Source organism: Antechinus flavipes, chromosome 5 (genome assembly GCF_016432865.1).
Source record: "Antechinus flavipes isolate AdamAnt ecotype Samford, QLD, Australia chromosome 5, AdamAnt_v2, whole genome shotgun sequence".
In the NCBI taxonomy this organism is placed as follows: domain Eukaryota; kingdom Metazoa; phylum Chordata; class Mammalia; order Dasyuromorphia; family Dasyuridae; genus Antechinus; species Antechinus flavipes.
Window position 1 is genome coordinate 36,304,601 of NC_067402.1, and position 288,358 is coordinate 36,592,958.

The following is a 288,358-nucleotide window of genomic DNA, read 5'->3' on the forward strand; positions in this document are numbered from 1 at the left end:
TTAGAATCCAGATGTTTGGACTCCTAATCTCAGAAACCTTCTGGTTTCTGCTTCATTAACGCATGTTAAATAGTGAGACAATCAGATTCTCCCCTCTCTAAAAATGAATTTTAAAGGATATTTAGGTTTAGATAAGTTCCAGATTCTCTTCCTTAGCTTCCACCCTCCCCTATGAAATTATGCAAAACGTTTCTATAAAAGTTATTGTGAAAGAAAACGTAGATCCTCCTAAACACCCAAGAAAAATAAAATTTAAAAAAGATATTTAAGTTTACATGTGTACATAGTTAAATTACAAATATGAATATATGTATATATGCTCTAGTTAATATAGCGTACAGCTATAACTATATTTACAGTATCTATTTATAACTATGTACATAGTTATGGTTATGTGTAGTATGTAACTATAGTTATTTTTATACAGAATATAGTTACATAGTTATTTCTATATAATTTATTTCTAAGGTTATTGTTATTTAGAGACTATAATATTTATAAGGATATCGTTATTTGTATCGTGTATGTAATTATATACATAGTTATATAGTGACCATGTATTTCTAAGTATCGCTATATTAATAACTATCTCTCTAGTTACCTAGAGAAGAACCTAGAGAATCTGGCCTCTGCCCCATCCGAGGCTTTGCTAATGGCCTCATTACCCGGCGGTGACCGCCAGAGGAATTGTCGATACAGAATTAACAATTAAAGCTCAATTACGGCCCCCAGTTCCCTCATTAGCCTCCGGAGCCCCGCCCGGGACGGTCAGCGTTCCGCGGCGGGCGGCCACTGGGTCCGGCCTAGCCGGGCGGGGGTCCGGGGCTTTGGGTCCGGAGAGGGGGGGCCGGGCAGTGGGAGGAGGCAGGGCTGCCCAGGAGGAGGGAGCCGCGAGGGAGGAGGCAGAGATGCTGCGCTGACAGCATCAGCAGAAGGGGCGGGCGCCCGCGTTTCCTCCTCCCCCTTCCAGCGGCAGCGGCAGCGGCAGCGGCCCGGCCCGGCCCGAGGGGAAGACGAGTCCGCCCGGGGCAGGCTGGACATCCCGCCGCCGGACACCCCGCCGCCTGCGTTCCTCTCCGCCGCCGGGGGTCTCGGGTCTGCGCAGAGGTCCAGGGCGCGGGGGCGCGGCCGGACGGGCAGGGTTGGCACCACAGCCGCTCCGGAGGAGCCCACAGCTGCCCAAGGCTCCGGGGCCGCGCTGCACCCTAAACTGCCCGCATGGACACGGCACTGAAGCGGGGCCGGCCGGAGGACCGGGTGGGCGATGTCCCCCAGTCGCCGCCGCCACCCACGGAGAACGAGGACGAGGAAGAGATGGAACCCGAGATGATGGAACAGGAGGAAGAGGAGGAGGAGGAGGAAGAGGAGGTGGACCCTCGTATCCAGGTACGAGATTGGGGGGGAGGGGGCGCAGAGCCTTCTCGGCAGTGTTTCTGCGGGCTGCGGGGCTGGGACTGCAGCGCCCCACCCCCATTCCAAGCTGTCCGGGTTAGTCCATTCCCCCTTCAGACCGAACTGAAACCCCCACCCCGAACCACTCCCTCCCTGAGTGGGTGCGGTACGCCCCAGTAGACTGCAGGCTGGGGAGGGGGCGACTTAATTTGGGGGCGGGGCTGGTGTTTGGGATGATCAGGCTGGTTGTGGAGAGATGGGAGGGGTCCGGACACCCCTTCTTCGGTGCGCACCCCCAGCCCCCCACTTCGCCTGCCGCACCCACGCGCGCTGCTCGTGGGCTCCGGCTGCATTTGGGGGTGGGAATGACTAGCGGTTCGGAGGGAGACGGACAACAAAGGACAAAAGCGGGGGTGGGGGGGGCGAGTGGGAGGCTCCCGGAGCTTGAATTCCTCCCTCTCTACCTCTTGGGTCAGTCACTAGTAGCTCTTGGTTTCTAGGTCTGGCTACGAAATTGCAAAATCTCCTCACCTTCCTCGTGCACCGAGACGGGACCTGTCCGGTGATTAGGGTATTCCCCCGCTCTCGTGGGCATCAGAGCTCCCCCGAGACACGGTGTGCGCAGGACCCCTGCTTTTCGCAGCTGAGTCTGCAGGTGCCCCCGGCCGCAGGTGGCGGGAGTCCCCCAGCATCTCCAGAGAAATCTCTTCCCTTTCCTCTAATTCATTGTCAGCCAACGTGCTTTCATTGTCACTTTGGTGGGGCTCCCGCTGCAGTCCGGCCCCTTGGCCCGAGTCCTTGCAGCAAAGCCTGTTTTTTCCTTATTATCACCGGGGCAGTAGTCAGCGAAGGGAGCAGGAACAAGGAAGATTTAAGCTAGAATATTGGAGGGGAAAGGGGCTGACTCAAAAAAACAAGTTTAAAAACCCTGTAAGGTCAGAATTCAGGCAAAGACGGAGGTTTGGGAATTCCCTTTCTTTCCCCCTCCCCGGTCGCTCCCAACACATACACACAACCTAAGAAATTATTTTTTCCCCAAGATCTTGCCTCTCCTTCCACCCCAGGGTCATTTTTCTATTGCTTAAAAGCTCTTATGCAATTGTTCTGAACCCTAATTGGTTTTTCAGTTCACAAATCAATTAAAAGAGCATTTAACTTTGTGGATGGGGTTTGAATGAATTGTTGGAACCGATTAGCGAGATAAGGTCAGATGGGAAATCGAGAATGATGCTTCTGAATGAAAATATTCAATTTAGACCCCTTGATAACGAGGCTCTCCCCCACTCCCTTAGGTTTTTCAGAGCAAGGTTCTTTGTTTCCAGAGTACAGATCGTACAACTTTAACTCTCTCATACAAACCCCAATTATCAATGGAAGGGCAGGGTCATAATAAAAGTTAGCCATTTTTGAAACAGCTAAACAGATCACCTAGATGACAGAATTATTATTATTATTATTATTATTTACATCTATTCATTAACAAACAAGGGGGGAAAAAGCCTTCAGCGCCTTCTGAGCTATTGTCAGAAGTCAGGCCTTTGCTTTAGAGCTTAGGGTTTTATGAGCTGGGTAGGTGCTTAACCTTTTTTTTGGAAGTCTAGGCTTCCTTTTGTTAAAAAAGACAATTCTTTGTTAAAAAGACAATCTCTCTCTCTCTCTCTCTCTCTCTCTCTCTCTCTCTCTCTCTCTCTCTCTCTCTCTCTCTCTCTCTCTCTCTCTGTCTCTGTCTTTCTTTTTCTCTGTCTCTTTCTTTTTCTCTGTCTCTTTCTCTCTCTTTCTTTCACACACACACTTCACATTTTTTCCCCTTAAGCAGGGACCCCTTTTTAAAACATGAGAAAGTTCATCCATGTTTCTGTTTCGAGTTAACATTCCAATCAGAGTCTGATCTGTTTTCTTTGGGATGGCTGTCAGGATTCATAATTCTCCCTTTTGCTTCTATTTTGTTCTCTTTCTGTCTGCTTCCAGGTAACATATTATGTTTACTTTGAAAAACAAACCAAAAACTCCTATAATCTTTAAATCAAGGTGTTAACCTTTTTTGAGCCATGTTCCCTTTGGACAGACAGGTGACGCCTAATGATCCCTTTCTCCGAAGCATGTTTTTAAATTATTGAAGGAAATGCTAACTTCCAGTTAGAAATGGTAGAAGTGTAATGGTTTCCCTCTACCCAGATTCAAACCCCACTTTGATTAGGAAGCCCCAACTTTAAACTGTTTTCTTTCTTTCCCCAGGGAGAACTGGAGAAGCTAAATCAGTCCACAGATGACATTAACAGGCGGGAAACTGAGCTTGAGGTAGGGATTTCTGTGTCCTCCTTCCTCTGTCTGTGAAATTTTCCACCAAGGTCTTTTTTTTTTTTGGAGGGGGGTTGTTGTTTGATTTTAATGGTCTTGTGATGATTGTTGGGGTTCCCTCCTTGGGAGCTTGCCAAATAGCCACCTGAAATAAACTGAGCCTGCTTCCTCCTTCATACCCCAATTATCATTACTAGAGCTGACTTAGACCCAGTCTCAAAGGTCTGCATTGCATCATATAGATTAAGTGTACTTGGTAAGCTTGATGGATCTAGGCAGAATAATCCAGGAGCTCGTGGGGTCCAGGAAGTCCCCTCTCACCCAGATTAATTAACCCCCTGCATGAGAGACATAGGACTCTTTGAGAATAAGAGATCATACCATTATTAGTCTTTTCAACAATGATACACAACAGGTCAATAAATACTTATCCACTGACCTACCTCTGTATCCTCAGTCTCACCCATATGGGTGATTGATAAATTTGTCTTAAATGATTGAACTGAGAGTAATGAGCTTTGAGGCTTTCCCATATATTTCAGGGTGGCCATTACATTTTTTTTTTTTTTTTTTGTATTCTTGGCGCACTATTTCATGTTTATTCAGTCTGGCTGTGGAAAGAAAGGGCAGAATTAGCAAATTACAGCCTTTTCCTTTGCATGTGTGTGACATGTAGTCTTTTAAATGGTACAGAGAGCTGTTTAGCAAGGCGAGGTCTTGGCTGGGAAAAACTCTAAAGGGCAAGTTTGATTTACATTTCGGCAAGTCAAAAAGTATTTATTAAATGTCTACTGTGTGCCAAATGTCAAGCTAAATACCACAAGCATTTTAAACTAAATAGTTAACAGGTTTATTTTCTCCATGGCTACCAGTTGGTCCCTGGTTCTTTTTAGGTAATGGTTGGATTTTTTAATCTTTTGGAAAATTTAAACAATCTTTTTTTTTGTTTGTGGCAGAATTCAAATGCTGCTCTTGAGAGGAATAGTCTAAATCCTATAAAGTGATCCAGTATCTCTCAGCAAGGCTTTAACAGAAAAAAATAGTTAGATTAACTAGCTTTTGTGACTGAGAAAATGACTTCTCTTTGGGTATCAGTTTTCTCATCTGTAAAATGGGGGGGGAAAGAAGACATTAGATGATTTCCAAGGCATTTCAAACTTTTAAGTTCAGTCTTGAAGTCAAATGTAAATTAAAAGAAGAAAATCTCTGGGTTTTCTCTTTGTCCGAGATTGGCACATTTGTAAATATGATGTGAATGTTGACAGAATAATTTGGGGAAATACCCTGCCAGCTTCTGTTTCTGTGCCCCAGATCTAGGCAGCTTGGAGGCCTAGTAGAATTCAAATCCAGCCTCAGACACTCACTAAGCTTCAAGTCATGTAACCCTGTCTGCCTCAGTTTCCTCATCTGTAAAATGAGCTGGAGAAGGAAATGGCAAACCACTTCAGTATCTTTGCTAAGATACCCCAAATGTGGGGACATAATGAGTCAGGACTGAATAACAGATATGAACTTGGAATTAGCCAATACAGATGTAACTTGTAGCTGAACTTGGGCTTGTGTTGCTTGGGCTCAGATGAGTTAATATCATTCTGGTCATGCAAATTAGGAAAGAATGAGAGAAATACAGGCTCAGAGATCTGGGGCTTTCACTATAGTTTGTCTGGTGAAGTCTGTGGAATCCTCAGAATTATGGTTTTAAGTACAAAAAATGAAATGTGTAGAGATTACAAAAGAAATTGTGTGTATGGAAATAAAGATGTAATTCTCCTTATCCCCCAAGATAACAGACCTTCTAACAGTTTGAGGTTAAGATCTTCTGATTTAGAAAGAGAGCACTGGAACTGAATTCAAATCCTACCCCCTGATGACTCTGTGATCTTAGATAAGGTTTTTAGCCTGTATTTAATTAGGAATACAGACTTCCTTAATTAGGAAGGGAGGTGGCTGAACTATCTGGCCTCCATCTCTAAATTTGTGACCCCTCAGGAAGGAACCCTGCAGATAGTCTAGACTGATCCTTTCAATTTACAGATGAGTAAACTGAGGTTTTGAAAAGTTGTCCAGAGGATTAAGAGGCTGAGCCAGAATTGCAGTCTCTTTCTTTGGCTTGTACCACTACTATTTTTTCTGTCCTTTTTGAGGAGACATTTATGTATAAAGTGAAGTAGCAATGAAAACTCAAACCCTACCTAGGAGTAAGTGGAATGCTGGGAATTGGATTGGATAAGGGAATGCTTTGGCTTCTCCCTGAAGAGAATTTTTGGTGATTGTGAATCTTTTCTTGATTTGTGAGACTAAAGTACAATTTAGCCTGTTAATGAGCTTGTCTAAGCTTTTTTTTCAAGGTTCACTTTGGATGTACTTAACTAAGCCTCGATGAGGGGCAGCTGTGGCCAGGATGCTTCCAGCCTCCCATAGCCCCCAGAACAGGTGTTCTCTTGTTCTTTGATTGTCTTCAGGAAGGGAGAATGAGGAGTGAGGAACGCCAAATAAACGATCATGTTGTGAGTGAAGGGTGGGGCTGTTGCTGTCTGGCTGTTTTAATGGGTGTCATAGCCAAGAGTGACTAATAGACTTTGTAAGCAAAAACACTTGGGGCAGTGTGAGATCATAGGTTCATGGATTCAGAGATGCAAGGGACATTTGGAATTATCTAATCTGAAGCCTCTGGAGGTGACCCCAAAGAATGGAGCAGCTAGTTTTTTGATGCTAAGGGACAGCATATATTCTGTCAGAAAGACTTTAGCTATGTTGGTATCCTTGGACTCTTTTTTTACTCACTTTCTGGTTTTTTACATCATAGTCTTTCCCCTTTAATCTTTTCCATTTTTCGGGGGTGGGGGGAAAGAAGAGGAAGTCTGGACCTGTGAGTTCATTATTGCGGGAATTGCCAGGTGAGAACACCTCTACTAATTCAGATTGTTAATCTTTTGTAGCTGACAGCCTTTACATAGTTGCCTGGTGATTTTTGGTTAAATGATTTGTCCAGTGGTTAAATGACATCTTGTATACATCAGAGATAAAATTTGAATGCAGTTTTTTTTTTCTGACTCTGAGGTCAACACAAAGAAACAGAAAAGTGGTAGAACAAAACTATTTGATACAGTGACTATTTGATGGCATGTGTCACGTTGTGTATCCACAGTCCATCACTCCTCTAGGAAGAAAGTATGGACAATAAGAGAGAATACTTAATTTACTTTTTCTGTCTTCTCCCTTTCTGCTTTGGATTTTATCTCTTGATATACATTAGAGTATTTGGTGATAATTTTTTGTACCATTTGTCACTAGTATTCTGATGTCAACTGGTAGGAAATCAAAGTGTGCAGAAGAATATTTATATTTGTAATATTATAATATTTACATTCATAATAATATGCATTATCACATATAAATTATATAGTGTTCATCAGTTTACAAAATGCTTTCTCAAAGAATCATTGAATTTACTTATATTAAAGAGTCAGAAGATGCAGCTTACAGAAGATCTCATTTTACCTAAAGCTGTGTACCATTGAGCAAATATCTTTAACCTATCTGAGCCTTAGTTTCCTCATGTATGAAATAAATGATTGAATTGAATATTCTTTTTTTAGAATTTACCAATTTATTTTTGACATTCATTAAAAAATTTTTTTGAGTTCCAAATTCTGTTCCTTCAGCCCCTCCCCCCACTGACAAAGCAAGTTATATGATCTCAGCTATTCATATGAATTCTTACAAAACATTAGCTGTGTTGCAAAAGAAAAAACAGGAAAAATAACAAAAGTGGAAAAAAAGTATTCTTTAATTTGTACTCAGAATTCATCAGTTTTGAGTTCTAAACTCACTCTTTCCTTCCCTCTTCCCCCTCCCTCCCTCTCTCTTTCTCTCTTGTTCCCACCCTGAGACAATAAACAATTAGATATAGGTTATACATGTGCAATTATGTACAATATTTCCATAGTAATCATTTTGTGCAAGAAGATGCAAAAGTCTGTATTTAGTTAATATCAGTTCTTTCTTTGGAGGCAGATAGTACCCTTCATCATTAGTCCTCTGGGATTGTCTTGGATCATTGTATTGCTGAGAATAGTCAAGTCATTCCCAGATTTTCATTGAACAATCTTGCTATTACTGTGTACAATGTTCTCTTGGTTCTGCCTGTTATTGTATTGAGGAAGTAGCAAGATATAGTCAAATATCAAAAGTCCTGAGTTCTAGTTCTACCATTGACTACTTCTGTGACCTTGGACAGCTCCCTTAATCTAAACCTCAGTTTCCTCACTTGAAAAATAAGGCTAACATAGGATCCTGGAATCATATTTTACAGATGAAGAAACTGTGGTTCATAGAAAGTGAAATGATTTAAGTCACATCTGCCCTTCTTTCTTCATAAGACAGTTGTGAACATAAATTAGTAATGTCTGTAGGTAAATGAGCCTCGGAGATTGCCAAGTGATAAACTAGGTCAGGAAGAGGTATTCTGTTGCCGATTCCGGTGGTTACCTAGGTTTGTAGCATGATGACTCCGGCCTAGTGTCTAAACCTAGGTCTAGCAATTAGTTCTCCAAAATCCTCTTTCAAAATATAAAATGTCCTGATAATCTAAGCTTATCCTGCAGACGGCTTCCACTTAGTCTCCTACTTTCCTTCCCTCACTTTGACCCCTCTTAACTCTTCTGTCTCTCTTTGACTTAGTCCTAAATTCTAAAGATCCATGTGGCAATTATTCGGATATTATCTGAAGGGGCCTCCAAGAACCAGGTCTCTGCCATCTTTGAGTATGGAGGAAGTCATCGTCCCTGGGTATAGTGGAAAGAGCTTGGGTTTGGATCCATAGAATCTGACTTTAATGTCCAATTCCGACTCTTGAGAAGAGTCACTTCCATTTGCTCATCCATAAAATGAATGAGTTGGATTAGTTGGGTCTCTGAGCTTCCTTCTAGTTCCGAATCCTGTGAGCCATGCTTTGTTGAATGAATGAGTCAATATAGTAAAGAAAGAATTAGCCTTTTAACAAAGAGGATCCATGTCCCTGAGTGTAGATTTTTGGTGGAAATGCAAATGTTGAGTGGGGCAGAAGGACGTGTTGGTATAGAGCGAGCACAGTGAGATTTCACTAGTGGAGGAAACTCCCCTAGTGAGAAAACTCTCCCAATACAGGTGGGTCCCTTCTTGGCAATTTGCAGTCTTGGAGAAAGGCTTCCAGTTTGACTAGTTGTGACTCGCCCAAAGGTTTTGCTGCCAACGTGTGTGTTATAGGAATTACTCAAACTCAGGTTTTTCTGGCTTTGAGGTCAGTCCTTTATATACTACAAAGATGGAGTGACATAAGAGACTGGGCTTGAAGTCCTGGCCCTGCCACTATGGGCAAGTCACCTTATATTTGCATCTCAGCTCATTATCTGTAAAAAAAAAAAGGGGGGGGGGAGGATCAGAGCAAAAGGCTCTTTTCAGCTTTAAACCTATGCTCCTAAAATCCTAAATTATTTAATGCATCAGTGCCCTAGGTAAGTTTTTTTTTCCTATAAGGTATAGATGAGTTGAGAATCTGTAGCAAAATACAGCAATGACAATCACAAATTCCACAATGAAACTAAAAGTCCAAATTTAGAAAACAACAACAAAATATTTGTGCGTGATCAACCCATAGTCACTTAACAAGAATGAATTATGGGTATATGGAATAAGGTAAAATGAATTATTTGCTTAATTTTTAAAAATTTATTTTTTTAATACCTTGGAAAGCTGGTTTTTACATATTTGTATTAAAGGGGAACGGAAACTATGTAGAAACTATGTATCTGCAGCCGTGCAGGTTGGATTGAGTTTCCTCTGCCTTGTGCACTTGTAGAGGAGTTATCTCAGGTCAGTGGCTCAGCTAGAAGTCAGTTAGACCAAGGGAGAAGGAGGAGGCAGAGACCCATGTAAGCCACAAACTGGCTTGTTTAGTCCTGAGCAATCAGCAGCTGGCTGTGCCTCCTGGGGGAAGGGCAGGTTGGAGAGCATGTGTTGTAGACAGGTGAGCCTTTTTATTCTGGTATGGAGCCTACTGGCTTGAAGATGATCTGGACTTGTAGCTGGTTTGGCCCACGCTGACCTTTACCATGTTCATGCAATTTGTAATAATAATACTAATAACTAGCATTTATGTAGCACCTTAAGGTTTGCAAAGCACCTTCTATAAACGATTTCATTTCGGTCAATCAGGGAGCAATTAGGCACAGGGCTAAGTGGTAGGGATACAAAAAAAGGCAAAAGACAGGGGCTTACAGCCTCCAGAGACAGGTGCTACTATTATTTCAGAGATGAGGGAGCGGGAGAGGTTAAGTAAGTCCCTTGGTTTAGAGACTGAAAGAGTCTGAGGCAGAATTTGAACTCGGGCCTGTCCAGCAGTATCGGATCCTTCTGCCTTTGATACAGACTATGACCCTCTTCCTCCATTTTTTTGCCCTTCCACCCTTTCTGCACACTCTGATCTGATGATTCCGATCAGCCTTCCTCTTGTTCCTTGAATGTAGCACTGTTTCCCAGCTGTATGCCTTTGCCCTGACTGTTCCGTGTGATCAGAATCCTTGCTTGGGGCCTCCAGGCTTCCTTCCAAAGTTAGCTCAACCTTTTCCTTCCCCAGGAAGCCTTTCCCCATCCTCTCCCCTCTCCTTCTTACAGGGACCACACTTTTGCCCATCGTTGTGTTCCCACTGCTTGGCAAAGTGCTCACCACTTAGTCGGAGCTTAATGTTTGTTGCTGCTTGTTGACTGACTCACTGATTGCTTGAGTACAAGGTTACTAAGGTCCCTTCTAGACTTTTGGGGTGAAGCAATGAAATAGCTCTCACTCTCGCTCTCACGGAGCAGTGAATTGTGAATATGGCTGGGATGCTCTCTTTGAACCCATCTGGAGAAGGAGTTCCGTACACACGAGCCCCACTATGGTTCTCACCTGGGGGCCTAAATCTTGTCTTCTTTGGGTGGGTGATTTGGGGTTGGGTCTTAAGAGGAGCAGTTGGAATATTAAGAGGAGCAGTTGGAATATTTATGGGGGAGACGGGAACTGAGTTGTCAGTAATCCGTGACATCCGGACGAAGAATGAGTTGGGATCATGTGGTTTTCCTTGCTCTGTACATCAGGGCCCAGGACTCAGGGCAGAGTGGGCTCTTCCCCTTCAGTGCCAGCATTTCTGTAGCATGGGAGGGTGGATGGGGGCTGTCAGGGCAGCCCAGAAGCCTCAGCGCCTTATGAAAGGCAGATGGCAATATTTGTGGGCCTTAAAATAAACCACTGGTAGACGGATCTAGGATTAGCAGAATGAAAAAGTCCTGTCCATGGATCCAAAACACCCAAATTAAGACCCAGCTCTACCAATTACTAGTCAGGAAACCATCTTCCTTATCTATAAACCGGGCAAAATACTGGGCAATTGGTGGGTCAGTAAGCATTTATTAAGCACCTACTGTACATCAGGCACTGCTACCTATCTCCCAGGACTCATATGGAAAAGGGAAATACTTTCAAACTATCAAGTGATACAGAAATATGGACTATGTAGTATGATCTCACCTTATCTGAGAGTCTGGTTTTTTCAAAGGGCCAGATCTTCTGGTTCTCAGCAGGCTGCTGCTGTGCTCACTGTTTGATTGCTCTGGGAGAACATGAGGTTATGGATGACAGGGGCTTGCTAAGTATTGGGGGCTCTTCTAAGGACATTTTGCCGAAGGCTGGCCTTGAGGCTAGCCCTTCTCCAAGATTGGCTGGAATGTGTCCAGAGACCCATCAGTCACATGGCTTCTATTACAACAAATGACATATAGCTGCCATCTTATAATTGGGCTCCGCAGAGAGGCGGCTGCCTCTCAGGAGTGGAGCCCCTCTTGTGAGTTAGTAAACATTTATTAAGTGCCCACTATGTGCCTCTGATTTATGAAGTACCTACTATTAAGTGCTAGGCACTCTGTAAAACATTGGAGATTTTTTTTTTTAAAAAGAGGTAAAAGTTAGTCAAGGAGCTTACCATCCAATGAGGGAGACAACAAGCAGATAAATGTGTACAAATAAACTACGTACTACAAAAATGAGAAATAAGAGAGAAGGCACTAGAATTAAGAAGGGTTGGGGAAACTTTAATTGGCAGGGAAATGGGCAGAGGAAGAATGATGACCTAAGAAAATCCTGAGGGCTGTGAGAATTGAATGAAGGCAAAGAACAAATTCAGAAGAATAGAGAGTTGTCGAATGATGAGAAGTATGGGTCTAAGTGTCTTTTTCTTTTTTTTTTGCAGATAATAATAAATTGTATCTGAGGAAATACAGAAAAAAATTTAGTGGTTCTAGAACTGAGTTGGAGTCTAGATCCTAGAGGAAATAAAAATTGTCATATTCTCCTATTATTCTCTTTGTATTATAAATTGCCATTAATAAAATTGGAAATGTTCCAAAAAGTTATGTTTTATAAGTTGATTAAAAAAACAGGGTCTGCTTTCTTATTGACCTCTTCCACCTGTAGTAGGGGAATGGCTATCGCTCATGCTGAGAAGGTCTCCTAACCGTGCTGACTGGATATGTTACATATTTATGCTTTTCAACCTCAGTTGGATCTCATGGCAGCAAGGCCATCCACCTGGACCACTGGGAATAGGTTCATTATTGGACACAAACTGTTAACTGAGGCTCACCTACATCTAAGGCTAGTTATGGACAGTGTGGTTGTTGACAAAATGCTTGGAGATATTTCAGTAGGAGTTTAGAAATTTGCGCAGCTAACCTACCTTCCTCTCTCCCTCCCTTCTTCCCTCTTTCCCCTTTTGTCTCTTTCCCTCTCTCCCTCCCTCCTTCCCCTTTTTGTTTCATTCCCTCTTTCCCTTCCTTCCTCCCACTCTCTCCCTCCCCCAACCTCCTAGATCTTGCTTTAGCAAATCCAGGCTGGAGTCAGACGACTGGCAGGGAGATAGAATTAACTTTCATTTCTTCTGTGCTTCAAGGTTGGAGAAGGCTTATGCTTATCACGTGGGATCCTTGAGGCCGATCTGTTGTAATTTGTACAAATAGTAATAATCAAGATGGAGATAGAAGGGGAAGCAATTTTGTTGCTACCTTGTTAAATTTTACATAAATTTAAACAACTATGCTACATAAAAGAAACTCCTGGTTCCATTTGCAATAGAAATGTCTTTGTTAATTTCATAATAAAAGAAAAAACATAGCTCCCATAGATTATATAATTATGCCTGGAAGGGACTTAGAGGCCGTTTTGTCCAACCAACCCTCTTGTTTTCCAGACATGGATAATAAGGTTCAGAGATATTAAATGACTCGAGCCATTTGAACCCAAGTCCCGTGACTCCAAATCTAGTGTATATGGGAGATAGAGGTAGCTGGGAAGTTCTGTGGATAGAGTGCGGGGTTTGGGCTAGGGAAGAACTGGATTCAAATCCAGCCCCACACACTAGCTGGCAGATCATTAACTGTTTGCCTGAGTTTCTTCATCTGTAAAATGAGAATAATAAAGAATCTACTTCCCAGGGTTGTTGCAAGAATCAAATGAAATTATGTTTATTAAAGAAAAAAAAAGTTGTTAGCACATAGTAGGTGCTATATGAATGTTTATTCTGTTTTCTTCCTTATGGATTCAAAAATAGAAGGAAACTGGGAGGCCAGTTAGACCAACTCCCTATTTCCCCTTATTTGACAGATGAGGAAACTGAGTCGCAGAGAAACAAAGGGATTTTGATTTGGGTGTGGAAGGAACATTTCTCAAATAACTTCCAAATCTTGAATTCCCGAAGAGACTGAGCTCGCCAAGCTTCCTGCCATTGACCCACCAGGAAGCATGTTTTCCCAACTTTCCTTTCCACTATTTCTTCTGAGTTAAGAAGAGGAGAGATCCCTGGCCAGCTCCCTCTGAATATTGAGTGGTTTAAATTTCTCAATGAGCATTTATCTTAGACGCTTTAATGTTGTGGTTTGTATGCTTGGGTTTAATGAATTAAATGTTATCGAACCCACTCATCCCTTTGGCCTGAATCCCAGCTCGTTTTAGCTGAAATCCTCCTCGGTGAGAAGTTACTTAATATACCCATGGCCAGATAAATGCCTCCGGTTCTAAAGGCAATATTGCTTTATGTAATGTATGTATTCTTAACGAAGGAGCTTTTGTGTAATTTGTAAAGACAAATCTGCATGACTTGCAGAAGTCACTTTCATTTCCTTAAAGGAAGAAAAATTTTTAAAAGTTTTTTTTGTGGTATTTGGCTTATTTAAGAGATATTAATATTTGTTTCAACAGAGAAACAGACAGATGGAAAGATATGGCCCCGAGAGAGACAGTGACCATCCACTGTTTATATCACAGCCCTCAACAAATAGATTCATTATAGATTCTTGCTTCAGTTGACTGGTTAACCGGACCAGACCTCCACGTGATAATGAATCCTGGATGTGTTCATTTGTTCCTCCTCTCCTTACTCTGTTCCCACAACATATTTTGTGGCCAGATTGAAAAAGACAAGACCGATTCCTCCTCATTTGGCCACGTGTCGGAGCACAAAAATGTTTCCTATCTCATTTTCCGGCAGATATTGAGATAATGACATGGCTGGTTTGAGGGTCTAGGCCACTCTTGACTTAAGGTTTTCCTTTCAAGGCTTGTCAGCAGAGATAAAAGTAGGATCTTTCAGCTGGAGCTTTGACCTTTTGGGTGATTGCTGCATTTTGACCTAACGTGTCCAGGACAGAGGAAGCATCTTTCTTGGGGTGCTATTAATGCTCCTGGGATTATAGTCCCATAGTGTAGAGCAGGAAGTATCCTTAGAGGCAGTCATTTTATAGATAAGGAAACTGAGGTCTAGGGAGACCGAGACATACTGGCAGGAGGTTTCAGAGTGGGAGAGGATGATGGGGGAGAGCATGAGCGAATGAGATTGTGAGCTGGCAGAAGACAGACTGGGGAAATGGATGCCTCCTTTCCCTATCTGGTTCTAAGCGCTGTGTCCCCCCCACCTTCTCCACCTTGGTTCTCTCTGCTATTGCCCCTCACCAACTATTTTTGCCCCAAGGGAATTGAATCAATCAACAAATATTTATTATGAATTTACTGTGTCCCAGGTACTAAGCTAAGTGCTCAAAAAGTTCCTCGTTCCACTCCTACTTGTCCAATATATTATTGAAGGGATGTTTATTTGGACACACCTTAACCTACATTACCCACAAATCTATGTTGCCTTTTCTCCCCCAGTCTGAATTTCTGGGACCCAGTGAGTTTTCCCTCCTCCTTTGCTGGAGTGACCTTCTAAATAGCTACACTTGAGAGTTAACCAGGCAGGTTAAGTATTAACTCATCAGGCAGAAGGAAAGAATTTCTGATTAGCTAAGACACTGAGCTAAAAAAGACAGATCTGGTAAAAGCATGAGTGAGCGGTTTGGATGCAGTAAAACTGACCCTAAGGAAGGCTCATGGGTCATGCTCTTGACCCTGTTTCGCAAGCTTGTGAAAAACCTGAATTTTATGTAGGAACTTGAACTTTCGACAAAGTGAAAGATTGTTTGTCAAAGCCCAAACCCAGGCGTGAATATGAGGAATGAGAAGGTCCTCTTCAGGTCCAGGCTGTAAGCTACAATGCAACCTTGCCTCATTGGCCCAATAGTTGGTTTGGGGGAGTCTCCATTTGGGAATGGAATCCTGGTGGTGACTTCTTGCCTAATGGCACCACCTTTTCTCTATGGTCTTGCCAAGCAAGTTGGGAAAAACTTAAGCAAATGGAGATTCAATCTGAAGAGCTGGCATTGAACTCATTCTTTCTCCCAAGAATATTCTGAATTAACTGTGATTCTTGGGACTGCAAAAATCCATCATTTAATGAACAACAATTGGCTTTAACTCCTTCAACTCACTTTTTTGTTCATCCCTTTTTGAAGTTGAGAGAGAAGAGAGTTCCTAAATTTTCTGACGGTAAATTTAGCTTTTTTATAAAAGAGAATATTTCACTTAAAGAGACCACTCAGAATGTGGTCAATTTAATTTTGGGGTCTCCATCCTAAGCATGGAATCCAGATTGATTAAGAGCCTTGACTATGGAGGCAGAGCATAAACTTGAATTTAACTTCCCTCAGCCTCAGTTTCCTCATCTGAAAAATGAGGACATTAAACTAGGTGACCTCCGAGGACCCATCCAGATCTTTGATAATAAGGGAAAATAACACAAAACCCTACTTTAATGGGTAGGTTGGTATTCACATAGGATAAAGTTGAATCTCTAGGGTGATTGCTATAGTTTACCATTGACTTATCTGGGATCTTTTAAAATGCTCCCAGGATAGGAGGCATTGGGGGCGTGGTGGGAGGGAACATTGGACTTGAGGAAGTTAAGATCTGAGTTCATCTCTAGGACTAGCTTCATCACTGGTAGGAATAAGGATCTCTTTATTGCCTTCCTCATAGAGTTTCATTTTGAGCCCCAAATGGAGACATCCCTAATGTATAGTTAAGCCTCTGATTTCAGGAGTCTGATTTCCTTTCCTTGATTTATGGTGGCTTAAGACAGATTTTTAACATTGTGGTTAAATTCCATGGCTTTTCTGGCCCGTGCAATAAAAACAAAGTAACTGAAAGCAAATTCCTGTCTCCCTATCCTCCCTTCTATCTTGCCTGGAACCAAAAATACTCTTTTTAATTTTTTTTAAATGGAAAGCCTCCAAAAATACTCCTCCATAAGAATGTGAACTCCTTGAAAACAGGGCTTTTTTCTCTCTTTGAATTTCCAGCACGCCAGGCTTTGTACCTAGTACGCACTTAATAAGTGCGTTTTCCTTTGTTCGTTCCATACACTTCTGTCCTGCTGACTCTGCCAGGTTCCTGTTGGATCACCTATTCACATCCTCATTTGGCCTGTGATTTGCTTTAGTGAGCAGGTCATGTAGATATTGACCTGGGCCATGATAACCATAATCCCAACTAAAATTCCACCTTCTCCAGGAAGCCTTCCCCAAGCTCCTTCGTTCCAGTGCCTTTCCTCTGTTAATTCTATTCGCTTTTATTCTGTACATAGCTTGCTTTGTATATATTGATTTTCATGGAACATCCCATTAGACTGTAAGCTTTTTGAGGGCAGGGATTGTCTTTTGCCTCTCTTTGTACCTCTACTATTTAGAACATGGTAGACACTTAATAAATGTTTGTTGAATAAATGAATGATTTAGAGTCAAGTCTGGGAATAGACAAGTGAAATTGTATAGTTGTATGTCAGGCAGTTATCTTACTGAGCTCCAAAGCCCTTCTCAGCCTCAAAATGCCTTTGTTTCATTTTGGAGGGGAAGCATTTTGATGGCTTTTTCCTTTTTCATAAGTTTTTCTTTTCTCCACGGGCCCTTTTTGTTCAGAACTAGGAGAGAGGCAAGAGCACTTGACTGAAATTCAGGGGACATGAGTTCCAAATGAGTAACATTTTTTAATTATAGTTTTTTATTTACAAGACATATGCATGGATAATTTTTCAACATTTGACCCTTGCAAAACCTTCTGTTCCAACTTTTCCCCTCCTTCCCCCCATCCTCCTCCTCTAGATGGCAGGTAGCCCCATACATGGTAAATATGTTAATGTATATGTTAAATCCAATATATGTATATGTATTTATACAGTTATCTTGCTGCATGAGAAAGATCGGGTCTAGAATGAAGTTTTAAAAAAATGAGTAAAATTTTTTCAAATGAATGAACTTAACTAGTTAAGCTTTAAGGCCCTTTCTAGCTATGCAGTCCATGCTTCTGAGACTTCATTTGAGGAGAGTGAAAAGTTAGATGGAGCCCAAAGGTGAAAGTGTCCTGGAGTCACAAGGGCACCTTCCATCCCTCTTGGACTGTGTTATGATGGCCATCCAATTGTTCCTCACACAGGACCCATCACCTTGCTTGGGATGCTGTCGCTCCTCTCCTTAGAATCCCTGATTTCCTTCAGAGGGGTAGGATTGCAGGTAACATCATTAGGACTGGTGAAGGGGACTGGTCAGCAATTCCCTGCCACTTAAAGACTTGGGAAACACCTGTGGTATTGCCAGGAAATTGTCAGAAGGAGACACCAAAACCCCAAATCCCAGTTTTCAATGTCTCCCTCCTACATGAAACTTTATAGGTCTCAATTCAGGATCTGCCGAATACCCCTACTCCATCCCTCCTGCTCACTTCCTCTTCCACTTTTGCTTTGGGGGTAAGAAAAGGGGAAGGGGAAGGAGAGTCTCGGGGCCTCTCAGAAGTCACGAAATAGAGCTCCTGCACTCCCCATTCCTCACCTTGAAGACTATTTAAAGTGCTTGGGAGTTTTTTGTGCTTTGAGGAGGGACCAAAAATAATTTAGAAAGATAAATTGGTCAGGAAGGCAGAACTTTTTTAAAAAGCTGGAAAAAGTGATAACTGATCTATTAGCAAGCCTGGTGCTCTCCTGCAGACCGCCCTCCTCAGATCCATTTGGTGTCCAAGCATCTCTTCTTCAAGTTCCATGTTTCTCAACAGAACAGAACTTGTCCATGTTTCTCTGAAAGAACCTGCCTGTGCTGCTCACGTTCCTCCATCAGAGCCACCAGGAAGACTCTATCATCTCTCTCCTCTTCTAGAAGCAGGCTGACTTTCCAAGGACAGCCATTCTTCTTAGAAACTTTCTTCTAAATTGAAAAATTGTATATATGGGTAGAATGTTCCCAGTAAAATTCACAATTAACATATACAGATTTATTGCTGACCACGTTATAATATAGCTGTCAATTCATCAAGCACATTGGACTGAAAATTGCATTGATTCCTTTGGGGGAAATTCTAGATTTCATCTACCATCTCCTTTGCTTCCTCATCCCATGCTATTATTTAAAAATATTTATTGCTTTTAAAAAGTCTTACTGTCATTTCCAAAATAGTTTCCCCCCTCTTCCTTACCCATGGATAACACAAATAAGAAGGAATTTTTAAAAAGGATCTCTGTGAACAGCTTTGCAAAATTAATACTGAGCTTGGAAGTATTTGCAGTGAAGGGATGTTTAACACCAGTCACCTCCGGGCAGGGCATTTGGATGAGGAAATGACCGGGAAGCCAATATAAGCCATTTGGGGGAAAGGCTCATTCCTTAATCTAAGCTTGCCTCCTCCCCCAGTGCCTAGCATTGTGTCCCTAATAGGAAGCACTTAATAGATATTTATGATTGTTCTGCCTTTGCCAAGATCCCTTTTACAGCCATGATTTCTCATGATTTCTTGCCATTCTCAGGATTGCAGCAGAGGAACCCTTTCTCCCCTCTCCTATTTCTTCCATCAGATCATAGATTTGGAAGGGGTCTTGGAATTTCTCCATTCCAATGTCCCTAACCCAGAGTTGAAAATAAAAGCCTGTCGAGGATAAGTGAGTTGTGTCATTATTGTCTGAGGCAGGATTTAAATTCCAGCCTTCCTGGCTCCAAATCCAGTGCTCTTTCCATCGTATCCCTCAAGGAAAATTATAGTTAGAGTCCAAGGAAGGGGAGCGGGAGGCTCTGGATTGGAGATGCTTTCACAAAAGGACATTTCTTTGGCAAAGCCTTAGTAAAAGGACACTATCTTGCCTTAGCATGGGAGTTGTCCTAGAAAAATCTGGGCTGTACCAATGAGATCATCGGCCTTGGGCCTTGGGAATGGCTGCCAGAAGGAGCTGAGTTTCAGCCTCGTCCCTATTAGATTGCATGTGAGAGACAAAGGTATAAGTGGACAAGTTGCATGTTGATGGCCAGGCCTGCCTGGGTAGAACAGGGCTCGCAAGGGCCCTTCTGGCCGTGTTTTACCTTGTTTGCCCCCTTTGGGTTTTGTACAAACTTGGCCCTTTGGAGACTAACTCAGTGCTCCCCTGGAGTTGTTATCTCCATCTGGTTGATCCAAACTCAGCATTGGAAGCTGAAATTCACCTGCTCTGAGTTCTGATTCATCAAATACTTGTTAAACATTTCTTTTGCTCCGGCGCTCTGCTAGGTGGAGAGCAAAATGAAATATCCTCTGCCTTCAGAGAGCTTATATTCCATTGGTGGGGTTAAGTATAGAACAAATATATTGTTAAGAAAATATAAGCTCATTTTAGAGGAAAAGAGCTCTAGGAGGCTCAGGAAGGACACTCTTAAGTCATCGATGTCAGAAATTTGTGGTATTGATTGTTGGCATTGGTGTTGGAATCTTTGGGACCCCTTTGGGGGGTTTTCTTGGCAAGGATAGTGGAGAAGTATCACTGAAGTGATGCTTGGATGGTCCAGATTTGGAGACCACTTAGAGATGGGCAGTAGTCAGGCTGGTCCTGTTGGAATACAGTCTGAAGGTGAAGTTATGACTTTACATTGGAAAGGGAGGTGGAACCCAAACTAAAGAGAACCTTAAATCCCAAGCTAAGGCTTCGTGTTTTCTGCATTAAGCCAGGGCTTTTCAGGCAAATCCGGGGGCTAGAAAAGCCTCTTTAAAGAATAACCCCACTATCTCTTGGAATTTTGTGCTCTTATTATATAATTATAATATAATATTATATAATTAATCAGTAATTATAACTAATGATTAATGTAATAAAAACAAGAGTAATAGATGAGATGGGGTTTAATTCATGATATTAATGTTAATTATAAATTATTGATTAATAATTCTAGTTTTCCTTTATGTAGCTTATTTGTATATACTTGTTTCTCTTTCATTACATGGTAAGCTCTTTCAGGGAAGGGACTGTCTGCTTATTTTTGTACTCTCAGTACTTAGCAGAGTGCCTGGAATGTAAAAGGTGCTTAATAAGTAATCAGTAAGTCCCCAGACACTTTGGAGGGCTGTTACTCTCTCCCCAGGTACATATGGGGGAAGGAGCCAAGACCTTCCCTCTCTGCCCTTCCTTCCCTCTCTGCCCTTCCCTCCTCTCTGGCCTTCCTTCCTCTCGGCCCTTCCTCCCTCTCTGCCCTTCCCTCCTCTCTGCCCTTCCCTCCTCTCTGCCCTTCCTTCCTCTCTGCCCTTCCTCCCCTCTCTGCCCTTCCCTCCTCTCTGCCCTTCCTTCCTCTCTGCCCTTCCTCCCCTCTCTGCCCTTTCTTCTCTTCCTTCCACTTTCCAGGCTGACTGGAATTTGCCTCATCTTATCCAGCTGGTTTTCTCCTGACTGAACAATAGGGATGTTTTCACAAAACGTCCGAAGCCCAGACTGCTGGAACAGGTGGGATGTGTGATCCCTCGGAAATGCTTTGGCAGAATGAATGGCTCCCATAGCCTGATTCATCTCACCGATGTGACATACTTTTCAAATCTGAAAATGCGAAGCTTCATAGAGGCAGACAGGGATCCCTGGGGTGCTGATTTTTTAAAAAACAAAGCTGGTTAGCTGCCATGGCGCTCTAAATGCTTTTCTTCTGGGTGGATCAGAGACATGTCTGTACTCCTGGGCAGGCCTGAGTCCAGCGGCTCCCTCCCCGTACCATATGGAGAGCAGCTGCAGCCGTGTCCAGAGCAAAGCTCCACCAGGCAGTGTGGATGCCATTTCTAATCACGGCACACAAATTAGCCTGCAGTGACGTCAGCCCTTGCTGGGAAGGAGCTTCTGAATTACAGGCGGGTCGGTGTCAAATGTTGGCTTTTTAGACCCACAAAGAAATTTAAAGACATTTTTAAAAACTATTTAGCTTTAAGTAAATATCACAAAAAACCCCAAACAATACACTCTAAGTCATTGGTGTCTGAAATGTTTGTTGTTTGTTTGTTGGCATTAGTGTTGGAGTCTTTGGGACCCCTTTGCGGGAGGGGGGTTCTTGGCAAGGATAATGGCCATTTCCTTTTCCAGTTCATTTGACAGATGAGGAAACTGAGGCAAACTAAAGTAAGTGGTTTGCCCAGAGTCACACAGCTAGTAAGTGTCTGAGGCAGATTTGAACTCAGGCCTGGCTGTGCTATCTAGCTGCCTCTGGTATCTATAAACAGGATTTTATTTCTAGGGACAAATTTCTCTGGAGTTGTTCACCATACCACGAATGCTCTTCCCTAATACTTAGCCTCTTCTACCCTTCACCTCTTAGAATTCCTAGCCTTCTTCACAATTGGTTTAAACCCCATATTCTACAAGAGACCTTTGCCAAGGGAATACTGGAATCCGCTTGTACTGGCTGATTGTTAAATTTTCAGTGGGGAGCATTTATCACCTCGGAAATAGGCATATATTACAAATTGGAGTTATTGTTTTCCTAATTGCCAGGGTTTAAAAAAGTGATGGAGAATATATTGATGTTTGTGGTTACTTTTGGGGGAGAAAGGAGAGGGAAGTTGGTGGTTAAACATTTACCAGCTCAAATGGCCTCAGATACTTAGTACTTACTAGTTGGGTGATCCTGAGCAAGTCACTTAACCCCAATTGCCTAGGGGCAGCTAGATGGCACAGTGGATAGAGCATTCGGCCTTGAATTCAGGAAGACTGAATTCAAATGTGGCCTCTGACACTCCAGTACCTTCCTGGACCTTTCCTTGTTTCCTCCTCTCCTATCCCAGAAATTGCTTTGTAATTAGGAGCATAGATTTATACATTTAGAACTAGTTGAGAGGGATTCCCCAGGTCAGTAACCCCAATCCCCTCATCTTAGAGATAAAAAACTGAGAGCCCAGTGTTCACATCCCAGAAGTGAGATTACAGCCCAGATGTTCTGACTCTGAGCTGTGCTCTGTCCATTATAATTTTTAGACAAATTTATATATGTACATGAGACTTCTCTCATGAAAAGGCAACAGGCATTTATTTGTGTGCTAAGTACTTGGCAATTATCCGATTTGATCTTTACAACCACCTTGGGAATTATAGTTGAGGCTGAATGATTAAGATCCCATCACTAGTAAAAGGCTGTATTTTAGGACTCCGTGTCCAGTGTGGTGTGCACTGTAGAGAGGACTTCTCCACCCTGTAAAAACTGTTTCTGCTTCTCTTTGTATCCCTAGGGCTTAGCAGAGTGCCTTACATACAGTAAGCACCTAATGGATGCTTGCAGTCAAGTCAGCAAACATTTAATAAGCACCTACTACCTATCTCTGTTACTGATTGCCGGGGGTACAAAGGTAAGAGATATCCCCTGTCCTCAAGGAGCTCCCAGTGTAATGGGAGAGTCAACTTGAAAACAACGAGGTAGGAACAAGATACAAACAGGAAAAATGGGAGGTGATCAATGCTTCTATTCTCATGATAGGAAAAGCTCCGTGGAAGTAGGATTTCAGCTGGGGTTCCGGGAAGCCGGAAGGCAGAGACGAGGAAGGAGAACATTCTTGGCGTGGGGATGTCGGGGAAAATGGCGCCAGTTGGTGGCGGAGTCTTGGGCAAGGAGTAGCTAGGAGGCCAGTGTCAATTGATCAGCTTGAGCCAGGAAGCCCTGACTTCCAATCCTTTGCAAAGCCAGCCCTAAGGTTCTTTCCAGGTCCTGGTCTCTAACCCAGCTTAAGTTTCCAATCTTTGGGTTTTTCTGCTGCTCTGAGTTCTGTCTCCTTCCAGACATGTTGAATCCCAAACTTGAGTCCCTTTCTCTTTTTTTAATGGAAAGAAAACAAAGAAAGGACTTGATTATCCATTTGGTTGAATCAGATGGGTGGTTAGGTTTGGACTCCTGTGTGGCTTTTGTGAGAATCTGGACCGGTACCAATTATGCATAATGTGGGCAGCGGGTCTTCTGCATGTAAGGGGGGAAATGTAAGCCATGCGGAAGCCTCCCAGACCCCTTCAGTGCCCCTTGGGAGGCAAAGCACAAGGGATATGGTGCTGCCCTCTGGCCTTGGCCAATGATAGGACTTGGGGGAATATGGTACTCTTTGATCTTGGCCAATGCAGGATACCAGGGAATAGGGTCTTGGCCAGTGGCAGGACACAACGGGGATGTGGTCTTCACCAATGGCAGTACATAAGGGGGATGTGATGCTGCCTTTGGCCTTGGCCAATGGCAGGACACAACGGGGATGTGGTCTTGGCCAATGGCAGGACACAACGGGGATGTGGTCTTGGCCAATGGCAGGACATAAAGGGGATGTGGTGCCGCCTTTTGGTCCTGACCATATTTATTAACAAAAAACTTCCTTTGATTGGAAAGATGGCAGAGCCGAGGGCCGGAGAGCCGGACTGAGATAGTGTTGTTGTTTACGGGCTTAATGGTTCGGGCAGTTGATGTTTTCCTTCTTCCCTCCTCTCAGACTATCCCCACCCTCGCTTCCAGATCCTTCTCCTTGATGATTTTGCCTGAAAAGACTTCAGTCAGGATGCTTTCTGAGCCACACAAAGCTCTCTTGGGTTATATAACTGTCAGAGACCCAGCTTCAGGGAGTGGGGGAGGCAGCAGGCTTTGTCTCTCAATTTTTGTCATCTGCTCTCTCTCTAAATTTTAATTATAAACTCGGAGTTGGCTATTTTAGGGCTGTTACTGGAGAAACACAAAGGCTGTTCTTGGTCTCGCTTAGTCTGTCTCCTATGATTTCGAAGAGATTCCAGCTAACCATTTCCCAGCCCCTAAACTCACTTCTCGAGCCCATTTCCCAGCCCCCTAAGCCCCCCTCGAAGTTTTTTCCTCAGGCAAATGGACCCGGAAAGCCGATTTTGTCCACTGGCCAACTGAGAAGACTCCCTCTGAGGATTGTTTTCAACATGCTTCTTAAATAGGAAACTAATAGCAATTAAGTGCATTTGTTTTTCGTGAAAACAGCCATTAGTAAACCTCAATCAGGAGTCTTCCTTTGGCCCAATGTATCTTATTTTCCTGCGTTTGTGACGAAAGAAAAGAATCTGAAACTGGAGCGGAGAGCGTTGACATCTAGAGGTTTATAACTTTGTGATGGAGAAGGAAATGGGAAAACACTCCAGGGTCTTTGTCGACACAACCCCAAATGGGGTCCCAAAGTTGGCCTGGACATAAGGGCCGCAACAAAAACATCTTAATGAATCCGGGGGCATTCCAGTCAGGGCATTAATAATTGTATAAACCTGGATATGGCACTTTCTGAGCCTCCCCTTCCCCTTCTCTTTATTTTATTTTTTTTAAATTTATTTATTTTTTTTAATTTTTATTTAATAATTACTTTATATTGACAGAATCCATGCCAGGGTAATTTTTTTTTTTTTACAACATTATCCTTTGCACTCGTTTCTGTTCCAATTTTTTCCCCCTCCCTCCCTCCACCCCCTTCCCTAGATGTCAAGCAGTCCTTTATATGTTGGATATGTTGCAGTATATCCTAGATACAATATATGTTTGCAGAACCGAACAGTTCTCTTGTTGCATAGGGAGAATTGGATTCAGAAGGTATAAATAACCCGCTTCCCCTTCTCTTTAAAATCAGTCGATGACTGGGTTCATCTCCTCTCTTAGACATTTGTTAGCTCTGTCGACACGGGCATGTCACTCTCTTAAAGATTTATCTACTGAGTTATAATAATTGTTATAAGTTGAGTGGGTAAAGGGAGTTCATACATCGAGGCTTTGACATTTTAAAAATATTTACCTTCCAGATACTTTTTTTTCTCTGCTTATACATGTACATTAATTTTTTAAATATGCATTTCTTTATGAATCATGTTGGGAGAGAAAAAATCAGAACAAAAGGAAAAAAGCGTGAGAGAGGGAAAAAAAAAGAAAAAAGAAAAAAAAAGTTGAATATACACACATGTTGATTGACATTCAGTCTCTCTGGATACAGATGGCATTTTCTATCCACAGTTTATTGGGATTGCCTTGGATCACTGAACCGCAGAAAAGAACCAAGTCTGTCCTAGTTGATCATTGCACAATCTTGCTGTTCCCGTGTACGATGTATTCCTGGTTCTACTTGTTTTGCTCAGCATTACTTTGTGTCCACATATTTTTAAGGTCAGATGAGATACCAATAGCTAACATTTATATATATTTACCTTTCAAATACATTTGAAGGGTCAAATGAAATACCAATAGGCAACATTTACATAATGCTTACTGATGTCAGGAATTGGGTTAAGTGCTTCACAAATGTTATCTCCTTTGATCCTAACAATAATCCTGGAAGATAGATGCTGCTGTTATCCTCATTTTACAGTTGAGGAAACTGAGGCAAACTGGTTACATGACTTGCCCAGGGTCATACAGCTAGTGGGAAGGAGTAGGAGGGAGGGAAGAAAAAAGGTTAGTTGACTTCAGCTTGATCCTGGACAAGTCATGTAACCTGTTTACCTCAATTTCCCCATCTGTGAAGTGATCTGGAGAAGGAAATGGCCAATGACTCCAATATCTTTGTCAAGAACACCCCAAATAGGGTCATGGAGAGTTGGACATCAACAATGATGTTCCAGGTACTGCGTTCTAGGGACACAAGGCATGTGTGTGTATGTATGTATGTATACACACGTCCCTGCCCCACTATTAGGTGATTTAGAGTAGATCACCTGATTTGAAGTCAGGAAAACCTGAGTTCAAATCCAGCCTCAGATAATTACATGTGTGTTTGTGTTTCTGGAAACATTGCACCTTCCTAGTAGAAGGTAAGCTTCTTGTGTACAGGGCATTTCTATCCCCAGTATATCCTAGTGCCCATAGCAGGCACTTAATAAATAAAGGCTTACCCATTTGTTTTCTAAGTGGAATACCTATTGGGTCCACTTTAGAAGGTAATTGTGAAGAGATAATGTATATGAAAATATACATTAAATATTAACATTGAACCTAAAATAAATATTTAATCTCTGTATAATTTTAAGGGAAGAATAATAGTATCATAGCTAAGATATACTAGGCTCCCAGTGCAGGGAGTTTGCATGATCATTTAAGTTACTTTGGTGCCATAATTCCTATATTTAGCAGGAGAAATATCTGTGTCTTTGACTTTTCTTCAGGCTAATAATAGATTGTAATAGCAACTGAGTCCTGGTGAGGCTGGTGTGTTCTGCCTAGATCTTAAAATGTGGCCTTTTATTTTCCCTTAAAGTGGGTGATCCTTGGAGTAACTTCAGTGGTTTGGGCATCCTGAAGGAGAAGGGAAGGACACCTGGAAAATCAAGTAAATGTGGGAAATGAAGATATATACTATGTTGCCACTATGGGAACTGTGGGAAGAGCTGGCCATGTTCCATGTGCCCAAGTGGCCACAGGAACACTGAATGGTCAGTCTCCAGGCTTGCCCAGACTAGAAAGGACTTTGAGGTCCCCACAAAGGGGAGGGGAAACTCAGCGAGGAAGAGAGAAGAATGGGAGGGTGGGAAGGAAATGGGAGCCATGGTTGGTGGGGCAGACAGTAAGTGTGAAGTGAAAGTAGACAAGGGAGTTAAAGGAGAGAAATAGTCACTATCACATCTTCTGCATGCTGTCGTTTTGTATCAGAGAGAGCTAGTTTTTTAGAAGCATCAAGACATGGCATTTAACCCAAAGGGACCTGGGACCCCATCGAGTGTGAGTTGTACCTGAAAACATCTTCCTCAACAGATGGCCCTCCAGCCTAGGTTTGGAGACCCTCCCCATGATCATCAGAGGCAGCCCATTTTCCTTCCGAATGGCTCTGATTATCCAGAAGTTTGTCCTGGAATCAAGCTTAAATTATCCTTTTTGCTGCCTCCACTTTGCCCTCTGGGGCCAATTGATTTCCCTTGTGACAGACCCTCAGATATATGAAGGTAGCTCTCAGAGCCTGCCTGTCTCCAGGTTCTTTCCTCCAGGCTAAACGTTCCTGATTCTTTGAACGGTCCGAAAATGACATGAATTTACAAGAAATTTTCTGAAATTTGTGACCCATTAGATTAGAAAGCCTCTTTTTATCTAAAGTTTAGGCATCTTTTTAGCTTCTGGAACAGAGTGAGTTTGGCTGGAATGGGGTTAGTTAGGGTGACTAAAAGCAGCTAAGTCGGAACGTGGGGTCCTTATTGGTACACAGAGCAGCAATGTCAAATGCAAATAGAAACAGGTCCCTGTACCCCATGTTGACTTAGAAAATTACAAGTTAAGATTATCTATGCTGTATTACACTTCGGTTTATTTTGTTAAATATTTCCCAGTGACATTTTAATCTAGCTCTGAGTTTTGTACACCTTGTGTTGCTGAAGGTATTGGCGGGAGGGCAGGCAGTGTTTGACATCTTTGTCCTTGGGACAGCTACATGGATCATATGCTTTCTTTTCCCTTCTCTAGTCATCCCCCCCCCCCCCCCAAAAAAAAGTTCAAATAAAGAAGAGCGGCTTTTGGAGGGTGGGGACAATCACAAAACAGCATAATCCCAAATGTCTCCTTTTGGATGCGGATCTAAATTTCTCCCTTTTGTTTTTTTCCCCTCCGCCTGTTTGGACCTTATGGCTGCTATTTCTCGATTTTCACGAATTCTTCAGCCCTAGCTTCTCTCCCTCCCAAACCTCGTCTAGAGACTTCTTAGACCCTGTTCTTTCCCCTCTCTGATGACATTTTTAGCCGTGCCCTGCCCCTGTCTGCCTCCCCCCAGCCTCACTTGACTTTGGAAGTAATTTGGATGCCCTTGATTAAGCTTGAACAAATCTCCTAGATCCGATCCACTGAAACAGGCACTGAGTGTCTAGCCCTGGGCTGGATGTTGGTTGGAGATGGAGAATCTGTAAGAGGCTTCTAGCTCTTCACAAAGTATGGGGAAGAATGTCAGCATCACAAGACCCTTATAATAGTGTTTCCTTCTATTGATGATCTCTGATTTATCCTGTTTGTCTGGTACATAGCTGTGTACAGGGCACCTCCTCCGATGGACCATGAATTCCTCCACTGTAGAGACTGTGTTTTGTGATCTGTGACATTGATATTCTTGAAATGGAGTGACCTGATGGCTGAACTAGGGTCTCTATGGACCAAACTCTGTGCCCCTGGGAGAAGGGCTGAGTTCTAGAGGGCTTGAAAGATTGGAGGATTAAGTTAAGAGAGCTGCTTGCTTATTTAGGAGTATGGGAACCCAGTGTGGGGATGGCACATTGGGCCCCTCCAAGGACCATGGTTATTTTCTGCTCCTTTCCTCATTCCCTGAATAAAATGGATGATGCTGGGCATGGAGTCAGGAAGATCTGGTGACCCTGACCAAGTCACTTAACCCCTATTTGCCCTGGAGAAGAAAATCTCATGGACGAGTTTATGGGGTCACAAAGTGTCTGAACATGATTAAATGAAGAACAACTACACATATACAAGGCATTGAAGTATTGTGGGCTATGTAAAGATGAACAAGAAGGATGAGATAATGATATTATAGATAACTCGAAAGCAAGAAAGAATGGAATTGGGGTTATAGGAGGAGGCAAAGACAAAGTATTTTGGAGATTCAGAGGAGGGGAGATCACCTCCAGCTGAGGAGGGAAAAGGCTCCATAACAATAGGACCAGCATTCAAACTAGACCCTGGAAGTATAGGGTCTAGCATTTGACAAATGGAGGTGAAAAGGTGAAGGAAGGAGAAGAATGTGGACAAAGAGATGGAGATAGGAAATTTAGGATGAGTTTGGGAGCAATGAGTAAAGAGAGGGGATGAAGGGGTGTGAACCTGGACAGTTGGGCCATTAAATAGAGGCCCCTGAAAGTCAAAAGAATTTGAATTTAATGTGATAATCAAGGAGTTTTATTACAACAATATATAACAAATATAACAATAAGCAATAACAAATAATGCATCTGTACCTTGTTATCAGCTACAAGAATTGTGTATCTTCTTTGTTCTTGGGTGAACCTTATTATATAGCATACCCATGTTTCTTAGATAGACTATGGAAATATGAATGGTATTAGCCCCTCCCAACTACTTGTATTTCCATACTCTGTAGTTGTTCTCTGCAGAGTGCATTTTATTTCTACTGATAGACTGTATGCTCCCTGAAGGTAGAGAACTTATATTTTTGTCATATCTCTAGCACCTGGCATAGGAAGCATAGCAAGAAACCCCAGTAAGCGTGGTATGATGGGACCATTGCTGCCTCCCCAAAAAGCAGTAAAAAGCTGCAAATTCCAGCTCAATGACGTACAAGAAACTTTCCATTTCTCTATCTAGAGAGACAAGATAAACACAGAATAAACATCTCAATAAAGGCTCAATCACTTGTCAAACCTCCCCTTCTTCCTCTGCCTCTGGGGCCAACCTGCAAAAGATGAGGCATCTCTTCCCTGTGATAACCTTTCAGTTTTTCAAATCTTCCTGTCCTGGTTCCCTAAAGCAGGGTATTCATATTTCTCTCTTCCCTTTCCTCTTGAATCTAACTGGTATCTGTCGCATCTCTTGTCTCCTTGGCTGCAGGATGCCCGCCAGAAATTCCGTTCTGTTCTGGTAGAAGCGACCGTGAAACTGGATGAACTGGTCAAAAAGATTGGCAAGGCCGTCGAGGACTCAAAACCTTACTGGGAAGCCCGGAGGGTGGCCAGACAGGTAAGGAGGCATGTTTACCTTGCCCTCGATGCTCCTCTCCTCTGCCCCGAGGATCACCATTTGTACGTCTTTTATGGTTTTGGTTTTAACTGGACCTGAACTGACAAATACATATGTTAAAGGTACCACTGTTCCTGTTCTTCCCAGGGAAGATCACAGGATGGTTTCCTCTGATTTTGGTGAATCTGTGGTCTGGAGCTTTGAGAACTTTAGGGACCTGCCTAGGGGCCAAGGGATCATCCTGTCAAAGCTGGGAGGGATTTTATCGTTTTTGGAATCTAATCCCCTCATTTTGCAAATGAAGAAATTGAGGTTTATAAAAATTGTGATTTATCTGCATCTGTGAGATCATAGATTTGCAACTGGAAGGAGATTTATTGACTGTCAATTCCTTCTCCTAATGTAATGGATCTTGCAGATTTTGAAACTAGCATTCTAGTGTGCAATAAGGCTTCTCAACTTAGGACTTTACAAACAAAACCCAATATAGCACTTTCCTCTAAGGAATATGAGCCTTTGACATGTGTAATACAAGAAAGGGCCCTGACTCTGGGCATCTGGGTGGGCAGTGCTGCCCTTCTCCCATCCCCCATCACTTCTCCATCACAGTGTGTGTGTGTGTCTGTCCTTGTGTCCCTTGCTGCTATTAATAGGGCTGTAGACATTGGCATTTGGACGACCCGTAGTGGGTACATTTTTGTCATCTGAGCTGATGACCAGTACACTTCCTTTGCAGCTGGGCCCGCTCATGCAGGCAAACGAAGCTGGCCCAAGACGCAAGGCATGGGGTTTGTTTTTTTCCTTTTTTCTAATAATTGCCTGCCAGGCAACAAGAACAGTGCTGCTTCTTTCAGATCTCTTATCCTCTTAATTGGGTTTGGAGTAATTAGTCATTTGACTCCCTTGACATCCAGTGGCACGTTCATCCACCACGGGGAAGCGTCCAAAGTGGAGGAGGTGGTGGAAAAAACCAGGAGAATGAGCAGCAGGGGCTGGGGTGTGTGTTGATTCCCTCTCTCCATTTCTTGGGGAAAAACATCACGCTTTATGAAATGGATAGGGGCCAGAAAGAAAACATGACCCCTCCCTCCATGTCTTCTTTATTTTTCCTATGATCAACAACTCTTAAGCCACAATTATTGATCTAGGATTGGAAGGGAGTTGAGAGACTCTTTTGGCCAGAGGGAGCTGGGCCAGACGGGGAAGTTCAGTCACCGGAATCAGGAGGTGAATTCTAGGACCTCTGATTTCAGTGTCCACTGTACCATGTTGTCTCCCCAGGAGTAGGAAAAAATGGCAGGTCTTAGCTCATTGTAGTGATCTCTGCCCTTACCCATGGCCAAGCTTTCTATCTAGGGAATGAAGATGAGCACAAATGAACAGTGGTCTTTGACATGAAAAGACTACCCAGGTTTTCTGACTTCTTTAGCCAACCCTCTCCAAGCATATTTTATATTTTCATTGCATTCCTTTTCATTTCATTTTGCATTTGCTTTTAATATTCCATTAAGCCCCAAACCAATAAGTGTTGGAAACCCTTAGAAAACATCCTTGTCCAAGTTGGGCTAATTTGAAATTGGAGGCTAGAAACTAGACCTATTCACCTAGCTTCTACCCTGTGGCTTGTAGGTGGCAGAGTGGATTGAGCGCTAGGTAGTCTTGGAGTCTGGAATACTTGAATTTGAATCCTGACTCAGAGTAGATGTCAGTTTTCTTATCTGTTAAATTCAATGGTGGAACATGGTGGTCTGTGAAGTCCCTTTCTGTGCACGTCTTTATACATTTACTAGCTGAGTAGCTCTCCATCTTTCTCAGTCTTGGTCTCCTCATCTGTAGAGGGGACTGCATACCATGGTTTTCAGAGTCCTTCCAGCATTCTGTGATTCGTGTCTCTGCCAAATCTGTCTTTCTTCTGGCCCACCTTCTTTAGCTCTATCTATCTACACTTGGTTGATTTTAGCCAAGGGTCTTGGGGCAACTTTATAATAGAGTTCATTCTTTCTCCTGATTGAGGGAGGGGTAGGGAGAAGAGAAGCAAGGCACCCAAAAGATTTGATGACCCAAGAAAGCTCCATGATGTCTGGTCACTTCCATGAAAACGGCTTGGACCCAGAAGTCTCTGTGTCCTTCCCCATGTGAAGACACTTTTACCCCCTGGTAACTCAAAGGATGTTTTGAGGTTAGAAAAGGGAAGGGGCGTATTGAACCACAGAAACGTCCAAGAGGAAGTTTGAGGACAGAAGCAGTGTTTGAATCACTGAAATGTTTGGGAGCTTGGGGCACAGGTACTCTGGTGAAAAGTTGGAGAAACTGGGATTGGCTAAGAAGGAAAAGAAAAAAACCAAGGATGATTTAAGGGTGACACGGAGCCATATTGTGGGTAAGGACGTCACTCGTTGTATAGGAAGAGTGAGTCATGTATGGCAAGACTGTAGTTCTCGCTGATATCTCTGTGGTGTTGGGACACCTTGAGGAAGGCCCCCAGCCCGTTGGACGGACTCCCTTAGAAAGGGACAACCTGAAGAATGTGACAAGAGGTGCCCCGGATGGGCAGTGTGGATGGGAGGGGACCCTCGCTTGGGGTTCTAGAGCCACTGGGCTTTGACATGCTGAATATTCTCCATGACAAACTCCCCCCATCCCCCCCAAAAAAGTGGGAGGGCCACGAGTTCCTTGGCCTTGAGGGAGAATTTCCTATCTGTGAGCGTCATTTACACCCCAGTGTCACTAATGGGGGGCTGAGCAGTTCTGTTCTTCTGAAGGCCTTTCCAAAGGAAGCAGGGATCACTTACGGAGGGCCCTCTCTGAATCTGTGTCTTGACCTTGATGCATGCTCCGCTCACTCCCCAGGCCCAGCACGGCAGTCCGCCACACTAAGACGTCAGCCAAGAGCCGGTGGTTGAGTCTGGGACTCTGGCTTGGGATTCAGAGGTCCTGGCTCTCCCTTTCTAACCCGTGTGACCTTGGCCAAATCTCTGGCTCTCCTCGCGCCTCTGTCACCTCCCCTGTAGCCCGAGGGAACTGGCCATCCACCACGGCCACCTTTGCTCATGTAGGAGGGGGAGGATAATTTCCTGCTCTGGGCATTGGCAGGGGACACGCTGGACAGATTTTGGATCGCTGGACAGATTCTGGGTTGTTGTTTTCATTTTTTATTTCCCTGCGAGCGTCCATAAATCCACCTGTCTCGGAGGCGGCCAGACTGGCTGACGCCTTCTGTGAAATGTGATGTTCCTCCCCCCGGACCTCCAGATTTCCTTGACCGTGGCTGAGGCGGACCCAAGTGGGCGCCTGCCAAGAGGGAGACAATAAACAGATAGGGATGGGTCCCCTCCTTCCTCTCAGTCCCTCCTGTTCTCCACTGGCAGCAATGATTGGGTGATTAAATGTAATTGGAAAGCAAATGAGCCATCTGGCTTTGTGAGAAGGATTTCAGGGGGCCAGGGATGACTCACCTTTAACTGAGGGAGCTGGAGGGGAAATCCTGCCCCATCCCCTCCTCTGGTGCTTGGGGCAGCTCTCAGAAAGGGAAGATGCCCTGCTGTCTCCTTGTCAGGCCAGGAAGAGAGTGACTGATGTCCAGGGCGGAGATGGATCCCAGTGAACTCCTAGCCCCTGGTGCTGAGAGCCCCATTGTCTCCACTTCCTGCTGTGGGAGGCTAGCGGAGGAAGTAGAAGGCGGCTTGTGCCAGGGGAGGAAGAGGGCATGAATGTCACCATTGATCCTGTGAGGTCTCAGGGTGGGGGGGTACTAGAGCTTGGGGTTCATGGCCTTTGCAGGCTCAGGGAGGGATGTAACTTCGTTCTGTCTCCTCCTGGCAGATTGGGCACAAGCTTCGCTCCACCACGTCCTGGGGCAGTGCCAGGCGGGCTGCTGGTTTTCCATGGCAGCCTTTTTCTTTGTAGTTTTGCTCTTTGTATGTGCAACTTTCGAGAGTCTGTTAGTTTGCTGATTTATTTATTTTTTAACTTTCAAGAGTTTTAAGTGTCCTAGAGAGTGTGCCCCACATGCAGGTCCACTCAGGACCTTCCTTGCCCCGTCTTCTTACTGCCAGGATCCTTCAGCTTGTAGCACAGAGCTTGGTACCTGGTGGATGCTTAAAGGTTATTGACTGAGACAGTGATCCCATACTATCGAGGGAGGAGGGCGGTGAAGTAGGAGTCTGAAGCCCTGGGTTCGGATGCTGCCTTTCCTACTTCCTGGCTCCATGATTGTGGACAAGCTATCGACTTAAACCTCAGTTTCCTAATCTGTAAAACAAGAATAAAAATAGCTCTTAGTCTCTTTTCAGTGGGGAGGAGGAGGAAGAGACGGGGTGAGAAGAGGAGGAGAGAAATTGGACTGATGCCCTTGGGTTTCAGAGAGCACTCCCCCAGGCTCCTTTGAGAGGAACTCCTCTCTAACTTCCTCTTGCCATCATAAAGTGCTTTGCAAACTATAACCTGGGATACCAGAGTAACAGGAAGCACCCTGCCTTCAGAGACAGAAGGTCCCAAGCCCCAAGGACCAGATGTTTTATTAGGTGAAAAAAAACTGGGTGTAAAGACAGAGTAATTTGGGGTGGGGGGATCTAGTAGATGTGGGGGGGTCGGGAAAGGCTGATATGAATGTTGCTATGTCTGTTCAGTTTCTGCCATATTTTTGTGTACTTTACATTCTGGGTTGATTTGAGAGTCCCTCGAAGGCCGGAGACATGTGGTGGGCACCCAAAATGGCACAGGATATTAGTGAGATGAATGACCAGAAAAGGTGGGTGGGTTACATAGCAAGACTGAAGGTGTTGGACGACGTCAGGGGATCTGGAAGAAGCATATTAGCTGAACAGAGCTAATTTTTTTCTAATTTTATTATTCTCCTCTTCTTTTTTAATTAAAGCTTTTTATTTTCAAAATATGTACATGGATAATTTTCAACATTCACCCTTACAAAACCTTGTGTTCAAAATTTTTTCCCTCCCTTCTCCTCCCCCCTCCCCTAGACAGCAAGTGATCCAATATATGTTAACATAGATGCACTTCTTCTGATGGAAACATATGCTTAAAAAAAATTATGTGCTAATTTTTTTTTTCCGTTAAAGAACATTTATTTTTTCTCCTTTTTCTTTCTCCTTCTCCCTTCCTCTCCCTCCATTTTTCTTCTCCCTCTCTTTCTTCTTCCTTCCTCCTTCTCCCTTTTCTCTCCTTCATTCTTTCCTACTTTTCACTTTCTCTCTCCCTCTTTCTCTCCTTTTCCTTCCCTCCCTCTCCTTCTCACTTCTCTCTCTCCCTCCCTCCCTGCCTGCTCTTTGGAGCTCTGTTTATCCAGCTCGGGGGATTTAATGACTTGTCTTTATTTTATTCTAGGAATCTTACTCTTTGTTTGGACTGTGATTCCATTGCTATGAGGCAGAATTGGATGGAGCAGGGGAAGGGAACATGCATTTATTAAGTACTCACTGTATGCTCCTCCCTGTGTCCGGAACTTTATAAGGAACTCTCCTAACTAATCAGATCACAGCCTCTTCTTTTCTTCTAGTCTTAAAGTTTAGACACTGCAAGCCTAAGGGTTGGGTCCAATGATCACTTGAAGGTTGGCGACTTTCTGACTGTGATTCCATTCCCAAGTATCTCTTTCCTGGGAGTCTCTGTCGTTTGATAGGGCTGGAGAGGGAGAGGGAGAAAGAGAGGGGGAGGAAAAGGGGGAGGGGGAGGAGGAGAAAGAGGTGGAGGGAGGAGGAGTGGGGAGGGAGAGAGAGAGAATTCTAACTTACTCCAATGAGCATTTGTTAAATGCATAATACGATGGGAGTGGAATGGGGGCAGGGAACAAGCATTTATTAAACACCTACTGTATGCCACTCATTGTGCTAAGCATTTTATAGCTATTACCTTGTTTGATCCTTACAACAACCCTTTGTGATTATCCCTACTTTATAGTTGAGGAAACTGAGGCTGACAGGTGAAGTCACTTGCTCAGGACACAGCTAGTAAGTGTCTAATGCTGGATTTGAACTCTCCGGGCCTTGAGTTCCATCCACTGCACTCTCTCATTACCTACCATGACAGGAACAGGGCAAAGGCAGGTGTAGAATAGACAGAATTGAAAGATGTTATGTAGGAAGTGGATACTTTAGCTGAGCTTCAAAAGGGGAAGAAGTCCAGGCCATCCGTTTCCTTGAAGTACAAGAAGATGGGAAAGGCTTATTTGAAACAACTCAGGGTCCCTAATAAACCTCCTTCTCCTTCAAAATAGCCTGTTTCTGATCTCCAGGATTTGTTATTTTCTACGTCCTAATTATTTTGAAGTTTTGTTGGTGTTGTTTTTAGGTCCTCCCCTCTCATCCTCAAAACATTTACTTTGTTTTCCCTTTTCAAATAAAGACGGTTACACAAAACCCAGTGATGAACTTATATATACAGCGTTCTGCACCCATAGTCCCCCACCTCTCCAGTGACAAAAAGGAAATGCATTTTTTCATCTTTTCTCTGGGGCCCATTGCTCCCCAAAGTTATAGGGCAATTGGATTAATTTTCCCATTTTTCTATTCTCATTTCTGTCTGGATCAGGATGTACCGTGTTTCCCTGGTAGATTAGTTGTTTCTTTACTTTCCTGGAGGTTTAGTGCTCCTTTCATCATTGACCCTCCCCCCCTTCTATCTGCCCTCCTCTTAATTTATTCCACCCATGCCTAATGTGTTCCTACCTTCCTTCTTCTGAGATAATTTTCTGGCCTGGTCCTCAGGCTCCTTGCTGCTCTGGGGCTGGGAGATGCCAGAACTGAAGGGGCAGCATGTGAGAGATGGGGTGTCTCCCCCTGGGGAGGGGCAGGCTGTCTGCCCAGAACAGGCTCATTGACCCCTTGTGTGTGTATGTGTGTGTTTGGGGGGGGTATGTACATGTGAGTGCTAATCATTCCTTTTCTGCCTGTCCCCAGGGTTGTGTCTTTTAAGGATCAATGGTTAGCACTTGTTTGAATTATTTTTGCCTGATATAATAATGATAGCTAGCATTTCTATAGTGTCTACTATGCTAAGTACTTTACAGATATTATCTCATCCGATTTCCACAACAACTCCAGGACCTGGTTGCTGCTATCATTCCCATTTTACAGATGAGGAAACTGAGGCAGGCGGTGGTAAGGTGATTTGACCGGGTTCACCCAGCTAGTAAATATCAGGTTGGATCTGAACTCAAAAGTTTTCCTGACCCCATGTCACCTCGCTGCTCCTACGTTAGTCTCCCCTTTGAGAAAATGTTTTTTGAGAGCAGAGACTTTTTTTTCTCCTGGATCTGTTTCCTCAGCACCTGGCCCAGAGCCGGTGTTCACTTCAGGTTCATTGATTGATGTGCACCCTCTAGATCCCCCCTCAACCTCCTCTCATCATGGTTATTAGGAGACAGACAGAATGTGAGGTTTTTATTCTTAAATGAAGCTATTGAACATTTCTATTCTGTTTTTAAAATACTATTGATTTTCCGTTAAAAGATAGCATTTGAAATGGATTTTTCCTTTTCCCCTCTCCCCAATATAATTAATTGGATCATTTAATTTCTCAGGAAGGAAACATTAGGAATTGAGGTTACATAGATCTTAGCTGCCTCTATCCACAAAATAAATATCTAAAATATTTATAACAAATAAATAATGCCTGGAAATTTCTTTCCAATAGTAAATATCCTGGATGGAGCTGGCCCATAGGAGAGTTTTGAAATGGAAGGAGTTGTCTTTAGCACCCAGAACATCTCCTTTTCTTGCCTTTCACCCCTTTGGGTGTCCTCAGTGACCTGGTTTGATTTTGAAGACAATGGGTGGAGTGCCTGGAGAGCCAGGGCCAGGGCCAGGGCCCTCTGCTACTGGCTGTGTGACCCTTCACAGTATGTTCACAGGGTGGCTGGCAACTTCGAGATGATGAGGTTTGGAGCAGGTACGAATGGGTCATAGGTGTCCCCTATGTTCATAGGAAGATCCGAATTCAAATACGGCTTCAGATACTTCCTAGTTGTATAACCCTGGGCAAGATATTTCATCTTGTTTGCTTCAGTTTCCTCATCTGTAAAATGAGCTGGAGAAGGAAATGGTGAACCATCCTAGTACCAAAAAACCCCACATGGGATTGTATAGAATTAGACATGATTGAAGAGCAACTATGAGTTTTTTGGGGAATTCCTTACACCTGTGAAATCTCAGGTCTGATTAAACAAAGAAATGATGAGTTAAAGTCCCGTGGGGCATCTGTGGAGCCAGACTAATGAACGTCCAGGGGCAGAGGTCCTTGCTCAGGACCAGACTGTCTGGCTTTTCGCAGGGTTTTTAGGGCTCACAGGCTATGGGAGTGGCTAGGGTTGGGGTGCATCCTGCTGAGTAGATCTTGGGTGCTCTAGCAGTACTTGCTAATTAGAGGTCTTCAGACAGAATCACACCTAAGCCAACACATATAAATGAAACTCCATTTGGGTTCAAAGTCCTTGAGAAAAATGTGTGACAGGAATAAGGTTACTGCATCTGGAGTCCAAGATTTAAAATCCTCCCTTTGATGAGAACTCTGTGACCTTAAACAATGCTGAAATTCCTTGGGCCTCAGTTTCCTTTTTTGTAAAATAAGGACTCTTGGAGTTTAATGGTCTCTGCAATACTAGAGCTTTGATGCAATGATATTCCAGAACTTCTTTAGAGAAATCTAGTTTAACGTTCCAAAAAAATCTTTGACTCCCCACACATATTTATTCCCATTCATACATTATTTCCATTTTGAAGAAGAGGAAATTGAGTCTGAGAAAGATTAAACACACTGCCCAGAATCACTCAGCTAGTAAGTATCTGAAGCTGTGTTTGAATTCAGGTCTTCCTATCTTCTTGCCCCTAGTCTGCCAGTTCCATGTATATTCTATAGCCCCCTTCCAGGAATGCATCAAAGATTTTTTTTTACCCCCTTTCTTTAAAAAAGTAGAAAATTGACATACTGAGAAACTCTTTGCCTTTATCCCCCGTTGAATCTCTTGATGTTCTTTTAGGGCAGGTTAGTTTGTTTCAGTAAAAGGGTTTTTCAAACATTGCTTTAGAGAACTCTCTCCACCTCCAGTGCTGGGACACACTTTTAGGGCTATTTTTTTGGAAAGAGGATGCTTCTTTGTGGTCTGCTTGTCACTGCCCTAGCTCCACACTCTATCATGGAGTTGTGAATGGAGTACCAGACCCAGAGCAGAAAGTCCTTGGTTCACATTCCACCTGACCAAGTCACATAACCTCTAGATGATATCTGAGACCTCTTCTGACTCCAACTCTATCATTTGACCTTTGTGACCTTGGGCAAATGACTTCCTTACTCAGCCTCAGTTTACATATTTCTAAAATTGGGGGGCGGGATTGGAGTAGATGAGGTTCCTTCCCTCTCTAAATTTATGTGATCCTGATTCTGTGATCCTAATGGCCAAAGTTGCCTTTAGCATGAAATGGTTATCTCATCTCTTGTGGGCTTGCTATTTGTTGAGTAGTGTGTGGGTTGGGAATGAGTAATGAGCACTATAATTTGGGTGGACACGTGGCCTCAAAACCAGGTGTCCAAGTCCCCTGAGGTGGTTGGTGTTTGTCACATTTCTTACCTTTCCCTTTGTGTTGGATAGGAACTGGGGTCTGTGGTACATGAATGGTGAACTTATAAGGAAGAAATTTTGTCCTTTTCATTTTCCTATTGTTCTTCCCTCCTGGAATCAAGAGAAAATGTGAAGATTCCCCCAAAGTTACTTGATTGGGAAGTGAGAAGGAATGCAGACCATATCTGTGGCATGCCATTATTCATCATTCATATATCCAGTAAATGTTGACTATTCTGGGTATGGGCTGAATGCATCCTTCATTATGGTAGGTCCTATAGAAAATAAAAAATGTGGAAGATGTCGTTCCTTCCACTCCCTTACTCTCACACCCATGGAGTTTGTGCCCTACCTTGTGGGAACATCATAGAATCCAATGCTTGCTGCCCCTGGTTAGGACTCTTTTCTGAGCCTGGAGAAATAGGTGCTATGGGAATTGTCCAGGCAAGCCAGTTTTCAGGTTCTAGGTGTGGCATGAAAGGAGAAAAGGTGTCTGGGACTCTCGATTGGGCAGTCGAATTTCTACAGACCTAGTAGTTGTATTACTGGGTTAAAAGATATACACAATTTAGTAACTTTTGGGGTATAGATTAAAGGTGTTTTCCATAATGGCTTGACCAAATTCATAGCATCTCCAACAGTGTCAGTTTTCCCACAGCCCCTCCCAACATTTGTCATTTTTCTTTTCTCCATCTCCCCCCCCCCCCACTCTGCCAATGTAATGGGCATGAGGTGGAATCTCAGATTTGCTTTTATTTGAATTTATCTCATTATTAGTGATTTGGAACTTTTTTCAAGTTGCTAGCTTGGTTTTCTTTCCTTTGACCTTGTTTAAATCCTTTTGTCAACTGAAGGAGTGGCTCTATTCTCATGAATCTGAATCCGTTCCTTACATATCTCGGTCATGAGACCTTTGTCACACAAATGATGCAAAGACTTTTTTTTCCCCTCTCACTGTTAGCTCCTTCCTTAATTTTAAAAGCATTGGTCTTGCTCACTCCAGAAGTCCTTCCCAGCCCTTGGGGGCCTATGTGGCTCCCTTAATGGTGAGGAATGTAGGAATAATCTCTTTCACTTATTACGCTGGGCAGGTGGTGAATGGGATGGACTGTGGTGCATCAGAGCGGCCTCCTTGGTTTGATTTTTTTGGTGTACTTTTACCCTTGTAGGCGGCCTTCCTTGGCACAGCACCTCAGAATCAGCAGTCTCTCTGCTGACCTCTGTGCCCCGGATTGCAACAGAACTCCAGGCTTTTGAACATGCTGTACTGACTGTGGACATATTTTGTTCTCCAAGTTTTCCTTTTAATTGAGGACTCATTTCCATTAATACCTCTTGGCATTTAATTTTTAGCGTGTGTATGTAAGTGTGTGTGTGAGAGAGTGGGAGGGGGAGAGAGAGAGAGAAAGAGAGAGAAAAGGGGGGGAGGGAGAGGAAGAGAGAAGGAGGGAGGGAGGGAGGGGGAGAGGGAAAAGGGAGGGAGGGAAGGAGAGAGAGAGAGAGAGAGAAAGGGAGGGGGAGAGAGAGAAAGAGAGAGAAAAGGGGGGGAGGGAGAGGAAGAGGGAGGGAGGGAAGGAGAGAGAGAGAGAGAGAGAGAGAGAGAGAAAGGGAGGGGGAGAGAGAGAAAATGAAAGACAGCCTTTATAAATGTGTCAGGTTACTATGGGTCACTCTGGCAGTGACAGGAGACAGCTTGGGGGAGGAAGACTTGGCTGTCCAATGAAGTAGGTCCCCATTTGACCATGAACAGAAGGTGTCAAATAGCATAGAAAATTGGGCTCAGGAAAATGAAGGAGGGCACAAGGGATCTTAGCAAGTGATAGGAGCGGGAAGCAAAAATTATTTCTGACTGGAGCTTGGAATAGCTTCTATTGTCAAGTGAAAAGGAATAAATCAACAGATATATACTGAATGATGCCCGCTAAGAATAACAGCCGACATTTGTGTGGCCTTTTCAGGTTTATGAAACGCTTGATCTGTGTTGCTTCCTTTAGTCTTCACTTTACAGATTCATCTTCTTTGAAGGAGGTGTACTAGAGGTATTATTTCCATTTTACATATGAAGAAATTGAGGTTGAAAATTGAATAATCACATATCTGATGAGTTTCAAAAGTGGAATTTGAACTCAGGTCTTCCTGATTAAGTGCAGTTTCAAATGTGGCAAACTACAATTTCTACTATATTCAGGCTGTGTGGAAAATATAAATGAATTAATAAAGAACTGTTTAAAATTTTTGTCATTACTAGGTGAGTATTGATGATACATACCTATCTACAATTGGTATACACATGTACACATACACATATATATACCCATTTATACATACATACATATATACATATACACACATATATATTTATATATATACACATACATACATACATATATATATATGAGGAAGTAATCTCTGTGCTCAAATAACTTATATTCTAATAGGGGAATTCACATATATAGGAAGGATAGTTGCCAGGAAAGGGAGTTTTAATCTGAGGAGTCATAGAAATGGTAAGTTATTCATAGAATAACTGCTTGACATAACCCTTCTAGGAAACAATAGGAGTAGTAATTTTGTTATGAAGGCCCAGAGAAGGAGATGGAAGGGCAGGGTGGCTAAGGATATGTAGTATGCAGATAGCATGATGGTCTAAGCTAACCTTTTTTATATGGAACTTAGGCTATGATGACAAAGAAGAAGCAAATACACATGAAAATTTATTTTCCAGGTCAGTTGTTTTTCCAGTGGGATATTTCACATTATTTTCTATTTTTCATTGTTTTGGTTTTCTTTTATTGTTTTGTGACTTCTCATAAAATCATTAGCTTCCATTTGCTCAATTCTAGTTTTCAAGGAATCATTGTTCTCAGTTCTCTTTTGTACCTCTTTTCCCATTTGGCCAATCTTGATTTTTAAGGAATTCTTCTCATTAGCTTTTTGTATTTTCTTTTGCATGGCTCTCATTTTTCTTCCCAATTTTTCCTCCACTGATTTTGATATTTCAGAATCCTTTTTGAGCTCTTCCTTTGAGCCTGAGACCAATTCTTATTTTTTTTTTTTTGGAGGCTTTGGATGTAGGAGCTTTGGCTTTATCTTCTGAGTGTGTGTTTTGATTTTTGTCCCCATAGTGACTTTCCATGGTCAGAGTTTTTTTTCTGTTGTGTGCTCATTTTCCCAGCCTATTACCCAGCTTTTATTTCTTTGTTAAAATAGGGCTTTATTTTTATTGTGGAGGGTATAATTTCCCAAGCTTCAATAGTTTTGTGCATCGGTTTTCAGAGATCCTTCTAGGGACTTGCCCACAAGCCATCTTTTCTGTCCTGGAATTGTGAGGAGAGTCCCTGCTCTACTGTGCATGCAAATTCCAGTATGCTAAAGCCACAGAGTCCTTCCTCAGTCACAGTTAAGAGCCTGCCTTCTGTCCTGATCCACCCCCTTACAGTCTGTGGGCTGAGGTTCCTGGAAGCTGCTGCCCCCACCCACTCCTGGTTTGCTGGAGGCCCTTCTCACCCTAGTGAGACAGACTTTCCCTGCGGATCTTCCAAGTTGTCTGGAAACCACCGCCAGGGCTGCCACTGATTCAGAGGCTCCAGGGCCTGCTCCTGGCAATTTAAATAGCAATATGCAAATTAGGTAACAGAAAAAAACATACATGTATTTGTGTGTGTGTATGTATATATGTATATGAATATATGTATACACACACATATAAACAAATGTTCTAAGATGTCACCATAGCAATAAGCAGTAATGGCTATATTATCTTACATTGAACATTTTAGATTTCACACAGAGCATCTCGATAAAGGGTTGTCCATCTCCAGTAACTTATGCAAGCTCTGGGACAGATCTCCCTCCCGATCCTAACTTTCTTGGTTGGTCAGGTCATCAGAGCAAGGCTCCTTATTATCTCTCCTCGGGATTCTGGGATTCCTGTGAGGAACAGTGATGGTCTAACACTCTCAACCCAAGCCTTCGTCCAGTAAATCCTTCACACTATCAGTTGGCTAATTGTCTCTTTGACTGGAGTCACCTAGGTGACATATCCTCAATACTAATGATTAATTGACATCAATTACCTTTTGTAAAAGGGACATTTACTGAGAAGATATAGCAAGAGCAGAAGTATAAACATATTCCTGTGGACCATCTTACTCCTCGGGATGAGCGAGTTCAGATTCAAAATGGGTTTTTTGGTCTCAGCATTAGCCAAGAGATGGCAAGAAGAAGCAAAGGTGCCATGTTCAGCTCAGGTGGCAGGAGGAAGCTGCTGGCACTATTCCTTTCCTTCCCCGAAGCTTACAGGTTTTGCCTCAGGTAGCACCAGGAAAGAGAGGGATCAAGTTCATTTAACACCTGAAAATCCTCCCAAATGAGACAGACCACTCCGCTGCATGGCATGATATGCTTCCAGATGTAGACTTGCCCAACGTGAGTTGGCTGCAGGGAGATACTGTCTCATATGCTCTAATAACTGAGATCATATCGGCCAGCCCCTCATTAGAGTAGTAAATGCTTCTATTCAGAGGAGTGAAAATAACAGTCACTTAGGATTTCCCTGAAAGATCTATGGGTATCTGTGTTATATGCCATCAGTTTTGAGCAGGAACTGATCATAATTTATCCACATCTACTTGGTGTCTAAGAATGGGATTTGGAGTTCTGGCAGTGACCTGAAATATCAAAACAACAGGTTGTTTGCCAGTGATGAAGTGTACCCAACAAGGACTAGTAAGATGTATTTGTCTGGAGTTTTATAAATCCAATCAAAGGGACCATAGACAAAAAGGAAAAGGAAGGGAGAAAACTTCCCTTTATGTCAGTCAAGCTATAAACTTTGAAGAATAAGCTAGACTATGGAGAATAGTTTAATTGTGTGAATAATACTAGTTGGCAAACCCATAGTTCTCGGGAGTCAAAAATCTAAAAAGTGGGTTAGTAAAGCCCACAGCTGTGAATGGCTATGGATTAAGGCACAGAGGTAGGCAATAACTGAGAATAAGGTCAAATTTGACCTTAGAGTTATCAGTGAGACCTGGTGGAATCAGTCAAGCAATAAAACATTTATTAAGCATTTAACTATGTATGTGCTAAGTGGTAGAGATACAAAGAGAGGCAGCAGACAGTCCCTGCCCTATGTGGCTCTGGATGGGTAGGAAATTGGGTGGTTAGGGTTGGAAAAAAGAGCTGTCGTATATTATGAAGATGTTTTCATTTGAGGAAATCCAGGAATGTTGTGGAAGCAAACAAACATTATTTGGGTGAAGTTCAGTGGAGGTTGAATGAGAAATTATTTTGTCATGGGAATATATTACAGACCCTCTAGTTGGAAAGAGGAAATAGGATTTAAAGTCTGGGAGTGAGGCCTTATACAATTAGTGATGGGAGACTGCCTCTATGGACACATATTTATTATGTTTTAACCATTTAATTTTTAATTAATGTTTATTCATTACTAATTCTCTCTGCCAAACAAAGCAGCTAGTAATTTTTGAACTTGCTTAAATGATATCATCTTTAAAAAGGTTCCTACCAAAAGGGGAAGGGAGCAGGATTTTATTCTGGATCTCATTCTCTCCAGTAGAGAGGAACTAGTTAGTAGGGGAGGAAATGATGAATATCTAGGACTGTAGGACTGAAATACTTCAGGGGCAGTGGAAGCTCTCAGGAACGGAATTCTGAAGTCACAAGGAATTCCAAAGAGAAAGGAAAGAGAAGAATTTGTTTGAAGGGACTAATGTGGGCACGTAAGGCCCCCGACGTGATGTAGATTCCTGGATGTGAAATCAAGAAGACCTGGTTCAAATTATGCTTCAGACACTTATTAACTGCATGGCCATGGACAAAATTACATTTTTAGCCTCATTTTCCCTCTAAGAATAGCACCTACCTTTCCTAAGGTTATTTAAGGATTCAAATGAGATATATAAAGTATTTTCCTTACCTTAAAGTATGATATAAATGCTAGGCTTAGCACAGTGCATGGCACATTGGTACTTAATCAGTGTTTATGTATTGATGCTCATTTATTGATCATCATCATCAGTTATTGTAAGTTTTTAGAGAGGCAGGTATACAAGGTGGTAGAAACAAGGGCATCAGGATCAGTCAATCAGCAAGCATATTAAGTATTAAATGCTAATTAAATAAATTAGCATGTTAAATACAGTAGGTACTATGTGCCAGCCACTGGGAATACAAATACAAAGAATGAAATGCTCCCTAATTTGGAGGAGTTACAAAAGAGTAGTCTTAAGTACTGGAACAGTAGCACTGAGATGATCTGAGGTGAGCGAAGAAAGCCAAACTTGGATGCTTTTCTTTATTTTTACTCCTTGTGGAGGAAAGAGAGGTATTGAACGAAGCTTGGGATGAATGAGATGAGTCACTGGTACCTCAGGGATGGGAAGGCTGCTGAATTTGCATTTTGCATCTGTTTTCTTGGCTGATGAGAATGATGCTGTATCCGGAAATGACAGGATGAAAATGACTAACAGGGAACCCATGGCCAGGATGAATAAGGAAAGAAATAAGGGCACGCCTAGTTGACCTTGATGAGGTTTGTCAACCAACCCAGATGGGGTGCTCAAAGGGCTAATTAAACTTGTGATTCCAAAGCTACTGCTGAGGATATCCAACAGATCTTGGAGGTCGGGGGACAGCAGGAAAAGGGAAAATGTTGCAATTTTCCAAAAAGAGAAGAGGGGAGGAAAATTATAGATAGATCCATAAACCTGACTCTTATCTCTAGGAAAACTCATGTTTTTTCCCCCAGTATATAAGCATTTAGAAATGTCTTATTTTTTTCTTAAATCGCCTTTATTTCCAAATATATCCTCCCTGCCAAGCCCACACCAGAAAGCCTTTCTTTATAGTAAAGTATGAAAAAGATGGCGGAAAGGCGTTCAATTCAATAAACATTAACGTGTCAGGCACCCTGCTAATGTCAGGGATACAGAAGGAGGTAAAAGACACTTTCTACCCTCAAGGAGCTCATGAATAAACTAACCAGCACATCAAATGAGTCTGACAGCAGGAGGAAGAAGGTACATTTTCTTTTTTCTTCTTCAAGCCTGAGCTTGGTCATGACAATTATACGGCATTTTAGAACGTATTATTAAGGAAATGGATTTGTTAACATCCAGCCCTTGCACAGTGTCTGGCGCACAGGCACTTAATAAATCCTTGCTGATTGATCTGTGAAAGAGAGTAGTCATTACAAAGAGCTGGAAAGGATTCATCAGAAACGGGTCAGGTCAGACTAGCTTCAGTTCCTTTTCTGACAGGCTTCCTCAGTTGGGAAGTCAGAGAAACGCCACGGAGATAGTGTAACCTGGATTTCAGTACAGCACTTTCTAGTCTCTCATGCTGTCCTTTTTAGAAAAAGTAGAGAGATGTGGGCTGGACCTAGTTTAGTTAGATGGATTGGAACAGCTTGAGAGGCAAGTTAATGGTTCTAAATCAGCTCAGAAGGAGAACACACCTGAAGTGCCCCCAAGGACTCACATTTTTGATAACTTGATGACTTGGTAAACGCAGGGTGGCAAAATTAGCAGATTTGCGGATGACCAGTGGCCAGCACATAGTAGACGCTTAATAAATGCCCATTGACTTGACATACATAGGCAGGAAGTAATTATCCCTAATGCAATCGATGACAGAGTTAAGATCTAGTAAGCCTTTGATGGGCAAGAACATTGAGAATCCAATGAGATGAAACAGAGAGAGAGAAAGTCCGACACTGAGCTTCAGTCTACTGACTTCCCAGGAAATATGGTTGGACAGCAGTTGGACTGAAAATAATCTGGGGGATGACAAACTCAATGAGGCAGTAATGGGATGTGGTAGCCAAAAAACATGTGTTAGAAAAGGCATAAGGAGCAAGGAGGCGATGGTCTCCTTGTCCTTTCCCATCTGGAGAATGGGGTTAGCCACCATTTTAGGAAGGTCATTGATACGCTTGGGAATCTTCCAGAGGAGGCTCACCTCTTCACTAAGATCTATGTTGCGGGAGGATCAATTGCAGAAACTGGGGATGTGAAGACTTTAGAAGGATTGAACAGCTATCACAAAGAAAACGTATTTGGGATTTGATATGTTTTAGCTTTAGAGAGCAGAATTAGAAACAGTGGGGAGAAATTATAAAGAGACATATATTATTAATTGGTCCAAAATAGGTGAATGTTTCCTAATAATTAAGCTATCTGAAAGGACGCATGGACTGCCTTGGGAAGTGGGGAGCTTCCCCTCACTCAATTTCTTTACCATAGGCCTGAGGACTGCTTGGCAAAGGGCATCTGGAGGGGGTTCTTTCTTGTCTAGTATAGCCAGAATTAAGTTTTCCTTTCCTATCCTGACACGGTGTGATCCCTGAATCCCCAAGAGCATGTCAGTGACCTGGCCTTGGGGCTCCCATCATAGCAGTTGTCAAGAATTCTGTAGTTTCACAGCGACACTGAGGATTGCTTCCCTAGCTGGGAGTGGACGGACAGAGGACAAAATGACAAAAAGAATAAGAAATAGGCAGTTGTCATTTGGGATTCTGGGAAAGGAGGGAGTGGGAGCATCTGTAGCTGGTGGATTCTTTTTCCTTTTGCTTGGAATTCCAGACTGAAATCTCAAGGGCTGGAGGAGACAGCAGGAGCGAGTTCTGGGTTTCTTTGCTATTAGCTCCCTCCTTGGGGCTCTCTCAGGTTTAAAAAAAGAAGGGGATGGGAAAGTTGCAAGGGCTGCCTCATGCATTTTATTCAAATGGTTGAAGCTAATTGGAATTGAGAGCAAGAAGCTTCATAACTTAGAGCTGATTGAACCTCATTTTATAGAGAGGGAGTGCTGTGGGCACCTGAGGGAACTTATGCCAAATTCCATGAGCTTTCCACTGCACCATCCTGCTAAGAATGAGTCTGTATCTTATCGCTGTCATGCTTAATTTGAGCTTGTTCCTTCCTCTTGCCATCTCTATAGATAATTGAACTGAGTTGACCCCATTGAGTTTACCTATCTCCTCTCTCTCCCTCCTTCTGATTCTCTGTCTTTCTCTCTCTGTCTCTCCCTGAGTTTCTCCTTTTTCTCCCAAGGAAAGCCAAGCAGATGTGTGAGTGGGCTATCTGGCCAAGCCCATACAACAAACCGTGCGAGGAACTTCCAGTGTACCGCTGTCCTCCACCCTACCCCCCAGTACCAGGTGGGGCGAGCTAAGGACACACAAAGTGCCCTTCTTTGCCATGTTTTATAACTGTCCTATCTCTGATAGAGGAGGACAGTTAATTCTTAAGCCAATTTATTTTATCCTGTTAGAAAGCAATCCCGAAATGGAAAGGAGAGAGGCTCAGAGAGGCGATACTCTGGAAGGACGATCCATCCCACGCCAGGGAAGGTCTGACTCGACGTCTGTGTTGCAGAGCAGACCCCCGCCTTCTCTCCGTTGGCTTCTGTGCCCGTCCTGATGGCCGAGAGCTCTTGGAATGCCTTATGGGATGCATTCATTTTCTGAATGACATTGGATGCCCTTGTAGAACTCTGGTTTAATTTCTTAACAGCCTAAATTGGATTTGAAGGGAGTTTGAGTGTTTGTGGCTCTCCCCCAGGAAATAGTTGGGTAGTTTTTTAAATCGATCAATTTACAGAATGCTGACTCGTCATCCGTCAGTGGCAGAGGGTAGTGGGAAGGTGTAGGCGAGCCCAGAATTAATCTTCTCATGATCTTCAGGCGTGGTGGAAGCCTTATTAAGGCACGGTGTCCAGCTTGGGGCTTTGCCTTTTAGAAGAGTTATGGAGAAATTGGGAGAAAGCTATGAGCAAGGCAAATAACCCAGACTTCTGCTGGATACAAAGCAGTAAAGAATAAAGTTTATGAGAAATTGTGGGAATAATTAATAATAACATCAACAACGTTCACAAAGTTCTTCACATACATTATGTCTCTTGATCTTCATGGTAGACCTGATTCTTTTTTTTTTAAAGGTGAGAAAAAGAACAGGGAGAGCTTACGGGGTGGATGGCTTGTCCTGGATCCTGTCTGAGGCAGGATTTGAATTCAGATTCTGTTGATTCTAATGGAAAACTCTTGAGGGACTAGTGGCAGGAAAACATCTTGCTTAGCATAATAAATAGGGAAGGAGGGAGACATTTGCTCATGGGGACTGCTATTGAGTTTAGGTGAAAATTCTAGAACACGTTGTTAAAGGAACGGTTTATAAATATTTGGAAAGGGGAGCTGGTCCCGCATTATACCATGTGTCAAGGGGAATCACGTGAAATAAGGCTGCCAAGAACAGGTCCGATTCCTCTAAAGGCTGGGCTGAAGACTTCGTGCTTTACAACCTGGAGGTGACGGGGTGCCCCTGGAAGCATTTCCCAGATCCGTGCCTTGGTTTCCCCTCCTGCAGAAAGTTCCTTTCGGCTCTCATATTCTCTGCCTATAAGACTTAGAGATCCCCAAGTATGATGCTGTCCAGTAGAAGGGGTAGGTAGTTGGCACTGAGGCAGATGATGAATGGCTCATTTTAGCATAGACAAAAATCTTAAGTGTTGGAGATTTGGGGAAATGCTGCCATAGGCACTCTCTGAAGACTGAGGGCTGGGAAGCTTTGGGAGTACATCTCCATGATTGTCTTTTACACACTGATCTATGTACCTAGAGTCAGTGTGACACACTGGATGGGAGCTCGAAGGACTCTCCAACACACTAGCTGTATGACCCAGGACAATCGTTTCTGTCTCCTAGCATAGGAGCCTCCCTCAGCATAGGAGCTCTAACCTTCCTTGGCAGAGGGATTTTCTCATTGGAAATTCCCCATCCCCTTGAAATCATAGTCCCAATCCTACTTTGTGCACCCGTCTCCTCTATCATTTATAAGCAACTTGGGGGCAAAGATTAAATTGATTTTAATCTGTCTCTCCATAGGTAGCCCAGTGGCCAATAGTACAGGTGCCTAATAAATGCTCATTGATGGATTGATCTGGGGCCAGAAAGTGTCTCCTGAGGGCCGACAGAGAGACCTCAGTGGTAAAAGGGATGCAATTGTAAGGCTCCCTCACAGGGCAAAGAACAGGATCTAGTGGTGGTTTGTGGGGCAATCAAGGAAGAAGAAAAGGCACTAATTTGAGGGCTTTGTGGGAGAAAGGGAGCAGAGATTTCACAAACCAGAGTGAATCGTTGGAGGGAAACAACAGGTACTGCTTGAAGCAGCTCGATGCAGAGTATTCATCTGCCTCGTCTCCAGCATGTTCAGAAAAACCTATCCAGATTTTCTGAACCCAAGTTGGTTTCTGTGTCTTCCATATTGGTTCATTGGCTAAAAGAGCTGGTGGTTAAATTTTCAGGGTGAGCATTTACTCCTCAGAAATGGGCAGCTACTATAAATTAGGACTTAATTTATTGTGTTGTTGATTAGATCTGAGAAAACAATGAAGAAAATACTAATATTAATTTAATTTTGATTAAATATTAAGAAAGATTAAATTTAAAATGTGTCAAAAAAAAAAAAAAAAAAAAAATAGAAAAATCTGGCAAAGACAGGCCATGCTCTTCTTACCTTTGATTTTCTCACAGCATCTGGCATGGAGTACAGTGTCCATAGTTGGCACTTAGGAAATTTCTACCACTAAATTATTAATGTTCTTAACTAAAAAATGTTTTTAGTCTGAATGGGTCATAGAATCTAGAGGACCAAAGAGATCACAGAATCCACTTAAGGAAGAGATTGGGGCTCAGAAAAATGGAGAATGACTTGTACATGATCATCCATATCAGTGGGCAAACTGGGCCTTGAAATTGAGTTTTCTTGTGACAAATCCAGTGCTTTATCCATTATGCTGCTCTCCTATATGATGCAATATTAAATCTGATTCTCTTTGGGAAATAACTTTTTCCTGTTTGTTTCTTCTGAGATGAAGGGACAGTTAGTTTTATTGTTTTTTTCCCCCCATGGGTCAAACATTCAGGGATTAATATACACTAATTGCTAATTAATATTAATAAATTACTCTGAAGAAGTATCATTCTTCTGTATGGTGCAGTAGAAAGAGATAGATTTGGACTTAAAGCCCCTTAGTTTGAATCCTCCCTTTGTACTGATAGACAACTTTCCTCCTCATCTGGATGGACTTTGTCATATATAAAGCAAGGAGGCTGGATCAAATGACCTCTGAGGTTCCCTTCATCTCTAAATCTGGGAGCTTGTGATTCTTTGCACAAGCAAATGGTTCCAGAATCTTGCCCAAAGGAAGTCTTGGCTTTAACCAGGAGACAGCTTCTTGTTATCGGAAATTTTCCTTGGATCGTTTTTTTTTTTTAAATGGAAAGGTATTTGTTTCTTTTTCTCTAAGAGAGCAAACACCTAGCAGCAAACTGCCGACACACTTTGTTTAACAAAATACAAGCCCACCAGTATAGCTTGTATAGTGGAAAGACTATTTGGGACTAGAAAAGAATTGGGATTTAGGATTAGACCTCAGTTTTCCCCTGGTAAAATGGAATACCTCTTGGGGTCATGGTCCCAGTTGGATGAGAGAATGCTACATTTTTCCCCCTTAAAATCATAGAGTTAGACTTAGAAATCTATCCAGTCCCGCTTCATTTTGCAGGTGAGGAGGTCGGGTCCAAGAACCCCGCTGTGGTCATTCGGTCCTTCTCTCCGCTTTAGGGAGAGGTTCAACCAGCCAGGGCCAGGAGGGGGCCTTGGGCTCTGGTCTTGCTCACTGCAAGCTGCTTTTTGAGCAGGAACAATGGAAGATCCAAACTGACAGGGGAGGGGGGGTAGGTACGCACCTCAGGCATTTCCTCTGCCTGTTGTCCCATCTGTCCTTCTGTGGACCGGAGGGTCTCCTGAATTAGCTGCCAGGACATCTTAATTGTGAATTAACCTCGAAGGGGTCATCATGGCTCTGCTGAATCAGCCCTCTCTAATTCTCTTGCTCTTCAAGCCTAAGGAAGGATTCCACAAGCAAAGGGGAAGTAAAGGGAGGAGGGGGAGGAGGAAGCCCATCAGTGTTAACCCTCCTGGATGCTGTAAGAGCCAAAGGCAGAAAACAGTCCTGTTCTATTTACTCTGTGACAGTTATTGGCCTGCAAGGCCTCCTGAAGCAGCTGGACTTAAATGGCAAGGAGGTCAGAGTGAGCATTTATTGTGTGCCAGATACTGTGCCAAGTGCTGGGCAGTTGGAGAAAGGCAGAAATGGCCCCTGGCTTAAGAGGGCTTCCCGTCTGAGGCAGGAGACATGTTAGGGATGAGGTACAAGCTAAATCCGGACGGGATGCTCTGGCGACCATCTTGGGGGCTGGGCAGGTATATTCAGGGCTCCGTTCTTAGATCTGTGAGATCATGTGCTCTGGGGGCTGACAGCAGAAGCGGGGGAGGTAGGATGCCCCTACGAAGGAGCAGCGAGGGGCAGGGAACCACAGCTGGCTTCGGAGGTTGGGGCTTTTGCAGCCCCAGCTCAGTTTTCTGATTTTTTCTGGATTCTGGATTGATTTCGTGTGATTCCCTCCACATCCTCCGGATTGCATCTCTCTTGCTCTTCCCTGTATTCTACCTCCTGCATCCTTGGCACTGGCTGTGTTCCCCATACCTAAAATGTTCTCCATCCTGAGCAAGAATCCTGCAACCTGTGATCTTCTTGGTGGTGATGACCGGTACCTGCACTGGTATAGTACAAACATGGGTACTACCAGGGTATCCCCTACCTCTGCCAGCCCAGGTGCCACCCTGGAATCTCCCCTGCCCACGGGGCACTGTTCTTTTGGCTTTATTGGTACATTATGAATGTGGGTACTACCAGGGTATCCCCTACCTCTGCCAGCCCAGGTGCCACCCTGGAATCTCCCCTGCCCACGGGGCATTGTTCTTTTGGCTTCATTGGTACATTATGAATGTGGGTACTACCAGGGTATCCCCTACTTCTGCCAGCCCAGGTGCCACCCTGGAATCTCCCCTGCCCACGGGGCACTGTTCTGTCAGCTTTGTTGGTACAGTACAAACGTGGGTACTACTGGGGTATCTCCTACCTCTTGAGGGCTGGAGTTCATTTGTTTTTTGTTTCCTTATCTCTGTTCCTGGCACTCCAATTTGATAAAAGCTTGTGGAATGGAGTGGGCCTTTAAAAATTGGAGGAAGTGTCTGTAGGTGGGAAAGGAGACTCTGGGCACAGGAAGAGATAAAAACTAAAGGCCAGAATGGGGGAAATGGGGGGTAAGAGGTCATTTTTGTGTCCCAGAGCGTGGCCTGGGGCCTGGCCCCACTCATGGTTGATGGGGGGGGAGCCTGGAAAAGCAGACTGGGCCTGGAGGACTCTGGAAAAATGTGGATGTTCTTAAAGCTGAAGAGAGATGGGCCCTTGTGTAAGGATCCGGAAACACCGTAGCGAATAGCTTGCCAAACAGGAGGCACGACAAGATGGGGGGAGCGTCCTTGTTTTCTTTCCTCTCAGCGGGGAGCTTCTTATTCTCTTCTCTCCAGCTTTGTGAAGCCGTGGGCCGCAGCAGAGGCTTTGGACAGCAGGTGGGAGTGGTCCTTCCCGTGGCCTGGAGGATTGTCCCATTTCTTGGGGACAGGAAAGGGGGGATGCTCATGTTAGAAGCAGAGATGGGAAAAACACCAGCCTGTTGACTTAGATGTTGGAGAATTTAAACACTTTCTCTCTCACACTCTCTCTCACACGCATGTACAGTCACACATATACTCACATACATCTACCCTAAAACAAAACAATCCTTTTTTCTTGGAAAATGGAAAGAGTCACAGATCCAACTGTTAAAATTTATGTTACCTTCTGGAGATGGTTTGAAACAAACATTAATGTGATTAAAAAATACGTGTCCAAATTTGGAAAGAACAGACATAAATGTCTCTCCTTCCCGGGTACCATCTGTGGGCAAGTTAGTCCCTCTCCAATTAGTCTTTTGTGGTACAGAAAGAACCCTTTGTGAGGTTTGTCCCTTAAGATGGTGGGGGGGGGGCCGCGTCGTGGTCCTGGGGGCCTCCTGTGTTTTGGAACTCCTCCAGGCAAACCTCACAAAAGGCAAGTGCCCTGCCCCGGCGGGCAGGCTGTGGCTCCGGGGAGGCCCTCGGGCCCCGGTGGCGTCGGGCAGAAGCAGACGCGTTCCCGGGGCAGGGTTCCGAGTGGGTCTTTGTGGTGTTTCTTTACGAAAACCCGCCAGCCTCTCCTGGGCCAGAGCACGTCTCCCGACTCAAGGAAGCGCGGGAGGAAGCCTGGCATCCCTGGGGTTTCTTCCCCCGAAATCCCTTTGAGTCTCTCCAGGGAGTCGTTTCTAGGACTTCCTCCAAGTCACGGGAGCGCGGCTGTGGGGCGCAGGGTGTTTCTCCATCTCTTTTGAGTCACCGGTCCTGGTCAGGGCCCCAGCTACGCCACCGCCCGTCAGGCCCGGGGCTGAGACCCCAAGGCCGGACGTGCGGAGAAGGCAAAATGGCCGAGAGGTGGCCTGGGACCCTTCTGGGCACTAAAAAAGACTGAGGAACTTTCTCTGCAAAACTTGAGTTCCTGTGGACTTGACGGACATTCACATGTTGGAAATTAAAACATTAGTACTATTGGAAGGTAACTGACCCCAGGGATGCCCCGGAGGGGGGAGACTCCTGGGAAGCCCTGGGCGCCACTTTGAGAAGTGTTGGCTATGGTGGAGCCTCGGTCCGGGGCCATGAGACCTGGAGTCAAACCCTTTGCTACGGTCTGCGTGACGCTGCGTCGGTGACCCAGGGCCATGGAGCCTCAGTCTCCCCGGGTGTGACGCCGGCTGGGCGGCCCTGCGGCTCTCTCTGGGGCCGCGCCCTCACTGCGGGAGGGGCCCCTCGGCCTGGCCGGCCCCGCCCCCGCTCGCAGGGCCGCGAGGATCCGGGGGTCCCGGACTTGCGGGTCTCCTCGGCCCAGGTCACCGAGCCGGGATTTCCTGCTCTCTAGGCCATTATTGCAGAGGCGAGCGTGGAATTGGTCTCGTTTTGGCTGAAGAAATAAAAGGTTTTCTGGGAGCCCCGGGGAACAAGGATGGACACAGGGATGCCCGGTGGGAGCGCCCTGTGTGTGTGTGTGGGGAGGGGCGCCTCCGATGCCGAGCTCACCTCAAAGCCGACGGGTGGGCCTTGGCCACTTGTGCGCCCCCTTCCGGCTCCCGATCCGTGTGTAACGTTTGCCTTCGGGCCGCGGGCCGGGAGCGCTGTGGGGGCAGGGGCGGGCAGCGCGGGTGCCTGCGGCCCCTCCCCCTCCCCGAGCCCGCCTCACCCCGCGCTGTGTCTCTTTTCCAGGCCCAGCTGGAGGCGCAGAAGGCGACTCAGGACTTCCAGAGGGCCACCGAGGTCCTGCGGGCGGCCAAGGAGACCATCTCCCTGGCGGAGCAGAGGCTCCTGGAGGACGACAAGCGGCAGTTCGACTCGGCCTGGCAGGAGATGCTCAACCACGCCACCCAACGGGTATGGGCCGCGAGGTCTCTCCCCCTTCTCAGCCGGCCCGGGAGGCTCCGTGGGTCAGGCCCGGCGGAGGCAGCGTGGGGGGGGAGGGAGGGCCTGGCACGTGCTGCCTCCCGGGGCTTGGAGGTCCGGGTGAAATCCTTCCTCGCGCTTCCTGCCTTACGGCGGCCTGAGGCGCTGTGATGGGGGGGGGGGGCCCTCTGTGCATGTGGGTCACTTCCCGTCTGCCGCGGGGACCGGCGGGGGCTTGGCCAGCCAGCCCAGGGTCCCTTCCCCACAGTCTGGCCGCGCAGGTCGGGGTCCCACGGCTGGGGGCCCGAGGCCCGATGTTAGGCCCCGTGCTCGTGTCCTTCCCCGTGACTCCGGCCTCCCTTCGCTCGGGCGTCTCCAGGCTAGCAGGAGGGCAGACGTGTGCGGGCCCCCTTGTCAGGGGGCTGAGACCTGGCGGCGGGAGGTTCTGGAGAAAAGCCTCCGGCGCTGGCCTTTGCTCCGTCCCCGTGGGGGAGGGGCCGTCAGAAGTGCCGGCGTCAGGCCCGGGGGTAGCAGGCGGGCCCCTTGTCCCCCCCGTAAGGATTCGGTCGGTAATTTCCCTGGAAGAGGCCGCTGGGGGCTCAGTACATGGAGCGCTAGAGTTGGAATCCAAAGGCCCGAGTTCAAATCCAGCCTCGGCCGGTGCCTGCGGCCCCGGGGCGGCCGCCTGGGTTCCCTGGTAACGCGGCTCGCCCCTCAAGGACGCAGCATTGGAGGGGCTTTGCCGAGGCCGCAGCGAGGGGGAACCGCCCGCGGCTGTTTTCACGTGGACGAGGAGAATGTTTGCACTCCCTGCCGCGTGCCTTGGCGGGGAACAGGTTCCAGGACAGGGAAGGCGGGGCCGGCCTGGGGGCTCGCACCGGAGGGAGAGGAGGGCCGGCCTGTCTCAGGGGTGGGGGCCCGGCTGGGAGGATAGCTCCGAACTCGGAACACCACCTATGTATGTATGGGCACGGGTGTAGGGACAGGGCATCTCCATGCCGGGAGGGTAGCTCACATGTGTAACATGTATGTGTACGGACACGTCCCCAAAGTCCTGGCGCAGCCCGACGCCAATAACTTCGGCCTTCCCCCGTGCTGGGACAGAACCTTCCTGACTTGGTCATTGCCCCCCTCCCGCCGGAGGAGGGGGGGGCCTTGGTCAGCGGAGGTCACCCCCCTCCCGCTGATGGCCCCAGGGCCCGGGCTTCCTCCTCCCTCCTCCCTGCCGCCAGCGTGCTGCTGGGGGGGCCTTCGCTCGGGGGTCTGCTTCTCTTGGGCACAGGGGCTTGTGACCAGACCGGAGGACGCCCCGACCTTCCGCACTAGTCCGTGACCCCGTCTCGGCCCCAGCCCTCATCCCCGCGGCCGGTTTCAGAAATGCCTTCCGGCCCAGTTGTTCTAGTGTGGCCCACATGGTTCTTCCTTCCTCCCTCCTCCTCCTCCTTCCTGTCCCTGCTGACAGATGTGGGCCAGAAGGGAGAGGCGGTTGGGAGCCACCTGCTGGAGGGATGGGAGGAAGGGCTCTTCTCCCCGTGGGGAGCACCGACTGGGGCCCAGGAAACCGGCCTGGCAGGAGGAGAAACCCTCGGGCGTCCCCTGTCCAGCAAAAGCCTTCGCTGCGGTGTGCAGGTGCAGCCGGTGGCTCAGCGAGCCTTTATTAAGCGCCTGTTGTGTGCCGGGCGCCGGATGGAGCTGCGCAGCTGGGCTGGGGCTGCTCTGGTTCAGCTCCCGAGGAGGGGGCCTTGCTGCGGGGCCCAGAGACCAGACCATCTCTCCTTGGTCCCTGGGGTCTGAGGGAGAAGGGAGAGAGAGCTCAGCAGGGGCTGGAGGGAGGGAGAACAGATCTGAGGGAGACCCCAGATCGGCCACCGGGAGCGTGAGGAGAGATGAGCCCCTGAGCCCTGCTGCGGTTGGGATGGAAGCCACGGAAACCTGGGCATGTTAGCTGGGGGGGGGGTGCTGGGGCAGAGCTGAGGGGGTTCCGGGCTCCTCTCTCACTGCAGCAAGGTTCTGGCCTGCGGCTTCCGGGTCAGCTTGCATCCCGTGCCCAGCACGATACCTGCCCGCAGTGGGCACTTCTCAGATGCCATGGTGGAGCGGGGGAGCCTCGGACCCTTGCTCGCTTCCCTCGCCCACCTGGGCCCGCCCCAACTGCCTCTGGTTGCAGCGGGATCCACCTGGCAGGTGTCCGTGAGGCGCCCATAAGCGTCAGGCGCTTGGCCCAGGGCCAGGCCTGTCTGGTGCTCCCCGGCCTTGCCACATGTTGTGACTCCCGCTCTTTCTGTGCCCAGGGCCCACACCAGTGGGTGAGCCTGGTCAGATTGGGGGCAGGGCTGCCCCCACAGGGTGCCCATCCCAGGCTGCGGGCCTCTGTGTGGGCCCGAGACCCTCCGGTGGACACGGCGATGAGGAGTGCGGGAGTGTAATGGAAGCCCGGTGAGGAAGAAGTCCCTTCTGCTCTGCTGACGGCCTGGGCCCCTGATGTTCGGCCTGGCTGCCTCTCCAGCGATCCATTTCTTTTTTTTTTTTTTTTTTTTACTTTTTCATATGACAACCTTTCTTTTTTTTTTTTTTTAAATTTTTATTTAATAATTACTTTATATTGACATTTGTTTCTGTTCCGATTTTTTTTCCCCTCCCTCCCTCCACCCCCTCCCCCAGATGACAAGCAGTCCTTTATATGTTGGATATGTTGCAGTATATCCTAGATACAATATATGTTTGCAGAACCGAACAGTTCTCTTGTTGCACAGGGAGAATTGGATTCAGAAGGTAGAAATAACCCGGGAAGAAAAACTAAAATGCAGATAGTTCACATTCATTTCCCAGTGTTCTTTCTTTGGGTGTAGATGCTTTTGTCCGTCATTTATCAATTGAAACTCAGGTCTCTTTGTCAAAGAAATCCACTTCCATCAAAATATGTCCTCATACAATATCGTTGTCGAAGTGTATAATGATCTCCTGGTTCTGCTCATCTCACTTAGCATCAGATCATGTAAGTCTCGCCAGTCCTCTCTGTATTCATCCTGCTGGTCGTTCCTTACAGAACAATAATATTCCATAACATTCATATACCACAATTTATCCAGCCATTCTCCAATTGATGGGCATCCATTCATTTTCCAGTTTCTAGCCACTACAAACAGGGCTGCTACAAACATTTTGGCACATACAGGTCCCCTTCCCTTTTTTAGTATCTCTTTGGGGTATAAGCCCAATAGAAACACTGCTGGATCAAAGGGTATGCACAGTTTGATAACTTTTTGGGCATAATTCCAGATCGCTCTCCAGAATGGTTGGATTCGTTCACAACTCCACCAACAATGCACCAGTGTCCCAGTTTTCCCGCATCCCCTCCAACATTCATCATTATTTTTTCCTGTCATCTTAGCCAATCTGACAGGTGTGTAGTGGTATCTCAGAGTTGTCTTAATTTGTATTTCTCTGATCAATAATGATTTGGAACACTCTTTCATATGAGTGGTAATAGTTTCAATTTCATCCTCTGAAAATTGTCTGTTCATATCCTTTGACCATTTATCAATTGGAGAATGGCTTGATTTCTTATAAATTTGAGTCAGTTCTCTATATATTTTGGAAATGAGGCCTTTATCAGAACCTTTAACTGTGAAGATGTTTTCCCAGTTTGTTGCTTCCCTTCTAATCTTGTTTGCATTAGTTTTATTTGTACAAAGGCTTTTTAATTTGATGTAATCAAAATTTTCTATTTTGTGATCAGTAATGGTCTCTAGTTCATCTTTGGTCACAAATTTCTTTCTCCTCCACAAGTCTGAGAGATAAACTATCCTATGTTCCTCTAATTTATTTATAATCTCGTTCTTTATGCCTAAATCATGGACCCATTTTGATCTTATCTTGGTATATGGTGTTAAATGTGGGTCCATGCCTAATTCCAGCGATCCATTTCTGACCAGCTGTGGTCCTTGGGCCCATCCTTAACTGCTGCCTGCCTCAGTTTCCTCATCTGTCAAATGGGGATAATAATAGCGCCCCCCCCCCCTTCCATGAGTAGTTGGGAGGATCAGATGGTTGTAAAGTGCCTGGCGCAGAGCGGGTGCTGTCCAAAGGTTAGCCATTGTGATGGTCTCTCTCCCATCCGTGGCTTCCTCTTAGGCTGTTCAGATCCTGCCTGATATTTACTGGCCTTACGGCCTCAGTCGGCTTAGCCTCAGTTTCCCCACCAGTGAAATGGGGACATGGTACCCACAGTGCTTAGCTGCTGGCACTCCACAAGCATTAAGCCCCTGTTGTGTGCTGGGCAGGGAGTAGGTGTGTGGGTGGCTGTGAAATAAGTAACAGGTGATTGGGGGCGAAGGCGGGGCCGCGCCTCGGCTTGAAGGATGCCCAAGAAAGCGAGTGTGGAGGCTCTCTGGCCCTCTGACAGCGGGTGCCGGTTGGATTGGATGTGCCATGTGGGAGGTGGGGAGGGGGTCCGGTCCTGTCTGCCCCCATGGACCACGTCAGGAGGGCTTTGAAGGCCAGGCAGAATCCCTGTTCCCGGCCAGAGTTAGAGAAGGAAGGTCCCTGAGATGGCCCCGGAGCCCTCTGCCAGCCAGAGGTGCAGCATAAATGTCGGTTGTTGGTTATGAAATTGGTGGAATCACACGGATCCTGGGGAAGGGAATTTTGGAGACGCGCCTCGATGGCATCCAGCTGTGGCCAGGGCCTGGCCGTGATCCGAGGCTTCCGGCAGCCTGCGGGGAGCGGGGGGATGGACCCCTTTAGTGCTCTTGGGGCAGGGCGAGCTGTTCTCTCAGTCACCCTCCATGCTCCTCGAGCCTTGGTACATTTGTGTTTCTGGTTTTTGAGAAGCCTGGGCACGGAGGAGAAGCTGTGGATTCGTCCCGCTGGAGGCAGGGGGATGGTCTACATGACCTCTGGAGAGTGGGCCTGAGGCTGCATTTCCCCCGACCACCCATCCCGTCTCAGAGACACGGAGCAGGGCAGGGCTGCTGTATCAGCCTGGGGACTTGCTGGATTGGGGGCCCGAGCAGGTCTGTTGTAGATGATTCCAGGACCTCAGGGTCCTCTTGTGGGGCGCGGGCGGCTCAGTCCAGGGCCTGTGGCTCGCTAGTGCCCAAAGGCAGGGTTTGGGGCCCCTGAGCCACGTGCTCCACGCTGCAGCCCCTGTACACAAAGGTGGGACAGTCCCCCGCCCTCGCACTGCTGCTGGCTGAGCCCGACTGCTGACCTGCATCGGCTGCCCCTCGCCTGACCCCTTCGTCCCCGGGGCCTTCATCCTTGCTCCCCATCCCTGACCCGAGCTGCTTCCCGCTTCCCTCCAGATAACGAGCCCCAGCTTCCTCCCTGTCTCAACCCTTATACATCTTACCCTTCTGAGGCCAGGCTTCAGGCCGAAGTCTCCTCAGTTGCCTAGGAAACGTCACCAAGGCAACGAGAGCAGCCTCTTTCCCTAGGGCCTGCACCCCAAAGCTGCCTCTTTTTTGGAGAGACCCTCCTTGTCTCCTGCGGAGTCCCTGAGCTGGGAGGGGCCTTTGAGGCCTCTTAATCTGCGGCTTCTTATGCCGATGGTGTCTTGTAACTGAAGGGGTGGGTGTGAAACTGTGATTTTCAGTAAATGTTTGATTTGTAAACTTGTTTTATATACCCATATATACTTGGGGTCTCTCGGGGAAAAGGGCTTAGGAGTAGAAAAGACTTAGAGCTCTGATTTGGTGTAACCCACAGCTCTCTGAAGTGCCCGACGAGTGCTGGGACGCCCTTCCTTAGCTCGCCGTTCCCCGGGCTGAGAGAGCTTCCGGGGTTTATCTGAAGTCGGCCGTCCGGTTCCTCCCCTCACCCCCGACCATTCCTTCTTCAGCCCGACCGTCTTTCCTCCGGGTCCTCCAGCGGCACGATTTGGAGGGGCCTGAGCCTTCTAATCACCCCACTGGCCAAGGGCCCAGCTTGGCAGGACGCAGTGCCCGCCCCGAACTGGACACGGTGCTTCAGATGCACCCTGTTGGGGGCAGAACCTTTCCTTCTCCCTTTCCAGACACTGGGCCGCTCGTACGGCCGCCCAGGGTCGTGGGTATTTCCCCCCCGATCAAAAAACATTGATTAAAATGCATTCACTGCACATCCCAGACACTGGGGACACAAAGACAAAAAATAAATCACTGACAAAAATGACGGATATTGAGGGTTGTGGGTCCGGGCACATTAAAGTGCCGTTGGCAGAGCTGTGCATTAATGAGTCGAGCAGGTGGACTTTGCCCAGAAACCTGCTTACCCAGGCACTGCCCCGGGACCCAGCCTCTCACCGCGGGGACTGGGAGACGGAGGCCCGGGACCGTTGGCAGATGTCTGAAGCAAATGGGACTTGTGAAGGGAACGGAACGTTACTGTGCCACGGCAGAACCCGGGAAAACTGGCAGGGCCTGCTGCCGAGGAAAGCGAAGGACTCTGGGCAAGGCCGGGGGCCCTGGGTGGCCAGGACCCTGGCTGCAGCATCTCCCTGGTCAATCATGCTAAGCTTGTGATCCCCTGAAAACTACCAGATCTTCCAATTGTGATCTGAAACATTCAGAGGCTGTGTCTTGCCTGAGCTTTTATAACCGACTACCCGGTCTCTCTGCCCTTCCCTCTAATTCAGGGGTTCTTGATCTGGGGTTCATGAACTTTTTTTTTTTAAGATTTTGATAATTGTATTTAAATATTAGTTTCCTTTTGATCCTATGTATTTGATTCTATGAATTTAAAAATACCATTATTCTGAGAGGGGGGATCCCTCTGCCAAAGGAGTCCATGACCCAAAAAAGTTAAGAAACCTTCCTACTGAGTATGTAATTTAACCATACAAAGCCTTTATTCTGAACTTTAAGGCTTTCGACCCGCCTGTCCTGGTTTCACCCTTCCATTCCCCTGTGGTATGGTAGGAAGGGGGCTTGATTTGGTCCCAGAGACCTGAGTTCAAATCCTGGCTCTTCCCCTTACTGCCTTGGTAAGTGTAGGCACTCGGCTCTCTGGGTCTCAGTTGGCTTCCCTGTGGAATGGGGGGAGATGGCCTCTTAAGGTCCACTGCAGCACTAAATTTGGGATCCGCTGGCTGCTCTCCGTCTCATCTTGTTCAATGGGTTTTACCTTGGACACCTCCCCTTCCACAAAGCCCTTTCTGAGGCCTTCCTGGAAATGATTCCTCCTGCCTCCTGCCTTCTTAGGGCCTATTATCAGAGTATCTCCTTTTCCTGTCCCCATTACAGTCTTGTTACTTGTTACAGCATACCCTCATTCCAGGTTCTATGAGGGAAGGGACAGCTTTCTCTTTTTTTCCATTTTTTCTGTAATTAATAATAATAACAGCATTTTATAATGGCAGATGCTGTGCCAGGAGCTTTACAAAGTTCATTTGAGTCTCAGCAGTGTGAAAGGGATTAGCTCTGTGATGCTGAGCAAATCCCTTCACTTCTCTCTGCCTCTGCTTCCTTTTCTGTAAAATGGGAATAATAAAGGCAGCTGCCTCATGGGTTGCTGACCGTATGTCAGAGGCCTTGCTCTGTAAACGCAGTGTATGTAAGGCTGGTCACTGTAACCATTAGGTCCCTCAGACCTAGCAGCTGTTCGTGTTGCTGCTGTTTTCTGGCCCTGTATCTCTCGGCACGGTGTCTGGTATACGGGAAGCGTTTCCTAACCATTTGTTGCCTTGGGAATATGATGAAAGCCCCTCTCCTAAAGGTCCATACTACTACTTCATACCGGACAGAGATAGGGGGGCTGCAGAATGTGAGGCGCGAGCCCCTGGAGTGGGGATGGGGGGGAGCAGAGTCACGCTGGAGCTAAGTCCTGAGGGAAGTCACAGTTTAGTGTCTGTTCAATCGAATATGGGAATCTGAGAAACAAAATCCTTTGGACTATTTGGGTTGCTTATTTTGGAATTATCTCTTTTTGGAGTTTTGTGTGGAATCATTGACTAGATTACAGGGAAATCAGGCTTTCTGCAGCAGGTCTGTTCCTAAAAGTTTGTATCTGAATTCACAACCTGTGCCTTTGAGCAAAACTCTTAAGCTGTGGGTTACAAGCCCATATGGGATCACATAATATGGACATCACAGAGTTATGATTTATCATCAGTAAATGTTTGATTCATGGAACTACTTTGTCTAGCTATATATCCAGGGTTGTGTAAACATTTCTGGGGCAAAAAGGGGTCGCAGGTGGAAAAAATTTAAGAAGCCCTGGAGTAGAGCAGCAGTGCGGGGAACTCTGTCTTTAAAACCAGTCAGGGGGAAGAAGGGGAACCTCCCTGATTCTAACTTGGGCCAGAGTAACTCCTGAAACCCCCCCTCCCCAGGGAGACATGACTTCAAAATCTCATCAGCGTCAGTGGAGGAAGATGTAAATGACTTAACGTGTTGGACGGGATCCAAAGCCATAACCGAATGGTTGGCAGGAGCCAACAGTAAAACTTGCCTTCGTTCCCTAGTACCTTGAATGTTTTTGTAAGGTCAGTAGCCACCTCTGATTATCTGCTTTGGAGTCTGGTTTTTGGTCCCTCGGGTGGGATGCCTGGATCTTTCAGTCTGGCTCAAGGTTTAAGATGGGTTTGTGGAGTGATCAGTTAATGCTTAGTTGGAGCTGAAGCCCCAACTAAAACCCCGCCTTCTACAAGAAGCCTTTCCCAAGCCCTCTTCATTCTACTGGCTTCCCTCTCAATTACGTAGCTCGTTTGTGCAGTGTTGTTTGCTCATTGCCAGTAGTTGTAAGCTCCCGGAGGACAAAGATTGCCTTTTGCCTCTGTAGCAGGTGCTTAATAAATGTTTATCGATTTTCAATGGAAGAAAGATGAAACAGACGGAAATAGTGAATAGTAAATAGTCAAGAATGAAACAGCAGTAAATATGACTTTTCACAATCTCTCTATAAGCAATACAGACCATAGAAAATGAACCCAAAGTGAGCACAGGAGCGTAGCTTTGGGGCCGGACAAGACGAGGCAAGGAGAGGTCTGGTGACTTGCCCAGCAGGGAGCCGCCGGACTCTCCGCTGGGCCTCCGGGCCGGGCTGCAGTTGGAGTACAGCACCATGCAAGGGGAAGTGGCTCAGCTGGGGGGAAGTGAGCCTTTTCCCCCACAGGTTTTTCAATGATGCCTTCCTGAAGGCGTCCTCAGTGAGCCCTTAAGGAGTGATCTAACTTCCCCGTGGCTCCCCTGGGGAAATCTTGGCATTTACTCACCAGCCAAACCCCTTCCTCTGCTTGGTGGGCCAAGTTCTGTAAGCTTTTGGCAAAACCGAGCACATCCTGCCCCAAGTCCATTTTCTAATGACTAGATTGTAATCTAGTGAAATTTTTAATGATTCAAAGGCCCTGAGAGAGACCTGTGAGAGGCTGAGTGCAGGACATGGAGGCAGGAAGACGTGAAGCAGCCATGTGGTTAGCTGGTCGGAGTGAGGAATATCTGAGTTCTAATCCTGCCTCAGACAGTTACTAGCTGTGGCCCTGAGCAAGTTTTCTCCTCTATAAAACTGGGATAAAGCGAGCCCCTAGCTCCCCTGGGTTTTCTGAGAATCAAATGAGATAAGGGGGGCAGCAAGCCTTAAATTTGTTTAGTCCTTTTTTTCCCCTAGTCACGTCTGGCTCTCCATGGCCCATTTTGGGGTTTTCTTGGCAAAGATTTGCAACATTTGCCTTTTCCTTCAAAAGCACAGACTGAGGCAGAGGGTGAAGCAACTTGCCTGTGATAACACAGCAAGTGTGAGGCCAGATTTGAACTTAAATATTAATTATTATCAGCCACGACATCATGCCTCATTCATAACAATGGGAGTAATAGCCTCAGGATCTACCTCACAGTGTTATTATGGGGCTCAAAAGCGGTCATCTCCATAGAGCACAAACTTCTGAGTTTCTGTTCCTGACTCGGGACAGGAGATGGAGGCCTGGTAAGGTCACCAAACACTTCCTAAGGGCTGGAACTGGAATCTGAAACTCCATCTTCTTACTCGAAGTCTAGTGAGAAGTGACTGGGGGAGGGCTTAAAACCACGTTTACTCGTCAACTCTGCAGCCTTTCCTGTAGGGAGATATTGTTCTTGTTCATAAAAATGGCTGCGTTTGGTTAGCACGTTAAGGTCTGTCAAGTGCTGTTTTTGTGTTATGTGAAGACCCTGTTATTACAGCACTCTGTTTTCCAGACGTGCTGCTGAGTCAGGAAAGACCCGAATGCAAATCCAGCTTCGGACCCGTCTGCCTCAGTTTCCTCAGCTGTAAAACGAGGGTGCTGGCTCCTTCCTGGCAAGACTGTTGGGAGGATGGAGGCAGTCATTCATAAAGCCGGCTCTATCTGGAAGGCTTTTCCCCAGCTGTCTTTTCTGAGCGCGAGTCGAGCCTTCTCTCCTGCCCCATCTAACTGGCTCGCCGACCCACCAGAGGGAGCTTCCAGTCTATGTTTCACTTTAAGTCATAGAACCAGAGGCAGAAGTGATTCTGGCTTGAAATTCTGAACCTGATTGAGACTCCCTCATGTGATATCCTCAATCAAAAGCATTTGTTGGGATCTATCATCTCCCCTTGGGAGAATATAAGCTTCTGGAGGGTAGGCCCAATAGTGCCCCCAAAGGCTCACCAGAGATGGCTGAATTGCATTAAGTGGTCGTCCAGCCTTGGACACTTGTGATGAAGGAACAGTGGATGCTTTCCCGGTAAAACAGACGAAGGCAGAAGGTTGCTTGTGCCCCTTCTGTGCTATTATTTGGTGCTACAGTGAGAAGGCAAGATCAGAAATTAAAGAAATGGGTCTCATAGAAGAGTCAAGTCAGGGCTGTAGACATTTATCAGGTCCTTATCAGCTCAGGTTCTGTGCTAAATACCAAGGTTAAAAAGAAGGGCAAAAACAAATTCCTGTCCTCAAGGAGCTTCCATTTCAATAAGGGACAATATACCACATGCGTGTAAGAGATAGCAGGGGGAAAAGAGTGGGAAAAGCCTTCTGCAGAAAGGTGCCTTGAGCCACGTTTCAAATGGAGCCAAGAAGCTGAGACGAGGAAGGAGGAAAGGATTCTTTTCATCCAGAGACAAAACCACTTGTTTGCAGATGATAAGCAGGGGACACACATTAGACTAGGAGGAGATGAGGGGACTGGCAGGTCTTCACAAATATAGTCTTTGGTAACCTATATCTTTGAAGTCACACAACTGATTGATAGGTACATAGACTACAAGAACCCACTGTGCTCTTTACTGACTATGATTTTAAAAAGGAAAAGCCAAAGCTTTCTTCCAACAAAGCAACTCTCCTGCTTATGTCAAAATCATACAAAGTGACTTTACAGATGTAACATCAGAGGTGACCTTGTTTGTCAGTCTTCTGATTAGTAATATACAGGGAGGAAAAAGACAGGGAACTGCATACCCAACAAGAGTCTGTACCATTGTTATGTGGGATTTCCACATACTCCTCTGGAAGAAGAGTTCTCACGTAAACAGTGGCGAGGTCCTAGAAGTACTTCAGAAGAGTTCTTATGTAGACAATGGTGAGGTCCTAGAAGTACTTCAGAAGAGTTCTCATGTTGACAATGGTGAGGTCCTAGAAGTACTTCAGAAGAGTTCTCATGTAGACAATGGTGAGGTCCTAGAAGTACTTCAGAAGAGTTCTCATGTTGACAATGGTGAGGTCCTAGAAGTACTTCAGAAGAGTTCTCATGTAGACAATGGTGAGGTCCTAGAAGTACTTCAGAAGAGTTCTTATGTAGATGATGGTGAGGTCCTAGAAGTGCTTCAGAAGAGTTCTCATATAGATGATGGCGAGGTCCTAGAAGTGCTTCAGAAGAGTTCTCATGTAGATAGTGGCAAGGTCCTAGAAGTGCTTCAGAAGAGTTCTCATGTAGATGGTGGCAAGGTCCTAGAAGTGCTTCAGAAGAGTTCTCATGTAGATGGTGGCAAGGTCCTAGAAGTGCTTCAGAAGAGTTCCTTTTTATGCAACACTTAAATTCTTGTCCTTTAATTGATTGACAAGACTGAGACAGCAATAGGCAGGAATGACTGGATTTCAATCTAGAGGGAGCCCACATTGAGAATAGACTCTTGGAATACTGAAATGTGAAGATTTACTCAGAAAACCCTAATAAGTCAGTGGAAAAAACCACAATGGCTTTATCAAAGGAATCAGGTGCGAACTAAATTTACAAAAATCTTCAGCTTTTTTATATATTACTAGCAAAATCCAGGAGACAGACAGAAAAACAAATCCCATATCTTCTCTGCTAGGTGATGTCAATGATGGGGAAGGGAGCCCTGCACTTATGGAGGCCCCCATTTCATGCTTTTAGAAGTTTTTCTCATAGCAAGCTTGAATCTTCTTTGTACCCGATAACATCATTGCTTCAGAACAGTCCTATAGGGATCTGGGGTTCCTCTGAATTCGGATCAAGTGCACAGGGTTATTGGCACATAGTAGGGGCTTAATACTTTTTACTTGATCACCATACAATTTCTTATCTCACTGCTCTTAGTTTTGTTTTTTTGAGTTGAAGAAAACAAGTCTACTTCTTCCATATGGCAACCCTTCAGATACTTGAAAATAGCCTCAGAATCTTAGTAAGAATTAATTAATTGGCTTCTATCTGGCAATTCAGTAATTGAGAATTTGACTAGGGTGAATTGGTTCCCCAGGGCATAATTAGCTCCTTCCAGGCAGCTAGGTATAGTAGTAGGTAGAAAGCTAGGCCTGGAATCAGAAAGAAAGGTCAAATTTGAGCCTTAGAACTTAGTAGCAGTGTGATCAGCTACGGAAGTCACCCTGTCTACATGTTTCCTCAGCTATGAAGTGATATCAATAGCACTTATCTCAAAAAGGTCGTTCTGAAGATCAAGATGAAATCCTTGTGAAAGGCTTAGCCCAGTGTCTAGCACATGCTTGTTTCCTTCCCTGAGTCCTGAGCTAGCAAACCAAGAGACAAACCCTACGATCATGGTATTCCTACTCTTTGAAGACCTTACTTTCAAATGTGATAGGGACCAGGCCATTTTTTTCCTTCTGAGTATTTTAAAGGCATTTGCAGACCACAGCCAGATTGTTTGGCAAATCCGAGCAGCAGGGTACAACTCCTCCGGGATGACACAGTAGCATATGGCATCAGGTTGATGCTTGTTTATCTGAGCCCTAGAATATTACAAAATTCTTCAGTAAAATTGGTGGCCATGTGAAAGTGACAGCAAGCTGTCCAGGAGTCACTGGAAGGAATTGGTGAGGATTAGCCTGGAGAACAGGAGACCCAGAGAGGGACATGATCGCTGGCTGCAGGTATCCGAAAGACTGTCATGTAGAAGAGGGAATTTTTCCTCACCCTAGAAGGCAGAACTAGGGACAGGAGGTAGAGGTATGGGAAGGCAGATGTAGTTCATTGTAAATAGCTTAAAGTGGAATTTATTTCCTGGGAAATAGGAGGGGGATTCACGGTGGAGACAGAGGGCAGCCTAAGTGTTGCCCTTATCTGAATGAATGCTGAAGGGCCTATTGTCAGGGAAGCTTCCTGGTCACTGCTGAGGCTCCTTTGGTATCGATTCTCTGAACAAATAGACGGGGTTTGTAGTCAGGTGTGTCATCTTTACAAATGGGAGCTAAAAATTGTAAATACATTAATGGACTTCTGTGGATGGTAGAGTTCAGTAATCTTGTACTTACTAAGGGATGTGTTTTGGAACATGGAAAGAGGCTGTGGTTTCTCAAAGATTATTAAGTTAAGTATATCCATGCTTAATTGTAGCCTGCTTGAGGAAGGTAGGGGAGGAGAGATGAAAGGGGGAAAAAAAGAATAAAATAAAAAGTATACAGCAGAGAACAAAAGAAAACCTTCAAGGAAGTGAAGATAGAGTCATGTACATAATGAACTACTGGGCACATGACACTTTTTTTTCCTGTTTTTTTTTTTTTTTTTGTATTTAAATTAAAAAAAAGATTATTAAGTTTAATTTCTTATTAACTTTTTTTCTTGCTTGAATGCAAGAGTTTTTGCACTAGAATCTATGGACCTTTATAGGAGCAGCACAAAATAAACGCTGGGCTTGCAATCAGGAAGACCCAAGTTCAAATCCTGCCTCAGATATTTAATAGCTGTGTGACCTTAGGGAAGACACCTACCTTCTGCTTTAGTTTCCTCATCAGCAAAATAGACATTATAATAGCATCTACCTCTCAGGGTTAATAGTGTAACAATAATGGTAATAAAGTATTATTCTGAGAAGGGGTCTAGGGTTCTTGTAAGGATAGAATGAGATAATTTTTGAAATACTTTGTGAACCTTAGACATTGTTACTGTTTTAAGTATTCTGACTGCTATTTCAACATTAGTGGCTTCCTCTATAATCCCATGTAGTTTATTTTGTGCATTTCTCTGATGAGGGTCCACCATACTGGGTGGTTCTGCCAGTGTCTCCCATGTCATATAATAGATTCTAAAATTCCTAAGACTTTGAGGGTCTTCTTGTATACTTACCCGCCTATGAGCACTTGTCCTGTGTGATTTCGCAGAACCACTCGGAAGAAACTTGAGATGTGCAAAATTAGAGAAAGCCATCCCAAATGCCCGTAGGGACTCTGTCCAACTGACAGAGCATTCCGACTCCTACTGGTCTGACCAGCCACAGCCAGAAACGCTGTAGTTCGGCTCTAACACAGTGATGTCATCTGGGTCCTCTTCCAGAACCAAGGACCACAACCACCAACCATTGTGTGCATTTGAAAACATTCTGAGGGGTTCATAAGCTTCACTTGCTAAAGGGGTCTGAGGAAAGAAAGATTAAGGACTCTTTTTTTTTTTTTTTTTAAATTGATTGCTCAGTTGTAACCCTCATTAAAGCAATGTAAGATTTTCTCTAATAGGGATTAGGATGGTGAAAGCTAGGTTACATTTTAGGAGAAAACATTTTCTTTAAAAATTTCCCAAGGTATGTCCAGAGGCTAAGAGAAGAATAAGTTCAGGAGATCAGTTTGGGGTCACCTAATTGTGATTACAATACAATACAATAGTACAATCACAATAGTAATTGTACTATTTACTGATTTTTAACTATCTGTTGGTTCTTGACAGATGATGACTGCTCTATATATTGATAAGCTTGTATCAATAGGCTTACCCATTAATATAGAGCCCGTTAAGTAAGGCACTGAGATGTTGAGGAAATGACCTTCTTACAGAAGAAGGCAGCCATCTAGAGAGTATCCCCAACGTTTTAAGTTATTAAAGCTTAAAACTGCATGGAGACTTTTGGAATATTATGGAAATGTAGAAAGAATAACACAAAATGAATAGCAATAGCAGCTTTTATGTAATGCTTTAAGGTTTTCAGAATGCCTTACAAATATTATCACTTTATCCTCACAACAACCCTGTGAGGGAGGTATTATCTTCTCCATTTTACAGATGAGGAAATGGAGGCAAAGAGATTAAGTGGTTTGCCCAGGGTCACACAGCAAGGGTCTGGGGCCAGATTTCAACTCAAGTCTTCTTACTCCAAGGCCACTGGTTATATTCATTGAGTTACCCAACTGCCCTAATTTTGAGAAGGACTCTAGTAGCTCTGGGGGCCAGGTGTAGTATGGTGATAACCGTCATGTATAGATGAATCTCAGATATTTAAACAAAGCATTTTAAATACATTATTTCATGTGATACAATAGGCTACATGGTGGATCCTCGATGGGGAAGCTGCCAAATGACCTGAATCTGTAATTCTTACCTCATCAGCTAAGTCCAAAACAAGTTGGGTTTGGACCCTGCAGGTTCTTTCTTCCTCTTACTGGACATTTGGACTTTGACTGTTCTTGGCAGTGCCTGGACAATGGACAAGTCATCAAAGTGTCTGCTTGAGTGTGGAGAAAGAAGTCTCAGGGTTTTCCGTGTGCTCTTCCGGCGGCTCCAATGCCCCCTCGCCTATAAAAGGGGGTTCCTATTTTTAATACTTTTGTTATACCTTAATCTATCTTGACCGGTTTCTAAGGCAGATTGGAGGTGGGGGCAGTGAGGTTTTTTAAAAGCTATATTAAGAAAAAAAATCTGCCCACTGGTGTTAAGTAGGTTGCTGTGGCAGGTGGCCCCAGGGCCTGTGGGGGCTGACCCTTGTTGTCTGTCATCTGAAGGTCATGGAGGCTGAGCAGACCAAGACAAGAAGCGAGTTGGTGCACAAGGAGACGGCAGCCAAGTACAACGCTGCCATGGGCCGCATGAGGCAGCTGGAAAAGAAGCTCAAGAGGGCCATCAACAAGTCCAAGTAAGTCTGCAGGGGCCCGGGCATGATGGGGAGGGCGCAGGGCGTGGAGCGACTGACCTTGAGATGGAAGAGCCCTCACAGGTCTTGTCCAGTCCCATTTTTTACAGTAGAGGGATCCAAGGCCCAAAGCGGTGGTTACAACTCTGGGCCCAGGCCCCCTCCCCCCCCTTTCAAATCCAGTGCTTTCTCTGTAGTCCCAAGGCTTCTGATGCATGAGGGTAGGAAGTTCATTTTCATCATAAATAGATGCTTCTGGGATGTCAATTTTTGTTGTATCGTGTCACCGGTGGTCACAAGTCACTTTTCTGGCAGCAGAAGAAAATTTTTATTTCATTCAATTAGTATTCAGTGAGCTCTGTGACAAGTCTTTGGACGTCCTTAGTGTTGCTTCTTATGTAAGGACTTGGGTTATGAATTAAACTCTTGAACCTGAGATGGGATGCAAGGATCTCACCCCAGTGTTTAAGCTAATGTCTGCTCTGCAAACAGGATTGTCTTCCTAACTTAGATGATCCTGGTGGTTCCACCTCGAGTTCTGCAGTTTTCACAACAAAACAAAGCAAGAAAAACACTTCAAATAAGGCATTTGTTTTGGTGACCACTGGAGACTAAAGCTCCTAAGGCAGAGTTGATAGTCCTATGTGTCTGCCTGATCAGGAATCCAGGTGATACACAAGCAGTACGCTAGCCCTCGTGAAGAAGGGATAGTGTACGTACCCTTCTTTAAATGCTAACTTACCCAGAAAAATCTTACACAATGCTTGGGACAGTCAGGCTATCGTGCATCTGCCCCTGGAGGAAGCTTGGGAAATTCTACGTGTAGTTCTCCTTCCAAGATCTTGCTGTGTGTGATGGTCCTTGCTCCAAAGGCCTTAGCTAAGTTTCATAAGGAAAGGGACGCTTCATTCACATTACCCGCTGCCTCTCCTCCTCCCACATAGTTTGTCTCTGTTCTGGTGTCTTTAACTATGGATCAGGGTTATTGAAAAATAGGGACTCTGGCTAGGAAAGTAAACTTGAATGTCCTGTGCCCTGAAGGGAAGGGGAGTGTGTGGTCTTTGAGGGTTGACCCCATGCATACTTAATGCTTCCTGTCTCTTCTCCTAGCTGGTGATCGGGAGGCCAAGATGGGAGTGGAGGGTAGGGGGGTGTTCAGCAAGCTATTCTGGGCTCATGCCTTAAAACTAAAGGCTGCTCTGACTTTACCAGCATCTGCACTCTCAGAAATAGCTTCTTCCAATACCCAGCATTCAAAAAAAAAAAAAAAAAACTATGCTTAATGTAATTAATTTTCCTTTCCTCTTTTGCAGACCTTATTATGAACTTAAGGCAAAGTACTACATACAACTCGAGGTATGTACGGTACGCTACGGTTCCTCTGCAAGCTTTTGTTGTGTTCAATGGGCATGTTTCAGACTAATTTGTCCACTGTACTTGGGGGAGGGTGATGAAGGGCTTATTTTTAACAGAGCAGCTTAGAATTTCTGTGGATCCTGGGCAATTTTTAAGACCCCTCTGAAGATACCATTTGGTGGCCCTCTAGCTAGTAAGAAGGCCCAAGAGGATGGAGTTGTGGTGCAACAAGTTCTTGTGAGGGTTTCCTTTCTGCCATGATTCACAATTCTCTAGTTTTTAAGCTTATGTTTTGCCAGTCCTTCTCAGTAGACGCTGGGGAAGAGTTCTGGGTAATATAATCTAATGAATAAAACAAGTGGATAGTTCATTCAATATCTGATACATCCAACAAACATTTAGCTCAAAGGCACTGAACATACAGTGAGAAATATGAAGTAGCCTCTGGCCTGGATAACAAGATCTGGGGGAGGAGGCAACATGTACACAAATATAAAACCCTGGCTGGGAATGGAGGAAATAGAAAAGGAGAAAAGGGTTCTTGCAGGGGGTGGTACAGGACCTGGGATCTAAGGGGCAGAGATGGAGAAGAGGACATTCTTGGCACACAAGGGGGTAGGGGGACTGGGGAAAGCCATTGGCATCCACCTGAAAACAGCTTTCTGGGGGATGGCCAGTTTTCCCTAAGGCCCAGGCCCCGTGGGGAAGGTAAGCTTCCTGCGGCCTAGGGCTCATCTAGATTTTGTCTCTGGTCACTAGCACCATGTGCTGCAAGTTCTTCACAGACTAGTTCTCCTGGAGTTGGGGAGGGGAGGATCAGCGTCTCAGCAAGCACCGTCCCTGTCTCTTTGTTCTATTAGCAATTGAAGAAGATTGTGGATGATCTGCAGGCCAAACTGTCCCTGGCCAAAGGCGAGTACAAGACGGCCCTGAAGAACCTGGAGATGATTTCCGATGAGATCCACGAGAGGAGACGGTCCAGCGCCATGGGTCCCCGGGGCTGCGGAGTGGGGGCTGAGGGCAACAGTGCGGCTGCGGAAGAGCGCTCCAGGAGCAAGCCAGAGTGTGACTCGGCTTCAGGTGAGTGGGCAGATCCAAGGGCAAGTGGTAGGGAAGGGGGTCCTGGAGGTTACTTGTCTTAAGTGACAACATAAACATCAGTGAGACCAGACATCTCACTCGAAGGATGAGGGGAGAAAGACCACCTGCTTGTCCCAGAGGGAGACAAGTTACCTTTGGTCTGGCTAAGTATGATAGGCCTTCCTCTCCTTTTCTACTATCTTGCCTTGCATAAATGAGGGCCCAAGGGATGTCCTATTTAGGGTTTCTTTGTAGAGCAAACATGCTCAATCTTTTTGTTTCCATAAGTTAAGTCCTCCTCGGAAATTACTTTTTAAAAAAAATTACATAGGATTATAAAGAAAACAAATTACATTTAAACAGTTATAAACCAAGTTCATGTTCCAGGTTAAGAACCTCTGCTTTATACTCCCTAAGACCCTAGAAATAACCAGAGCTGCCATTTATATGGCTCTTGATATATTTATACTCTCCCAAGGGATGGATGGTACAGGCTGAAGCTTGCAAGAGGCCCTGGAGGCATATCTGAGCCTGTCTCCTCCCCACGCAGCACTCACTCCACGCCCCATGAGACCCCTGTTCTGGCTCTTCTCCTTAGCTCTCAGCTCATGACAACCAGGGCCTCTGTCCCAGGTGGCAGTTAAAGTTATTTTCCTTAAAAAAAGAAGAAAAAGGGTCCACTCAACAACTTGTTGCCAGGCCTGAGGGGCCTACATGTTACATCCAGACAGGAAGAGAAAAGGCCTAAGTTCTTTCCCCTCTGAGGCCACTGGCCCTAGGACTGGGTTGGAGAAGGGGCTGATGACCCCCACCACCCCCACCCCGAGAGCAGGTAGGACCTTTGCTTTCCCTTGGTCTGGGACTTCTTTCACCACCTCATGGCTTCAGGCAGCTGCCATTCTCTGCGAGGCCTAGGGTCCCTGTCCCTCCTGTTGTCACCCACAGGGGGACAAGGGCGCTCCCGTGACCCCCGAAGCAGACCGGGAGGGGTGGCTTGCTGCTTGGGTAATCCCAGGCCGACTTGTGTTCTCTTCAATGCCGCAGTGGCCTCGGAGGCTCTGGAGGACGAGCACTGCGGCAGCTTCGTGTCCGAGGAGGATTCAGAAACCCAGTCCGTGTCCAGCTTCTGCTCGGGGCCGGCCAGCCCCTGCGAGCTCCCGAGCCCCTTCGCTTTGGCCGTGAGGCCCGGCAGCCTCGACCTGCCCAGCCCCGTGTCTCTCTCCGAGTTTGGGATCATGTTCCCTGTGCTGGGTCCTCGGAGCGAATGCAGTGGAGCTTCTTCCCCAGAGTGCGAAGTGGAGAGAGGTGAGGGCCCACAAGCCGGGCTGGGTCAGGGAAGGCTCGTCTTGGCCCTTTTGTCTCCCGATGCCAAACATGCCCTAGATGGCTAGGAGAGTGCTAAATTTGGAGTGGGAAAAATCAGAGTTCAAGTCCAGCTTCAGACACAAGTTACAAATTGGGAACGTCCTAAGGATCCAGTGAGTCATTTGCAAACTGTTTAGCACAAAACAGGTGTTCTCTAAATGCTTATTCCCTCTAACTCACGTGCCCTTAGATTCAGGGGGAGAGTGGATATAGAGGCTGTCTGGAAGTGTGGGATCCAGGTCATACCTATGGCCCTGGCAACAGTAGCAGAGGGAACTTTCCCAAGAGGGAATTCTTTGTGCTCATAAAATTGCATCTTTTTGTAGATTTCTTGGTTAAGTTAGGGCAGGGTGGCAGAGAACTTGGGTTTTGTCCAAGTTGCTTCCTCAGTGTAATTCTGCATCTCTTCCCACCCACCTTGAGAGGTCCTCCTTGAGAGAGGATCACAGTGGTATCAAATCTCTGTCCTTTGGGGAACTGGGGTAGATTCTAACACCATTTAGAGAGGCCGGAGGGGCACTGGACAGACCAGCAGCATCTCCTGGGCCCCTTTCATAGGACACTGGGCTTCCTGTGCAATCCCATGGCGTCTAACTAGTGGTTGTGTTGCATTTGAGGGATTCTGTGTTTCCATCCCATTTCTCTTGTCACATTCTTCAGGGGACAGGGCAGAAGGGGCTGAGAACAAGACAAGCGACAAAGCCAACAATAACAGGAGTGTCAGCTCCACCACCAGTGGAAACAGCAACAGCTCTTGCCCTGGGGCTCGAAGCCTGGACAACGAGATCAAACAGCTCTCTCTCCAGCATCCAAAGGGAAAAGAGGGGATTCTCAGCGACAGAAAAGTGGTGCAGATTGGTTGAAGGGTCCCAGGAGGCCAGAGCCCAAAGATCTGAATATTTATATGTGAAACTCTAAACATCTCGAGTGTTGTGCCAATATTTCTTTACTATATGCCAAATCTTCAGCATTTACTCAGAACTGCACTAAGGAAGTTTGTGACCCAGAGGGCTGCATTCAGCTCTGGTTTAGCGCCCAGAAAAATGTCTTGGTAGGTGGGCACTGGGGAGTGCCACCGGGAGCTGGGCAGTTCTCAGGCTCTTCCAGCATTTGTAAAGTACATCCTCCCCTACTGTCCTAGTGAGGAGCAACAACTTCCCAGAATATGGTGTAAAACAAGAAAAGGGCTAGGAAACTCAACTTGACATTGGGGATTTGGGCATTTTGCTCCTTTTTCTTCCTAGACCTGTTTTTGTGTTTTGAAAGATGCTTAGGCTCCCAAATAACTTGGGACTGATGGCCTCCTACATGAAAATACCATAATTAAAACATCCATCACTTTTTTTTAGTATTGTAAGGCATTAAAAGAAGACCTGCAAAAAAGCCTCTCGGTCACAGAGGCAAGCCCCAGATCAACTTGTAGCCTCTCATCTACAGAGGTTACCCATTAAAAAAGTAAATGGTGCTCAACATGGGGCACCCACCCAGAAGCTTCTTCAGTGGCTTCTAGCGCAATTTCTGGAGAGCAGCACTTTGTGGGCCGGGGGAGATGGGGGTTCCGGGGAATGCCCAAGTCCAGATAACTTACTGTAGCGGGGTGGCAGCGTAGCATAGACCTTGTGTTTGCCAGCCCTGGAGGTGGCGGGGGGAGGGGGGCGATGCATGTGCCAGAGCAGTTGGCCTTCGTGGTATCTAGACTGACAACAGTGTTCATTTATCTGTGGGTTGTTAAAGTTTTTCTCTTTTTAAAAAGCAGTTATTTATGCCGCTCTAGCATACGTTCCAGACACTGTTCCTTCCAAGCTAGAAAAAGGGAGTCAGGCATGTCTTGGCCAAGGCTGCCCATAGCAGCTAGACCTAGTAGTTATGCTCCTAGTTGTAAGTGTAGGATTATTTTTCTTCAAGTTTTGGTGGTTTCAAGTAACAAAGAACCGTAGCTGTCCCTCTTTGGTTAGTTGTGGGGCTGGGAAGAAACCCCTCCCACACCCCAACCACACAAACTCTCAATCACTTTCACGTGATGAGGTCTCCTTGGGTTTTTTTCTTGATTGTTGCTTTTCCTGCCTGAGCTTGAATATCTAGTCATGTTTGTAAAATTCTTCACACTGGTAAACCTTCAATTTTCCCTATTTTTTATGGACGGATACGGTATCCTGATTTCAAAGTTATTTTGTACTTGTCTTCATACCTTGAATGTAATAAAAACAGAATCTCATAGCAGTGGCCAAGCCTGGGTGACTCCATCCACAACCCCCTCTCCCCCCCCCCCCCCCCCCCACACACACACACCAGAAAGAAGCCGATTGTTGCTCTTCCCCACACTGCTTCTTGTTACAAAGAAAAGCAGGAGACAAACACAACCCAATTGGAGACGGGACTGCCCTTTCAGCTCTGGGTCTATATTACCTTTGAGGACCAATTTGCTCCAAGATGTAGTAAACAAATAACCTGATTGTGCAGCTGCCCCTTATTCTTGCTTTCAGTTAAGATCTTAAAACCCACATTTGCTTCTTTCAAACTAGAATTCCAAAGTAGTGATACACTCACTTTTCCCATGCTCCCTCCTGGTTCCCTGATAAATTCTTTTAAAGATCAATTTAATTGCATGGCAACAAAAAAAGGGGTAGTCATAACATAAAACTCATATGGTTTGCTCCTGGTTCATTTTATACCCAGCTGCAAACAGTATAGGAGGGCTGAGTCATGGGTGCACTTCACCATAAAATGACAAGCCATAGGGAAAGAATAAAGTCCGTATGGAACTGCTGGACATGGACTGGAGCTGGAAGTGACCCAAGTTCCTTAAGCTTTTTCCACATGCGACTCCAGAAAGGGGGCACATAAGGTAGGCATACAAACCCAACATTTACTGAGGATGAATCATAATTTCACAATTCCCACATTCGGTTATGAGACTCCATCTGAAGTCATGACCCATAACTAAGAGGCCTTTACTTGATGAGGCCCAGGGAGCTGCAGCCTTTCCAACTCCAAGCTCACCTTCTTCATGGAAGGTCAGCATGGAGTAAATGACCTCTGAGGGACAAAGCACCAAGTTCCCCAGGCTCGAGGATGTCAGCCTCAGGGATCGCTCCGGCTTTCAACTCAAGGTCTCATTTCTCCCTACCATCCTCTGCCGAGAGGACTTGAGGGAGAGCCCTTATCAGGAGGGTGGGCAGGGAACCTCAGGCTTCTGAGGCTCCTCTCCAGGTCTAAATCCTAGATGCCTCCATGTCAGGCCTGGGGGTTCAAAATCAAGACTATGGCTACAAAGAAGCATTTGGGCACCGTGTGCCTGCCCAATGCCCAGGAGGCACCAAGACAAGAGCACAACCCCGTTGCTCCTCACGAGCCCTCCCTCTGGGCTTTTGCCCAGCTATGTCCCATCCACCCTTAGCTCAGGGATGTCCAGTGGCCCTCCCTGAAGGGGTTCCTGTGCTAAACCTCCTGCACTCATCCTTAGACACCCACATTCTGGCCCATCCACAGCAGAGCTCCTCTACTGGCTGTAGATGCTCCTCTTCCTGTAGGTCACCCTTCCAGGCTGGTGGGGAGGGGGAAAGGGGGGTACTCGGCGCGCCTCCTCTCTCACATCTCCAGTCAGTGGCCCAGCCTGCCTTTGCCACCTTTACAAGGATCATTTCTCAGGGCAGAGCAATACCCTTTTTCCCTGTTCGTCGGCCACAACATTGCCCTCTTGGCCTCCAAGCTGGAACAGCCTCCCTCACCTGTGTCTCAGAACCCAACCTTCCCGGCGCCTTCTCTTCCAAACTTGTATTTATTCTCTGTATACACATTCTGTAGACACTCACGCACAATTACTCGTCTCGCGTGCAAGGCAAGCTCCTTGAGAAAGAACCGGTTTTTCTTTGTCGGCATCTCTAGCACTTTGCACAGTGCTGGGCCCACAGTGCTTACAAAGAGCTGTTAGCTGATGCAGCAGATAGATCCCTGAGCCTACACTCAGGGAGACATCCTCCTGAGCTCAAATCTCGCCTCAGACACTCTGGGACCCCAGGGAAGTCACTTAAACCCATTTGCCTCAGTTTTCTCATCTGTAAAATGAGCTAGAGGAAAATGGTAAACCATTCCAATATCTTTGCCAAAAAAATCAAACCAATCCTCAAGTGTCATGAATTGGGATAAAATTAAAATGACAATAACAGGTGCTTAATAAATGTTCCAAGTCCCTGACTTGGAGCCATCTTAAATGGGATGAAGGGCGGTGGGCCAGGCCTATATTGAACCTTCAAACAATATGGAGGAGCAGGATCTAGCACTTCATCCCAGGACATGGGTCAGAATTCCTGCAGCCGGTTGTTGGACCCTTAGTGGTTGTATCTTTGCATCAGTAAAATATGAAAAAATACTGGTCAGAACATGGCTCTGGGTCTTTATTCTTCCTGATCCCAAAGCTTCCTCTCCTCTGCTTCCTGTTACTCCGTGGCCAAGGGCCTCCTTAGAGCCAGGAAAGCCCTCAGCATCCCTGTGAAACTCCCCCTCCCCCCATTCACCAGCATCCTCTGCTCTGCACAAGCTCTGTCTCTTTGTCAAGCTGGTGCTCATTCTGACCAGTCTGGGTTTTAGCAGACATTATGGACTTTTCAAGGAAAATAATTAACTTCCTTTCTGCCCCCCAAAGGAGAGAGGCTCTGGAAGTATCAGAGTGGGCACCAGTGACATAGCCCCCTCACTTCACTTGGTTCAACCTCCTTATTTCACAGATGATTAAACTGAGATGAAGGGAAGGGACTGCCTTAAGGACGAGGTGCCATTCAGAGTAGCTGGGAGGCACTGCTCTGTGTGCACAGCAATGATCCCTCACCATCTAAGACAGTCAAGAACCAAGGAATAAACAGGTCCTGTGCAGCAAGTCTATGGGCTCCGTGAGAGAAAGGACCTTCAGGGCTTGCTCGGAGCCGACTACTCCCAGCTCGCACTTTCCAAATTTCCAGCAAATCAGACCAGGACAGGAGGAAAGGCCAGAAGTGGCTGCAAGAAGCATCGGCTGATGATAGGCAAGGGACAATAAAATCACAGGGCCAATGGCCTGGCCCTATCTTCCCAAGGAAGGACCGTGTCCTGGTTCTTGTGCATAATGACAGCCTTGGTGCTAACCAGAAAAGATGAAAAGTCTGAGGCAGCAGGGCGTGGGGAATCCATACTGTAAATATTTTCTTTAAAAAGTGGGTAAGTCCCGACTGTCACAGGAGAATGGATGATGGCACTGGAATGTTAAGGGACTTCTCTGTGGTTATTTCAGTTAGGAGGGAATTCTTCTAGGAAATCCTTCTCTACTCCAAGCTGCAGATAAATGGAGACACCTTCACAGGCTTGGGAACGAACCTTTCATCCATGACTTCTCTGGAGAATGGGGTGAGCCCTTGCTAACAGCTCTGGCAGCAGCTGGCTCAAACCCAGAGTGCCAGCTGCACAGAGAGCAGGGAGAGGGAAAAGACCACAAACAAGGGTTAGTACAACCATGGGCATGAAGATCACAGACTAGTGGAACTGGATACTGTCACAGGTCACAGAGATGTTTTCTATGGCTTATCATGGGCCCAGATTCACTTTTCTTAACTTGTTCTGTGCTGTGGAACCTTTGGCGGCCTGGTGAAACCTAATGGACCCCTTTCTCAGATTAAGGTTTTTAAATGCATAAAATTAACCAGAGGATTATAGAGGAAACCAGCTTAAGCAAAACACAGTTATTAGAGCTATAAAAAGCATGAGGATTCCAGGACCCATAGGTGTACACTAAGCCTTTTCTGGCACTGCTAGGAGCTCTCTCTCCTCATACCCCTGTGCATATTGTACACTGTTACATGGAAAATATTTTTCCTCCGTGCCTCCAGTGCGTGCACGGCACTACGCATGGTACCTGAGAAAGCCTGTGTGTGACCTGCCTCACGTTTACAGGACTGGATTCAGATTCTGACAGCCCTCTGCACTGTCTGGGATGTGGGCTGAAGGCCACACTTAACTCACAGGCAGGGCTACATCGATGTAGCGTGCAAGTACATTATAGATCTCGGGAAACAAAAGTCAGTTAGGTGAATGACTGAGAATTGTTAGGAGTGGAACCATCCCCTACCACAGGCAGTTAAGCCCATAGCTCGGGGAGGCAGACAGCCTTGCAGAAGAGCAAGGACTGACCTCACCCTCATCACAACAGCTGCTCAGAACCTCAGAACAGCATCAAGTGACCATTTCAGTCAACCCTAGAATTTTACCCACAAGGAGCCCAGGATCACACAGCAAGTAGAGCACAACTGAGACCCCTTTCAGGCCAGCCAGTCAGTCCTGTGTAAGGACCTACTGTGCTCCGGGCCCTGGACTATGTCTCAATCAGAACCACTATAAGATGAAGTCCACCTCTCAGATGTAGTGGACAACACTGGAACCAGGAGGACTTAGTCCATTTACTTGTTTCTTGCCTTTCACATCAGGAGGGGGTCCTTTACCTCTTTGTTCACTATCCCCAGGCCACAACTAACCTCCTCTTCTCATCTTCTTAGTCATGGGCAAAGTTAGTTTAATGCCTATCCCAAGCTGGAATCACAGAAACAAACCAAGTTTAGTACATTTGAATAGGCTGCAAAAATTACATTTAAAAAAATGCATCATCTTTGGTGAGACAATAAGAACACACAGGAGAGTGTTTTAAATCATCGTGTGCTAGCTCGCTATCCTCCCAAAGCTCACATTCAAGCTGTTAAGAGATTTTAATGAGCGCGCTCCCCAAGCCCCCCAGGACATGTCCACAGCTGCCCACCACTGCCCACAGCTAGTCATGTGGCTGCACTCTTGACCTCTACAATCCAAGCAGGAGTTTCCCAGCAGCCTGTGAGAGCCGAGCTATCAGGAAGCCTAAGCCCACAAACGGCGGGTGAAGAAGAGTCTGCAGAGTCCCTTGGACAATAAGGACATCAAATAAATTGATACTTAAAGGAATGAACACAGACCATTCACTGGAAAGTCAAATACAGAAGCTGATGCTTAAATACTTTGGCTACATGAGAATATGAGACTCACTGGAAAAGACTCTGGATATTGGGAAAATCTGAAGGCAAATGGAAATGGGAAAAGCAGAGCATGAGATTGATCAACAGCATCATGGAAGCAACAAACATGAGTGTGAACAGAGTTCAGGAGATCAGGAAGCATAGAAGAACCTTGTGTGCAATAATCCACTGGGATCATGAAATATCAGATACAGGTGAAGGAACAACAGTATTCTCTAGTATTAGAGCTTATAAGAGAGATGACAAAATGATGACAGTTCCTAACACAACTCTTAGTTTAAGACTTCTAAAAAATTTTTTGTTGCTGCATGTTTCAGTCTGAAAATTCGGGTCCAAAATTACTTTTGTGATCTCAGTATCTTGATATTTATGTGGATTAAGAACATCAGATAAGTTTAGATTTCAAGTTAATCTTCAGGAATGTCTAATATTTCCTATTTCATCACAAATACAAAAAGGATCAATTTACAGCATTAATCTAATTTTCCAAAATTATTTAAAATAGCTAGAAATGATAGTTGCATTGCACACCTAGCTCATCACCTACCTGCCACTTTATCAAATATGTGCTTATTATAGGAAAATTAATATACTTTAGTAAGATACTACTTTTAAGATTCCAAAATATTCACTATACCTGGTACTATAATAGTAAATGTTGTCTAGCAGGCAGAAATAGCTGTGAGCATCAAAAATTCAAATAATTGACACTATATAGTTCTGACAGTCTGAATTTCTGAGAGCATACAGCAGAATTAAAGAGTTTTGAAAGTTAACCCATCCAATCATGGAATGGGAACTGGTCAGAATGCACCATGCTCATTGTTGCTTTAAAGTAACCCTAAGGTGAACTAGTTATTACATTCCCAGCATCTCATCCAAAGTAATCTGACTTGTACTAGTTAAAATTGTTTTTTGAATCGAAATGCTTTATAAATCCTGAGACTAAGTTGCAGATAAACTACTGACCAAAGGGGTAGAAGAAGCTCTTCCCTAGGAGCCCCCACAGCCTCCAAGTCACAGGTGCCATTCTTATCCTGATCCAACCCTGATGGTCCATGTTCTGGGTGGTACCAAATTCCTGTGTGTACCGTACTCATGTACACCAACTAAAATTCAGAATACCAGAACAAAATCCTGAATTGGCAGAAAACAAAAGGTCACTACAATCCTACTTCCTCAAAGAGACCTCATTATTTTACTTTTGGTACCTTCTGCCCCACGGATGGACTAATTCAGAGTCTATCCATCTGACAGGCTCAGGGCAATGGATGCCCCATCATCATCAGTTCTTCCTGAGCTATCTTCCTTTCTCCCCAAAGCTATGGCCCTGTGTGAATACTTAGAGTCACCTTGTTTCTCTCTGCTTAACACTGCATAGAGTCAGTGCCAGAGCTCTCACATACAGAAGGTTTGCCTCTAAAATACGAAGATCAAAGAAAGTCTCCAAAATGTTGAAAAGACAGACACAAAGGAGACACGTGACAACAAAAAATATATTGGCAGTTACTTCATTTTGAGAGAGAGAGAAGTAAAAAGTGCCAAGGACAAAAACAAGCAATAAGAATGGAAACAAGACGCATAAAAATTGTCTATAAAAAATTGTCAGACTTGAAATAAATAAGACATGTACATGTAACTCCTCATGTATACACAAATGTGTGTGTGTGTGTGTGTAAATAATGTCACATACAATGAGGCCAGGGAAGGGATGAGGGGGTGGCTGGACTCGGGGGTCTTTGGGGCACCCAGGCTTTCAGATGAACAGCATAAGAATGGCAAGAGAAGACAAGATGTGTGCTTAGCACCCTCTTGACCTTCCTACATGGAACAAAACCACAACAAAATTGTTTCCTTAATCTACTAAAATGGAGATCGCCCCAGGCACAAATACATTAACAGAATAAATCTATACTCCTAAAATTTAGAACAAGAGTTTTAAGATACGTTTTTTAACTGAAGTATGATCTAAGGTCATTAAAATGTGACCATTGGACTGACTCTCTTTCAGATTAACAAGAAAGTAGGTGCAAGAAACATTTTATTTCCTATTTGGTTTCTTGGGTTTAAGTTAAATTGCACAATTATTCAGAAGGCTGTAATAAACATCTTTCACTGAAATAAAAAGCCATGTTAACGTCAAATTAAATGTTCTTACTAATAATAAGTAGAGAAAATCTGAGTATCAAATTTTCAAATTCTTTAAAATCTACAAATCTTCCCAAAGTGCTTAGGTAAATACTTCGGAATTTTAAAAATGACATTAGTAACTAGAAAATTCATTTTTTCCTGAATCAAAATAATCATATTAATATTACTCTTAAATTAAACTCTTATTTAAGCTCTCAATTGCACTTTTTTCAAAGTGAGGTTTTCCATAAGAGAGAACTAAAAAGTATCAAAGTGAATAGAAAAGAGTGTAAAAAAAGCCAACTGATATCTTCATCATCCCAGAGGATTCTGTCATTTTCAAACTTGATACAAGATGAACCACAAAGCTGGAATAGGCAAAATACTTGCATTCTTCTATCTACATGATTTCATATGAGATACACCTGTAACTTAAAGAATTTGTTCTGTTAAGCATTTTCATGCTAAGTTCTGTTCCTTGATAATACCTGAGGGACAAAATCCTCAGTCATAAATAAATAAATGTGAGTCTAAAGATGGAGACATGATTCATTTTAGTAAATAGTAGCCCAAGACATACAGTCTGAGATGTACAAGTTCATCTGTAAACTTACATTCTTTGTAGGAACAGGACAGTTCATATTTGGTGGATGCCATTGAGTCAAGTCCAGTATTTACTGTAGTAATTTCTCAGTCACTGAAGCTGTGTTACCTTGATAGGGACAACACTATTGAAGTCCAAGAAAAAGGGACCTTCTTGTTTAGGCAAAAAGGTACTGGGGATGATATTGTAGATTCCAGTAGGGATATTTTCCACTTCAAGGTAACAAAATCCACATCTGTTATCAAGAATTGACAGCAAAATGACAATAAGGTTCACAAAACACAAGAGAAAATAAAGCCCAAGAAAAATTGGATTTAAACTGTGAATGTTACCTATAATCGCCACTGCTTTTCTTCTGAAAGCCTGAAGAGCCAGGATCTCCTACCACTGACACTGTGATGAGTTCAAACCCAACACTATATTGCCTATTATTTCAAAAAGAACAAATTGTTTCCATGATCATATATTCTCAAGTAAATGTAAACTTGCAATACGGGCACATTTACAGTACAGATATACTGTTAAGCTACATAAGAACTAGAATTTAGAAACACCTGCATACTATTTTTAGTTATACAAATGTCATTTATACCATTTACTTGAGTCTGTCAAGATTAATATTATTCAATTCATCGTGTAAGAGGCTAATTTTTTTTTTTGCCACTTTGTATGTGTTAAGTTATTAAAAAGATGAGAAAATGACTGGCAATTATTTAAAAAACAAAATAAATAATCTATATTAGTCTATTGTATTATGGTATATTTTCAGTTAACATTTTTTAAAAGATAATCTTTTAAAAAATGTTAACTAAAAGTATACCAACACCAGACAACACAAAACTTAAAAATAACTACACAGTGAGCTTTTGAAGAATATAGGACACTGTCTACATTTTTTGTGTTCAAAAATATCTAGTGCAGTGGATGAAATCTTCAAGTCCCCAAGAAATGGATTTTATCTACAACTATCAACTCAATTTAATTTATCAAGTGCCTTTTATAAATTTGGGCAAGTGGCATACAAAGACAAGAATAAAATAAGATTAAATTCCAAGGATTTTACAATCTGAGTTATCTCTAAATAAACATTCCTTTTTTATTAAAAAAATAATTTTAAACAACAGAATAACAACAACTTCTGAATTATTACTTAAGCCAGGTACATCCTAAACTATACTTATGTTACTGAAATTTTATTAATGCAATGCAAAATCCTCTAAACAAACCTTGGTCCTCTTAGCTCAATCAGTAGAGGTCCAGCTTTTTCTAACTGGAATTGGTAGATGGGGTTCTTCTTGTGGGAATCCCTAAAGTTCCCACATCCTCCAGCACTTTGACCTTTCCATTGCCCATTAATCTAAAACAAAACAAAAATCCACAAGATACTGGAGTATAAATTTTATTGAAAAAATCTGGTGAATATATAGGAGACTTTCCTAATTCCTTAATTTCTCTCTGAAAATGATTCCTATCTTTGCTTGGAGAAATGAGCATGGTTTCCCTGTCTCACTGAAATGGCATCCATCCAAGTCCAGCTCAGATGCTGGCTTCTCAACAAAGATTTCCTGGACTTCACCAAGATCAAAAGAGGCCCCTCCTTCTCTATAGTATTACTGAATCTGGAATCCTATTTATTTGGGTACATGTTTTATCTTCTTGACTAGATAATTTTTTGAGGGCAGGTCTCATGCATTTTTATATTTCCTCTACTACTTTATCCATAATAGATACTCAAGCTGAATGAATAAACTTCAACACAATTAGAACAGATGAGCAACTCTTTTTTTGGGAGGTGGGGTAGGGTGAAACAATTGGGGTTAAGTGACTTGTCCAGGATCACACAGCTAATAAATATTAAGTGTCTAAGACCAGATTTCAACTTGGGTCCCCCTGATTGTAGCCACTGAGCCATTTAGCTGACCCCGAGAAACTCTTTTGAAGTGGCTTTTGTATTTATTCTTTACCCTTTCCATTTTCACAGCTATCATCCTAATACAGGTATATAATCATGTCATGCCTGGACTAACAATGTTGTAAGATATAAAACACGTTGACTCAAAGAAACTCACCCTTTTTGATACAACATATGGTGTAGGAATCTTTGAAAAAGTAAATTTACATGCCGAATACACCTAGGTTGGAAAAAAAATTATATGAAATTGCTGTACAGCAATTTGTACAAATAAATTTTTTCTTTAAAAATTTAAACAAAATTCCCTGTGTGAAACAATCTGGAACAAATGGTTTCTATTAATTTGGTCACTGTTGGCTCCTTTAGGTTAATACCAGGGCCGCAAAAGGCTCATAGAAGTACTGGCTCTATCAATAAGTTTATGCTGACATGTGGACCTTCAGCAGACTCTTACTACCCTTTACTGTTGATCTTCTTAATGCCCAGGAGCAAAAAAGATTTCGATTCACCTGACTTCCAAGCAGGCAGGGACCAGAACAAGAATCCCTCTAAAACACACCTCTTTTTTGAGCCTTTGTTTAAAAAATTCTAATGAGGTGAAACTCATTTCTGGGAGTAGTCCCTTTCACACTGGAATAACTGTCACAACATTTTCCCCTTACATTAAGCCTAAATTTGGGTCTTTGCACCTTTTATCCATTGATCCTCTGGACCATCTCAGAAGACCTGGGTTTAGATCTGGAACCTGCCACTTAATTGGCAATCTGTTAATCTCACTGAACATTAGTTTCTTCATCTATGATATTTGTACTGAAACCTTGAATGGCTATTATGAGGATTAAATAAGATGATGATATAAAAGTACCTTGTGACTGTGAAGTGAATATTATGTAAATATTATTACTGATTTGAAAACTTGTTCTGAGAAATACAAGCATAATCTTCTATTATAATTTAAAGAAAGATACTACTGTTTAGTTTTTAGAAATGAAACTTATGTTTCCCCAAGCCATATAGGTCTTGTAACACACTGCTTCTTTTGTCTAACAGTAACAGCACCTACTACTTGTTGGGTACTGTACTAAGCAGCTTCACTCAGTTCTGAGCAGGTCAGCAACAGGTGAGCCACTTTGGGGTGAACTTGCTGGCCAATTAAGAATAGCATCACTAAGATTCCAATTTGCTTCAGTGAAAGAAGCAAATGTACTCACACCCACATATACCCCCCCAATCACCGTGAAATCACAGACCCTTAGGAGCTGGCATTTCTCCCAATCATCTCCTTAAAAGAATGGAGCATTTTTTCCCCACTGTGAACAACAACATTCTATCTGGTACCATTCCTTTATCCCATCCCACTGGGCCAACACAGATTGAACGTACCCTGACTGTGTAGTGGATGGTGTTCTGTTTCTCATACTGAGATACTACTAGTGTAAACATATGAGGCCCTGGGGTTGTCAGCTTTATCTTGGTTAGATAGTGGGGGCTATTGATGCGAATTCCGTCAATATATGGAGGAGGGTCAGCTGGAAAAAAAAAAAAAAGACATGCTCAGAAACAGATATTTCAGATTTATTTTTCAAGTAGTCTTATGTTTAGTCCAATGTCCATTATGCTTATTAAAAAATTCTGTGGTTTTATATAATAGTTGCTGAAACCAACCAGTTCAAAATAGCCCATAATAATGATTCTGAAATCTAGGCACAAATGATTGTTACAATTTATACTACAGTAAATTCTGAATGCATTAATTTATCAATGTTGTATTATAAGGAAAAAACTTTTAAAACTACTGTAGATTTTACTCCATTCATGCTGTATCAAATCCATTCGACAGAAGGCACTATACTAGCTCTACTAATTTGCCTCTCTTCAAGGCTTGGAGAGACCTACATGGACTGATGCTAAGTGAGATGAGCAGAACCAGGAGATCATTATACACTTCGACAACGATATTGTATGAGGATGTATTCTGTTGGAAGTGGATTTCTATGACAAAGAGACCTAACTGAGTTTCAATGGATAAATGATGGACAGAAACAGCTACACCCAAAGAAGGAACACTGGGAAACGAATGTGAACTATTTGCATTTTTGATTTTCTTCCCGAGTTATTTTTACCTTTTGAATCCAATTCTCCCTGTGCAACAGGAGAACTGTTCGGTTCTGCAAATATGTATTGTATCTAGGATATACTGCAACATATTTAACATATATAGGACTGCCTGCCATCTTGGGGGGGGGGGTGGAGGAAGGGAGGGGAAAGGACGAAACATAAGTGAGTGCAAGGGATAATGTTGTAAAAGATTACCCTGGCATGGATTCTGTCAATACAAAGTTATTATTAAATAAAATAAAATTAAAAAAAAAAAAAAGAATAAACATTCCCCTCTATTTCCACTACCACTTTAAAAAAAAAATTTTGCCTCTCTTCTCAGGGTTCAGTTTAAAGATAGTTTGATCTACTGAGTGAGCCTGGAAGGGAGGATGAGGAAACTTACATTCCAGCCTTATGCCACTTTGCAAAACAACCAACATTTTATATAGCACATCAAAGATTTGCAAAACTTTTTAATAAACATCTTCTTATTTGAGCATTACAAGTCTGTGACCGAAGTCTTATCCCTATTTCAAAGATAAAGAAATTGAAGACTGTAGAGATTAAATACCTTCCTCCCCCTGTCCTACAGCTATTAACTGTAAAGCCAGATTTTGAGATAGGTCTGGGAGGACCCCCTTTTCACTTTTTATGTCTAAGAATTCCTAAGCATTAATTATGTGCCTACTAAATATGAAGGGCAGGACATGTAGTGGGCTATAAAGACAAAAACTAAACTGTCTCTAAGTTAATTGGGAAGGGTGTACACGTGTATACATGTATGTGAGAAAGTGATCAAGATAGACAAGAGTTTTTTTTTTTTAAGGAAACTTAGGATCCTAAAATTCTGGGATAAGGAGGGAAACTATTCAGGGTCAAGGTCTGAATCTTGTTCAAAAGAAGACAGAATGTTGTCAGTGGGAAACAATAAAAGGATAACTTGGGCTAGACTGTGGAGACTAGATGATGGGCAAAACTATGTACTAGGAGTGTACTAGAACTGGAATATGAAGGATTTTAATTATCAGAGACATGCGTCTTTTATCTTAAGAGATGACAGGGAATCACTGGCACTTTCTGACCAGAGGAATGACATAGTGATACCTGCACCTGAAAAACATCACTTTGGCAGCTGTATGGAGAATGGATTGGAGAGAGAAGAGATGGAAGGAGAACAGTTTGGCAATTACTGAAATAGTTCAGGCAAGACATGATGAGTGTCTGAACTAAGGTAACTCTATGAACAGAGAGGAATCAGCTCTAAGAGATGGTGCAGAGATAAAACAATCAGCCTTGGTACATGACTTGATTGGAATTGGGGGTAGGTAAGGGAGATTGAGGAGTCAAGGATAACTCCAAGGTTTGATTCTGGGTAACAGGAAGGATGGTGGTGCTACTGACCCAAAGAACTCAGGAAGAAGAACAAATTGCTTGTATGCAGTGTATTTGAGATACTTACAGGACATCTATTTGGAATTATCTTTAAAAAAGGCAGCTGGTAATATAGGAAATAGAACTCAGTAGAAAGAATAGTGTTATATTACCAGAGCTTCTTAAACTTTTTCTAGTCACAAGGCCTTTTTACCCAAGGAATTTTTATGCAATCCTGGATATAGAGGGGTATGTGTTTGTGTGTGTGTGTGTATACGTACACGTCTCCGTGTGTTGGAATCCTTACTAACTGCTAACTAATTAGAGTTGATCTAATCTTACAAGAAGATTTTGGCCAGAACCTGAAACAAGGTACTAAGTAGAACTAATTAGTACAATGCTTGTGTTCACACCTTTACTCATTGGAGTTACAAGTATGCCAGCTTCACAAAGTAAACTTTCTAACTTCAAGGGAGTCCACACCTTCCTTAAAGCTCTTTGGGCCAGAGAGCACTATGGGAGAAAACCCATAATCCCATTCTCTCAGAAGAGTCAGATAAAAGGCCAGCAATGAGGGATCTGAGACAGAATACATTTTTTCCTCTAGGCTGGCTGGTGGCAGACGAAGAGTTTACAGAGGAAGAAGCTACGAGACGAGGGTTCAGCGGACAACCAGATTCATCTTCATCTCACACCACTGTAGTTGGTGGCTGGGCTCCCCAGAAGGAGACAAGAGAGACATTCCATCTCTGTGTTGATTGGAGGCTGAAGAAAGCAGAGGCAGAGGCTGAAGGACAGAACCTTTGGATTTGGAGATATTCGGAGGGCCCTAAGCTAAACCGGCTGTGTTTTGAGAAGAACAAGAACTCCAACATTTGAACTCATAACATCCGTGTATATATGTGTGTGTACATATATAAAACAGGCACACAAATCAAACATTTATTGATACTAATCAATTTCATGACCCCCCATTCAGTTACACAATCCCATGTAGGGTCACGACCCACAGTTTAAGAAGCTGTGGATACAGATGTAGAAGTCATCAGCAAATTAATGATAATTTAATGTATGGGAGCTGATTAGGCTGCCAAGAGTGCAATAGAAAGAAAAGAGAAGAGAGTCCAGGACAAAGCCTCGAAGTATATTCACTTTGGGGATGGGACATGGATGACAAGCCTGCAATGGAGACTGGGGAAAACCAGAATCCCTAGCTTCCTTTAAAACACACTTCTTGAAGAGACTTTTCTCGATTCCTCCTGATATTAACATCCTTGATCTCTTAAAATTACTTTACTTATTCTACATGTGTTCCCCCAGTAGAAAATAAGCTTGACTGTAAGGATTATTTTATTTTCGTAAATACAGATCCAGCACAAAGCACAATGTCCTGAACACAATAGGTCTCTTAATAAATGTTTGATCAGACTTTTGATCTTCTAAGTTGAGACCAATATCATTCTCTGTGCCCAGTAACTCATTAGTTCAAATCCATCCAATAATACTTCACAGCTTGAGAGATTTTAAAAATCTAAGTAATCTATATGTCTATCATTTTCAGATTTGCCAATTTAGTAACGGTCAAGAAAGGAAATCAGTGCAGGTACAGCCTGCTCTTGAAAACATCTGGATCAATTCTTCTTTTTGTGACGCTTATTAACTATTCCTTTAGAAAAACAGTAATGAATTTTGGCAGCTATTGCTACCACAACTATTAGTACTGCTACTACTTTTTTTTTAAAGACCTTTCTCTATTCCTGAGATAACTATTCTCCATTTTCTTTTAAATTATATATATAGTAGGATGATGAGCAGAATATGAAAAATGTAAATATGGGCTAGTTGTAAAAGGAGGAAGAAGATAATTGTCATTATAAGTGATGATGGTCAGTTCCCAAGATAGTAATTTGTGATTTCTCAGGAACTAGTCACAGGAGGTGAAGAACGCAGGGATATCTTTTAATTCCTTACCCAAATTAATAGTATTAAATTTTCTCTCTACAGAACAAAATGATGTTATTTTTCTCTGGTATACAATCACACAGAGATATAAATTTAGCATGTACCATAGTGATAAAGTATCTCAACAAACATACCTGGGTAGTAAATTCTTTTCCCATCACTCTTATATACTACCATTGTGATAAATTCTCGATTATTTGCAAAATCATCCTAAAAAGCAAACAGTGGATTTTACTATAACAAATGGCCAAAAAACCCCAAACAAGTTATTAATAAGAAAATGCTAAAATTTAAAACAAAATCTTAAGAATTATTAAAATTTACATATTTAACACAATATAAATTTAAAAAAATTTTTTTGAAGGTAAATTGATGATTATTTCATAAAAATCACTGAACTAGCAGAAACAATATATTTAATAGTATCCTAGTATCCTTAAAAAAAATTAAAATTGGCTTACTTTGGAGAATTCTCTATAAAATCAGAAAGAATAATTTGGTGATTCCAAGCCTTCACTGTTTACTTATTTAAAGTCTAATAAACAAAGGGAAAAAAAAAACCCACAAAAAAGAAAAAAAAAATCCTACAATTTATTCTTTAGAAATTATTTTACACAAAATTTAAGAATTAGTGTCTCAATAACTTATAAATGCCATTTTTTAGAGAAAATATATTCAAAGAATAAAATTCTCTTAGGAAACAAATAAAAAATTAAACCAGCTGTAATCAAGAAAAATGGCTCCATTTATAGAAATTTAAGGCAAGATCTAAAAGAATTCAAAATAACTCACATCATCATCAACAATATACTTTTGCTCTTTAATAAACTACTTGGACAGAGGTACCTTGTCAGTTATGTGTCTACTAAGCAGAACCCAGACTGCAGTGCCACCTTGTGGACAGTGAACTTCTAGTTTATATTGGGGATTGTTTGCCAGGCTGTACACATCTTTCACAGGACCATGTTTAGCATCCCAGGTACTGAAAAATGAAATTTGAAAAAGAATGAGATGCTGATATACTTTCTTATGGAACTGAGAAAAGAACAATGAATTTCACCTACAAAGCAATGTCAGTAAATAAGGCACAAGGCAAAGGGAAATGAAAAGCTCTGAGTTGGTAGGCATGCTGGCGACTGCTGGCCATAGAGAAGGAAATCCATTCTCTCTAAAATATCAATTATGAAACTCTAACACAAAAAAATATGGAGACAGTGTCAATGATGGGACTTTTGAAACATAATGAAGTTTTATAATAACAAACCTCTGGATAGGTTTCTTAGAGAATCAACTAAAAACTAGTTGAAATAATTTATAACCTTAGCAAAGTTGTAGGTTAAAAAATGAACCCACAAAAATCATCAACATGTCTATAACAAAACTACCAATAAAACTGGTAGCAAGATGGAGAAATTCCCTTTAAAACAATTGTAGAATAAAATACTTTGAGTCTACCTGCCAAGACAGACCCAGGAACTATATAAGCACAATTAGAAAACATTTTTCACACAATTAAAAAAACAATTCTCATAGATAGTCTAAGTCAATATAAGTCTATCATGTATAAGATTCATAGGGATGGAAGAGCAATTAGGAACAGGATGACTGCAGGTATGATTGTTCAAATAGTTTCGACTTCTTGGGAGGCCATCTACGTCAATACAATAAAAATGACAATTCTATGTAAACAAATTTATTTATTTAGTGCTATGCTAAACTATTAAAAAAGTATTTTGTAGACCTTTTTAAAAATAACAATTCATTTGGGAGAACGAAAGGTCAAGATTTCAAGGGAACTAATTTTTTAAAAAATGTGAAGGAAGATAGCTTAGCTGTATCAGATTTTAAACTGTATTACAAAGCCATTAAAAACAATTTGATAATGGCTAAAGAAAAAACTGTGGATTAGTGGAATAGATTAAGTACACTATAAACAATAGTAAGTGACCATAATAATCTAGTGTTTGATAAACACAAAAATCCAAGCTTTTGGGTCAAGAACTTAATAAAAGACAAAAAATGTTGGGAAAATTGGAAAGCAATTTGGCAAATAACTAGGTATAGATCGATCAAATTCATATACCATATTTCATATACCATAAACTTTTTCCACTTATGGCCCTTTTTCACCTGAGAAATTTTTATACCACTGTAGGTATATTATAGACATATAAAGTATGCAAGCAAATCAAAAATTACTGATAATAAAAAATAATTTCACAACCCTTCACAGTTTAAGAGACCAAGATGAGATCAAAACAGATAATGATTTAGACATAAAGGGTGACACCATAAGCAGGTAAGGAAACCATGGAATAGTTTACTTAACAGATCTATGGAGAAAGGAAGAAATTCTGACTGAATAATAGATAGAAATCATAATGGAATATAAACCAGATAATTTTGATTACATTAAGTTAAGAAGGTTTTGCAGGAACAAAACTGATGCATTCAATATTAGGAAGAAAAAAAAAGCAGAAAACCAAAAGGGGAGAAAGTTTTTAGTCAAGTTTCTCAGATAAAGGCCTCATTTCTCAAATATGTAGAAAATGGAATCAAAATTAAAATACCCCAATTGGTAAATGGTGAAACAATATGAACAATTTTTTTCATGAAGAAATCAAAGCTATATTCTTATGGAAAAAATGCTCTAAATCACTAATCTAAATTTCTGATTAGAGAAATGCAAATCTAAAGCAATTCTGAGGTTATATAGCTCATATCTATCACATCAGCTTATGTGAGAAAAGGAAAATGACAAATGTTGAGGGAGTGTGGGAAAACTGGGATACTGATGCACTATTGATGGAGCGTGAACTGTTCCAATCATTCTGGAGAGCAATTAAAAAATTTAATGTAACTTTTAAAACTTATTTTTAACACACATTGCTTTATGAATCATGTTGGGAGAGAAAAATCAGAGCAAAAGGGAAAAACCATGGGAGAGAGAAAAAAACTAGAAAAAAAAAGTGAACATAGCATGTTTTTATTTACACTCAGTCTCCTTAGTTCTTTTTCTGTCCAAAGTCTACTGGGATTGCTTTAGATCACTTAACCACTGAGAAGAACCAAATCTTTCAGGTTCTGCTTGTTTCACTCAGCATCAGTTCATGTAAATCTTTCCAAGCCTGTCTAAAATCAGTTTGTTCATCATTTTTTATAGAACAATAATATTTCATTACCTTCATATACCACTTGTTTAGCCATTCCCCAATTGATGGGCATCCACTCATTTTCCCATTTCTTTGCTACCACAAAAAGAGCTGCTACAAACACTTTTGCCCATGTGAGTCCTTTTCCTTTATGATTTCCTTCGGATATAGACCCAATAATGGCATTGCTGGGTCACAGGCTATGCAGTTTTATAGCCCTTTGAGCATAATTTCTGGAGAGCAACTTGGATAGTGAAAGGGCTATAAAACTGCATACTCTTTCATTTAGAAATACTATTACTAAGTCTGTATTTCAAAGGAATTTTTTAGAAAGGACCCATATGCACAAAAATATTTATAGTAGCTTTTAGTAGTCACAAAAAAAAAATGGAAATTGAGGGAATGCCCATTAATTTATGAAAGGCTGAACAAGTTGTGATATTGTAGTGGAATACTACTACGCTATAAGAAATGATGAGCAGAATACTTTCAGAAAAATCTGGAAAGCCTTATATGAATTGATGAAAAGCTAGTAAGCAGAATCAGAAACAGCAATATGATCAATTGGGAATGACCTAACTATTCTCAGTAATACAGTAATCTGGGGCAATTTTGAAGAACTTGTGATGAAAAATGCTATCCAGCACCAGAGAAAAAAATTGATGGAATCTGAAAACAGATGGAAACATACTTTTTACTTCCTTTTATTTTTCTTGTTTTTTTTTTTTTTTTTTTTGGGGGGGGGGAAATCTATGTTTTATTTCTCAATATGACAAATATGGAAATATATTTTGTAAATATATATAAAAAAGTAACGTATAATATAAAAAAAAGTAATATATAACATCAAATTTCTTGCTTTCTCATTCAAAGGGAAGGGGAGAGAGGAAGAGAATTTCAACATTTTAAAACAAGATTGCTAAAAATTGTTTTTATGTGCAATTGGGAAAAAATAAAATATTAATTTAAAAAGTTAACAAACCTGTGAATACATGTTGATTCTCTAAAAAGACTTGGGTTCCAACTCAAATAAATCACATCAAAATATTGGCACAGATCCTCCCAAGAGATCCAGAAAATACCTAAAAATTAGTTTAGGGTTAATTTGGTGAAAAAATATTGCTTGTTTTTACACATAGGTTAAATACATTTTAAACTGTCTAAAACACGAATAATTACACTGTAAAATGAATTCATCACACTTATTATTACTACCATTGTCTATTTTCTGGGCTGTTCTTGGATCAAAATTTAAGTATTTTTGTAGCTCCGGAGTCCAGTTTCTCAAATCATTTTCACTGTATCTTCCTTTCCAACGTAAATGACTCCAAGGGTTTTTCAACTGGATAAATTGCAGACCCTATAGAATGGAATACAAGGTTTCATTTCAAAGAGAAAGCTCAGCCACATTTATTTACATTTATTTTTTAAAACTGCCCACCTGTAGCTTATGAGTCCATTTTTCAAGGACTCTGCTTTTAAACATTTTTCCTTCAAGACATCCATTGTATATATCTGTCAAACTAATCTTTTAGAGGTCATGTCAAGTCAAAATCCAGCTCCTGAACCTCCAATGGCTCCCTACTGAATTCAAGTCTATTCAGGCTGGCATCCAGGATATTTCATTATCTGCGCTCAGTTATATTTTTTACAATTTCTAAACATTCAACTTTCTGCAGCCCAAGCCAATCTTATTTCGATATTATTTCTGTGCCTCTGTTCAAGTTGTTCTGCTTGACATCTCTTCTTCTAGCCTTTCTAAAAAAAAAATAACAATTAAACAGCCTACTCTAGGTGATCATTTCCCTAGTCAGTTGTAATCTCACCTCTTTTATGAATTCTTTTCTGATCACTCCAGCTTTCACTGAGCTCTCTCCCCCATTATATTGATAGTTTGTACTACAAGATTTAATACTTTATTATTCTTATGCAATCTGCTACTTCATATCAATGTATCAATGTAAACTGAAAGCCCCGAGACGGCAGAGACCTTGGTCATTTATTCAATATCCTTCACAGTGGAAATATGCTTGAGTGGTTATCTTCTCTTACTTAATCCCAGAGTAGAGGTGTACAGGGTTCTAGTAAGCTGTGACAATAAGGCGAATTCTGACAGGTTCCCCTAGGATAGAAATGTCTCTACTACAATCAGAGTAAGAAGTTTGTTCTCCAAGAAAAAGTTAGGGAAGGAGATACTTGTCACCAGGAGGCCTGCTGTTATTTATGAAGTCTTTGGCCAAGGAAACCCATCCTCCTTCCCCCAAAAAAGTAATGTACAAAGTGATCCTCCTCAGTCTTATCCTTTAGAAAACGAGGCTAAGCATCATCCAATTTTAAGAATATCTATATTCTAACTTAACTGTCAGTACTTTAAATCAGTACTTTAAATGTGTCACGTTATCACAATATCCTAAGAAGTGTAAATGACGTAAGGTAAACAACAAGGAAGCTGAAAAACAACAACTAAGAGAGAAACCTGACAACCAAGGTAATATTGACAGAATACATCCTCCTATGTAAGAACTTACAGAAGGGAATGATGGACCATCATAAACTCTAACTTCCAAAGAGCAAGGAAGAAAGAGATCCAATTAAGTCAATGTTGTTTCTTTTTTGGTATCTCCTCAGCAGCTGGCCTAGAATAGATGCTTAATGAAAGCTTGGTCTTGATATCTTCACTCTCTTGGGTCTGTAAAATGCTGCCCTAGCTTTCAGGGAGGTTTTTTGTCTGGCTTTGAGCATTCCTTCTCCAATCATATTGTATTTACAGGACTTTCTGTGTAAGTTAAATCTCCCAACAGAACACAAGCTTCTTAATGACAACAATTTTGTGTTTGTTTTTCTATCTCTAGCACTCTACAGGTATTTAAAATATTTAATGAATTCATAAAACCAATTTAAGTCAATGTCTGGCATGCACTTGCATTTCTTATTCCTTTTTCCTCATAATCTCTAGGATGAGGAGGTCAGTAGTTAAGATGCGCAAGAGAGGCAAGTTCTTCAGCTCTGTCCAGGCTGGTAATTAAGAGCTGGAGGGGATTTTCGAGATTGTCTGCACTCCAATTTTATAGATGAGGAAAACTGAGGCTCAGAGGGGTCACTTGCCCAAGATCACTGCAGGGGAAAGCCAATATTTAAGGCCAGGCTTCCCAAGCCTAAATCCGGTGTCCTATCATCTATTCTGTGTCTACTGTCAATATTATGATTTAAAATGTTTCACTATGCCACTTCATTTCCTCTCACATTTAAATAACATTTCTGAATGGAAAAGACAAATATATCAATTCAAAACCTTGTATTCTCTGATGTCCAGAACTGCATATGCATGTGTGGGAACCAGGCCCCACTTCTCTCCTTCCTCTTCAGACATCACTCCAGTAGCTGTGGTGATAAGAACATCTCCTTTGTGAAATCTGGAAGTGCACCAAAAAGGAGATGATTAAAAGAAATCATTCAAAAACCAAAAACTATACTATTTGTCTAAGGTCAACAAATTTCAACAAATGTAGAACCCCTAACAAAATGCACAAACCAAGGAAAAAAATTTATAAATATATCGCTAGAGATAACACTTCTTATGTAACATGTCAAACAGAATAAACTCCTCAGAGCGCTACTCAATTCTGCAATCTTTAAATAAAGGCCTCACTACTGAGAAGCATCGCGATAAAGCAGAAAGAATGCTTCGAATCCCAGCTCAAACGCTCACTTGGGAAACCACACACTGTGGTGACTGAGTCAGTGTTTCCTTGTCTCTGAAATAGCACTCCTACTTGCACCTCCCTACTGGCAACTGGGGGAGGAAAGCCATTCATAAATCTTAAAGCCAGGTGATGCACCTAGGAATTATTATTGTCACTGAGGGAAGAACAGAGTCTTAGAAATCATCTAATCTCTTTACAGAAGCCAACCCAAGGTCAATACAGAGTAAACTGATTTGTTCCCATAGCCCAATACGTTTTCTAACACTATAGCCTTTCCCTTATTTAAAACTGTGTTTTATGATTTGAACAGCTTGTTAACAATGACAAACTGTGATCTTAAAGAAAAGTCAAACATGAATGACAAATATTCAAAAGTGTTACATTTAAGAAGGAAGGTGTCAATAAGGTGCTGATATTTTACACTCACTCTTTCTTGCTTAGCTTTCAATTTTGAATGCACATAACTCTGTTATGCATGGAAATTAGGAATTTGGGGAATAGCTCAGAGTAATTTAAAAATAAGTATGCATTCCTTCTGGTATTAATTTGTTCTAGACCTCACCTTCTCACAACCAACCTTTCCCCTCAAAAAAAATCACTCCCAAATAAAATAAATGTGTGCTTATGCTGATTTTATTATTATAAGTATTAAAACATGCAGAAAAATAATTTTCAAGTAAAACATTCAGAAAAAAGTATATTCTATTAAAAAGAAGACCTCTCAAGTAGTGCTACTCTTTCCTTCTATATGTGTGACAGTAGTTACTATTGTTAAACACAGAACCTGAATATCAATTTAAAAATTGACTAGGAAATGATATGAAAAAACAGGACTTGTCTCTCTTTACTGTTTTCAGCTTCTCCCAGTGATACTTTAAGAAGCTTCTATTACCATGAAAAAACAACTAACCTTTGGTAAAGCATTCTGAAAGAACTCTCTTTACTGAAATTCTGACTGTCTGAATGCATAGCAATCCTTTCTGGTATCCACCCAGTAAGTGCATGTAGATCAATGTTCTGTAAAATAAGGACATTTTAGGGATTGTTAATAAAGAAAGTCCTTAGTAAATCTGAAAAGTAATTTTTTAATTTTTTTTTTTTAAACAAAGAAATCTGTTATTCACTATTACAGCATCATAATCTTTAACTTCCTTCAAAAACCCTGAACCTCAATTCAAACCCGAGATTAATTACACGCATAGCCTCCTAGTATAACCACCAGAGCCAGGAAAAAGAACACACACACTGAAGACCCATACTTGTAAGGGGGAGAGCATAGGCCTTTAATGGAAGACATGGCATGTAAACAAGTGCACACAGTTGAGCAAACCCAGGGCAGCCTCAAGACCATCATGGAGGGAAGCCCTGACCCGAAAGGGGATCATGAAAGGACAGCTTCTTGTACAGGGCAGGGCCTTAGCTGGGGCCAGAGACAGCAGTAAATAGAGATGAGGAGAGTGGATAGGTCTGGAGTCTGGGGATGAAGAGCTTTTTGTGGGGAGGGCCCCAAAGCACATGCCCGCAGACTGCCCACTATTATCTGTCTCACAGCCATTAATGCATGTCCTCCCCTTTGAGGCCCAAGGTAAGCCTGGCCTCTGCTGAGGACTACCACGATTCTCCAACATGAGTGTTTTCTTCTAGTTCCTTTCACCTTTCATATCTAAATCTGTGATTGGAACCATGCTCCTTGGGCTTCTGTGCTGTACAACAGAATTCTATGTATGACCTTTGCTCATTACGCCATACGAACCGAGCTTTGCTTTGCTCACTATGCCACGCTGCTCTCAAACTTCTGAGCATTTCGGGGTACCTGAAAAATCCTTCTGCCGGCAATACCTTATCTTTCTTGGGGGAAGGAGGGGTTTAACAGATGTTTATTTACACTGCTGTAAAAGGGTCAGCAGTTTCTAGACCCTCAGAATCTATGGTCTTTCTGAAAGGAGGGGGCTCCTGTCCAGTCTCAACTTCTGGGCAGGCCTGGAGGCAAAGCTGGAGTGAATAAGGAATGTAGCCTGGGAGGTCAGCTCAGAGTCTCATGAGGGAGCCAAATTTCTGCTAGCGTGATTTTCTAAATCCATGGTTTCATCCGTGAAGGCATAGTAGAAGACTTAAATGAATACTTCTTACAAAAGGATTAGGAATCTTTCAGTTTGATATTATTTTAAATTTGAATACTTCTGCTAAATGCTACTGAACTTCTGCCTTTTCTATCAAATCTACACAATGGAAGGTGACAGACTGTGTGAGTAAACCTCTTAAATTGCTATGTTAAAATCTTATACTTTAAAATGATCTTCAAAGATGTCATTTCATGTAGAAAAGCAATGATTTTAATTGCAATCTATGAGAACTGGAGATTCAGCTCCTAAGATGTGTCACTGAATCTGAATTTTGAGCATTAAGTAATTCAGGAGTACAGCTACAGATTCCCATTGGAAAGATCAATGTTTTTTTTTTTTTTTTTAAAGCTTAATAACCAAATACACACACACACACACACACACACACACACAGTCGTGTTCAGTTCTCTGTGATTCCATTTGAGGTTTTCTTGGTCAGGATATGGCAAGGATATTTTTTGGTTTGCAACTTCCTTCAGCTCATTTTACAGATGAGAAAACTGAAGCAACAGGGTGAAGTGACTTCTCTAGGTCATCAGCTAGGAAGTACAAGAGGTTGAATTTGAAAGAAAGTCTTTCTGGCACCATGTAAGTTGCTAGAGAGCACCACAGTGCACTGGGCTTGGAGGCAGGCCTCCCAGCCTCAGATACTTAGTGGCTGTGTGATCTTGAGCAAGTCCCTCAATCCTGTTTGCCTCAGGTTCTCCATCTGTAAAATGGGCTGGAGAAGGAAATGGTCAACCACTGCAGTATCCTTGCCAAGAAAATCCCCAATGGAGTCAGCCACAACAAACAAGAGAACAGAAAACAACTCTCTTCCAATTATGAAGGAAATTAGGCAGGTTTCATATCCTCAGCCCAGAGATGGGAGTGATGAGGTTTCCTTTTCTTTCTACTGGGGAGGATCACCACCCACGGATCCGAGATTTAGAGCTGAAAGGGCCCAAAGACCAGGAAGGTGTGCTCTCATTTCTCACAGAACCAAATGAGGTACACAGAAGCTGGGTGGCTAACAAAGTGATGACAGAAAATTATAGCCCTTCTAATCCGAGCAGGCTAAGAAAAAAGGAATTGTACTGATGTGGCACTGTCAAAGCAAGAAAACAAAATATCAAGGTTTCTTCCCCTCCAATTCTGGATCTATATCCATAAGTCATCACAATACAAGGAAATTTGAATTCTTAAAATAGCTTATAATGCTTTTCTGTGATTACACTGTTTTACTTTCAAGTCTCCTTTAAATGAAAGTTTTGCTTTAAAGCCTTCCTACCTAGAAGGAAGTTATACTCAGTCACTCTGTATTTAAAATTATGCTTCCAAACCATTTGATGCTTACTGAATTGGATCCTGGAAAATCATATCCTCCCATGACCTTCATATATGCCTTTTCTATGAGAGACACCCACAATTCACTTTTATTATTAGAATAAGAACAGAGTAGTTCTCCATTTCGATCAACTGGTAATTGGTCATCTATTATTACCTTGGAAAAGAAAACAATTAAAATTAATTTTACAATTACAATTAGGCAATTAAAAAAAACTTTCATCAAGCAAAATTATTCTGTGCCAAGAAATATTACTTATTAAAAAGAAAAAAATATAGAACTATTCAGTGGTGAAATGAGACACCAATGATTTCATTTTCTTAACCTAGTCAACATATTCTTAGGTAACGTTTTACTTGATCCCAACAAGCTAATAAGAAAAGCAAGAGGGATTTGGTCATCTCAATCAGTTAAATGTGCAGAGCTATTACCATCACAATTAACCTATTCCTGGAAATAGCATTTTATGTGAATATAGAAAAGTACCTTACTATTCGAATAATCAAAAACTACTTTTTGTTTTTTCATTGACACAAAATAAACTTTTATTTTCTATACAAATTAATTAAAAGAAATGTTATTCAAGGTTGAAAAACTAACATTCCTTCTATAAGATACACTTTACCAGTAGAAAAGAATCTCTACATAGTATGATTTTTAGATCAGTTTATAATATCATTTGAAAAACATTAATGTAAAAATCACTTTTATATAATATGGAGTAAGACACTTTTAAGAAATCTGTCATCAACAACTTATCCAGTAATCCAAATAGGAAAACTGTTCCTATATGGATTTTTTTTTTTTTTTTTAAGAACTAGCTATATGCATGTAGCACCTTAGGAATGCAATAGTTTTGTATGACACACCTCAAGCAATCAATGAAATTTAAAAACAAACAAACAAAAAAACTATATATCTATTCTTTACACTTCTATCATCTATATCTTCACCATGGTAAGGAAAGGTTTCAGGAAGATAAATTCCTCGTAACAAATATGCTAGGCAAGCAAAACAAATTCCATGTTCTAAAACATGTCTCATTATGTACTCTGAATCCATCACCTCTCTGTCAGGGGATAGGTAGAATGCTTCAACCCTGGTCCTCTGGCACCATGGATGGTTATTATATTGAACATAGTTCTTCTAACTTTCCCAAGTTACCTTTATGGTAGTGGTGTGATTGTGTAAATTGTTACTATCTCCATCAATTTATCATAATGACATCCAAGCATACATTCTTATTCTTGTTTGGCTCCCCCTTCTCTGAAGCAGCTCATACCAGTTTTTCCATGTCTTTTTGAAAACATCTATTTCCTTGTTTCTCATAGCAAAAGAGTATTCTATCACATTTAAATACTTGGTTTGTTCTATCATTCCTAACTGATGGGCAGCCCCTTAATTTCCAATTTTTTTTTTTTGCCACCATAAAAGCTGCTATAAATATTTAAATCATATTTACACATGGGATCTTTCCTCTTTTTTTGCATTTCTGTTAGATATAGTCCTAGTAGTGGTAATTTAGCATGTAGGGTTTATTTCTTGAAAAAAAAGAAAAAAGGAAAAAAGAAAACTGAGCTTTAGAGATTTAGAGACAACCATAGTGGCTGTCTAGAAATAAACTCATCTTTCCAAATTGCCTAATAAGATTTTGTTTCTAAACATAATGATCCAATCAGTTGCAAATGTAGATGGAAAAGATATATTTTTTCAATAATGCCTTCCATTTGTACTTCACAGTGATATCCCTTTTCTACAACTGAATCCTTCCTTGTAATGAAGAAAAACAAGCTGAACAAACTCCACTGATCATTGTCTGCCAAGGTATCCAACACCCAGGTCTGGGAATTCCTCACCTCTTCATTAAAAGGGGAAGGAGGATGTTTGTTTCATGATTTTTTCCTACCACAATGAGCTATCGACAATTACAAATTTTACTTCTTTTTAGTTCAATAGACATTTTTAAAATAATAAAGGTATATAGTCTGAAAGTTCATTTAGGCACTAATATCAGGACATTATCAGAATTTAAATGTTCTTTCAAATACAGCTTATAAATATTTCTTGTTATAACGTGGATTTTTTCTGTAATCTGCTTTAAAAATTTATTTTAAATATTATAACTATTACTACCAATACAGATCAAAATTAGTGTCAAAGTTTGTATCCTATTCATAACAAACTGTTGTAGTCTATATAATATTTTAAAAATCTCATTCACAATTTTTTTATCACCTTAGAAATTTTAAAAGGAAGGAAGCAAAGAAATGAAAATGCACTAAATTTTATCTTATCTGTCATTTTTCTAACTTATCTAAAAGCATACTTACTTTTCTTGGAACACCATTAATATGAAGTTTTACCATGTATTTCCCACATGGATTATACTCTGGTTCGCCTTTCTTATTCTGAGGATAAATTATGCTTTTACAAAGATAAAAAGATTTTATGTTGAAATTTGACACAATAACACTTTAAGCATATCATGCAACATTTTATATCTCTCAAAGTAAATTTCCTTTGACATTTTTATAATTTTAAAATACATAAGCTGTTTCATATAACTAAGCATAAAAAGCTAATTTCATATTATCACTCAACAAAAACATATTAAATGCTTTAACACTTACTCTACCTCTTCCCTCTCCTTCTCATCCACCATAAGTTAATAAGCTAGAGTTCTTCTTCCAATTCCTTTGTACCATCCTGAACTACCTTGATTCCATTATTAATCATCCCACTCCCCTTCTTTTTTTTAAAATAACTTTTTATTGACAGAACCCATGCCAGGGTAATTTTTTTTTACAACATTATCCCTTGCACTCACTTCTGTTTCGATTTTTCCCCTCCCTCCCTCCAACACCTCCCCCAGATGACAAGCAGTCCTTTACATGTTAAATAGATTACAGTATATCCTAGATAAAATATATGTGTGCAGAACCAAACAGTTCTCTTGTTGCACATGGAGAATTGGATTCAGAAGGTATAAATGACCCGGGAAGAAAAACAAAAATGCAAGCAGTTTACATTCATTTCCCAGTGTTCTTTCTTTGGGTGTAGCTGCTTCTATCCATTCTTGATCAATTGAAACTGAATTAGCTCTCTTTACCGAAGAGATCCACTTCCATCAGAATACATCCTCAAACAGAATCATTGTTGAGGTATATAATAATCACCTAGTTCTGCTCATTTCACTTAGCATCAGTTCATGTAAGTCTTGCCAGTCCTCTCTGTATTCATCCTGCTTGTCATTTCTTACAGAACAGTAATATTCCATAACGTTCATACACCACAATTTAATCAACCATTCTCCAAATGATGGTCATCCATTCATTTTCCAGCTTCTAGCCACTACAAACAGGGCTGCCACAAACATTTTGGCACATACAGGTCCCTTTCCCTTCTTTAATATCTATCTCTTTGGGGTATAAGCCCAGTAGAAACACTGCTGGATCAAAGGGTATGCATAGTTTGATAACTTTTTGAGCATAGTTCCAAATTGCTCTCCAGAATGGCTGGACGTGTTCACAATTCCAGTATCAGTGTATCAGTGTCCCTGTTTTCCCACATCCCCTCCAATATTCCGCATTGTCTTTCCCTGTCATTCTAGCCAGTCTGACAGGTGTATAGTGGTATCTCAGAGTTGTCTTAATTTGCATTTCTCTGATTAATAATGATTTGGAGCATCTTTTCATATGGCTATAAATAGTTTTAATTTCTTCGTCTGAGAATTGTCTGTTCATATCTTTTGACCATTTGTCAATTGGAGAATGGTTTGATTTCTTATAAATTAGAGTCAGTTCTCTATATATTTTGGAAATGAGGCCTTTATCAGAACCTTTGATTGTAAAAATGTTTTCCCAGTTTATTGTTTCCCTTCTAATCTTGTCTGCATTTGTTTTGTTTGTACAAAAACTTTTCAATTTGATATAATCAAAATTTTCTATTTTGTGGTCAGTAGTGATCTCTAATTCTTCTTTGGTCATAAATTCCTTCCTCTTCCACAGGTCTGAGAGGTAAACTATCCTATACTTTTCCAATTTATTTATAATCTTATTCTTTATGCCTAGGTCATGAACCCATTTTGACCTTATCTTGGTGAATAATGTTAAGTGTGGGTCAATGCCTAGTTTCTGCCATACTAATATCCAATTTTTGTCAAATAATGCGTTCTTATCCCCAAAACTGGGGTCTCTTTGGGTTTGTCAAACACTATATTATTAAAGTTATTGGCTGTTTTGTCCTTTGAACCTAACCTATTCCATTGATCAACTAGTCTATTTCTTAGCCAATACCAGATCATCCCACTCCCCTTCATCTTTCATCTTCCCACTTGAAACTTTTCATCGTCAGCTTTTGTGCCCTTGTGATGTACTAATGGAACTCTGGTCATCTCTCCAGCCCTAGGTGAGAGCCTGGGCCAGGAGGAGCCAGCACATTCCTTCCTTCTCATTGCCAAGTCTGCAATATGCCTTTGACACTATTACTCGGAGGTATCCCACCATTTGAACTACACTCTGTCCCTCTAGATCACCTGGTCCAAATCTTTGCTGTAATTCTCCATCTAAATTATTCTTCCTCTTCTTTTGCTTCACAACTATCTTCTTCGTGACTACAATACACAAATGCCCTCACCTCTGTGTCTATCAGCTTCATCTCTTTTCTACCTCAGCAGCCTACTACTTCACTCCTATTTCTACAAACCGTAACTATGAAATTCTTCTCACTAATCATAATGTCGCCAAAAATTATTATCCTTATTGTGATCTTTAGCCCCTCCACCTCTTCTTGTTTTCCCAGTTGAATGCCTCCATTTCCCCACTTGATTCATTTCTTAACCCCTTGTAATGTGGCTTCCAATCACCTCACTAACTACTCCTTGCAGAGCCCTTCACTTTCATATATGATCCGCTGCAAAGTCTAGTTAATTCTACTGTTCTCGACAACATGCGTGTGATACTAGTTGAGATCTTCATTACCTCCCATATGAAACAGTGCAAGAATCCTCAGCTTATCTCCCTGCTTTTAGTATCCTGCCTCCCTATTATCCTCTACAGACTTGCCAAACGGATATCCATAAAACAATTCTGATCTTGAAGAAGCTCCATGGGCTTTTTATTACTTCTAGGATAAAATCCAGGCTGGGGCCTAACCTTTAAAGCCCTAAATCTGCCGCCCACTTTCCAGGCTGATTTTATATTGCTTCTTACAGCAGGCTCTGAGTTGTTCCCCCACCTTCACAGGCCACCTCCTGCTTGTGCCCCATGCCTTCTTCATCTCAGCCTTCCCATGTGCCTTCAAAAGTCAGCTCAGTTACCAGTTGCTATGTGAAGCCTTTCCTGGTTCCTCCTAGTTGCTGAAGTCATCTCTCTTGTGAAATTACTTGGCAGAAGTGTTATAGCCACATGGGAGAATGTAAGGTCCTTAAAGACAGAAGCTATTTTTTATCTTTGCCAATTATGTTTTGAAAAATGTCTTTCTGAACTGAATTTTGTAATTTCTTAATCAGAATATTTTGTAATTTATCAAATAAGGAGTTCAATAATACTGTGGTAAAATTTAAAATATGTAACAATTTAGTCAAGTTCACAATGTCATAGTAAGAAAAAAAAAGAACACTGCATGTATACTCTTACCTAACAAATTTTTAGGTATCTATGTGTTTGTACATTTATCATGTTCTCAAGATAATTTGCCATATTTTCCAATTTTAAAAAGAATTGACTAGACTTGCAGAAAAGGAGCATATAGCATATTCAAAGAGCACAACCACTTTCTCAGTATGCATATTTCCTAAGTTAACTGTTTTGAAACAAGACTTACAAATAATAAATTTTATAATAGGATAATTACCTTGTAATTAATTTCTTATTATACCGTCTCTCATAAGCTGCGCTGATTGCTAGTGATGCCACAAAGGAACAATCTGATACTATCGTCTAGTGATAAAAGAAAAATATTAAAATATATGTATATATTTGTCCAACTCAAAAACAATTTTCTTACCTACTTAATTTTACTTGTTAATCTTTATTTCCTTTTTAAGAGCATTAACTAAAGTTGTAGAACAATGGAGCTTCCTCAAAAATAGTCTAACACCAAAAAATCAAATCAATCCTAAAATGCTTTATGGAAATTATTTCAGAGCAATCGCAAATGGATAGTACAACATGACAGTACTATACCTTGAATACTACAGTAGTATCCCCACTTATATAAGAACGCTAGATACTCAAATTTCATTTAAACAATATAGTTGTGCTACTGAAATGCTAATTTGGGCAATTCTGATTTTCTTTTTTATTTTTTACAATTCCTTGTCAAAGCTGGAACTCAAACTCTCAGACAGCTCAATTTTAATATAGTGTGCAAATCAGAAAACAAAGAAAAAGTTCAAATGAAAAACTGAAAAGTTCATGGCATGAAATCTGCTATAAAAGAATCATATTATTACAACAAAAACCAAATTTTCAAGAAAATATGTTTTTGATATTTCAGAGCTTCCCAAGATAGCATGGGAACATGCATGGATACATGCTTTGTGATCCTGGACAAGTCCTTAAATTCTTATTTTTTGCTGAGGCAATTGGGGATAAATCATTTGCCCAGAGTCACACAGTTAAAAAGTGTTAAGTGTCTGAGGCCACATTTGAACTCAGGTCCTCCTAATTTCAGGGCTGATGCTCCATTCACTGCACAACCAAGTTGCCCCAAGTCCTTCAATTCTCAATGTCCCCAGAAACTCTTGAAGAATATAAATCATACATGAGTGGCTGATGTGAACTTATTTGTCCCTATGCCCCCCAAATCTGAACATGTAACAAAAACTAAGAAAGCTTTAAATAAAATAGAAGTGATTATTTTAAGTTTTAAACTTAATCTGACTTTGTACAAAAAATGCTTACCTGCTTGATGCTGAAGCTGGATACGGTATAGATCATTGTAGGATTGTTAGTGAGATCATCTGGTCGCACCCATTTAGAAAATATTGCCTTTTGTTTTGGTGATAATGGTAACTTGCCACATTTATCACTGAGATATGGAAAAAAAAATTAGTATTCTGGAACTCATAATTTTGGAATTAACTTTCTAAAAAGTAATCTTGGAGTCAAAAATCAGTAAGTTGTACTTACGAAAATGGCATTGGAAAGGCAAAGCGTTCTCTCAAGTCAACATTCATGAAAGGAACATATTCAATACCATTTATTTTGGATGTCTTTCTATAAAAAAACAAAAGTTCTGTTGACTAAAAAAACCTAAAATTGTAAAGTCCATTTTAAGATATAACATTGATTATTAAAGCATATTAAAGCTTGGGAGTGATATAAAATTATGTAACAAAAAAATGTATTAAAGAACTATGAAACCCTCTGTTACACTTGTTCCTGTAGCTGCATAGAAATTTCACATAATAGTTTGTGAGAGTATAAGGGTAATCAGTTTGATTTCTTCCTATCTCTAAATGTCCTCATACTATCAATGTCTGTACACAGCTCATCCCAAGTCCAAAAGGATGGATTCAGATGAATGAGTTCATTTGATTATAAACGTTTGATTTTTATCTCTATACCTCATAGCACCAATATCATACAGTATATATTCAATACTTATTAAGGAAACTTTTATAGCTTTAAAAAGTATTGCATAAATACTAATTAATGAATTCAATTAATCAAATATAGAAGCTATTTAAGATTTAACTTTTTTAAAAAGTTACAATATGCATCCCACCCATCAAAGTGGGGATGAAAATAATCATGTATAACCTAGTGTGATAATCTTTAACTTTTGGGGTTTTTTGCAGAATCGCCAACAGAATTATACTGATGGCCTAGCCTTTTAAATATCTTAACTATATCACAATTTTGGAATCTGCAGCACAATTTCTCAAACAATGAAAAATTGTCTTACTACATTCTATCATGGAAAACTTTAAATCCATATAAACAGTTGTTTTTCATTTTTACAAACATGCTTTTGCCTCAGTTTTAGTAACAGATTTGATGTTTATTGCAAGTTATTTCATATTTTGACATGAATATTCCCTAAAGTGAAACAGATCAGGCCTGATAATACCATACAACTTTTTCCCCAAAATTCTAGAACCTTAAATTAAACTTTAAATACCTAATAATTAGCTACATAGAAGTTTCATTTAAGTAAAACACAACTTTTTTTTTTTATTCCTTTCAGTTATAAAACACTTCCTGACGCACCTGAGAACTTCTATTTCTTCTGCTGTGTATCTCTGCCCCTGAGGTTCACTTGACTGCACAGTTCTAACTGTTTGAGGTTTGTCATTCAAGGAAAAATCAGGTCCCAGTGGAAAAAATGTTCTGATTGGCTGATTTGATTTAACTGCGGCTGGTTTGTCCTTTTGAGATGGCTTTGACATAGATTCTTTCAATGCTTCTGCTCTAAAGTAGGAGGTAAAAGCAGAAAATTCTGTTATAGTAATTTCTCTACATCATGCTTTCCCAGAAAGAAAATTAAATTCTTTATTAAGGTTAAGGATCTTAGCCTCTTAAAGCTATTATGATCATATAACACCAGGTTCTCTCATCACAAATTATTCATGGAGGTTTAGAGCCTTTCTAGAAACTGGACATGCAGGTTCCCTTCTCTGCTTCCTTTTATGACTCCTCTTATATGATGTGTCGATCTGACATTCATATATACATATTACTTGATTAGAACAAATTCTAAGTAGCCTCATACACAATTTCTCTATTTTTAGTAATCCGGATTCTTCCCCCCCTCCCCCCACCCCACTTCCAATTTAAAGATTCTATAAGACAAGATGGAAAAATAAAGAGGGCAGGACATCACAGATGTATCTGCTACACTCCATAAATACTGGTTGGTAAGCTGTTTTCTATGAAGCACACAATGCAACAGAAACAGAAACCAACTACCCCTAAAATCACTAACAAAGAAAATGTTAAATAAAGAGATGGGAGTGAAGAGGCTGACAGGACAATTAATAGCAGTCATATTCCAGCAACAGCAAAAATTAAGTTTGTTTCAAATTCCAACATTGTGAACATTATAATTTCAGGTAATAGAGTAACCTGCATTAAAAAAATTAAATTAAGCAAAACATTTCACTGTAAAATATAAACAACAAGTTAAGAAGCAATTTAACAACTTACCTATCCAGAGCTTGTCGAGCCAACTGTTTCAGTTTACTTTGCAAGGACTGGTCAGAAGTTTCATTAGACTTAAGGGGGGGAAATGGATAAATTACTGATAAGACAATTATGGTTGAATGAAAAACCTCTTTTCCACAGAAATTGCTTGCTTTGGGATACTTCTAAGTTAATACATTTAGCACAGCACATTAGAAATGACCCAACTTGTAAGTATAGTATACAATAAATTTGATTCTTAAGCAATATTAAAATTATAAATAAGAATAAAATAAGAAAGGAAAATTAAAGTTGTTATTTTAGCATACTTTAAAAAGTCTGGCTTTTAAAACCACTTAACTTGCAACTGTGCTACTATGGCTAAAAAGGCTATACAAACTGTGGATAGCCCAAGTTTGTATGGCAGGCACTGTTTCCCTTGGTGTGATTTCCTATCTAAGATGGAGGACTTCTAGAAGAGAGCTTCTTTCTAATGTGATTGATGCCACTGCAGGCAAAAGAAATGACTTCTGTGACTAACCTAATCCAAGAAGTCTCCCAGTTTTTTCCCAATCTTCATTGCCTAACCCTCTCTGACCATATTACTCTATTTTAGGAACCCCTATTCACTGAGAAATAAACATCTAAAACTTGAATTGATGGTTATCATTCTGTAAATATTAAGTAATTCATAATACAAACTTCATAAACTAAATTACTAAAACACTATACTTTCTATTTCAGTCTATGAAAAATTGAAGAAATATAATACTTGGAGGAGCTACATCATAGTGATGGGCTCTTTTCCTACTAATTTCAGCTACTAGGATTTATAAGAATTTCTTTTTCAAAAAGTAGTACCTGTTAATTCATTCATGCATTCATTTTAAAAGTACTTTCAAAAGTTGCCTAATGATTCCTTAATATTTCCAAACATTTTAAAACATATTAAGAATCATTATTGGGGTTCTACACTAATGTAAATGAACAATCACCTTTAATGATTACATTTGTAAAGTTTAGCAAAAACAAAATCACTTGACCAAGTCCAATCGTTAGAGATCAATTAAGAATCCCCGATTTTCAGCTATACCCAGAGAAGGAACACTGGAAAACGAATGTGGACTACTTGCATTTTTGTTTTTCTTCCCAGGTTATTTTTACCTTCTGAATCCAATTCTTCTTGTGCAACAAGAGAACTGTACGGGTTCTGCACACACATATTATATCTAGGATATACTATACGACATATTTAACATGTATAAGACTGCCTGCCATCTAGGGGAGAGGGTGGAGGGAGAGAAAGGAAAAGTTGGAACAGAAGTGAGTGCAAGGGATAAGATTATAAAAAATTACCCATGCATATGTTCTGTCAATAAAAAGTTATAAGAAAAAAAATTTTTTGAAGGATTTACATTTGGATCTATAGGAAACTTTTAGACTACAACAGGAGTAGTAATCTGAGAAAAAAAAACTTGTAGATAATAGTTTTTTATAACATTTTGAAAATGGTTTCCTTTTACACAGAACTTTATGGTTTGCAAAGTGCTTTCACATGTACAATCACACTATTTGATGCTGATAACCAATCTGTAAGGAAAGTAGAGCAAATCTTACTTTGAAAGAGCTGTGATTTCTCTGATCATAACTCCTTATGAGTTGCTGAAAAATTCACCCCAGAGTCAAGTCTGAGTTGAGCTGAGATATTTTACCTATTGTTTGGTTGACAAATAACATACCAGCTTGGTAAGACATACCCAGGTTTGTGCCATCATTAAATCAAAGATTTTCATGAAGGAATAAAAATCAGCTCCCCTCCCCTCTGCCTCCCCCCCCCCCTTTTTTTTTTTTTTTTTACAAATAAAGAAACTGAAGCTAAATGAAGATCTTTTAAGTATCATTGCTCAAAACTGTGTAATAGTTAATAAGGCTAAGCAACTATTAACAGGGCAAAAAGTAAAAAACTAGTAAAAAAAAAAAAAAAAAAAGATGTATTCTGCAACTGATGGTACAGGTACTATATTTTTTCCAGCCAATTTCTAAGTGTGATTCACTTGTAAGTGGAAGAATTTCTTACCCTAACATAATTCCACCAAATTAACTGCTAGCTTAACATACTGTTTTCAGACAGAGATCCACTGCTTCTGTGTATAGTTCTATAGCTTCTTCAACATTGCCTTTATCATCTTCATCAAAAGCCTGTGTCACCAGGAAACGGGCACGTTCCAAATCCAACTGCTGCTTTGGCTTCAAAGGGTCACACTTCTGTGACTGAACTAGGACCAAATTAAAATAGACATTATTAAGGGGATATTACAGGCTTGGTGACTGAAAGTACTGCACCTCTGTAATAAGTTAATTAAAAGTGTTCTTTGCCAGAAATTCTTCAATTAGTCTCATTAAAAAAAAAAAAGCTGAGTAGGCTCAGAAGTCATACTTTAATATTAGAACTTACATTTGTTTTCTTGCTTTAATTTTAAGTTTAAGGCTTGAGGGGAACTCAACTCCTTTTCTAAATAAGCATAAGAAATTCCAATTTTATGTGAGAAATTTTTTCTTGTTCAAGTTTTCTGCCTCTTAACACTGCTCAATTGTTATCCTAAATTTTACAAACAATATTTTTTCTCCCAACAGCATTTGTCCCCCTCTGCAGAAGTGCTTCTCTAAGTACAAAGTAAAGGGTAACTCTGAAATGACTCCTGTTTGGTATATGAGCTTTAGTATCTGGCTGCTGAGTCCCCACTGCCCTTCCTCAGAAATCCACTTATGTTCCTCACAGAAGATATGTCACCTACTGACTATGGGCATTCTCATTGGTTGTTCCTCATACCTGGAATTCTCTCCCTTTTCACTTCCAATTCCTGGCTTCTTTTAAATGTCACTGAAACTCCTTTTACAGCAAACCTTTTCTGCTTCCCTTAATTCTACTCTTCTACCTGATCCTTTTTAGCTTATCAACATCTACCTTCTCTGCAAGTTGGCTGACCCACTAGACATGCTGTCCTCGAGGGCAGCAACTGCCTTTTGTCTTTTTTTGTATTCCAGCACTTGGCACAGGGCCTGGCACATACTAAGTACTTAATATTTATTAATGGCTTGACTAGATTAGATCAGTGGGTTGGAACAGACTTTTTTTTTTTGTTATATCTAATATTCACTAAGAATAATTCAGGCTTCACACTTTACTTCAAGGCCACAAGGCACATATCCCCTTTTATCTAGTATTTCTTTTTGGGCAGGTGATCATGGTGAGGCTGCCTCCTCTGGGCTGGGCAGAGTGTGCGTGACCAGGACCACCCTTTTGCCTCAGATAGTTCCAAAGCACAGCCACATGACAATCAAGTCACTGCATTCAGTTTGAGATTCTGAATTAGCTAGGAGACAGGACAGAAAACTGGTGAGTCTCTTAAAAGTGTCTGTCACATGACAATAAGCCCTTAAATCCTGTTAGGGAAAAAAGTCACGATTGCCTCTCTCAAACATTAAGCTATTCTTGCTCCTCTGCTCCCAAATCAAATCAATTTTCATGTCAAGTTGGGGAAAAAAGTATTCTTTTGGAATAATAGATTTTTTCTTTTTATGCTTATCAACTGCTTGCACTGAAATTTTTTAAAGCAGATTTCTTAACCTGAGATCCAAAGACTAGTCCATGAAAACATTACAGGGAGCCCGAACTTGGATAGGGGAAAAAAACATCAAATTTTCCCTAACCAACAACCGAAATCTAGCATTTTCTTCAGTTATTTAGAAATATTCTGAGAAGGGGTCCACAGACATTATCAGTCTATCAAAAGGGTTCTTCCCTCTCTCCTCACATACAAATACACTATCTGTATGCTCACCTAATCTTTTTCTTCATGATAGTTTTGCTATTTAATACCTACAGGAAAAAAAAGAGAGAAATTGGGACGGGGGAGGGGGGGAAGGGAAGGAGACACACTATCCAATTTTTCATCATGCAAGCTAAATTTTATTTATGCTACAATAAAGCCTTGCTAATTCCAGAAACAGAGGGATTATAAAAACAAAAATAAATTATGAAATAAGGTTCTCAATTATATGTCATTTTGTATTTGTGGAAAATTTAGATTATAGATGATTTGTATACCTACACAAATACATATACATAATCAACTCTTGATTATGCATACTAGCAAAGGAGATATAGTTACATATTAATTGAAATACCTGATAAATACATTTATGGTTAAAAGCGAGCTTACTCCTAGAAAACAAAAGTAGTCTCTTTCAGGTCATAATATCTACTTGTACAGTTTTTTCTAGACTTTGCCAGAAACAAGCCCAGACAGAAATCAAAGACCAGTGCTTATTGTATCTTAACTAGTTGCTTTTTGAAGGCACACATGCGTGTGTTTACATGTGTATGAATAGGCACCTCCTCAAATAACATCTGTAGTTTTACTGATCCAAGTTTGTATCCACTGACCAATTGCAATCTTCCTATGTCTACCTATTCCATGTAATTCTTGTCCATGCCTACCCACATTTACTATAAAGGATTCATGCAATAATATGCTAGTTTTTTTGTTTAATAACCTGAGGAAAACAAAGCATTTTCTGATTTTCTGATGGTTATCTCTTGCTCTAGTCATGTGATCAGCTAATGTTTTTGCTCAGACTTTTCTTTGACAACATTCTTTTCTCCAAGTCTTCACCATTCCCTGTTGGTAACATATTTAAATCTATTTACATTACCAGTTGCTTTTCCATTATCCTCTAATAAATTCTTTGGAGACTTAATGCAGACCGTTATGACAACAGTGGTAGAACAAGAGTATTAATAGTGATGAACTTTTGTTCCAAAGAAAAGTTTGGGGCCATAAAGAGATCTTGCTTACAAACCAGCCCACTCATCGCTTCTTAAAATTTAGGCCAAGATTTCTCCCATCTATACAATCTTTCTCTCAAGATTTATGTGAATATGTACATTCTTTGTCCATTTGGTTTTTCCAGCATTAAACCAAATTCTTTGAGTGATTATAGATCTTATCTAAGAAGCTATGCAATGTTCTAGAACTTAATGCAATCACTGTAAGGTGACTGCTAATAGGAATATCTTGACATTTACAGCAGGGATTCTTAACCTGGGCCCAAGAACTTGAGATGGGGGAAAAAAATTATATCATTATTTGCCCTAATCTCTAGCTGAAATTTAATATTCCCCCAATTATGAATATAAGCCACACACCATTATTCTGATAGCATCAATAAACTTCATTAGATTTCTAAGGGGTTCCAAGAAAAAAGGTTAAGAACTCCAGATCTATGGGGAATCCAACATGGACTCATGTAATGGATTTCTTTTGTAACAGCAGCTAATATCTTTGGCAAATATACTGTAAATCCCCACTTTTCTCACATTGGTGATCCAAGAGTTAAAAGTGATTTCTGTTTTTATAGTATCTTTCAAAGTATTCTGCATTATATGTTATAAAAATATATAAATAAAATACATTATAAAAATTACATATGTTATTGTATTTAATAGAATAAGAGGTTTCTTTCTATATACATATACAGCAGAATTCCTACCAAGTAATATGTTTATATATGTATGTATATTTGTATGTGTATGATATAAAACATACCACCTGGTTGGAGGAAGGACTTTAAAGCATTCTGCTTAATCAAAATGTTGTTTATAATTAACTATAAGTATAGTGGGGTTTTGTATTTTCTTTATCTTTTAAAGAATCACATAACGGTTAGATATGGGTTACTGTGGAAAATTAGATGCAAAATCTTGCTGGCTTCCTTGTATAATCTTCATCAATATCTCAAACAATTCATGAAGATGTTGGTTATATTTGGTTATATGGGTTGGAGTCATTAATCTTTTAGTTATCCTCTTTTTTTTCCCCCACCAGTAATAAGGTATTAGATTTTTTTCCACACTTTTGAGAATTCCTCTCACCATTAATGTAACCAGCCATAATCTCCTATGGACACAAATGGTTACGTTCAGGTGCCTTTCCCATTTTTATTCCTCCATTGTCCTCCATGGATCCTTTATCATGGCACAGCTTCCAAGTAACCAGGGGAGCACAAGCTCTGACAGATCCTACTTTGTTATCAAAGGCTTTTTTTATGGTTCTGGTTAAGACAGAATCTTACTTTTGTGCAGCTTTGCAAAATACCAAAGACTGGCTATTCTTTGGCCATGGCAATGCATGAAACCAAGAAAACTACAAATTAACACTTGGTACAATAGCCAGCATCATTGCTTTTGTAGTGATGGTGGCCAAAGAGGGCAAAGAATAATAAGAATCTAGGCTTATGTTTATGTGTAAGTCCCAATTAATTATTTTCTATTATTTGATTGAAAAAAGGATCTCTACAGCAGTGTTTCTATTGGGCTTATATCCCAAAGAAATACTAAAGAAGGGAAAGGTACCTGTATGTGCCAAAATGTTTGTAGCAGCCCTGTTTGTAGTGGCTAGAAACTGGAAAATGAATGGATGCCTATCAATTGGAGAATGGCTGGGTAAATTGTGGTATATGAATGTTATGGAATATTATTGTTCTATAAGAAATGACCAGCAGGATGAATACAGAGAGGACTGGTGAGACTTACATGAACTGATGCTAAGTGAAATGAGCAGAACCAGGAGATCCTTATACACTTCGACAACGATATTGTATGAGGACATATTTTGATGGAAGTGGATTTCTTTGACAAAGAGACTTGAGTTTCAATTGATAAATGACGGACAAAAGCAGCTACACACAAAGAAAGAACACTGGGAAACGAATGTAAACTATCTGCATTTTTGTTTTTCTTCCCGGATTATTTATACCTTCTGAATCCAATTCTCCCTACGCAACAAGAGAATTGTTCGGTTCTGCAAACATATATTGTATCTAGGATATACTGCAACATATCCAACATATAAAGGACTGCTTGCCATCTAGGGGAGGGGGTGGAGGGAGGGAGGGGAAAAAAAAATTGGAACAGAAACGAGTGTCAATATAATGTAATTATTAAATAAAAAAATTTAAAAAAAAAAAAAAAAGAAAAAGAAAAAAGGATCTCTATTCCAGCTCTGGGTAGAATTTACAAAGGAAAAATATTTCTTAAAAGTTCAATCTGAAAATGCAGATTTTGAAAAGGTTAAATGTTAACCTTTAAGGTACTTTAAAAAATTCCTATCTCTTAATTCTGACTAGTCACAGTTGTCTTAATAATCAAATGGCATTTATATGAAAAAAGAAAACTACAAATAAAAAAAGGTAAAATAAAATTTTTTTATGTATAACACAGAAAATTATTTATGGACAATACTAATTATGGCTAATTTACTCTCAGAGTAAATCTTTCAGACTCTAAATAAGTGCTTTTGAAAAAAGTAGCATTAAATAGGAGAAATTAGTAAGAAAACTTCTGTGTTTCAGCAGCTCCTCACTAGCTATGGTACTATGGGCAGTCACTTCTCTCAGGTCTCAGCTTCTTCATTTATAAAATGAGGATAATATCCATATCACTTGCCTCCCCACAGAAATATCTGTAGAAAGGAAAGTGCTATAGAAATGAGATCTTTATTATTAACAACTGAATTTTAAAATGTTTCATCTAATGGCAGATTTATATTTTTCAAAATCCTTCACTTACCCGCTGAATAGAGAGCCTGAACTCTTTCCAAATACTCATTTATTTTATCTTGAATGTTTTCTAAGGTTGAACCTGCCATCCCAGCATAAATTAAGGCTTGTGCAGCTTCCTAAAAATAAGACATTTTATAAAAAAATTTTATTATATCAAATTGAAAAGTTTTTGTACAAACAAAACAAATGCAGACAAGATTAGAAGGGAAACAATAAACTGGGAAAACATTTTTACCATCTGATAAAGGCCTCATTTCTAAAATATGTAGAGAACTGACTCTAATTTATACGAAATGAAGTCATTCTCCAATTGATAAATGGTCAAAGGATATGAACAGACAATTCTCAGACGAAGAAATTGAAACTATTTCTAACCATATGAAAAGATGCTCCAAATCATTATTAATCAGAGAAATGCAAATTAAGACAACTCTGAGATATCACTACACACCTGTCAGATTGGCTAGAATGACACGGAAAGATAATGCGGAATGTTGGAGGGGATGTGGGAAAACTGGGACAATGATACATTGTTGGTGGAATTGTGAACACATCCAGCCATTCTGGAGAGCGATTTGGAACTGTGCTCAAAAAGTTATCAAACTGTGCATACCCTTTGATCCAGCAGTGTTTCTACTGGGCTTATACCCCAAAGAGATACTAAAGAAGGGAAAGGGACCCGTATGTGCAAGAATGTTTGTGGCAGCCCTGTTTGTAGTGGCCAGAAACTGGAAAATGAATGGATGCCCATCAGTTAGAGAATGGCTGGGTAAATTGTGGTATATGAATGTTATGGAATATTATTGTTCTGTAAGAAATGACCAGCAGGATGATTTCAGAAAGGCCTGGAGAGACTTACACAAACTGATGCTGAGTGAATGAGCAGGACCAGGATATCATTATACACCTCAACAACAATACTATATGATGATCAATTCTGATGGACATGGCTCTCTTCAATAATGAGATGAACCAAATCAGTTCCAATAGAGCAATAATGAACTGAATCGGTTTACCCCAGGGAAAGAACTCTGGGAAATGACTATGAACCACTACATAGAATTCCCAATCCCTCTATTTTTGTCTGCCTGCATTTTTGATTTCTTTCACAGGCTAATTGCATACTATTTCAAAGTCCAATTCTTTTTGTACAGCAAAATAACTGTTTGGACATATATATATATTGTATTTAACTTATACTTTAACATATTTAACATGTATTGGTCAACCTGCCATCTGGGATCAGAGGTGGGGGAAAGGAGGGAAAAAGTTGAAACAAAAGGATTTGCAACTGTCAATGCTGAAAAATTACCTATGCATTTATCTTGTAAATAAAAAGCTATAATAAAAAAAAAAGAAAAGGGGGAAAAAATAAAAAAAAATTTTATTTTGACATTTTAGAAGAACAAGAAACAAACAACAAAAATCACTGCTTACAATATGAATTATCTTTAAATGTTTTCATATTCATCATTTTAATGAAAAAAATCAAAATTAGATTTGAATACTTTTGAAAGTAGTACTTCTTTCCATTACGAAGTAGTCAACTATGTCTTTTGTTCACTTCCTAACAATTTTTCTATCATCAAAGTACATACATTAAGTGTATGGGATTGTATGGGATAAGTTTTCTTAGAGAAACAGTAATGTGAATGTTAATCATTTGCTTTAGCCAATAACCCTTATCCAATACATTTTTCAAAATGTGGGGAAATTAATCATAACTAAAGCACAAAGCCAAAAGATTATTAAAAATAATCTAAGTAGACTATTTAGATGCCAAGAAATTATTTTCTTCAATTTTTTTCCCCCAGCAAAATGGACAGTTCAGGTTAGCGGCCCTTGCATTAAAGTAAATTTATTTTAAATGAACACCTTATATAATTTGTCGTGGGAATTAAGTAGCTAATTATGCTTGATTCCTGGTGGCACAAGTCTTTCCTCCAACTCTTTCTTGCCACCGGTTCTGTGGCCAAGCATGTTAAGGGAAGGGGGCTGGCTGACAGGTGAAGAGCCTTTCCACTAGTTAGTGTAAGTGAGAGGATTACAAAACTTACTGCAAAAAAGGATGCACACCTGAATTCACAAATCCTCTTTGGGTGGAACATGACAGTTTTGCATCTAATGATTCTAAAACTATCTTAATACCGTGAAAATAATGTGGCATTATATGTCCAAAGGCTCTGTCACGGCCCCATCGAGCCCACAGAACGGGAGAGAGAATCAAGGTTAAATGCAGTCCAGACCAGAAGTTGTGAGAAATTACCTCCTTCTAAAAATATTATTTTGAGTTACATTTTAAATCTGATCTGCTTTAAAATCAAGGGGCATCTACACTTGAAGAAGTCCCTGCGACCGCAGCCCACCCATATCCTTGCTAACTCAAGACCCTCTGCCAAACGGCCACATCACGGGTGAGCGAGTCATTCTCAGGGCCACACAAAATCGCGCTGTCGGGCAGCCGTGACTAAGCTTTCGGACCCTCCAGCTCCCCGTTGGGCAGCGGGGGCTCCAGGGGAGTGTGACCCTTTCACAGAGGGAGACCAGAGCCCATTTCACAGAGGCAGACGTGCCATTTGAAGGTGGACGTCAGTTTGGTCATCCCCAAACTCAGATGTCTATCACCTCCAAAATGGCACTGAATTGTGGGGTAAAATTCCGACTTTTTAATCTAATACAATTCCAGTCGATAGAGATTGAATTATAGAAGTTTCGGAGTCCCCCCAAAGTAGGATGGCCGGGGGGCGGGGACTCTCTCTAGTAGGTAGCACGGGGGGGGGGGGGGGGGTCTCCCTGCGATCACGTGGGAGGGGAGGGATCCTAGTTGGATTTCTGGACAGGTGACGGAGGCCCTCCCGGGAGAATGAAAGGGGCGGGGCCCGAGGGACAGGAGCGAGCCCGGGTTTTCGCCCTCCGGGTCTCCCCGCTCCACAGACTGGAAGCAGACGCGGAGGGTAAGGGGGGGGTTGCCTCCCCTCCCCAGGCCGCACCTTGTAGTAGAACACCGCCTCCTGGTAACGGCCTCCCTGGTCCTTCTGCACCGCCAATTGAGCGAAATGCACCGCGTCCCGCTCCAGCGTCGCGGCGTCCATGGCCCCCGATGCCTCCCGCGGAGGGGCGGGACTTCCGGCTTACCCTCCTTCCCCGAGCCCCCTACAGAGTGAGCCCCCGCTAGACAGGAGCCCGGTTCACTTGGGGTTCCTGCCCGAGAGCCGGCTCCCCTCCGCCAGCGTAGCTCCTCCTCCTCCTCCTCCCGGACGTCGCTTCCACCTCATCTCCAGAAAATGACGAGGCAGCAACGGCGCCACGCCCGGGCCCCGCCTCGGTCGGCCCAGGCCTGGCAGGCTTAGTTCGGCCTCACAACTTCCTCATGAAGACGCCGCGCCTCGCGCTCACCTGTCACGCCATCCGCGTATGCGCACGCGCAGAAGCGTCAGCGAGGGGGCGGACTAGCCACCTGTTGTGCCGCGCAGGCGCAAACGCGGGGAGGCGAGGGCGACCCTTCCCTCGAGCTCTAGTTTCCCAGCTGTAGAGTAGAAGTTTCCCCGTGTTCCAGACTGGGTGGACTCTTCCCCCCACCGCCCCCTTCCAAAAGCGAGCGGAGCCAGGGAGCTTTGCGGCGTGCAGCAGGAGCTTCCTAAATACTTGCCGTTTGGGTGAATCCCTGTGATTGTTTTACCTCTTCCCTGACAGTCACTGAGGCCGGAGGGCTTCGAAGTAGAGCTCTGAAACCCAGGTCTCCTCCCCTCGGGATCCAGCCCTTTCTCTCTTAGACCTTTGCCTTGGAAACTAGAATCCAAAAATGGAAAAATGGCACCCAGGAAGTGAGAAAGAGCGAACGTGTAAACCCCGGATGTTTAAAAAGTTACTGTTAACTTGAACCTGAAAATAAAAATAAAGCAACTAATGCAAACATCAAAAGGGGTTTCTAAATCCTTAAAAAGAAGAGAACAAAAAAATCCACCCTGTGAGATTTTAGTGTCATATTTATATTATATACCAATGGTTCTCAAACTTTTGTTTTCAGTATCTTTATCGTATTAAAAATGATTGAGGCTCTCTCCAAACGTTTTTGTTTATCTGGGTTATATTTATAGACATTTATCATATTGGAAATAAAAACTATTTTTGAATTTGTAGACCCTCTAAAAGGGTTTCAGGGATCCCCAAGGTTCTCTAGACCATATTTTGAGAACCACTGTTATATAGCCTTTACCATTTACAGGTATTTTATCTTCAGGACAGACCTATGCTGCAATTATACCCATTTTACAGTTGAGTAAATCGAGGCAGACATTTAAATGACTTGCACAGTTTGTAAGTGAGGCAGAATTTTAATGAACGCGTTCCTATCTCAATGATGTCACAGTGTGTGGTGATTTATCCCACAGTTTAGCTACAAACTCTCCTTTAGAAAACCTGTTTGTTCCAAAGCAATTGCTATATTAAGGAATAATTGGAGCATACCTTGCTTTTAGTTTGCTTATGCACAATTTCAACTGTAACAGCAAGAATGTAGAAAATGGCCAGCTTCACAATAACCCACAAGTTGTAACCCTTCTGAGTATAAGTTATCAGTAATGGCCACTTGGGAAAGATTTCAGGTCTTTTTCAAGGTAAGAGCCATATTTATTGTTATTTTCTGGTGCATTGGAGGTGAGGGGGCTGAGTATTGGTCCCTAATCCTCCCTTTTCCCCCCATTGCTTCTCCAGTAGTCTGCCCAACTTGCTCCTACAACCCTGGGTCCCAGAAACCTGCTTGTGAAGCCCCAGCCACAGATAATATCTCTCAGCTTTTTACATCCAGGTTGATGCATTTATTATAGTGTTTATGTATGTCTTAGCCATGTATATATGAATGAAATTATATATAAATAACAGGATGCTACTGTTCGGATTTTTTTTTTTTTTTGCTGTGTTGCTGATGAAGTTTTTGAGCATCATGCCCCTCATCCCATTTTTCCTATAAGCCTTGTGGGTTTTATTGAGCAGTTTTGGCATAGAGAAGTGATGTTAGGGAACCCATATGTCCTCAGAGCAGAACTGGTGGCATTTGTGAGAGCTGTTTATTTCTATTTTAACAACCCTTGGAGAAAGAGTAAGAATATCTAAAACGCACATTTCACAGGAGCCTGGCATTAGATTCGGCAGGGCTCTTAGAGACTGTCTCCTCCAGCCCTTCCTTTTTACAGGTGAGCAAATAGTCCCAGGAAGGAAAGGTGACATCCAGGATTGCACAGGGATTGTGGGAAGGACATGCCTTCAGATCCACACTCTCTGGTTGCAACTCAAACCTCCTTCCTTTCAGCAAGGAGCCCAGACGTTTGTTTGTTTCTCTGGTTTAATGTAAAACATTCTTTCCTTAATTATCTACAATTAAATCAACATTATTTTTGCTCATTTCCAGTATTTTTGTTTCCTCTCCGTCTCTATCTCTGTTTTTTAATCTCTGTCTCTCTTGTAGTCTGTCTCCTCAATATAAATATCAAGTTCAAAAAGTCTTACAGAACATTGAAATGCTTCTTTCTATATGTTAATAATGATAGCCACTATTTATATGTAGGCAGCTAGCTGATATAGTAGAATAGAATGTTGGACTCAAAATCAAGAGTTCCTAGGTTCCTATGCCCAAAGGCTATCAAGCTGTTCATCCCCTTTGATCCAGCAGTGTCTCTACTGGGGCCCTATCCCAAGGAGATCATAATAATGGGAAATGGCTCCTATGTGCAAGAAGGTTTGTAGCAGCTCTTTTTTCGTGGCAAGGAATTGGATGCCCATCGGTTGGAGAATGGCTAAATAAGTTATGGCATGGGAATGTTATAGAATGTTATGGTTCTATAAGAAATGATCAGCAGGATGGTTTCAGAGAGACCTGGAGAGACTGACATGAACTGATACTAAGAAAGGTGAGTCGAACCAGGAGATCATGGTATACAGCAACAAGATTATGTGACAATCAATTCGGATGGACTTAACTCTTTTCAACATCGAGGTGATTCAGGCCAGTTCCAATAGACTTGTGATGGAGAGAGCCACCCACACCCAGAGAGAGGACTATGGGGACTGAATGAGGATCACAACATAGTAATTTCACCTTTTTTGTTATTGTTTGCTTCCTTGCTTTTTCTTTCTCATTTTCCCCCTTTTGATCTGATTTTTTTTGTGCAGGGTGATAATTGTGGAAATGTGTTCAGAAGAATTGCACCTTTAACCTATATTGGATTATTTACTGTCTAGGGGAGGGGAGAGGAGGTGAGGAAGAGAGAAAAATATGGAACACAGGATTTTGCAAGGATAAATGTTGGAAATTATCTTTACATGTATTTTGAAAATAAAAGGCTATTATTATTTACAAAAAAAAAAAAAAAAAAAAAAGGAAACCTGAATTCAAATGTGACTTTAGACTCTTGCTGGCTGTGTGTCTCTGAGATCACTAAATCTGCCTTCTAGGGTTGCTATGAGGATTCAATAATATAACATATAAAGTAATATGTTGCAAATCTTAAAGGATTATATACATGCTAGCTATTATTATCATGTAAGACTTTAGGGTCTGTAAAACACGAGTTATATAGTTATTGCTTTCAATGGATCCTTATTGCATCTCCTGAGAGGGGACTACCGTAAATGAGATTATGTCCATTTTACAAATCAGCAGACTGATTAGGTTTATGTGATTTAGCCATATAGTCATTCAAGACTGGAGTTTCACTTCTCTGCTCTTCAAAGATGCATCTCTATGGGCTTTAGAGCATGTGAAGCTTTTATAGAGAATTTTGGCTTGAAATTCCTGGGAAACAGATCTTTGTTTCTCCTGAAACTTTTGTTTTTAGTTTTGTGTCATCATACGTCATCACTAAAGCGGGTGTTTTTCAGTTGTATCCAACTCTTTGTGACCCTATTTGGTGTTTTCTCAGCAGACCCTGGAATAATTGGCCATTTCCTTCTCCAGCTCATTTTACAGATGAGGAAACTAAGGCAAATTGGATGAAGGGACTTGCCCAGAGTCACCCAGCTAATAAGTGAGCTTGAATTTGCACTCAGATTTTCCTGATTTCAGGCCCAGTGCCTAGGCCCTGTAGCTGCCCAACAGAAACCATATTGGTGTTGAGGCCTTTGTCTCAGGGGAACTTGGGGTCTTTAAAGAGGAAAAGCCTCTCCTAGCATTCTGGGTCTAGCTCACATACAGCCTTCCTATAATGAAGGGTGAGCTCTGAAGGTTGTGCTCTCCAGAATACCTGTTTGTTGGCTGTGTTGGTGAATCCATTTGTTCCATCTCCTTACTGTAGCAACTGATTGACAAAATGGCAAATTATAATTAATGCTAATTATAAAATTTACAAAGCCTGTATAAACTGTCCGTCATTTAAGGAAGAAGGGCACTACCCCCCTTCATACTTCAATTGGAATATTAATCATCTTTCCCTGAATTCTTTTCCCTGGATATTTTGTTATGCAAAACTCATTTGAGGGATTATAGATCTCAAGAGGGCAGCTATTTTCTGGACCTCCATATCTTCAGCATAATATTACCTGCAAAGAGAGATATCCACAAGACTTGCCACTTTAGGGCATCTCTCTTCAACTTGGACCTTGTTCCAAACTACCTCCATGTAGACACCTTGAATGAGCACATCTCACTTTTTTACACCCAGCTTGATTCAGTCAGGGGGTCATTGAACAAAGGTATGTCTATTGTTACATCTTCTAACCTCCTTTGTATGATTTTGGAACACGAGACACTTTGTTAGAGGCTTTTCCAAAGAAATAGTGAGTCCTTCTGTACTCTATACCTTGTCAGTCACACCCTGTGTGATTGCAGAAATGACACATGGAATACTCCTTGTGAACTTTTGCTTATTCTCTTGTAATATGTGTATCAATGATGTCTTTGATGAATATGTAAATTATTCTCATGAAAATTTTGTACAGATGAGAAAGTGGGCACTTGAGTGGAGAGTCAGGGACATTCAGCCACCTTTTGAATCATAATAGTTCTTCTCCCCAGCCTTGCTGTCTTTTCGCCCTTAGACCTTAAAAATCTATTGATGCCCTCAGAATTGCCTCCCTCTGGAGTAGACATCTGGGTGTACGAGATCTAATGCAACTCTTCCCCATCTTTGCTCTTTTACATTCTATTTCTTCTTCCTCTTCATTTGGGATCGAATGGTACAGACCAAAAAAAGAAAAGGTACAGCCACATTCTCTTTGTAGGTGAAATGACTTTGGTCATCATTTTTCAACTTCCTTTCCTATTTCCCTCCTGTTTATTTTCCTTCCCATACTATCCTTAAATGCACTCAGGATGTTTGCTTAGTTGGATCTCTTGCTGAGCTCTCTTTAGACTTGCTTTCCCGATCACAGTTTCTCTCTTTTTTATGAAGTGATACAACTCATAATCTTCCATTATCCTTCTTTAAAATGCTTTTACAAATGACTAAATTCTAAACCTGTACTGCTCTTAGCTGCTGTATTTCTCTATTTGTCAAGAAGATCTATTACTTGTTGGCTGAGATGATGAGTTGATATCTCAGTTCTTTTAGTCTCCTTGTTCTAGCAGTTGATTTATAGGAGATAAATTTCCATATTCTATTATTGGAATTAGTGTTAATTATATATCTGTTGTATTAACTAGCAAAACAAAGTATATACAAATTAATTGCAAAACAATTTAGGGAGGAAGAGCACCAATAGAAAGGCATCTCTTAGAAGGAGACACTTGAAGAAAGCTAAGGTTTCTAAGAGATGAGCAAAGCAGGAGTGTTTTCTAGGCTTGTCACATACAGGTACAGATTAAATGTTTGGAAAATAGCAAATAGATTCAAATGACTATGATGTGGAATGTTCAGAAGCGGGGAGTTGTGCAATATACCTGGGTAGGATGGAACCAGGCTATGACAGCTTTAGGACTCAAGTTGGGTGATTTATGTTTTATTCTAGAGGTCCATTTTTGTCCATGGGAGAGAAGTGGTCAGAGTTTCATTTTTAGGGAAAAATATTTTGGTAGCTGTGTACATCCTGGGTTGAAGAAGGGAGAAATTGGAAGCTCGAAGACCAAGGTCTGGTGGAGGTCCAAAGGGAAAGATCCTAAGAACCATTGAGTTAGGGTTAGGGTTAGTGAGTTAGTAGGGTATTGAGAAGTAGGGTGATGGATGTAAGAGATGGGTGAGACTTGGCCACAAATGTAGGCCTTGAGGGAAAAGGAATGACTTAAAGATGACTAAGGTTGTGAAGCTAGAGCATAGATGGTGATACCCCCTGAGGGGAAACAGGAAAGTTTGGAGTGATGATGGGCTTGGGGAAATATAAGCCCAGCTTTAGATAGGTTGAATTGTCCAAGGCAGTGGTTCTCAAACTTTTGTTCTCAATAGCTTTATCCTATTAAAAATGATTGAGGATCTGTCCTCAAAGAGTTTTTGTTTATGTGGGTTATAGGTATAGATATTGATCACATTAAAAATAAAAACTAACTATGAATTTGTAGTCTCTCTGAAAGGATTTCAGAGATTCCCAGGCTGCTCTGGATTAGATTTTGAGAACCCCTGGTCCAAGGAGAGTTATCCAAGTGGATGATGTTGAAGACAAAGAAATGCGGATGTTCTGTTCAAGTGCCTCTTTCTTAAATTCTTAAAAATTTGGGAGCAACTTGCCTGAAGAAAAGGATCTCCTGATTATAGGACATAAAAGTGGCGACAGGACATAAACGACCAAGAAATCCTACTGACAGAAAAGTTGAAGGATGCTCATAAAATTCCTTGTTTCTAAGGAATGATACTGTGTACCTGTGAATATGGGGTAGGCGCCCCAACTTTGCGCTTAGCCTTTTATGTGGATGTGGTGTGCTGGTTAACCCCAATATTTTATTTAATAGAGGAATACATATCCACTCGCCATACATGGGTTGCTAATATTCAGGAAATTTGGATGCCATGTAATCACTGTGAGCTATTCATTCTCTTTACTGATGCAGCCCTCAACCTTTTCCACCTTCTCTACCAGGATTCTTGTCCATGTCATTAGAAAGACAATAAAATAATAACGATCATTTACAGCAGAGGAGTGAAGTTGTTTTATTGGACTAATTCTATTAGCTGTGTACGTAAGATAATAGCATCACTCTGCTGTGAGTTTTTTGTCTTTGTATTCAAGGAACACCCCCTTCCCCCCCACCACATACAGACAAGTGTCCTGAGATGGGCACAGTGTCCTGGCAGAGGGCTGTGTCCTGGCTGGGGCATCTCTCAGTCCCCAGCTCCACCAGCTCTGCCTTCTCTTGTCCAGCCCCTCCTGGCGCTCTTGGGTCCAGCACTGATGCTTCCCTTCTTCCCCTTCCTGGGCTCCATCTCCATCTTCTCTTTACATTGTGATCTGCCCCTGTGGCTACACTAGCTTCCTTTTCCTCTGGAGAAGTGTTATTGCTGGCCAGATGGCGACCACTTGCCATATGTTCTCGGCAAAATCATTGCATTTCCAGCACTTTCTGGTCAAGCCCCAAAGGGTGTCTAAATGGCTGTCGAGACCTTGTTCAAGATCTTTATTTACCCCCACAGTGTGCCTTTTGGTAAGATGTAGGACTCTTGCCTCCTGCCCTGCCCTGGTGTCCTGAAGTCACCTGGGCCTTCCCACGCCCTGCCACCAAGCCTCTGGGCCTGTGGGCATCCGTTCTGAGGAGCTCTGGGCCTTGGCATTGACATACATGGAGCTCTCAGCCCTCCCACAGACCTTTCCAGCTTCTCCGAGGTTGACCTTGTCTCGGTATGCGATCTCCTCTGTGAAACTCCCAGAGGGGAAGAATCATCTTTGCTTTTGTATCAGTAGCCCTGGTTCTTGGCAGGTAGTAAATACTTCAGTGTGCTTTTTTATTATTTCATTCATGCATATCCTTTCAAGTGGCTCTCTATTCAGCAGCAGCTTTTAGAGGGAAGCATCAGACTGTTTTTTAACCATCTGTGTTTCTTCTTTTTCTACAAACTACTTTAAGCACATTAGGATGTTATAAGTTTTACTTTTATTAGTTTCACTTTAAACAGTTTGAGAAAATGCCAAAAAGGAACATTAATTCATTCACAGACACTATTCTTAAACAGCTCCAATCAATTACATAAGGGCAGAGAATGATTTTTTATTTTTCCTTAAAGGTCAGAGTGATGAACTCCCTGGAAGCTAATGTCACAGCCACTAGGATGAAATATATGTAGACCATTTCAAAGATGTATAGTTATTTCTATACTTTATGATGTTCATTGGCCAATTTTAAGAGCAAGATGTAGAGTTTGATTTGCTTTTATGAAATTGAAAATGGACTTAAAAAATTCATTGGCCTAAAACATTAAACCAAGTCTGAACATCGGTGACTTCATTAACACCCTTTAAATTATGGAGCAATCAACTCTAGAATATTCAGAAAATGATGATTTGGTTGTAGATTATCCAGACTTTTTATTCTCTCCTCCTTTCTGCATCATATTTTGACATCTTTGTTTGCTTTTTAGTATCAGTACCAGAGGGAGAACATGAAGAAGGGTAATAACTTTAGAATTTAACTAGTCAATTTTAATAGATCATTTAATCTCCAGAGGAGCTAAGAATTAATGTATATTATTTGTACTAAGTGCTTAACAGATGATTCTCAAATGAACAAGCACATGCACACACTTGTCTTGCTTTTTTTGCTACAAAAAAAAAATCTCATTTTAAACTTGGAAGTCACAGTGGTCAATTGTACCTAGTGCCTGCTTCTCTCCCTAAAATAACTCTGCACTTATTGTTTATTATGGTGTAGTAGTGATGATCAGAACTGTTTAACTATTTTTATTTGGACTTCCTTCTCCTACTGACTTGATTCCCAGAGGGATTTCCTCACTCTTTATCTTTTTGTTAATCCTGAGCCTCTAGCCAGAAAGAGCCCTTCAAAAAAGGGCTGTGCTCTGTTCATCACCACTACACAGTGATAAAGAGTAAGTGCAGAGTTTCAGATTCTCTTGTTCCCATCCTTCCAAAGAAGTGATAATAAACAAACTGTTATCAGCCATACATATAAAAATCACGAAAAACACATCTCCATATCAACTATAAAGTCAAAAAAAATTTAAATAAACAACTGAGAAAACCACAATTCAATTTGTGCTCAGTTTACCAGTTGTTTTTCTGAGGCTGGGCAGCACTCTCTCATCCAGAGACCTTTGGAACTGTCCAGTGTCTTTCACAGCTGATCACTATTGCAACATTGCTTCCACTGTGCATCATGATCTCTAGCTCATCTCACCGCATCAGTTCATACCTATCTTCCTATGATTTTGTGCTTTTTGTTTTTTCTGAACTTCTGCTCCTGTTATTTCCTACTGCACAGTAAAACTCCATAATCATATGCCAAATATATGAAATATAGAATATATATTTCATGAAATATAATTTTACACACATATACATATATACGTGTATGTGTGTGTGTGTGTAAAGGTCTCTTTCCTTTATCTTTGCTCTCTTTGGGGTATTGACCTTAGTGCATTGTGGGGTTAATAGGTATACATGATTTTGTACCCTTTTGGACATCTTTCCAGATTGTTCTGCAGAATGGCAGGATCAATTCACAACTCCAGTAACAATTTTTTAGCGAAACTATTTTCCTTTATCTCTTCCAGCATTTGCCATTTCTCATAAGTGAAAGGTGGTATCTTAGAGTTGTTTTAATTTATGTTTTTTTAATCAATAGTGATCTAGAGCATTTTTTTCTATATGACTAAGGATAGATTTGACTTATTCTTCTGAAAACTGCCTGTTTGGCCATTTATCTGTTGGGTAATGGCTCTTATTTTTATAAATTTGATTCAGTTTCTTATATATTTGAGAAATAATGCCTTTATCAGAGAAACTTGATGTAAAACTTTTGATATTACTTCCTTGTCTTTTTTTCCCCTGCAAATTGAAGTTTCTCTGCTTATGCCATTTAATCAGATCATTTTTTACCTTTGCTTTGTTTAACATCATATTTGCTACAGCTACAGGTTTTTAACTTCACCTGAAGCACATTAGTCTCTGTTGCAGCTCCAGCAACTAATGCAGACAATTGTTAAGATTCTGTTTCTAAATAATTTTCCAGTCTGCTTCCAGTTTATGGGTGGATTCATCCTGTTCACATTCAATTATGATTATTAACTGTATTTTCTTCCATTCTATTTTCTTTTGTTTATCCTTCTCTCTCTTCTTATCTTGTCCCTGCTCAAAAGTCAGTTTTGTTTTTTTCTGAAAAATTTCCCCATTCTACCTCTCACTTCTTTCTCTTCCCACTATATCCTCTTTCTTACCTTTTCATTTTATGGGGGGAGAGTGAAAGATCATCTCAACATAATCTACTTACACCCATGCACTCGTCTGTGTAGATTCTTTTTAACAGTCCCAACTTTATCATTAATGATAAAGTTCTTAAGAGTTACACAAATCACCTTTCCAAATTAGGAATATAAGCAGTTTAACTTTACTGAATCTGTTACAATCACTCTTTTTATGCTTCTATTGACTTTTGTGTTTTAATGTCAGATTTTCTATTCAGCTTTGGTTTGTTTTTGTTTTTTTTTAATCAGGAATTTTGAAAGTTCAGTATTTCATGAAATATGATTTTTTTCCCCAGAAGCATTATTTTGTTTTTCTGATAGATTATTCTTGGTTGTAATTCTAATTCCTTTGCCCTCTGGAGCAGATGATTCTCAAATGAACAAGCACATGCACACACTTGTCTTGCTTTTTTAACTACCAAAAAAATCTTATTTTAAACTTGGAAGCCACAATGGTCAATTGTACCCAGTGCCTGCTTCTCTCCCTAAAATAACTCTACACTTATTGTTTATCATTGTGTAGTAGTGATGATCAGAACTGTTCAACTATTCTTATTTGGCCCTCATTCTCCTACTGACTTGATTCCCAGATGGACTTCCTCACTCTGTATCTTTTTGTTTAATTCTGACTCCCTAGCCAGAAAGAGCACTTCTCTGTGTCCTGATCATCACTACTACACAACAATAAACAATAAATGCAGAGTTCCAAATTCTCTTGCTCCCATCCTTCCAAAGGAGTGATAATAAGCAAACTGTTATCAGCCATACATGTGAAATCATGAAAAACACATCTCCATATCAACCATAAAGCCAAAAAAGTTTAAATAAACAAACTGAGAAAACCACAATTCAATTTGTGCTCAGTTCACCAGTTCTTTTTCTGAGGATAGGCAGCACTCTTATTTTAAGTTCTTTAATCCTTTGATGTGGAAGCTACTAAATCTTGTGTTATCCTGCATGTGACTGCAATATTTGAATTGTTTCTTCCAGGCCACTTACAATATTTTCTCCTTGCCCTAGGAACTTTGGAATTTGGCTATAATGTTTATGAAAGTTTCATTTTGCACTCTCTTGAAGGAGGTAATTGGAATAGTGTTTCAGTTTCCATTTTGTTCTCTGACTCTAAGATATTGGGGGCATTTTGCTTTTATAATATCTTGAAATCTGATTCCTAGACTCTTTTTTTGATCATGGTTTTCTGGTAATCCAATATTTTTTTCCTGAGGAAGTGGGGTTAAGTGACTTGCCCAGGGTCACACAGCTAGGAAATGTTAAGTGTCTGAGGCCAGATTTGAACTCAGGTCCCCCTGACTTCAGGGCTGGTGCTCTATCTACTGTGCACCTAACTGCCTCAGTCCAATAATTCTTAAATTATCTCTCCTCAATCTATTTTCCATGCCACTTGTTTTTACAATTTTACATTTTCTTCTATATTTTTCATGCTTTTGACTTTCTTTTATTGTTTCATGATGTCTTGTGGAATCATTGGTTTCCTCTTCTCTAATTCCAAGTTTTAAGGAATTATTCTTGGACCCAGAACTGCTCTGGGCAATATAGTTGCCAGTCAGTACCAGCTGCACCTAGACCCAGGAGAGTCTCTTCTAGTCTCTTTGTGACCAGCTATCCCAGATGGTCTCTGGCCTGAGAGCTCCTGCAGTTGCCTCCAAGGCCCACTTCTGGGGCCGTCCCCATCCCAGGGTTACAGGCTCTCTGGCTGACCTCCAAAGGTGACTTATCCTTGGAAAATACCCGCCTCTGACCTTTTGTTGGCTCTGCTGCTCCGAAAATTGATTTGTTATTTGAAAGTTGTTCATTGGGAGAGTTCAGAGGGCTCCTGTCTGTACTCCCCATCTTGGCTTGGCTTCCATTTCACTTCTCCAAATTGATTATTTCTTTGGCTCTGAGCCTAATACTTAGAGGTGACTGGTTGATTCAGTAGAATCATTTTCGCCTTGTTAAGATGGGTTCGAGTGATTGATGGTCTCCATCAAATGTAACAGCTGTAATGGATTCAAAGAATGTCTATGCTAGACTCTGCTAGAATAGTGAAGGCAAGGGTTATGTCTTATCTAAACTTTACCTCTCCTAGCACAATGCTTTACATTTTTAAAGATGTGAAAAGACTTAAAAGGAAAAAAAAAACATGCAGACTTTTCTGTAGAACATGGCTAGCTCCCTGGAGGGCCTTGGGGTCAGCCAGAATCAGGATAAATTAAAGTCCTTGGTCTTTAGGGGGAGAAATGAAGGAGGCAGGCAAACGAATCCTGGATTCTGGAGTCGGGAGTCTCCAGCCTTTCTCCTCCTTGTCCTGTGACCAAGTGCCTCTTCCTCTCTCCCACCTTGCCCTCTCCTCCAATCCTTGCCTACAGTTATCTTAACACCAAACATTCACCAGCACCAAAGGTGAGGAGAGCCATTATCCAAATACATGCTAATAGAGTCATTGTCCCACACTGAATAGGTAATTAGCTCTAAGTGCCGCTCGTCTGATTCAAGCACACCTTTTTGGAGTTTCAGCCCTCTATACTTTTCTATGCCTAGAAAAGGTCTCCGGTTGCAAAGAAGAAGATGCAGGGGTCTGATGTAGCCACAGCACACTTAGGCCTGATTTGCACCAGTCAACTCCCTTGCAGGGTCTATCTCCTTCTGTGGTGGATGCCCCTTGGATTCCAACTCCATGATCTTCTCATCCCAGCAAGAGTGAGCTTCCTCTTGGAATCTCTCTCCCAGACTCCTGGGTCCTCAGAGGGTAGATCCTACTTCTGCTCTCAGAGTTTTAGAGACTTGGGAGACCTAGGCTTTGGAAGGTCTCCCTCTCATTCTTCAACCTGTTCAATCACTTCCTTCATTTACTAATTTACACCCAAGAAAGGTGAATTTTTATAATTAGTCTAACAGCTGTGGTTCCAGCTACTTTTGTGTGTGTGTAAGTAGGGTTGTGAAAGACCAATTCACATTTTAATCAATAATGCACTTTGAGGAGATGCTGCGTGTGAAGAAGGGAGTGAATTGCCATTCAATTAAAGGTGTTTGGGGCATTCTTCTAACTTTGGTGATTACGGTGAGGTTCTTGTTTGAAGATATCTCCCAAACTGCTTCTGAGTTGGTGGAGGAAGTGTATTGTGGGACTTAGAGTGGCCCATGCTATGAATTTGGAAGAGAGTGGGATGGGACTGTATACAAACTGAGGAAATAGCTGTAAATCAGGGAATGTGCTTGGGTGCGGACCCCAGGGCTATCTGCAGGTTTCTTTCAGGTCTTGAAGCATAGATTCCTGGAGCTGGATGAAGGAGCAGCCAGTGATGAACTCTGAGACTGAGCGTGCAGTAGGTCCCTAAGGCTGCTTCTCCCTGAATGATTTGAGAAATTGTTAAATGCATGCCTTAAAAAAAGAATGTCATCATCATCATTACAGTCAAGACCTCACTTGTTTCCAGAAATGTTTTGACAAAAACATATGAAATGGGAAGAAAAAAGAATGTTATTGCTGGAAGGAGGGAAAGAAGAAAACAAGGAAGCATTTATTAAGTGCCTCCAATGAGGCAAGCTCTGTGCTGATAAGCGCTTCATAAATAACGTTGAAAAAGATCCCCACATAGAATTCTAGAACTGGAAGGATCCCTTATGGATTGTCATAGATTTCTAGATGATGTCTCATTATACCAAGTTTCAGGGAGGTCAAGTGATTTGCCTACAGTCCCAGTCATAGATCTACCATTGGAAGGATATTTTGGATATCCTTCAATCCAACTTTTACCCTTCTCAGATGCATGAATTGAAGCCCAGAGCATTTTGGATGCATTTCCAAGTGAGTAATTAGCAGAGGTGGGGTCCTCTGACTCTTGAGTCCAAGGCTTTTTGCCCTACCCTCAGAGCCAGCCTGAAGTCACAGTGAATATTTAATGATCAGCTTTGGCCCTTTTGGAACTGGCTCCAGCACACCCCTGTGGTCATTTCTAATTATGGTCAGGAGGGATGGCTTGGGGCAGACAGGGGAGGGCACTTTTGAATGCACATGTATAAAGCATATGGATGAACACAGACTCAGAAAAATGTTAGGTTAAGAAATTTGAACTCAAACTTGTGGATAATGGGTCAGTTTATTTTAAAAGGCTGATTGATAACACTACAAAGTTTAGTGGGTTAGCTCTAATTGCAAATTGTTTTCTTTTTAGGTCTTCATTCTGGCTTAGTACTGACAGTAGTGCTTAAATTCTCATCCCTATCTTTATTTTTCCCTTTCGGTCCATGCCTTTACAAGTCTGAAAGTTTTCTCAAGTAAACTCTAGCCATAAATAGACCACATTTTATTTGAAAGTCCTATTTTATAAGATTTTGTTGCATTTCCTAGGAAACTTGAATAAATGGTTTCCAGATTGGTTTTTCAAAGAAGCTATAATTCATTGTTCATCATTTTTAATAGTTTTTTTGGTCAACCATAAATTTGTGACTGTGAGGAGTCTGTGTAGGAGACTGTGAGGAAGGATGCTATATATGTGTACTCATAGAAAGGAAAGAGATTAAGATGCAGAATGAGATGTATATGTTTTTGGGCATGGATAATGTGAGAATTTGTTTTTGCTTGAATATGCATATTTGCCATAAGAATTTTCCATTTAAAAAATCTTTTTCCAAAGGGGGAAAAGGTAGGAGGAAGTGAAAAAAATTGTTTTGTTAATTAGAAGAAAATTAAACTAGAAAGAGAATTTTACTTTTTATTGTGAGCTTAAACATATAATAAAATGAATATTTCCATAGCAGAATGGGAAAAGAATGTATCCTAAATTGTAAGTCTTTATTATGTAGATCTTGCTTTTCTTTTAAAATATATAATAAATTCAATAATGTTCAAAGCTGTTCTGCTTATATAATTCTGTCTAGCCTTCCTTCTGTTCTTTTTTGTACATTTAAAAATGCTTCAATTATCATCTTTTATTTCTTTTTTTTCTATCTATCACTTTTTACAATAATTTCAATTAAAAATTCAGTTCAATAACTATTTAAAGCCTATTATGTTTAGAGTACTGTGTTAGGCACTGGAAGAGATATGTAATTAGTAATTTTTCATGAATAATTCTCAGACTTTTTCATTAATAACTCTCAATCTTTTAATAACAAATAAACATATCATTCTCTAGTTAGCAGATGAAGAAATTGGTTGAGTATTTAACTTTGGTGCCATAGAAATCTGTTATTATACTATCCTACATAAATATATAGTTATATTCCCATTACCAAATAACATCATTACATTTAATCTTTATAACAAAACTGTATCTATGTATCTTAGCACAGACTTTCTTAAACTTCTCCCCTCAAGACCACTTTTTCCTTGAGAAATTTTAATGCGACTTTATCTTGAATCTGAGCTAACGTATTTCTGTCAGCGTTTGTGCACGTGCAGGACAAAGTGTGCATGATCTTTCTGTGTTCAGAACCAAGACTGCAGGGAAGTCCCATGATGTAATATGCTGCCAGAAACACCTCAGATTCATCACACATTTGATTTCAAGCTAATTTTGGTCATTTTTGGTCCAGAAATTATTTATTATTGCCAATTTTTTTTTGCAATTTTCATATTCATTTATGTGATCCTATATGGGGTTGTCACCCACAGTTTAAGAAGCTTTATCCTAGCAGATAGTCCTTGCTGCTTTGCTTATGTAGATGGGAATATATATATATATATACATATATATATATACATATATATATATATATATAGAACTGTTAACCCTACTGTAAATTTTTTGAATTGTAAACATAGTAGATATGATCATTTTTTAGCCAATGTCTTAAATGATAATTCCCTTTAGCATTCATTATCTCAGATAAGAGTGTGAAATCAGAAACCCAGGCTTGTTTTATTTTGCTATTGAAACTTGACATGACTGTAAAGAGCTTTGGGTGGCCTGGACATTGCCACATGGGGAGGATTTGGGGGAAATTATCATTCCTCCAGGAAACTATAATTTCTCTAGGTGAAACTCTCAATATATGGTGAATATATGATGAAAAAGGTGAAACTAGGGAAAGGTTCTACTTACCATGCTCGAGCTATATCCTGTTAATATAGTATTGTTCCCCAGATGTTCCCATTCTGTTAATTCAAAATTTACTAGCTGAATGAACCTGGGCAAGTCACTTAAATTCTATCTGCCTCAATTTCTTCAATGAGAAAGTGGGGGTATTAATGGCACCTACTTTGAAGAGTTTTTTGAGTATCAAATGAAATAATACTTCTAAGATACTTAGCACAGTGCCTAGCACACAGGAGGTGCTTAATAAATGCTTATTTCTTTTCATATACTATTTGTCTTCCAACTCTATAATTATATATATTTACACTTATGTATACATATGTCTTTGCCTTGTGCAAGTATTAGAAGTAATTCTTTTGATCAGTTGGCTATGGCACCATTCAGGCATCTTCCATTATAGTTGTAAAAAGTAAAAAGTAAATATTATGACTGAACAAGAAAACCCCAGGGTTTCAATATTCTTAATAAACATTGGTTCCTTTGAAGTGTTATGGCATTAAGCTTATTATTTGTGCATACAAATAGTTATGTTACCCACGATCACTTAGTTGTGTTCAGGACAACCCTGAGGACATGAGTGACATTAAGAACGAGATGGATAGACGAGGTAGCATGTGGTGCTGCCATGCCATGAAGATCACTCCAGGCAACTGTTTTCCATCAGCAACAATGAGCCACTTCATAGAGCATCGTGCCTCCAGAGCCCATTCCTGCCCATCTCTGCTTCCTTTTGTTTGTCTTCCTCAATTAGGTTGTCAGCTCCTCCAAGGAGAGCTATTTGTATTTGTGTTCCCTAATTCACACACACAGATTCCCATATGTATTGCCTAGGACCAAGTAGGTGCTTAATAAATTTTTTTAATTGAATTGAAATGAAGGTTTGGCACTTGACATATTGCCATTGCCTGAGTGGCAGCTGTTTGCCAGAGCCCCGAGGAGGGCCCTGCTCACCCAGGAGAGCTGCCAATTGTTAGCTTAGACAAGCAAAGATGCTTTTAGTGCTTCTGGCCGTCTCCTGGGTTGTCAGGAGGGAGCCGAGCCAGAGAGCCCTTCTGCGGCAGAGAAGCAGCGCCCGGCAGTACCGCTCAGGAGTGGCTTTCCTTGTGCTTCTGCGCCATTGTGGGGTGTAGGTGTCTTGGGCAGTGGTCGCAGCCGACACGCTCGTGGGCTTGGGTAGGGATGTGCTCCATCACACAGCAAGTGATGGCGGTGACCTTGGCAGCCCTTCAGAGCCCTTTGCTATTCTCCAGGGCTGTGGTGTCAAACTCAAACGGAAATACATTAGAAAAAAGCACAAATGAACATTATGTTGTACTGTGTTTTACTTTGTTAAACATTTCCCAATTACATTTTAATCTGAGGCTTTGGCAGCCATAGGTGGAGCCAGCAATCTAACACCTCAGTTTATTATGCTTGGAACCCAGCAGTCAGGCGGGGGAAGAAAGAACCTTGACCTATTAAAAGCACAGGAAAAAGTTATCTAGCAAGTTGGGACCTAGCACTTTGGGAATGAGGCTGTAAGGCAGCTGGGTTGTATCAAACAAAAGCAGTTACCAGAAGTTAATGCGGGTGCTGGAGTCACATCATCTCACCCTTTGTTTCTTTTTCAGCTCAGCCAATACTGGGCTCTCTTTGAATGTCCTGCCAAAGGGGCTGGGGGGAGGGAGAAAATGTTCTATGGCCTTTCCAAAAACTCAGCTCTGGGAGCCCTGCACGTTCCTCTTGTCAGAAAGGCTTTTCTGTGGGGACGCCATTGTTTTGGCCAGCCATTTAGGGCAGAAGGACCACTGGGTTCATAAGGAAAAGCTACGGATGACTGTCATGACAACTCTTTCATTCCAGCGCGTTCCTTATGGGATATGGGATCTTGAACAGTAACAATCTCTCTTGACTTCAGTTTAAAATGGGGAGCTGGAGAGGATGACGGGGATATGATACTCTGCTTGGTAGAGTGGGTTGAGAATGGGCATTGGAAGGTGTGGGTTCAAATCTTGCTCTAATGCTACTGGCAGAGACACTCTGAGCCACTTCATATCTCAGTGCCCCTAAGACTGTTGTGGATCTGTTTGGTGGAGACTTTTCTTCCCCAGGGAGTTTCTTCCTTCAGTGAAATCACCGAGTGGCTTTGGCCAATACCACTCTCTTTCCCCAAACAAACGACCTGGACATTCATTCTTTAAATACTTGAGTGAATCTGCAGTCTCACAAATGTGCTTTTTTCTTCCAAGCCATCCAAACTCTTCATTCTGTGTCCACTAATGCTCTGAGGGTGTGTGTGGGGGGGTAAGGGTCTTGAAGCCCCCAGCAAGTATTTATTCATTCAAAATACACTTATAATGTACCTGCTATCTGCAAGACATCATGCTAAGTACCAAGAAAAATAACAGATCTCTTTATATGCAAGGTGCTTTTGATATTGTTGAGCTGTTCTTATCAGAATTTCCTACAGTGGGCAAGCTTAGCACGCCCGGCCAGACCATTAGTATGCCTTTGAAACATCCCCTGGGTATTTGTTGAGGCTTTGTACTCTTCACAAACCACCCAGTGAAAAGATGAGTTGAAGCATAAAGACATGAGCTCCAGCAGCAGGAGGAGGCTCCCAGAAAAGGAGACTCTGAGGGAGAAGGCCAAAGGGAGAGTGGAGATTGAGGAGGTCTCAGTGCGTCCCAACAAATGACATTTCTATAGCACTCTGGGCTGGCAAAGCATTTTATTATGCATTATCTCATGTAAGCTTTGGGGAAGAGGGTTGGAGCAGAGAAATAAAACTGGGCACCAAGTCCTAAACATCTGGTAGATGACTTAAGATAACAGTCTGGAGAGGATGTTGTAACACTGACAGCAATCTTCTAGACACGGACCCTCATTTTAAAGGGGGATTAAGTGACCTGATTACATGGCTCAGTGCTGTCAAATCAAATAGATTTGGGAACACTAGATGGAGACAGGTATCAGAAGTGCCGGCTGAATCCTTCTTCTCGTCCATCCTTATTCCCTGCCCTATACCACTTCTGAAGAATTTTTTTGCAGGTGAAGCAGATGTTTGGCAAAACTAGGCCCAATACCCTGGGTTATTGACATTAAGAATGACTGTAACCACAGTCTATTCAGCCCCTAAAGAGGAGGCACACACACACACACACACACACACACACACACACACACACACACACACACATCTCAGGCTATAAAAACTGTCAGTGCTTTTATTTTATTTTTAAATAAAAAATAGCTTTAAAAAAGAGCTTTAAATCTTGAAAAAATTTGCCAAGGTATAAAAGGCTAGTAGGGGCCTTTGAGGATGACTGAGTCTTGCTTTGTGCATAGGTGGGGCAAGCTAACTTCTGAGAAGAAGGGGGCCTTTTGTATGAGGAAAGAGGCTCATTGTCTGGAAGTGAAGATACAAAAGGTCTGGACAGGTTACACTGGGATACATTTCCAGGGAAGGAAGAGGTTCTTGCCAGGTGAGTTCTCAGAACTGGGCCACTTAGCGTCTTCCTCTTTTCCTTTTTGTGATGTAGCTTAACCCAGAACAATCCTCAGATCCCACAGTGCTGCTCTCCCCACCATCCTTGGTCATTTGATAATGGTACTTCTTTGTGACTCCAGAAAAGGCAGAAGCTGGGGCCTCCATGAAAAGCTGGGGCCTCTGAGGGTCTGCCCTGGGCCACAAGGGTGAACTTGGCGGCCTATCTGGGGAGGCAAGCATTGGCTTTGCAGTCAGATTTCGTTTCTGAGCTGAGCTTGGCTCCTTACCACCCATGTGGCCGTGGGCAACTTAGTTCTCATCTGTGGGCTAGTTCTAAATCTTTAGTAAGAGTCTCACCTCAAAGCATCCCTGTCCCTGTCCTATAACTCTGGCTACCTAGGGCTCTCCTCATCCAAGTCTGTCCTCTCCAGACAGGGTTCCATGCTCTGGACTTGTTTCCAGAGCACCCCCTTTCTCCTATGAAGCCATGTTTGCTGTAGGAAGGAGTCTGATCAAAATTGTCATTAAAGTACTAATATCTGATATTTTCAGGTGTTAGTGCTCCCAAAGTGTTTGCATTTTAGAGGGAACATATTTAATTTGAAAGAATAAATTTCAAGTATTATTATGGAGGAGATTAGCACAGTATCTGGGACATAGTAGGTGCTTAATAAATGTTTACTGAATTATTACTAAAGGGCTGCTAAATCGTGCTTATGAAGATCAGTTTTAAAAAATGGTCATCCTGGAGAGGGGAAGACATAGTTGGATCATAAGAGAATTTTTAACTTTTTCTTTTTAGCCCTACTATAGTCATTTACTTGCATTTGCATACAATTTGCATAATTGCTTTTTAAAAAAATTTAGTTGAGACTTCAAAAGTTTGACTCAGATGTTAACTGGTTAATGATAAAAGAATTCCTCTATTTAATTATGATGAATATTTCTTGTTTTGTTTGCAAATTTTAAATAATCCTCTAGTATTTAGTGATCAGGTTTTTATTTTACCTGATGTTGGTTTACTACTTCTGTTATCAGTTCTTTCTTGTATAAATCTTTTCTTTTTTTTCATCTCTGTGAATCTAGCCTGCATTATTCCATATAAGATTTTTGGAAATGGTACTCGGGCCCCATTGATTTTTGTGTGCCATTGGACTAGGTCTTGATCATGTAATAAACAAGTTTTTAAACTCTTTCTCTATGTTAAGGATGATTGGCAGCACCTATCAACAGATCCCTGACTATCTTTACATTAGTAGGGAAATAGATGATTTCTCTCTTGCAGTATTTGAAAGGCTGAAGCATTTATTCTCTTTGGCCCCAGAGGGCAACAGTGGGAACTTTTGGAAGATCTAGGCTGATGGCAAATTTCTGCTTGACTTGTGGGGAAAAAACTGCCTTGTGGTGAGTGAGTCCCAAGTGGAATGGGCTGCTTTTGCAAGGAGTAAATATCCTTGCAGGCTAGCCCCGGTCTTGATGGGTCTGCTGAAGAGGATTCTTGATCAGGGATGAGTTGGTCTGGGATTGCAGAGGTCCCTTCAAACTCTGAAACTTTCTGGAAGAGGAGGAGGAAGGTTCAAGCTTTTAGTCTTTGAAGCAGAGGACACTGAAAGGTTCTCTCCTGTCCTTAGCTTAAACTCTGTAGCTCCTGGCCCCTCTTCATGTGATTCAGCTGAAATCTCATCGTCTGCCAGCCCTTCCTGTTAGCTCCTGCTGCTGACTGGGGCCATGGCCCTTTAGAACTACTCACAGTTCTTAGAACATAAGAGTTATGTGTTCCTAATTGGCAAGATTCTGTCTCCACTGGAATCTGAATATCTGGCGGGCTTGTCCCTGGGTTGGCCTTTCTTTGTTTTTCCGCACACAATCCAGTGCCTGACATGCAGCAAGTGCCTAATAAATGCTTGCTGAGTGACAATATCAGTTGGAGAGTTTTCCTTCTCATAGGCAGAGAGATCCTGGTGTCTGTTAAATTCCAATCTGTTACTTTTGGCCCCTTTAAAACTATTAAAGGTGATAGAGACTGGGCTCGTTTGGGGCCTGCTGGCCATACTTGCTGACTGCCTGGCATTAGATAGAGGATTAAAACCCAAGTTGTTTCTTTATCTATTAAAGCTTACAATTGCACTAAAACTTTTGGGACCTCTTAAATAGGAATGAGAATCATTCCTCAATAGATAAATGACCAGAAGACCTGACATTTCTCAGAAGAAAAAATCCAAAGTATTGGCAATTATATAAAAACCACAAAAAAAGCAAATTGATCATGCTTATGCCCAAATTGGCAAAATGGCATGTTTGCAGGGGATGAAAAACTGTTACATCCAAAATATACTATTTTCTTTAAAATTGAAAAAAAAAATCTTTAAACGATCTAAAAAAAGATTTAAAAATCTAATGTAAAAAATCAGTTTGTGATACTTATGTAATTCTGAGTATAAGCACTAGGTGGTGATGTGTTCTAAGGAAAAAAATAGTGGTTAGGGCCACATATCTTTCTGCGTTTTTCCTGTCTGTGTTGAATAATTCATTAATATAAGAGACAGAGTAACCTTCTGCATCTGTAAAGGTGCAGAACCAACACCCTTTGGGGCAAAAACAAGCCTCCTCATTTCCAGGTTCAGGAAGATGGAAGAGTTTGGGTCCACGAGCATCCTTCCTGGGGGTCTCTTTTGCAGATGGAACCACCAGCACATCTGTTGTAAATCAGAATTCTCTGCTTTTCTGCAGAACAAACTCCAGCAGCAACGTCCCCAATCTGTCAATGGCATAAAAAATTGCCTCGTTATCACAGCAATGCACAGCTGTACAGGAATAAACACCACGGGACAACAATAACCCCTTTTGCTTTCCTGAGGTGGAAGATGTGTGTGTTTATTCTTTTTCTTTAAATAGATGGAAAGGGTCAACAAAGGTTGAAAATATTTTGAAGAAGCAGGGATTATGGCAGGGGTGCTTAGTTAGGTTGGCACCTGAAAGGGAGTTTACTTGGGGTAGTGGGGTTAGATTTGTACTAAAACCCACATACAAATTGCAAAGTCTTCATCTCCCTAAGGGAAAGAAGAAATCTATAGATATCTGGAAAGAAAGAAAAATTGTCCTTCAAAAATCAGTGATGTGATTCAAAGAAAGAATAACCCAGAGTCACAAAGGGAAGATAGCTGATAAAAGATTAGGGCTCAACAGAATGAAGTATTTCATTCTTGTGTTTGAATTCCTATCACTTAGCTTGATGTTTGGGATAGAATAGATACTTAAGAAATGCCTGTTGAGTCATCCAGAAGAAATCTAGCAATCAATCAACAAGCTTTTATTAAATATCTACTATGGGCTAAACTCCATACTAGACTTTGGGATGAAACAATTTCTCTTCACCAAGTAAATTCTCTTGTGCTTGGCAGAAGCCTTTTGGTGGAGTAGAAAGTGTATGATTGGAATCAGAGGACCCTGAGTTCGAATTTTGGTTTTGCAATTCACTACCTGTGTGACCTTGGGCAATTAGGATCAACAAGCAATAATAATAATAATTATTATTATTTTGCTGAAGCAATTGGGGTTAAGGGATTTGCCCAGAATCACACAAGTAGGAGGTGTTAAGTGTCTGAGACCAGATTTGAACTCAGGTCCTCCTAACTTCAGGGCTGATGTGCTAACCACTGCACCATCTAGCTGCCCCAACAAGCAGTTATTAAATGTGCACCATGTGCCAGACGAGATTGCAAAGACAAAAATGAAACAATTCCTGCCCTCAGGAAGATTATATTCTCTCAGGAATCATATATCTTGGACCCTCAGTTTCCATAATTGAAACAAAAGGGCTAGATCAGGTGACTTCTAAACTACCAAATCGAAACCAAAATTTGCCAAAAAAGTGATTTCCTTGTCTTGAACGTGAACTTTGAAGTGGTAGAACAAAAATGGCCCTTTCAGTGGACTTGTCATTTTAATAATGGAATAACAAAAACTCATACAACATTAACAAGAAAGATATAAATTAATATTCCTTCATCAGCAAGAAGAAAGATGACTAAGATATCTTTACAACATATGATAAAAATAAGTTTAAAAAAACCTACTGAAATATTTCTGGAACAAATGTATTACTTCATAGGGCAGTAGTAATTACTTACTAAGGCTGACAAAAGGACACTGAATTTGTCTAATGTCTAGCAGAAAACAATTACTTTTAGATAGATCTATAATATAGTTAAAGTACAGAAAGGGAATCCAAAGACTCCTCTCCCTATCCCTCATTTCTATTCCTCTGTATCTGACCTCAGCCAATAATATGTCAATAGACAGAACAAATGGCTGAATTCTGCAGATTTGTTTGGGGTATTGCTTCCAGCAATTACAGGCAGGTGATTTTCAAAGGGCCCAGATCAGGCTGTGGGAACAGGAGAAGCCAGGGAATATATTACTAAATGTTGCAAACGTTGAATAGATACCAGGAAAGGTACAATTGGGTGCCCAGAATTAAATGCTATTCTTTTATAGATGAACTGATAATACATCATCACATTAGACATGCAGACCCCCAAATACCATTGACAATAATACAAATAAATCATACTAGAAGTCGAACCCCATGCCACACAGAGCACCGACCCACAGAAATCTAGGGACAGAAGTTTTAGAGGCAGCTCAGTGAATAGAGTACTAGATTTTGAGTCAAGATGACCTATGTAAAATTTCTGCTTCAAATATTTCTCTAAACTATATTGAATGAAAAACTTTTAAAATATAGATATCCAGGACATGTGGAGTGAAGAAGATGGCTAGATGGCTCAATGGCTAGAATGCTGGGCTTGGAGTCAGGAAAACCTGAGTTCAAATGTGCCCTCGGGCATTAACTGTGTGATTCTGGGCATCTCACTTAACTCTTATTGACTTAATCTGTTGGATTAGAAGTGGGAAATGGCCAACCATTCCAGTATCTTTGTCAAGAAAGCTCCATAGACAGTGTTGGTATGGCTGCAGAGACACGAAGCCTTGGACATGATTGAAGTGCAACAAAGGGTGAAGAAATCCCTAACACAGGGAGGCAGGATAGGAGTTTGGACCATCCCACGGGGCCTGTTTGCAGCTGGAGTGCTTTTGAAGGTGCTTTTGATGAGCCTGCTGAAGATGAACTCATATCCCAGTATTTTTATTCTTTTATATGCGCAGTTGTGTGAAGAGTAATAAATATAAAAAAAAGATAGCAATATAACCGCTTATCCCAGAACTATTTCTAGTTTGACACCATACAAAAAGGTAAAACAAGAGGAATAATGCTACTTTGCTCCCTCACTGGTGTAGTATTTTGCCCTTTTCAGCATATTTTCACAAACATCTCATTTGATCTTCACCAGTCCCCATGATAAAATATCTCCTTCAGTTACCAGATGAGGAACTTCTATAAGCTCTGATGACTTAGCCAAGATATAGTGTTTTGTTCACAGCTGCTTATATTAGAAAATTGTGTACTTTGTACACAGTACATTTCACTTTGCCTCAGCTCATGGAAGTCTTTCTAGCTTTTTCTCAGAGCATCCTGATCATCATTTCTTATAGCACCATAGTGCAATCTATCATAACCATTTACCACAGTTTGTTCAGCCAGTCTTCAATTGATGGGCATTTTCTCAATTTCCAATTCTTTGCTCCCAGAAAAGAGCTGTTTATCACTATTTCTATACAGATATGTCCTTTTTCTTTTTTTCTTTTTATTTCTTTTGGGATACAATCCTTGTAATGATATTGCTAGGGCAAAAGGTATGCATGTTATTATAGCCCTTTGGGCAAAATTCCAAATTGTTCTGCAGAATGATTGAATCAGTTCATAGCTCGAGGTCCAGGCTTTCTGAGTTTCAAATAGACAAGCCCTAATAAATCTCTGTTTACTTATATGTTATTTGATGTTCTTAGTTCTGTGCCAAGAGTAAACTATTCTCTTCAGTTAAACATGTCTCAGCTGATCATTCAGATTCAGCTTCATAACACCAACATCATATGTAGATTTTCATGAAAAAAGAGCAAATCTGGAGTAAAGTGGAGTTGGACAGAGAAAGAGACCTCTCACTTTTTTACCCATCGATCATACTGAGTAGATTCACAATTATTCAGACTGCCTGAAGGATGGGAGACTCATGCAGAGCTTCTGGGGGCTTTTATCTCAGATACTCCGACCTGCTGATGTCAGTGTGAGATAGTCCAGTGCTGTTGTTGAGCAGCATGTGACCAACGGGGTCATGCAACAGCTGACATTGTGATTCTTTGTCTGGGTCTGCTAGCATGAAGAACAATGGAAAACCTAAGCCATGGTTAACTTCAGAAGTTCTCTTATTTTGGAGTAGGTAAAGACAAAGTAAGACCTGTTACCCTTAAAAGCTCCCACTAATCAAACCTGAATCCATTTAGATTCAGTGCTTGCACCCCTATAGATCAAGATCAATAAAACCAGAACCAAGTATGCTTTGATCACAACTACATACAAAAAAGAAAACAAAGGCAGCACGACTTCCTCCTGGAGTTGAAAAGAGGCATAGAGCAAACTATTTTTTGTTGGTTTATTGTTCTGCTTTGGAGAGAGAATGCTTATTCAGGTACTGCTTAGATGAGGTGATCTGGCACCAAAAATCTCTTCCAACTCAGAAATTCTGTGATAAAGGAAATGCTAAAATCTTTATGTAAGATTTTAGTTTTTATATCCATTCAATTATTTGTTTTTGTTAATGACTAAGTTTGTAGTAATTTTTTAAAAAGGAGTTGGTCTGAATAGAGCAGGATGAGTTAGGGAACAGCAATGCTGTGCCAAAAAATTGGGTCCCTTTAAAAGGCAAACCAGATTCCCAATAGTATCAATCTTATTCTTCTCAAAACTCTTTCTAAAAACCTAGAGTAAAATATAGCACTTTTTTTGCCTCCTACTGTTCACCTAAATGGTTTGGTTCAAATAAGAACCAACTGTATCTCAAACTCCAGGAGAAATCAAGTGTCTTAACGAGTTTTGGCAAACTCTATTAGCTCTAGTGGGAAATAAGAGGGATTTGCTTATCAATTTCTGTTCTGGTTGGAAGCTGACAGACAAATTTGCTGCTTGGAAACCCGGTGATTTTTAAGGATCAAAACCTCTTCCTGTGTTTATCACTATTAGCACACATGAAGCTATACAGCATAAATTCAGACCCTTCCCACCTCAGTATAGTTTTATCTACAGTGACTTTTTTTTTTGTATTGACAAGGGGGACACTTCAACAATCAAATAAGCCCAGAAATTGAAATGACCTTGGAGGACAACCCAAATCAAAATGTAAGAATCCCCAACCGGTGGTCATCCAGCTTCTTGGAGTCTAGAGAGGGGCAGTCCATTCCAATTTGGGGAGCAGGAATTGGAGGGACATTTTTTTTTTTTACATTGCCCAAATCTGCTTTTTTGCCCACTTCTACTCATTGCTTCTGGCAGAAAAAGTTATCGGTTTAAAACACACAAACACACTGTAGCAATGTCCTTCTAACATCCTTTCAAAATAATGATTTTATGAATGACGGATACAGCTGATATCAGCATTGCCTTGCCATTGAAGTTGATTAGGGCGGGCAAGATGTGAAATTGCCCATAGAAGCTGCACAGTTCTGTCTCAGCTGAGGAGTTTGTATCGGATGATGACTGGTTATGGACAAAGTGACCAGATATCTTGGTTTTATTGGGCTACTTCTCAATAAAACCTGATTACCAGGACAGGGGCTCTGGTAAAACTCCCGATGAGGATCACAGATGTTAGTTTTGTTCCCCTCCCACACACGTCCTCCCCACACCTTCTTGTCCCATTGAAAATGATGAGGTTGATCACTATGAATGAGGGGGAGACCCAGCTAGAGGAGAGGGGGAATCTTGCAATTCAAACTGTTAGAATTCAGGGGTATCTACTGGTTGTACCCTAATCCTCCACATTTCTGACAAGTGATCATCTAGTCTGTTTCATGATATCTATTGAGAGGGAACTCCTTATCTACAGGCAGCTGACGGTATAGTGGTTAGAGCTTGGGCCTGGGGTCAATAAGATTTAATTTCAAATCTATACAGAAACTTGACTGCAGTGTAACCATGGGCAAGTCACTTAAATCTCTGCTTGCCTCAATTTCTTCATTTGTAAAATGGGGGAAATGATATATAAAATATATATATATATATAACATGTTTATATATAAAAATTTGTGTATATATGTCATATGTATATATGCATATGTACATGCATGTATAAAACATATATTTGTATACACACATATACATACATTCACACACATATAATATATATATTTAATTACACTTTGTGTCAAAGAAACTTCTGGATCTATTTCTCTGCCTATTTAATATGTAATAAACTAAATAATACTGTGTTTCATATATAGATCCTGAGATTTAGAAATGTTGAAAATAGCTATACTATTGCTGATCCTATTCTGTTCCCTGTTCATGGTGAGGTTGGATTTTTTTTTTAAAGGTAAAAGTAGGTTTTGCTGTGGGAGGGATTCATTTGCTATGCTAGGCTTGCCTAATACATTAATTACTTGCTTCACATGATGAATCAATTGGTCACAGACCTGGGGCTAATTAATGCCCTCCTTCCATCGGACTATATTTAGTAGCAGAAGGGGAATCAGAATGAATACGAGCACATCCAAATCATCTGTCCAATAAAGGAAGTCACTCAGTGAAAAAGCAAAATGATTGAACTGGGAGCCAAGACCCTTGGGCTTCTGTCTTTGTTCTGGCACTAAATAGCTATTTGAATTTAAACAAGTCATTTAGCATATCTGAGTCTCAGTTTACTTACACATAAAATGAACAAGCTGATCTCAGAAGTCTCTGCCAGCTCTAAATCTGGAGAATCCTGAGATCCCATGCCTTTCCCTGTGTGTCATTACCTTCTGACTTTGGAACACTGGACAAACATCATTTGATACCCAGGGATGTCAGTCTCACTTCTCCATCCCCGTTTCCAACATTTGTCCAGATGCTAATAGGGATGGAGAGGAGGAAGAAGGAGGAGTCTTCTGTCCTGGGCTCTCCTCTCCCTCTGTAGTATTTTACTTGGTCGTCTCTAAAACTCCATGGATTTGACCACATCCTTGTGTTGGTGGTGATTCTCAGATCTACCCAACCTGTGTGCAGGCATCCCATCTTGGTGACTCTTCAATCTGCTGTCCCCCTTCCAGGGGTTCCATCACCAAGGCCCCCAGCTCTTGACTGGGGGCATTTTCTCTGATTGTCTCCTGTGCCTGGAGCACTATCTCTTCCCTGCTTAACTACTAACTTCCCTGGTTTTCTTTAAGTCCCAAGTAAAATCCCATTTTTTTTTTTTTGCTGGAAGCCTTCCTCATCTTCACCCCTTCTTAATTCCAGTGCCTTCTTTCTGCTAATTATTTTCTGTTTATCTTGCATATAGCTAACTCTGCATTTATTTGTTTGCATACTGTCTTCCCCCAAAACTCCTTGAGATTAGGGACTGTTTTTTTTTTTGCATATCCCTAGTAATTGGCATAGTAAGAGCTTAATAAATGTTTATTGACTGATGTTTTTTAATGCCTTGCTGCTCCTAATATTCAGGGGGGCAGAGGAGCTATAGCTCCAGATCCAGGTTACTTACCATCTGCTAGTGCCTGATGAGCTGCTAAAAAGCCCTACTTGTGGATCCTTTGATCTTATGGCCTTAATTAGTTTAGGGGGGATTTACCCATTAGGTCAAATCACTTGTAGGGCTACCAAAATCCAGACTAAAAAAATTATAAAAAAAAGAACAGTGGCCAAAAGTCTCAGTAGAAGCATTATTATATGTTGGAGGGGATGCGGGGAAAACTGGGACACTGATGCATTGTTGGTGGAATTGTGAACACATCCAGCCATTCTGGAGAGCAATCTGGAATTATGCCCAAAAAGTTATCAAACTGTGCATACCATTTGATCCAGCAGTGTTACTTCTGGGCTTATATCCCAAAGAGATACTAAAGAAGGGAAAGGGACCTGTATGTGTCAAAATGTTTGTGGCAGCCCTGTTTGTAGTGGCTAGAAGCTGGAAATTGAATGGATGTCCATCAATTGGAGAATGGTTGAGTAAATTGTGGTATATGAATGTTATGGAATATTATTGTTCTGTAAGGAATGACCAGCAGGATGAATACAGAGAGGACTGGCGAGACTTACATGAACTGATGCTGAGTGAAATGAGCAGAACCAGGAGATCATCATATACCTCAACAATGATACTGTTTGAGGATGTATTCTGATGGAAGTGAATTTCTTTGACAAAGAGATTTAACTGAGTTTCAATTGATAAATGATGGACAGAAGCAGCTACACCCAAAGAAAGAACACTGGGAAACGAATGTGAACTATTTGCATTTTTGTTTTTCTTCCCGGGTTATTTATACCTTCTGAATCCAATTCTCCCTGTGCAACAAGAGAACTGTTTGGTTCTGCAAACATATATTGTATCTAGGATATACCGCAACATATTTAACATATATAGCACTACTTGCCATCTAGGGGAGGAGGTGGAGGGAGGGAGGGGAAAAATTGGAACAGAAATGAATGCAAGGGATAATGTTGTAAAAAAATTACCCTGGCATGGGTTCTGTCAATATAAAGTTATTATAAAATTAAAAAAAAAAAAGGATGGACAGAAGCAGCTACACCCAAAGAAACGACACTGGGAAATGAATGTGAACTATCTGCACTTTTGTTTTTCTTCCCGGGTTATTTTTACCTTTTGAATCCAATTCTCCCTGTGCAACAAGAGAACTGTTTGGTTCTGCACACATATTGTATCTAGGATATACTGCAACATATTTAACATATATAGGACTGCTTGCCATCTAGGGGAGGGGGCGGAGAGAGGAAGGGGAAAAATTGGAACAGAAGTAAGTGCAAGGGACAATGTTGTAAAAAATGACCCTGGCATGGATTCTGTCAATATAAAGTTATTATATAAAAATAAATAAATAAAAAATAAAAACATTTTAATTTAAGGTAAAAAAAAAAGAAGCATTATTATAAAAATGACTGGCTTATTAGCAAGCATATTTACTTTTGGGGGCCTATGTCCCCATCTGTTAAATGAGGAGGGCGAATTAGGTGATCTTGAAGTTTTAATTCTAAATCTGTCACTTCATGATTGATGAGCAACAAATGATAACCTGAGTGCTTCCTGATGCTTAGTGGTCAGTACTTTTTGTGAATTTGGAATACAAGCAAAATAGATCTCACAATTATACAATAATCTTGGGAGGAGGAGACTACTATTACCTCTATTTTATACTTGAGGAAACTGAGGCAGAAATTAAATAACTTGCCCAGGGTCGCTGCTGGTAATTGTCTGAGACCTGAGCTCTCATTTGCTCAAAATCTTCAAGAAATGGAAGGACTTGGGAACTCATGGAAAGTAGTTGAGGACAGTGACTCTCCATTCCCTAATGAGAAACATCCTTCCATCCTTGAAGACTGGCTTACTGTCTGCAAGTTTGAGTCTTATCAGCTGCCTAGAACATCCAGAGGCTAAATTGCCTCCTCAGGGTTGTCCAGCCAGGAAGGGTCATACGTGGGAATGGAAATATTAACACACACATGAAATTCAGAGTAGAGGGGAAGTCAATAGTGTGGAAGGCATGGGCAGGGGAGGTCATGTTAAAAAGCATTTTATATTTGATTCTGGAGGTAATATGGAAGCAGTGGAGTTTAGTGAGTAGGGAGGAGGTGACATAAATTGATGTAAAACCACTTTGTCAGTGAAGTGGAAAATGCATTAGAGTGGAAAGAGACTTGAGACCAAGGAGAAGGTCACTGTGATAGGTGAGGTCTGTCTAAGATGATGGCTGAGCGAGTGAAGAAGAGAGATGCCATAAAGTGAGAAAAGACAAAACCTGACAGCAGATTGGATAAGTGGGAGGAGGGGGAGACATAAAGTATAATGAGTTCTGTTCTGTTCATTTTGAGTTCAAAATGCCTCCAGAATGTCCTATGGCTCTACTTCCCAGTGTAATTAGTTTACTTTGCCATATAATTATCTCTTTCATTGACTCAGGTAGAAGGAAGTTTGCAAAGAGCTTCACATCTACTATCTCATTTGACCTTTAATGGCAGGTGCTGTTATTTTTTTCATTTTGCAGATGGGGAGACTGAGACACAGAAAAGTTCAGAAGTTAAGTTGCCCACAGCCAACCAGAGTCTGAGGCAAGATTTGGAACTCAGGTCTTTTTGGCTCTAAATAGGATATCCTGGACTGGGCCAGCTTAGCTTCCTCAAAACAAAATTTCCCAAAGAATCCAGGCTATAAGCTCACACTTTTCATTGTGATTGCCTTTGTTATTATTTGATTTGATGATAATTTATTAAGTGCCCCCTATTTGTCCAGCTAGGTATAGTGAAGAGTTCAGAAGACTTACCTGACCTTTATCTCAAGAAATTCTCTGTTTCAAGAAATGTACAGATTGTTGGAGAAGATCAAAGTTATGTTTATTAAAAAAAAATTAAAAATAACAAAAAACAGATTGTTTTGTGTCAAATGTGTGGTTCACTTAAGACCAGTGGGCATTCAAAAAGGGAGATCAGTTTGGGCTAGAATAGCTTGGAAGGGATCTTCATGGAAGATGGGCAGAAATTCATTCATTCATTATTTGAATGGAGTCATTTATCACTTCTTGCCCCCAGGACCACAAGATGAGCAAGATCTGGGATGAGACGTACATTTTTCTTATTGGTGAGAAGGTAGGAGTCTACCGCTTCAGAACACTACTCATGCTATTAGGCATCTTACCCTTAGGACCCACAGATCTACAGCTAGAAGGAATTTTTGAGGCCTTTGATTCCAATTCTTCAAGAAACTGAGGATCAGAGAGAACTAAGTGGCCTTCCCCAATCATTCAGAGAGTGTCTCCAAAACTGATTCTTTTTTCTCTGTGCTGCATTGTCTTTGGATTAACTGTTTTTTCTTTGATCCAAGGAATGATTCTAAGGAATGATGATATTAAAAGGGTAGCATCAATAATTTTTAAAAAATTAGATCTAGCTCCTATTGTCAAGGATTTTACAGTAGAGGACTTGATTTCCTTATTTGTGTCTAAAGTTTCTTCTGGCTCTGACATTTTATTCAGCCATGAATCTGTGATTTGGGAAGTACCTTGAAAAATATGTATGTATGACAAATTTCCATCTCTAGGTTTCTACTATGACAATAAGAAAAGCTGTTCTCTTTCATTTGAATACTAGCTCTGTGAAATTGGGCTAACTGATAAGTTTTTGTTTTTGTCCTTATTTATAAGACATGTGTAAATAATGTAAATTATCATTTATGTTTTGTATTAATAATTTGTTGTTTAGTCATTTCAGTTTTGTCTGACTATTGTGGTTTTCTTGACCAAGTATTGAAGTATTTTGCTATTTCCTTCTCCAGCTCATTTTACAATTAAAAAAAATTGTCAAATCTTTATTAGGTAAGGGGGCAAGAAAGACAAAATCTAGTTTCATCCTTCTTGGTACCAACCTTCTTCACGGCAGCTCCTGTCTCTTCCTCTTGTCCCAGATGTGAGTTCCCAATTTTTTTTTTTTTTGATTAACTTAAGGACTCATCCTTGGAGACCTTTAACAATTCCATGGCCCTCCTCTCATAAGGAGCAAGCCCACATGCCTCCCTGATCATGTCTCACAGACTGGTGTGTTTGGTCAAGTGGCAGTGCCCTGACTTGGAAACATTTTTGGTAATTTTATGGCCCTTATTGAGGCCCACAACCATGGGATATTGCATGGCCATGGCTCTGGTGCTTTTGCAGAAGGAAGAGGGAGTGTGAAACTCTCCATTTAACTGATTTTACTGGAACTGAAGCAAATAGAGTTAAATGACTTGCCCAGGGTCACCCAGCTGGTAAGTGTCTGAGGTTCCATTTGAACTCAGGAAGAGGAGTCTTGCTGACTCTGTATAGTTTGGTACCACTGAGGTACCCCCATATCAATAATGATACTTTCTTAGGTTTGAAAAGGGCTTTGCACGTATTATCTTGTTTGATCAAACTATCTCTGTTGCATTTAAGTCCCACAGATTTTATTGTCTTAATTTTATAGTAGGAAACTGAAGCTCAGAAACCGAAACAGCACTTAAAATGCTTAATAAATGCTTGTTGAGGGCAGCTAGAAGGTGCAGTAGATAAGAGCACCACTAGCCCTGAAGTCAGGAGAAACTGAGTTCAACTATGACTTCGGACAATACTTTCTAGCTGGGCAAGTCACTTAACCCCAATTGTCTAAGCAAAAAATAAAATAAAATAAAGAAAATTAAAAGTGGTTTAAAAAAATGCTTGTTTTCTGACAGACTAGTTAATAATTTATGTTAGCTATTAAATATCAGAGATAGGATTTGAAACCAGCTCTTGCTTAAGTATAACGTGAGTCCTATCTGTTTCTGTCATGCCGTTTTTTAGTTTTTAATAGCAAAAGCATTTTGAACACAAACAGTACATCCGAGTACTTTAAACATACCCATTGCTCCTCCTGTTACCCACTCCTTCCTGTTCTCTCAGGAGAAAATTAAATATATGGAGGAGTTAGCTGGGCTTTTCCCTCTGTGCCTTCTTTTACTCCAGGGAGTTTCTTTTCCCTCCTTCCATATGAAGAATTAGAGGTGGGATTAAAGGGACCAAACAGAAAAGTGTTGCCAGGTAAGAGAAAACCATTTCTTCTTTTGAGATTTTAAAAAATGACCAATGCTGGGTTCTTTGCTTTGAATGTTCCCATGACAATTTCATTTTTCTTCCTTTCCACATGAAAGCCTCTTCGAGTGTAGGGGAGCCTGAAATGAAGAGACTGCATAAGGAAGTTTGATGTCTTGAAAACTCTCACATGGTGGGAGCAGAATAGAATAATCAGGGAGAGGGTAGAATGACTGGTAACCTATTCTTTGCTGATTTAGATGCATAGATCATGAAGTATGATTATTACTATTTTTATTTTATAGCTATAAAGAACTGTTGGCTTTGGGAAGAAAAACTGAAGACTTTTATTAGAAAAGTAACATTTTATATTATGAAAAAACTTTAAAGATTTCACGAATAATGAGATTGTAATACAGAAGACCAAACATGAGGGAGGAATTGCAAATCTTAAAACGTTTTTTAAAGTACCTTCTTGTTTCCTTCTTTTTTAACTTTTATTTTTTCAATGAACAATTATTTCTTTTCTCTCTCTGCCCAATTGTCCCAATAACAATTTAGGGGCAAGAGAAGAATGTCAGGCTAGATGTCACTGGAGTTTTTTCTAATGTTTGACTTGTTTCCCTACTTCCGTCAAAAACCATGACATTTTTATGGAAGAAATAAGATCCTTATTTTTGTAAAACTCTTCAAGAATCAGCTATGTAGAATTACTTGTTTGGATTTCATTGAGGTGGGTTTTGTTGTTGTTACTATTTTACTTTTGTTTTTGTCTTTTAATCAGCAAGGAGAGAAAAGGTAATTATCCTGTACTTAGTGCCATCAAACACACAGACAGTGAAGAGATTGGGGAAAGACTGTCTTCCTGTGGGACACTCATTATTCCTGAGATTTGGTTTGTGTACTTTATAGGAAGAGAAGCAATTTCCATTTTGGTCATTTATCTATTGACTTGGGAAGTAGAGGAACCCCCGGCTAAAAACATCCCCCAGTAAAAAGACAATTAAAATCTTCCTGGAATGATCTGGACTTTTCATTTCCCTTATTTTCATTTCCCTTTCTTAGCTCATTGTTAGTGTGAGGATATCAATAGAGGTTGGAGGGAGAATCATCAGATAACCCCTGAATTCCAGAAAAGGTCATAAAAGCTTTTTAGACCCTTTTTTGGGAGGTCAAAATAAAGAGTAAATGAGCCTTTTTTGGAGGGTTACAGAAAGTTATAGAATCCAAGGGAAGATTTTAGTTGATAAATAAGAGTTCCAGCATTACTTAATTAGGGATTAAATGTAATACATGCTTTGTATCCAGGAGCTCTGTTAATTGTTTAAAAATGCACACAGGAAATATTATCCTCAAACATTCCATAAGAGTTCTGGGTATCTTACTCACTAATATATTATCTAATTGCATTTTTGTGGTAGAGAAGTTTTAGAGCATCCAGGATTGGGAAAGGTCAGAGTGGTGATTGTATTCTCTTCTCTGCTTCCCCATACACATTTGTAGCAATGAAAGGTTAAGCTAAATTTTAAGATTTTTTTTTTTGCTGTCTTAGAAGGAAGCATGAAGATGTTAAAACAGGATGTATTTAGTTAGGAGACTTGGGTGTGAATCCTGTCTCTGCCAATTACAAAGTTAAATGACTTTATTTTTGTGAGTCTTGGTTTCCAGTGCTATCAATTAATTATGTTTTAATTTTCTTAGATTTTTGGCCATCAAAACTTACAGAAAAATAAACAAACATGATTCCCATTTTATTATCTTAAATCTTCAAAATAAATATTGCCTTGTGGGAATCCCCTGATTCCCAAATTCCTTTTATTCATTGGATAGGACATTCAAAGCTTTTGACCATGAGAACAGAGTGTCTTTTCCCAGTTTTGGGAAGAATAAAGAAATTTAGAGACTATGATATTTGAGATAAGGGAAATATTTGGATTGCAGGATTCTTTCAACTTTATGACTTTATATGACAACACGATATGGCTGATGTGTCTTGTTAGCAAAGAAATTCTACTAGAAAGGAAGTCATCTGGGGAAGACTGTATTGGCCAAGTATAGTTATTTTTACATTGAGACTGTGCCATGTCAAAGGCAATACCATAAATTAAGGCATGGGAAAGGTGGTCAGAACTGTGGCTCTGTATGTGTCTCATCTAAAAGGTATGATCTTTTTTTTCTTCATTTAGTTGATTGCTTGCTTTAGTGTCAAGTCTGAATGATTCAAGGGAAAAAAAAGTCTGATATAGTAGAAAGATGGCTGACTCTTCAGTCAGAGAACCTGGGCTCAAATCCTAGCTCTGATGCTTGTGTGACTTTGGCTTTAGCATTATTTTGTGGAGGCCTCAGTTTCCCAAGCAGTAAAAAGAGAGGCTTAGATTGGATGATCCACCAGTTCTAGCTCAGAATTCTGTGTTTAATGGTATCTGCCCTGAAAACTCTGCTTAGTATGTGGAGCCACTTCCGCTGTGTGAAGATTATTTCTGAGCATATTTCCAACCATATACAGTGTGGACACCATGTTGGGCAAATGATTTCATTAGCCACTGACCTTCCATCTGTGAGAAGGCTCCTCTATGGTGGGCTTGCACATGCCTTATATGATAATATAATGTTATTTATTTTCCACGACATTTGGAGAGAAGAATCATCTGCTTTTTATTCTTGTTCTTCTGTGGTTTCATGTCCAACTTTTTATGGCCCATTTGGGATTTTCTTGGCAGAAATATTGAAGTAGTTTGCCGTTTCCTTCTCCGGTTCATTTTACAGATGAGGAAACTGAGACAAATAGGGTGCAGTGATTTGTCTAGAGTCACAGCTGGTGAGTGTTCAAGGCTGAATTTGAATTCATGAACACAAGACTTTCTGATTTCACATGTGGCATTCTATCTCTTGTGCCACTTAAGTGAATCATAAGACTGTTATTTTGTTATTTTAATTTATTTTAATTATTTTAAAATTATTTTAATTTCAACAAGATTTCACACCAAGATCCATGCAGGCTTATTTTCCCCACAACTTTCTTGTTTTGTAAAGGGTAGTTTTCTACCATCCTCCTATATGTTTTTTGAATAAACATCTGTAAAATCAGAATTTTCTTAGGCTGCTGTGTCTCTTCACTCGCCAAGATTAACTGTTTACCAAATAGGGAAGTTTCTAGGTTCCTTTGGCCTCCTTCTTGTGGCAACTATTTTGCATTGATTAAGATTCTCTTGGAGACATTGAGGAAATCAAAAGAATAAAGGGGATTTCATCTTTCACCTGCCCCAGCAACTCAGATGGAAAATGGATCTCAAAGGAAGGCTCAGATTCAAGTCCCATTTTGATACCTACTGCTTGTGTGACCAGGGCACATCTTCTCACCTCCCAGTGCCCGAGGCTAAGTGCTGAAACACCAGTACTCTCAATTAAAGGAAAAATACTAATTTGCATTGGTTGATGGAGTTTTTTTCGCCTGGAAGTCTACTAAACCAATGGAATTGCAAGTCCAACCCTTATCCTTAAAATTCCCTGACAAATAGTGATAATCAGAGTTAATACTTTTGATTCTAGGTTCAATTTGCTATGAAAATAATACATAAAACAACTATATCAACTTTGCGTGTGTCAACAAGAGTACAATCAATGGTTCAAAGAGTTCAATCAGTAGCTTAAAAAGTTATCATAAGGGGGCAGCTAGGTGGTGCAGTGGATAGAGCACCAGCTGGGCAAGTCATTTAACCTCAATTGCCTTAGGGGGGAGATTATCATAGGGATCTCTTGCAGAGAACTACAAGAGACTGGTTGAAATCAGGATTGGATTAACCTCCAAGCAATTTGTCATTTATTTGCTTAACTCCTAAGGTCCTTTTTGTTATTTGGGGGCTTAAGAAGTAGGCAGTGACATGTTACCTAGGTGTCCTGGAAATCATGAACTTCTTTTCTATTGAGGAGGTAGCCCAAGTTGATCTACTTCCAAAAACTATTGCACTTTTAAAAAATGAACCATTTGCTACTTTCTGTCTCACTGGATGGACCAAATCCCTGAAACATAGGAGTAATAAATTAACCACATAAAAAATGCACCATTTGGATAGTTTTAATGTATGTATGTCCTTATGTTAGCTCAGCTACCAATTAAACTCAGGAAAAAGCTCATTGAGTAGCAAGATTTTAATTAGGGCCTCCAGCTGCTCTATCATCATCCTTGTGAGCATTCTCAATTTTTGTAATCAAACAAATCTTTCCTGATATGCAAAGCATTATGTTCTTAGGTTAGGATTCTTAACTTGAAGTATGTGGTACTAATGGAGGTCAATGGATAGATTTTGGAACAGTCTGTGAATTTGGATAGAAAAATTACATCTTTATTCTAAAATAATTAGGTTCTTTTGTAAAGAAATGAGCACATCTGCAATGAATCTTTTGTCTTAAAATTTTGTAATCCTTAAATTAAAATATATGCATTTAAAAACATCATTTTGAGAAGGGGCCCATAGTTTTTACCAGAGGGTTAAAAGGGGTTCATAATATAAAAGATTCTAAAAGTTGGGCACCCACTTCTAATCCCAGGGACCAGGGAAGATGAAACTATTGGATGTCTTGAGCTCAGGAGTTCTCAGCTAAAGTGGGCTACACTGAAAAGGTATCTGCATTGTTTGGCACTAATATAGGTTCCAGGAGCCACTAGGCTGCCCAGGGAAGAATGACAAGAAACAGAGCGGGATGGCTAAAGCTGGTTAATTTTCCTAAAAATATTTGCTTCTACTTCTCTGAAATATTTCTATATCTTTAGTGATCTATGTACATAAAGGCAACACATTTGCAGATCACACAGGAGAAAGCTCGTGAGAAACAAAACTGAAGTTTAGCTCTCTCTGTTAAACACATGGTGTGGTCTATAATGTTACATGTGGAGAAAAACAAATTATTATTCCTTAGCTGTTTGTGTTACAGAACTGTCTTAAATCTTGATGATCAGATGTTTATTCACTAAGGTTGCTTTTTGTGAGAGCCAAGAAGCCAGTGTTTAAAAGAATGATATTCTTGACGAAGATTTGAGGTATGGACAAACCCAGACAATTCACTTCTTGGTCTGAATGAGAACATATGGATTGTAAAAAAAAAAAAGGGTCCCCCCCATCCCATGATATTACAAGAAATGATCATATATACAATGAATTTTTTGCCCTAAGATTTTGAAGGTTTCATTTCTGCTATGCTATATTTATTCAAACTTAATATTTCCCAATAATATTCTATTTTCTGTTATCCAGAGTATTTATGGGGCTAGGAAGTACTGGATTTGAATCCCACTTTAAATGCTTGATAATTCTATGACTCTGGGAAAATTCTTATATATTTCCTCATTTAAAAATTAGGGATAAAATTAACAACTATATGATGGGTTTGTTTTGAGGCTCAAATGAGATAATGTAGGAATTCTCATTCTGGAATACATATATAAGAAACATGATAAAAGGATACTGGGAATATTTAGTAAATGACTATACAATCTTATTAAAATATTCCCAAAGTAGTATTATTAGTAGAAAAAGTCATGAAATAATTTTTAAATGAAAAACTGATCTATATTATTTTATTTCTTAAACATATATGCATGGTGATCTCTGGAATTTATTTTCTTTTATATTGAAAAATAAATATGGAAAGTTTTGTTGAAAACCAAGAGGTCTGGGAACCAAAAAATGTGGCTAGCAGTCCTTTTGTGAAAATAATAACAATAGACTGGTACCCATACTATATATACTTCTTAATCCCATGCCAGAAGGCTCTTTAGTGGTTGAGTGGCTTAGCTTCTCCATGACCTGGCTGTTTTGGGGTGCTAGGTTTTGGGAAACTGGAAATGGAAGATTTGGACATAAGATGTCTACTATTGAGTGAATATAAATGGATATGAAGGTGGGAGGGGAACTTAGAGCACTGGATCTCCAGATCCTAAGTTTCTGAATGGTTTTGTCAGATTAACCAATTACTAGGTTGATAATTATCCCTACCTTGGAAATGGAAAAAAGAAAACAAAGGCTATTAGTTCCTGTTCTTGGGTGAAATAAAGGGAAGCTGCTTGTCTCTGGCTTGAGACTCCCACACAATGGTCTTTAAACATTGGATAAATTATGGCTTAATGGTGAGGAGTGGTTACCCAGGAAAAAAAGGCAATGAGTATGACTAAGACTAATGTATTGTCTGGTTTTCTTGAGAACTTTTGGTAGTGACTCAGATAAGTTCAGACTTGACAGTTCCTGAGTTCAAACCCTATAGTTCACAGGGAGTGCAGAGATAATTCTCCCCTTCTTTTCCCAAATAAATCATCTTTCCATTTTTATATAAAACTGACAAAATGGAGATGAAAAAAATACCAGTCCCTAACTGATGAGTTTACTGTGGACATTTCTATCTCTGAACTTAGCGTTCATTGTTTTCCCCATTCCATCCCATTCAATCAATCTCTTTGACAGAACTATTGGCTCTGCTAGGTTTGAGGTGATAACAGAGTCTACATAAAACATGATCCCTGCCCTCATGGAGCATACAGGTTAGTAGGAGGATCTGAGACATGCAAATGACAATGGCTGACATTTATATAATGTTTTGTTCTCTACAATGGGCTTTAAACATGTCATCTCATTTGGCCTTCCCAAGAACCTAGCAGAGAATTTAACAGCCATTTAATAGATGAAACTGAGACTCATATTTAAGTGATTTGGTGAGGTCACAGAGCAAGTTAGGGGCAGAGAAGGAATCAAACTCAGGGTTCTAGATTCCCAGTTTGTTGTTGTCCCTGCTGTCTGTAGGTTTTTCTTAGCAAAGATATAATGATTTATCATTTCTTTCTTCAGCTCATTTTACAGATGAGGAAACTGAGGCAAACACGATGAAGTGACTTGCTCAGAGTCACACAGCTAGTAAGTGTCTAAAGCTGGATTTGAAGTCAGGAAGAGGAGTCCTCCAGACTGTAGTCTCAGTGCTCTATTCACTGAACTACCTAGTTGCTACCTATTTTTCACTATCCCACCAACTGTCAAAACTAGAATAAAAATTTTTATGAACTATAAACAAAGCGACTGAATGTAAGAAGAGGGAGGATCAGGGATGTCTTCAAGGAAGGAACTGTGGAGCTCAATTTTAAATTATGGATAGGGACTTAACAGGAAAATGGGGTAAGAGGTGAATTCTAAACAAAGACATGGGGCAAGGCAGGAATTGGACTTAGGTGGAACAAGGGGATTGGTTTATTTTACCCAGAGATTCTTGAAGGAAAATGCTACAACTAGGTGGGAAGAAAGGATGGCATCAAACTGGGGAGGGAGTTAAAAGCTTGACTGAGGAGACTGATCCTTACTTAGTAATTGGGGGCTATTGCAAGGCTTTCAGCAGATCTGTGACTTAACAAGGTTTATGCGTAAGGAAGACGATTTGGTGTTCAGGACAGATTAGAGTGGGGACAGAGTAGAAATGAATGTATTACTGCAGTAGCTTAAATGGGTAACACTAGGGTCTCTGATACAGTGGAGACAATGGGAATGGGGGGGGGAGATAATGAATGGGAGAGATATGGCAAAGGTGGAAGCTACAGGGCTTGATAACTGCTTGGGTACATGAAGGTGAAGATCCCCTGTAGACTTTTTGAGACATGGGCTCTGGACTCATGATGTAGCTTTAGAGTTCTGCAGAACTCTGTGTGTTCCAAAGGAGAAAAACTTTGGAGAGGGAAGAGAAAAAGGTGAGAAGGTCATGGGGGTATATTAACCCTAATGGGAAAGTAAGAGGAAGATTATTCAGAGAAGGAACAAGTAAGTAGGGGGAGAATCCGCAGAACGTAGTGACTTGGAACCTGAAGTAGGAGAGACTATCCAGAGGAAACTGAGTCAGGTGGTCAGCAGTCCCAAACCATTCCCAGAGGTCACAGCTGATTAACTGAACAAAGGACAAAAGATCTGTGTTTATGTTTATGATAACCTTTAAGTTAGTCTTTAGTCTAGAGACTGCAAGGAACTTAGGAGACAGAGGTTAGTAAGGAAGGAGAAACAGGGACCAGGTGATCAGTTAAGTGACTCACAGTGTAGTTAAGGCTAGCTATGGAGGCAAATGAAACTGGGAAGGGAGAAGTCGTTGGGGGAACAAAGAGGGCCAAGGGACAGGAGGTTCAAATGAAATTGGCTCAGCTTTGGTATGAATGTGGGAGTCAGAGATGAAAACAAAGTGATTTTGGCATCTCGGATAAGGAACAAGAAATGTGCCTGGGGTAAAGAGCACCAATGACGTCTTTGTGTCAGCTTTCCACTGAAGGAATGCATATGTTAAACTTTTGCACTTCCTAAATATCCATGTCCTAGGCAAAACCCTATTGCTGCACTCTACATACAACTTTGGGTAGATGAGAGAAATATGTATAGAGTGTAGTAATTTGTATAAGAAATTTAGAACTAGAAATGATCTTGGAGATCATTGAATTCAATTCCATTATTTTGCAGATGGGAAAACCAAGGCTAGGAGAAGTAAATTAATTTCCCAAAGTTAAAAGAGCATGTAATTGGAGAACTGGAATTGGATCCCATTTTTTCCTGACTACTAGTTCAGTGCTTTTCTAATTTATGTGGGGATTTGTAATTTAACTTTAATCAACCAAAGTCAAGGTTATTTATAGTTTAAGATGAGGAAAATTTCTATCCCCCCCCCCATATTACTTTTAAAAAGTACATCAGCAAAACATTTCTAAAATGCTTAGCAAGTTCTAAGAGTTCATATTTTGTATGTGTTCCATGCCCACTAGAAGATCTATTCTAAAACCTTACCCTCCATTTAAAAAATTACTATTAGGCAAAGCATTTGATTAAGGGGTGGAGAGTCCCATTTTATATGTCTAGGGTGACCTCTTCTACTTGGCCTTAACAATATCTTAATAGGAAAAAGTCTTACCTTGAAATAGTGTTGCCAGAAACTCTGGGTGAAAGTTATGACATCAAAATTTTTGGCTCAATGTTAGGAAAAAAAAATCCTAAAATTAAAAATTATCTAGAGATAGAAAAGTTTGTCCTCGTGGGCGGTTCTGCTTCCCTGGAGTTTATCAAGTAGAGGCTAAATGACTGTGTGATGGGGATGTTGAAAAGATTCTCTCTGGGGTCAGAGTTTATAGGATCATTGATTTAGAAATGAAAGGGATTTTAGAAAACGGTTAGTGCAATTCTCTTATTTTCCACTTGAGGGAAGTAAAGTTAAGAGAGGCAAAGGGATAAATTTCATTGTCTTTCAACTCCTTTTTGGATTAGTAGACCACAGCAGTCCCTCTCATCCCAGCCCATGGATTACTGCTCCAGTGTGCCTACCGGCTGAGAAATACTTCAAAAAATTCCTGGTTCTTAAGAACTGGAGAAATTCCAGTTAAATATTAGGGGCCCAGATCCCCCTTATGAATCTGTTTTTACCTAAAGTTGCTCTTGTCTTCATTCTCACTCTTATAGAGTCAAGTATAAAACTGCTTCAGTAGCTAAAGCCAAGAGAATCAATGCCAGATATGTAGCTATCAGTGCAGAGTATATTTGGTGTAGACTATTACTGCTACTAAGTGCTGAATGCACAGTTATTTTTTGCCTCATGGCTATTAAACACACACAGCTGCTATGTGATTATAAAAAGCTGTTGGCCTTTGCAGAAGCTTTCCTTAACGGTTGCTGTGATTTATTTGAACTTCACTGAAAATAGTAATTATTGGCTTGTACTCTTCTAATTCCTCATTTCCATGAATAATAGTGACAATAATGGTAATTCGAATAATGAAGATAATGGAAAAATAGATCCTGTTCTAGCTTATTTTCTCCCTGACCTGGCTAGCCCAATAATTTTTAATATTAATGTATTATAATTAAAACAATGGTTACCTGGATTTTTTTTAAAGCAATTTTCTCTTTAGGAAGATATGGTTGATAGAATAATTGGGAGCATGGAACTTACATTTCTTCCATAGAAAGATCTTTCACTGCCTTTCTCAGTCAAGAGAAGTGGATTCTTGGAGAAAGCTGGTGAAATTTCTGGCTGGGAAGTACTTCCTTGAAGATTCCTCCAGGAAGAATGAATGAAGAAATGAAAAAGCACTTATAATATACCGCAGGCATTGTGCTAAGTGATATGATTACATATGCAAAAATCAAGACAGTCCCTGCCCTCCAAAAGCTTACTAAAATAGCATGTTAGGGGAATGAGGGTGAAGGAAATGTTTTGTCTGGAAAAACAAGATTGGTGAATTGAGCCACAGGGCAATTGATTGATTCATTCTTTCCTGGAAGGGAAATGATAGTTTGATTATTGTTTGCAGAGCTAGCAGGGGAAGGGGTTAGAAAGAATAAACAGGCAATTTTGAAATGAAGATGGTCAGAAAGAAATCTGGATCTGTGCTACATATGGAGCCCAGGGCTCCAGGAGAGACGCTGGAATACTAGGTGGGAAGCAGAGGTTGGAGTCTGGAGGTACAACATGATCAGAGAGTAAGGCTTGTTAGTCAGTATCTCAGTAAGGATGACCCTGAATGTTGAGGGGATTGGTATAGTATTGAAGATATTTGAGAGAGTGATCAGTTAGGAAAAAAAGAAAGAAATATTCCCTATCCATATTCCATGTAGTCAATCGAATAATCAGTTAACATTTATTAAGCGATGACCATCTGTCAGATATTGTGCTAGGAACGGTTGATACAAAGTAAACCATGAAAATTTAGTCCTGGCCCTCAAGCTTACATTTTGGTAGGCTACATGTATACAGATGAGTATACAAAATGATACAAGGTGAGTGGAGAGATAGAAAGAGAATACCTGCCAGTTGGCTAGTGTTTTTTCATCTTAAAAGTAATTGAAATTATCCTCAAGACTTTATTGTCTCAGGGGATGAAGGCATGGACCAAAGTAGCTTCCAGGCAGCCTGAATACCAAAAAACTATGAACAGAAGAGGTCAGTAGCACTTCCCTCAAGCTTCTGACTATCAGAGTGAAGTGGCCAATGCAGAGACCAGGAAGCAACACTCAACTGAATCAAGGCTGTGTCCTTCCTGAATATTCCTCTTCATGCTATGGATAATTAAACTTCCTTTTGTTAATTCCTGGATGGTAAAAGGATACTTCATGTCATTCCAAATTGGAACCTGAACCAGAGGGGTTCAGGAAAGGCTTCAATGGTATCCTTTCTAAAGAAAGGTGAAAATGCATTTATCTAGTACCTACATCAAGCACTGGACCAAACTTGTTCCAAATAGTATCTCATTTTGACTTAGAGTTACTTGTCAAAATTCAGCAGCCATCATGTTTCTATTATGCAAAGACACAAATTGAACAGGTGCTGCCCTCATGGAGATTACATTTTACTGAGCAGGTATAACATGTTCATAAGTAAATACAAGGTGCTTTTAGGAGGGAGCTTATGCTACTGACAATTGAGGATTTTTATAGAATGTGGATCTTGATGGAAGATAAGAGTTCAGAAAAGTAAAGGTGAGAAGTGAGTGAATTTCTGGTAGAAGGAATGATGAGTAAATGGTGAGAGATAAAGGTTAAGTTTGAGGAACAATTAATATGAAAGGCAAGAAAATAAACTAAGTCTGAAAGGATAGATCAGAGGCAAATTGTGGGGAAGACTTAACGGTCAAACTAAGGCATTTATATTTTGTTCTGTAGGCCATGAAGAGCATTACGGATTTTTGCCCAGAGAAACAACATGACATCTGAATAGTAGGAAAATTATTTTGGCAGTTGTATGGAGGACAGATTGGAGACCAGAAGCTAGGGAACCAAGGAGGAAGCTTTTGCAATAGTAAGGCATGAAGAATGATGGAACTTGAACTAGGATGGTGGCTATTTTCTGTACACAGAAAAGAATGGACGCAATAGAGTCATTATGGAGGCAGTGTGCTAAAAGAGTTTCTTTTCCATACATTCTGCTCTTTGTGCTATGTGTATTCTAAAAATGGAGATGTATCTGAAAAAATTATTGCTTTTCTTGAAGTTCTTTGGAGACAGATTCAAGGGTCAGGAAGCAAATTTAACGTAGATTCTTGCTTCTTCTTCTCTCTTCTTCTTATTCCTTCTTGTTCTTGTCCTATTTGTACTTGTTCTTGTTCTTCTTCTCTTCCTCCTCCTCTTTTTTCTTCTCCTTTTCCTCCTTATTCCTCCTCCTCCTTCTCCTTCTTGTTCTTCTTTCTCCTCTTCTCCTCCTTTTCCTCTTCCTTATTCCTTTTCTTCCTCCTCCTCCTTTTCTTTATTTTTCTTTTTTAATAGGCTTTTCTTTTTTCCTATTACATATAAAGATAATTTTCAACATTCATTTTAAAAATAATATTGAGTTCCAAATTATAGATAACCTCTTTTCTTTTTAAAAGTATTAATAGTATTTTATTTTTCCAGATTCATGTAAAGATAGTTTTCAACATTCACCTTTGTAAGATTTTGAATTCCAAATTTTGTATTCAATCCTCTCTTAAGCCTCCCCCCTCCCCAAGACAGGAAGTAATCTGATATAAGTTATACATTTACACTTATTTTAAACTTATTTACATATTAGTCACGTTTGAAAGAAAAATCAGAACAAAAGGAAAAAGCTGTGAGAAAGAAAAAAGCAAACAACAAATAAGTGAAAATTGTATTCGTCAATCCACATTCAGTCTTTGTAGTTTTCTCTCTGGATGCAGATGATATTTTCCATCCCAAGTCTATTGGAATTGTCTTGTATCAGTGCATTTCTGAGAAGAGCTAAGCCTATCATAATTGATCATCATATAATCTTATTGTTACTGGGTACAGGGTTCTCTTGGTTCACTCACTTCACCCAGAATCAGGTCATGTAAGCCCAGGCTTTTTTGAAATCAGTTTGCTCCTAGTATGATATGAGTAATAGGATGATAACATTCCATAACATTCATATACTATAACTTATTCAGCCATTCTTCAACTGATGGGCATGCACTCAGTTTCCAGTTTCTTGCCACTACAAAAAGGGATGCTACAAACATTTTTGTACTTGTGAATGAATCCTTTTCCCTCTTTTATGTAGATCCTACTTTCTTAGACTGTGGGGTTTTATAACTGAATGTGGAGGTCATGAAATTATGATTTATTATCAGTAAATGTTTGATTTGTACATTATTTGGGATCACACAAAAATTTCTTGAGCAAAAAGGGGTTGTGGATGGAAAAAGTTTAAGAACCCCAGGTCTAGATGCTTCAGAGAAAGACCACAGAAAATATTTTCAGGCTGAGTCAAGACAGATGTCTTCCTGACATAGTTAAATATATTTACAACTGTATACAAATATTTATCTAGTTGCTGAATTCTGATTTTATACAGGCACAATTCTCTTGAAATATTTATTTTCTGTCCACTCATTTCAGTCTGTGATACTGGATTCCCACCTCTTAAACTCATTATTCTGTTTATGATGATTTCTTGGGAGAAATTTGAATTATAAAGGGCCTTTTTGGGTATTTAAAAATCCTTTCCATGTTCGACTTACAGGCCACTTGTTCTTAGCACTCTCAAAGTAATAATGCTTGATTGAAGGTTTTGTTGTTTTATTAGAAGACGTTTTAATCCTACTTTCTTTCTTTTTCTAGTCCTGGTGCTGGCATGGATGTGTCTCCACCCTTGCTTTGGGTCATTCTCTTGGTAGCTACCTTCTGCCCAGTCAAGCCACAGAGAAATGGTAATATATGTCTTCTGGTTTTGTTTATAGATAATTACATTGGTAATGTAGCATAGTTTTAGTGAAAAGCTAAAAAGGCGGCAGAAGAATCCATAAATAAAAAAATATGAAAAAAGTAATTTGAAAGGTAGGTTCATCTATCTGCATCTCACAGGGATCTTAGAAAATATCGGGGCTCAACACCTTTTACAAATGGGAAAAATCAAGGCCCAAAGAGGCAGAACAAGACCTAAGAGCACAGATCTAATCAGAAGAGCTGGGTTCCAAATGAAGATTTTCAGATTCCAAAGCTAATACTTTTTTTTCTGCCCTGCATTTCTCTCATCTCTATAGCTATTCCCCACCTGAACTGTGGATATGTGATTTCATTAAAAAAAAAAAACCCACCTGATAACTATTAAGGCAGAAATCAACAAATGCATTTGACGATTTTAATCAGCACAGAAAATATATTTTGAAGATATATTAATATACATTTTGTTTTATTTTGTTTGGCAGAACTACCCAGATAGGAGCAGTAGCTCTGTGCTTCCTGATAAAATTAATGACTTTATCTATAGCTGGTGATACTTTTCCAATTTTTGTCATTTTTATTTTAACAAAAGCTTTTGTAAGATAAAAAGCTAATTAAGAAAAGATTGTCTGTTCAACTGTAGTTTTTCATGGATACCTCACAGAGGTTTATGTATTTGAATACAGTAATGAGTTTTTGTTGGGAAAAAATAAGCTCTGTCCTAGCTAACTTAAAGCTATCTAAATTTTGCATTCATCTCTAATACGACAATGAATGGGAGCTTTAGCTGTAATAGACTTTTAATAATTTAAAAATATGGCAAAGTAAATTAAAAAGAGGGTTAGCTATTGGATAGAATAGAGAAAGAAATGATGTCTAAAGACACAATATATCTCTTGATGTTTCCTAAATCCTTGTGCAAGATTGAATCAATTAATATTTGTAAACAAGTTTTCTATCTATGGCCAAGGAATTTTTCCTGATAACTGAGAATAATAGCTAAGGAAGGACTTGGTAGTCTGTATTTTGTTTCTCTTTAAAAATGAGAACTCTAGAGGGCCACTATGCTTGGAATTCTCGCTAATCACCAGGCTGGTGTGTTTCTTCCTCCAGGCAGAAAGAAGGTAAAATTGGATTCCAATTGTAATCACTAATCCAATTCCATTTTCCATTTTCTCTTTTCTCGTGAAGAAATTTGGCTTTGTGAATTGCTCCTAAAATCTGTGGTTTCTTGCTGAAAATTGTTTCCTTGAATCACGGGCTTCCTATGTTAACTAATACAAATAGAAACTTTTCCTTCTCTTTATGTAAACCTTACATTCTTCTCCATGTTCTCTTTTCCTCATAACCCTTAATGTTTAGGCTGCTCTTAATAGGAATATTTAATGTTAAGTAATTCCATGCATCTGTTAGTGTGATAGAGTAGAGGGAATCTGATATGGGAGCCAGAAAACCCCGACACATCTGTTCCTGGCTGGGTGACTCATTTTTTTCTTTGTCTCTTCAGTGGAAATGACCCTGGTTTTGGAACTAGAGGACCCAGATTCCAACTGAGTTACTTTTCCTTTCCTGAGGAATCAGAGGTGGGATTCAGACCCGTGAGAGGAGCATTAGTTTCTCTTCTGTGAAATGAAGATTTGGGGTTAGCTATCCTGTGAGCTATATAGAGCACTGTCTAGCTCTACATCTTTTTATTATTCGTACCCCAGCACTGAGCATGGAACCTGGCACATAGTAGGCACTCAAACAGTGTTTTTTGGGCTGGGCTAGATTTATGATCTTTTATCATTAAGATGAAAGGTACTAGTAGAGATGACTTGGAATCCCCTGTCTCTCAAATTCCTGCTCTCTCTCATTCAATTCAATTTAACCACTGTAAATTCTAAGTTCCAGGCACTCTTCCCCCTACCGCTCGAACACAAAGACAAAATTGGAACAATCCATAACTTCAAGGATTTTACTTTCTACAAAGGGGAACAATAGAAATGTGTTTTGATAAATGTATTAAAATTATTTTAGGGTTAGGATGGCAAGGAGTAAAACTGAAGGGATTTGAAAAGGCTTATTCTAGGTTGTCACTCTTCACCTGTGCATTGAAGGGCATCAGGTATTCCTACAAAATGAGGGTGAAGACTAAGGACATTCAGGGGCATGGTAGACAACATGGAGGAGTGTCAAGTATCAACAACAGCAAGTGGGCCAGAGTGTAGAGGGCATGAAACAAGTCTCAGATGAGGTTCTGATGAATGAGAGGCAATATAGTATGGGAACCCAAGGACTTTCATACATAGTTAGGAGAGGCCTGGGTGGGAATCCCAAGTTGTGTGATGATGTGCAAGGCATTTAACATCTCTCAGAAGCCTTTTCTGTCAAATGGAGAGAATTACAACTGGAAGGTTGTTATAAAATTCAAATAAGATATCATTTATTTGCAAAGTGATCTGCTTTTTCACTTTTGTTGCAGTCCCATCCAGCTCTCCGTAACTCAGTTTGGGGTTTTCTTGGCAGATACCGGAACTGGTTGTCCATTTCCTTCTCCAGCTCATTTTACAGATGAGAAAACTGAGGCAAATAGGGTGAAGTGCCTTGCCTAGGGTCACAATCTAGTTAGTTTCTGAGGCCAGATTTGAACTCAGAAAGAGGAGTCCTCCCGACTCTAGCCCTGGTACTCTTCTCACTGCATCATCTAGCTGCCCCAAAGTGGTATATAAGGGGCAGTTTTTAGGATAATGACTTTAATTTTAATTAATTCTGATTCAGTTCATTCAATAACTATTGAATTGGATTGAATTGACTTTTATTAATGTTTTTATTTTGAATTTCTATCATTTGGAGCCAGTAGAATAATATACTTGGCCAAAAGTTCTTTCTTGTTTTCCACCTATCCAAAAGTCTTTTCAGGGGGGAAGTTGTCAAGTATAGAGGGATGGATGCGTTTTCTTAGGACTTAATCTACATCCATTCAGAAAGGCCACCTGAGGCTGGCCACAGAGATGAAACTTTTGGTGACACTAATGGTTTTTTGAGAGACAAATGAAGACTTTTTAAATGAATCTTTTGAAATCCACTTTTTAAAATAATAGCTTTTTATTTTTCAGAATACCTGCAAAGTTAGTTTTCAGTGCTCACCCTTGCAAAACCTTGTGTTCCCGATTTTTCTCTCTCCTTCTCCCCCTTCCACCTCCCCTAGATAGCAAATGATCCAATAGAGAGTAAACATGGGTGAGACTAACTTTGGAAGTATTAATTCGCAGAAGCCTGGTAATCTCTGTTAGTGAAGGGACTTCCTACATCAGCAGAGACGGGAATCTTCTCATTAGTTCCGTCTATCAGGCGATAGACAGTTTTATAGCTCCGGGCCCTGTACAAACAGTGCCCGCAATTTGAAGGAGGGGGCAGGATCTCAAGGAGGCAGCCAGTGCAGGAGAAAGAACGCCACCGGAATAAACCCGGGGCTCAACCCCTACTCCGGGCGGCACTGGGCGGCTCGGGACTCCCCGGGCTCAGTTTCCCCAGGGTGGGATGGCCCCTGAGCGCGCCTGCGACAGGAGGAGGCCGTGTTCTCTGACTGGGACTAGGCCCGTTCCAGGACAGCCTCTGTTTCTCTCGTCAGCCCCGCCGGTGTTCTGTGGCTTGCTGGCCTGGAGCGAGTGGGAGGGCGGCGTGGGAAGGCGGAGCCAAGGACTGATGGGGGGGGAGGGGAGGGATGGAGACAGGTTGGTCCAGGCCACTTCTCTTTGGGGCCAGCCCATCTTGACGTTGGCCCATTTGTCCCCCTTTGCCGGCTTCCTTTCTAGTCTGTCGGGAGGCCGCAGTGGCGGACGTGGTGTTCCTGGTGGATTCCAGCGGAGGCCCAGAAAAATCCCGAGAAGTTCAGGACTTCCTGTCCGCGCTGGTCCACGGCCTCGAGGTGGGCCAAGACAAAATCAGGGTGGGCCTGGTGCAGTACGGCCCCTCGCCCAGCACCGAGTTTGCCCTCAGCACCTACCAGCGCAAGGACGAGGTCTCGGGCCACATCCGGGCCTTGACGTTCCGGCACGGCGCTCCCCACACGGCCGGGCCTTGCGCTTCGCGCTCGAAAGTCACTTCCGGGAAGAGGCCGGCAGCCGGGCGCGCCGGGGGGTCCCGCAGCTGGCCGTGCTGGTCACGGGGGCGCCCGCGCGGGATGACGTCCGGGGGCCCGCCAGGGCGGCCAGGAAGGCAGGCGTGCTGCTGTTGGCCGTCGGCCTCCCGGGGGCGGATTTCTCCGAGCTCCGGGGGATCGCCAGTGATCCCCAGGACGAGTTTGTCTTCGAAGCAGCGGAGGGTTCTGCCCTAGGGGACCTTTCCCAGAAGGTGCTGCCGGCCCTCTGCGCCACCATCCTGGAGGCGACTCAGCGCGGCGCCCAGGTCTCTCCAGGTAGCCCTCGGATGTTGCCGTCTTTCCTCTCCCCCTTTCCCAAACAGAGGATCTCAGCCAGTCTTCCTAGGTTTTCACAGGCTTTCTTTCTCTTGTTACCTTATTTGGCCGGGCATCCGGGAAACTCTAGAGAGCGCCTGCTCTTGCACGCGGGGAGGGCCGAGGCGGCCCAGGGGCTTGGGGGGAGTGCGGTCCGGGCGCTCCTTCGTGCTGAGGCTGAAGGCCCCTTCTGCTCGGACATTCCGGGGTCCCCGTGCAAGGCTTTCACCAGAGAGCCTGCGAAATCGCCTTAGGCGTGGCGGGCCGCCCCGCTGATAGAATACTGGGCTTGGAGCCACCAAGGCCTGAGTTCAAATCCTTCCTGCAGCATTTCATAACTGCTCTTAAGCTGACAGGAGAAAAAGGACAAGTACACAAATAACTAATGTAGGGAAAGGGATTTCGGTGCTCTAGATGGGCAGCAGACAGAGCACTGGGCTTGGAAGGAGGAGGACTCATCTTCCTGAGTTCAAATCCAGCCTCAGACATTTACTAGCTGGGTGACTAGCCAGGGCACCCTGCCTGCCTCAGTTTCCTCATCTGTGAAATAAGCTGGAGAAGGAAGTGGCAAACCACTCCAGAAACAACATGGCAACAACAGAAGGGTTACATCTATAAGAAGGGTGATGAGGTAGAGATCAGTAAATGGGGCTGTGGGTGGGAGGAGATAAGGAGGGCTTCATGGAGGAGGCAGTGTCTGAGCTGCGTCTTGAAGGACTGGAGAGACATCAACAGAAATTCACTATAGATCCTGAATCTGGCATAAACAACAGCCCTGGGGTAGAGTGGGAATAAGCATTTGTTAAATGCTTACTTGTGCCAGGCACTGTGCTAAGTGTTTTACAACTATCTCATTTACTCCTGGCCGCAGCTCTGGCCGCTAAGTGCTATTTTTAGCTCCAGAATCACACAACTACTAAGTGTCTGAGGCTGGATTTGAATTCAGTTCCTCCTGACTCCCGGTTTAGCACTCTGTGCATTTGCCGCTCAGCTGCCTCTAAGATGGGAGAAGGCAAGGTGAGAATGGAACACAGTCCGGTTTGGCCAGATCATGATGTGAGGTGAGGCTGAATGGTAAGTTGGATCCAGATCACTTTGACCGTACACTGGGTCCTCAGCCTAGAACCGAATTCATAGATTGTACTTTTGAGATTTATTACTTTGAGAAAATCTAATTCACCCCCTTATTTTTTACAGATATAGAAACTGAGGCAGAGATTAAGCCAGTTCAGAATCATGCAGCCACTGAAATGTCAGGTCCTAGAGTGTTCGCTTTGTGTTATTTCATTCCCTTTCCCCTTCTTCCCAACCCCAGCCTGCAGAAAAGCAGCCGTAGCTGACCTGGTCTTCTTGGTGGACAGCTCCACGAGTATAGGCCCGGAGAACTTCCAGAAAGTGAAGAGCTTCCTTTACTCACTGGTTTCAGGCCTTGAGATTGGCAGGGACCAGGTTCGGGTTGGCTTGGCTCAGTTCAATGATAACATCTACCAGGCGTTTCTGCTCAATCAGTTCCCTCTGAAGAGTGATGTGCTGGAGCAGATTCTAAATCTCCCTTACCGAACTGGAGGGACCCGAACCGGGAGTGCCTTGGACTTTCTCAGGACCACCTATTTCACTGAATCAGCAGGCAGCCGGGCCAAGGACAACGTCCCTCAAGTAGTGATCCTTGTGACGGATGGGGAGTCCAACGATGAGGTGGCCCAGGCGGCCACCAGGCTGAAGGAAGGAGGTGTGTCCATCTACGTGGTGGGAATCAATGTCCAGGATGTCCAGGAGCTGGAGACAATAGCTAGCAAGCCCTTAGAGAAGTTCCTTTTTAGCACGGAAGACTTCAACATCCTCGAGGGTCTCTCTAGCAATATTCTTCCTACCCTGTGCTCAGCAGTTGAGAACCAGATGCAAGGTAATCATTTCTCCTCCTTCACTAGGCCTGATCAGGCAAGAGATGAAATAGATGATATTTATCTTTGGGAACCTCCAGTTTCCTCAATATCTCTCTTTCTCTCTATCTCTTTCTCTGGCCTTGTCTTGCTCTTTTTTCACAGTTTGTGATATCTAACCCTTCATTCTTCCCACTTTTCAACTTTCTATCACTCTGTGATCTATATGAGTGATAATCAGTTTACCTAGAATGATAGTTTTGTTTATTTATTTTTAATATCATTTTTATTTTTTCCCCAAATTTTAAAATTTTAATTTAAAACTTAAAATTTTAAAAAGTTCCAATTTTATATATAAAACAATATTTACATTCTTCTTTTTTCAAATTTTGAGTTCCAAATTCTTTTCTTCCCTTCCCCTCCATTGAGAAGGCAAGCAATGCAACATAAATTGTATGTGTGTAGTCATGCAAAACACATTTCCGTATAAGTCATGCTGTGAAAAAAGGCACAGACAAAACAACCCCAAGAAAAATAAAGAAAAAGTATATTTTATCTACATTCAAGTTCTACTATTCTTTCTCTGGAGAGAGAGAATACCTTTCATCATAAATCCTTCAGAATTGTCTTGGATCATTGTATTGCTGAGAATAGTTAAATCATTCACAGTTGATCATCTTACAGTATTGCTGGTTACTGTGTACAATGTTCTCCTGATTTTCATTTCACTTTTCATCGGTTAGGATCATAGATTTAGAGGCAGAAGGGACCTTAGAACCCAGTCCCCTTATTTTATAGATGAGTATACAGGTTGAGAGAGGTTCAGCTAAAGCTTAAGAGTCACACAGTTAGTAAGTGTCAGGTTGGATTCTTGACGTCAGGCCTGGTACTCTGGGCACTATGGTACCACCTAGCTGCCTAGGCTCTGTAAAGATAAAAATTAAAGAGTTCCTGAACTCAAGGATGGAAAAAATGTTTTGTACATATCTATATATGTGCATATGTTACCAAACCTTAAAATTATACTAAAACTTTTAGGACACTATTATCTATCTATTCATCCATCTAAATCTACCTCTCTATCATCTGTCTGTACATCCAGCTAGTTATCTATATCTCTCTTTTGCTCTCCTATCTTTTCTCCTCTTCCTCCTCCTCCTCTTCTTCCTTCTTTTCTTTTTCTGCTTCTTCTCCTCTTCCTCCTCCTCCTCTTCCCTTTCTTCCTCCTTCTCTTTCTCTTCCTCCTCCTCTTCCTATTCTTCTTCCTCCTCCTTATCTCTTCCTCCTTCTCCTCTTTCTCTTCTTCCTTCTGTCTATGTGACCTTAGCCAGCCTCATATGTGCTCCAGGGGAACTAATGCTGAATCAAGAGTCAAGAATAAAAGGACCAAGTTCAGATTATGTCTCAGATCATTACTCTTTCTGTGAGAGAGGAGAAGTTGCTCGACTTACTTTGCTCATCTGTGACATAAAGAGGGCTGAATTAAGAAACCTTTGAGGTTCTATTCAGCTAGATATCTAAGATGATGCTCTCCATGCCTTTCTTTCCTCATCTGTAAAATGGGACTAATAAAATATCTTCCTCTCATGGTCAATGTGAGAATCCAATGAAACAATGCATAGAAAATGCAAACCTTACAGCTTTATTGATGTCTCTATATGGTTTTGGGAATAGTGTAGGTCCTGGCTCACGGGTGCATCACAACTTGTAGAATGGAGTTCGCAGCTTATCCTGCCCCATTTTGAAATGTGATTCTTAGCTTACGAGTGAGAATGGGAAACCCATTTGTTAGTCAGCTATTTGAATTCTGAATTCACCCACAGACTGTGTAAATAAAGCCTTTTATTGGGATCTTAGAGTTGGTTATGGTTGTCCATGAAACTACTTGCTTGTTACAGAAACATTAAATCAGAACATTATAAATAATGACTCCTCTCAGAGGAGGGGAGCTGATATAGTCGCAAGTGACCATCTAGAGTAACCTCCCCTCTCAGGGACTCAGTTTTTTCATCTATAAAATGAAAGGGTTGAACTGGATGGTCTCTGAGGTCCCTTTTCTGCTTTATAGCTCTGATGAAATGTAAGCTGCTTGAGAGCGGGACTGTTTTATTTTTGATTTTGTATCCCCAGTGCCTAACACTGTGCCTGACACATAATTGTTGTCACTTAACGAATGGTTCTTGATTGATTTGTAAGTAGATCCTATTATCGTTTAATAAATTTTAAAAATATAATAAATATAACACAATTTGTTATTTATATTAGTTAATTAATATTAATTATTAAAACAGTACCATGGACATAGCAGGCATTTAATAAACCTTTGCTGGATGGAATCAAGTCAGTCAACAAGGTATTATTGGGTGCCCTCTAGGTGCCTCGTATTCTCTCCCATCATCAAAATGAATAAGGTTTAAAAAACACTTTTAACATCTACTGGTTATCCTGCCATCTAGGGGAGGGGCTGGGGGGAAGGAGGGGAAAAATTGGAATAAAAGGTTTGGCAATTGTCAGTGTTGTAAAATTACCCATACATATAACTTGTAAATAAAAAGCTATGAAATTTAAAAAAAAAGATCAGGTATATTTTAATGCTAAGGTTTGAGCTCCCTGCTCTCTCTTATACCATCTCTTGTGTTCCACACTGCCCCAGGTGCTCTGGGGAACACTCAGACACTCTAGGAGTATCCGCTGTAATGCAGATTGTGGTCCACTCATGCTTGGATATTCTGTGCTATTCTTTTTCATGCCTTCCCATAAGTAAGCTACAGGGAGCACACAACTGTGCTGAAGACTTCTTGAATTTTCTTGCATTATAATTATGCCAACAGCACGAGAAGACCACCCTTTGTCTTTTCTTTTCTCTCACCACGCAACTACTCAGTCTAGTTTATCTATCATATATTTCTTTGGTGACATCCTTTATTACAATTCTGCTGTGAAGGTACCCCAAAGAAATATAACATAGCCTTTGCCCACAAGAAGCTTATAATCCACATGTAGAACTAAGATACGAAGGTGAAAAAAATGAAAGAACAAGATCATCTATGATAAAGTGTAGCATCAATGACAAATGTAACCACAAGGCAGTTAGAGAAGAAAGAGATTAGCAGAGTTGGAAACATCAAGATGGACTAAATGAGGAAGCAGGATCTGGTATACAAGAAAGAGGAGATTTTAATTCACATATGGGTTTGACCAAGTCATCCTAGTAACTCCTATCTCCCTAGATATTTGAGGTTTACAAAATGCTTTCCTCCTAGGCCCTATGGGACTGGTTGTACCAGCATTATTGACTCCATTTTCCAAATAAGGAAACTGAGGTACAGGGCAAGAATAGTTTCCAATGTTCAAGCCTCTCTTCTTCCATCTGAATAATTCAGGAAAAATAATCCTTGTCTTTAGTTACTGTGAAAAATATCTTTTTTGTTTATTATGCGTTTTTTCTCCCTCTTTTACCTCTCTCTCTAGCATTCACCAAATCCTATGCTGATGTGGTCTTCCTTGTGGATACCTCAAAGGGCACGTCACCAGCCAGTTTCCATCGTATGAAAAGTTTTATTTTCAGAGTCATCGACATGCTAGAGATTGGGCATGACAAGTACCAGATTGGGCTGGCCCAGTATGGTCACCAAGGTCATGTTGAGTTTTTGTTCAACACCTACCAGAAGCCAGATGAGATGATCACCCACATCCAGCAGAATTTCCTACTCCGAGGAGGTGCCAGGAGGACAGGGAATGCCCTTCAGTTCTTACAGGAGACTTTTTTCCAGGAGAAGGCAGGGAGCCGCTTTCTCCAGGGCATCCCTCAGTATGCAGTGGTCATCACATCTGGGCAGTCCGAAGACTTGGTCTTGGAAGCCACTCAGAAGCTTAAAGCAAGGGGAGTGCAGATCATGGCAGTTGGTATACAGAACTTTGATAGAAAAGAACTGGAGGTCCTGGCGACTCCTTCCTTTGTCTTTGAAATTGAGGGACAAGACGGGCTCAAGGAGCTTCAGCAGGATGTCAGCCAGGTGTTGGAAAGCTCTGGCCGGTTGCACTTCAGTCCTAAGATGGATGAAGAAGCCTTGGCAGGTACAGTGTATTCTTTGGGGTAAAAGGAGAAGTTTATGTCACCTCAAGGTAACATAGGTCAAAGAGCTGATAGTAGGAAAGCTAAGAGATGTCGTCTTATTATTACTTTTACTTATTATTGTATTACTTTTTAAGATGGAGCTGCCTTGCTTTTAGCAAAACCAATGCCGCGATGCCTTGATTCATACATTCTCTGGGAAGGAGGGCAGGACCACACTTTTGAATCACACATGAAGAAGTTTGGGAGGTTCTGTGTTGGCTATAGTTGGGAAAATCTTTTCTAACACTTAGTGGCAAAGAGGGATTTAACTTCATGATGGCAGAGACTTAGTCCATCTTACCTTGAGGTGAGGAGGAGTGAAAATGGTGTCCTAATTTCCAGTGGGATGGGATTATACTGACAGAAAATCTTTATACTTTCTATGTCACTTCTTTCTTAGGCAATGAAGTTTCTAATAATTGAGAGTAGGATCTGACTACATTTTCTATTGCATCGAGAAATGAAAAAATATCTGTGAATAAAAAAGATAAATTGGGGATAATTATTCATTTTAATTTTAATTATCCATTTCAATTCATTTAAATTTAATTCATTTAAGTTTTAAGAAGAGGATTCATAATGGACACCATTTGATTTCTCCTTTACTACTATAAAAAGGTGCTTAAAATATTTTTGTATGTATGAATCCTTTTCCTCTTTTTTGATCTTTTTAGGAAATAGACTCTGGATCAAAAGACAAGCCCAGTTTAATAACTTTTGGCTTAGTTCCAAATGACTTCCCAAAATAACTGGACCAGTTCATAGCTCCATCAATAGTTTAGTATCTATTTTCTCGCAGTTCCTCCAGTATTTGTCATTTTTTGAGCAGTTTTGACAATCTGATGGACATCAGGTGGTATCTCAGAAAATTGTTTAAGTCTGCCTTTCTATAATTATTAGTAATTTTCGTTTTAAGAAAAGCATCATAGATTCCTGTGCTTTCCAGTGTTGTTTTTTTTAAAACATAAATGAGTATTGTATTCTCATCAAAAGGTTTTTTTGCATCTGTTGATATATCCAGTCTCATTATAGTATATGATCTTTGTGATATGTTTTTGTAGTCTCTTTGCTGATTTTTTTGTCCCTATAATATATGATGCTTGCTGATGGTTTTAAATGGATGCTACTGATTATTTTAAGGAAAAGTCCATTTATTCCTATACTCTCTAGTGTTTTTAATAAGAACGGGTGTTGGATTTTATCAAATGCTTTGATATTTTTTATTTAAAAATTTTGCATCAGTGTTTACTATTGGTGAATTGGTCTTATAGTTTTCTTTTTCTATTTTGACTATTCTGGTTTAGCTATCCAGTCTATATTTGTATCATAGACAGAAATTGCTTTTGCCATTTTTTCCAAACAGTTTATGTGGCTTTAGATTATTCTATAAATGTTTGGGAGAATTAATTTGTAGATTTAGCTAGTCCTGTTTATTTTTCTTTCCCATGGGGAATGCATTTATGGCTTATTTCATTTTTTTTTCATCATAGTATTATATATGTACTCTATTTGCTATTCTATTATTCTGGACAATTTATATTTTTGTAAATATTTATCCGTTTATTTAGATCAGTTTTATTTACATATAAAACAGGAATATAGCTCCTAATAACTAATTTTTTTCCTGATTGTGAATTTGCCATTTTCACTTTTGATACTGGAAATTTTTTTCTTCTTTTTAAAAATCAAATTAACTAATAGCTTATCTATTTTATTTTTAAGCTTCTTATTTTATTTAACAATTAAATTTGTTTTTGCTTTCAATTTTGTTAATCTTTCCTTTTATTTTTAGGTTTTCTGTTTTAATATTTAATTGAAAGTTTTTAATTTATTGTTTTCCTATCATTTAAAAAGTTATATGCCCAATATATTGATCTACTCTTTTTCTCTTTTATTGATAAAACTGTTTAGAAATATAAATTTTACACTAAGTTTTGCTTTGGTTGCATCCCAGAAATTTTGTTATATTGTCTCATTGATGTCATTATCTTTAATAAGATTATTTATTATTTCTGTGATTTATTCCTTGATCTACACATTGTTTAGAAGTAAGTTATTTAGTTCCACTTAGTTTTTAATTTTTGCTTCAAAAGTCCTTTATTTAATATAATTTTATTGTATTTTGGTTCATGAAAGATATAGTTAATATTTCTATTTCCCCCTCCATTTGTTTGTGAGGTTTTTGGTTCACTAATATAAGGTCAATTTTTGTGCATAACTGAGACATAGATTCCTTTCTGTTTCCATTCATTGGTCTCCAGAGATCAATCATATCTCTCTTTCCTAAAATTTATTTAGGTCCTTAATTTCTTTTTTGTTTATTTTTTGGTTAGATTAATCTAGGTCTGAGAGGGGTAAATTGAGGTCCCTAACATTATAATTTTAATGTCTATTTCTCCTCATAACTCATTTAACTTTTTCTTTAAGAATTTAGATGTTATATCATTTGGTACTTAGATGTTTAGTGCTGATATTAATTCATTGTCTCTGGTACCTGTTAGCAAAATGTGCTTTTCTTGTTTATCACTTGTAATTACATCTGTTTTTGCTTTTATCTTGTCTGAAATCATGATCATTATTCTTACATTTTAAACCTTAGGTGACACATAGTAGATTTCTGTTCCATTTTAGTCTTGTAACTCTGTGTGTATATGTGTTTATGTGTGTTTGTCTTTCTCTTTCAAGTGAGTTTCTTATAAACAACATATGTTGGTCTCCATTCTGCTATCTGCTTCCATTATGTGACTCTCTTGCTCAGAAATAGGTGGGTCTTTTGGGTTGAGATCCTGGAAGCAAAATATCAGTAATAACCTAGATATGAAGTGATAAAGACCTGTAATAAGAGGAAGAGGTGGATCTAAGGGACTTTTTGAAAGAAGAACTTATAGACCTTGACAGTAGATTTTACTCAAGAAATGAAGTCAAAAAGAAACTAGAAAGTCATTTAAAGGAACATTTTTATTGATTTTCCAGATATTCAGACTCTGGATGAGTGGTGTGGGTATGGTTCAGGGTTGAACATTTTAAAACCTACACATTGGTTGTGTATCACCTGTAGTTACCTTCCTTGCCTTAAAAGAAGCAAAAAAATTAGACCTGAATTTTAAACCATCAGATTTGTGCCATGTGTTCTAAATCATCATATGGAAAGCATAGCAGTCATTAGAAGTGTGACTTATCATTTCTGGATTTTTGCTTGTAGTGTGTACGAGTGCTTCTGTGGCTGACATTGTGTTCCTTGTTGAGGCGTCAAGTGGAATCGGGTTGGAGAATTTTGAGCTGGCCATACAGTTCCTGGGGAGAACCATCCACTCTCTAAATATTGGCCCTGACAAGGTCAGAGTTGGCCTGGTACTTTACAGCGAGGAGCCGAGACTTGAGTTTGGCCTGGACACGGTCCTGAGCCAATCAGAAATCTTGAGTCACTTGAACAAGTTGCCATTTGTAGGTGGCCAGACCAAGACGGGAGCTGCTCTGGACTTCCTCAGGAACACTGTATTCACTCAGCAGAAGGGTAGCCGGTCTAGACAAGGAGTTCAGCAGTTTGCTGTGGTCATCACAGGAGGCTCTTCCAAGGATGGGGTGGACAGGCCAGCTTCTCTCCTCCGGCGCTCTGGGGTCACACTCTTTGCTGTGGGCACCCAAAAAGCTTCAGAAAATGGTGACCTGGACAAAATAGCCTCCTATCCACCTCGGAAATATGCTATCTACCTGGAATCATTCCTGCAGCTCTCAATGGTCCGGGACAAGATAAAGAAACGTTTGTGCACAGAGATCATGCAGAAAACCTTTTCAGTTCCAATGATGACTCGTACTCTGAAAGAGGGTAAGAAGCATTCCCCTATTCTTCTCCCTCTTCCTTCCTTCCTCTTTTCCTTCCTTCCTCCCTTCTTCTCTTTTTCCCTTTCTTTCCTCTCTCTTTCTTCTTTCCTCCTTTTACACTCCTTTTTTTTATTCCAAGTATCTCATATAATCCTTATAGTGTCATAGGTTGAGAGTTTTAAGGGACTTCAAAGGCCACCCAGTCCATCTTACAGATGAGAAGATTGAGCCCCATGGAGGTAAGGGTGACTTGGTCACATTTCTACAGTTAGTAGCAGAGCTGAGCTTTGTACCAAGGTCCTTCGGTTCTTGAGCCATGGCTTTTTCTGTATGTGCAGCCTCTCCCTCAAAGAAGATTTTGAACCTTGCACTTCTTAGTTTTGTGAAAGACATATCTTGCTTCTGCATGTATGTGCCTGAAGGATCTGTGATTGCCTCAGCACATGGGAGCTTCTGCTGCTCCTTCCCTGAATGCAGATCACAAGCCATCTAGAACTTGGTAAAACCCTAGCGAGGTGCACAGAGAAATCAGAAGTGGACACACGTAAGGGAAGAAGCTAGAATCGTCGAAAAAAAACTGCCAGTAGAGCACAGGCTGGAATTATCTACACTGCCTGGCCATAAGGGGTGGGTGTGATGCTCTGTGCAAGTGCTGCTGGCTTCTTGCTCCTTCTAGATAATGCTCACTCATGGGGGACCTCACTTAAAAGAGGAGGTCCCTATTCTCATGAAGGCTGTGCCAGTCTTGAAGGGACCTGCTGTGGCTTGTTGAGCCTGCAGAAAGGCATGGCTCATAAGAGCATCATTATCACCAGGGGTCCTCAAACTTTTTAAATAGGGGGCCAGTTTACTGTCCCTTAGACTATTGGAGGCCAGACCATAGTAAAGACAAAAACTTTGTTTTGTGGGTCTTTAAATAAAGAAACTTCATAGCCCTGGTGAGGGGGATAAACATCCTCAGCTGCTGAATCTGGTCCACGGGCCATAGTTTGAGGACCCCTGATTATCACTGTCAAGGTCACTTACGCTTTAGGGTTTACAGAGGTCTTTTCTCAGGTTCCTCCTGTAAGGGACAAAGAATAAGAATGCTCTTATCCCGTTAGGATGCCATGTGGTGCAGGGAAAGGTACTAAACCTCTTGGGGCCTTCAGTAAGGTGGGGATCATCCCTGAGGTCCTTTCCAGCTTTAATCAGTTTTGCCATTTTATAGATAAGTGCTCAGAGATGACTCACTCATGGCTATGTGGCTGGTTAATATTGGAGTCAGATCTCTGGCCTGATCCAGCCTGCCTCTTCATTATCACCTTCTATGTAGAAAGTCTTAGACAGACATGGAAGGAACATACATTTCTTGAGAGCAGGAATTGTTTCATTTCTGTTCTTGCATCTCCAGCATTGAGCCCAGTGCCTTTTTCTTTCCTAGGCTGTGCCTTTTAACCCTCTATGCAGGGAGTATTTTTACCTGTCTCTGTGTTCTCACTGACCAGGCTGTGTAAACACGGAGGAAGCCGATTTCTATTTCCTCATTGATGGATCAGGCAGCATAGTCCCTGAAGACTTCAAGGAGATGAAAACATTCATGAATGAGCTGATAAGCGTGTTCCATGTGGGTGCAGACCAAGTGCGGTTTGGGGTGGTCCAGTACTCAGACTATTCCCAGACCGAGTTTAACATCAGCCAGCACACCAGCGTGGCCCAGCTGAAGAGGGCCATTGGAAACATGAGCAGATGGAAGGTGGCACCCACACGGGAGATGCCCTGAGATTCATGAAACGACTTTTTTCAAGGGTCGCCAGGGAAGGAGTCCCTCGATTTCTCATCATCATAACTGATGGGAAATCCCAGGACCCAGTGGCCCAGGCTGCAGAGGAGCTGAGGCAGGAAAACATTACCATCTATGCCATTGGTGTCAAATCTGCTATCACCAAGGAGCTGGTGGAGATCTCTGGCTCAGAAAATAGGATGTTTTTTGTGAATGATTTTGGTTCCTTAAAGCATATTCAGGAAGAAGTCATCCGGGACATCTGCTTCTCAGAGGGTAAGGAAGATGAAGGTCCCAAATCAATTCTCACTCACCATCCACAACATTTGCACTCCCATCTTCATTCTGGCTTACAGCTGGGGAGAATAAGTTAGTCAGATTGTCATGGAACTGAGAATTAGAGTGCCCCATGGGTCGTCAAGAAGTGCACATTTCATGGTCTTGTCTTGTGTCCACTCAGCTATAGCCACACAAAGGCTTATTGGCTTGAGAAATGGTTGGGCTGTGCCTTCTCAGTCATAGCAGATTTTCATTTTCCGAAGAGCTGGTACATTTTCCACCTAAGCTGCCACATTGCTGGATGTGCATGTTTTGGAGGAGGGATTTAGAGAGTTGGAGATGGGAAAGGGGGTGAGTTCCACTAAATTCAGACATGAAACGTTCCTTTTTTTTCTTCTACATTTTCTTAGTATGTAAGGATATGAAAGCAGACATTCTTTTCTTGGTTGATGGCTCTGAGAGGGTCCGCTCTAGAGACTTTGAGAAGATGAAGGAATTCGTGAGGCAGATGGTGAACCGGTCGGATATCGGCCCTGACAAAGTACACGTTGGGCTCTTGCAGTTCAGTTCAGTCCCCCAGGAGGAGTTCCAACTTGACACTTACTTCTCTAAGATGGACATTCTTGGAGCCATTTCTGATATGGTACAAATGAAAGAAGATACCCTACTGGGGAGCGCCCTTTCCTTTGCTTCTTTTTACTTTGATAGGCCAAAGGGAGGAAGACCTAATGTACCCCAGTATTTAATTCTGCTCATCGATGGGGAATCCAAGGATGCTGTAAAAACACCAGCCAAAGCCCTCAGAGATCAAGGAATCAAGATCTTTGCCATTGGAGCACATAAAGCCAACAACTTTCAGCTGCTGGAGGTCACAGGTGCCCAGGACAAGGTGTATTATGAGGAAAATTTCGATTCCCTCCTTTTCTTGGAAAAGGAGATATTTTTTAGGCTCTGCAATATAGAGGAGGGTGAGTAACAGCAAACCTCTGTTTGGTTTGTTTGTTTTAAAATTTACACATGAAACATGTAGAGGGTATCTACTGGGTTTAATTAGATTGAAAAGTTCTCTTTAGTTCTGTGCCATAGAGGTGGGACATAGTGGGTGGAGGGGACACTTCGCACTGAGCTCTTGTGTGATTAGGTACTACATCACCCCACTTCCACATAGTTACCTTCTTCACATATTGGAAGAGATTGAGTAGAAATATCCCTCCTCACCTCCTCTTGGAATCCCCAGTTCTCCTGAAGGCTCAGCTTAGTTACCATCTTCTACCTGAAGTTTTTCCTGATTCCCTCAAGCAATAGTGCTCTTTTCCTATTGACCCTGAAATTTTTTTGATTTCTTTTGTACATTGTATTTAGTTATTTGTGTATTATATCCCCCTCGATGGAATGTAAATTCCTTGAGAGCAAGGGTTCTTATTTTAAATATCTCATCACCTACTATAATTTCTTGCATCTAGTCAATAAATGAGGCAACAAATATTTATTAAGCACCTACTGTGTTCCAGTGCATATATTATTAATACTACTAACCATCTATTCTCTTTTTGTACACATGAGAACATAGTAGGTACTTATTAAATGTTTGATGATTGGTTCCATTGGCATATAGTAGGTACTTAATGAATATTTGTTGTATTCTCCAGACTTTTCATCCTTGGTTCCTTTTATTTAAAAAAATAAGTCAGGGGTGAATCAGAATTGGAACCAACATGTTTATGTCTTCCTAGCACATATATATATATATACATATATATGAATCAACATGTTTATGTCTTCCTAGCATATATATATATATATGCTATAAAGACATATATAAATATGTCTTTATGTATTAGATTTCACCAGGCCCTTAAGTGCAAAGACAACGTGATTGGGCAGAATTAACTCCTAAACTAGGATCCCATGCTCGCTTGCCTTCTCTCTGAAAGTTTACAGAAGCTCAAGGCATGACTGTGCAAGGTAGGCACCTACTTAGTGAATGAGTGAATGTGTGAGACTTTTCTCCTTTTCTTTGTCACAGCTTGCAAAAAGACAGAAGCTGCAGATATCCTATTTGTGGTGCATGCATCTAGTAGCACCTCCAACCAAGAGCTCATGGCCATTCACAGACTCATGGAAGCCATTGTCAATGACTCACTGGTTGGAAAGAACAATGTGAGATTTGGAGCAATTTCCTATAGTGATAATTCAGAAGTACTTTTTTCACTGAATACCTACATTACCAAAGCTCAGATCAGGGAAGCCATTTTACACCTGAAACCCAAGGTGGGGAAAGCCCACACAGCCACAGCTTTAAAGTTTGCGAAGGAAATGTTTGCCGAGATGCATGGAGGGCGTCCATCCATGGGTATCACCCAAATCTTGGTGCTCATTACCAACAGGCCAACTGAGCCTAAAGAAAGAGCGTACTTACAAGACTCAGCAGAGGCTCTGAAAGAAGTTGATATTAATGTCTTTGCCATTGGAATAAAAAGTGTCAAGAGACCAGAACTTCACACTATCACAAGACATCTAGATAGATCATTTGTGGTGCAGAGTTATGACGAACTTTATGATTTGCATGAAAAAGTGACTCATGTCATATGTAATGAATCAAAACCAAGTAAGTGAACTTTTTTTTCTCAAAAAATGATTTATTGGTGATAGGATTTTTTTAATTCTAAGAATTGCTAACGATCACTTTCCCTCTTTGAACCTACTTTTATAACAACAATGGAACTAAGAAAATAGTTGGATGAAGCATTTGAATAGAAAGCATGTACAACATTCTCCCAGTATTGGTGCTTATTCTCTCCAAAGAAGAAGGAAATAGCTTTCATTAAGATTGGTTGATTTTAATTGCTTTGAGTTCATCTATCCTTTAGTAGTGCTGTTGCTTATATCATTGGATACATTTTCCCATGATTCTAGATTTTTATTGTCCTGAATCAGTTCATTTGAGTCTTCTCATTTTTCTCTGAATTCTTCTCCTTTGCCATTTCTAACTATACAAAATACTACTTTGCATTCATACACCACTATTATTTTTAGCCAATCTCCACTTGATGGGCACACACTTTATTCACTGTTTGCACAACCAAAAAAAATTAGTGAGCTTATTTTTTTTTCAAATACACAATTCTTCTCCAATAGCTTTTTCCATTGGATCTGATTTTTGTGTTTATTTAGATGATCCCGCTTGATTTAATTACATTTCCTGATGTGCTTTAATGATACCCAGCCAATTTCTAATTTAGAAAGGATGCTATCATTCTTTTTTTTCTCCCCCCCCACTTAGTAGCATTTCATTTTTTTCCATTTACATGTAAAGATAGTTTTCAACATTTACTTTTTGATTTCCATTTTCTCCTCTTCCCTTTCCTTTCTCAAGATGGCAAGCAATCTGAATGAGGTTATATATTTACAATCACATCAAACATATTTCCATATTAGTGACATTGTGAAAGAAGAATCAAAACAAAAGGGAAAAATCATGAGAAAGAAAAAACAAAAAAGAAAAATATTTTGCTTTGGTCTGCATTGAGACTCCATAGTTCTTTCTCTTAATATGGATTGTATTTTATGATGATTTATTTTATGATGAGTGTTTTGGAACTAAATCATTATATTTCTGAGAAGAACAAAGTCTGTCAAAGTTGATCATCATACCCTCTTGCTGTTACTGTTACAATGTCCTCCTGGTTCTGTTCATTTCATTTAGAGATGCCGTCATTCTTGTTGGCCTAACTTTTATCCTATTTTGAGTCTTCTTTGATTCCATCAGGTCCCTCAGGGTCCTCACTGAGCCCATCCAGCTTTCTAGAGATTAGGGATAGGGGCAGGACCATAGTTTTTAGTCCCCCATTCATAATACACTCTCACACTCGTATTCATATACACATCCCTTACACACCTCTTGCTGCTGCCTCTGGGAGCTACATGATGTAGGCAGCATGCAATAACATAAACATCTGAATTAGATCATAGGGTTACAGGGCAAGATGCTAGGGGCCCCTCATTGCCATGTGGCAAAGCTGGAAACTAAAGTCTTTACCAAAGGTTGTGCTGTGAGCAGAGCCAGAATTTGCTCTTGGTTCTTCTGCCTCCAAACCCGGTGCTCTTCTAAACAGTTAGGATGTTAAATCAGCTTACACATTTACCTAAATTGTTCTCGATGAGACTTGGAGGTTTGGGACAGGTCTGGGTGATTTAGCTGATCTGAAGCTTGGACGCACTTCCATATTTATGCTGGTACGTGAGAAGTTGTCTCATTTGGAGGCAGCTGTGACATAATGAATCAGAGAGCCGGGCTCAGATCCAGGAAGAGGGATTCAGGTCCTGCCTTCATCACCTACTGACTGTGTGACCCTGGATAAGGGACTCAACCTCTCAGGGTGTCCAGGTAGTTCTCTCAGATTCTAAATTGTAGAAAAGGTGCCACTTTGCTTTGATAGAGACCTGTGAGTTCTGTGTATCAATTGAAATTACTCTTATCTCTATCCCTCGCCTCCTTGGCTCTGTGCTATATTTTTCACAGTGCACTCAGTTTTAACTTGTCTACAAACTAATTTCTTAAAGGACATATGACATTAAAGACATAAATGTGTATTTTTGTTCATTTGAATGAATCACTTGGCCAGAGTTGGGAATAAGAGTAAAAACACCAAGGGAGAAAGACTTGGATAATGATCTCACTTTCCCAAACTTGTAATTTAATTGATTTTTTTCTATTTCCAGTTTGTGGCCATCAGCAAATAGACCTCGTGTTCCTCATTGATGGATCCTTGAGCATCCATCCCCGGAACTTCACTGCTATGAAAACCTTTATGAAGCAAATAGTGAACAGTTTCACCATTGGCAAGGATAAGGTGCGCATTGGGGTTGCTCAGTATAGCACTGATCCTAAGAAAGAATTCTACCTCAATGCTTTCTACTCTGGTGCCGAAATCAGTGGACACATCGACAAGATTACCCAGCTGAGAAGTAAAACGTATACTGGCAAAGGACTGAAGTTTGTCAAGAGTTTTTTTGAACCTGCCAATGGGAGCCGGAAGAACCTCAATGTGTTACAGAGCCTAGTAGTCATTACCGATGGGATGTCCAATGATTCAGTCGTGGAAGCAGCAAGCGACTTGAGAAATGAAAAAATCAACATTTTTGCCATCGGTATTGGAGTCATCAATCTTTTTGAACTTCAGGACATTGCTGGCGACGGGAAGAGGGTCTTTGTGGTGGAGGACTTTGGACAACTGGGCTTTATTGAAAGGAAGGTTGTCAGTGAGCTCTGTGCATCTAGCGACATTATTAATACTGGTGAGTGATTATTATATATGTGCTGTTTATAATTCACATTTCCATGATGATTCCAGACAAAAGACAGAGAAAGAGGTGCTTATTGAATGGAGTAGACATAATCTCAGAGAGATTCATTACCTAAAGAAAGGCAAGGAAGTAGATGAGGGTTAGATGGAAATTCAATAAATAGGGGGTCTGTTTCTATATTCACCTCTGGGATCTTGTCAGTGGAGTCAGGAAGATTCAGCTCTTTCCTCTGCCAGGTTCTAGCTATCTGACCATGAATTGAGCCTACAAGTTCCAGAGGAGCTGCCAATAGATCTGGTGGAGAGATTTTCTATATTATGCATTTTCCATACCAGTGAAATTACAGGATGGTATGAGAAAAAAAAAAAAAAAAACTTCATGTAGAACCCTGATCTAGCAGAGCTACATTAATGAAACTATGGACTCATTTTCTGCTTGCTTTCTTCTGCAATAGTTCAAACTAGTGTTCTTTTGATTAACAGCTTTTAAACAGTACTTTAGGTTCATAGGCATCTAAATTTAGAGCTGAAAAGGATTTTGGAGGCGATCTAGTCCCATGTACTTTATAGATAAGGAAAACAGAGGCCTAGAAAGGTAAACAAGATTGAGGTTAAAAAGATAAATAAGTAAAAAGAAGGACTTAGTTAATTATATAGAGTATTAATATCCTATATTCCTAAGGCAAAATCAAAAGATAATCATTATTAAGTTAATGGAGACAAAAAAAATAAAGGAAGCCCAACCCCAAAGAATCAGTTAGGTTGTCAGCACCTATCAAATTCACAAGTTTGGATTGCCTACAAAGACAAAGCCTAAAAATCCATTTTATGATAAAAACTTGAGGAGTTTCTTTTTTTTTTAGACTCCATATTTTCTCTGGATCTTAGAAACTGGGGAGATTCCATTGACTAACATACAAATTAGAAGATTTATCTGATTTTAAAAGGCACAGAAATCTTTATAGTTAATGTGATTATCATACATCAATCTAGCCATTTATAAAGTATGTTTATATCAATCTAGGCATTACAAAGTATACTTACATTGTTAGAAAAAAATCACGTTTAAGGCCTTATATTAACACAGTAGGAAATCTTCCCAGGACACTTATTAGCATGAAACATAATTATTGCCTCAGTGAAATTATTTTCAAAGAATCTTGGGAAGCAAGTATTCTCGGAAATCTAGTTTCTTGGTACCAATTGATGTATAGCCTCTGAAGGTCTAAGCTATTTCCCCAGGTTTATCATTAGGTCCCATTTTAAATTAAGTTCAGCTAGATCAGAAACTGGTAGAATGTAGGGACTTCTTTTAATGTGAAGCCAAAATTTTTCAAGGTTGCCGTGCTGTGTGTTAGAACACTGTGAAATAATTGAGAGAAACAAATGCAATATCTTCTTTTCAAATGTAAAAGACCCAGCACTACCAGGGACTTGAAAACTCAGACTGACTGCCTCATTGTTTATAGAGGCCATTTAATATATTAGAAGAGCAATAGGGACCCAGTGTAAGACTCTGATTGGAATCTTACTGATTCTGTGATGTGGGCAAAGCCTGTCACCTCTGTTTCCTGAGCTTTAAAATGTTTATTTTTTTAAATTAAATGTTTTTTATTTAACATTTTAAAATGTTAATTTAAACATTAAAATGTTTAAAATTATTGTAAAAATACAATAATATTAGTAGTGCCTACTTCACAGACCTGTTGGAAAGGGTCAAATGAGCTAATCCACTTAAAATTCAAAGCAAAACTTCCAATTTAGTGTAGTCAGCTGTGATTAATTAGTGATTGTTTCAAGAAATTATTAATTGCATGATTTCTATAGTTCCTTCCAACTTTGTCATTATATACATATGAACAAATGCCTTTGTTTCAGCTACCCCAAATTCAGATAACATATTGCTAACAAAAGAGCCAGCGGTGGCTACTTTAATGCTCTTCATATCAACTATAGCAGCAGGTTCATCCCCATTTTACAGATAAGAAAACTCAGACTCAGAGCTAAAGTCACTTGTCCAAGGACCCATAGTTAATAATGAAGTAATAAGTACTTGAATAAAGTCTGATTCTAAACCTGATATGTTAGAAATTTGTGACCAGAACTAAATTTGTAATAGGCTAGAATAAAAAGGTTATATAATAAATTCAACAAAAATGGATTTTTTAAAAATATATTTATATTTAATATATTTATTATATATGATATATAAATAATAAATAAAATATTTTTAAACACAACCATACACTTGCTATATGTGCCAAAAGGCAGTTATTAAATGCCTACTATGTGTATGAGACAGTGAGAATACAAAAAAGGCAAAAGCTGTCCTTGCTCTCAATGAACTCCTGACCTAAAGATAGGGAAAGTAATCTACAAACAGCTGTGTACAAACAAGATATATACAGAATGACTTGGAAGAATACAAGTGTTTCATTGTTATATGTACACTAGTACAGGTCATCTATTACAGGATCTCAGGAGCCTCCCTGTGAATTTTGAGTAAAGAACAGAAACTTTTAAAAAATTCTGTTATCAAAGAGTTATATAAAGAGAGCATATATCAAAGAAGTATATGCTCTGAATTCATAGATATGAGAGAGATTAAACATCTCTGAAAGATAAATGACTAGCTGTCACAGACTATGCAATAAACATGGCTGGATCTCAGCTACTCTTGAATACTTGATGGTTTTTTTTTTTTTTTTGACCTTTCTCATGTTCATGAGAACACTAAACAAAAATGAGAACAGACTAAAATTTCCCACATTCATCATCATCATCATCTCCATTTTTGTATTAACAGTACTCTACTTATTTCCTCCAAAAGTATCATTGTTGAATTTTCTCTTGTGTCTGTGATCTTTCTTTTCTGGGTCAGAAGTGAATGGCTGAGGCTTTTTTAGTATGATTCCCTCTCGGGACCAGAGAACTGGAACACTTCTGAATCCTGACTTTTCTTTGCATGATCTGGTTCCTATTGGAGCCAGGTAGGAGGTGACAGAGCAATGAATCATTAAAGTTATTCCTAGGAAATGGCTCAGCTATGACTAAGAGATACTCTGAGGCTCATAGAACCCCACCAGTTCATAAACTTGCCCATTTGTCCTAGTGAAAAATCAGCTTTTCCAGAAACATATTTCTCTGTCTCTGATGGTCATTTTACAAGTTTATTTATTTATTTATTTATTACAAGTTTTCCCTTGGTCCGTTTTGTTAGATGATACAATGAGACCTCAAACCAAGAAGGTCCAGGATCTAGCATTGCCTCTTATTCATATTTGTGGCTGCCATGACCTGCAAGTGAATTGGACTTAAGTGATGGAGGCTGGGCAAGGTCCCCCACCTCCCTTTCCCCTCCAGGGCCATCTGGGTCCAGTGGCCAGATAGAGAGCAGGACCACTGGAGATACAGTTGAGACTTGGGCCTTTTTAAGCTACAATCAATTAACAAATCTCAGTTTGACCACATCCATTCAGTGATTTAAGACTACTCAGTGGTGGTGGTGGGGGGGGTTGCCTCTCTGGGCCTTTCCTATATCAGGAGGTCACCAGCTCGTGCACTGTTTTTGGAGGGGAGGTTGTGATAGAGGTATTCTGCCCCAGTTGACCGTTCCTCTGGCTGGGAGGGCCCTTTTTGTTGAGCCTTCTGCTCCATTAGCTGCTGCTGCTGGTGGATGTGTCTGGGGATGGCTTCTTTGTCACTGGATCTTGGCTTCCTGGTGAATTCCATTGTGCCCCTGTCTGCTTCCCCAGTGGCTCCTTCCACACGGGGTCAGTGAGAAGCTGGCCACTCCGGAGATACGTCTGCCCCTTGTGGAGGAGGCACTTAAATGTTTGTTGTGCAATTTTACAGTGGAACAGGCAGAGCTTCCAGGGACCAGCAGGTGACCAATTTATTTTTTCTGTTTCAATTACTTTTCTCACTGATGTTGGCTTAATGTAACAGTGGTAATGATTGGTAATACATCAGTGGTAATAATGGTCAATACAGTTAAGATATACTCCATCAGGCTTTTTCTTTAATCACTAGCTTCTGCAGAAGCTCTCCTGATGTGCTGTCTTCCTCAGATGGTGGTCTGCCACCAGTGGCTGCTCAGTAAGCATTTCTTAGGCCCCTGCCAAGCATCAGCCCTTTGGGGCGCAGCGAACCAAGAATGAGCTCTGATGGGGTCTCTCAGACCCCTTGCAGTTTGGGCCTGAGTCCCGGCTGGGTCCTGTGGGCTAGGGACACTCCACACAGGGTGAAGTCCTTACAGGCCTGAGTCCTGGCTGGGTCCTGTGGGCCGGGGACGCTCCACACAGGGTAAAGTCCTTATGGGCCTGAGTCCCAGCTGGGTCCTGTAGGGCCGGGAGCGCTTCATACAGGGTGAATCCTTACAGGCCTGAGTCCTGGCTGGGTCCTGTAGGGCCGGGAACGCTTCATACAGGGTGAATCCTTACAGGCCTGAGTCCTGGCTGGGTCCTGTGGGCTAGGGACACTCCACACAGGGTGAAGTCCTTATGGGCCTGAGTCCTGGCTGGGTCCTGTGGGCAGGGACGCTCCACACAGGGTAAAGTCCTTATGGGCCTGAGTCCCAGCTGGGTCCTGTAGGGCCGGGAACGCTTCATACAGGGTGAATCCTTACAGGCCTGAGTCCTGGCTGGGTCCTGTGGGCAGGGATGCTCCACACAGGGTAAAGTCCTTATGGGCCTGAGTCCCAGCTGGGTCCTGTAGGGCCGGGAGCGCTTCATACAGGGTGAATCCTTACAGGCCTGAGTCCTGGCTGGGTCCTGTAGGGCCGGGAACGCTTCATACAGGGTGAATCCTTACAGGCCTGAGTCCTGGCTGGGTCCTGTGGGCTAGGGACACTCCACACAGGGTGAAGTCCTTATGGGCCTGAGTCCTGGCTGGGTCCTGTGGGCAGGGACGCTCCACACAGGGTAAAGTCCTTATGGGCCTGAGTCCCAGCTGGGTCCTGTAGGGCCGGGAACGCTTCATACAGGGTGAATCCTTACAGGCCTGAGTCCCGGCTGGGTCCTGTGGGCTAGGGACGCTCCACACAGGGTGAAGTCCTTACGCTTGCTTATTGCTGTTCTTCCCCCCTCACAGAATGCACTGTGGACATCTCAGTGGGACTCGACACTTCCACTTCGGCCCGTCAGGTGCAGCAGCGGCTGCAGCATCTGCTGCCGGGCGTGATGCAAAGGCTGACCGGGCTGGCCAATGTCAGCTGTGGGGCCCGCTCCCCACTCAATATCAGGCTGCGCTACCACGTGCCCACCCCCGATGGCCGGTCCCAGTTTGACTCGGGGTTTGAGAAGTACAGTGAAGGGATCATCCGGAAGTTCTTTGACCAGCACGAGCTGATGAGCAACTCAATGAATAGGGCTTTTGTGCAGTCCCTTGGGGAGAAGGCTCTCAGTTTGACTTCTGCTAGAGTGAAGGTAGGGGCTGCATTTGGAACCCAAACGCCGACCATGCAAATATACTTTTGCTCTCACAGTATTCCCAAGCACACCTTCGTTTTTAGGCAGTGGAGTTCCCATATTTAATGCTATTTTAAAGCATTCTAGTGGAGTGGACAGAAGGCCGGCCTGTGAGTCAGAAAAACCTGACACATCCTGACTTGGTAACCTTAGTTAACTTAGGTAACCTCACTATAACTTGAAGAATAGGACCTCTCTCTACTGAAGATGGGAGGGGGGTCCTCATTGGCCATTCTCTACAGCAATGAAATCACAGGTCCAATATAAAAATAAAACCACCTATTTCCAATTTTCTTCATTGTTGGAACTTTCATGTTCATATTCTGACTTCACATATTCTAGAATAAGAACTGATAAGGAGATTCCTGTTTGTCTGGATTTATTACAAATTCCCCCTAAGCATAGGTTGAGTGACTTTAGAAGGGACATCGTTCTTTAGGGAGGGCTCCTATCTCTCAGATTATCACATGCATTTACTAAGTCTGTACACTGGGCTGTTTTTAGCCACTTCCAATATTCCAATGTGAAGTCTATGATCTCATCAATATAGACATTCCCTCTAATGATTCCAATCGACCCTCCTTCATCTGAGGCAGCACTTGTTTAGGATCTCCCACAGTAAAGCAAATAAAAAAAACTAGTACCATATAGTCTTTTTTTTAAAAAAATAATTTTTTCCCATTGTCAAGCATTTATCTTTTTAAGCAGAATGCAAAAGAAAAAAGACAAGAAAAAAGCCAGAACTATTATATTACATGATCATAGTTAATTAAGTAAAACAGATTCCACATTAGCTTTGTCCACAAATACATTTTTCATTCTGCATCTTGGCCATCATTTCTCAGGGGGCATTGCTCTTCAGTCCTCTGGAATCATGGTTGATCATTTCATTGCCTAGAAGTCGTTCAGAATTATTTGTTGATACAGTGCTGAGGTTATGGTTTAGATTGTTCTTCCGGTTCTGCTCACTTCACTCTTTATCAGCTCATCCAAATCTCTCTGAAACTGTCTCTTCATTTCTTGTAGCACAGTTATGTTCCATTAAATGAATATGCCATGATTTATTCAGCCATTCTCCAAGTGAGGGAACATAACACCCCAGACCAATGGGCCAGAGCCAAAACATGTTGGGGGTCAGAGTGGAGGTATCATAGATGAAGAGATAATCTCCATCCCAAACCTATAAAGTGATTTCTAAGTTCACATGGGTGGTTAAGATGGATGGTGGACTTTTGATACTTGTACATCACATTTTTGACAGATGCATCTGCTCAGTGCTTTTTTTTTTTTTTTTTTTTTTAAATAACAGGTTCTCTTAGTGTTTACAGATGGATTGGATGATGATTTGGAAAGACTAAAAGAAACTTCAACGTTCCTTCGTCTCAAAGGTATGGTGAGACAAGAATGATGGTCCAATGTTAAAACCACGGCATCATACAGTGTTTTGTAATGGATAGAGAGCTGGTATTAGGGGTCAGGAAGACTGGGATTCAAATGCAACCTTTGGTACTTACCAGCTTTTGTGGCAATGGGAAGGCCACCAAACCTCTCTGAGTCTGTTTCCTCATCTGGAAAATGGGACTAAAAAGACCTGTACTCCTGCAGGCTATTGTAGAGCTCCAGTGAGACACTGTTTGTCAAATGCTCTACAAGCCTCATAACATAACATAGATGTGAGCCTATCACTATCCCTCTCATTGTAGACATCACCTACTTTCTGATTTCCAGACTGCCTCATCCTGTATCTATTGGTCTTAAAGCCAGTAGAGCTGTTTGAGGCTGATGCACCAACAAGCAAATAAAAGTTACTGAATGAGTATGAATGGGATGAGTGGGATGAAGAATGTCTGTTAAAAGCCCCCATTGTAAAAAAATTATTTTAATGTTTTTCCTTGGAAGGTCTTCACGCACTTCTGTTAGTTGGCTTGCAAAGTGGGCAGAAGTTAGAAGAACTTCAGGATATTGAATTTGGCCGAGGATTTGGTTATAAACAACCTCTGAGTATCACAATACAAGCTCTTCCAAGCCTTTTGCTGAGACAACTTGTAAGTTGTTTTGGACATTCACATCCTCCCACATTGGAACCCATTAAATTTTTTGGTTAAAGCTTTTTATTTACAAGATATATGCATGGGTAATTTTTCCAACATTGATCCTTGCAAAACGTTCTGTTCCAAAATTTCCCCTCATTCCTTCCCCACCCTCTCCCTTAGCTGGCAGGTCGACCAATACATATTAAATATGTTGAAATACATGGTAGATCCAATATATGTATACATATTTATACAATTATCTTGTTGCACAAGAAAAATCAGATGAAGAAGGAAGAAAAAGAAAAACTGAGAAAACAAAATGCAAGCAAATAACAGAAAGTGAGAATGCTGTGTTGTGGTCCATACTCTGTTTCCACAGTTTTCTCCCTGGATGTAGATGGCTCTCTTCATCACTGAACAATTGGAATTGATTTGGTTCATCTCATTGTTGAAGAGAGCCACGTCCATCATAATTGATCATCATATAATGTTTTTGTTGCCATGTATAATGATCTCCTGGTTCTGCTCATTTCACTCAGCATCAGTTCATGTAAGTTTCTCCAGGCCTCTCTGCAGTCATACTGCTGGTCGTTTCTTATGGAACATTCATATACCACAGTTTATTCAGCCATTCTCCATTTGATGGGCATCCATTCAATTTCCAGTTTCTAGCCACTACAAACAGGGCTGCCACAAACATTCTTGCACATACAGGTCCCTTTCCCTTCTTTAAGATTTCTTTGGGATATAAGGCCAGTAGAAACACTGCTGGATCAAAGGGTATGCACAGTTTGATAACTCTTTGAGCATAGTTCCAAAATGCTCTCAAACCCATTAATTAAAAAAAAATTGGATCTTAAGTTTTTTTCTTTTAAAACTTTACACCAAATGTCAAAATTAAAATGTATTTTTCTTTTTTTGTGGACTTTATTTTCTAGGACACAGTTGTGGAAAGAGAATGCTGTAAGGTCAATTGCAAATTTTTGGGGGAATCTGGTATTTCAGGAGAACGAGGGGGCAATGGAAGGAAGGTAAGAGGCTTTATCAATGTCTTCCACCTACAAGAAGCATTTCTAACTGACTTTGGTCTGGTTATTGAAATAGAAAGTAGGACCAGGGCTTAACTCTTAAATTGTTGGGGCATTGAGGTGACAACATAAATTCTGTTCCGATTACAATTTTGTCTCTTGTCAGCAGACCTTCTGCTGGTCCTATGAATTTAGACAGCTGACATTGGAGTTATTGGACATTCAGTTTTTTGGATTTAGTTTCTTCATTTGCAAAAGGAGAGAGTTGAATTTTCAATTCAAATTTAATCTGACAAACATTTATTAAACTCTTATTACGTGCTAAGTGCAGAGGATTCAAATTAAGGCAAGCAAGATAACACCTCCAGGAGCTTACACTTTAACAGGTAAAAATGCACGTAAAGAGAGCTGGAAGGGAATGGATTGTTTCCCTTCCTCCCCCAGAAACCCCTAGAGATAATCCAGAGAGTCCAGTGGAATCTGGAAGTGAGTATAAGGCCAGGCTTGGTCAAGGGTGACTCCAAGGATGGGGCAGAAATGGACATGATGGCCCACTTGGAGTCCAGGACAGACTACAGGATTTGTAATAAATTTGGTAGCCACATGTCCCCCAATGAGAACTATTAGGGAGTCTGACTCAGTTCTTTCTACCACTCAGATGATTTGGTTTTGACATATAGGCTCGAATTTTTTATAAAAAAAAAAAACAACCACTTTTGTTATCATTTAGTGGTTACCCATTGCAAGGCATTATGCTACCAAGATGGTAAGGATTACTAAGACACAGCTCCTGCCCCAAGAATCTAACAAGAGTTGTAAAGTTTTCACTTAGCCACAAAATGTTTCTCTTATCCCACATGTCTAACTAATATTATACACTCACAGTTTTTTAATATCACTAGATTGAGATAACACAATGTGTCTCAGCTAAGTCTGCTAATTTACAAATTTTCTACTCTCCTTTTGGTTATTTCTATGATTTAGTGATAAGAAATTCCCTTTCCAACACCATTAAGTTTCACCTGAACTGGCTTCAGTACTGCCATCTGGTTTCCATAATGAATGGGTTTAATTATTATGGAGCTATGTAAACCTAGATCAGTATCAAAATCTAAGATCTAACTCTTATTTGTTTTAGAACTACATTTTCTCATTTAGTTATCTATAATCAGCATCTCAAGATTAGAAAATCAAGCCTGGGAATTACTAAAAATGTTTTCTTGCTGGCCACAGACATTTAAACAAAGGCGAAGAGGCAAGTCCAGGAAGTGCAGTGAACTTATCCGTATCTGACCTCTGTTTCATAGGACTCAGTGATCAGTTATTGTCATGGTTGTCAGTAGTAGAATATTGCTCATGAGTCATTTTAACTTGATTTAAACATTTTTTCCAAAATGGTTTTTACTGATATCTTTACTTCATTTCCCCCCCAAAACCTCACTTATTACCAGAGCATCCCATATAACAAAACTTTTTTTTATAAGAAAAAAAGAACTGTTGAGCAGAAATAACCCACATATACATTAAGTCTCATGATATATATGAAATATCCCATTCCCATAGTCCTTCACTTCTACAAAAAGGGAAAGAGGTATATTTTCTCATCTCTTCTTCAGGACCAAGACTGTTCATTATCATTACATAGCATTCAGTTTAATTTGGGGGAATTCTTGTCATTTACATGTTTATAACATAAATGTTGGTCATTTTGAAGGTCCCTCTGACTACAAGCTAGCATTTCAAAGTTGTTCATTTCAGTAGTATGTATGAAAGGGATAAAGTCACATAACAGGAAGGGCAAAGGGCAAATAAAACTTAACATCTGAGATATACAGAAAAAACCAACAACCTCTCATTACCTTGGATGAAAAAAAAGTTAGTTTATGATGCATCATCATTATTACAATTATTAAAATGGCATCTCTCTTCAGGATAGAATTTATCTTTAATCCTTTACTCCTAACAAACCGAGGAATAGTCTTACAATGATACAATAATTATGCAACTTTAGAAAAGATAGGAATAGTTTTAAGTTTGTATCTAAACACTGAAAGAAGCATTCAAGTTTCTTTGATCAATTCTAATCTAGGAAAGTGTATTTATTATGTCATTTCAGGAAACTAGTCACAATTTCATCAGTTTGAATTAACAGCAGAGTTGAGGAACAATGCTAAATGAATTTTATTTTAAGAATTAAAGTCTATTTTGTTTTCAGGGAGAGACAGGTCTTAATGGGATGCCTGGCTATCCTGGTGATGAAGGTGGACCTGTAAGTAATAAATCTTAATTTGATACTGAAGAACAGTGTTGAAAATGATCCAATGGCTGTTTACTATACTGAACCAAGGTCATTCCAATGGTGTTCTTAACTATACTTTTCAAAGAATTTCATTTTGTTGATTAAAATAAGTAGAAATTATATACATTCCTTTTAAGTTTTTAATCAGGTAGACTAATGAGAGATTCAAGAAGTAAAACTGGGGTTATTTTGGTGTAGTCTTTTATAATGAGCCCAGATGATAATGTGAAGGTGGAACCTTTATTAGAGAATGAGAGCTTAAAAACTTTGAAGAGAATCACAAAATAATATTCCTAGAATTATATATACTCTCACAGTAGTAAGGAGCCATAGAATCTTTGTAGTCCTATTAGTATCTGAGCAGAATGGGAGAGAATACCTCTGAATTAGTCATTCATCCTTCACTTAAAAACCATCCAGGAAAGGAAACTTACTCCCTCCTGTGGCAGCCCATTTCATTTTTGGATGAAGCCGATTGTTAGGTCTCTTTTGCTTAGTTGGGGCTGGTCTGTCTCCATCTAGAAAAAGACTAACTATAGCCTTTCATATTCTTTTAAAAAATGTATGGAATAAAATAAACGTTTCCATAACAGTACAGTAAAAATGATTGCATATGGAACTGAAAATCTATTGTGTACAACTTGCTATTAAGTTTTCACACTTTTTTCTTTGTTTCTTTTTTCCATTCCTCCCTCCTTCCTTTCTTTCCTTTTTTCTTTCTTCCTCCCTCTTTCTTTTCCTCTTCCCTTCCTTACCTCCCTCCCTCCCTTCCTCTCTTTCTTCTTCCCTTCCTCTCTCCCTCCCTCCCTCTCTTCCTCCCTCTTTCCTTCCCCTCTTCCTTCCTTCCTTTCTTTCTTCCTTCCTTCCTTCTCTACTTCCTGATTAGTTCCCTAGTAATGAACCCAACTCTTCCCTTCTGATGGGATAATTAAGAATGCTGAAGTAAATGGACTAACCTTTTCATGTCTTGTCATCTTGACAAAATTAATGAAATGAATCAGTTAGCTTAGTGATAGGAGTTAGGATGGTATAGTTGTGCTACCCACTACGCTAAGTACTGGGAATACAAAGGAAAGGGAAAAACCCCAAACAAGAACAAACCAGTCTTTATCTTTAAGGAGCTCACAAATAAGTTGGAGACTGGATGACTTGGGGGGGGTGGGCTTAGAAGGAAAGCATCAGCATGAAGGGGGATCCCAAAAGACTGCTCGCAGAGGGTAGGATGTTAGCTGATATGTGAAGGTGGGGATGAAGAAGACCTTTCTGGGCACTGAGGACAGCCAAACAGAGGAGGTGTTCAGTGTCATGGGAGAAGAATGATTGGCTTGCCCGGCTGTGCAGGAAGAGCCTGAAGTATTTTTATTCCACAGGGGGAACGAGGCCTTACTGGCTTGCCGGGACCTCGTGGTGATGGAGGATGCCCTGGTGTAAGAGGGCTTAAGGTGAGCACTGCCCACGAGGAGGAAGCATGAGTTATTGTCCTGATCTCATTTTGCACTTTCTGCAGTTCTAGAAATGTCTCCTAACTTCTGAAGTGTTCAGGACATGACTCGAGAGTGCTGGCTCTTAGCTAAAATTCTATCTTATAAGTCTTTTGGGGTGTCTACTAAATTGAATCAGACAGTCAGTAGTAGTATGGGTGGCGTGTCAGGGTCACCAGTGTTACCTGTAGATTTCTCTGGCTTCCCCCCGCCCCCCACTATAAAAGGCCTTTTTAGTTGAAATCCTTAGCTAATACGCTTTCTTACCTAAAGTCCAGCTGTCGACTTTATGACATCTTCCTGTCTCATCTTGCTGTGTATTGGCAATAAAGCTTTTCTTCTCAGTGGCCGATGGTCAAATATCTCTAGCATGTCAATTTCTCTGGGGGAGAAGTTCTAAACTTTGATGTCAGATTTATCTTTATTATAAATAATGCAAATGGTTTAATGAACCTGGAATAGCTTTTTCTAGATCTTGTTTTACCAATTTTTTTTCTCTCCAAAATTTAGGGATCAAGAGGGTTTATAGGAGAAAAGGTGAGTATTTTATTTTCTCCTAAATTGGACATTAATTTTCTGTTGAGTAAATGCGATAGGAAATCTTGTCTCTTTTGCTTTGCTTCAATAAAGAAGGATTACACAATTCATGGAAAAACAAAGGAAAGTTTTATTGATGTTGCAGGTCCAGCATTCAGATCTAATAAATGAATTTTTGATGAGCTATATATACATTTTCCAAGGAAATGGTATATGATATAATTTGAATGTTTCCAGTTTTGTTTAAATCATCCCCATGATGATTTAATTCAAGTGGGGGTTTGAACTTAAGGTTTTTCTAAGGTTCGGAGCAGTGGGGTGAAGGATAAGATAGGGATTGGCTTTGAGAGAGTCAGTTGTTGGATCCAGGGTAGTGGGGTAGATGTTGGTAAGTCTGGGAATAGCCACCTTAACAGCCCTGTTCTTGGGGAAAGATAGAAATTGAGTTAGGATATTGAGATGGGTTCATATGTTGAGAATAGCCATGCTTACCTGCTAATCCAGAGGTCGAAATTGGGCAGGAAGCCTGAATTTACCACAGGTCTGTGAGAGTTGATTAACATATCCTATCTGGTAAGTAGAACATACAAGCATCCTATGATTTTATAACTGTGTAATTCATTAACTATGGTCTAAAAATCTCTACTTCTGCATGTGAGCAACAAGTACATTGAGTTAACTATGTATGTGTTTCCAACCTAGAATATAGTACACAGTAAATATCTGTGGAGTTTGATGAGGATATCATTGGTAGAAGGGACATTTATCAGCAAAGCTGAAGTGTCGGTAAGAGTCCAACCAAAAGGATCTAAATCCTCACCTAGGTGATAGGATGTTGAACTGTGATTTCTTTAGTAAAAAGGAATCCCAATTGAGGGAACTCCGTCTACCAATGCAGGTGAGTACCTCCTCTGCAATTTATAGTCTTAGAGATTTTTTCAGAATAAAACTACTGAGTTAGTAAGTCTCAGAGTAAAAACTCGAACCCAGGATTTCCTCTCTCTAAGGTCAGCTTCTTATCCACTAAGGCCATTTTGTCTAAGATATCTATGCTAGTCCTATTGAAAACAGAAAATGCCCAAAGTTTCTCGGAAGACTTTTTAAATAGAAGTTAACAGCTCCCTTGTGGCTGTGGAACTTTATCATATTGTACAGGAAAAATGTGCAAAGAAAGGATGTCCTCAATGCACTGACCAAGTCAGGAGAAGAAAGACAGTGGTGGAATCTGCCGATACTTATCTTATACCAATATTTTCCCTCCTTATTTAATACTTCAACCATGCTGAGATCAATAATCTGAAGCGCCTCCCTTGTCGGGTGGTTGTGAGGAAATGTGCAAACTTTTTAGGGCTAAATGGGATTTGTTATTGTTGCCTAAGAAGGAATCCAGGGACAAATTGCTATTCTTGTTTCACTCTTGTATACTTAATAATTTTAGACTTTTGGGCAAATAAGAAAATGATCTTTGAATGGGAGAAAGTAATTACATAACAGTATTGAAACGAAAGCTCATCTTCTGTAAACTTGTTGAAAGTTTTATTGGGACAAATCCATTAGTAGACAGGACAGGAATGATATATGTCTCAATATATACCCCATTAAAAATGCTACCAGATAACCGTATTTTGAAAATATTTCTTTCCATGTAGTTTACAGATTTTATATTCTGTATGTTGACATCCATTGAAATTATCGTCCTTAAATTTGTATGAACAATTTTTATGTCCAGAGTTAGATAAATATTGTCATTATCATTGTCATTTCATTCTTCTTATATTACTATTACTATTGCTCCTACTAGACCAAAACTATGATCCCTGGAATTGGAAATTGCCTTAGAGAGGCAATTCTAAGGTCTAAAAGCAAGACCATTGAACAATTGATGTAACCAAAAGTTAATGTGAATTTGTCCTACTGGTAGAGAGAGACCACAATAATGAATAAACAAGAGTGAAAGTTGTCTTGATGAGAGACCAGCGACAATTACTGTGTCTTTATGTGTTCTGAAAAATGGGCATTTTTGCCCATATTAATCATGAATACCCACACTGGTCTGCTAGTAAGGAGATAGGGACCATTTATAGGAGATCTGGGTTGCTGGGTAAACACTATTAGCCTGCTGTAGACTCTCATTTGGTTCATTTCACTGTCTAGTCTTTTATTCCAATATCTCTGTGTTTTTTGGCCACCTTGTCTGCCTCCAAGACACAGCACATCACTTCCTGAGGATTTTATGTCCTTTTCTAAATTCTGGGGAAGAGGAAAGAGAAGACACATTCTTTTGTGTACATCAAAACTCTCTCTTGGTGATTGTTAATTCTCCAACTTATATTTAGCCCCTGATTTCCTGAGCATGATTTAGGAAGATTAGCACATAGGATTGGGGAGAAAAAGTGGTAAAAAATAAATCATTTGGCAGAAGAAGAGAGCCCTTGGTATCAAACAACCAGTTGAGTGTTATTTGTTATTTTGTGAAATTTATTGTTGTGACAACTGCCTAAGAGCAAATCATTATTATGTGACCATTTTAAAAAACACTTCCCTGAAATCTCCACACTTTTGGCTGCTCCTATGCTTTTGGTCATGATTTAAGAATAAAACATTATTATTTTCTTCTTTTTCTAACTTCGACAGTATTTCCTCTTAAAAGCATTGGTTTGCATAAGATGGCTAAACTAAGCTCTATCAAATTTTGAAAAGTCCAGAGGATTTAGTTCTATTTTATGAATCAAGAAAAAGTTTTTCATTACCAGAATCCCACTCCCCTCTCAAAAAGGTCTTTTTAGAATGTGCTTGGTTTTATTTTGGTACAGTTGTGCTGACATCCTGACTGGTTTCTCTTTACCACAGGGCAACCGGGGTGATAATGGATTGGATGCGTTTACTGGAGAAGAGGTATAAGAATATATCCAATCATTGAAGGAATGGAAAAGACTCACTAATATAATTTATGGAATAAGAATAGGCCCATGTCTTTATTTTTCTTTTCCTGTCTTTCCTCTTCTTTCCCCCTGAAATATAGGGTGAACCTGGCAGTCCTGGAATCTCTGGAGAAAAAGGAAATGCTGGAATTCAGGTAAAGTATGATATAACTTTGCTCTCAGATGGTGAACTTGTGATAAGTGTGACAAGTTCTGTTTGGTAGTAGAGGATATGAGTGGAATAACTTTAGATCCTGAGACAGGACTTATTTAAAGACTTTGATGGTACTGAGGAAGAAGCTGGGATGCTTCTGGCTCTAAAGATGATGAAATGAGTGACTTCAAAAAAAACCACTTAATCCTCTGGTTATCATCATATCATACCCCTACTCTGCAAGAAAGCCTTAAGAACAATTCTGTCTCTGACACATCGTAGTTATGTGGGCAGCCATACTAACCTGCTCCCCAGGCAACACTCCAAGAATGTACTTTACAGATTGCTATCAATCTGAATAAGTAGAGGGGATTTCCTTTTTGGGAAGTCCCTCTGCCAATGAAGTCAAAGGTAAGATCATATTCATGTGTGCATGTACACTTGTCTATATATGTATATATTAATGTATATCTATGCAATGTGTCTTTGAGAATCTATAAAGTATACATATGTAATATATGTATGAATTATACATACTGTCTAGCATATTTTGTCTCCTAGGCTCCCCTATTAAAAAGAACAAGGGCTCTTAACTCTTTGGCAATCTGGAAAGCTTATAGATCTTTAAAATTTTTTTTAATATATATACATACATAAACACATAAGATTACAAAGGAATCCATTTATATTGGAATACAGTTATCAAAAAAAAGTTAACAGATTCCAGATTAAGAACTACTGACAGAATGCCTTTATCTAGTTATTTACCTATTTCTTCTTATTATCTCAGTGGTTTTATGTTCATGGATCTGTAACAGATACTTTCTTTTTGAAGGAAGTAGATGGTTTTCAAGAGTTGCTCTGCCCCCAGAATTCATTAGCTAGCCTAGTGATTGGCCCCTTCTAAACTTCATGTGGTTGGTCCTCAGTTGACTGACTTAAAGTACCTTAGTGGATTCACATTTGGAGCATTTCCAGCTTGACAGAATCTATTCAAGCTTACTCTTTGCTGGCCCAACCTTTGAGAACCCAGAATTAATGTCATGCTATAATGAAGCATAATAAAACTTTACAAATGGAGACATTATTAACCTTTTTTTTTTCCCAACTAGCATGTTGTAAGCCAGATTTCTGTAAATGTACAGAGGAAAACTCTATAATTATTTTGTAATTAGAGGTAGAAGAATACTTTAGAGCCTGAACCTTCTTTGAATTTCTTAGAATACTGTGATCTTTCTCCTGTACCTTGTCATTTTCTAACTTATGTTCTTTAACTGCAATTGAGATCACTGACCCCACTATGGGGATTGGAGAGACCTTCTCTCTCCAGGGCTTTGTCTGTCTCCAGACAGACAATATAATCTTGAGATTATCTCAATATAATCTCAGTATAATCTTGAGAAAAGACTTTGTCATTCCTCTAGGACTTAACTTCCTTGCCAGTGCTTTTAATCATATGTGCTTTTTAATCATATCTCTAGGCAAGGTGACCAGGTCCCTGGCATTGGAATGCACACACACATGCATTCTCTTTCTCTTTCTCTCTCTCCCCATCCCTTTAATTGATTCCAGAGGATTGGTACTCCAAAAAAGAGACACAAAGCCAGAAGATCACCTAAGTCCTATTTGGGCCATTCCCAAATTTATCTGGCTTGGTTGATCCCTTTGACATATCACTGGGATTTTCTCTGCCAAATTAATTCTTCTTTCAAAGATTTCCCTTCTGTTATAACCATTTGATCCAGAATGCTATTAATAGGGCATAGTACATTACCTCTTCACCACCATACTGTGGGTGATATAGTTTCTGAGACCCTAGATTCATTGAAGACATTATAACTCATTTAATTCCCTCTGATTCCAGGAAAACATTCCTTCAGTATAATCTTGAGAGAAGACTTTGTCTTCTTCTTTGCCATAAGACTTTGTCTTAACTTCCTTGCCATTGTAGGTCTCATGTGCTTTTTAATCATATCTCTAGGCAAGGTGACCAGGTCCCTGGCATTGGAAACATTGTTCCTGGTGAGCCTGGAATGGACACCTTTGAATATTGAAGTTTCTGACTGGTTTCTTGTCAGGAATTTCTCATATAATCTCCAGCCTGAATTCAGAAATACTTCTGTGCTCAGTGGCTATAAGAACCACATTAGAGGTACAGGTTATAGTAAACCTGATATCTTTACTTATTTGGGAGCCATAGTCTATAACTGACTTTCAGCTGCATGAGTTCAGAATTCTGCTGCTCTTGCTGATATTCAATATTTTTTTTTGCCCCTCATCTCATTCTTTCTTCCTGCCATTCAGATGGTCATTTAGACTTGTGGTCATATCATCCAAGGTGGCTAAATCTCTGGGTGTGAGAAAGCCAACCCAAATAATCACTTAAGTTCTCTTTCGAGCCATTCTGTGCTTCCAGCCTCGCCTAACTGTTGACTGACTTAACTCTTGCCTATAAGTTGCCAACTAGCATCTTCACGGCACAGATCCAGTGTGGCTGTAATTGCCTAGTACTCATGGTCAGAGTACCCCTAGACCAGTAGGAATTCTACTGTATCTATTGAGAGCGCCCTAAGAGAACTTCCAAAGAATCACCTGTTTGAAGGAGGTTCCTTCCACCCTCCTTTCCACAAAGGCAATTTGAACTTTACATATTATAAACATATGAGATTTCTATCATAAAAGGTAATTCACACCAGACAAGGAGAGGGCCTTAACTGATGTTAATAGTGTATTCTACCAAGTATAGGACTGTTAAATCTGGTGGCAGTGGAGCTACCATGATATGAATACTTACGTGATGGTGGTCACCTCCTGCAGGTTTGGATTTGTTCCGTATTTCTGAACTGATGCTACCAAATCTTAGAGAAGGGCAAGTTCTATTTCACATCAGGTTTTTAAAATCATATCCTTAGGTTAATAGAGCAGAATCTACAAATCTGTGCCCATCAGAAATGCATCCAAGGCTGTGTCTGCAAGGTTTTCTTATTCAGTTCTTTCCTTGACATATGGTAATAGCATTGCCATAAACACCAGAAACCAAGGGAAGAGGTCCATATGAGCACCCTGCCTTGTGCACACATAGCCTCCCCATTCCGTTACCTTCTGTGTTACAGTCCTGAGTCAAATTAGGTAAGTTTCTCTTTGGAAAACTTAGCACAACTGGTCTAGCTGCATAAAGATAATCTTCATTTAAGTTTATAGTGTATAAATTAATTAAGCAGTTCTGAAAACTGAGGATTTAAGTAACATACTTGTCATATTTGAACTTTCTTACTGCAAAAAAAAAAATATTGCTTAATTTCTCTTTTGAAGTTTCCTGAATTGCCTCCATATTTTAAGGGACTTTTGGCATGTCTTTATACATTCTTGCTAATACACATTTACACTCATTCACACAATGCACAGGCCAGGCACAGTGCTAAATGCTAGGATACAAATAGTAAGAAGAGACAGTTCTTGCCCTTAAGGAGCTTAAATCTAATATAGAAACACAAGATATAAAAGGAAGTAAAAAATCCAGGGTCATGGGGAAAAGCAGGAGGAGAAGACCACATTGTTCTGAGGAGCCAAAACAAAGCACAGCAGTTGATGGGAAATGGTGTGATCAGGAAGGTTGTGAGCCCTCTGTAAAAGAAAGCTTTAGGAGGAGTTTAGTCTGTGAAATATAAGTAGATATGGAAAACTTAATTATTTAGATTCTAAAATTTTCACAATATAATAAGTTTTATATGCTATAAGTAAAAGCACACTAAACTAGATTGTTCTTCCCATATGTTTTTTCCTATTAGAATATGTGCTTCTTGGGAGCAGGAAGATCTTGCTTTTCTACTTATATAGTTAGTTCTTAACATATAGCGAGCAGCTAATAGATTTTTGTTCATTCATTCATTCATTCCCTCATGGGTTTCTCATATTCTGGAGGCTCACCTGATTTTTACTCTCATTTTTGGAAAGTTGCCTAAATAGGAAGTTTAAATCTTCCAGGGTTGAGAACATCTGCTCCCCAGTCATTCTGCCTCCTCTGCTTTCACCAAAGCCTCTAATCTGATGGATTAGTTTGATGCTTTCTACTTCTTTAGTATTAAAATATAGCCAGCTGGTATTCTCAGCTTCCATAATACTGCTGCCCATGGTGCTGACTACTTCTCTCCCAACAGGGCTGGTCACTCAAAACACCTCCTCCATTCTTGTTGCCTACCAAGAAAAGTAACATTCCTAACATTCGAGATTCTCTTATCTGATTCCAATTGCACACATCCACCTTGATGTTATATCCCTTTACTCCATGTATTTTTTTTCCCAGACCAAATAGACTATTTTTTGTCCACAGTTTTACTACTGTCTTCTCCCATCTCTGTGTCTTTGCTTGTGTCATCCTAATGTCCATAATGAATCCTTTTTCCTGGAGCTTTTGATATTCCTATTCCTTTCTTACTTCAGCATTCAGTTCATAAGCAACTTAATCCATGAAGCTTTCCTTACTCTTCTCTTTCCTCTCCCATGAAAATCATCTCTTCCTTTTTAAATTTTTTGTATCTCTCTGACCAGAACTCTCCTCTGCATTTTTCTCATAGAGTGTACTTGTCTTTCCTCCATTAGAGTATAATCTTGTTGAATTAACATGGTATCTATCTTTGTTTTCCCACAGCCTGTAATGTAACAGATATTCAATAAGTTTTTGCTAAATGATTTAATTGAATTGTTAATATCCAGATTTAGTTATCCAATAGATAGTCGGAAATATAAGATGGGAACACAGAGGTGGTGTGCCATTGAGATAGAAATGTGGTGGTCCTATGCAAAGGGATGGTAATTGAAATAATGTGAATAGATAAAATTGCTAAGGAAAGGTACAGAGAAAAGAGAGGGCTAAAACAAGACCACAGTGAATATCTGCCTTTCAGTGGTTGAAAGAAGGAACGATTAAAGATTAAAAAGAGAACTGTGGGTATGAAATGCCATGGAAGTCAACAGAGAGAAAAACAGGAAGAAGAATGTGACCTTAGAAAGAGGAGTTTCAGTTAAGTGCTGAAAATAGATTGACCAGCCAATCAGCAAGTGTTTATCCAGCACCTACTCAGTGCCAGGCCCTGTGATGGGTGCTGGATACACAAAGGCAGAAATGGGGATTAGTGAACAGACTTCACAGTCAGGATTAGGGCCCCCAGGGCTGGGCACCAAGAAGAGAAGGATTGACCCCAGGTCTGTGTAACCTGGAAGGGGAATATGGATGGTTTTTCTACCCCCTGTAAAGCACAATCTATCTTGTCCTCCCCCATGCTTATCCCCACCCTTCTCCAGTCCCTCTTTCTCCTTTGGCTGAGGCATCCCCAGCCTCCAGATCAACTCGTGGCTTGACAACCACTCTCAGAGGGCAGGCCTTTGCTTGGGGGCAGCCTTTTTCATTTTGGGTGGGACAGAGTAAGGCTCAGGGCAGCTAGGGGACACTATAGTGCCTTAGTGCTCATCACATCCAACCTCAGGCACTTACTAGCTGGGCAGCCCTGGCAAGTCACTGCCTACCTCAGTTTCTTCATCTGTCAGATGGACTGGAGAAGGCAATGGCAAACTACTCCAGTATCTTTGTCAAGAAAATCCCAAATGGGGTCATGAAGAGTTGGACATGAATGACCCAGATTCTCAAATTCCTAGTGTCGTATCTAACTTTGCACTTTTCCTATTATTACATGTACTTGTCAGTTATGTTGCCATAACTCTCTCATCTATCTCCTTCCTATTCACACCAAGATATCACCCAAGTTCAGGTCTTTATCACCTCTTGTATGGAGTATTGAAACAGCCTGATGCGTATCCCTGTTTCAAATATCTCTTCTCTCACATTCATCTTTCTCTCAGCTGGAAAAATACGCTTCCCAAAGCACAGCTCTCACTATGGCTCTCACCATTTTTCAGTATGATCCTTTTGCTCATCTTCTAAAATTGTATAGTTTTATGTGTTTTATAATATACATTCATTCATATATATATCAAATGTATGTATTCATAACAAATTATTTTATAGTCTAACAGATTTATATGTTTTATAACATAATATAGTAGTATATGTATATAATTTATAATTAAATAAATATATATGTATATTGCTGCTGTTGTTAAGACATTTTCATTCATATCCAACTCCTTGTGAACCTATTTGGGTTTTCTTGGCAAAGATATTGGAGTGGTTTGCTATTTCCTTCTCTAACTCATTTTATGGGTGAGGAAACTGAGGCAAACAAGAGTGAAGTGACGGCCCAGGATCACACTGCTAGTAATGTCGAGGCCGGATTTGAACATGTGAAGAAAAGACTTCCTGATTATAGGCCTGGCTCTCTATCTACTGTGCCATCTATCTGTTCTCCAAACGTATCTATATGTGCATACAAATATTTATTTCCATGTATACACACATATAAACATATATATGTATGTGTGCAGCACACACACACTATATAAGTGTGTATGTATATTTATATAATATGATCACTGTTTTAGTTGATGTAGAGACATGGAATATATATGTTAATCTTTTTAGAAATCTGGCAAGGAAAAATAGTTTAGGGATGGAAAACAGCTTGAGGCAGTGATAGGGTCAAGGGAAAGATTTTATAAGATAAGGGAAAACTGAAAATAATTTCTTGACTGAGGAGTAGGGAAGCAAGAATATTGAAAATATATGAGATATTATTGATGAACCAAAGTTATTGTTGATACAGAAAGATCAAGGGTATAGGAAAGGAGCACTACTTTATCTCCTCTGAGCCTGAAAGGAAAAGGAGAGAACAGGTAAATATAACAATCAGTTTAGAGGAATATAGCATAGGGATTGAGGGAGTTTACTTGCAATAAACATGCTGCAATTTTCTCAATAAAATATGGGTGAGGTGAATCCTTAAGAGTGAGAAGAAATAGTATTGAAGGTTGGAGGAGAGATGAAAAGGTTTAAAACAGCTCATTTTGATGATCTGTGTTGAGTCGATAGGAACAGGAGTCAAACTCTTTCTATGCAGCAATTTAATCTCATCCCAATTGGGATTAAAATGGTCATAGAATATGAGCTGGCCAACACAATTTCATGATTTCCTCTGGTTGCACTTGGCTATACTGAGTAACAGAAATTGCTGAGGGTTAGCAATATGAGAATGATGGAAGGAGGCAAGAGATTCAGAGGTGGAGAAGAGGAGACATTAAAATGTCTGACCATAAAGTGAGGTAAAGATATGACGGACAGTGAGCTCAAATTAGGGTTGATAGACTGGAAGATTAAGGAACTTCTAGGGGGTCACAAGAAGAACAAAGATTTGGGATGTTTGGGATGAGTAATAAAGCAGGAGATAGGGAAGAACAAGAGGCTGTAATCAGAAAGAGGAATTTTAGAGTTCCAGGTCTTGAAAATAAACTTCTTTCAAGTAATACTGAATTCTAAGATAGGATTCTCTAGTGGGTGACTTAGAGAGGAGATGGAGGGTATGGGGATTTAGAAAGTCAAGGAACTGTTGACACAAAGGGATGCAATCTCAGCAGTTAATAATGCCAGTTCTCTAATTGAGCAGAACTGAAGCCACAGCTTAATCTAAGAACGCAAGAGAGGGACTGATGGAAGATTTTCCTGACTGGTCCTGTTCAGACATGGGGAAATTGGAGGAGATGATATTCTCATGGAGTCATGTGTTTACTTGAGGAATGGTTTACTTTGTATCACCGACACTTGTTAATAGTAGGGATAAATAAAAATGTGTTTTTCTCCTTCTCATGGTTATTTGCCAACTGTAGCTGTTGCTTCCCATCAATTTTGGATTAAGAGTATCTTTGAACTTGGAACCATTTTCTTCTCATTTTGGTGTCAATATTTATTTTAACACATCAGGGTTGGGCCACCTTTTTTTCCTTAACTCCCATTTGCCATCTATATAACATAAGGGTGATCAAATAAAACTGAATGCCTGATTTCTTATTCTCTCTTTGTGTTTCTAGGGCTTGAGGGGCCCTCCTGGAGCATCTGGTGACCCCGGAAGTCCTGGTCTGAGAGGAGACCCTGTAAGGGATGGTTGATTCTTTTGTATACTTTTGGCTCTAGGACTTTTCTGTTGGCTAGAGGCTGGGATCCAAGAATGTTATTTAGCTTTCTATTGACTTGCATCAAAACTGACTTTTGAAAGTGAAATTCTTTTGGGTAATCAGGGCTTTTAAGGGAAATGAAATATATTTCTTCAGAATTCACATTCCTTGTCTGTGTCCAAATCAAGCCTGATAACTTTGGGTAACTTGCGTTTGGGCTTAACCAATGCTCACACATTGATGGATGCTTTTTTTTCCTTTTACTTATAGTAACAAAAGTTTTGTTTTCTTAGGGAGAGCCTGGAACTGATAGCAATATTTGGGGTCCTCAGGGAGAAAAAGGAAAACCAGGTCGCCAGGTAAAGTCTAATCCTGTATCTCAGGGGTATTGGAATGTAAGGGAATTTTGTTACCATAAATAGAGAGCAAGGATATTTTTATGTCAAACCCACAACTAGGGCCGGGCAGCAGAACTTGTCCTAGGGTGTCAAAATTCAAAGAGTCCAACAACATTTGAAATCTTACAGTGGTAATAATGGTAGTAATTAACACCTGTATCTAGGTGCTTTTAAGATTTGGAAAGCCTTTATATATGTTTATACACACACACACACACACACACACACACACACACACAGAGACATGCATACATATGTCATATATATTCTCATCTCCATTTTCTCTCTAGTTTTCCTTATTTCTATTCTTTGTCTGAGATCCATGCCATCTTACCTGGCCTCAACAGAGAGAAAAATTAGCATTCTTTGCTTCTTGTTAAAGCAACACAGAACATACCTGAAATATGGTGCCTCAAACACTATTGGAGAGACATGCAAGGTGGAGAGACATGCTTTACAATGGGCAAGAGATCCCTTAAGGTTCAACAATCAGGGTGGAAAAAACGATTTTAATGAATTGTTCTTGCTAATTATGTGCTTTGCAAACTTTAAAAGCACTTTATAAAGACTAGTTACTTCTACTATTATTATTATTTTTCTTGTCTTGAGACACTGTAATGTAGTCAAGAGGATGCTAGACCCAGGGTCTTGGCTCCTCATTCTGGCCCCAATACTGGGTGTCTGTGGCCAAGTCATTACATTTCCCAGAATGTAACTTCTGCACCTGTAAAATGAGAAGGCTGGATGAGAAATGATGACTAAGCTTCCTCTCTGTTCTGAAATTCTTTAATTTATGGGAATTGTATTTAAACAAAAGATCCCTCATGCTAGAGAAAGGTTTGCTTTTCTTTCTGGGTAATGTCAGAACATTTTCAAATGCCTTTTCCCTTCTTTCTTAGATCTCTTTCTTCTTTTGGTGCTAAATTATATACTCATAATTTAATAGGGCATCCATAGAAAAACAAAAGCATAGTAACCTGTCAATTATTAATGTTTTAAAATCAATACTCTTAGTTCTCTATAAATCTAGTACTGAGGTGCTAGAATTTAAATGATAACTTAGAAAATGAATTTTCTTAAAAAGAGAGTTGTATATACTCTTGTTGTTCAGTTATAAAATAATTATATCCTACTCTTTATGTTCCCATTTGGGGTTTACTTAGTGAAGATAGTGGAATGATTTGCTATTTTTTCCTCCAGGTCATTTAACAGTTGAGGACACTGAGGTAAACAGGATTAAGTGACTTGCCCAGGATCACATGGCTAGGAAGTCTCTTCCTTGGGAAGAGAGGTTTCCATAGGGCCCAACTCTCTGTGCCCTATGTAGCCTTCTGGCTGCTTATGTACTCTTAGTATACCATAGACCTAGTACCAAAAGATTAGATTTTAAAGGATGATTTGGAGACTACCACTGACTAAAAAGACAATCGTGAGTTAGTGGGAAATTTGCTGGGTTTACAACCAGAAGCTCTGTCTGAAACTCACAGGCTTTTTTGATCCTAACCAAGTCACTTTATCTGTAAATGAGGAGTTGGAGAAAGCCACTGAGGTCCCCTTCCAACTTGACCATTTGGGGTTCTGGGGACAGTTTTTTGCTTTCAAGTTCTTTCCAGGTCTACCTGTCATTGTGGTCAGTAAGCATGTGAGGCTCACGCTTCCAGATCCTAAGCAAAATCCAGTTTGAAAACATGTCCCCAGAGAATATTTGGGGAAACCATGATTGTTGAGTCTATTGAGAGGTGTGCTGATGTTCTTGACTCCCAGCCCAAGAGGAGGAAGGTTTCTATTTTCCTCCTAGGACTGTCACTAACTAGCTCTCTGACTTTAGAGAAAGTCACTCTGAGTCTTAGTTTTTTATTCTGTGTAATGGTAAGGTATTCTCTAAAGGCCTCCACATTGACTGGTCCTATGGTCTTTGCTACAAGAATCACAAAACTGGCACAACTACAGCCTGAGAGCAAGCAAATCTCTTGGTGACTTGAGATCAGTGAGAATGCTTTCTAGCTAGCTTCAGAACTTAAATAAAGAGAAAGGCATGTCTGCCAAGAAAATAAAAACTGCAAATATATATGTTTTACCTTTTGCCTTATTTTTAGCTTGTATAAAGCTGGAGTATTCTTTATAATTGGTACAATTTTAGATATTTTCTTAGATCTTTCTCCTGCCTTTTCTCTTTTGAAAAAAAATATCTTTTTTACAAGTACATGTAAAAATGATTTTCAACATTTCTTTTTAAAATTTTTGAATTCTAAATTCTATTTTTCTTTGTCTTCCCTTCACCTCAACCTGAGATGTCAAACAATTTGATGTAGGTTATACACGTACAGTCATGCAAAATGTATTTCCATGTTAGTCATTTTATGAAAGAAAACATAACCCACCCCCTCAAAAATCACAAAAAAGTAAAGTAAAAATTAGTAGACTTTGATAGGCATTCAGACGCCATCAATTCTTTCCTTTTCTCCTCATTTTTCAAAGAGATCTTATTTTCACTAGATGGAGGGAAGGCTAGAATCTTGATTTAGGGGCAGCCTACATCTAGACTAATATGGTAGCAGTTGCCCTTTGTTTTTTGGCCAGTCGGTTTATGAATATGGATTATGAATCAGGAACACTATAGTGAGGAAACACAGGGACAGTCCACAAACTCATTTCAAGAGATGTATGGTCATTCCCTCATTACTCTATTATAATAGCCACCTTCTTACAATTTCCCGAGATCTCTAGCATTACTCTAGAGACCTTGGTGATCCTTTACTCATTTTATGAGTGAAGAAAGTGATGTTCACAGTTTCCTAGTAAATGGTAACTAAACAACAGATCCTTGGTTGGTAAGCCCATGAGGAACAATCACTTTAGTCATTCGTTATATTTGCTTAATAGGTACTACAATGCTTGGCACATTGCTAACTCCTAAGGAGGTACTAAATACTACTTTTAAAAAATGGAACAAATTATTCATTGAATAATTCTATAAATTGTAAAGGAGATACTAATCTGCTTTGGAGGAGGGAGTTTCTCCACTTGGAAATTCTCTATGCCAATGGAACCAGAAGTCTAGTCTCTATCCCAGTTCAAGAAATAGCAGCTGAATAGTCCTTATTCCAAGGTATTAAGTTTCTTTTCTATTTCAATTAAATTCTTTGGGGAGTGGGGAAAGGCAATATAAATTTCCCCATTTCCATGGAAAGTATGTTTTCTGGACTGAAAAATCAAGCTTCAAATGCTGTGATTCTTGGTGATTCCCTTAAGCTTCCTATAACCTTATGTAACTATCAGGATCCTGTATTTAGATTAGAAAAATACTTAGAGGTCATTGCATCTCTCTCCACCCACCCCTGGTTTTACTCATAAGGAAACTCATGGCTTTGAGGCATTGAGAAGTTAAGAAATCGTCACTCCGGGGTATTTGAATCCATGTCTTCTTGACTCCCAGTGCAGAGCTCTCCCCACTCTACTGCCTTTCATAAGAGTATACATTTTAGGGCATGTGCACTATCAGAGGAAGTTCCTTAATTGGAGCTCTTTGTATCAACTCAATGGCAGACATGGCTGCCTTCCCTTCCTGTATGTTCAATTTAAAGTTGCACTGAGCCGTTCCTTTTCAGCCACAGCTGGTCAGTGGCAAGTTCCCAGCTTAAAGAAAGTTGGAAGCTGCTCCTTTTTGTGGAAGCTACCTCGTGGTCTCAGTCGTGGGCCTAGAATAGCTCCTATTTTTCATTTTGCTGTGAGGGGAGACAATAATTATCTTCCAAGCCATCCTCCATAGCTCAGTCTTCTTCAGCTCAGTTCATTTTTCTTAAATATCATCCAACTTGACTAGTATTGAACAAACTAGCATTTGTTCAACAACAAATTGAACAAACAAGAAAAATTTGGTTTATTCTGGTGTGGATCTCAGCTCACCCTGGAAAAACCTCAATGATGGACACCTTGTCTTCAGGATAGCCTTGGATCGCCATTTGTTCCTCCAGGGAGAGTAGGTTGAGGATCCCTTCTTGAGACCTTGGATTGCCTCCTCCATCAAGCCGTTGCCATTCTCATCAGCAAATTTATTGATGACTCAGTGCTCGCAGAGCCCACTGTGAGCTGCCCAGACTAAGGGAGTACTCTGCCCTCTGTCCCACATGGGGAGTAGGTGACACCAGCATGAAGCATGTAGGAGGTAAAGGGCCAATATTGAAAGGCAGAGGTGGCGGAGACCTCGAAGAGCATCAGCAACAGCTGCTCACATTTCTGTAGAACTTCAGGGTTTGGGCAGCACTTTACATGCCTCAGGCCATTCTACCCCATGAGCTGGGAGCTGCAGACCCAGTCCAGTCCAGTCCATCCACCGAGCACCCATTTGTTCCCCACCACGTGCTGGGCACGGGTCCTGGGGAGAGAAGAGAGAAATGAGTCTTGTTTGCTCTCAAGGGACTTCCCTTTGATGTTGGATGGTGGGGGAGGAGAGGAGGTACAGCATATAAACAGGAAAGTAAACGCAGCATAATCTGAGAAAGAAATGAGCACCAGCAAATATGGAGCTCAAGAAAGATTTTCCGTAGGAAATGGCACTAGGGTGGATCTTTAGGGGCAGCTAGAGGTGCAGAGGACAGAACACTAGGCAGGGAGGTGGGAAGAAGACCTGAGTTCAAATGAGACCTTAGATGTCTTATGTGACCCTGGCAAGTCATTTACTCTGCTTGACTCAGTTTACTTCACTGTGAAATGGAGACAATAGTAACACCTACCCTCCCAGGGTTGCAGTGAGCATCTAGTGAGATATTGGAGATTAAGTTCTATAGACACCGGGCCAGTGAGTGCTAGGGGTGGATTTATAAGCATGGGTGTTTCAGATGCCGAGTACAGCACTCTTGCCACCTTGTCCTGTCTCCCTTCACACCTCCCTTCAGGCTTAATTTCTTCATTTTATAGATTTAGAATCTTGGGACCGGAGAGGTCTTAACTTCTCAGTGTGGCTGATGGAAAGGTGCAAGCCCATTGTGATTAATAAAGCTTTTAGTAGAACCAAGCTTTGAAAGAAAGATCCCATTAGATTTACATCTAGATGGAGTTTGGAGAAGCCATCAGTTTAATATTCTGATATTTTCCATGGAGAAACTGAGGACCAGAGAGTTCAAGTGAAGTTACAGAGGTAGTCGGGGGCAAAGCCGATGTCTGCACACACGTTCTGAGGCTCCGGATTCCGTGCTCCTCCTGCAGGACGTCTGGAGCACCCTGTAATTTAGAAATGCTGCATTTGGCTGTTATTTGATTGGAGAGAACCAACAAGAAAATGTGAATAAATCCAAACTCCTTTTATTTTTCAGGGAAAACCGGGGCGACATGCTCAGGGAGGCATGCCTGGAGACCGAGGTTCTAATGTAAGTATAACCGGAGCTTGACACTGTTTTCTTTGGGACTCAGTTTAAAAAAAAAAATCTCCCATCAACCTTCTACTAACTGAAATTGTTCTTTTTTATTTTTCCTCAGGGCCCAAGAGGTAGAAAGGGTCTTCCTGGAGTGCAGGTTGGTGCTTTTCAGAACAGAGATATTTATGTTGTTCTCTCACTTGTGACCATTTGACCCTGCGGTCCATAGAAGTGGTATCTGTATTTTTTATGGACACGATTTGACCTTCTGTTCAGTTTCATAAAGATGATTTGGAAGTTTTGGATTTTGGGGGGACATTTTCCATAGGCATAGAGAAGTTTATATTGTTTTTTTCCTTGATTGTTTTGTTTATGAAGGCATTTTGTAGAGTTTTTATTTATTAAGCTCCTACTATGTGTCTGGAGTTTTTCATTTATAAAGAAATTTTCTAGAATTTTTCATTTATTAAGCTCCTATTGTGTATCTAGAGTTTTTATGAAGGAGTTTTTAAGAGTTTTTCATTTACTGAGCTCTTACTATATGTCTAGAGTTTTCATTTATTAAGCTATGTGTCAGGTACTATGATAAGTGCTTTACAAATATCATCTCAATCTGGTTCTCACAACAGCCTTGAGAGATAGGTGCTATTATTATCCATGTTTTACAATTAAGGAAACAGAGGCAGACACAGATGAGTGACTTGCCCAGTACCTATAACTAGTAAGTGTCAAAGTACATTTGAACTCAGCTCTTTCAGACTCTAGGCCCAGTGCTCTGTGCTTTGTGGCATCCCCCTGTGCCTTTAAAAGAAACTCAATATCTTTCAATAAGGGCCACTTAGCTCTTAAGTTCTTAAATAGGAGTAGATTTTAGAGCTTAAACTTAGAAAATTCCTGGGTGAGAGAGGGCCAAGAGAGTAAGTGACTTGTCTCAAGTCCCACCAGCGGTGTTTGTCAGAGGTCGGACTCACCCTTCTGGTTCCAAGGTCATTTCTCTCTTCTCTACACCCCGATGCCTCTTGACTAATAAGAATGATTAAGGGGGTAAGGAACTGACTACAATTAGGAGCAACAAGTGAATGTTAAAGGAGATTCCATAGAGGAGAAAATGCCCAAATTATTAGAGCTGTCTAAAATGGAAGAGGTAGTTACAAGAGATAATGAGTTTCCTGTTAATTAAAGTATTCAAGTAGAGGTATTTATGAGCCTCATGATTTGTGTGGGACTTGGATTTGATTGAGCTCTGAGATCCCCAATAACTCGGTTAATCAATCTATGGCACTGACTTGAAGAGGTGACGGTTATGCACTGAAGTCAAGAGAAAACCTTGTTACTGACAGTAACAATTTCCTGGGCTAGCAGAGAATTTCCAGAAGTTCTCCTAATGCTGACAGAATGATGGGGTGGGCGTGCTGGAGAGTTAACTCTCGGGGAGTTTGTGATGGATTAAGAGTAGAGTCTGAGTTACAGAGGCTGGAGAGCATGTCAAAGTAAAGGATGAAGCGTCTGTCTGCTTTTATGGAGGCTGAGATTAACTGTGAATCAGTGTGAATGACTGCCGGTAGCAATGGGTGTCTAGTCTGATTCCAAATTGCTGGCCAAGGGGAAGGGGCACTTCGAGTCTTCAGCTGAAACTCTCCAGGTTGGGGAACACAGAGAGAGGGAATCCTGGGGAAATGGAGAAGCTGATTCAGCCCATTAGTGCTACCAACCCTGGGAGTGCATGCATATTGGGTCCTAGAGTTACTCCCTGCAAAGTGATCGCAGCACTCTTTTAAGAGCAAATAGAATTGTTTTTGTTATTTAGTTATTTCAATCATGTCAGATTCTTCATGACTTCATTTTGGAGTTTTCTTGGCAGAGATACTGGAGTAGTTGGCCATTTCCTTCTGCAGTTCATTTTACAGATGAGGTAACTGAGGCAGGCAGGATTAAGTGATTTGTCCAAGGTCACACAGCTAGGAAGTGTCTAAGGCCAGATTTAAACTCAAGTTTTCCTGACCTCAGGGCCAGCACTCTTTCTACTGTATCACCTAGCTGCCCTGCATTCATTTTCTATATGGTTTGTATATTCACATAAAGTATCCCCAAAGTCTTAATATAGTTTTAAGCTTTAGTAACTTCAGAAGTGTAAATTTTACAAAATTATAGCAGATGAATTTATAAACAACTCATAAAACATTTCAAACTTGTGAACTTTTAAAAATTTCTAGAAAAAATTTAAAAAATGATTGAAACTTTAAAATATTTTGTTTCTTATTAGAATTCAGTATAACGATTGTCCTATGGATTTTTTTTAAATAAAAACTTTCCCTAGTTGCTGCTCAGAGACTGAAAGCATTACATTTGAAGTCCTAGCCTTAAAATCATTAAGAAATGAGAGTTTAATGACAATTTTGACATGATCTCACAAGAAAACATCTAATAGAGCTAGATCAGGAAACTGAGGAGGCCACGCAAGAGAACTTCCTCTACCAATCCTCTGGACCAAGAAGGGGTCATCCAGAAACTCACACATGCAATGCATAAAGTACTCTATGTTGTTAAAATGAAAATGAAAACTTTATCACTTAAAATGTACAAAACTAAGTAAGTATAGGAGACATTTAAATACTTGAAACTTTCAAATTATGTTTTAAAAAAAAGTTATACAACTTAAATCTTTTTTTTATTTTGTTATATATATTTTATTTTATTTTATAATAACTTTATATTGACAGAATCCATGCCAGGGTAATTTTTTTTACAACATTATCCCTTGCACTCGCTTCTGTTCCGATTTTTCCCCTTCTTCCCTCCACCCCCTCCCCTAGATGGCAAGCAGTCCTATATGTGTTAGATATGTACAACTTACATCTTTGAAGTCATTAAAAATTAAAATTAAAAAAGACTTTAGGAATACACATACATATGCACACTATCTCTCCTGATAGAATGTAAACTCCTTGGGACTTGGACTTACTGCTTTTAATTTGTATCCCTAGCACTTAACATTGTCCCTGGCTCATAGTAAATACTTGTTTTAATGTTTGAGTAATTACCCTTAGCATTTACCATTGGCCATACCCCTGGAATGCTCAGGATATATTCCCAGAATCCAGCCAAGTGCTCTCCTGGATTTTCTGTATGGGGGTAGTCTGAGGTTGGACCCTTTAACTCTGAGCACAGGTGGCAATAGGCGTGGTACTTAGATATCAGGCTTCTTGGATACAAAGGAAAGGGAATAAGTTGAAAATAAAGCAGATAAGCTACCCACCTTTGGAATTGTTTTGAATCATTGTATTTTAGCTCCTTTATTTTCATCAGCAGAGCAGAAAAGAAACATACCGAGAGCTTGCTGGCCTTAGCTTTGGAGAAACTGGGCTGCTCTGAACAATTAAAAGGTTTCCTCCTTTGGGATATTTTTTTAGAATATGGTGTTCTCTATTTTTCCCTGGCTCTTTATTGAATATAATTTTTATTGCATTGTGGTCTGAAAAGGAAGCATTTACCATTTCTGCCTTTCTGCATTTGATTTTGAGGTTTTTTGCCCTAATACATGGTCAGTTTTTGTATAGGTGCCATGTACTGTCAAGAAAAAGGTATATTCCTTTCTGTCCCTATTCAATTTTCTCCAGCAGTTTATCATATCTAGGTTTTCTAAGATGCTATTAACCTTCCTAGTTTCTTTCTTGTTTATTTTGTGGTTAGATTTGTCTGATTCTGAGAGGGGAAGGTTAAGGTCCCCCACTAGAATAGTTTTGCTGTCTATTTCTTCCTGTAATTGGCTTAAAATTTTCTCCAGGAATTTGCCTGCTCTACCATTTGATGCATACACATTTAGTATTGTTAGTACTTCATTATTTACAGTTCCCTTTATCAAAATGTACTTTCCTTCTTTATCTCTTTTAATAAGATCTATTTTTACTTTTGCTTTATCTGGTATCAGAATTGCTACCCTGATTTTTTTTTTTTTTACTTTAGCTTAAGCATAATAAATTCTGTTCTAGCCAGAATATAGTGTTCTATTCAACAGGATACCCACTAGACAAATATTGGGAGATCCTAGGATTATCTCTCTTGTTGCTGAGCCATATTTTGGTTATTTTAAATTTTCAGAAGTCTTTATTCTGGAAATTACACATATTTTCCCTCCTTATTTATGCAGTATTTCTGGGTCTTCTGTCCATCAAGCCCTGAACAGATAAGACTGGTTAGAGAGGTTGAGGCACACATAGGACAGGTGAGACACAGGAAGACCTTTAGTAAGAAGGGTAGAGGGGAGTGGTCATGGCTGCTTCACATATCCAGGGGGATGAATGCTTACCAGTAAATGAGCCTGGCAGCCTAAGATGGGGCAAAGAGAAGAGGTATAATCCTGGGGAGGTTCATTATGCCAGTCCCAGAGCCAGCCTCCCTGATAGTAAAGCTTTAAATGTCAATTATCCCTTGAGATGGCATTGTGATAGAACTTTCTTGGTTAGAGTGCTGTCCACGGTCCTGGTTCTGGGATGGGATTCTGTCATCTATTCCAGCCTGATTCTCTATGCACATTTCAAATATGTGGCACGAGAGTAACCAGCTCCTGAGAATTTCTAAAGACAAAATTAGTCTCAGACAACTAGCTATTTACCCCTGGGCAAGTCACATAATGTGTCTGCCTCAATTTCCTCACCTTTAAAATGGGGATAATAATAGTACCTACCTCCCAGGGTTGTTGTGAGAACCATTTGAGATAATAGTTGTAGGGCACTCAGCACAATGCCTGGTACATAGGAACTGCTTAATAAATGCTGGTTCATTTACTTTCCCCTTGAACTGTAGCAGGTAAGAGAAAATAGAGAGCTTTGTTGTTGTTGTTGTTGTTTGTTGATATTTTAACATATAACATATATTTAACATATAAATTTCCTAATTCATTGTGTCAAACTTCTTGGAGGGCATAAAGTTGCATAGAATGGACAGGAATAACATCATGGTGCCATGGAATGTATAAAGGATGTGGTTTCACCTGAACTTGGGTTCAAAGTCTGGCTCTGCCTCTGTCTGTCAGCTCTTAGGGAAACTACTTCATTTATCTCTGCCCTTGTTTCCTCATCTATAGAATAAGGAATGGAGTAGATGCCCTCTGAGTTCTCTTCTACCTCTAACTCTGTCTTCTTCACTGTCCCCTTACACTTGGGCATGTGGCTATTCGCGTCATTGGAAGGAATGCCCCTCAGATGGAATTAGAGTTCTGTTGGAATCCTGGATATGACACACACTGACATAACAATTTCATGTGTGATGAGTGGCAAAGTACCGTGTTTTTTTGTTGTTTTTGTTTTTTTTTTACTACTGTAGGTTTTGTTTAAGAGAGCCACTGAGGTCACATTAGGTGTCCGATATTGAGAACAATTAAATGGTCCAGTGCAAAGACTGCTTGAATTGGAGTCAGAAAGACCTGTTCAGATTCTGCTTTGGACATTGACATGGCTGTGTCTGTGGGCAGGTCCCTGGATTTCTCTCACCTTCAGTTTGTTTATTTGTAAAAGTAGATACTAACAGCACCTAAATTATCGGCTTGTTGAAGGGATGAAAAATAGAGAATATTTATAAAATGCCTTGCAAACAAAGTGCTATAGAAGATTAGCTATTATTATCATATTTGAGAGAATCTACTAGGTGAATTCTCATTCTTCTGGCTGTCCTTGAAAGTTAGCCATAGATGAGCCCAATGAAGGAGAAGTAGCAGATTTCTATTTATTGACTGCATGGTTTTCATATGACTTAATGATAATGGTATCAGTGTTATCTACAGAGATTTTCCTCTTTCCTTCCTGAAGGAAAGATACTGAGACTGCGGCGCAGAAAGAGCTTAACCTAGTGTTTTTCCAGAATACCAGATGGAAAGTCCCTTATACTCCTACTCCTCCTCCTCTTCCTCTTTCCTTCTCTTCCTCCTCCTTATTTCTGTTTTCTCTAACCCTTTGAATTTTATCCTTTCTAGCAAAGAATGAACCCCACCAGCTGTATTTCTCATTCTTTTTTCTGCAGTCCAAGAATACTGTGTAGGAGGGAAAGATTTTGTTCTGGAAGCTGTGGCCCCATTGGAATAATAATAAGTTCCAGGGAAACTCACTTGTTTGCTTTGAGGACATTATTCATGAGACTGACCACTTTTATAGTTCACACAATATCTTGCATCCCATGGGATATATGAGTTTTTAAATGTATTTGATGAAAAATCACGGTGTCCATTAAGAAGAATAGTTGGAACAACCAACATGCTGATCTTATACACTGAACACTTTTTTATTTTTTTAATCCATATTTTTAAATTGGCAGAACATATGCATGGGTAATTTTTTTATGACATTATCCCTGGCACTCACTTCTGTTCTGACTTTTTCCTTCCCTCCCTTCACCCCCTCCCCTAGATGGCAAGCAGTTTTATACATGTTAAATATGTTATAGTATATCCTAGATACAATATATGTGTGCAGAACCAAACAGTTCTCTTGTTGCACAGGAAGAGTTGGATTCAGAAGATAAAAAATAACCTGAGAAGGAGAACAAAAATGCAAACAGTCCACATTCATTTCCCAGTGTTCCTTCTCTGGGTGTAGTTGATTCTGTCCATCATTGATCAATTGAAACTGAATTAGATCTTCTCTTTGTCGAAGAAATCCACTTCCATCAGAATATACCCTCATACAGTATTGTTGTTGAATTCTATAATGATCTCCCAGTTCTGCTCATTTCACTTACCATCAGTTCATGGAAGTCTCTCCAAGCCTCTCTGTATTCATCCTGCTGGTCATTTCTTATAGAACGATAACATTCATATACCACAGTTTACCCAGCCATTCTCCAATTGATGGGCATCCATTCATTTTCCAGCTTCTAGCTACTACAAACAGGGCTGCCACAAACATTTTGGTACATATAGGTCCCTTTCCCTTCTTTGAGATCTCTTTGGGATATAAGCCCAGTAGTAGCACTGCTGGATCAAATGGTATGTACAGTTTGATAACTTTTTGAGCATAGCACTGAACACTTTTTTAAAAAAATTTTTAAATAACTTTTTATTGATAGAAGGCATGCCAGGGTAATTTTTTACAGCATTATCCCTTGCATTCACTTCTGTTCCGATTTTTCCCCTCCCTCCCTCCACCCCTTCCCCCAGATGGCAAGAGTCCTTTACATGTTGAATGGGTTGCAGTATATCCTAGATACAATATATGTGTGCAGAACCGAACAGTTTTCTTGTTGCACAGGGAGAATTGGATTCAGAAGGTATAAATAACTGAGAAGAAAAACAAAAATGCAAGCAGTTTATATTCATTTCCCAGTGTTCTTTCTCTGGGTGTAGCTGCTTCTGTCCATCTTTGATCAATTAAGGCTCTCTTTATCGAAGAGATCCACTTCCATCAGAATACATTCTCAAACAGTATCGTTGTTGAGGTATATAATAATCTCCTGGTTCTGCTTATTTCACTCAGCATCAGTTCATGTAAGTCTCGCCAGTCCTCTCTGTATTCATCCTGCTGGTCATTTCTTACAGAACAATAATATTCCATAACATTCATATACCACAATTTACTCAACCATTCTCCAATTGATGGACATCATTCATTTTCCAGCTTCTAGTCACTACAAACAGGGCTGCCACAAACATTTTGGCACATACAGGTCTCTTTCCCTTCTTTAGTATCTCTTTGGGGTATAAGCCCAGTAGAAACACTGCTGGATCAAAGGGTATGCACAGTTTGATAACTTTTTGAGTATAGTTCCAAATTGCTCTCCAGAATGGCTGGATGAGCACTGAACACTTTTTAAAAAGCTAAATACAACAGTTCACCAAAGAGATGTATATTTTTCTTGCTCCCATCTTTAGCAGCCTGACATCTATTTCTGCTTTCTGTTCATCTTTGCAGGGTGTGCCTGGAGAAACTGGTATACATGGCTACAGTGGAGTTCGTGGACATCCAGGCTTGGAGGTTGGTCCAACACAGTCTAACTTACCTTCAGTGGTGATAGTTTTGATTTTGCTTTATTTTTATTTTTGCTCTCTTCTACTGTTCTTTGATAATTTGTTTTAGAAGGCAGTAAATCATTCTCTCTTTTAAGTCTAAATAAAATTGACCTCGGGAATCCTTTTTATTGATGCCTTCTGGAAAGGGGAAGGGGCTGCATATTTTTCAGTCTTTCTTCTTAGAATTTACCAAAAAGCTGTCTATAATGTCAAATCAACAAGCATATATTAAGGTGCCTATATGCTAGGTGCCTTGCTAAGCCCTGGGAATACAAAGAAAGACAAATATCATTGCCCTCATGGTGCTTCCTATATAAAGGAGGACAATATGCAAACAGCTATATAAAAACTACACACACACACATACACACACACACAATGCATGTATATGTTATACATATGAGTCATGTATGTATGTGTACATGCGATATATAATGTGTAAAAGATAATCTCGCAGGAAAGGCACTAACATTCAGGAAGACCTTGATCAGGAAGGGCTTCTTTGCAAAGGTGTGATTTTAGCTGAGATCTAGAAGGAAGCCAGGGCGACTACGAGGCAGAAGAATTAGGCATGGAGGCAGCCAATGAAAATTCCAGGAGTCTGGAGATGGAGTATTGTCGGGGAGACACAGCAAGGAAGTTGCAGAATACTTCAAGAGGAATAAACAGTAAAAAGAATAAGAAAGTAGGAAAGGACCAGGCTGTCAAGGTAAAATGGAAATTCAAACAGAATTTTGATTTATTTGTAGACTTGTTACAGAGTTTGTATTGAGTGTGTATGGGAGGCAAGAACAGATCTATTCTGTAGGACAATCAGTTTGACAATGGAGTGGCAGATGGACTCGAGCAGGGGAGACTTGAGACAGAGAAAAACCCAACAAGTCAAGCGTGGGGTGATAAGGACCTTTCTCAGGGTGGCAACAGCATCCTAGGAGGGAGCAGAATGCATGTGAGAGATGTTGCCAAGTTAGAATTGATAAGATTTGGCAACAGGTTAGATGCCTACAAAAAGTTAGGAGTTAGGAAGACCCGGGTTTACCTTTGGCCTCAAACACTCATTCGCTGGGTGACTCTGGACAAATCATTTCACCTCAGTTTGCCTTAATCCATGGAGAAAGGAAATGGCAAACTCCTTCAGTCTCTGCCAAGAAAACCCCGGGGATGGTGTTGGTGGGCTGTGGTCCACAGGGGCGAACATGACAGAACAACTGAACAATAGCATCGTATCTATCTGCCCATCTCCCACGAAAGATTTCCAGAATTTCCCATCAATTCGCTGGGAAAAATGAGACAAGCAAGTTGTTTCCATTTTGTGAAAGAGTAGAGAGAGCTGAATTATGTAACTCTTCAGGTAGCTTAGCTAGCATCTACACAGAGAGTTAGGGTTTGCAAGTAGCTTTCTCTGCTTGTGTCATCTGATCTGTGCTTACATTTAATATGGAAACTGAGGCCCTGAAAGGTCCTCGTCATGGGATCAAAGTCCAGATCTCAATTGTACCATGCTGCCTCCCTTTGTCTCCTGTAAACAGAAGATCCTAAATTGGAAATCGAGGAAGCTCTGAATGAAAATTTTTAACTGCCCATCTCTTCTACAAATACCAAATATTGTGGCTGTTAATTGATTTCAGATATTTTTAAATGAAAGGAAAGATTCTGTAAGTAAATTTCAATATTGTGTTGGACCAGTCTCTAGATTTCAAAATTGTGTAATCCCATGGCCTGCTTCTTTCATCCTGTGTGACTTAGAGCAAATCTCATTATAAAATAAGATTGTTGGATTACTTCAAGGATTGTTAACTTGGAAAGATGGATCTAGGAACTTAAAAAAAATTTTTTTTTGATAACTATATTTCAACATAAGTGGTTTTCTTTGTAATTCTATGTATGTATTTTACATATTTGAAAACATTCAGAGAATAGGATCTATAGCCTCCACCAGACTATGCCAAAGGAACACCTAAAAGATTAAGAACTCAGTCACTAAAGTCCTTTCTAACTGCATCTTATGATTTCATCAGTTCTTTAACTGAAACTTTCAGATCAAACGATTATCAGCAAGAAAAATATGTCACATGTGTGAACTAGAAAATATTTGATTATAGATCATGTTTACTTTATCATGGAAATAAATGCCCTAACTCAAGAGGAAGAAACTAGAGGTTTGGGGAAATCGTCTTATATATGTTCATTAGTTTTATTAAACTGTGTTCGCCCTTTCTTTTCTTATTCTTTATTACAAGGGATGATTCTTTGGAGAGGGAGAGAGAGGTAGATACTTGGAAATGAAAGTCATATAAAAACAATCTCAAAACATATACAGAGAAGAAAAAATTTATCAGTGGCTTACAGTAACTTTCTAGCACCCTCTCTCCCACCTGAGAGTTCCCACCTGAACTCTCCTCTTTTCCTACCTCTCTATATTACAGGGTTTTTTGAGTTGGTAACCATGCTTCTGATAATGATTCAAGGAGAAATCAATAAAGCCTCTCCATACTTGTACTTATTCTGTTGAGATGTAGCTGTGCAGCTCAATTTAGGGAGATAGCTTCCAATATTTCACTAAGTAGCTTGCTTGCCAAAATCAATGAGGCTGAGACCAGAAAGGGGTTCACAGTAGCTCCATGGAAAAATAAAGCATTGAAAATCAATAAGGAAAAGGAGGTTAGGGAGAAAATGAGTGACTCTCAATGCACTACATTTTGGGGCTAGTCTGGACAGCAGAAATGGATATTCATTTTGTTGACATTGTGAACATAAGAGTCTCAACCTTTTGCAAACACAGCTTCTCAGCCTTTGTCCTTGACATGTAAAGAGATGTATGGTGTTTCTTCGAATGAGTTTCTTCCCTCAGTATTTAAGAAAAATTAGATTGACTTTTTCATGATAACCAATAAAAAGACTGGGCCCTGGAAACAAATAGAGGACAAATTCAGAAGGTTCACAAATTCTGGCTTGGTTGTGTTCTGTGTTTATATTTTTAAACCAATCCAGTAAAATTTATTAAACTAGAAAAATGACGTTATATCAGGAACTTACTTGATTAAGCATCATTTGGACCTATCACTTTCCTTTCTCCTATTTGCTCTCATTTCTTGCTGTGTATATTTGAATTAATTGTTCTGCCATTACCCGAGAGTAGTATAGGCACCCCTCCCTTAATTTCCCCAACTCTTGAGCTCATGCTAGAAAGCTAGATCCCCAGAGGGGTATATATTACTACTTACAGGGTTCTGGGGGTAACTCATGAGGGTAGCTGTTCTCCTAATTCTGTAGCTCTTGAGCCCCTATCCATGTTCCATGATCAGTTTAGCCAGCTGACACTATTAACTCTTAACAAAGACATTTACTCCACAATCAAAGCAAGAATAATACTTATATAGCATTTCATCTATAAACCCATTTTCCAAATAAAAGCAGTGTTCATAGAAAGGGTGAACACAAAGTTGAATTGTAGTGAGGCATGTGTGACCAAGGCAATTCGCATCCCTACAATTGTGGGTCTCAATATCCTTTCTTCTTCTCAGGGACAGTTTTCACAAAGTTCAGTGACAGATGTGGTATTTGTATAGGATAGGAGCTCTCCTGCTAGGCTGGGCTTTGTCTCTCCATTGCCTGAGTCATTCTGGATTATTCCCCCCTCTCTCTACACACACACACGCACATACACACACACACACACACACACACACATGCACACACACATGTATGTGTATATATATACCTCTCTGTTACCTGAGTCATTCTGGATTCTTTTCTCTCTCTAGATATATAAATATAGATATAGATATAGATATAGATATAGATATAGATATAGATATAGATATAGATATTCACTGTCCACATCATCCAAATAACTGGTAGTTCACACAGAAATATAGCTTATCTTCAGCAGGCTCTGAAGTCTTTTTTTTTTTTATCTCTCCTCTGCATTTGGTTCAGGGCTGGGTCTTGTCAGCGAAAGTCATCACTCTAACTTATGGTTATTGCTGTTGTTATTAAGTACCTGCTACGTGTAAGACATGTGCTAAGCAATGTGCATACAAAGACAACATGAGAAACAATTCCTGCCCTTAAGGAAATTGTATTCTACAAGAACAGGTTTTGTACCATGGATCCCTTTGGCAGTGTCTGGTGAAACTTAAGGACTTCTTCTCACAATAATGACTTTAAATGTAAAAATAGAAAAATTACAATGGAAATCAATTGCAGGGAAATACAGTTATCAATATTTTTTTTAGAGAAACAAGTTTAGGGACCCAGATTAAGAATCCTTATGCTAAAGGGATATAACAGAAATGAAAAAGTATGGACAGGGATAAATTGAGGAAGAAGGGAGAGGGCACTGACCACTAAGAAACTCAGGATGGGCTTCCCAAAGGAGGTGGCTCCCAACCTGGACCTGAGAATAACTGGGAGTCCAAGAGACAGAGGTGAGGATACAGTGCATTCCAGGCATGGTCAGATAGTTTGTACAGAGCACAGAAGCGGGAGATGGAGTGCATCTATTTGGAAAATGATAAATAAAGTGATTTGGCTAGAATATATGGGGAATGAAGGGAAGGAATGTGAAAGCAGATAGGAAAATTAAAGAGCAGTTTGTGAAGAGACTTAAGTACTGTTTTGTCTGGCCTGAGGTTTTGGGGGGCAAGATCAGGGCTATTCTTATAAACAGAGAGAGCATCCTTCAGCTGCATTTGTTGTTCTTCAGTTATCACGACCATTTTATAGTAGGGTTGGAGGCTGTTCACTTTTGGCAAAGTTAGCGTCATCTCTTGTTCATTTTTGGCTCAGGGTCCAAAAGGTGAACAAGGATTTCCAGGAATGGCTGGACAACAGGGCTCACCAGGAGAACAGGTGGGTTTATAAAGGAAACGTTCCCATCCCTTCCATCTTAAGCTTTCTCATGTGAAGGATTCCAGATAACTCTTGTACACCTCCAGCTTATTTAGCCTGTCAAGTGTATGTCAAAGACTGGATACAGAAAATCTCCACAATAGAATAGTCCTTGTTTGTCCTGTAACCCAGGTTTTAGTGAACAATGGACCTTTTTGTTTGTTTTTTAAAAAATTCATTTATTATTTATTTTTAACAATCATTTTTAAAAAATTCTCTCTTTCCTTTCCTCCCCTTCCCCATCCACAAGAAAGCAAGCAATAGAATAGCATAGGTTTTGAGAGAATTGAATAGACAATTAAAATAGCCAGTCCTGACAATGTCTCATCTAACAGCCGGGCCAATTCTAGAAAGGTGACAGCAAGAAACACATTCCATCCATGGGGAGAATTGAATTGAATGTTCTCCCCATATTTCCAGGAGAGTGTCCTGGGTCAGTTAAGAGATTGGTCGCAGCTCTGGTTCCATGTGCTCTTACACGATCCATCTGTTTCAGGGGAAGCCTGGGCTGCAAGGCCCTCTTGGTCCTAAAGGAGGTACTGGGCCCAGAGGAGTGAAGGTAAGCATCAGCCGGAGTCTTCCCAATTTGTTAATTAGCAAAGCAGTTTGTGTTATGTTTCCTTGATCGATTCTAGTCTTGCCTACTGCACAGAAGGCCCCGAACAGGGCCAGTTAACAAGACTGGTCCCACCCTTTCCATACCACAGCAGAGGAACTGACGGTCTTACACCACACGGATACAAACAATCGAGTGCATTTGTACTGATCCATCACTCCCCAAGCATTTATTAAGCACCTTCTGTTTGTCAGGCACTGTGATAGTCACTGGGGATACACAGATAAAAATGCAACCCAAACTTACATTCAAATGGGTGATACAACATGGGCCCACTGAAGTATGTATAAGATACCCACAGTGTACAGCCTTTTAAGGAAGGGGCTCTGTTAACTGGAGAAAACAGGAAAAATCCCTTGAAAAAGATTGCACAAGAGAATTGTCAATCAAGTCAAGTCTACAGGCATTTATTAACCACCTGTTACAGGCCAGGCACTCAGCTAGTAATGGGAATAAAAAAGAAAATCATTAATTTGGCCCCTGCTCTCAGGACAGGTTCGAAGAGTTGAAGAGGGAGAACTTTCTAGGCAGGGATATAGAGGATGGAGTTAAGTGTTGGGCCTGGAGAATAACCAGCTTGGCTCCATGAGGGTAACTCCTGAAGGAGAGTTACCCCAGGGGAGAGGGTTTCAAATGTCAGAGCAGGGTAAGGGATGAAGAGGGGCCGAAATGTTCAATGTTAGCATTCACGCTGCAGATATCAGAAATTCTGCATTTATGACCATTGACAGGAGCTAGATTTTTCAAACTATACTATATACCGAATTTATATGTATAATCATGCCTTTTTGATACCTGTGATTTTGTCAGTATGGGGAATTTAAAATGAGGAATTTCTTTCTATTAATGTAGATCAAACACTGCTGTGCAACTGTATATACACATGTGTGTTTATGTATCTATATACATGCATATATATAGCATAGACATGCATATAAATATATAGATATACAGGGTGTCCCAGAAATGCAGCCTTCAGCTTTAATAAAATATGCACATGTATTAAGATATCTATGCACATATAATACACACACGTATACATGCATAATATGCTTGCCTAAATAAATATAGATGGATATAAATGTTCCATCTATTGATCAATATGCTTGAGTATATAATTGATACGTATGTATAAACATATACACATACATATATATGAAATATAGTAACTAGCACTCCATTAAAGTTCTACTCCATTTATTCTTTATGATTGATTATGGTACACAGCTGACCCCATGTTCTGCACATTCTGCAGATCTGGGACGATGAAGAGGAGCCCAATCATATGTCTCTCATCTGAGGCCCAGCCTAACTAATTTTAGAGGTTCCCTGCACCTCCCTCTGTGTGTGTGTGTGTGTTTGTGTGTGTGTGTGTTTGTAAAGTGTGGCCATTGGTAAGATGAAGTATACCAAGTTGCAAAGTTGGACCACAAGATAAAATTAATTTCATGTTTAATTTATGTTCCCAAAGGGGAAGCTTGGTTATGTTGGAGAAGATGGCAGGATGGGACCGCAAGGACCAAGAGGGCAGCCTGTGAGTCTCGTTTTTCTGTTCTGGAATCTTGGACCAACTCATAAATAAACACATTTCTCATTTGTTAGTTGTTTCTCTTTCTCCTTTGGGCATTCTTAATCTCTTCTTCAGTAAATGACTTATTAACATATGAGTCACTAATCTGTCATGGCTAACCTTGAGGGTCAAATCACAATGAGAAGATTAAAACTTTGGGAATTGCCTTCCTTTTTTCTGTCTCACTAAAATCCTTTCCAAGTCCTCATTCCTGTTGATGTGCACATTTACCCACTCAATTGAAATGGTTACTTCCCAGGATTCTATGGGTGAAATTCTCCAAAATACATAATTTAGACCTAGGGGATGGTGATCTTAGTGGATGCACATTGCACATCTTATACTCAGAAGATTTAGCACCCTGTTTTTGGACCTCATTCTCATCAGCTATAGCTTTCTTGGTCCAGCACAAAAAGGGTACAGCACCTCCTGGCTCTCTCTCTGTTTTTTAGTTCCCTCTTTGTTTCTGGTTTTCCATCTAAAATTTGGCTATAATTTCCTGTCTTTCATCTTACAGCTTGTGTTCAGGAAAGATACAGAATTGTGTGGCCGTATCACCTTTCCCCAGTTTTTCCTTTTTCTCCATCTTGGCATGAAGTTTAAACTAAATGACTTGTAAGCTTCTGTGTAGAAATCCAGTCATGTCCAACTCTTTGTGATTCCGTATGGGATTTGTTGGCAAAAATACTGGAGTGATTTACCATTTTCTTCTCCACTGAATTAAGGCAAACAGGCTGAGAGACTTGCCTAGTGTCATATAACTAACAAGTGTCTGAGACCAGATCTGAACTCAGCTCTTCCTGCCTGCAGGCTTTAGACAGTGAGCCAGGTACCTACCTGCCTTCTTGCAAGTTAGATGGCATCAGAGGTAGAGTACTGGATTTGGAATCAGTAAAAATTGAATTAAAATCTTCCTGTGGATAACTGTGTGAAGGTGGGCAAGTTACTTCTCATTGTTTTCATTTGTTAGATACAGGGATTATGTCTTTTCCCCAAATGGATCTATAATTCTAAATTATCAAGTTTTCTTTTTATTTTGTCACATGGAATAGCAGAGCTTTTGTTTGAGGACACTATTTGAACCTTCTCATATGATTCCAGGGTCCATATTCTTTGACTCTTAAATAATAATTTTTTTTTAACCCCAAGAATACCTTAATTGCCTAGTCTGAATCTTGTTATTAGATAACTAACTTCCCCAACTATACTGTTGTATCATGAAACCAAGAAAGATTCAGATATCAGAGTGACCTTATTAATCAACGTTTCTCTTTATGCTTTTGTTTTCTTAGGGTTTGGATGGCAATGATGGATATGGCCATCCAGGAAGAAAAGGAGCTAAGGTAAATTCAAATTATTCATTTACTCTGAATCAGAGACTATCTCTTCCTTGAAGGCACGTGTGATCCAATTTAGTGTCAGACTCACAACCACATTTTATGCATAACAAACTGATGGATTAAAACTAATATTATTTTCTCTTAAAGTTTAGCTTCTAAATTTCTTTTTTCCCCAAAAAGTTTGTTATAGAAAAGACAGAGGGTGTGCTTTATTGCTTTTACTTAAAGTTCTTTGGTCCTCTGTACTTACATAGCCAGAGCTGGATGCACGGCCATAGGGATCATTCTTCCAGATCATTCATTTTACAGATGAAGCAACTGAGACCAAGAAATTGAGGAAGTTTACCAATAATAATGCTTTATCTAGAACATGAACCATTTAGCTCCTTCTTTCTACCATCTTGGAAGTCTTAATTGGTCTTCCAGTGGAGAGCTAGTTGAGTGAGGTATCCTGGTTAGAATTCCAGTCAATGAGTTGTTTATGGAGACTCCCTAGACTGACAAATTGAAAGCTGGAAAGGAGCTTAAACACTCCTGACTCCAACTTTATTCATTTAACAAATCCTGGGGTCATTGACCAATAGATTCCCCCTGAATTTTTCTAGATATCACGCAATGCTTCTGGTCAACAGCTGTAGCTCTTCCTTATGCTTCCAAAGATAGTATTTGACTTGTCCTTGCTTACTGTTGGATCAGGCCTGAAGTATCTGAAAAAAAATTCCTAATGAAAAAATCCTGGATACACATCAGGCTGAAGGACGGAAAATTTGTAAAAATCATTTGAAAATTATTTTATCTTGATCTGTAGAAATGAAATATGATCCCTTAAGGGTGGTGGGAGGCAGGAAAGCTCTCTGTAGTTGTTTTTCCTGGCAGTGGTTCTCTATCTCTTTCTTCACAATTAAAAGCTATTTTACCTTTTCTATTGAAACATAACTTAGGCTTAATTTAAAATGTATCAAATTAAATTTTCTGTTGTCCTTTATACTAGGGTGACCCTGGCTTCCCTGGATATCCTGGTCTACAAGTAAGTCAGCTGGCTTGAGGGAAATGCTATTCATTTTTTGATAGTTATTTCAACTTCCTTTTTTCTTAAGAATCTGGTTTATCTCTAAAGGGAGAAGATGGTGATAAAGGTCAACCAGGAAACCAAGGATCAAAGGGTTTTCCAGGGAAAAGGGTAAGTCCCAGAGGATGTGGTGCATGTAATACACAGAGACCATGTACAGGATTCTTTAGGAAGCATCTGGGTCTTTGGAGTTGGAAGGTTTTCAAGAAATCCTCTTAACATTTCCCTTTTTTAAATCTTCCCTCAACCTTCTTCTCTGAGCACACAGCTTTCCCCTGGGCAAAATCACTTAACAATAAATTTGGGGACCCTTTTTAAAAAAATTGGATACTTATTAGGACCATATCAAAAAGGGTAGAAGAGAAGGTTTCAGAACAGACCATCCTGCCCTGAAATTCTCCGTCTTTTCTTTCTGCTAAGATGTTTTCTGTCATGCTGACCTTACAGAAAGATAGCCATCTAAGTGGTACAATTTGAGATTGACCAGCTGTGGTTTTCTGTCTCACTCCCTGCCAAATCCTTCCTTCATTGCTTTTATAGGGGTTAACTTGTATTTAAATTTCACATTAAAGACCCTAGGCTTTAGGCTCACTGAACTCTTACTCTGGTGCCTTGTCATGGCATGTGGGTGACCTTGGTCTCTCAAAAGGTCGTATCAATGGAGGGCAAGCTTCAGTGGGTCTTGCCAAAGTGGATAAGTTTCAGTTTGTTCCTATACTACCCTTCATTGAAAGATAAACCGAGATAATGTCTAAGAGGTTCAACAAAAATTGAAGACCTTTTTGGACCACAGAAAGGCTGGAAACTGTCCATTCTCTATGAGGGTTCCAAGGAGTCCCAAGCAGAGTTGTTGGAGCTAGTCTCCTCACTGACAAAGATCACAGATCTTGGGTAATGCTGAAGTGCCTGAAAGATATAGTGTGGTGGGCACTGAGAATACACCAGGTGGGATTGTGGGAAGTCAGGCCCAACTCAATGCAGCAGGAACATTCCCAATAAGCCTTCACCCAATCTCCTTTAAAAAAAAGACTAGTGAAGAAAGTCCATGAGCTCCTTGGCAATCTTCCATTTGGGAACAGTTCTATTTTATGTGAATCCTGCTGTTTCTCTACTTCCCCCTTTCTCCCCATTTCTGCCCTCTGGAGCCAGACAGGACAAACCTAATCCTTCCTCATGACAGCCTTATAGATCCTGGAAGACAGTCATCCCATCTTCTCCAAGTGGCCTGGTTCTGAGTCTCCTCACCATCTTGGATGATCTTTTCCAGCTATGCTCTAGCTGCTCCATGTCCTTCTGAAATGTGGTCCCCAGAATCAAACATGATATTCCAGGTGTGCTCCGGCCAGGGCATTCTATTTGTACATCTGACCTGAGTGTCACTTTGGGGCTTTTCTCTCAGGCTCTGCAAATAGATTCCCTTAGCTTAGAGGAAATCCCTCTTTGATGGTCGTAACCGTTCTTTGCAAGTGCATTTCACACTTGAAAGCCATCTTTTTTTAGATCTGCTTCAAAGAAGTCTGGATGTTTCTATTGAAAGGCAAACTTTGTTCCATTTCCCATTTTCTACACACTAGAGGCTGATTCACAAGATTCCTTTTCTGTAATACAATTCTTGTCAAGTTTATTAATCCAGGTTTGCAAGGATATGGTGGCGCTTTCGGTGCTGGGAGCAGGAGAAATGGTATCTGAAAAGATAATAAAGATGGTACCAAGGAAGAAAGCTTTTGACTTTGGTTTGATTTTCTTTAGGGAAATTCTGGCTTACCTGGGCTACATGGATCACCAGGAGATCCAGGGCCACCTGGACCAATGGTAACATTTCATTTAGATAGTTATTTGATATAAAAATACTGAATATAGGAAGCCTGTTATGTGAAAAGAAACTTTCAAGAGCATGCTTCTTGCTCTATTACAACTTAAACACTGACCTATTAGGTCTCAGAGATACCAAGATAGTGTCAGAGCTGAGTATGGGGGTTGATGAAGGGATAGAGTCTACTTTAATTCTGATTCTACCTTTGAAGAATTCAGATTCTCTAACAGCAGACAGAAGGCATATACCTTAGCAAGATGCTCAGGCGGGGAGAGGAGGGACAAAGCTTACAGTGCCATGTGAAATCCAGCCTTCTAAACCCTGGGTTCTCTTCTTTTCAGGGCACCAAGGGATCAAAGGGATTGACAGACATGACGGTGAGTGATGATCTCAGTTCTGAATTTCATTCCATCCAGTGAGCGTCTGGTTTAGTGAAAACTGTTTGCGTTTATTCATTATAGATCAACTTGTCTCTCAGAAAGATTCCTTAGCTTCCCTCCTTGTGAGGTATCCCACTATTAAAAAGATCATAGGTTCCTTGATGCATATGATAACTTTGCTCCTAAAAAACTAAATATAAATCAGTGGCTGTTTTGGGGAGAAGGAAATCTATAGTTTGGGTCCATCCTAGATGATGCTTCTGTTCAATCATGCGTGAATCTTTGTGACCCTATTTGGAGTTTTCTTGACAAAGATCCTGGAGGGCTTCGCCGTTTCCTGTTCTACCTCATTTTACAGATGAGGAAACTGAGGCAAGCAAGGTAGAGTGATTTGCCCAGGATCATACAGCTAGATTTAAATTCCATTGGGGAAGAGTTAACAGAACAGACAAAAATATATTACAACATAGCTAATGTTAGTTTACGGTTTTCCAAGCCAATATCTATTCTGCAGGGAACAATTTCTGTTTGAGTTTGATACTGCCATTTCTATGGCAGTACCCTGTACTGGTAGAGGGCATGTCCTCACTCAGGAATTCTCTGTCCCAAAGAAACCACTGTTTCACATTCCCATTCCCATCCCTACACAGCCTTGGGATTTCCTACAAGGGAAAAAAACCTGAGTGTTGAATTATAAAATATCTCTAAACTCTGTTAAACATTTCTAAATCACACATTTTCCTGCTTTTGTAACTTTCTTTTGCTCCTTTTTCTTAAACAGCCTTGTGACATTGTTGACTTTGCACGGAAAAACTGCCGTGAGTAACCCAATCATTCCCTGTCCTCTCTGGGAAGATCTCCTGCTTGAGTGAAGGGGCCCATCACCCTGGGACAGCCTCAGTCATGGAGACAATGATGAGCCACTGAAGCTTCTTGAGCAGGGAAATGGAATGATTAAACCTGGGCTTTGGGATTTTCTATTCAGCAGCTGTTGGGGAGGTTAGATTGGAATGGGGAGGAGATTTTACTCCAGAATATTTTTATTCTGCCAAAAACCTATTTTCCCTAGAACCAAGGGTAGTTAGCTTTGTCTGTGACACATAATCAAGTCCAATTTACGTGCCCTGGCCTTCTTCTTTGCCTTGTAGCTTTCCATTCCACTATTGTTCGAAAAAGTTCTAGGACGAGTTCCTCCTTTCCGAGGGCTATCTGCCTTGTATGGTTCATGTCTGAATCTGTAAGAAGTTAGATTTGGTGGCTGTGAAGGAAAGCTTCTTGGGCTTCCTACTAAAAGTATGTCAAAAACCAATTATACCATTTTTTCTTTTTTTTCTTCCTTTCCTTTCCAGCTTGTTCATCATGTAAGTAACTTTGTGTCTTTTTTTCTTGCTTAGAAACATGGGATTTTCTGAGCTGTCACTAAAGTCTTAGTTATTTGTTATTCTTCTTTTCAAGATGAAGCCAAATGCCCAGTGTTCCCAACTGAAGTGGTGTTTGCTCTGGACATGTCCGAAGGTGTCACAGAGTCAGCATTTGAGAGGATGAGGGACATTTTGCTGTTACTGTTAAGACGGATGAGCATCAGCCAAAACAACTGTCCAACTGATGCCCGGGTGGCCATTATCTCATACAGTACCAAAATGCATTACTTGGTCCGCTTCTCGGACTTTCAGAACAAGAACTCACTCCTCCAAGCCATCAGGAACATACCTTTGGAACAGTCGGCGGGCCGGAGGGACCTTGGCGCTGCCCTGAGATTTGTGGCCAGAAATGTCTTCAAACGCATTCGCCGGGGCGTCCTCATGAGGAAGGTCGCCATCTTCCTGGTGGCGGGCCCGTGCTCTGATGCCGCTTCCATCAGCACGGCCATGCTGGAGTTCAGCGCTTTGGATGTCATTCCTGCCGTGATCACCTTCAGCGACGATCCCCTCTTACGGCAGGCCTTGTCGGTGAGCTGCGTCTAGGGGGCCGCCAGGAGTGCTGGGCAGAAAGGGGACTTGATGCCCACTTAGGAAGGTTGGAAAGGCCAGGGCTCAGTGCAAGAAACTTGGAATGTACAGCAAGGCAATAAAACAAGCCTTTTATAGAGGGAATGCTCTTATAGTGGGAAGGCCATTCAGGGAAGAAAATGGGGCACCCTCCCAACCCAGAGCTGGTGGGCTTTGGTAGGGCTCTTCTCTGGAGGTCTGGTGATTATTCATGCTATGGGGATGAGGGGAAAACTTTGAGGACCAGAGATTGAGCAATATTCGAGCTTGTAAGCAGGAAAGAAACTTTGGGCCATCACTCATGGCCTTACTCCGTAGGGTCACTGGCAGGTGTGATGGCTTCTTAATTTAGTGGGATGGTTTTGGGGTCTTTCAAAAGAGGAGGGGAGCTTTGGGTTAGTACATATCAGCTCTTCAATAAGCATGTATTTGGCACGTACTATGTTCCCGGCACTGTTTTAGGGAAGGACTCGGCATTGCACAAACGCCTACCGTAGGGCAGCATGTATACCATGAGCAATGACTCTAGAGAGAGGATTGGGATTCAGATCCTACCTCTGGCCCTTATACCTATTTAACTTGGCTTCCTATCCCTGGACTTCAGTCCCTTCAGCATGTGAGAATTCCCCTTCAGACTGAGGACCCAGTGTTCCTAACTCTGGTTTTAAATGCACAGTGGGGTCACCCAGATGGAAATGTTTGGGGATAATGTGTTCCGCCAAAGAGGAGGTAACCTTCCCTTCCAGATGTTCAGTTAATGAATTCAGACTTACCTCTCTCTCCATGTGTCCCTCGTGATGGTCGAATGGCTCATGTGCAAACTTGCTGTATTCACAGCTGTCTGAGGAGTTAGCAGGCAATAAAGATGGGGTCTTTGATAAAATACTGGGGCTTCCGCAGACCCTTACCATGTCCACGGGCCCTCTGCGAGTGTTCTGACGAACAGAGTCTGCTGTAACTTAGCTTTCCTTTTATTTTGTTTCTCACAAGTTAGAGTTTTGTTGTTGTTGGGGTATTTTGGAGGGAGGGAGAGATTTCATTGATTCAGCAAATAGGAGGTGTGTAGGTCCTTGTGGCAAGGAGATAGATTGTGAACAGGATGCTGAAGCAGAACCGGGACTGGGGATGTGATTTAAGGAAGTGTCTTGTGCATTGGCAAAGCTTATTATCCTTTTGGGGCTAGTCTTTTCTTGGCAGGATACTGAGAAGAAAGAAGCTGGACTCCCAGAGTCCCAGAGTATGAGCAAAGATCAGAGGAAGGAGACCAAGGGAGCTCCCCCAGAGGGCTCCCTTCCTTATCTCATTTGCTAGCCTAACCCCTTTTTAGCTCAAGTCCGAAGTCTGAACTGTTTCATTTCTCCTAAATCTCTTTTTCTCAATTCCTGGACTTTTCTGGGAAGAGATTCTGACAATTTTAATGGTTTCTCTTGATTCTTGTTTCATTTTTCATCCTGATCAACCCAATATGGTAGCTTGAACCTAATCTCCTTCTATGATTTGTTTAGCATTCTTGACCATGGATTTGGCCCTCACAGAGAACTACTAGGAAGAGTATATGCTCTTTCCTCCCATAGTAATATCATTAATATTTATAACATGGAGCCTACTTTTCCTTTCCAATTTAGCTATGGTTAGTAAATCCTCTTCTTAGGTTTTGAGCTTGAACCAATAAACCAATTATTAGTGTCCTTTTAAATAGCTCATTCAGAGCAGCCCAAAGCTTGTCTTTCATGTAGATAAGCTCAGGTTAAAAAATTTAAAAATCTAAGTGGGAATAAATGAGTCTTTGAGATTTACTTACAGAGTAAAACTATGGACTAAAAACTCCTATGAAACTCCTCATAATGCTACTATTGCCCAAGACAGAATATTGAGTTAGATGATCATTGGCTTGCCCAATGTTGCTCAGCAGAGGTCACAATGGCTGGCTTAGCTTGGACCTTCTCTTGAGCTCTCTATACTCCTCATCATCCCCTCTCTTTTTTTCTGAGAGTGAAGGAAAAACCCAAGTTTCCTGGGGTAGAGCATTTGTATGATTAGAGGTGATGAATTAGTTCAAGAGAATTTTAGTCTTCTTTGAAGGTTCCAGTTCCAAATGGTCTCCCTTCTCTGCAAAGCTTAAAAACAAAACAACCAAACAAAAAAAATTATCTATCTTAAAATACAGATTGCAAATAGAATTCATAAAATTCTCTGAGCTCCCAGGCAATCTGTTGATTACCAGTTGATTGCCAGACAGTTAATTTTAATCAGTTTTCCACAGATTTCCCCTCTCTCAAAACAAAAGCATAGATTACAGTTAAAATTATCCTACCTTTATATGGCAAATCCCTTTTAAAAATTGTTTTATTTTTTCTTGTTCATAATGCATATTAACTTTAAAATTTAAAAAATTTTAATAGCTCTACATTTTCAAAATACATGCAAAGATAGTTTTCAACATTCACCCCTGCCAAAAAAAACCCCTTTCCCTAGATGACAAGTAATCCAATATATGTTAAATATGTGCAATTTTTCTTTATATCCATAATTATCTGCTGCACAAGAAAAATCAGATCAAAAAGGAAAAAATAAGAAAATAAAATGCAAGCAAACAACAAAAAAGTGAAAATACTATGTTATGATCCACACTCAGTTCCCACAGTCATCTCTCTAGAAGCAGATGACTCTCTCCATCACAAGATCATTAGAACTGGAGAGAATCATCTCACTGTTGAAAAGAGCCACATCCATCAGAATTGATCACCATATAATCTTCTTGTTGCTATGAATAATGATCTCCTGGTTCTGCTCATTTCACTCAGCATTAGTTCATGTAAGTCTCCCTAGGTTTCTCTGAAATAATCCTGCTGATCGTTTCTTACAGAACAATAATATTCCATAGCATTCATATACCACAACTTATTCAGCCATTTCCCAACTGATGGGCATCCACTCAGTGTCCAGTTTCTAGCCACTACAAACAGGGCTGCCACAAACATTTTGGCACATACAGGAACCTTTCCCTCCTTTAAGATCTCTTTGGAACATAAGCCCAGTAGAAACACTGATGGGTCAAAGAGTATGCACTGTTTGATAGCCCTTTGGGTATAGTTCCAAATTGCTCTCCAGGATGGTTGGATCAGTTCACAACTCCACCAACAATATATTAATGTCCCAATTTTCCCACATCCCCTTCAACATTTATCATTATGTTAGTCAATCTGAGAGGTATGCAATGTGTCAGAGTTGTCTTAATTTGCATTTCTCTAATCCAGTGGTTCTCAAAATATGGTCTAGAGAATCCTGGAGATCTCTGAAACCCTTTTAGAGAGTCTATAAATTCAAAAATAGTTTTTATTTCCAATATGGTAAATGTCTATAAATATAACCCAGATTAAAAAAAAAAACACTTTGGAGAGAGCCTCAATAATTTTTAATAGGATAAAGATACTGAAAACAAAAGTTTGAGAACCACTGCTCTAATCAGTAGTGATTTAGAGCATTTTATTCATAAGACCAAAAATGGGTAAACTGTTAAAAAATATAAATCACATGCAAGCAAGACTTTAAAATATTAGAAACTTTTAGCAATGAATATTAGTCTCATTATTAAGTAGTAGACAGAACAAGAGGGGGGAGGAGGGATATACATGCATGTATACATATACATTTACATATACATATAGATATGCACATATATATATATATATATATATATATATATATATATAGGCAGAGAGACACAGAGACAGAGATTGACAGAGAGAGAGAGTGGGGGGGGGCAGAGACAGAGACAGAGAGAAAGAGAAATAGGGATAACAGTCCTGGTCAAGCAAAGCACAAACAAGAATAGATCTAATCAAAAAGAGGTTGTGACAGAAACTATATCTTTCTGAGAGAGAGAGAAAGTGGAATCTCCTGAAGTGCAGAGAGTGGGCGAATGAAACATGATTGAGCTTTCCTGAAATAGGAGTCTCAGTAAATAAGTTTTCCCCCAATTCAAGAAAGCTCAGGACCAGTTGTTCTAAGGTGAATGATCACTAGTGAGGAAGAGAGGTCTGGTGAGAGACCCAAATCAGGAGCAATGATAGAGTTGATCTGATCATGGTTCATAAGATGGAGATGAATGAGTGATGAAGAAAGGGTATACCAGCAAGCCACTTGTGAGGGTGTGGCTGTAGAATAGTGAATGAAGTAAAGCCTGCTGGCTTATTGGAATTTTCCTAAAATGGTGGGTTTTGTCCTTAAAAGCAAAGCCAAGCCACAATCCCTACCCTTGAGAGCATAGGATTCTACTGATTGGATACTGTGAGGATTTAGTGTCATAGGGAATTGTAGAGATCATTTGTACCAAACCCCTAGTTTTACAGATGACGAAGACCAAAACCCAAGAGGAAAGGATGACTTATTTTAGGATTCCATAAGTTATATCAAATGGATGCAAGATTTAAAACTTGTCCTTTGACTCTAATAAATGTGAGTTATTTTTATGTCATCATCTTCCTTGCTTTCATCATCATTGTCATAAAGAATGAACTTAAAAAAAAAACTTTATTGGTTAATAAAAAAGGAATGATTCTTGCTAACTAAAAGCATGTGAATGCCCCTGGTAATATCTGTGCAATGGCTTGGGGAGGCAGAGGGACAAAGATGTGGCTGTATTTTCTGTGAGCTTGGATAGTCATGTAGGATCAGTCATGAAGTCCTTGTTGGTGTGTGTGTGTGTGTGTGTGTGTGTGTGTGTGTGTGTGTATATGTGTGTGTGTGTGTGTATGTGTGTGTGTGTGTGTGTGTGTGTGTGTGTGTGTGTGTGTGTGTGTGGCTATCTCCATCTGAACTGATCCTGGTCAGGAATAGATAAAAACCAAGTTATTTCTCTTCCTATTAGCTTTGCCCAGAAGTGCTTGCTGCTGACATGTAGTGAGCTTTCCTCTTTTTTCTCCAGGATTATTATTGTGTTGTTTTTATTCAAAACCATAACCATATGTATCCTCTGGCTAAAAAGAACACTGATGACTTCGCACTAAAAAGCTCCATTTAAAGAAGCCAGCCTCTCCCCCAAATGACAGGATGTGAGAGTGGGAGAGAGCCTCGGAAGTCATTAAGTCTGTTTTACAGACGAGAAAACTAAGGTGCCATTAGAAGTAGCTTAACCAAGGTCACACTGCTGAGAAATTAATGAAGTCGGGACTCACATATATCTTGCTTTTGTTTTGTTTGAACAGGATTGTTATCCTTATTTCTCTTTCTTTCTATCTCTTTCTCTATTCACCCTGTTTCTCTCTGTCTCTCTGTCTCTGTCTCTGTCTCTCTCTGTCTCTGTGTGTGACACACACACACATATATATAGATACAGATATACACACATACATATATAGATATATATCCCTCATTCACACACACTCTCTCTCTCTCTCTCTCTCTCTCTCTCTCTCTCTCCTATTTAATAATGAAACTAGTATTCATTGCTAAAAGTTTCTAATATTTTAAAGTCTTGCTCACATGTAATTTACATTTTTTAAAAATGGTTTTTCTATTTCTAGTCACATGAAAAAATGCTTTAAATCAGTATTTATCAGAGAAATGCAAATTAAGACAACTCTGAGACATTACACACCTCTCAGATTGACTAAGATGATAGGAAAAGATAATGATAAATGTTGGAAGGGATATGAGAAGTGTAGAAGACCATTAAAAGAATGGGTCTTCTGCATTCTTTTAACATATCCTGTTTAACTACATCATGTTGCTTCATAAATGCACCAGGGCTTAGTTGAGTTCCTGGTACATAGTAGGAGCTTAATAAATGCTTGTTGACTGTCTTACAAGCTGGATTTGAAATGTATGTTGATATTTTCAGTCACTTATTCCTCCCCCCACACACTCCTATACTTTGTAGCCTTCAAATACATATTTCAAAATTTTAGGCAAATTTTTCTTGATAAAACTATTTAGCTTGCTTTGTGTTCTGAAATAAAAGAGAAAAAATGCTCAAGTTATTTTATAAGAAGAAAATAGTGGACTGGTGATTTCAGGGCTATTGCAATATGCATTCTTTCAGGTTTGAATGGTCCACTTTTCCTATAAAATGCAAGCACATTTTCCTATAAAGTAAAATGAAGCATTCGTATTACAATTTTCCTTATTTACATGTAAAAACAATTTTTAACATTCTTTTTTAAAACTTCCAAATTTTCTCCTTTCCTGCCTTCCTTCCCCCTACCTTCCTTGAAGAGGCAAACAATTTTATATTGGTTATACATGTATGGTCATGCAAAACATTTCCATAATAGTCACGTTGTGAAAGAAAACATAGATATGACATAAATTTTAACTAAATGCATGGCTACTGAATTCAGAAAACAAAGTATTTTCATGTGTCAATTTTAAAATCTTAGTATAGTGCCTTGTATATAGAGGGCACTTAGTAGATGTTTCATGACAACTTAAACTCTGGATTTCTACATCTACGAACTACTCATTTATAAAAGTTATAGTGATAAAATGAGGGATTGTTATGTATATCTTACCAGACTGAAAAGATATGAATAGACAATTTTCAGATAGAGAAATTAAAACCATTTTTAGTCATATGAAAAAAGACTCCAAGTCACTATTGAGCACAGAAATGCAAATTAAGACAACTCTGAGATATCACCACACACCTCTCAGATTGGCTAAGATGAGAGGAAAAGATAATGACAAATGTTGGAGGGGATGTAGGAAAACTGGAACACTGATACAAGTTTGGTGGAACTATGAACTGATCCAACCATTCTGGAGAGCAATTTGGAACTATGCCCAAAGGGCTATAAAACTGTGCATACCCTTTGATCCAACAGTGTCTCTACTAGGTTTGTATCCCAAGGAGATTATAAAGGAGGGAAAGGGACCCACATGTGCAAAAATGTTGGTGGCAGAAACTGGAAATTGAGTGGCTGCCCATCAGTTGGAGAATGGCTGAATAATGGGATATGAATGTTATGGAATATTATTGTTCTGTAAGAAATGATCATCAGGATGAATACAGAGTGGGTTGGAGAGACTTACATGGACTGATGCTGAGTGAAATGAGCAGAACCAGGAGGTCATTGTACACAGCAATAAGAAAATTATACGATGATCAGTTCTGATGGACGTGGCCCTCTTCAACAATGAGATGATTCAAACCACTTCCAATGATTCTGTGATGGAGAGAGCCATCTGTATCCAAAGAGAGGACAGTGAGAACTGAATGTGTGGATCACAATGTAGCATTTTCACCTTTTTTGTTGTGTGCTTGCTTTTCTTATCTTTTTTATTTTTTTCCTTTTTGATCTGATTTTTTTTGCACAGCGTGATATTTATGGAAATAGTATCGAAGAATTGCATATATTTAACATATTTTGGATTACTTGCTGTCTAGGGGAGGGGTTGAGGCAAAGGGAGGGAGAAAAAATTTGGAACACAAGGTTTTGCAAGGTAAATGTTGAAAACTGTCTTTTGAAGATATTTTGAAAATAAAAACCTTTTATTTAAATTTTAAAAATACATTCAAAAAGTATACTTTACCATAGAGATAGAAATAATTAATGCATAAAAAGCTTAAAACATGGATTAGATCATTATGGTAATTAGGTAGTATGATAACCAAGAGATTATCCTAAAGAAGGCAGCCATATGCTTAGCATAGACAGGATAGGCAGGTGCATCTGTTGAGAATACAGGGAAGGCTCTCTCTCCTTCCCCAAAATTTCAAGTTCAGCTCAGCTTCTATATTTGATGGATGAGAACACGGAAGCCCACAGATTTCAGTGATTGCTACAGCTTACACAGGTAGGTAGTAGAAGAAGCAGGGAACATTCGAGTCACCCTGTCTCAAAACCCATTTCAGGCCCAGAGAGTCTTAAGGGATTTAATAAGCAAGGAGGGAGCACAGTTATCCACGGCAGAGCTCATCGGTAGCTATTTGGTATTAGTACTGCCAAGCATTCCGCCTCTCCTGCGGAGGTCACAGCTCCATTAGACTGGAGCCATTAGACATGTTGGACTGCCAAATGTACACTTGCCAAAAAGACAATTTTAGGGAGAATTCACATTTGGCAAGCACTCACAAGGCAATCAGAGAAAGCAATAGAAGGGCTCTCTTAAGAACTTTAGAATTGATTGTGCAACATGAGAGACACTAGTACAGGACTACCCAGCCTGGCACGCCCTCATCAGAGAAGATGCTATGCTCTGTGGGAAAAGCAGAATTGAATTAGCTCAGAAGAAACACAGAATGCCCAAAGTTGGAGACTCCACCCTAAATGATGGACTAAATATGAGCATTCCTGGCTCGTATTGATCTGACACAGTCAGACACACGGTAACTTGACTGTGACATAGGGAGGCATTTTGGTTTTCTTTGAGAATGAAGGACATCCACCAAGGTATTAGTATATTTTAATATTTGAATGGATCTCCAATCTCATCCCCGTGGATAGTCCCTCCAGTAGTGTACATTGTGACCCATCTTCTCTAAACCTTTTCCCTTATTTTCCCACACACCTACACCTTTTACATTATTCTCGTCCATGATCTTTCTGCAAATACAAGGATCGCCCCGGTGTGCCTAGAACTTCCCTCTAGATCTTTCAACGTTCCTTGGATATCAGCTTGAGCTTTCCATCTGTTCTTTCTTCATCCCCCTACACGACCACCCAACAAACAGATATTAATGAAGGGACTAACATGTGCAAGACCGTCCCTGGCACCAGACAGATGTTGCATGCTGACTGGACCCTCAACAGAGAAATCATCCCCATTACTCCTCATGGATCCATCTCCATATGCAGCTCTCTTTCCCAACTAGACAGACTTGAGTATGTTCAGAGAATTGTTTGCTGTCAAAGGTCACAACTAGCTGAAAATGAAACCGAGGCTGATCTCAGCTTAATGAAATGAATAAACTTCCTTACAGAACTTCCAGAAGGGGAACGAGGTCCCTTTGGGAAGTAATGGCTCCTTCTGTGATGCCAGATAACCACCTGTTGGCGTGGCAGAGAAGAGAAGATTCCCGTTCAGGAACATGTTGGTCCAGACCAAGGGATTTATGGATGGCATCTTGATTTAGAAAACCACAGATTTGCATCATCTACTTTGTATTTTTATTTATTTTGTAAAACATTTCCTGGATGGCCAGGGGACTTTTACCTGGCTGCAAGTTTGACAGCTTGAAATGAAAAGACCTCCAAAGTCCCTCCTAACTATTATGTTCTATGATATTGGGTACAAAAGTGAGGAAATACCCAAATGTGTTGGGGTTGAGTAATTGGGAGCCTTTAGTCATCCTGATCAGATTGCATGATTTCCATTTCAAGGCCCCATGTCATCACCATTTCTCTCTCTGCTGTTGAAGAGACACCAGGCCTGTAAATATACAAGTGCCCTCACCTTTTTAGGTGGCACAGTGGTTAGGGTCAGGAGCTCTTGTGTTCTAATCATGCCTCAAACGTTCGTTGTATGACCCTAGGTTAGTAACTTTAACCCTCTGGGCTTCTGCAAGGAAGGCAGCTATGCTCACCACTATACCACCAACGCATCTTCTGCAAGGACCTTTAATGTGGTTCTAACTCTGAAGAAGCCCACACAGGCTAGCTGAAGAACCATGCTATTTATCTTCTCCAATCTCTTGTCAAAACAATTGCTTTGGCTCTCCGTTCTCCATTTCTGCAAGTTTATGAAAATGATCCATGCTCCACAAGACCACAAAGAGAGGGAAAGCATCCAGATTTCTTTTGGGAAAAAAGGGGTAACCAGATGGCCATGTCAAGGAACAAAGCAAATTAAGATGATTTCAAAGCAGTTGACTGAAGATTGGATACCAATACTTTTGAAGTATTATTGATTTTTTATATACTTCAGAGCTGACAAGGAAAAGCAGGAAGGGATAAGCAGAGTGACTCAGGACAGCATTCACTACATTCCCCAGTGACATCTCTTGGAGACTGATGTGAACCCCTGGTAGAGAATGAACAGTTCCAGGAACTTCATATCCTGATTCTTGGTGGGAGCAAATGGGAGATTTTACTTAAGGTCTCTATCAACAGTTAAATTACTAAAATTACTGAAGTATAAATACTTATAATTACCAAAAAATATGATCATGAGATCCATGGAAGTTTTGAAGTGTGTCTTTTTTTTAAGTGAGACTCTAATTGAAGGAAAATATGAAATATAATAAAAATTAAATCTGAGTTCATAGAATCATAGGATTTTAAAGTTCAAAGAGATTTGGGGGATCATCTCATAGACGAGGAGGTTAAAATCTGATTTTGCATAATTTGTTCATGGCAGGGAAGCCCGGGTTGGACTCCCAGGTGGCTTTTCTTCCAAAAAGTCATGAAAGCTAGAACCTGGGAATACCTTTGGAACTACTACAATCCAGGGACCTTCCTTTGCTGCTTCCTACAAAAAAAAAAAGAAAGGAAGAGAAATACAAAAAACTAAACTTTTGCTGAGCAGTGACATTGAGTGGATTCCCTGCATTTTAAAAACATGAATCATTTTGCAAAAAAGGACTAGCTCTCCTCCACAGTTCACTTAAACTTGAATTTTCCTTTATTTATTTAAAAATGTAACAAAGTGCTATCCCAAGAGTTGGAAGTTTGACTTCTCCTCTTGGCTTCTCTTAGTGGATGTGTGATTCTGGGAAAGTTACTCAACTTAAGTAATTCTAAATCTCAGTTTTCTCATCTATAAAGTAGGAATGATAATATCTGTTTTAGTTTTCTTGAAGGGATTATTGTGAGAAAGGAAAAAAGATAATTGTTGTAAAACACTTTATAAATATTAAAGGGCTGTACAAATACCAACTAGCTTCTTCTTCCCCTCCCTTTTCTCCTTTTCTTCCTCTTCACTTTCCTTCTTAATCAATTAATTAATACATATTATTACTAGTAGTCTATATGATAGTGGATATAACTAGTATCATAATATGTTCATAATTATTATATTAATACTTGAGTAATAGGGAATATAATTACTATTTCATGCATGTGAAAGTGCTTTGAGAAACCATAAAATGTTATGTAAATGTAAAAAATTCAAATTATATTCAACTTATAGGATCATCCCTACTGTGTACTTTGAGATATGCTGGCTTTATTCCCATTATTATTTATTTGGGTTGGATCTTCATTTTATCTCATTAGTATATTATATCTGTGGAGAAGAAAATGGCAAACCATTTCACTATCTCTGCCAATAAAACTCCAAATGGAGTCACGAAGTCTAGAACTAAAGGACTAAAAATGGCTGAACAATAACAAACACTATAATTGTATACCCTATTGGTTAATCCATTTTCCAACACTCTTATTGGGAGACAGAAACAGTCACTTGCCATATCATCCCCATTACGACAAATTGAATAGGACATTCTTTTGGTCTTCTTCCTGTTAGTTGTAACTCACAATAAGAATAGAATAGCCAATGAGCTGCCTCTTTTTGATTAGGAAAATAACTTTCTAAATTTCATTCAAACTAGAAGATATCAGAAGTAATCTGAATTCTCCTCCAAAGGTCTAGATTATATCTCAGTCCATTAAGCTATTATCAGAACCAGGTGAATAGCTGTCCTAATATGGCCCTGTGAAGTAGCCTGGGATGAAGAAGTAGCTAGATGCTTCCTGTTGCTGAGAGTGTGGTTTCTAGTTATCAGCTTCCTGAGATTCTTCTGAGGATGCATGATTAATTGTTCTGGATTTTGCTCTTTCCAGATCTTAATTTGGCAAGAGTGCTGAGCAGAGTGGAATATTTAATGCTAAGCATATGGCATGAGTTCCAGGCTCATCTTGCTAATTATCTATTGGACATTTCCAATCGAATGTTGCAGAGCTATCTCGATGTCAAAAATAGAACTTGTTATTCCACTTCAGCACAATTCCCTCTGTCTATTAAAGATTACTACCATTTTCCAGTCTTTCTGGTTGTAGAGTCTTGGTACCATTCTTACTTTTTCATCTCATTTTTCCTACAAATGGGGAGCTAGGTGGTACAATGGATGGAGTGCCAAGCCTGAAGTGAGGAAGACTTATCTTCCTGAGTTCAAACCTAGCTTCAGACACTTATCAGCTGTTATGATCCTGGGGAAGTCATGTTTGCCTCAGTTTCCCCAGTTGTAAAATGAACTGGAGAGGAAAATGGGAAGCCATTCCTGTATCTTTCCCAAGAAAACTCCAAAAGGGGTCACAGAGAGTCACACAAAACTGAACAACAGCAACCCCATAAAAAAATCAGTAGCCAAATCTTGCCATTTCTACCTCTACAATGTCTCTCTCATATAACTTTTTTTCTCTACAATCCACCATATTGTGTCAGACCTTTATTACCTCTTGACTATTGCAACAGACTTCCAAATGGTCCTTTTGCCTCAAGTCAAAGTTATTTTCCATAAGTACATATTTGACTTTGCTCCTTCCATCCATCTATTCCTGGTCTCTCTCCTGACCTCCAGTCCCTGCTATCACCACCTGCCTTTGGGATATCTCAAAATGGAGGTTTTATAGCCCTCTCAAACTCAAAATGTACAAAATAAAACTCATTATCTTTCCCTCCAAACTCTTTCTGATTTTCCTGTTACTATCAGGGATAACACCATCTTCCCAAGCAGCTAGGCTTATAACATCTGTACTGTCCTTGGCTACTTATTTGTATTTACCACTCTCCCCTCCCCAGATTTGCCAAATCCTGCCATTTTACCTTTACAAAATTTTTCTTCCACGTCCCCCTCTCTCCAGTCCACATGGAATCTGCTTAGACTACTGCCGTGCCCCAGTCCTTCCCCACTGCGCTCCATCCTTCATCCAGTTGCCACGGTGATACAAATCTGGGCATCTCCACTGGCTTCCCATTCCTTCCTAGAGAATGATAAAATGCTCTCTTTAGAACTTAAGTACCTTCTTTCTTCCTCCTTTTCCAGTTTCCTTACACTCTATGCCCCTCTACCTACTCTACTGTCCAGTGATCCTGGCCTTTCTTGTACATGTTACTCCATCTCCATGTTACTCCATCTCCTGCCTGTATCTTTGCTCTGGTTGTTGCCGTCTTCAAGAATCAGCTGAAATTCCACTTTCTAAAAGAGGCTTTAGCTGGTCCTCCTCCCCACCAAGTGCCTTCCCTTCAAGATCCCCTTCATTCACACTGTATATACCTTTTCTGTACTGTACATGGTTTATTTGCAAGTTGTCTCCCTCATCAGAATGTGAATCTTTGAGGTCAGAGATCATGTTTTCAACATTTTTTGTGTGTGTTCCCAGGGTTTAGCACAGTGTCTGGCACATAGTTAGCACTTAATGTTTGTTGATTTACAACTACCTAATAAATTCCTATTGCCTCTAGGATACAACATAAACTCCTCTGGTTAGTTCTTAATGTCCTACATGTTCTGGTCCCAACCCATTTTTTCATTTTATTTAATATTCCTCCTTTTCATGTACTCTGTGATCTAGCCGAAGTGACTTTCTCCTTGTTCATCACCTTTCACCTTCTGCTTTTGTACCCACTGTTCCCCATGCTGGGAACATTCCCTCCTTTACTCTGCTTTGTAGAATCTCTCTCTTCCCTGAAGACAACTCAAGCACCATTTTACTCAGGAAACTTCCTTATCCCTCTAAATGCTAGGATCCTTCTTCCGAAGGGTACTGCCTTTTATCTAACTACTTTATTTTTATTCACATTTATTCTCTTTATCTTTATCACAAATATATTTCAATATGTACAGTGCTTTTCCCATTAGTATATAAGCTCCTTTTGAGAAGGGATTTTTGACATTTGTATCTCCAGTATCTGGCTTGCTGACGTTAAATAGGTGCTTAATAAATAATTGTCACTCAGCTAAAAAGCATTTATTAAATTAATGCCTATGTACCAGGCATTAAGTAAACGACACAAAGAAAGGCAAAAAGCACTTCTTGTCCTACGGAGCTTACAATCTAATGTTTGCTGATCGATTGAGGTAACTCTGTTCAATGATCTACTAAATATGGCCGCAAGCAAAAAATCAAACAGAAGACTTTAGGTTATTTATCAGTGTCGTGGATGTTGTCCCACACATAGAAAAGAAGGATTCACTCCTTGAAGAATGATGGAGAGGTTCTCCCAGTGCTTTTCTTTTAAGAGACTGTGGTATTAATTTCACTGTTTCCCAAAATGCTGCAAAGCATTTATAGCAAAGTGACAGGGGTCAGTCTAAACGAGCATAAAATTGTAGAATGTCCATACTGTGAGATGCAGTTGGATAAGTAGTTCTTTGGATGAGTCCATAGAAATATCTTGGGCAGACATTGCACATGGAAAATGTGCTCATCAGGGAATTGAACAGGAGGAGGAAGAAGTGGGGCTGGCTTACATGTAGGAGATGCTTTCAGGGATCCTGAACTTTTTCCTTCTACAAAAATGTATCTCTTTGACATCTTGGCCACAAAGCCCAGATGACCACAGATAAGGACAAAGGACAATGGAAAGACACCACAGGGTGGTAAGAACAAGGAAATGGCATGCTACCAATATTGACCAATATTTTGATAAAAATAACATCAAAGGTACCATGGAAAGCATGTGTAACTGGAAAAGAAGGGCTATGGAGGAAACAAAAGTCTCAGGCCATGACCCTTGAGATGCTAAAAGAATGAGGTGGGAACAGATGATAACCATATTGGAAAATACTGTATCGAATCAAGAAATAAATGAAGATGGTAATACATTAGAGAGAACTTTGATGGAAAGATATGGCCAAGAGAGAAGTCATGGAAGGGTTGCTATCTATACCAGGAGAGGGGATAGTCACACAGAGAAATCACATTATAGAAAAGTGGTTTTTTAAGTGTTGAGTACCACATATTACACTAGATTGTAAGTTGCTGAATAGGAAGAATAATATGTGATGTCTCTTTTTATCCCCAGGGAGTAGCTTGGTAAATCCCACTCCGTGGCTTCTTCATGGCATGCAATTAGTATATATCAAAGGCTGAATTTGAACTTGAGTCCATCCAACACTCTATCCACTTTTGTAAATTTTTCAGACACATTGAAATAGGACCAACTTTTCAGTTAAATTCAATTATAAGTCCTAATTATAAATATTTAGTTAAATAATTATGGACAATGGTGAAGACCATCTGAGTGTAGAGGAAGGGACAGATCGAGAGATGTCTTGAGGACGCTCTTAAAATTAGTTATGCTAACAAGAATCTTGTGTGTGTGTGTTTTACATTAGATGGATAATACAAAGCTGTATGTGTGGGAAAAGAAGAATGATGAGAATGTAGAGCTCATGGCCTCCTGCACTCTTTGCTATGGTAAGCCAGCAGAGATGATACATTATTATTTTTTTTTCTTCTAGCCCTGGATGATCTCCTATAAAGCTGATTTGTAGGTTCATAGATTTGGAGCAGGATGGCCCCTAATCGGCGGCCTGGGAACTCATTTTAAGAGCTGTGTGGTGCAATAAATAGAATCCTTAACCTAGAGTCAGGAAAATCTAAGTTTAGAAACTTAGGAAGATCTTGGGAAAGGACCTAACTTTGTCTGCCTCAGTTTCCTCATCTGTAAAATGGGGATAATAATAGCTGCTATCTTTCAGCATTATTATAAGCATCAAATCAGAGAACATTTATAAAGTGCTTTCCAAATCTTAAAGCTCTGTACAAATATCGGTTGTTAATAATCATCCTAGCTGCAAACTTTTGGAGCTTGAAGCAGGGCAGCTGCTGGCAACCTGATTTAAGAAAAAAAGGGAAAGCTCTCTTTGAGACTGTCAGAGGTCCCCTCCAAGAGGGCCTGAGTTCAAATTTTGGGACTTTGGGTGAGACCCTTAGGCTGCCAAAGGTTCCCTTGGGCTCTGAATCGATACTCCCATGGAAGGTTTTAGTGCTGCCCTGGGAAGGTGCTCTCACTCTCGCGTTATGCTTCCCCCTTAGATTGGTGCAAAGCTGACAAGGAGTGTGAGATGACCAGCCCTGGTCTCATCGAGGTGGACGTGGACATAGCCTACGTTCTGGACAGCTCCCCCGGGGTCACCCATGAAGCTTTCAGGGCGGCCCGAAGCCTAGTGGACTCCATGCTGAATGACTTGGTCATTGCTCCGCACCCCAGGCTCTCACCTGCCGGGGCCAGGGCCGCCCTGGTGCAGCAGGGGGTCCCGGGCTTCTCCCCTTATGAGGACGAGCCCCCCGTCCAGAAGGAGTTTGACCTGCTCACGTACAGCCACCCAGGGCAGATGCAGAGGCACCTGTGGGAGGCTGTCCGCCAGCTTGGAGGGCCCCCTTACCTGGGCCATGCCCTGGAGTGGACCATTGAGAACATCCTCGAGGAGGCTCCCCTGCCCAGGAAGAACCGGGTCCTCTTGGTGATGGTGGGCAGCGAGACCAGCCCCGGGGACAGGGAGAAGCTGCGCAGAGTCTCTCTGGAGGCCAAGTGTGAAGGCTTCATCCTCTTTGCCGTGGCCTTGGGCGCCAGAGCCAATCTGGAAGAGTCGGCCCTGCTGGCCAGCTACCCTCCGGAGCAGCACCTGCTGTACCTGCCAGATGTCTCCCCTCTGGGAATGGATTACGCCCAGCGCTTCCTCCGGGGCTTCCTGGGCCTTCTGAAAAGTGAGCAGGTGGGGGGGTGGTGGCCTGTGGGCCGGCACTGGTGGGCAGCTCCTCTGGGGAGCAGCAGAGCCGGAGGGACTGGGGGGGGCCTGGGAAGCAACAGAGCCAGAGGGACTGGGGGGGTTCCTGGGGAGCAGCAGAGCTGGAGGGACTGGGGGGGCCTGGGGAGCAGCAGAGCCGGAGGGACTGGGGGGGCCCTGGGGAGCAGCAGATCCGGAGGGACTGGGGGGCCCTGGGGAGCAGCAGATCCGGAGGGACTGGGGGGGCCCTGGGGAGCAGCAGAGCCGGAGGGACTGGGGGAGGCCTGGGGAGCAGCAGAGCCGGAGGGACTGGGGGGGCCTGGGGAGCAGCAGAGCCCGAGGGACTGGGGGGGCCTGGGGAGCAGCAGAGCCCGAGGGACTGGGGGGGGCCCTGGGGAGCAGCAGAGCTGGAGGGACTGGAGGGGCCTGGGGAGCAGCAGAGCCCGAGGGACTGGGGGGGACCCTGGGGAGCAGCAGATCCGGAGGGACTGGGGGGGGCCTGGGGAGCAGCAGAGCCAGAGGACTGGGGGGGTTCCTAGGGAGCAGCAGAGCTGGAGGGACCGGGGGCAGGAGAAGGGGGCAGCCGCCCGGATCCAGCTGCTTTGGGAGCAGCTGCCACACCAGCATATTTTATCACTTACTGGGCTGGGCCGCCCTGTTGTTTGTCTGAGTGTTTATTTTGGCCCAAATGCCATTGAAGCCTCGGGGACTGAAGATCAGCAGCTGTCTGTAACTTGCAGCCCGAGAGCTGCCTGTGAACTGGCTGGTTACAGATCTTAGTGCTGCAGTTTATGGTTACTGAGGTTCCTTTGGTGACCTTTGGCAGCTGAGGGGAGGACTGGGGTGAGGGAGCTGTGCTCCCCAGGTGGCTGTTAGTGGGGAAAAGGGAGACATGTAGAGGACGTTGTGAAGGTAGAAATCACAAGGCTTGTCAGTGGATTGGCCGCGGGGGCGAGTGCCAGGCGGGAGGCCGAGATGACAGCAAGCTGTTTGGGGAGCTCAGTAGACAGTATCTGGAGAATGTCTCGACTTCTGCTCTCCCCCCTCTTCCTTCCTCAGTCTGCTCCCCGCCACTGGAGGCTCCGGGCACGAATGGGCAGCCCCCCTCAGCCAGCCGGCCCCAGGAGGGAGGAGGGGTCACGCTTTCCCCTTGGGGGAGCTCATCCTTGCAGCCTCCTTTGGGCAGTCCCAGCCCTCCTGCCTTCAGGGATGCTGGGGCCTGACACGAACAGCCGGGCACCTCAGCCACGTTTTGCTCCAAGCTTGGGAACATCCTCGGACTGAGAAAGCCCCCGAGGAGATGAGTTTTTAAAAAAAGTCTCCCGGTTAATCTCAGAAGCAGGATGCAGGAGTCAGAGGAGTATTGTGAGAACAGGGAACCAGTGCTTCTTCCCTTTCTTTTTCTGCAGGTGAGGTGAACCAGTACCCACCTCCCTCACTTCTAGAAGACTGTGAGAGACTCCATCGAGGGGACAACCGGAGAAAGGCCTCCTTGACGCAGAGGTAGGCCGGACCGGACTCGCCAGTCCTCTGACAGGGCTCTGCTTGGTCAGCCCTGGAGCATCTCTCACCTGGGCTCCCACCTCATCTCCCAGGCCATCAGGTCGCCCCCTGCCCGCACAGCCTCGGCAGCTCCTTGGGGCCCCCGGCTAAGCTTCCTCGTCTCCTGCTCTCTTCAGAATTACAATGTTTTTCCAGCCCAGCTCCAGTCTGCCTTTCCAGGCTTATTATTCCCCTTCATGTTTTCCCTGCACCCTTGGACAAGCTGTCCCTCCGGCCTCATTTCTGGCTCCCCCAAACCTCTGTTTCCTCTCTTGGAAGCATTTCCTGATTCAGTTCCTCCTTCTTTCTCATGTTCTCTCTCTGTTCAGGTGTCCTTGTAGATTACTTTATTATGTATTTATAGGCAGTAGAAAGTAAGCTCCTTGAGGGCAGGGATTATTGGCCTCTGGTTTGTGTGTCCCTGTAGTAGGGGTTTTCAACCTTTTTTGTGCCGTACCTCCCCACAGGCTGGTGAAGGTAGAAACCACTTGCTTCTCAGAATAATGATTTAAATCATTGAAAGAAATGCTAAATTTCAACTAGAAATGAATAGAATAAAGAAATGATCTTTTTTCTCATCCAAGTTCACAGACCTGAAAATCTGTTTACAGAATGGTTTGTGAACTCCAAGTTAAAAACCTCTAAAGACTAGTATACTGCACAGCACACAGTAAGTGCTTAAATAAAAGTTGGATTGCCTTGAGAGAATAAGAATTCCTTGCTCATGAAAGCTTCTGGATAATAAAATGTAAGACCCCCTTTAGAATTTTGCACTTAACAAAGATTCTTTGAACTTTATCAGGTTCAGGTTCAATGAGTCAGACTCTGGAAGACGCTGGAAGGCACTTAAGACAAAAGACCTTTCTGCAGGGATGAGGGCAAAAATTTCCCACCTCACCCAGACTGACAGAGATGGCATAGAATATCATTATAGACCTGAAAAAAATCTAATGGAAGCTCTGCAAAAGACGGAAGAAACTGAAGCTGAGACCACTAACCTTGGTAAAAACAAAAGCAAAAACAAACCCCAAGCAGATAAAACCCAACTTATTTTAGTTTTTATTGATATGGGATTGGTTATTTTTATCCATTGAAAGATAATTTTATTGATGCTTGACATTTAGCATTTAGCATTACAATTCACACCCATAATTTCAAACTCCCAGGGGCATCATGTCTGTGTTGCAAGTAGTGAATGTCTTTTAAGGAAAATGCACAAAAGCTTACTTTAGCTTTTGATTAATTAATTTGTGTTCAAGGCTCTGTTCTAGAAGACAAAAAGGGAGAAAGCCCTCATTCTTGGGGTGGGGGTTGGGGATGTCAATGAGAAAGGTTCCCATGGAGATGGTGCTGGAGTTAAACTGTGAAAGACTTCTAAAAGGTGAAGGTGAATCCATGCAGAGGGGGCTACTCTTGCAAAAGACCAGAGAGAAGTGACTGATGCGTTGGCTGGAGGGTAAAGTATGTCAGTAAGAAAGGAAAGGGAGGCCAGAAGCAGATGGAGGCTAGCTGAGGAATTGATATTCCCCCTCCCAACCCCTAAGACAAGGGGAAGCTACTGAGAGTGCTTCAGTGAGAAAGGGACAGACCCAGGCCTTCCGTAGGAAAATTACCATCATCATCACTATTATTGGTAGCCATTGTGTGCACTTTGGATTTGGAAGGGTGGGTGGGGAGAGCAGTTCTTTAGTTCAGAGGATTGTAGGACTTGGAGATGAAAGAGAATCAGAGGAGACCAGCCCCACCTCATTTTACAGATGAAGAAACAGAGAAATGTCTTGCTTCAGGTCACTCAACCCAGAAACATCGCTGGACTGATCCCAGGCCCTTTGACCCCAAGTACATGTTGGGTCCACATACTAGACTTTAGTCTGGAAATTGTTCTTCTGTGTCCAGCTCTGCGTGATCCCATTTGGGGCTTTCTTGATAAGTTTGCCATTTCTTCTCTAACTCATTTTACAAATGAGGAGACAAAGGCAGATAAGGTGAAATGACTTGTCACAGAGCTAAAAAGTATCTAAATCTGGTTTTAAACTCCCCAAAATGAGGCTTCCTGAGTCCAAGGCCAGTGCTCTCTCCACTGCACCACCTAGCAGTCCAAGCTAGAAAGTGAACACAATGGAGTTCTCAGTCTCCTTTGTGGTAAGACTCCAGTTAGGCTCAATCAGCCAGTGAACATGTGCAAGGTATTAGGAATGCAAAGAAAGGCAAAAGGCAGTCCTTGTCCTCCAGGAGCAAAGATAATGTCCAGACCAGCACACACAAATCAGCCATGGACAGGATAAACTGGAACTAATCAACAGAGCAAAGGCACTAGAATTAAGGGGGATTAGGAAGGCTGCTAACTGATGGTGGGCTTTTAGCTGGGACATGAAGGAGGTAAAAACCACTGTTAGTGATATTTTGGATATGTTTGAACATAGGAGATGATTTGCTGCGATTTGAACTCTGCTTTAATGCTCTCCAGGATCTACTGTTAAACATACTTTCTCCCTCCCTCCCTCTGTTTCTCTATCTCTCTGTTTCTCTCCCTTCCATCCTCCTTTCCCCCTTTCTCTCTTCCTTCTTCCCTCTCTCTCTCCTTCCTTCTTTCTTTCCCTCCCTCCTTCTTCCTCCTTCTCTCTCTCTCTCTCTCTCTCTCTCTCTCTCTCTCTCTCTCTCTCTCTCTCTCTCTCTGGCTGGCTATAGCAACAAAGGGTATAGATGTATGTCCCTGAAGTTATCACATGGTCAGAAAAATCTGGGATTAGATTGATGAAAGGAAAAGGGTGACTGAGACAGTCAAGTGAAGCATGACTATTTATGGAGATTGTCATAGATCTGTCAACATTTGTTTTTTTTTATCTATCTGTCTGTCTAGCCATCCATCCATCCAATCATCTGTGTGTCTAAGTATGTATGTATCTATTTATCTACTTAACTATTTATCCATCCATACATCCATGTATCTGTATATCTGTCTATCTGTCTATCTACTCATTCACTAATTAGTGTTTATTAACTTATCCCAGACCCTTGTTCCATGACTAAGGATGCCGGGATGTGTCATGACTTTGTCTTGAAGTGGTACTACCATCAGGACCAGCACAGCTGCCAGCAGTTCTGGTTTGGTGGCTGTGGTGGCAACCAAAATCAGTTTGAAACCAAGCAAGACTGTGAGTCCCGCTGTGTGCCGTTAGCCCAGAGATGAGAAAACCATCCAAGTCCTCCATGCTGTGCAGAGGCTAGAAGGAAGAGGAGCAGGGTTGACATTCGGATGGCAGGTTTCAGATGAGGTTAAAGGTTTCAAAATAAATACCTACTGTATTTAAGTAAAAAAATATGAAAAAAATCTTGTCTGATATTTGTTTATCCTCATATGTGTTTAGCAGTTTGAAGCTTCTAAAGTACTTTTATATATGTTCAGTTCAAGAAACTTAAATGTACACAAAAATACTACTTGAGGTGCTGAGAGAAGATACTAAGTTTAGAGATTTTATTCCTGCGCTCATTGAGCTTACAGATATGCAACAAACACTAATTGTTATAAAATAAAACACATTCTTATTTCCTCATCAAAACAGTCCTATGAGAGAAGCAAGGCAGGCATTATTTAGGCCCATTTTATAGGTACAAACACGAGAGTTTGCCTAAATGATTTATGCAAGGTCAGACACCTCATAAGCAGTAGAGCTGGGACTATAACTTGCATTTTTGAATTTCCTGGTCAGTGTTCATTTTGCTGTCATTTATTGGTCCTGCTGTTTTAGTCTTTTCAGAAATGTATATATGTAATTAAAATGAATAAAAATGAAAAAGATATTTAACATATTAAAAAATTGCATATTTCTTACATATATATTCACCCCAGAAAATGAAGGAAAATAAATAAGATCTATGCCAAGCAATGGAGCCTAATTAAAAGTTGAGTTAGAAAATATTTTTATGTCTAATGACTCAAGCATTAAGATGTTCCGTTCAGATGTGGCTCCACAATAATGAATGATGTCTTGAATGCAAAGCGTCTTTTAACAATTTGACATGAAAATGAGTTCATTCTTCAGGAAATCTTATGCCGTGGAATTACTTATATTATTGAATTCTTTATAGCTTGACATGGTTTTTATGCATATATCAACGATGGACTGGCAATACCACTGTACTGTTACAGAATCCTTGAGTTCAGAGAGTCCTCAGGTCACTACATCCATCTAACCTGTGTTCACCTGAGAGTCATCTTTCTGACTTCTTCCCCAAGGAAAATCCCTTCTTTTCTTGAAGACCTCTACTGAAAGGAGTTCACTATCTCCCAAGGAAGCCTTTTCTACTTATGGATCATTCTGATTATTAGGAAGAGTGTACTTTTTTCCATCTGAAAACTGCATTTCTCCCTATGGATTGTCATATTTTCTGGGAATGAGAACTAATCTAATTTCTATTTCTAATAACAATCAATAATGTTTGCATTTATGTTGTTGTTCATTCATTTTTCAGTCATGTCTGACTCTCTGTGGCCCCATTTGGGATTTTCTTGGCAGAGATACTAGAGTGTTTTGCCATTTCCTTCTCCAGCTCATTTTACACATGGGGAAAATGAGGCAAACTGGTTTAAGTGAGTTGCTCAGGATTACACAGCTACTAAGTGTCTGAGGCGCATTTGAACTCTGGAAGATGAGTCAGCCTGACTCTAGGCCAAGTATTCTGTGCACTATGGTGCCTCTAGCGGTCCATTCTCATTTACATAGTGTGCTAAAGTTCTCAAAGAGTTAGTTTTTCGGCTATCTCACAACCACAATCTTGTGAATCAGTTAATAATTATTATGCCCATTTTAGAGATGAAGAAATAGAGGCTGATAGAGATGATATGGTTCACAAAACTAGTTAAATGTTAGGGCTCATAGTTTTTTTCCAACTAATCCTCATGTAGCGTGAACTCCCTGAAAAAAGGGAATATGTACTTTTTGGTCTTCCTTTATGTCCCCAGCCCTTAGCCCCGTGGGGCACACAGTGTGAGATTCATAAATGCTGGTTGCCTTGTCAGGCTCTCTGTCCTGGTCCGAGCTGATCACCCTTCTCTGATGTCTGTGACTGTTTTTCAAAGTTCACTACATGATCATCAGTCCCATCAGCCAGTTGATCCAGACTCATCACATGCTTTCCTCTTAGCCTTTGGTCTCTCATTGGCCATTTGTACTGTTTTCATCACAATAGAAAGGTGAATCCCTTGAAAGAGCAGAGAGAAGTAAAACAGGAGTAGTTTTGCCCTCAGTCTCTCTCTTTGCATTCTCATTTCTACCCTATGCATTTTTCTTCCAAGTTCTCCTTTCCTCTATGTTGCTTTTTTAAATTATCTTTTTATTATTTTTTAACAGCCTCAGCTACTCTGGGCTTTAAGACTAAAGGAACATTGTGTTTGTCACCCATACTTGTTTTCCTCTGCCATATATTTCTTTTTAAATTTAAATTTATTTTATTTTTATTAAAGCTTTTTATTTACAAAACATATGTATGGATAGTTTTTCAACACTGACCCTTGCAAAACCTTGTTTTCCCAATTTCCCCCCTTCCCCGACCCCCTGCCTTAGATGACAATTCAATATATGTTAAATATGTTAAAATATTTTGTTAAATCCAATATATGTATACATGTATTTATATAATTATCTTGCTGCATTAGAAAAACCAAATTTAAAAAAATGAGAAAAAAAACAAAATGCAATCAAACGACCATATATTTAAATATTTAGATTGGGAAAGTGGCCAAGCTGTGCCAGATTTAAAACTATATTATAAAGCAGTGATCATCAAAACCATTTGATACTAGCTAAGAAATAGAATAGGTGATCAGTGGAATAGGTTAGGTTCACAGGACAAAAAAGTAACTATAGCAATCTAATGTTTGACAAATCCAAAGACCCCAGCTTTTGGGGTAAGAACTCATTATTTGACAAAAACTGCTGGAAAAATTGGAAACTAGTATGGCAGAAACTAGGCATTGACCCACACCTAACACCATATGCCAAGTTAAGGTCAAAATGGGGTCATGATTTAGACATAGAGTGATATTATAAGCAAATTAGAAGAACATACCTCTCAGATCTGTGGAGAAGGAAGGAATTTGTGTCCAAAGAAGAACTGGAACTCATCATTGAACACCAAATAGATAATTTTGATTATATTAAGTTTAAAAGTTTTTGTGCCAACAAAACTAATGCAGATAAGATTAGAAGTGAAGCAATAAACTGGGAAAACATTTTTACATTTAAGGGTTCTGATAAGTCTCATTTCTAAAATATATGGAGAATTGACTCAATTTTATAAGAATTTAAGCCACTTTCCAGTTGATAAATGGTCAAAGGATATGAACAGACAATTTTCAAATGAAGAAATTAAAACCATTACTACTCATATGAAAAGCTGCTCTAAATCACTATTCACCAGAGAAATGCAAATTAAGACAACTCTGAGATACCACTACACACTTCTCAGATTGGCTAAGATGATAGGAAAAAGATAATGACGAATGTTGGAGGGGATGCGGGAAAACTGGGACACTGATACATTGTAGGTGGAACTGTGAATGCATCCAACCATTCTGGAGAGCAATTTGGAACTATGCTCAAAAAGTTATCAAACTGTGCATACCCTTTGATCCAGCAGTGTTTCTACTGGGCTTATACCCCAAAGAGATTTTAAAGTAGGAAAAGGGATCTGTATATGCAAGAATGTTTGTGGCAGCCCCTTTTGTAGTGGTTAGAAGCTGGAAACTGACTGGATGCCCATCAGTTGGAGAATGGCTGAATAAATTGTGGTATATGAATGTTATGGAATATTATTGTTCTATAAGAAATGACCAGTAGGATGATTTCAGAAAGGCCTGGAGAGACTTACATGAACTGATGCTGAGTGAAATGAGCAGGACCAGGAGATCATTATACACGGCAACAACAAGACAGTTCTTATGGATGTGGCTCTTTTCAACAATGAGGTAATTCAGATCAGTTCCAATAATCTTGTGATGAAGAGAGCCATCTGCACCCAGAGGGAGGGCGGTGGGAAAAGTGTGGACCACAATGTAACATTTTCATTCTCTCTATTGTTATTTGTATTTTGTTTTCTTTCTCAGTTTTTCTTTTTCTTCCTTCTTGATCCAATTTTTCTTGTGCAGAAAGCTAACTGTATAAATATGTATATATATGTTGGATTTAATATATACTTTAACATATTTAACATGTATTGGACTACTTGCCATCTAGGGGAGGGAATGGGGGAGGAAAAGGGAAAATTTGGAACAGAAGGTTTTGCAAGGATCTATGTTGAAAAATTACCCATGCATATGTTTTGTAAGTAAAAAGCTTTTTTTGTAAATAAAAAGTTTTTTTAGATTGAGTGCAAAGAATCTAAGAGCTTGTTTCTGGCCTTTCTTTTCTCTCTCACATTTTGGGTTTAGATGGGAGGTGAAGGAAGAAGAGGAAGGGAGGAAATAAGAAAGAAAACAAAACAAACTGTGGGAAACATACTTTCTCAAGCCTTAAAGTTGCTTGAAACATCTTTAAATAGCATTTTAATAATTACTTTTTCTTTTTGATATTAAATTTCTTCTGGTAAACTCTTCACTGGTAAAGAGAACTAAGTGAGAAGACTTTCTATCAATGTAAGCTGGCACTTTTTCTTTCTTAGAGTTGCTTAGAGAAAGAACTGTCAAACTCAACCCAAAATAGGGGCCACTAAACCACACCTATGAATCCCTGCAGCCACATATTGACAGAGAAGACTTTGTGTGAATATTATCTATATCCTATTGTATTTTATCTATTTTGTCACATATTTCCCAATTACAGGGGTTCCTAATCCCAAGACTTTTCCATACTAATTAAGTCACAGGATCTCTTCCTCTATTAAAAAACAGCCAAAAAAAAATCCAGATTTTTTATTTTTTTAGTTTTTAGTATTGTTGTAAAGGAAACAGTTTGTAACATTATAACTTGTGATAATCATCATCATATTGTATTTTCCTCCTTTCTCAAATAAGGAATTATGGACTTGAGAATCTCCAAGATCTTTTCCATTTCTGAAATTTTATGAATTCATAATGAGAAGAACAATTATTTTAGACTCCTCTTTGCACTGCAGGAATGCAAGGTAGCATAGTAGTAAAAAAGGCCACTGGATTTTGGATCCGAGACTCAATGTTCATATCTGTTTTCTGTCCCTTTCTCCCTCTGTGATCAGGGGCAGGCCATTTGACTTTCTCATTTTTTCTCATATGTGACAGGGCTGAGGTTTCCTCAAAGTGTCAGGGTTGAATTTAGTGATTTCTAAGGCTCTTTGTCCTCCTTCAGCAGGATTCATTCCTTTTGAGAAATTAAAGGGGCACAGATGGGCACTTTTTAGAGAGAAACAGTTCTTTCTGACAGTAACTTGGTGGCAATAGCTGCTGGTGGTCACTAATCATGGATAGAAATGCTCAGTGAGTTCTTGGAGATACTGTTAAAATGCAGCTTAAGGTTATTTCCAAATGTTGCTCAAACTGTACTGAGAAGGACTAAAGCTAATAGATCCTAAAAGTCCAGAGCAAGCATTTATAAAGTACTTATTATGTTCCAGGCAATATCAATAAACTGGACAATCAATCAGCTAACAAGCAAATCCATAAGTATTTATTAAGTGCCTCCTGTGTGCAAGACACTGAACTTAATGCTGGTGAGCCAAACACAGAAATGAAAATCTTTGTTTTCAGGAAGCTTACATTTTCATAGGGATAGCAACATGTCCATGTGCAGGTTTACACAAAATAAATATGAGTCAGAGAAACCTGAGCTCTGGCCCATAAAAGCAGATTTTGTTTGTGCTTAAGGATGCTTCTAAGATGCCTGTTCTGGAGCCTAGTCTTGAGTGTTTTTAAGAGTGGAGTGAGAACCTGTGGAGCTCTCCTGCTGCCATTTTATTTTCTTTATGGGACATCCCCAGTAGCCTTCATGGGGAAAAATATACAGGAGAGACCTTCAAGACCATCTTGTCCCATTTCCTTATTTGACAGATGGAAGAGGTTTGTGGGAGGAGGAGGAGAAGTATTAAGAGATGGCATTAATCAAAGTCTTTCCTGTTGTGAGTCCAGAAGAAGCCAGATGGGAATTCATCAAACAAAACCGTGTTGGAGAGTCTTGAGCTTACTCTTGCTTTTCAGCTGTACACATGACTTGTAGGAAAAGGATGCTGCTGTCCACAACTTTGGACCAGGACCACATAATGTAGCTAGAAACTTTTTTCTCTAGCTCTGGAGCGATGAATAGAAAGCAGTCATCTCTTTATCAAACATCCCAAACACCACAATAAGGAAAAATTCTAAAAGTAATCTAGTTTAAAATTAGAAATCAAAAATCTGTCCTTCAGTTGGGGAGTAGCTGAGTAGGTTGTGGAATATGACTGTGATGGAATAGTATTATGTTATAAGAAATGGTGAGCAGGATGGTTTCAGAAAAACATAGGGAGACTTACATGAATTAATATAAAATGAAGTAAGAATTGGGAGATCATTGTTCAATATTTAACAATACTATTGTAATGATGATCCATTATAAAGGACTTGGCTACTCTGATCAATACAATGATCCAAGACAGTTTCAAAGAATTATGGTGAAAAAAGCTGTCTACTTCCAGAAAGATAACTGATGAATTCTAAGTGTAAAGTGAAGGGTAGTTTCCTCACTTTTCTTTATTTTTCTTGCTTTTATTTTTTGAAATATGACTAATATGGAAATATATTTTGCATGATTTTACATGCATAATTGATATCATTTGCTTGCCTCCTGAGTGGGTTTGGAACAAGGTAGGAGGGAAAGAGAATTTGCAACTCAAAGTTAAAAAAAAAAAGAAATAGTTAAAAATAGATGATAAAAATTTTTAAATGATGTAATCTGAATTATTACAGCAAAAGAGAGAAACAGAAAGAGAGGCAGAGACAGAGACAGACAGAGAGAAAGGAAAAGGAACAGAGAAAGGATTAAGGAAGGAAGGAAAAAAGAGAGAAGAAAGGAAGGAAAGAAGAAAAAAAAATTTTAAAGTTTTCCTGCAACCAGAAGAGACCAACCTGGAATCTGGATCTCTTCCCTAAGGTGAAGTTACTATAATTCCTATTTTTAGATTTCAAAGGAATACAAAGATAAGAGGAATTCTCCCTGATGGGATCATAGAAAATAAAAATAAATGAAGAAGAGCCATGATTCCAAATCCCCATAATCTCTACAGATCACAGTTTTTAAAAGTCTTCTGATTTAGATATTTTGTTACGATCCAGAAAAGCATGTTGTCTCCTACAAGCCATGAACTCTCCCATCCAACCTCATCTTGTTCCATCCCATCAATCCCAACTCATCCAATCCAACAAGTATTTATTGTGTTCAATATGTGTAAGACACAATACTAGATGCTAGGACTACAGAGACCAAAAAATAACAAAAAAAAAATTCCCTGCCCTTAAAGAGCTTACATTCTACTGACTGAACTGCATCACGTCAACAGATAAATATTTACAAAATTATTTGATGACAAAAAAGAGAGCATCACCCCCCAGAAGAAACTTTAGTAAAGGTGAGCTGGTACCTAAAGGAAGCTCAGATTTCTACAGCGAGGGGGAGGTGAGCAGGGGGTGTGTTACAGCCCTGCAGGACAGACTGTGCAAGACATAAAGATAGAAGCAAGAATGATGAATCCGGGGGACAGCCAGGAGGCCAGTTTGGCTGGACAGCAGAGTGCATAAAGTCAGGTGAATAGCTTGAGAAGGTAATCTGAAGCCATATCAGGCCGGACTTCTAAGTGGAAGAGTTTTCATTTTTTTCCTAAAGGCAAAAGGGAGGCTCTTGAACAAGGGAGTGACCCAGTCAGCTTTGGTTTTGGCATTTAGGTGTAGGATGGATCTGAGGGGAAGACTAAAAGGCAGATATTCATCCTGCTGTGTTACAGGATTTAGAGATGATCTTGTCTAACATTCTCATTTTAGAGACAGAGAAACTGAAGCCAGTGGAAGGACATGGCTTGGCCAAGGTTGCCCAAGTATTCTGGAGCTGACCTGAGATTTGGCCCCAGGTCCTCTGTCCCCAAAGCTAGTTCTCATTTTACTGTGACAATGCTGCCTCCACCAGAAGAAGCAAACTCTACTATTTTAAATAATAAGGCTTATAATTGATGTAATGAATTTTTAAGCCCTTCAAAATAGAAGCTTATTTTTTTTAACATCAATATAAATCATGAAGAAGCCAGATCAGTTTAAAGAAGATTTAAAATCTGAATTTAAGCATCCACCGATTTGCTGGCAGAGCTTTGTTAAGTCATTACTGACTTCCCTCTGCTTTAATTTCCTCACCTGAAAACACTGAGATAAGAAAGCTTCTAGCTACCTCCCCAGCCCAAAATTGAGGGACTTGTGATAATTAAAAGAGAAAGCAGATCGCTGGAGGATTTCAAAAATATGCAGTTCAATCAACTTTCAATTATTTGGCTCATGAGAGAACTACATATCTATGTTAACAAGAAATTCCAAATGTGCACAGAACGAGAAGTTTTCTTATAGCTGATGACCTGGAAGGACATAGAATGCCAAATACAGCTATGATCCACGATGCAGCTTTAGTTCTTGGGAAGTGGAGGGGAACTTCCCTGAGACTCATGGTTGGTCAAGCAGAAAATTTAATCAGGAAATTGAAAAGTCTTCCTGGTTGATGAACATGATGACATCAAATTTCTTTTTTGGGAGAGGGAGGGGAGTAGAAATCAAATGTACTGTGGGATCACATTTTAAGCAGAAAAACAAATCAACCTTCCCCCAATACCAATATGTTAAGATTGTTGATTTTTCAAACATAATCATAACTGAATGTTTTTTAGGCTGTTATAGGAAATAGTTGGTTGTCTGTTACCTTCTTGAAAATCTGTATTAGGCCATAATTGGACATCCTTTGGCCAGGCTAGTCTTTAGGAGCCTTCACTTCTCAGTGTCAAGGGCAGCACAAATTTAGCTGGTCAGTGAATGGAGATTGGGGGAAGGAGAGGACAGAAGAGGGGCTCCAGTTCAGACTAGCCTGAGAGGTTGCCAAGGGCTCAAGAATCACCAACAAATCAGGAAGGAGGCAGCATGTTCTAGAGTAAAGCCTGGAGATCTGCCCAGATTTGAATCCTGGTTCTGTGTGATCTGGTTCAAGTGGCTTCATCTCTGTGGGCCTTGATTTCTTATACAATGAAAAGCTTGGACTAGGTTCTTTTCTAGTTCAAGATTCTATGGTCTTGAACACCAGCCTTGAAGTCAGGAGAATATTTCCTAGCTATGTGACCCTGGACAAGTCCCTTAACCCCAATTGCCTCAGTAAAAAAAAAAGACTCTATGGTTCTATTCCTAGGGATTTGCCAGACACCTAACAAAGGGATGAGCATCAAGTATCACAGGAGACTCAGAGGCCTAATGTTCTCTGAGTTTATGAAGCACAGAACTGGAGAGTGAAAAACTCCTATCCAGACTCACGCTCACACTGACGAGGTAGCTTCCCAGAGGATGGCTGCTATATCTCCTTGGAGTTCTCCAGTTAGCTCTGAGGGAGTAAAAATTGTCTTTTTAGCACTGTAGCTCACAAGCCCCCACCAGTGTGTTTCTGATAGTGATTATTAATTGATATAATTTATCAGTCAAGACAACTAGGTCTTAAAAATGGATATTTACTGACCTTCTACAGTAAGTACAACTGATAGAAAATAGCCAGCAACACTCTTTACAACAGGAAAGTAAGATCAAGCACTTGGGGCTGCGCCTGTCAGAGGCAGGGGTATGATGGTAAATGTTTAACAAGTGGCTAAATAAAGTATTTGTGAAATTTTAAATTTTTTAAAATTTAATTTGCATCATTAGCATTTTATCCACCACTTTCTTAAGTCCGGACAATCAACAAAATGATAGATGAAACCCTGATTTTAGCATTTGCTGATTTCTGAACTATAAGTGTTCTCATTGAAATTTCACAATTGGCTCTTGGAAATATGAGCACCAGCCCACACCCCTGCAAAAAGATAATTTACAGCTCTTGGAAGTCTTTTTTTGAAGTCCTTATGATGTTCTCTTTCAATACAACACAGCTTCTCTTCTAATCCTTGAATTTGCTTTTCTCATTTTGGCCAGTATGTTCTTGGCTCCCTAATCAGACATTGCTACCAGCTGGGGACCAAGTAAGGAATCACGCTGATAGGAAAACTATCCAATCCAATGGTCTCTTAGCATGTAGTATCATAGCATAGCTTACTAGCTGAGCATACCATATTATACCACACATATCATACCATACCACACTATACCATACACATTTATTTTGTGCCCACTGTGTAATAGACACTGTGAGAGGTACACATTGCGTTTGTAGATACAAATAAGAGAGAGAGAGTTCTTGCCTTCAAGGAGCTTACAATCCAATAAGGAAAGACATTACCTTATGTGGTGGGGCTAAGAGAGATGGAGAGGGAGAAACAGATAGCACCACCACTTAGGAGCATGATGATGGCATTGTAGAGGAATTGGTGAGAAATGAGCCTTTGGGATCTTCCTTTGTCCAAGGTGGGAGGTAGAAGACCAAGACTGAGGACACTGGGAAGGACGTGGCCAGAATTGCTGTCCCCTGCTGTCTCTCACAACATATTAAGAGAAAAATAGGAGTATTTAAAAATTATTTGGTTAAAATTTAAATAAAGTTATACTTTTGATAGGCAAGGTATGGCAACTGGTTATAAGTTGATGGGGAAAACAATTGATTGTATGATATGGGAGACCATGGTACAGGATCACCCAGCATGGCGTGCCCTAATCAGAGAAGGGGCTGTGGTCTGTGAACAAAGAAGAATTGAATAGCCCAGAAGAAACCCGAGATGCACCAAGTTAGAGAAGCCCCCCAACATGTTCACAGGGACTCTTTGTGTCCAACAAAGTGTTCCAAGCTCCTACTGGTCTGATCAGCCACACTATACCTTGACTCTAATAAAGGGATGTCATTGAGGTCCTCTTCAAGGACAAAGGACAATAACCAAGCACAATACTGTGAACAAGCTGAACTTCCATTTTCCCATCTCTAGAATGAAGGCCTTAGACCATAGATTATATCACAGGCAGTTACTATGCGAATAGAGAAGATCTGGGTTTATGTTCAGAGGAAGATAATGGAGCTTAAAAAGCCACTTCTTTTTCAAAGACAAATGTCAAATAGTCCCAAGCACAAAAAAGAGCTTTTGGAAGAACATAAAAAGGACTTTAAAAATCAAGTAAGAGAGATCAAGGAAAAATTAGGGTAGAAAAAGTTCATCCAAAAAACATGGAAAATTATTAAAACTGGACATGGAAAATCAAAAACTTAAGGAAGAAAATAATACCTTGAAAACTAGAATTGAACAAGAGGAAATGAATGATGTTCTAAGATGCCAAGAAATCATAAAACAAAATCAAAAGAATGAAAATGTAGAAAAGAAAGTGAAACATCTCATCAGGAAACCAATGGATCTAGAGAACCGATCAAGGAGAAATAATATAAGAATAGTCAGACTACCTGAAAAATATGATTTAAAAAAGAAAGTTGCCCTGAAGTTCTAAAATAATAAGGCAAATAGAAATAGAAAAAATGACTTGTATAGCACCTAAAAGAAATCCCAACAGCAATATCATAGTCAAGTTTCAAAGTACCCATGTCAAGAAGAAAATATTGGAAGCAACAAGAAAAAAACAATTTAGCTATTATGGAATTACAGTAAAGATTACATGAGTTCTAGCTACCACTGTGTTGAAAGGGTCTTAGAATATTATATTTTGTAGAACAAAAGAGCCAGGGTTACAAACAAAGGTAACTTATCCAGTGACATTATACATAATCCTGAATGGAAAAAAAAATTAGTGAATTCAAAGACTTTGAGGTTTTGGTGACAAAAAAACCCCCCAGAACTTAAAGGAAAATTCAATATATAACATCCAGGATAAATATAAAGTGAACATTAAAGACCATTTATAAGAGATAGAGTAAATAGCATGAGATGGATGGATAGTGAAGAAAAATAGGAGGGAGGAAAATAAACAAGTAATTATAGCTCAGAATGTGAATAGGATGAATTTACCCATAAAACAGACATGGATGGCTGATTGAAAATTTGAATTCAACTATATGTTGCTTTCAGGAAACATAAAAATAAGAAGCACACATAAAGCTAAAAGGCAGGAGTAAAATTTATTATAAAAAAGCAAGGGTAATACTTGCGTTAAAGATAAAACAGATTTAATCAAAAATAAAATTAGGGAAACTACACTGTCAGCAATTTTATTCAATCTTGCTTTAGACTATTTAAAATATCTAGACAGTATAAAATATCCATATATATATACCTTCCAAAACAGACATAGGAATTATATGAACATATGCAAATAAACTCAGATCTAAATAATTGAAATATTTTTATTTTTCATGGATATGAACAATATAATTTTTTAAAATAACAGTCCACCTAATTAATTTATTTATTCAAATTCATCCCAATTTAATTACTAAAAAGTTATTCTACTGAGTTAGAAAAAATAATAACAAAGTTTATCTGAAAAAACAAAAGTTTAGGAACTTCTTTAAAGAAACCTGGCAAAAAGTAAAGGAGCTGCATTCAGTAGTATCAGACTTTAAACTATATTAAAAGGGAAAGCATTATTGAAGTGTAAAAAAGGATAATTTTGATTATTATAAATTAAAATCTGATTGTATAAATAAAATCTGTGTAGCCAAGATTAGAGGAAAGATAGGAAGTTGGGGAAAATACTTTCAGATATGATGTGATTGAATTGGTATACTGCTATGGAATAGACAATGATGAACTAGTTGATTTGGAAGAACATAGAAAGACTTAGACTTATGAAGGAAAATGCTATTCACCTTCAGAGAAATAGATGGCAGGTTGGAATAAACATAGTATGGTTTTACATATATGTGTATGAATTATATGTGTATAAACATGTATGTTCATATATCCATCTATGTGTATATCTATATCTATCTATCTATCTTTCTATTTATATCTCCATGCCTAATTGTAGCCTTCTTTAGGGTGGGGGAGGAGAGGGAAAAATAAAGTTAAAAGTATACAGCAGAGAACAAAAGAAAACCAACAAGGAAGCAAAGAAAAGCTGGGCAGCTTTGAAAACAATGTTTAATATTTATAATGTAGGTTTTCTTGAAATAGAAATTTATACTGTTTTATATTGCATCCTGTCTTATGGTACATGACAATGATATTTTTTTATTTCTCATTTTGTATTTAATTTTTAAAAATTCTATTTATTTTGTTAAATAAGAAAAAATCAGACTAGAACAAAGAAAGACGGAAAAAGAAAATAAAAACAGAAACAGAACATTGTCATGTGTCCAGCAAAACATCAGGGAACATTCAAAATATATAACAATAATAAATTTCCATTTCAAGAAAGGATATATATAGTAAAAAAAATTATATTCATGATTGTCTATCTTTTCTTTGCTTCTTTGTAGATTGTTCTTCTGTTCTCTGCTGTGTGATTTTTTTACTTTATTCTTTTTTCTCTTTCATCTTTCCCACCAACCCCAAACAGACTATAGCTAAACAAAGTTATATTTATATGTAGATATATAGACAGACACACATAGCAAATATACATTCCACACAATGCATATACATATACACATATGCATTCACAACCACTCACAGACCCACACATACATTCTTAGATGATTTTGCTTTTTAGAATCAGATCATACTTAACTCTGCCCCAATCTTTTTTTTGAGCTGCTCAATGACTGATGTCAATCTTAAACACATGGTACCACATTTCCATGTAAAAAACATAAACAATTTGTCTATGTTAAGTTCAGTTCCTTGAAATTAATGTTGATAGTGGCTCTTGTATGTTAAATATTCTATTGAGTTTGGGTTTGGTTGAAAGTCCTGAAAACCTGCAAGTAGGTTGAATAGTCAATTTTTTCCATCCAATATTATGGATAATTTTGCTAGATATGATATTTTTGGCTGCAGACCCAGTTTTTTTTTTTGATTGCCAGTAAATATGATTTCAGGACCAGTGGTCTTTTAATATGGCTGCTGATGAGTCCTATACAATGCTATTTGTAACTCCAGCATATTTGAATTTTTTGTTTTGTTTCTTTCAAAATTTTCTCTTTGATCTGGGAGTTTTGAAATTTGGCGTATGTTTTCCAAAAAGGATCTCTTTGAAGTGGTGATGGGGGGATTTTTTTCTATTTCTACTTTCCTCTCTTGTTCTATCACTCCAGGATAATTTTCTTGGATTATTTCTTGCATTATTGTGTCAAGATCTACTACTTGTCAGTTACTTTTATAGGTACTTTTATTTATATCTCAATTATTTACTAGGTGTTGAACAAGGTCTGAGCTCTTCTACAGGTATAGTAGGAAGTATGAAGGACATAAAGGGGGCCTGTGCAAAAACTGGGAGCTGAGAACCAGGTTCTAAGGTCACTGAAGGGTAGTCCCATGTCTCTGCTATCTTTTGTGTCTTAAATTGGAATGGGGCCACACTACCTTGCACATAGTTGGATACATCAATAATGCTGACCCAGAATATGGGCAGAAAGATACTTAGGGATGAGCACTACTTCAAGGCATAATACTGTAATCTTATTAGAAAATATCTTATTTAACAGAAATATTTTTACTCATGTTGAAGTGACTCATGGTTCTTATTTCTAAATTGGACTCAGAAAGAGAAGATAAAGATTCTTTTTTTTTTGGACATCAGTTTTCAGCTGAGTTTCTTGACTAAAATTAAATAAGTAAGGTTGAGAATGATCTTGGAAGGAAAAAAAATGGTGTGATTTGGTCTCAGATAGATGGACCCAGAATGTTGCTCTCAGATTATGGCATGGGATGGAGAGATGGACAATGCTAGATTACAAAGGGATGATGTTTTCTGGCTAATATGGATAAAATATGAATTTTGTATAATACTAAAAGTAACTATAATGATAGTATTAATTAAGTCTTGTAAAGTTTGCAAAATGCTTTATGCATGATATCTTACTTAATCGTCATGAAACTGAGTAATATTTTATAATCCCTGTTTTACAGATGAAGAAATTAATATCCAGAGAGCTTAAATGGCTTGCCTCGAGCCACACAAATATTGAGTGAATTAGGATTTGAGTCAAATTTTCCAAATACTCTACTCAGTATTCTAGAACTAATTAAACTTTTGTCCTTAGTATCTTTATACTATTAAAAAATTGAGGATCTGTCCAAAGATTTTTGTTAATGTGGGTTATACCTGTAGATGTTTATCATATTAGAAATAAAAAACTAATTTTGAATTTGTAGACCTTCTTAAAGGGTTTCTGACACCCCCGTGATTCTCTTGACCACACTTTGAGAAGCACTACATTACATCTAGATCTGTGGTTAAATCCCATATGGAGAATAGGATAAGAAATGGTAGGAATAGAATATACTCTCAGGAGATAGTAATCACCCCAGTGTGACTGGGCAATTACAGTGACAATTGCTCACTCGGTCTGCCTGGATGGAAGGAGTACTAATGTGATCCAAATTCCCCATGTCTCTTTATCTTCTCTGAGGTTCAACTTCCTCATCTATAAAATTTACTATTACCTGCATGTGATTATGGCTTTGAACCTTGAATTGGCTGAGGAGATGTCCAAGACAGTCGATTATTCTTCCAGATTTTGTAACTTGCCATTTCTAAGGAAAAAACACTAAGAAATCACAACCAGATGTCACAGACTTGATAAAGTTACAGGAAAGCTTTATCACCAGAATGAATCACAATGTGGCTTTTTGCTTTTTGGATTGAGTTGCTTTGAGGATGTTATTATAGCTAGACCTGACTCAGATCCATCTGGCAATTCAACTTCACTATCAGAACTAAATAAGACACATTTAGACTATTCAACATTTAATAAGAAGAGATTTGCTTAGCCATTGTATAAGGAAGGACACTCACTAACAATACTGGATTCAGGGAGATGAAACTCTCTTTTGTCTCCAAGCTTTCTCTTCCTGGAGACAGCTGGTAGTACAAAGGATGAAGTACTGGGAGACCTGAGTTCAAATCCATTTGAAAATATTAATTAGCTGTGTGACCCTGAACACTTAAATCTCTGTCTGCCTTAGTTTCATTAATTGTAAAGTGGGGATAATAAAAGCACTTACTTCCCAGGATCAAATGAAATAACATTTGTAAAGTACATGGCACACAGTAGGCACTATAGATATGCTTGTTTTCTTCTCCCCCTTTTCTATATAGAAGGGTGTATTGAATTAGATGGATATGATGACTCCCACTGGAGTGAGAGAAGAGGAACTATAATTCTTTATGGGTTAGCCTTGTTAGTACTCTTAGTTACAGTCTACCAATAAGGCAGGCAGACCTTTGCAAGAATGGAATTGCTATCAGCAACAGCAATGGTTGTTTGCTACTTAAGACTTGTGCATCTCATGATCTCATCACGAATATTGTCTTCCATCTGCCCGAAGGCAATAAAATTTTGTGGGATCCACTCTCACAGAAAACATTGTCATTTAATAGACTTATTGTACAGAGAAGAGACAGAATATGAAAGTGACAAAGATGATATGTGATACAGAGTACTGGAATGATCAAAGACATCCTCTCCAAGCTAAATATTTGCAGTCAGTAAAATCTGGATTCCCAAGGAATTAAGACTATTGGAAGACTTAATGTCAACAAATTTGAGCACTTCTCTGAGTAGGAACAGTTCATTGCTAATTTGGAGGGAAAGTTGAACCAACACATGGTTAGCAACAGTGAAACAGAAATTTCTGTTCAGAAATTTGGTGTACAGTGCTGCATTTATTCATCTGGATATCATTAGAACTCTTGCGAACATAAAGATTGATTTAAGAAAAATGGTGGGGAAATTCAGAAGCTACTAAACAACAAATGAGAACTTCACAGGGTTTACCAGAAGGATAATTCATCCAACTTTAAGAAGGTAATGTTTAACATCATGAAAAGTAAAGCACATGTGAAACTTTAAAGAAAGTCACAGTATTTTTGACTCACTAAAAAGGCAAATGAAGTTCTGTTTTTTTGTTGATAGTAACAATCCAAAGTGCTTTTATGATGCCCTGAAGGCTATTTATAAGTCAAAGACCAATACTGCATCTTACCTAAGTGCGGATAGAGCCAAATTGATTAGTGATAAGAACATGATCCCAGAAGATGGACTGAACACTTCTTAATAGATCTTCCTTAATCAATGCTGAAGCCATTGGCCACATACCTCATGTTTAAGTCAATCCCTTCTTAGCTGAATTTCCAACTGAAGAAAGATTTTGATTGTCATTAGGCTCCTTTTGTGACAAGATACCTGGTGCTGATTTTGTTCCAGCTGAGATTTTAGAAGGCAGGGGGTACAAAAACTGTCTGAAATTTTCTGGATTATATGGCAAGAAGAGGTTATCCCTTGGGAATTCAAGGACCCCTCCATTATTCATCTCTATAAAGGAAAAGGGAATAGATTGTCTTGTGACAATCTTAGTCATTACTGCAATATTCTTGTCAGAATCCGTCTTTATAGACTGACTTTTTACCTGGAAGATGGTCATCTGAGAGCCAGTATGGCTTCGCAAAGTACCAAGGAACAGTAAACATGTTAATTTGCTGTCCGACAACTTTAGAAGAAATGCCAGGAATGAAACAGAGTTCTGTATGTAACATTTATTGATCTGAATAAGGTCTTTGATGCTGTCATTCATGAGAATTTATGAAAAATTGTGTCAAAATTTTGTTGCCTAGAGTACAGTAATGCACATCAGTAACAGATGATGCTCTTGCATTTTCCCAGTCACCAAAGGAGTGGAGGCTTGCTCCCATGCTTTTTAGTATGACATTTTCAGCAATGTTGTGGGATGTCTTCAACAAAGACTAAAATGCATCAAAGTCAAGTACTGCATTTGATGGTTTGGCTACAAGCCATGACTAAAGTGGAGGCAGAGTTGGTGCATGACTTTTTATTCACAGATTACATACTCAGGTCAATCTCTGAAGCTGAGATACAATAAACTATGGATTGAGTCTCTGTAGCTTGTGATAATTTCGGCTTAAAAAGTAACACTAAAAGAACCCATAGGTTCTCGACCACAGCATCCATATGTGGAACCATTGGTTACAGCAAATGAAGAAATTTTGAATGTCATGGATAATTTCTCTTACCTTGGCAGTATACTGTCCAGGGATATCCACATGGATGATAAGATTGACACACACATTGCCAGAGCCAGCTCCATGTTTGGGAAGCATCAAAGGAAAATGCGGGAGGGAAGAGGTATTAGACTGCCTGCCAAAGTGAAGGTTTACAGAATCATTATAGTGAGTTCATTGTTGTTTGCCTGTGAAACCTAGACAGTATACCAGTGCTAAGCCAGGAAACTGAATCACTTCTATTCGAATTGTCTTAGGAAGATTCTGAAGATCCCCTGGCAAAATAAGACACTATAACTAAGATCCTTTCTTGAACTAAACTACCAAACATTCAAACTCTTCTGTAGACTGTGCAACTCCAAAAGGCTGGTCATATTATGTCTCACATGGCTTCAGAAGAAGTCATAAAAGGACACTCTCAAGGTCTTGCTAAGGAACTTTGGAATTAATTGTGAGATGTGGGGGACACTTGTATGGGACAACCCAGAATAGCATGCCCACATGAAAGAAATCACTGTGTTCCATGAGGAAAGCAGAATTGCAATATCTCAAAAGAAATATAAGATATGCAAATTTAGAGACATCTGTACTCCAAATGTTCATAAAGATTGTTTGTTCTTTTTATTCTTAATAATATTTTTTTTGCTTGATTATATGTTAGAACAATTTTTAACATTAGTTTTTTTCCTTCAATTTTTGAGTTCCAAATACTATCCCTTTTTCCCTGAGACAGTAAGCAATCTGATACAGATTATATATGTACAGTTGTATTACACATTTCTATATGTCATTTTGTACAAGAAGACTTAAATATAAAAATAATGAATAAAAGAAAGAAAGAAAGAAGGAAGGCAGCAAGGAAAAGAAAAACAGTATGCTTTATTCTGTATTCAGACAATATCAATTCATTCTCTGGAGCAGATAGCATTTTTCATCACGAGTCCTTTGGAATTGAGAATACATAAGGAATATATAAGTCATTCACAGTTCTTCTCATACAATATTGTTGTTACTGTATACAAAGTTCTCCTTGTTTTCTTCACTTTTCCTTGTATCAATTCATATAAGTCATTTGAGAATTTTCTGAAATTATCCTGCTTGCCATTTCTTTTAGCACAATAATATTCCATTACAATCTTTTACACAACTTATTCAGTAATTTCTCAGTTGATGGACACTCCCTCAATTTTCAATTCTTAGGTGCCATAAAAAGAGCTATAAATAAGTCCTTTCTCTTCTTCCTGTATATCAGATAAAACAAAACAAACAAGAAAATGTTAAGAAGATGGATGTTAGAAAAGTTAGATATGAAAGCTCTTCTAGAGAAAATTGAATGAGAATAGAAAGGAGCATACATTTTTCTCATTTGTAAATGCACCTTCATAAAAATTGAACATGTATTTATCAGGTTATAAAAATCTCATACTCAAATGCAGAAAAGCTGAATTATTAAATATATTCCTTTCAAATAATTACACAATAAAAATTACATTCAAAAAAGAGCCATGAAAATAGAGATTAAAATTATTTGGAAACAAAACAATTTAATCCTAAAGAATGAGTGGATCACAGAACAAATCATAGAAACAATCAATAATTTCATTAAAGAAATTAAAGAAATTAAAACTTATGGGATGCAGCCACAGAAATAATGGGGAGAAGTTTATATCTATAAATGCTTACATCAATAAAATAGAGAAAGATCAGATCAAATGAATTGGGTATGTAATTTAAAAAACAAACTAGAAAAAGAAAAAATCCCAATTAAATAGCAAATTGGAAACCCTGAAAATCAAATTAATAAAATTGAAAGTAAGAAAGACATTGAACTAATAAATAAATTTAGGACTTGGTTTTATGGAAAAAAAATGAAATAGATTAACCATTGGCTAATTAAATTTAAAAAAAAGAAGAAGAAAAACAAATTACTTGTATCAAAAATGAAAAAGAAAAATTCAGCACCAAAGAAGATGAAATTAAAACAATTATTCTTAGCTATTTTGCCCAGTCATGTGTCAATAAATCTAACAATCTAAGTGAAATGGATAAATATTTACAATTACATAAAATGCCCAGATTAACCAAACAGGAAATAGAATACTTAAAATAAAAACCTTTCAAATAGAAATTGAACAAGTCAAGAAAAAATCTCCAGGAGCAGATGGATTCACAGGTAAATTTTATCAAACATTTAAAGAACACTTAATTCCAATACTGTATAAATAATTTGAAAAAAATAGGCAAAGGAGTTCTACGAAATTCCTTCTATGATACAAATATGGTGCTGATAACTAAACCAGGAAGAGCAAAAACAGAAAAAGAAAATTATAAACCAAATTCTCTAATGAATATTGATGCAAAAATTTAAAATGAAATCCTAGCAAGGAGATTATAGAAATGTGTCACAAAGATATATAATATGATCAGGTAAGATTTATACCAGGAATGCAGAATTGCTTCAATATTGGGAAAACTATCAGTATAAATGACCATATTAATAACAAAACCAACAAAAGTCATATGATTACCCCAATAGATACAAAAAAAGATTTTGATAAAATATAATGCCCATTCCTATTAAAAACTCAAATATAAATGGAGTTTTCATTAAAATGATAAATAGTATCTATCTAAAATCAGCAGCAAACAGTATCTATAACAGGGAGAAGCTAGAAGCCTTGCCAATAAGATCAGGAGTGAAACAAGGATTCCCATTTTTACCACTATTATTCAACATTGTACTAGAAATGCTAGTTATAATAATAATAAGAGAAAAAAAGAAATGAGGGAATAAAAATAGATGATGAGAAAACTATCATTCTTTGTAAATGATATACTTAGAGAATCTTAGAAAATAAGTTAAAACTTTATAACAATATAAACAATATAAATGATATAATGATATAAACAATATAAAATAGACCCATATAAACCCTCAACATTTCTATATTTTACTAACAAAGTCTATGAGGGAGAAATAGAAAGCGAAATTCCATTTAAAATAGATGCAACAATTTGAAACTAGGCCCAAAGGGCTATAAAACTGTGCATACCCTTTGATCTAACAATACCACTACTAGTTCTGTATCACAATGAGATTTTTTTTTAAAAGGGGAAAAGAATCTATTTGCACAAAAATATTCATAACAGTTCTTTTTTGTGGTGGAAAAGAATTGGAAATTGTGGAGATGCCAATCAATTGAATACTATTTTGCTATAAGAAATGATGAATGGGCTGATTTCAGAAAATCTGGTGAGATTTACACAAACTGATACAAAATGAAGTGAGCAGAACCAGAAGAACTTTGTACCCAGTATTAGCAATATTATGTGATGATCAACTGTGAATCATACATATTTGTACATATATTCATAATCAAACATACTGCTGTTCCCAACAATACACTTATCTCTGACAATTTAAAACGACTTATTATAAAAAATGCTATCCACCTCCAGAGAAAGACCTAACAGAATTTGAATGCAGAATGAAGCTTAATTTTCAATTTTTTTATTTTTCTGGAGAATTGAGGGTTTTGTGGTCTGTGTTTTCTTTTGCAACAAGGCTAATATGAAACTGTGTTTAGCATGATTTCACGTTTACTCTATATCAAACAGCTTGCCTTCTCAAAAAAGTGGGGAGAGGAGGAAGATAGGGAGAGACTTTGCCGATCAAAACTTTTAAAAAAATGAAAGTTAAAATTTTCTTACATATCTTCGAGAAACAAAATGAAGAGAAAAATAAGATTAAACTTTATTAGATCACATTTAACTATAACACATTATAACTATAATCAATATCTAACTGTAGCATTCAATTACTTTTTTAAAAAATCACTTACTATGTGTCAGACACTGTGATAGGCACTGAGGATATAAATACAAATATATAAATAATAAAACAGTCCCTATTTTTGATGAACTTCTATTTCTATTCATTAATAATATTGATAATGTGCTATATTATTATAATTATATGTAAAGTAATGTAATTTATAAAATATGATACACTAGGTATCCCAAGGTCTTTGTGCAGTTATAAACTTTAATAAACTCAATAGTTCTGAATTGCACTAAAATTTTGGGGATATTCTGAAATTTTAGGATATAATTTTAGATCTTATATATAGAAATGGATTTTGTAATTATTCTAATTTATGAATCAAAAGTTAGCACCTAAATCAAATATGGAGTAGAGTCATGAAAAGGAAATAAAAAACAATGCCGGACTGAGACTGGAAAGGATAATTGTGCTATTGGGGATAATATCTACCAGCATTTGCCTGTGAGATAAAACAGTTTCTATCCTCTGTTCTGATATTTAAAGCTGTAACAAATTACCAAGCAGACCTAAAACCCCCAGATGGTGCAAATTAATCTTAACACAAGTGTGCTTCACAACCAATGAATGTTTCATGTTGTTTCTTGCAAATGTCTGTTCAGCACTGGTTGTTCAAATCGGAACAATGTTGTCCAGATTAAGAAAAGTCAGAATTCTATAGGATCAAAATACTAGATCTCAGCTTAGAAAAGCTGTTAACTTGATAATGGTGCTGCAGTGG

At 40.3% G+C, this 288,358-nt stretch overlaps 4 protein-coding genes across 6 annotated transcripts; 3 read left to right on the top strand and 1 right to left on the bottom strand.

Annotated features, from left to right (window-relative positions):
* Positions 1-960: 960 nt before the first annotated feature.
* On the top strand, positions 961-78,264 carry SH3BP5 (SH3 domain binding protein 5). Of its 2 annotated transcripts, XM_051961490.1 has the most exons (9): positions 963-1,386; positions 3,628-3,690; positions 29,893-30,021; positions 55,849-56,013; positions 72,116-72,246; positions 73,557-73,599; positions 74,460-74,679; positions 75,724-75,984; positions 76,705-78,264. In XM_051961490.1, the coding sequence occupies exons 1-9, from the start codon at positions 1,219-1,221 to the stop codon at positions 76,905-76,907; spliced, it is 1,383 nt and encodes a 460-aa protein (XP_051817450.1). In that variant the 5' UTR covers positions 963-1,218; the 3' UTR covers positions 76,908-78,264. The 2 variants fall into 2 exon arrangements, with proteins under 2 accessions (XP_051817451.1, XP_051817450.1); XM_051961491.1 differs by lacking the exon at positions 55,849-56,013 and having other exon boundaries at positions 961-1,386.
* A 6,829-nt stretch (positions 78,265-85,093) lies between these two features.
* On the bottom strand, positions 85,094-124,111 carry CAPN7 (calpain 7). The gene is made up of 21 exons (XM_051961489.1): positions 123,196-124,111; positions 120,213-120,321; positions 114,701-114,858; positions 112,607-112,674; positions 111,671-111,871; positions 110,588-110,674; positions 110,360-110,486; positions 109,308-109,393; positions 105,785-105,878; positions 103,464-103,610; positions 100,915-101,021; positions 99,593-99,713; positions 97,516-97,660; positions 97,283-97,382; positions 93,995-94,130; positions 93,283-93,358; positions 89,099-89,244; positions 87,873-87,935; positions 87,030-87,160; positions 86,136-86,228; positions 85,094-86,038 (listed from the first exon to the last, which is right to left on the bottom strand). Exons 1-21 carry the CDS (start codon positions 123,295-123,297, stop codon positions 85,894-85,896), a joined length of 2,442 nt encoding a protein of 813 aa, XP_051817449.1. The 5' UTR covers positions 123,298-124,111; the 3' UTR covers positions 85,094-85,893.
* Positions 124,112-187,440: 63,329 nt separating this feature from the next.
* Positions 187,441-243,339, top strand: LOC127538524 (collagen alpha-4(VI) chain-like). The gene is made up of 27 exons (XM_051962340.1): positions 187,441-187,711; positions 188,125-188,682; positions 189,741-190,322; positions 192,437-193,012; positions 198,112-198,446; positions 199,798-199,876; positions 200,388-200,533; positions 201,460-201,552; positions 203,765-203,818; positions 205,219-205,290; positions 205,840-205,866; positions 208,717-208,761; positions 208,889-208,942; positions 216,916-216,978; positions 217,293-217,358; positions 222,710-222,763; positions 222,873-222,908; positions 230,650-230,712; positions 235,539-235,601; positions 236,137-236,199; positions 237,728-237,790; positions 239,119-239,169; positions 240,158-240,193; positions 240,284-240,346; positions 241,985-242,047; positions 242,390-242,425; positions 243,210-243,339. The coding sequence occupies exons 1-27, from the start codon at positions 187,441-187,443 to the stop codon at positions 243,252-243,254; spliced, it is 3,657 nt and encodes a 1,218-aa protein (XP_051818300.1). The 3' UTR covers positions 243,255-243,339.
* A 518-nt stretch (positions 243,340-243,857) lies between these two features.
* Positions 243,858-269,939, top strand: LOC127564612 (collagen alpha-4(VI) chain-like). 2 transcript variants are annotated; one of them, XM_052001296.1, is made up of 6 exons: positions 243,858-244,377; positions 259,637-259,718; positions 260,340-261,011; positions 262,441-262,534; positions 263,376-263,575; positions 265,585-269,939. In XM_052001296.1, the coding sequence occupies exons 1-6, from the start codon at positions 243,934-243,936 to the stop codon at positions 265,761-265,763; spliced, it is 1,671 nt and encodes a 556-aa protein (XP_051857256.1). In that variant the 5' UTR covers positions 243,858-243,933; the 3' UTR covers positions 265,764-269,939. The 2 variants fall into 2 exon arrangements, with proteins under 2 accessions (XP_051857256.1, XP_051857258.1); XM_052001298.1 differs by lacking the exon at positions 263,376-263,575 and having other exon boundaries at positions 265,585-265,684.
* Positions 269,940-288,358: the final 18,419 nt, after the last annotated feature.

What these genes read in the sequence shown, in the direction of transcription:
- SH3BP5 (XM_051961490.1), top strand. Translation starts at nt 1,219, where the DNA reads ATGGACACGGCACTGAAGCGGGGCCGGCCGGAGGACCGGGTGGGCGAT. An exon ending in CCCGGAGGGTGGCCAGACAG is followed by an intron (nt 30,022 to 55,848) that starts GTAAGGAGGCAT and finishes TCTCTTTTCCAG; the next exon opens with GCCCAGCTGGAGGCGCAGAA. An exon ending in AGAGTGTGACTCGGCTTCAG is followed by an intron (nt 74,680 to 75,723) that starts GTGAGTGGGCAG and finishes TCAATGCCGCAG; the next exon opens with TGGCCTCGGAGGCTCTGGAG.
- CAPN7 (XM_051961489.1), bottom strand. Translation starts at nt 123,297, where the DNA reads ATGGACGCCGCGACGCTGGAGCGGGACGCGGTGCATTTCGCTCAATTG. An exon ending in GAATCAACATGTATTCACAG is followed by an intron (nt 94,131 to 97,282) that starts GTTTGTTAACTT and finishes TTCATTTTTCAG; the next exon opens with TACCTGGGATGCTAAACATG. An exon ending in CCATCCACTACACAGTCAGG is followed by an intron (nt 87,936 to 89,098) that starts GTACGTTCAATC and finishes TTTCCAACCTAG; the next exon opens with GTGTATTCGGCATGTAAATT.
- LOC127538524 (XM_051962340.1), top strand. Translation starts at nt 187,441, where the DNA reads ATGAAACGACTTTTTTCAAGGGTCGCCAGGGAAGGAGTCCCTCGATTT. An exon ending in TAGCGACATTATTAATACTG is followed by an intron (nt 193,013 to 198,111) that starts GTGAGTGATTAT and finishes CCCCCCTCACAG; the next exon opens with AATGCACTGTGGACATCTCA. An exon ending in CAGGAAGAAAAGGAGCTAAG is followed by an intron (nt 239,170 to 240,157) that starts GTAAATTCAAAT and finishes CCTTTATACTAG; the next exon opens with GGTGACCCTGGCTTCCCTGG.
- LOC127564612 (XM_052001296.1), top strand. Translation starts at nt 243,934, where the DNA reads ATGTCCGAAGGTGTCACAGAGTCAGCATTTGAGAGGATGAGGGACATT. An exon ending in CTCCTGCACTCTTTGCTATG is followed by an intron (nt 259,719 to 260,339) that starts GTAAGCCAGCAG and finishes CTTCCCCCTTAG; the next exon opens with ATTGGTGCAAAGCTGACAAG. An exon ending in AGCTGAGACCACTAACCTTG is followed by an intron (nt 263,576 to 265,584) that starts GTAAAAACAAAA and finishes AACTTATCCCAG; the next exon opens with ACCCTTGTTCCATGACTAAG.